The sequence below is a fragment of the Bos indicus genome, chromosome 4, assembly GCF_029378745.1.
Source record: "Bos indicus isolate NIAB-ARS_2022 breed Sahiwal x Tharparkar chromosome 4, NIAB-ARS_B.indTharparkar_mat_pri_1.0, whole genome shotgun sequence".
NCBI classification, from domain to species: Eukaryota; Metazoa; Chordata; class Mammalia; order Artiodactyla; family Bovidae; genus Bos; species Bos indicus.
Window position 1 is genome coordinate 112,204,359 of NC_091763.1, and position 288,358 is coordinate 112,492,716.

General features: G+C 44.2%; 2 protein-coding genes and 1 long non-coding RNA gene across 12 annotated transcripts; 2 read left to right on the plus strand and 1 right to left on the minus strand.

Moving 5' to 3' along the window:
• The first annotated feature begins 82,815 nt into the window (after positions 1–82,815).
• On the plus strand, positions 82,816–170,706 carry CUL1 (cullin 1). Of its 3 annotated transcripts, none has more exons than XM_070788316.1 (22): positions 82,816–82,954; positions 117,334–117,635; positions 137,985–138,159; positions 139,851–140,018; positions 142,856–142,906; positions 143,118–143,208; positions 143,953–144,116; positions 147,576–147,738; positions 148,576–148,706; positions 157,549–157,656; positions 157,737–157,843; positions 159,082–159,130; positions 159,489–159,620; positions 160,851–160,968; positions 162,301–162,377; positions 162,823–162,954; positions 164,603–164,695; positions 168,143–168,190; positions 168,270–168,352; positions 168,869–168,974; positions 169,549–169,662; positions 170,221–170,706. In XM_070788316.1, the coding sequence occupies exons 2-22, from the start codon at positions 117,496–117,498 to the stop codon at positions 170,299–170,301; spliced, it is 2,331 nt and encodes a 776-aa protein (XP_070644417.1). In that variant the 5' UTR covers positions 82,816–82,954; positions 117,334–117,495; the 3' UTR covers positions 170,302–170,706. The 3 variants fall into 3 exon arrangements, with proteins under 3 accessions (XP_070644417.1, XP_070644416.1, XP_070644418.1); XM_070788315.1 differs by lacking the exon at positions 82,816–82,954 and adding an exon at positions 83,089–83,227; XM_070788317.1 differs by lacking the exon at positions 82,816–82,954 and adding an exon at positions 87,280–87,459.
• Positions 170,707–174,995: 4,289 nt separating this feature from the next.
• Positions 174,996–177,199, plus strand: LOC109557758 (uncharacterized). 2 transcript variants are annotated; one of them, XR_011566364.1, is made up of 3 exons: positions 174,996–175,524; positions 176,121–176,264; positions 176,827–177,199. It is a non-coding gene; the product is annotated as an uncharacterized lncRNA (long non-coding RNA). The 2 variants fall into 2 exon arrangements; XR_011566363.1 differs by having other exon boundaries at positions 176,121–177,199.
• EZH2 (enhancer of zeste 2 polycomb repressive complex 2 subunit) lies at positions 175,919–232,618 on the minus strand. Of its 7 annotated transcripts, none has more exons than XM_070788321.1 (20): positions 232,498–232,618; positions 208,509–208,632; positions 207,822–207,950; positions 196,468–196,584; positions 192,929–193,049; positions 192,026–192,166; positions 190,974–191,076; positions 190,252–190,430; positions 185,813–185,904; positions 184,201–184,441; positions 183,385–183,554; positions 182,771–182,865; positions 182,048–182,088; positions 181,572–181,697; positions 180,703–180,881; positions 179,125–179,220; positions 178,468–178,549; positions 177,343–177,423; positions 177,131–177,215; positions 175,919–176,243 (listed from the first exon to the last, which is right to left on the minus strand). In XM_070788321.1, exons 2-20 carry the CDS (start codon positions 208,623–208,625, stop codon positions 176,183–176,185), a joined length of 2,256 nt encoding a protein of 751 aa, XP_070644422.1. In that variant the 5' UTR covers positions 208,626–208,632; positions 232,498–232,618; the 3' UTR covers positions 175,919–176,182. The 7 variants fall into 7 exon arrangements, with proteins under 7 accessions (XP_070644422.1, XP_070644421.1, XP_070644419.1 ...); XM_070788320.1 differs by lacking the exon at positions 232,498–232,618 and adding an exon at positions 220,955–231,831 and having other exon boundaries at positions 207,849–207,950; XM_070788318.1 differs by lacking the exon at positions 232,498–232,618 and adding an exon at positions 220,955–231,831.
• Between the last annotated feature and the right edge of the window lie 55,740 nt (positions 232,619–288,358).

The following is a 288,358-nucleotide window of genomic DNA, read 5'->3' on the forward strand; positions in this document are numbered from 1 at the left end:
TGCTATCAAGACCTCTGTTCATAGTTGTGCTAACAATTCAGCTGATGCAGTAAGACAGAAAGGAAAGTAAGAGTTACAAGGAGTTGAAAAGGAAAGAACAGAACTGTCCTGACTCATTGATATGTGTGTCCACCTGGAAATTCTAAATAATAATCTGAATAATCTAAACTGTTGTATGAATGCCAACATTTTTTTAGCAAGGCTGTTCAATACAAAATAAATACATGAATTCAATTACATGTCTATTTATCAGTCATGTTAGAAAAGAAAAAAAAAATTAAGGAGGCATCCTTTCCAGATTCCTGTAAGATGATAGCTGCATGGATACGTGCTCAGCAGCTAAGTCAAATCCAACTCTCTGCAACCCCATGAACTGTAGCCCGCCAGGCTCCTCTGTGCATGGGATTCTCCAGGCAAGGATACTAGAGTGGTTTGCCATTTCCTTCTCCAGGGGATCTTCCCAACCCAGAGATGGAACCTTCATCTCCTGCATTGGTAGGCAGATTCTTTACCACTGAGCCACCTGGGAAACCTCCCTAGGATGATGGCTACTCCCTAAATATGAAATTCTCCATACATTCTTCAAAAGGCGTAAAGATCAATAAAAGAGTTAATCTTAAGAGTTCTCATCACAAGGAGGATTTTTTTTTACCCTTTTTTCTGTTTTTCTTGTATCTATATGAGAAGATGGATGCTAGATGAATCTAAAGTGGTCATCATTTCACAAAATACGTAAATCAAACCATCATGCTGTATGCCTTAAACTTATACTGTGATATTTGCCAATTATTTCTCAATAAAATTGGGAGGGAAATGTGGAATAACAAATAAATACAGTAAAAACATCAAAAAGAAGAGCAAGTGAAACAGTCCAAAAAGGCACATCTGCATTGTAACTAGAACACTGCAAATGTCAATTCACACGTCAGGGAGGAAATGAACGTAGAGAACCAGCAGACCCAGCTGCAGAGCCCGCGGTGGCGCAGAGTCCAGTGAAAACGGCAGAATGAGGAGACTGAGGTGGGATTCCTAGTGGTGGCAGATCACCCCAGTAAAAACATCACAGCCAGGAGGAAGGCATCTCCCTTAGGATGTGGGACCTCTCAGAACGGCTCTGAGCCCAGGTGGACTTGGCTGCAAAATACTCAAAAGGAAAAATGCTTGAAAGTGGAGGATCGGAGGATCAGCACGAGAGTGTACCAGTTCTGAGTGAAGAGGGGGGCTTGGAAGGGGGAGGCATCTTTTGAAGAAGTGAAGAAATAAAGAAAAAGCAGTGGAACCTAAAGTTCTCACACAATCAAGGGAGTCATGCAACTGGAGATACACTACCTTTTTTGGCACCGAAAAATAAGATCTGCGTTTTACTGTGCCAACAGAGCACCTTCCTGTATTCAAAAACCTAGTAACACAACCCCTCACTCACCCCATAGACGCTTGTGCTATTGCTGATCAAGGAAAACCAAAATGAACAGAAGCAGGCAGGCAACCTCTGCACGAAGTTGCTGTAAGAACACAGTGAGAATCCAAATTTATCTAACAGGAAAAAGTTTGGATTCGATCCCTGATCCAAGAAGATCCCACATGTCACGGAGCAGCCAACCCCAAGCCCCACAGCTATTAAGAGTGTGCTCTAGAGTTCAGGAACTGCAAGCACTCAGTACTCAGTACTGAGCCCATGTACTGCAACTCTGGAAGTGGCAGCTGCAGTCGCTACATCCATGATCCCTTGAAGTTCTCGTTTTACCCTTTTATAACTTCATCATTAGCACATTTTTACCTAATTGACTTTTATGTTAACTTTTTCATGTTCAAATAATCTGTATATATACTGTCTCCTGGCTAGACACTGACTACCGTGGCTAACTTCAGTAGAAAAGGAATTTATTGAAATGTTGCTGAAACCATTTACCACAGACTGGGATTTGAACCTGTTGGGTAGTTAGAATAGGGAAAAGGAGTCCAGAATGGCGGTGGCTAAAAGTAATGCTCAAAATTCTCCAAGCCAGGCTTCAGCAGTACGTGAACCGTGAAATTCCAGATGTTCAAGCTGGTTTTAGAAAAGGCAGAGGAACCAGAGATCAAATTGCCAACATCCGCTGGATCATCGAAAAAGCAAGAGAGTTCCAGAAAAACATCTATTTCTGCTTTATTGACTATGGCAAAGCCTTTGACTGTGTGGACCACAATAAACTTTGGAAAATTCTGAAAGAGATGGGAATACCAGACCACCTTACCTGCCTCTTGAGAAACCTATATGCAGATCAGGAAGCAACAGTTAGAACTGGACATGGAACAACAGACTGGTTCCAAACAGGAAAAGGAGTGCGTCAAGGCTGTATATTGTCACCCTGCTTATTTAACTTATATGCAGAGTACATCATGAGAAACGCTGGGCTGGAAGAAGCACAAGCTGGAATCAAGATTGCCAGGAGAAATATCAATAACCTCAGATATGCAGATGACACCACACTTATGGCAGAAGGTGAAGAGGAACTCAAAAGCCTCTTGATGAAAGTGAAAGAGGAGAGTGAAAAAGTTGGCTTAAAGCTCAACATTCCGAAAATAAAGATCATGGCATCTGGTCCCATCACTTCATGGGAAATAGATGGGGAAACAGTGGAAACAGTGTCAGACTTTATTTTTCTGGGCTCCAAAATCACTACAGATGGTGACTGCAGCCGTGAAATTAAAAGACGCTTACTCCTTGAAAGGAAAGTTATGACCAACCTAGATAGCGTATTCAAAAGCAGAGATATTACTTTGCCAACAAAGGTCCATCTAGTCAAGCCTCTGGTTTTTCCAGTGGTCATGTATGGATGTGAGAGTTGGACTGTGAAGAAAGCTGAGCACCGAAGAATTGATGCTTTTGATCTGTGGTGTTGGAGAAGACTCTTGAGAGTCCTTTGGACTGCAAGGAGATCCAACCAGTCCATCCTAAAGGAGATCAGTCCTGGGTGTTCATTAAGGAATGATGCTGAAGCTGAAACTCCAGTACTTTGGCCACCTCATGTGAAGAGTTGACTCATTGGAAAAGACTCTGATGCTGGGAGGGATTGGGGGCAGGAGGAGAAGGTGACGACAGAGAATGAGATGGCTGATGGCATCACTGACTCGATGGACGTGAGTCTGAGTGAACTCCGGGAGTTGGTGATGGACAGGGAGGCCTGGCATGCTTTGATTCACGGGGTCGCAAAGAGTCGGACACGACTGAGCAACTGAACTGAACTGAACTGAAAAGACAAGGAAGGAAAAAGCCCACGAAAATAGAACAAAGGTAGGTCAAAGAAGGTCTGAGGACCGGAGTGAGGACTTCAGGTAGAACAAACAACACTCTTTGCTGGCCCAATTTGCATAGTGCAGGCCCAGGAAGAGGAAAAGATATATAAAAGGAGGAGCCAAAGCACTCTCTCTCTCTCTCCCCCACGTGCCTGCACTCTTTCTCTTTCTCTCTCTCCCGAGTGCTGGGCACTCTTTGTGTCTTTAGGTCGACATGCCCTCACTCCTGGAGGATGGGTTCTCCTGCCATTTTCTACATAAAATAGAGCTGTAACATTGATTTGTCTAAGAGCTATAACACAGTTTGTCCAAGACCCGAGAGCTGTGACGCACCGAAGGCTTTAATGTCCATCGCTCCAAATCTTTGTTGTGACGAGACAGAACCGAGGAGCATACACTCGCCTGACAAACCCATGTGCTGGGGCTCAAACCCAGCCAAAACTCTGCTTGGGACTTGAACCCACGTGGTTGGGACCCAAACCCAGTCAAAACCCAGAATACCATCACATAAAGAATTCAGTGAGAGACAAAGTGATAGGTAAGAAGTGGATTTATTCAGATTCAGAGAGAAGTACACTCCACAGATAGAGTGTGGGCCATCACAGAGGGCGAGTGCAGTCATGAGTGTGGCATGGTTAGTTTTTATAAGGCTGGGTAATCTCATATGCTAATGAGTGGGAGAATGATTCCAACTAGTTTTGGGAAGGGGTGAAGAGTTCCAGGATTTGGGCCACCGCCCAAATCTATTGACAGTGCCTTGGAACTGTCGTGGCACCACTCGGTGGGTCATTTCACTTGCTGATTGAGGATCAAGGTCTAGTCTTGTCTGCCATCTTGGTCCCATTTGATTCTAATTGGTTTATGTTGTGTCCTTGGGCTATGTCATTCTTTCAAAAGTTGTGCCCTTCCTCTTTCCCTCCTGTTAAATTACTAGGTAAGAACTTCCCCAGTGGTTCAGTGGTTAAGAATCTGCCCACCAGTGCAGGAGACACAAGAGAGTCATGTAAAGGAAATGGTAACCCATTCCAGTTTTCTTGCCTGGGAAATCCCATGGACAGGGGAACCTGGCAGGCTACAGTCCATGGGATCGCAAAAAGTCAGATACGACTGAGTGACTAAACAAGAACAGAGGCTTCTCTAGTGGTCCAGTGGCTAAGACTTCACGCTTTCAATGCAGGGGGCCTGGGTTCAGTCCCTAGTCAGGGAACTGTATCCTACATCAGTTCAATTCAGTTCAGTTCAGTTCAGTCACTCAGTCGTGTCCTACTCTCCACGACCCCATGGACTGCAGCACGCCAGGCCTCCCTGTCCATCACCAACTCCCGGAGTCTGTCTACATGCCACAGTTAAATACCCAACGTGTCACAACTAAGACCCAGTGCACCTAAATAAAAAATAAAAAATTTTTAAAAGAAGATCAGTCTTTAAAAAAGAAAGAAAGAAAGAAAGAAAGAAATGTTACTGGGTAGCTCATCAGAGGAGGATGGCTAAAGATCCAGCCTTGCAAAGGCAGGAAGCCCGCCACATTCACTCTAGAGTAATATGTTAAATGAACTCTTGCTACTGGGGCCTTCAAATTGCTACATCTACTCCCACCATCACAAATCCCAAGATACAGAAGGTTATGAACAGACAGTAAGGTTTCCTCTGGACATAGGCAAGGACAGGACAGTAGGGGCTTTAAAGCCACATTTTGAGACAGTCACTTAGACCCATTCCTCCAAAACCCATTTCTCAAACATTTCCTCATGCCAGGCATTAAAAAGAAACAAAAATAAATGACATGGATCCTGTCTCAAGAAACTTAAAATCTATACTAATGTTTCTGAAGATGAGAATTTGTAAAAATTATCTGGGGTGCTAGTTAAAAATATCCCTCCCCCAGAGATTCTGAATCATTCAGGCTGGTGTGGAGCTACATGATACTGTCGACTAAATAAGATGCCCAATTTGAGAGTTGTGAGTCAAGTTTTATTTGGAGCAAAATGGAGGCAGCAACCTCAGATAGCTGAGGGACTGCTCCAAAGAGGCAGTGGGGCAAGGCCAATACATAAGGTTTTGGTGAAGGAGGAATTCAATTAAAATTAAAAGACGCTTACTCCTTTGGAAGGAAAGTTATGTCCCACCTAGATAGCATATTCAAAAGCAGAGACATTACTTTGCCAACAAAGGTCTAGCTAGTCAAGGCTATGGTTTTCCCAGTGGTCATGTATGGATGTGAGAGTTGGACTGTGAAGAAGGCTGAACACTGGAGAATTGATGCTTTTGAACTGTGGTGCTGGTGAAGACTCTTGAGACTCCCTTGGACTACAAGGAGATCCAACCAGTCCATTCTGAAGGAGATCAGCCCTGGAATTTCTTTGGAAGGAATGATGCTAAAGCTGAAACTCCAGTACTTTGGCCACCTCATGTGAAGAGTTAACTCACTGGAAAAGACTCTAATGCTGGGAGGGATTGGGGGCAGGAGAAGAAGGGGACAACAGAGGATGAGATGGCCGGATGGCATCATTGACTCGATGGATGTGAGTCTGAGTGAACTCCGGGAGTTGGTGATGGACAGGGAGGCCTGGCGTGCTGCAATTCATGGGGTCGCAGAGAGTCGGACATGACTGAGTGACTGAACTGAACTGAAGCACTCATTTAACAGATTTTCTGCTAGTCAAGAGGATCTAATGTCACCATGAAGGGATTTAGTGATTTTCTAGATATGAGGAGATGCAAGGATTGGGATCATAAAGTCAGTTCCTAAAAATATCCAACTATCTAAAGACCTGTCCCACCAGATTCCCTGGAGCACAGAATGTCTCACTCCACCTTGAACCCCCTCAGGGGAACAGCTGCAGCACAGGGTTCAGTCTCCTCCGAGGCAGGTGGCAAATGCCCTTGTTGTTCAGTCACTGGCAATGCTCTTGGCAAGTGGCCATTTGTAGTTAACAATACATACTTCTGCTATTGAGTAAAAGTTGTGTGCCCAACACACAGTGAAGCCAAATAAACCAAATCACTGGTGGTTGTAGCAGAGGAAGGTTTATTGCAGGGCCAAGCAAGGAGGTGGGTGACTTGTGCTCAAAAACTCCAATCTCCCCAATTATTTGGGAAGGTAAGTTTCTTTAGGCAAAATCTGGAGTGAAGACTGTAGGATGTGTGACTTCTGATTGGTTGGTGGTGAGGTAACAGGGTGATGCAGGAGGAATCTTGTGCTCATTCTGAAGTTACCACCCAATACCTGGGTGAAGGCCTTAGTTCTGCAGAAGAATTTAAAGATATTGTTATGTATATTCCTTGAGGAGGAACTCAATAGACATGAGTTTGAGTAGGATCCGGGAGTTGGTGATGGACAGGGAAGCTTGGTATGCTGCAGTCCATGGGGTTGCAAAGAGTCAGACATGACTGAGTGACTGAACTGAACTGAACCGAACTAAACTTGAGGAGAAACTAAGACCCTGCCCCAAGGCTGCTCTAGTGTTTCTTGACTGCTCCTTCCTTGTTTCTGTATTCCCTCCCTTCCTTGATTAGCACTCATTGAACAAAAGGTTTTCTGCTAGGAGGATCTGATGTCACCATGAAGGGATTTAGTGATTTTCTAGATATGATGGACTGTAAGAATATCCAACCAGTCCATCCTAAAGGAAATTAGTCCTGAATATTCATTGGAAGGACTGATGCTGAAGCTGAAACTCCAATACTTTGGCCACCTGATGCAAAGAACTGACTCATTGGAAAAGACCCTGATGCTGGGAAAGATTGAAGGTGGGAGGAGAAGGGGATGACAGAGGATGAGGTGGCTGGATGGCATCACCGACTCAATGGACATGAGTTTGAGTAAACTCTGGGAGTTGGTGATGGACAAGGAGGCCTGGTGTGCTGCAGTCCATGGGGTCACAAAGAGTCGGACACCACTGAGCGACTGAACTGAACTAAACTGAATAATAACTTTGTCACTGAGTTCAAACTCACTCTGCTCACCACACAACAGCCAATAGAAGCAGAGATTAGGTGTTGAGGCAAAGAAAACAACTTTATTTGGGAAGCCAACTGACTGAGAAGATCACAGACTAATGTCTCAAAATAACCATCTTTTTAAAAAATTCTTTTGATTTATTTTTGTCTGTGCTGGGTCTTTGTTGCTTCATGGGCTTTCTCTAGTTACGGCAACAGGTTTCTCATTGTGGTGATTTCTCTTGTTGCAGAGCATGGGCTCTAGAGCACATGGGCTCAGTAGCTACAGTGTGTGGGCTCAGTGTTTGCAGCTGGTGGGCTCAGTAGCTGTGGCTTCCAGGCTCTAGAGCTCAGGGTCAGTAGTTGTGGTTCATGGGCTTAGTTGTTCCTCGGCATGTGGGATCTTTCCAGACCAGGGATCAAATTCATGTCTCCTGCACTGGCAGGCAGATTCCTTACCAATGAGCCACAAGGGAAACTCATCAAAATAACCCATCTTATCAGGGTCTGAATGCCAGTTTCTTTTATAGAACAAAGAGGAAGAGGAGATGAGGAAGCAAAGTAAAATGGCCATTCATCTTGCAAAATAGGAGTGTGAGCATGTGAAATACACTTAGTCGTGTCTGACTCTTTGTGACCCCATGGACTATTCGGTCCATGGACTTCTCCAGGCAAGAATACTGGAGTGGGTAGCCTTTCCCTTCTCCAGGGGATCTTCCCAACCCAGGGATAGAACCCAGGTCTCTCATAATACAGGTGGATTCTTATCAACCACTGCTTATCAACCCAGCTGAGTCACAAGGGAAGGCCCCAAATCTCCTTCCTTTTGTTCAGTGAAAGTGAAAGTCACTCAGTCGTGTCCACCCTTTGCGACCTCATGGACTACAGCCTACCAGTCTCCTCTGTCCATGGAATTCTCCAGGCCAGAATACTGGAGTGGGTAGCCGTTCCCTCTCCAGGGGATCTTCCCAATCCAGGGATAGAACCCAGGTCTCCTGCATTGCAGGCAGATCTTTACCAGCTGAGCCACCAGGGAAGCCCAAGAATACTGGAGTAAGTAGCATATCCCTTCTCCAGGGGATCTTCCTGATGCAGGCAGGGATCCAACCGGGGTTTCCTGCATTGCAGGCAGATTCTTTACCAACTAAAAGAGCTATCAGGAAAGTCAGAAAATAGGAGGGATGTGTTAATTTCTTCTTTTCTGCAGCCATTCACAAGTGGGTGGGGTCAGATTGTTTCTAACAAAGACACTTTAGTCTAACAGTCAAGTAGAGGGGCAAGGTTCCCTGGGGCAGGCCATTACGTATGATTAAAACCACAAAAGCAATGAAAAGCAAAGGTTAAACTCAGAGAAACAAGTCCAACATGGAGTCAGAATTGGCTTTTCCCTGTAGCATACCTGGACTTAAAGTCCAGAACTGGTTTTGACTTTTCATCTAAATTGCAAGAAAAGGCAAAATAAATCTCTCTGTGAAGTTGACCTGTCAATTTGTAATATAAATAGCCCCATTCCTGTCTTTTGTGAAACATCAAATCCTCCTAGTAGTCCTGGATAGAAGGGCCCTGGGTTTGACAGCTTTGGCAAATGCCATCATTGATCTATCCTGGGTTCAGAGCTTAAGGGCTTAAGGCTTGGAACTTCCCTGGCATCCCAGTGGTTAGGACTCAATGCTTCTAACGCAGAGGGTGTGGGTTTGATCCCTGGTTGGGAAACTAAGCTCTCACATGCCTGCCAAAAGAAAAGGGTGGGGGGCGGGGTGCTTAAGGCTCATTCTTACCCTGAAGAAGCAAAGAGTTTGTGTGTGTGTGTGGAAAAGAAAACATCTTTAACATTTTGGAAAAGCTATTAAAAAAAAAAAAATCCAGGTCCAATGTAATAGACAAGAGGCAGCACATTAACGGGATCCTGGGATGAATACAGAGCAAACTCCCAGTGTCCAGAACACCAGCTACTCTGAAATGATGTATGATGCTCAAGCTTGACAGAATCTCTCAGGTGTAAACCATTCTTACATTCCTGGGGTCAGAGCAAGTCCAAACATTCAGAGGGCTATCCAATTATATTTTGCCTCCTATAACAGAATTGAAAAGGAAAACAATGGCAGAGTGTATGTGCCTGCTTTCAGATAAAGAGTAACAGAAAACCCAGCTCAGAGGTCCTCCCAAACAAGGACACATATTTAATCAGGAGAAGGAGAAGTTCCAAGATAGAACAGGTTTCAGATTACCGGCTATGATGTCAGTAAGGGCCCTTATCTTTTCAGATCCCTGCCTTGTGATCTACCTGACATCGTCTTGAAGCTGGTTCTTCTCCTCCTGGGTGTAAAGTGGCTCCCAATAATGACAGGAGCTTCTGTCTCAAGAGGGAGGAAAGACTTTCCTGGACATCACAAGCAATTTCCCTTCAAGGCTCTGTAGCCAGAACTTGGTCACATGTCCCTCCCTAAACTGATTCCTAACAAAAGGGAATACAATATTATTATCTCGCCCAGGGCAAGGGTCCCTTATGATCCTGGGCTGTGAGTGGAAGCATGCAGACTTGATCAGAGTCAGGGCTGTGTTAAGAGGAATAAAGGAGAAATGCTGAATCAGCCACCAATGACATCCCTACCTAGAAGCAGAGCCTTTGATAAGTAGGACCATGAAGTGGCTGCATTAAAAATAGAAAGAGGCTGAGGACCCTTCCCAAGAGCAGAGTCCAAGAATCCTAGATAATTCCTTATCCTCAATCCATTTGCTCATCAAATATTAGCTGAGGAGCTGTGTGTGTGCAGAAGTGAATGAAAATGGTTCTGCACCAAGGGCCTGAGTGGACTCTTGCCTAAGACTAAAAAATGAATTATCCAAGGAGACACATGTGCTGGCAAAGCATTTATTGGGAAGGAGAGCAGGAAGGTAAGGGAACCCAGGAGGACTGCTCTGCCACGTGACTTAGTCTCGGGTTTTATGGTGATGGGGTTTGTTTCCAGACTGTGTCTAGCCCATCATTCTGACTCATGTCCTTCCTTGTGATGCAAATGTCACTCAGCCAAGATGGACTCCAGCGAGGAAGATTCTAGGAGGTTGACAGGACAAATGGACTGGCGTCTCTTCTCTCTTTTTGACCTTTCCTGAATTCTTCCCATTGGTGGTAGCTTATTAGTTCCTCATTCCTTACCTGGATCTCCTGTTGTAAGATAACTCATGCAAATGGTTACTACCATGCCTGGCCAGAATGGCCAGTTTCAGACAGTGGTTGTCCTAAGAGTTCTCTGGCCCCCAGAGCATGTCCACTAGGTGCTCCTGGATTTTACTTGGGTTCACCTTAAAGGGCACAAGCAAGAGATTACGTATGAAAAAGCAGAGACATCATTTTTATGACAATGGTCTGTATAGTCAAGGCTATGGTTTTTCTAGTAGTCATATATGCATGTGATAGTTGGACCATAAAAAAAATTGAGTGCTGAAGAATTGATGCTCTCAAACTGTGATGCTGGAGAAGACTCTTAAGAGTTCTTTGGACAGCAAAGAGATCAAACCAGTCAATCCTAAAGGAAATCAACCCTGAGTATGTATTGGAAGGACTGATGCTGAAGCTGAAGCTCCAATACTTTGGCCACCTGATGCAGAGTTGACTCATTAGAAAAGACCTCGATGCTGGGAAAGACTGAGGGCAGGAGGAGAAGGGGATGACAGAGGATGAGATGGTTGGATGGCATCACCGACTCGACGGACATGAGTTTGAGCAAACTCCGGGAGATGAAGGACAGGGTAGGACAGGGAAGCCTGGAGTGCTGCAGTCCATGGGGTCGCAAAGAGTCGGACACAGCTGAACAACAGCAAAGGTTACAGAGTGGGAGAACAGAGAGCTGGAGATAATGTTCCTCCAGCCTCCTCCTTACCTCCCTGTAGGTCGGCAGTGGTTACATTCCTTTACTAAAAGTCATGGCTTCCCTTGGGCTGCCCTCCCCTATAGCTGGCTCCCAGTACCTGTTCACTAAGCTGTGACAGCAGCTTCCCAGCACCTCTAGCCCTGGGTGCTCCGTCATCTCTTATTGGTTTCCTTAAACACTGTCAACAAGGTCCCTTCATTAAACTCTTCCAAGCATCCCATCTTCTTCCTGCCAAGACCATGACCGACAGCTGAAGTTAGCCAATGACTTTTTAAAAACCTCCTTTGTCTGCTATTTTCTCACTTCTTGGTTCTAAATGTCTTATTTCCTCACCTTCATTGTGTCCCATTAATAATAAATTTCCAATAAGACCTGTAAATTGTAAGTAATTCTTTTACCTCTGCCCCGAGGAACTAGTTTATCTTTCAAACTCTTGGAACCGCACAGTGACAAAGGAAAAAAAAGAGATAAAAAGAGAAAAAAGAAAAAAAGAGATAAAAACTGGATTTTATCAAAGTTAGTCTTCTGTGCTGCAAAGAGAATCATTGAGAAAGTGGAAAGACACCCCACAGAATGGGAGGAAATGTTTGTGAGTCATCTATCTGATAAGAGACTTGGATCTAGAATATATAAAGAATTCTTACAACTCCTTAAGAAGAGCTAATAACCCAATTTTTAAATGGACAAAGCATATGAATAAACATTTCTCTAAAGAGAGACATAATTGCTAAGAAAAATATGAAGAGATAATCAAATTATTAGCCTTTGGGATCTGCAAATTAAAGCCACAATGAGATACCACTCTACACCCACTAGGATGGCAATAACAACAAGTATTGGCGAAGATGTGGAGAAACTGGAACCCTCATGAACTGCTGGTGGGAATGTAGAATGGGGCTCTAGATACCTTGACACTTCCTCAAACCATTAGACATAATGTGAGCATGCTGCTGCTGCTAAGTCACTTCAGTCGTGTCCGACTCTGTGCGACCCCATAGATGGCAGCCCACCAGGCTCTGCCGTCCCTGGGATTCTCCAGGTAAGAACACTGGAGTGGGTTGCCATTTCCTTCTCCAATGCATGAAAGTGAAAAATGATATGACCCAGCAATTCTACTTATTGGTATATATTCAAGAGAAATGAAAGTATGTGTCCGCACAAAATGTTGCACATGAATGTTCGTAGCAGCATTATTCATAATAGTCAAAAAAGTGGAAACAACACAAATGTCCACCAAACAGTAAGTGAATGGATAAAATGTGTTATGTCCATATGATGAACTTATTATCAAACATAAAAAGGAATGGAGTGCTGATACTAAATGAATGCTGTGAATGAATGAACAGTGCTGTAAGTGAATGAACCTTAAAAACTTTATGCTCAGTAAAAAAGGATTCAGTCCCAAAAGATCACATACCATGTGATTTCCTTTATATGAAATGTCTGGAATAGACAAATCCATAGATATAGAAAGAAGATTAGTGGTGGTCTAGGGAGACTGGGGAGGAGAAGCAGGAGAGATTGCTGATGGGGACAGGGCTTCTTAAGCAGATGAAAAATTTCTGAAGTTGACTGTGGTGATGATTGCATGTGTCTGTGGATATAATGTAATCTGTCTGCCAATTACTCAGCTCTTCTAAGTGTCTCTTAGAATCCTGGGAGGAAAGTGAATAATTTATACCTGAACATAAATTCTGTAGGGTCTTAGAACTTACATGCTTAAGAAAACCCTCAGGGATCCTCTGAAATCTTCCCAAAGATTTCACTTGGAGGGCTTGCATTTTCTAGCAAATTATTTCAGATATTTCATTATTCTCTGAATATCCGGCATGAAATAGAACTGATCACAAGCTTTATTTTTTTTATTAAAGTATAATTGATTTGCAATGTTGTGTTACTTTCTGCGATACAGCAAAGTGATTCAGACACACATACGGCTTCCTTGGTGGCTCAGTGGTAAAGAATCTGCCTGCCAACGCAAGAGACACAGGTTCGATCCCTGGGTTGGGAATATCCCCTGGAGAAGGAAATGGCAACCCACTCCAGTAATCTTGAGTGGGAAATCTCATGGACAGAGGAGCCTGGTAGACAACAGTCCATGGGGTCACAAAAGATTCGGACATGACTTGGTAACTAAACAGCAACAACAAAATATATATATTATTTTTTTATATTCCTTTCCATTGTGGTTTATCACAGGATACTAAATAGAGTTCCGTTTGCTATTCAATAGGACCTTGCTGTTTATCCATTCTACATATACCAGTTTGAATCTGCTAAGCCCAAACTCCTAGTCCATCCTTCCCCCACCACCCTCCCCCTTGGCAACTAAAAGTCTCTTCTCTATGTCTGTGAGTCTGTTTACTTTGTAGTTAGGTTCATTTGGATCCCAAGCTTTTCTGCCATAGTGTTTTACATGAGGATAAAAGAAAACACCTTTTACCAACATCCCAGGGCACCTCATTAAAATCCTTCCCTTCTTCTTTACTATATTTATAACTAATGTTATTAAAAGGATGTATAGCAACTTTAACAAAAGAGGAACTCAATAATGAAGAGTTATATATCTAAATTTGTTTATGCAGATGCTGTTCCCGACCTACCTTTGTGCTGTAGAAAGAGGACACTACAGAAAGCCAGGGGCCTTCGGGCCTTGGGGAAATCACTCAGCACATATAGGTACCTCCATCAAATTAGAGCTTCCAACTAGCGTATCTCTGGGGAATTCCCAACTCAGAAAAACAATCCACCAACTTGAGCATTCATAGCACCTACCTTAACCTACCTAAAATTTTAAAATACTCATAGTGGTAATAAAGCAATGAGATTGCTCTAGAATAATTGTTGCCTACATCACTCTAAATCTTTGAGAGCCCATGGAATCTTTTCATGGAAAATTCTAAAGTTCTAAGCAAATAGGCTTAATGCATTAATAAACATTTAGATGAAGTAAGTGAAACAGATTTTCTTTGATTCTAATGGGAGCTGGCAGAGATGCTGTTTTAAACTGTGTTATTTATGTTCTGGGAAAAAGCTAAATCTGTCTGAGATGGCCTAAGTCCTTGTAACCCACACGTTGCTAAGTGGACTTGAAGTATGTAAGCTCCAGATCCCTGCCTAGTATTCATAAGAATTTTGCAGAATTGAAGAGTCACATCTCAAAATATTTATGGATTGTAGAATATCCTCTTGCAAGAAAAAAGAGAAATAGCTAGAATTAGGGAAATTAACGATTTGTGAAAACTTGACAATCTGAAGTCTGACTTTGAACAGTAACACAGAAGCAAGAACTGTCTAATCACGGCCCTGATTCCATTCAACAGGAGTCAATGTGGCAGGTGTGCGCTGGTGTGGACTTGTGAGAGCACCACGGAATGATGAGGGATCAGGCATTAAGGGAGAGAAGGCCCCAAGGATCAGGGCAGGGATATTTCTCTGACCACCATTTGCTAAGTGTGTCTCAAGTGACGGTGTTACTGAATCAAACTTGGGTTCACTCACCTACACACAGTAAAGCCAATCTACTCACACCAGATTATGGTGAAGGGCAGTGCAGCATTTGTAGGCAGGTGCCAGACAAGGAGTCTGGGATAGCTAATGCTCGAAAAATCTGAACTCTGCAGTGGGTTTCATGGAGGCATTTTAAAGGCAAGGTGAGGGAGGGAAGTCATAGGGTGTATAATCGGCTTGTGCACAGTTCTCTGATTGCTCAGTGGTAGAGTAACAGGATGGTAACAGGGGTTAACGTTATCAGTCCCCAGACTATAGTAGATCTGGAGGATATGTGCTCGTGATCATCAAACAATTAACTTTTTCCATTTGGTGTGGGGGTTTTAGCTTCTGTAAAACAACTAAGGAAATGTGCTAGATAACAGATACTGTTATCTAGGTACTTCAGGTAGGAACGAAAGATTCTGTGACTGCCATATGGCTGACTGACTTGAAACTCTTACTAGTTCTCCTGGCCCAACTGCTGTCTTTGTCCTACATGTTCATATCCTTTCAATCATGAATTCATCTTTTTATGTTTATAAAATCAAATTTGGGTTCACTTACCACACACAGTAAAGCCAACCTACTGACTCCAGTGGTGTGGTAAAGGAAAGTACAGCCAAAACAGTAATACCCTCTGTTTGTTTACTCTTTTTTTTTTTAAGATTATTTGTATCTGGCTGTGGTGGGTCTTCACTGCTGCGTGCAGCTTTCTCTAGTTACAACGAGCAGGGGCTAGTCTTCATCGTCCGGTGCAGACTTCTCATTGCGCTGCCTTCTCCTGTTGTGGAGCACAGACTCTGGCAAATCAGTTTCAGTAGCTGCAGCACTTAGGCTCAACAGGTGAGGCTTGCAGGCTCTAGGGCACTGGTTCGGTAGTTATGGCCTAGGGGTTTTGTTACTCCGTGGCCTGTAGAATCTTCCTGGACCAGGGATCGAACCAGTGTCTCTTGCATTGCAAGGCAGGTTCTAATCACCAGGGAAGCCCTGTTTATTCTTTAAATTGTTCTTTCCTAAGAGTGTCCAGGATTTGATCTTTGTTCAGAAGCCATTTTCTTTCTTTTAGTTCAATCATGAATTCTTGAGCCATCCTTTTGTGACTCAGAAGAGACCTGAGAGATGATAACTTTTCTACAAACAAGAGGCAGGCCAAGGGCAAGGAGGCAGTGGTCTGTCCCAGGAAGGCTCCGTGGAGTCCTCCTGGGTTATAAAGGGGCCTGAGGGTTTCCACACTGTATTTCATTTGCGTGTTACTCACAATACCTGGTGTGTCTGGGCTAACTTCAGTAAAACATGCTGTGTAGCCATCCTGCCGTAATGAGAGCCTTGGGGTCCTTTAAGGTTGGGGGGTTAGATCTATTAGAGTTTTAGGATGGACCAAACTAGATTAAAGCACAACCAGAGTCAGGAGGAGAATTTTCTAGAAATTTGTTCACAGTCAAAAAGAACAAAAAAATTGTATTATCATGTACCAGGAGTAGGGTGGTAATGAGGGGGAAATTGACAAATTCAAGGACCCTGAAGATATTCAATAGGAGTTGCTTTGTGACCAGTTGGACATGGAGGTGAGAGCAGAAGAATCTAGGATCTCTCCAAGATGTTGTGAGAATGCTGATACCCTTAACCAAAGAGGAAAATAAAGACACAGGACCAGTTTTCCAGAGGTAGAAAGTTAATTCCACTCTGAACGTGTTGATGAACAAGATGCTTTGGTCTATGGGTTTCTCCCATTCAGTTTTTGCCACATTGTAGTATACAACGTTAGCCATTGTTGTAAATAAAGATGTTCTGATATTTAACCTGTGAACTTTGGTTCTGCCACTCAGTATTCTATACCTCAGCAGTTCCATGATTTCTCATCACTATTGGACTATGTGGACCTTTATATCTTAAAATGAAACACGCACTTTTGAGGATTTTTGTATTCAAAAGAAAACTCATCTCAGTCATACGGCAGACGTGTGCCGATCACCTATTATGTTGAAAGGTATTATCCAGGAGACATGATCACACAGAGAGTCCTGCCCGCAAGGAGTTTTGCTGTTTCTGTTGATTTAGGGCTGCACCATGCAGCGTGTAGAATCTTAGTTCACTGAACAGGAGTTGAATTTGTACCCGCTACATTGGAAGCACAGAGTCTTAACCACTGGACCACAGGGCAAGCCCCCTGCCCGCAGAGTTAACAAGCTGAGAGTCATTTGGGGTAAACTCCTTCAGACTTGTAGGAAAAGGTGGCTTTTCTAACCGTACACCACCTCCCTCGTTTACCCATCAGCCTGTCAACTACAAAGTAGGTCGAATGAGCGCAGTATGTTCAGTGACATTAATGAATATTGTGCTTCTTGGGTCCTGACATTCCACAGCCTGATTACTCACCCCAAGCCTGCTGCTGCATGCCTGGAGGGCAGAAAGGAGGGCTGGGCGGAGCTGAGCAAGCAGCATCAAGCCCAGGCTAGGAAACAGATGGAAAGAGGGATGGGAGAAGAGATTAACTCAGCACCAGCAAGCCAGCACCCCCACCATTTGGGAGACCACCCATGATGAAGCTGTACTCAAAAGGAGAACAGACTGCATCACTCCCATTCATGTAAAATGGAACAGTGGATCTATTTGTACATACATAGAAAATGCATGGACGGATACACAGGGATCTCTTAACCTCTGGGAACCAGAGATGATTCCTGCGGAGAGAGGCTGCCATCAGAGTGGGAAAGAGACTTCCTTTCTCTGGATCCCCTTTGGTTCTATTTGAATTCTTAACAGAATGAGGTCTCACTTCTTCAGTGAAACATAAAATGAATGCAGCATTCACAAAAGTTTTTAAATCAGTAAGTTCATAGAATTGCCTCAGTCAGTCCAGTCGCTCAGTCGCATCCGACTCTTTGCGACCCCATGGACTGCAGGACATCAGGCCTCCCTGTCCATCACCAACTCCTGGAGTTTACTCAAACTCATGTCCATTGAGTCGGTGATGCCATCCAGCCATCTCATCCTCTGTCATCCCCTTCTCCTCCCGCCTTCAATCTTTCCCAGCATCAGGGTCTTTTCCAATGAGTCAGTTCTTCGCATCAGGTGGCCAAAGTATTGGAGTTTCAGCTTCAGCATCAGACCTTCCAATGAATACTCAGGACTGATTTCCTTTGGGATGGACTCGTTGGATCTCCTTGCAGTCCAAGTCATAGGACCCAGCAACTCCACTCCAAGGTACACACCCGAAAGTGAAAGCAAGAACTCACAGCCTTGTACACACACATTCACAGCAGCGCTAGTCACAACAGCCAGAAGGTGAAAATAGCCCAATGCTCATCAACAGATAAACGATAAACGAAGTGTGATCTGTATATACGGTGGACTATTACTCGGCCATAGAAAGGACGGAAGCACTGACACAGGCTACAATGCAGATGTGCCTCAGAACCGTGTGCTAGGGAAAGAAGGCAGTCACAGCAGGTCTCATATTGTATGAATCCATGAATGTGAAAATGCAGAAGAAGTAAATCCATAGAGACTGAAGCAGATTGGTGGTTGGGGAGAAGGGAGAGGAGAAGTATAGAGTAACAGCTGTTTAACGGGTGTGAGTTGCCTTTTGGGGATGATGGAGACGTTTTGGAACTGAATAGAAGTGGGGGTTGTAAATGTACTAAATGCTTCTGAGTTGGTCATTTTAAATTGGTTAACTTTTGTGTTATGTGAATGCCCCCTCAGTAAAAAGATTAATTTTAAAAAAAAATTACTGAAGGTGGGAGGGGTGAGGGTCTAGCCGAAGGTCACAGGTCACCCTAGCAACAGCAGTGAGAATGTTAGTGGGTCGACTTCCCTGGTGGCTCAGATGATAAAGCGTCTGCCTACAATGCAGGAGACCCAGGTTCAGTCTCTAGGTCGGGAAGATCTCCTGGAGAAGGAAATGGCAACCCACTCCAGTATTCTTGCCTGCCTGGAAAATCCCATGGATGGAGGAGCCTGGTAGGCTACAATCCATGGGGTCGCACAGAGTTGGACACGACTGAGCGACTTCACTTTCTTTCTTTCTTTTTACAGGGTATACGGGGTAGGGAGCCCATAAAACTGGCTTGCATCCCCTGGCCCCGTGCTCTCTTTAAAAATAGTTCATTGGAAATAGAGCAGAAAGAGATTAAATCAAAATTCAAAATAATGATCACAAGGCTTATCCATAGCCCCATCACACTAAGAACTAAGTTTTATTTAGCTGCTTCATGAAGGAATCATCAGAATGACAAATAATTCCAAGGCAGAGTCAAGAAACAGATGTACCTGTAGTCTATTAAAGAAAACAAGACTGACCATAACTCAAGGCACTCTCCACAGTTTCTGAGTTGCGTGCACCCAGCCTGGCTCCAGCCTCTTTAGACTTGGTGTTAACAAGTTGTCCAGCCCTGGAGAGCCCACTGAAGCTCTCATGGACGCTTATGACACACACTAGGTTTTTGTTTGTTCAGAACTAACACAGTGTTCACAGACTGGGTTCTGAATCACTCCCCTTGACCTTCATCTTGCCCCTGATTCTACTTACATCTTTTGCAGCTGCTCCACTTTGCTGCTCCTTCCATTTTTGTCCTCACACTGGTGATTAGACTTCACGGTTTCTATTATTTCTCTAGTCATGATCTCCAAGCTTCATTCCTGTGATTTCTGGTTCCCAGCTTGGCCAAACACCCACTCTGGACTTATTTCATTCCTGGAACCCTGTTTGGTAGAGAGAGAAAAAGAAGAAGAAAAAAGTAGGGGAGGAAGGGAGGAAAGAAAAGAGAGAGGAGTGAGAGGAAGGAAAAGAGAGGAGGAGGGAGGGAGGAATAAATGGGAAAAATAAAAAGAATTGAAAACTTAGGGGCATTTTTTCACAACTTTGGTGTAGGGGAAAATGTTCTAACTACGATACAAAATCCAGACATCATAAAATAAAAGATTTATAAATTCATCTTTAAAAAAAACATTTTAACATAAAAAATAAACTTCAAAACACAAGAAATGAAGGAAAACATTTTCTACTATATCACAGACCAAGGGCTAAATGTGTAAATATATAAACAGCTACTATAATTTTTTAATCAATAACTCAATAAAAGAGTTGGCGAAGTATAGGAACGTATTCTAGCAGGACCCTATGGGGCCTTCCTGGGACACACCCCCGCTTCATTCCCTCTGCTCTAGCTCCTGTCGGAAGTACCCAGATGACAGTATCTGATGCACATTTCCTGAGTTGTTTTTATAGATGCTAACTGCTGCTGCTGCTGCTAAGTCGCTTCAGTCGTGTCCAACTCTGTGCAACCCCATAGACAGCAGCCCACCAGGCTCCTCCATCCCTGGGATTCTCCAGGCAAGAACACTGGAGTGGGTTGCCATTTCCTCCTCCAATGCATGAAAGTAAAAAGTGAAAGTGAAGTCGCTCAGTCGTGCCCGACACTCAGCGACCCCATGGACTGCAGCCTTCCAGGCTCCGCCGTCCATGGGATTTTCCAGGCAAGAGTACTGGAGTGGGGTGCCATTGCCTTCTCCGATACACACACTGCTATATACGAAATAAACAAGGACCTACTGTATAGCACAGGGAACTACATTCAACACTTTATAATGAACCATAATGAAAAAGAATATATACGTGCATGTGTATAACTGAATCACTTTGCTATACACCTGAAACTACCACAACATTATAAATCAACTATACTTCAATTAAAACCCACACTGCATCCTCAGGTTTTAAACAGCTGCCTGGTACCAGCATTTATTAACGAGTCTACTGCATGCACCCTCAGTTGCTTTTGTGGTGTCCCACTCTTTGTGATCCCAGGGGCTGTAGCCCACCAGGCTCCTTGTCCATGAGGATTTTCCAGGCAAGAATACTGGAGTGGGTTGCCATGCACTCCTCCAGGAGATCTTCCCAACCCAGGGATCAAACCTGCATCTTTTATGTCTCCTGCATTGGCAGGTGGATTCTTTACCACTAGCGCCACCTAGGAAGTTCAACCAGTCTATTGAAGTGAAAAGTGAAAGTCACTCAGTGAGTCCGGCTCTTTGAGAATACAGTCCATGGAATTCTCTATGCCAGAATACTGGAGTGGGTAGCCTTTCCCTTCTCCAGGGGATCGTCCCAACCCAGGGATCAAACCCAGGTCTCCCACATTGCAGGCAGATTCTTTACCAGCTGAGCCACAAGAGAAGCCCAAGAATACGGGAGTGGGTAGCCTATCCCTTCTCCAGAGGATCTTCCTGACCCAGGAATCAAGTCACCACCAAATAGAAGAAATTAACCATTTGATGACCCTGAGCACATAGCCTTCAGGCTTACCGGTGCCTAAGGATTGATAATGTTAATCCCTGTGACACACTCTGTTACCTCACCATCAACCAGTCAGAAGTGTGTACGAGCTGATCACAAACCCCTCCCTCACCTGGCCTCCGAAAATGCTTTGTTGAAACCCATCAGGGAGTTTGGGTTTTTTGAGCACTGGCACCCCACTCCAGTACTCTTGCCTGGAGAATCCCATGGATGGAGGAGCCTGGAAGGCTGCAGTCCACGGGGTCGCTGAGGGCCGGACAAGACTGAGCAGCTTCACTTTAACTTTTCACTTTCATGCATTGGAGAAGGAAATGGCAACCCACTCCAGTGTTCTTGCCTAGAAAATCCCAGGGACAGGGGAGCCTGGTAGGTTGCCGTCTGTGGGGTCGCACAGAGTCGGACACGACTGAAGCGACTTAGCCTGCACTCCATGCTTGGCACCTGCAGTAAACGCTGCACTTTCCTTCCCCACAGCCTGGGGTCAGTAGAGTGGCTTTATGGCGCACGGGTGAAAAGATCCAAGTTCAGTTTGGTAACAAGAACAGGACAGTTTACCAAAAGCAAATGCTGTGGCTTTAAAACATATAAAAGACACACAGCCTTATTCATAAAATACAAACGCCACTGAAAGCTTCACTGAAATATCACTTTCACACATCAGTTTGGCTAAAATGAATCAAAGAGCTTGGTAACACACTTTGGTCACTAAGGCCATCCCAAAACAGAGCTTCTCATACCTTGCTGGTGGAAAAGTAAATTGGTAAAACCCCCGTGGATGGCGATTCAGTGGTATCTGTCAAAATTAAAAATATTCAAGACATTCCACTTCTAGGAATTTATCTTATAGTATTCTCACATTAGCATATTATATAATATATTACTATACTATATTAACCCACTCCAGTGTTCTGGCCTGGAGAATCCCAGGGACAGGGGAGCCTGGTGGGCTGCCGTCTCTGGGGTCGCACAGAGTCGGACACGACTGAAGCGACTTAGCAGCAGCAGCATACTATATTAGTACAGTAATAAAAGGTTATTTATTCCAATATTGTTTGTCTTAGAATATTCAAAATTTATTAAAGATTTAATTAGTTTTTTAAGTAATGAAATAAAATATTTTAAAAGACTTTAAAATTGAAGGATAGTTAATTGATTTGCAATGTTATGTTAATTTCTCCTATAAAGTAATTTCAGTTATACATGCGTGCATGCGTGCTCAGTCAGTTCAGCCATATCCAGCTCTTTGTGACCCTGTGGACTGCAGCCTGCCAGTCTCCTCTGTCCATGGAATTTTCCAGGCAAGAAGACTGGAGTGGGTTGCCATGCCCTCCTCTAGGGGGTCTTCCTGACCCAGGGATCACACCTGTGTCTCCTGGATTGCAGGCAGATTCTTTGCCGCAGAGACCACCAGGAAAGCCCCAGTTATATATATACATACCCATACATTATTTTTTATATTCTTTTCCATTATGAAGCCTCCCTGATGGCTCAGTTGGTAAAGAGTGTGCCTGCAATGTGGAAGACCCAGGTTTGATCCCTGGGTGGGGAAGATCCCCTGGAGAAGGAAATGGCAACCCGCTCCAGTATTCTTGCCTGGAGAATTCCATGGACAGAGGAGCCTGCTGGGCTGTAGTCCATGGAGTCACAAAGAGTCGGACAGGACTAAGTGACTAACACTTTCACTTTCACTGTCCATTATGGTTTATCACAGAATATTGAATATAGTTCCCTGTGATATTAAGTAGGACCTTGTTGTTTATCCATTTTCTGTATAATAGTTTGCATCTGCCAATCCCAAACTCCCACTCTGTCCCTCTCCCACCCCCCACCCCTTATTGGAAACCACAAGCCTGTTCTGTTTACCTGTGAGTCTATTGAGAGATAAGTTCGTTTATCATGTTTTAGATTCCACATGTAAGTGATGTCATATTGTCTTTGTCTTTCTGACTTAGTGTAATGATCTCTACGTCCATTCATGTTGCTGTAACAGTCCTGTTGCACTCCTGTTGTGGCTGAGGAATATTCCATTGTAACTATGCACCACATCTTTATCCATTCCTCGTTGATGCATTTAGGGTGTCTCAATGTCTTGGCTACTGTGAACAGTGCTGCTATGAACACAGGGGGATGTATTTCTTTTTGACTTATAGTTTTGTCTGGATATATGCCCAGGAGAGGGATTGCTGAATCATAGTCTCTTGAGGAACGTCCATACTGTTTTCCATAGTGACTGCAACAACTTGCATTAATGAAATATTTCAGAAGACTTTTTTTCTACCTTATTGTGAGAGCATTTGACATGAAATCTATCCACATAACAATTTTTTACGTGTATAATACATTACTGTTGAGTATAGGAAGATTCTATGTTTTAGATAACAAGTGAAATAAATCCTTAGAAAGACTCACGATTGAAGAGGCAGATGTCAAAATTTGGTGATTTTGTAACTCTGGCCCTGCCTCTGGGCCTATGGATTTTTTAAAAGCCATCCATCCCTGGGGGAAAAAAAAAAGAAAAGAAAACCTAGGGTTTATCCTTCTCCAAAACCTGAGTCCTTTGACAAACAAGCTCGCTCCTGCAGCCATGCAGAGCTCTCTGGTTTTCACTCCTCTAGCGGAGCTGTTGGTTTATTGACAGATGGTATAGCAGTGAAAATACAGCCACACGGGACAGAAGTAAAATCAACGAAAAATACCAAATCACTCTCTCCAAAAGAGATTTCCTTTTTACTCTAGTAAATGTGATTCAGGACTTTTAAATAAAAACCACTAAAACAAAATATTTGCAATAGGTGTGCTACATTTCAGGGTTTTAGGAACACAGCAAACCTGGCTATGGCTAGAATGAAAAACACTTTACAGACTATTTGTAGCAGCTGGTCAGCTCCCTCTTTAGAGAGAGAAAGAAGACAACACATTTTTACCAGCTCTGTCTTCCTAAATAGCTTTCTAGTATGCAATTAATTAGAAAGCTTTATTTAAATGTAAATTGAGTGGGTCGGTGTGGAGAGGTAAATCGATACCCATCAGATTAAAGATAAGGAAAAGGAACGGAATGACCTATATATTCAGAATGTTTTGAAAGAATGATCGTTTGTCTTTTATGCTCAGTGCTAGAGAAATTGGCTCAAAGTTGGCAAAATAACCACTGGGAAACCGTAAAACTGCCTGTCTAAAACCTGTTCTTTTCTGTGGTTATTTGGGCTAAGCCAACAGCTCTGCTGGTCCCATCAGCATGTTGTGAGCCACAAACCTCTAACAGCCCATCACAGGCTGAGGGCAGTCACAAGTGCCCTGGCAGGTAGCTTCTTCACCTGGCCTGGATCCAATGTGAGGACAGGGATCAGCTGATGGGGTGTAACAGTTCCTATGGCGTTTCCTCTATAGATTGAAAAAAAAAAAATCTGATGTCTGAAAAGAGCCACTTTATCTAAAAAGTTATGAACAAGCATGAAGAGGCTTTCCTGTGTAGGGAGCTGGTTTCATCTTGCAAAATGCATTCTCTGGAGGTTTGCTTTTTAAGAAACAACTGTGCTAAATACCATTGTTACAGAACCAGGCTTGGGTTGCTCACCCATGAGCCATAAAGCCAACCTGTTGACACCAGGCTGTGGTGAAGGGAAGTGTGGCATTTACTGTAAGATGCCAATACAAGAATAGGTGCCTCAAGCTCTCAAACCCTGAATTCCCCTGACTTTTTAATGGCAAAATGTGGGGGAGGAGGGCCAGTGTGCATCCTAGGGTATGTGACCAGCTCGTGCACAGTTCTCGATTGGTTGATGGGGAGGTAACAGGATGATGTCATAGGGGATTACGTATCAGTCCTTAGGTGCCAGTGGGTCTGGGGGCTCATAGTCATCAAGTAATTAGTTACTTTTCCTTTGGTAGGAGTTTAGCATCTGTGAAATAACTCAGGAAATGTGGGCAGATCCTGTTATCTAGGTCCTTCAAGGGGAGCCAGAGCAAAGGATATCGGGGAGGGGCCTGTCCCAGAAGACCTCATAGGGTTGTGCTCAGTTATCACATGTCAATAAAATGCTAGAGATGAGCTTTACTAGTTTTAAAATAGCCAGTTTCCAGTCATCTAAAGGCAGGTTTGCTGTAATTCCCGCAAATATTTTTATCAAGTATTTGTCAAAATATTGTGGAATAATATACGGAAAGAACATACACAGTCAAAAGAAGAAAATGCAACATTATCGGTAAGCAGGCAGGGTCTAAATTTTTTTTCCAAACTGTAAAGTTTTCCCCTCTTTGTACAGGAAGTTGGAAAAGGAACTAAAAATAAAGCAGAGTTTTAGTTTAATTACTGACAGGCAACCAGTTTTATTTTTTTTTTCTTCTGGAATATTCCATTCCCCATTGGCAAAACATACTTCATAACAAAAGCAGAAACAGAAGAGATGTACCACAAAAACAACGCCAACATTAAGTTCAAATGCTCCTGTCTAAAATACTAGGTACCTGTTTGTCTCTCCCATAATGCAAGCTTTATTTCAGGTAAACCACTCAGCTCTATGGAGCTCCTTGCAGAAGAACCGGGTTCCTTCCAATTGTCGGTGTCAGGCAGGAGAAACAGGGCCAGAGGCAGGTTGAGCTGAGGTCAGGTCCTTGGAGGTGCCAAAGCCTGGTTCTGAAGAGCAGAAATGGGGCTGGGTGGAGGTCAGAACATGAGTCAATAGCCAGAGACACCAAGTTCAAACCAGGACAAACCAAACCCAGTGTCTTGGGGGCAAATCTAAGGATACATCAGGCAAGGATAGTCCAATAGGCAAATCAAAGGAGACAAAGGAACATGTGAAATAAGTGTGGCTGGATGAGCACAGATGTTGTGTTTAGCGTCAGGGCCTCGTCTCTACAAGGAGGCTTCTACTGATCTTAAAGGAACAACACTCTGAAACTATCAGAGAAGGACACAAAAGCAGTGAGCAGAAGCGGAGCCTTGGTTATGCGCCAGCAGGCACCCCAAGGAAGACCTGTGAGAAACATACAAGCTAAAGACTGACGTCACTGTTGTTAGAACGGTAAGTCACACGCAAGCAGACCGCAGAACCCTTGAAAGACAAAGACAGATGTAATATCCAATAATGCATTCATTAGGATGTTTATTGAGATCCCACAGCCAGGCACTGCACTGAAAACTGGGGCTAAAAGGTTAAACAAGGGAGGGTTCCCTGGTGGTCCAGCAGTTAAGAACCCACTTTCCAATACAGAGGAAGATGGTTCGATCTGTGGTCCGAGAGGATACCATGTGCCAAGGAGCAACTGAGTCTATGCACCCCAACTACTGAGCCTACAGTCTAGAGCCTGAGCTCTGTAACAAGAGAAGGTACCCCAGTGACAAGCCTGAGAGTAGCCCCCTGCTTATCATAACTAGAGAAAGCCTTCACACAGCATCAAAGACCCAGCACAGCAAAATAGAAATAAATAATTTTTTTTAAGCTAACAAGGAAGTTCCCTGGTGGTCTAGTGGTTAGGATTCTCGGCTTTCATTGCTGTGGGCCCAGGTTCAATCCCTGGTTAAGGAACTGAGATTCTGCAAGGTGCATGGTGCAGCCAGAAAAAAATTTTAAATGTTATAATAGTCTGTGCTCCCCAGAAATTCAGAGACAGCCAAGTAAATAAGCAATTCCAAAAACAGTGAGATGAATATACTGCAAGAGGAAATTAAGGGGTGTTAAGATAAGATGGAAGGAGAATGGAAGGTTTCTGAAGGAGATGAGATCTAAGCTGAGGACTGGAGGAGAGATACAGGGGGATTTCTCTCCTTACTTGAGTACTGTGCTTAATTATTCCCCAGACCTAAAAACTTCAGAAGCAGCACAAAAGGAGACAAACAAATGAAGGTCCCCAGGACAGGACCCAGCTGCAAGGAGTGCTTCCAGAATCTTGGCTCTCTGTTCACCGATGCTGGAACAGAAATGTGAAGACAGAGTTACCGAGGAGAAATAAAGAGTGGCTTGATTTCTTTGCCAGGCAAAGGCAGAACACAGGAGGTTCCAGAACTGTGCCCCCTCCCTGGGAAACAGGGAGAGGTCTCCTGTCAGGCAGCCGGCTGTGATGAGAATCAAAGCAGTAACAGTTGCATTCTTTCTTCTGCAAAGTTTCAAAAGGGTGGGGTTGCTGACAGGATTAGGGTGTGTGCAGGTCTCTTCATCTTGATGAGCTTCTCTATTCTTACCTCAGGTGGTTTCAGGGATGCTGGTTTCCCTTGTAGCTCTGTCAGTAAAGAATCCGCCTGCAATGCAGGAGACACAGGTTCAATCCCTGGGTCAGGAAGATCCCCTGGAGAAGGGAATGGCAACCCCCTCCAATCCCATGGACAGAGGAGTCTGGCGGGCTACACTCCATGGGGTCCCAAGAGTCAGACAAGACTTAGTGACTAAACCACCAAGGTCATGGAGGCTAAATGAAGGCTGGTGGTTTCAGACGGTAAAGCCTACAATGCGGGAGGCCTGGGTTCGATCCCTGGGTTGGGAAGATCCCCTAGAGAAGGAAATGGCAACCCACTCCAGTGCCCTTGCCTGGAAAATCTCATGGACAGAGGAGCCTGGTAGGCTACAGTCCATGGGGTCACAAAGAGTCGGACACGACTGAGTGACTTCACTTCACTTTATTGTCATCAAAGAAATGGGAGACACAGAAAGGCTTTGTGCCTGGGAGCCCCACAGGGCCCTGCTCAGCATAGGGAGTGCCTGGCAAAGGCTGTTTCTCAAAATACTGAAAACACACATGTAGAGCTTACGTCAAACCTTTATTTAGCTCAGTCATGAGGGAACCACCAGAATGACAAAATGATTCCAAGGCTGAGTCAAGAAACAGATGTACCTGTGTTCTTTGTTGCTCAGTCATGTCTAACTCTCTGCAACCCCATGGACTGTAGTTTGCCAGGCTCCTCTGTCCATGGGATTCTCCAGGCAAGAATACTGGAGTGGGTTGCAATGCCTTCCTCCAGGGGAATACCATCTGAGCCACCAAGGAAGTCCAGATGTACCTATAGTAAAGAAAATAAGACTAGAATAAAATTATCAATTTAGATGCAAAACTCAGTACCTACAAGGCAATAAGCTATCATCTTTAGGGTTATTTTCTCTTGTAAGCAGAAATTGTTTGCATTGCTCTTGGACAAAAAGTTATTTTTAACTTTTTCTTTAACATATAACTTCTAATTTTTGTTGTAAAATGCCTGGGCCCTATTCATTGGTAAATAGTAAGTTAAATAAAATGATACTTGCCTAGAGTCAGATAATCCTGAGATAGGCTTACTAAGTGATGCTCTAGCATAACAATAAAAATCATGCCACCATGATTTGGAGAACTTTTTTTAGAGTAACCTCCTCAAAATTTTAGCCTCTGAAATTTACCAACTGTGAAGACACGTCATGAGGAAAGTTGTGACTACATTCGATCTCCATGAATATCGTAACTACTAAATAATAGTTTTTTTCATTTTATTAATAGTAGTAAAATAGATTGTTTTTCTAGTTGAGCTATTTCAAATCCTAACAGATCATGCTGTAAAGGTGTTGCACTCAATATGCCAGCAAATTTGGAAAACACAGCAGTGGCCATGGGACTGGAAAAGGTCAGTTTTCATTCCAATCCCAAAGAAAGGCAATGTCAAAGAATGCTCAAACCACCACACAATTGTCCTCATCTCACACTCTAGCAAAGTAATCCTCAAAATTCTCTAAGCCAGGCTTCAATAATACATAAACCGAGAACTTCCAGATGTTCAAGCTGGATTTAGAAAAGGCAGAGGAATCAGAGATCAAATTGCCAACATCCGTTGGATCATTGAAAAAGCAAGAGAGTTCAAGAAAAACATCTACTTCTGCTTTATTGACTACAGCAAAGCCTTTGACTTTGTGGATCACAACAAACTGTGGAAAATTCTTCAAGAGATGGGAATACTAGACCACCCTACCTGCCTCCTGAGAAATCTGTATGCAGGTCAGAAGCAACAGTTAGAACTGAACATGATACAACAGACCGGTTGCAAATTGGGAAAGGAGTATGTCAAGACTGTATATTGTCACCCTGCTTATTTAACTTATATGCAGAATACATCATGCAAAATGCTGGACTGAATGAAGCATAAGCTGGAATCAAGATTGCCTGGAGAAATATCAATAACCTCAGATATACAGATGACACCACCCTTTTGGCATAAAGTGAAGAAGAACTAAAGAGCCTCTTCATGAAAATGAAAGAGAAGAGTGAAAAAGCTGGCTTGAAACTCAACATTCAAAAAACTAAGATCATGGCATCTGGTCCCATCATTTCATGGCAAATAGATGGGGAAACAATGGAAACAGTGACAGACTTTATTTTGGGGGGCTCCAAAATCACTGCAAATGGTGACTGCAGCCATGAAATTAAAAGATGCTTACTCCTTGGAAGAAAAGTTATGACCAACCTAGACAGCATATTAAAAAGCAGAGACATTTCTTTGCCAACAAAAGTCCATCTAGTCAAGGCTATGGTTTTTCCAACAGTTTGTATGGATGTGAGAGTTGGACTATAAAGAAAGCTGAGCGGTAAAGAATTGATGCTTTTGAACTGTGGTGTTGAAGACTATTGAGAGTCCCTTGCACTGCAAGATCTAACCAGTCCATCCTAAAGGAAATCAGTCCTCAATATTCATTGGAAGTACTGATGCTGAAGCTGAAAATCCAACAGTTTGGCCACCTGATGTGAAGAACTGACTCATTGGAAAAGACCCTGATGCTGGGAAGGATTGAAGGCAGGAGGAGAAGGGGAGGACAGAGGATGAGATGGTTGGATGGCATCACCAACTTGATGGACATGAGTTTGAGCAAGCTCTGGGAGTTGGTGATGGACAGGGAAGCCTGGCGTGCTGCAGTCCATGGGGTCAAAAAGAGTCAGACGTGACTGAGCAACTGAACTGACTGAACTGAACTGAAGGAATAAAAATGATGACAGCCACCTGTGTTCCCACCACTCTTATTCTTCCCTACCCCCTGCCCCAGCACTCTTTTTACGTTTGTTTTCTCACTGAATCACCTCACCAGTCCCACATGGTAGGTTTTATCATATTTAATTTCTGTAGTTGAGGAAACAAAGGAGCACAGAAAATAAGCAACTTTCCCCAAGTATAAATTAGTAAAGCTGTTTGGAAGGGCATTTGGCAGTATGAATCCAAATTTTAAATATATGTACATATCTTTTGACCCAGTTAATTCTCCTTTAGAATCTACCCTAAAGACATGTTTGCTGTTCAGTACAGCAATGTTTATATCAGCAAAGGAGCAGGAAGAAAGGGAGGGAGGGGGAGAGAAGGAGAAAAGAACAAATCTATGAGTCATCCAAGAGAAGTGGTTAAATAAATTATGATCTATCCATATTATGGAATATTAAGCAACCTTAAAAATGAATGAGGTAAACCCATTCTTTTATTGAAGTATAGTTGAGTTATAATACTGTCAATTTCAAGTGTGCAGCAAAGTGATTCAGTCTTATTTTTTCAGATTCTTTTCCATTATAGGTTATTAGGTAGGTAGGTTTAGTCTCTAAGTCGTGTCCAACTCTTGAGACCCTACCGACTGTAGCCTACTAGGCTCCTCGGTCCATGGGATTTCCCAGGCAGGAATTGGAGTGGGCTGCCTTTTCCTTCTCCAGGGGATCTTCCTGACCCAGGGATCGAACCCAGGTCTCCTGCATTGCAGGCAGATTCTTTACTCTCTGAGCCACCAGGGAAGCAATTTAAGTTACAATTCAAACTCAGGTCTGGCTGGCTTAAAAGCTATAGGCTTTAATAAATTATTCACCCGGCGGACCACCCATGGCTGCATCTACTCAGGGCTGTTATTGAGGACTTGTCTACCACGTCAGTCGGGGAGAGATTTCCTTGAGACGAAGGATTAGGACCTGCTTTGCTTCTCCCAATATACTGGTGTCATTTGTTTTCTTCTGAAACAATGAGAATTCTGGAACAGAACATAACAGGTTTTTATTTTGACCACCAAGAAATTCAACATCAAATCTAGCATCTAAATCCCATATTATGGTGAGTCCCTGGTGGTTCAGACAGTAAAGAATCCGCCTGCAATGCAGGAGACCCAGGTTCGATCCCTGGGTTAGGAAGATCCCTGGAGAAGGGAGTGGCGACAAAGGAGCCTGGAAGGCTACAGTCCATGGGGTCGCAAAGAGTCAGACATGACTGAGCAACTAACACTACTGCTACCTTCAAGGTAAACATTCAGTCTCAGGCACAAAAGTTGCACATTTGTGGAGCTCACTCACCCCGGCTGAGTCAGCTACTGCCATGGTTGGAAGGCCAATCTGCCAGCCCAAGTGTGGCACTAGCTTTTGAAGAAAGCAGCCACTTGATAACAGATTGACCACACTGGACCGTTTCCACCTGGAAAGACAGAAATTCATCTTGCCTGGGATTCCACCTACGGATGTTCCTCCCCAGCCCTCAGTGCCTCAGGGTAGCATTACTATTCAAGGATTTAGAGGGCTTGCTGCTGCTACTGCTGCTAAGTCACTTCAGTCGTGTCTGACTCTGTGCGACCCATAGACAGCAGCCCACCAGGCCCCTCCGTCCCTGTGATTCTCTAGGCAAGAACACTGGAGTGGGTTGCCATTTCCTCCTCCAATGCATGAAAGTGAAAAGTGAAAGTGAAGTAGCTCAGTTGTGTCCAACTCTTAGCGACCCCATGGACTGCAGCCTACCAGGCTCCTCCGTCCATGGGATTTTCCAGGCAAGAGTACTGGAGTGGGGTGCCATTGCCTTCTCCTTTGAGGGCTTAATCCTCTGAAATGAAATCTCTCTGAACAGAATAGAACCTAGGGATCCACTTGACAGCAAAGAAAATGCAATTAATCATGAGAACCAATGAGACTCCCCCACAACCAAGAAGCCACTGGCTTGGCACTTCCCTGGTGGCACAATGGCTAAGATTCTGTGCTCCCAAGGCAGGAAGCCCAGGTTGAATCCCTGGTTGTGGAACTAAATCTCACATGCCACAGTTTAGTTCAGTCGCTCAGTCATGTCCAACTCTTTGCGACCCCATGGACTGCAGCACACCAGGCCTCCTTGTCTATCACCAACTCCTGGAGCTTACTCAAAGTCATGTCCATTGAGTTGGTGATGCCATCCAATCATCTCATCCTCTGTCATCCCCTTCTCCTCCTGCCTTCAATCTTTCCCAGCATCAGAGTCTTTTCCAATGAATCAGTTCTTTGCATCAGGTGGCCAAAGAATTGGAGCTTCAGCATCAGTCCTTCTAATGAGTATTCAGGATTGACTTTCTTTAGTATTGACTGGTTTTATCTCCTTGCAGTACAAGGGACTCTCAAGAGTCTTCTCCAGCACCACAGTTAGAAAGCATCAATTCTTCAGCACTCAGCCTTCGTTATGGTCCAACTCTCGGATCCATACATGACTACTGCAAGTAGTAATAGACAGGCTACTTGACTAGACAGGCTTTTGTCGGTAAGGTAATGTCTCTGCTTTTTAATATACTGCCTAGGTTTGTCATAGGTTTTCTTCCAAGGAGCAAGTCTCTTAATTTCATAGCTGCAGTCACCATCTGTGGTGACTTTGGAGGTAATAAAGTAAATCGTCACTATTTCCATTGTTTTCCCATCTATTTGCCATGAAGTGATGGGAACGGATCCCATGATCTTACTTTTTTGAATGTTGAGTTTTAAGCCAGCTTTTTTCACTCTCCTCATTCACTTTCATCAGGAAGCTCTTTAGTTCCTGTTTGCTTTCTACTATAAAGGTGGTATCATCTGCATATCTGACGTTATTGATATTTCTCCCAGCAATCTTGATTCCAGCTTGTGCTTCATCCATCCTGGCATTTTGCATGATGTTCTATTTGTATAAGTTAAATAAGCAGGGTGACAACATACAGCCTTGACATACTCCTTTCCTGATTTGGAACCAGTCTGTTGTTCCATGTCTGGTTCTAACTGTTGCTTCTTGACCTACATACAGATTTCTCAGGTGGCAGGTAAGGTGGTCTGGTATTCCCATCTCTTAAAGAATTTTCTACAGTTTGTTGTGATCCACAAAGTCAAAGGCTTTGGCATAGTCAATAAAGCAGAAGTAGATGTTTTTCTGAAACTCTCTTACTTTTTTGATGATCCAACAGATGTTGGCAATTTGATCTCTGATTCCTCTGGCTTTTCTAAATCCAGCTTGAACATCTGGAAGTTCACAGTTCACATACTGTTGAAGCCTAGCTTGGAGAATTTTGAGCATTACTTTACTAGCGTGTGAAATGAGTGCAATTGTGTGGTAGTTTGAATATTCTTTGACATTGCCTTTCTTTGGGATTGGAATGAAAACTGACCTTTTCCAGTCCTGTGGCCACTGATGCATTTTCCAAATTTGCTGGCATATTGAGTGCAGCACTTTCACAGCATCATCTTTCAGGATTTGAAATAGCTCAGCTGGAATTCCATCACCTCCACTAGCTTTGTTCATAGTGATGCTTCCTAACCCACTTGACTTCACATTCCAGGATGTCTGACTCTAGGTGAGTGATCACACCATCGTGGTTATCTGGGTCATGAAGATCTTATTTGTATAATTCTTCTGTGTATTCTTGCCACCTCTTCTTAATATCTTTTGCTTCTGTTAGGTGCATACCATTTCTGTCCTTTATTGTGCCCATCTTTGTATGAAATGTTCTCTCGATATCTCTAATTTTCTTGAAGAGATCTCTAGTCTTTCCCATTCTGTTGTTTTCCTCTATTTCTTTGCACTGATTGCTGAGGAATCTCCTTGCTATTGCTATTGCTTATCTCTCCTTGTTATTCTTTCAAACTCTGCATTCAGATGGATATATCTTTCCTGTTCTCCTTTGCCTTTCTCTTCCCAGGTATTTGTAAGGCCTCCTCAGAGAACCGTTTTGCCTTTTTGCATTTCTTTTTCTTGGGGGGTGGTTTTGATCACTGCCTCCTGTACAATGTCATGAACCTCTGTCCATAGTTCTTCAGGCACTCTCTCTATCAGTTCTAATCCCTTGAATCTATTTGTCACTTCTACTGTATAATTGTAAGGGATTTGATTTAGGTCATACCTGAATGGTCTAGTGGTTTTCCCTACTTTCTTCAATTTAAGTTTGAATTTTGCAATAAGGTCTTGTTTTTTGCTGACTGTATAGAGCTTCTTCCTCTTTGGCTGCAAAGAATATAATTAATATGATTTCAGTATTGACCACCTGGTGATATCCATGTGTAGAGTGGTCTCTTATGTTGTTGGAAGAGGGTGGTGTCTGCTATGACCAGTGTGTTCTCCTGGCAGAACTCTGTTAGCCTTTGCCCTGCTTCCTTTTGTATTCCAAGGCCAAATTTGCCCATTGCTCCAGATATTTCTTGACTTCCTACTTTTGCATTCCAGTCCCTTATGATGAGAAGGACATCTTTTTGGGGGGTGTTAGTTCTAGAAGGTCTTGTAGGTCTTCATAGAACCATTCAACTTCAACTTCTTCAGCATTACTGGTCGGGGCACAGACTTGGATTACTGTGATGTTGAATGGTTTGCCTTGGAAACCAACAGAGATCATTCTGTTGTTTTCGAGACAGAAAATGCCACATGTCACAACTAGAAATTCCACTTGCTGTGAGTAAAAGAGCCCACATGTCCCCTCCCTCTTGACCCTCCCTCCCATACCTGTGGCTTATTCCCACTAATGTAGGGCAGAAGCCCACACAACTCTGTAAAGCAGTTATCCTCCACTTAAAAATAAAAAGATCCCACATGCCATAACGAAAATTGAAGGTCTGGTGTCCCACAAGTAAGACCCAGCACAATCAAACAAATGAATATGAAAATCAAACAAACAAGCAGAGAGAATAGAACCAGCGCTACTGGAAGGGCCGGCCACTGAAGATTTACAACCGTGTCTCTCACTGGGCTTTGCTCTTGGCTACAGGCGGCCAGCTCTTCCCAGGGGCAGCCCAAGTCAGAAATATGACTAGTGCATAGCTGTCAGTCTTTTAAAAATGGAAAACTTCCCTTTAAAAAAGATAAATTTATCAAGCCCTTCTTCAAATAGATTTCTGGGTAGACATCCTCAGGGTTCAGCAAAGACGTGAGCTAACTATAATTATGGTGGAGCACAGTGGGGGAAGTGGTTGTCTCGAACCCAAGCTGGAGTTGAAAGGCCACAGCAGCAGGTGTCTCCCACTTTTTAAGATTCTCTTAACCTACGTGTGCAGCTGCACAACCTGCCCCCCAGTCTGGGGCCTTGCTTGTTTGGGTTCTCAAAACAACATGCTCTGCCCTCTTCCCCTTCCTCCCCTCATACCCAGATCCTGGCTCTGAGGGTTGTTGTTTTTTTTTTTTTATCCTGACCCCATCTATCTGATCTTCCTCCTTATCTCAAATCATAATCTCTTCAGTTTGCAAAGTTAGAGCCTCCATTTGCTTGCTGTGTCTTCTGAAGGCTTGTTTTCTAAGGAGTTAAACATCAAGTATATAGTTAAAGCTATGGTTTTTCCAGTAGTCATGTACGGATTTAAGAGCTGGCCCATAAAGAAAGCTGAGCACCAAAGAATTGATGATGCTTTTGAACTGTGGTGTTGGAGAAGACTCTTGAGAGTCCCTTGGACTGCAAGGAGATCCAACCAGTCCATTCTGAAGGAGACCAGCCCTGGGATTTCTTTGGAAGGAATGATGCTAAAGCTGAAACTCCAGTACTTTGGCCACCTCATGCGAAGAGTTGACTCATTGGAAAAGACTCTGATGCTGGGAAGGACTGAGGGCAGGAGGAGAAGGGGACGACAGAAGATGAGATGGTTGGATGGCATCACTGACTCAACGGACGTGAGTCTGAGCAAACTCTCGGAGATAGTGAAGGACGGGGGAACCTGGCATGCTGCAGTCCATAGGGTCGCAAGGAGTCAGACATGATTTAGTGACTGAACAACGAAAGGTCAAGTGGCTCCTCGATATACCTGGAGTGGGGAGTTAGGTTTTAGATGACAAGAAGAGGGAACAGCATAACTTCCCGGTGTGGCGGGGCCTCTTTTCAAAGTATGTGTGCACTCCCGTTCCCCCAGGTGCCTGCCTCTGGGTCTTAAAGTCTCAATGCTCTTAGCTGTGTCTGAGGAGGAGGACTATTAGAACCGTCTGAAAGCCCTTTTTCTTTTTCCATAAGTGACTCTTAAGATTCAATTCCATAACATAGGAAGCTGAAGAGCCCCAACCTCAGAAAGATAATTACGTAAAAGCTAGAGCTCATGCCATCTCTATGCGTGTTATGATTCCCTTATCTCTGAGTGAAGTAACTTAATTAGTAACTCAGTGAGCTTAATTGGTGTGTATTAGAAACAGAAAAAATAATCACTAATATGATTGCTTGGAGCTTAAATGAAAGCCTAGCTCTGCTCTTTTTGAGCTATAATTAATTTGTGTTTGTTGTGAAATATGAGTACCTTTTGAGTGCATCCAAATACAGAAGGGATCTAATGTGCAGAACTGTGCTTGCAGTTAGGTATGCCAGGGGGCGCTATGGCCCAAGATTTACATCTTACTCTTAAATCCTCTGGATTTGGGTAAAGCAATTTTAAATAGTATTAGCCCAGAATGTTTTTTAATAATAAAACATTGTCTTTATTATTAATAAATTAATTTATTAATAATTATATAATTATAATAAATATTATTAAATATTAATTTATTATTAATAAATTAATAAATATTTATTAATATTATTAATAAATTAATTAATAAATATTATTAATAAAATTATTAATAAAATGTTGTCTTCTAAGGGCTTTCTGTTTTCCTTGCACACATCCCCCTTCGTTTTTCTATCTCCTATTCACAATTGTCCCATCCTTTCCCTCTTTCATTCTATATTATCTCCCTTTTTTAAAAAAATTAGGTTATCTCCCTCTTATATTAGTAGTTTGTCCCTTTACTTAACCTTTCTGCAAATCCAGTACCAAGGGCTGTAACTCTTCCTTTTTGAGATAATGCATATGCTAATTATATTCTAATTATTAACCAACAGGGACTGCCCAGAAGAGCACGTATCCTGAGAATGGTATCAATCAACACGCCTGGGAACAGAGTTTGTGAGCCAGAGGTTGGAATATGTGTTCTGATAAGTGTAGGAGTACATTTGAGAGCAGTCAGATAAAGCTTTTGGAATTGAGGCCACACAGTAAAACTCAGGTCACATAGTTTGTATGGTTGGATCTCAAATGCCCAGCCTCGTGTGCTCAAGAACTCCCCAAAGGCTGTCATGGTGTCGCCTCACTTCTTGAACCTACATCTCCTAACTTTGATTATATGATAAAGATGAGTGTGTCACATCCACAAAGCCTAGGCTAAATTGCAAATTTTACCGGGGCAAGAAAAGACCTTTTTTGCTTTCTTCATTGGTTCATTGGTTCATTGGCATAAATTAGCATATAATGCCATCTGAAAGACCTTCCCTGATGGTTCAGCTGGTAAAAAATCCACCTGCAATGCAGGAGACACAGGTTCGATCTGGGTCGAGAAGATCCCCTGGAGGAGGAAAATGACAACCCACTGCCATATTCTCGCCTGGAGAATCCCATGGACAGAGGAGCCTGGCGGGTTACAGGCCAAAGGGTTGTAAAGAGTTGGAAAGAGTTGAACATGACTGAGCAAATACGCACGCATACTGCCATCTCAAAAGGTAGAGTGAGCTTCTCTGGAGCACAGAACAGATTAATGGGGAAACAGAGAAGATGGGGGCATCTGGCAGGAGAGGAAAAGCTAAATCAGGTGGCGTGCCTAACCCCAAAACTAGGAGTAAGAAAAGAAACCTGACTCCAGGATGGGACTGTCCTGATCCCGGAGAATGTGCCACTATTTTCCTGGTCAAGAAGCAGGAAACAGGTTTATTTTTCTATTTTCCCTTCTCCAGCTCTACCCTGATATCTTCATCTTCTACCCTCCTTTTCTCTTGGCTCTCTGCCCTGTTTTTGTCTTAGAAATAGAGGTCATGGATTCACAGAACAATAGATCTGGAAATGGGACTTCAGAGTCACCTCTTCCAACCTCTAACTGATCCATGAGCCCAGAAAGGTAGTGACTTGCCATGCTAAGTAGTGGCAGGGGTGTATTTTTGATATAGCCCCCAAAACCGGGGCTTTTTCCATCAACATTATGCTGCCTCCCTCTGGAATAATTTTTAGGACAATGAAGAAAAAGGTAATAAAATATTATACCCTATCGGGAAAGAGACAAGAGGTAGAAGGCGATCAGGAAAATAGGAAGGAGAAAAGGAGAGAAAAATCAGATGGATGGAGGGATAGAGACATGGGATGTGCTGAGCTACAATGATTACACCACCTAGTACTAAACTAAACCAGTTAAAATAATGCTGGGGATTCTATTCCTATTTACCGCAGAAAAGCGAAAAATGTCCACAAAAAGATTTGCACAAGAATGTCCATAGCAGCTTTATATATAATATTCAAAATCTGAAAACAGACCAGGTGTCCATTAATAGGAGAAGGAACAAACAAACTGTGATATAGATGTTCAGTGGAATGCTGCTATTCATATGAACAAGAGTGAATCTGGCAGTAATATTATACAGAGAAAAGGAAACTAGACCCCAAAGAATGTGTACTCTGTGAATCCCCTCATATGAAGCTCTAGAACAGACAACACTAATCAGTAGTGGGAAAAAATCAGAAGAGTAATTGCCTGTTTTTGTGGGGGAGGAATGACAGTGGTGGGGAAGAGACTTGAAGGGAACTTTTTGGTGTAATGTTCTGCTGTATGTCTTGCCAAGGGTTTGGGTTACATAGGTTTATGTATTTGTCAAAACCCGTGGAAAAATGTACTGAAGATCTGTGCATTTCATTCAGTATAAATTTTATCTCAAGAGAAAGAAAACAATACTAGAGTCTAAGTTAATGATATGCACGCAAAAGTGTTTAGGGGGAAGGAATATGGCAATTTGCTTTGAAATGTATAAAAATACGATGAATTGCTAGATCAGTTCAGTTCAGTCACTCAGTCATGTCCAACTCTTTGTGACCCCATGAACCGCAGCACGCCAGGCCTCCCTGTTCATCACCAACTCCTGGAGTTTACCCAAACTCATGTCCATTGAGTCAGTGATGCCATCTAACCATCTCATTCTCTGTTGTCCCCTTCTCCTCCTGCCTTCAATCTTTTGCAGCATCAGGGTCTTTTCAAATGAGTCAGCTCTTCACATCAGGTAGCCAAAATATTAGAGTTTCATCTTCAACATCAGTCCTTCCAATGAACACCCAGGATTGATCTCCTTTAGGATGGACTGGTTGGATCTCCTTGCAGTCCAAGGGACTCTCAAGAGTCTTCTCTAACACCACAGTTCAAAAGCATCAATTCTTCCATGCTCAACTTTCTTTATAGTCCAACTCTCACATTCATACATGACCACTGGAAAAACCATAGCTTTGACTAGACGGACCTTTGTTGACAAAGGAATGTCTCTGCTTTGTAATATGCTGTCTAGGTTGGTCACAACTTTCCTTCCAAGGAGTAAGCATCTTTTAATTTATGGCTGCAATTACTATCTGCAGTGATTTTGGAGCCAAAAAAAATAAAGTCTGACACTGTTTCCCCATCTATTTGCCATGAAGTGATGGGACCGGATGCCATGATCTTAGTTTTCTGAATGTTGCTGGAGGGATGAAAAATATGTGATAAAGCAAGTGTATAGTAAAATGGTCATTGTGCAATACAGGTGGTGGGTGTCTAGGTGTTCACAGTAAAATTCTTGCAACTTTTCTGCATGTTTGAAATTTTTCATTAAAAAATGGTAAGGAAAGCTCACTTAAGGACATGGTACATTTTTTTAAAAAAGAAAGATTAAAATGCTGCACATGAGGATTTTTATCTGGATTTTTCCTGAACGTAGACATCTGGAGGGGCAGTGAGGAGAGAAACAACATTCCTTGATGAATATTTCTGGACGAGGCTTGTGAGCTAGTGAGCCAAGCTTTCCTAAGTTTCTCTCCAGCCTTTTGGCACGCCTTCCTTCCTTCCTACATTTTCTGTCTTTCTCATATTCCCCATCACTTGTAGTCAGATTTGTGACAATATAACCTTAGTATTTTATCAGTTGTCACAACCCTGGGTCATTGATTTTCAAGCAATCCACATACCACCAGCCAGCTCTGCTCCAGCCACATACTAAGTCCTTCAAGTTGCTTTCAGAACACGAGTCAGCGTGCAGATCTGAGCCTGGACTGGGCAGTGCTGGTTTCAATGGGCAGAATTACCTCATGGTCTGGGGCCCTGGGACTCAGGACCTTCAGGGCTGCAATGAAGATGAGATGATCAGCCTGGCATTGGCAGTTGCCAGCTCACATTCACAAGAGTTTGGTTTTTTAAGCTATGATAGTAAATCAATTCAATGGGTTTTACATTCTACTTAGTATGTAACTGTCTTTATTTGTAAATATCCAATAATGTTAAAATCAAATTCCACAGATAAAATGCTCTGAAACACTTTGTCTTTTAACAAAAATTGGCTGGAAACCCATATATATTTAATATATAGTTCATGAGAACTATCCATGTGTAAATGAAGAGAAATCACCTCGGCTAAACAGCCTGTGACCTTCATGGGTGGGAGGTCCCAGGAGCTCACCATGATGTCTCAGGGTATGCACCAAGAGATGTTCCTTGGATTGTGGTACTGTCTTTCTGAACATTTCTGCTGAGGAAGGAACTGTACCTTTCCTTTGATCGGTATTTTTCTTTTTCACTGTGAATTAAGGTAGTGATGCTGATTATACAAACCAGATGTAAAAATCATCCTCTTATCTTTAAAGACTCATATAGCTACCTAGTAGTGTGTGTGAAAGTGTTAGTCGCTCAGTCATGTCTAACTCTTTGCAATCCCATGGACTGTAGCCTTCCAGGCTCCTCTGTCCATGGGATTCTCCAGGAAAGAATACTGGAGTGGGTAGCCATTCCCTTCTCCAGGAGATCTTTCCTGACACAGGGCTCAAATCCAGGTCTCCTGCATTGCAGGCAAATTCTTTATCATCTGAGCCACCAGGGAAGCCCTTAGCTACCTATGTGTATTGTAAATATTCAATAGTCTCCTGAATGACAGAATTCAGTGTAAGTAGATAATAGATCTTACCATTAAATTCCCATTTAAACCATCTTTTTCCTGCCATCTAAGGAAAAAAAAACCACTAATTCCACAGTAATAGAGGACAATTATTTTATGGATTATGGTAACTAGTAATGCTCATTTTTAAATATTTGGTCTCCTGACCAAATATTTTGGACTCTAGATACCAGAAGTGAAATAAATACTTTGAAGTAATTTGTAGAAGCTACTGTTCTCCCAAAATGTGATGACATAAATGGCTTCTTTCCACTAAGAATTCCAGTAAAATTCTCATGTGCAGAGTATGTAAGGCAAGTCCCACACTACCTGAATGTCTGGCATGCCCAAAACATTCCCCGCCCTGACTCACTTTACACAGAACAATAGAATCACACTGTAAATGAGAATCGTGAAGCACTTTGCTTGTAGTTTCCCAAGGAACTTGCCACATCTGATTTCTCACTCATCACACCCTACACATGTGACGTTCCTTTGTGCCTGAGTTTTGAACATGCTGTGCCCTCTGCCTGGAAAGCCTACCCACCCTTAATGTGTTTTACCAATCCTTAGTCATCCTTAAGAACGCATCATAAATGTTACCTCCTCCATGAAACCTACCCTGGCTCATACAAACAGAATTAGGTCATTCTCCTGTTCCTCTATAGTTTCCTTCTTTAATAATTCATTTATTTCCCTATTTATCTGTTTCTTTGGCTGCACCGAGTCTTAGTTCAGCACGTGGGATCTTCTAGGTGTGGCAGTATGTAGACTCTAGTTCCCTGACCAGGGATTGAACCTGGGAGCATGGAGTCTTAACCACTGGACCACCAGGGAAATCCCCTCTATAGTTTCTTGATCATACTGCTGTTATAACACATACACAAACCTATTATTTGTTTACATATGTAATTATTTGTTGTTATTTGTTTACATCTCTCTCTACATTAAACTCTGAGTCCACAAACATGTCCTATTTTTACTTTGTCCTCAATAATAATGTGGTACAAGGAACACATGATGGTTGGGAGACTATAAGAACCAATGACATTCTGATTCCTCAATTATAAACTTCAAGAGCATGGATGCATCTGATCTTCGCTCATTTCTTATACCCTCCAAGATGGAACTCATTTCCTTGCACATAGCAGGAAAAAAAAAGATTGAAGGAAAGATATGACTGCAAAATTGGCAAAATCTTTTTTTCAGCTTATCCTATACTATTTTAATCCAGATTATATAGTATTTTTACTATATATATGTGTGTATATATATATATATATATATATACATATTTTATAGTATTTTCACCAAAAAGGAAAGAATGGTCATAACTAAAAAATTTTCCAGTTGTACACAGAGGATAAGAGGAGATTTAAAATCTAGACCATGGATGGCTTTAAAAGTCCCACACTCTGTCCTGTCTTACTAGAGGTGTCCAGATTTTCAGGATCACAGAAACCATTTTCCCACCAGTGTCTCTGGCAAAAGTAAGTTGGAGGTGAAGGCTGTTTGTATCATCTCTCCTCCACATCTTGGCCTCTTTTTTTTTCACCTATCCCCAAGGTGTAGAGCCAAAGTCATAAACTGGCAGCCCAACCACAAACCTGTTTTGCTCACAAAGTGTTTTTATGTTTTTAAGTTAGCTGCCAACATGAAAATTCAGAAAGCAGCTTCTCTCAGAAAATCCTGTCTGGACCGTTCCCAACCCCTTGTCCCACACGGCGGTGATCAGCTGAGCTGAGTAACAGGGGTCCCTGTTAGTGGGGACAGCTTCCCAACCCCTTGTCCCACACGGTGGTGATCAGCTGAGCTGAGTAACAGGGGTCCCTGTTAGTGGGGACAGCTTCCCAACCCCTTGTCCCACACGGCGGTGCCTGTTAGGGGGGACAGCTTCCCAACCCCTTGTCCCACACGGCAGTGATCAGCTGAGCTGAGTAACAGGGTCCCTGTTAGTGGGGACAGCTTCACTCCTTTGCTGGGGGCCTCCCATGTGGCATAGTGGGAAAGAATCCACCTGCTAGTGCAGGAGACACAGGAGATGTGGGTTTGAACCCTGGGCAGGAAAGATCCCCTGGAGGAGGAAATAGCAGCCCACTCCAGTATTCTTGCCTGAAAAATCCCATGGACAGAAGAGCCTGGTGGGCTAGAGTCCTTGGGGTCACAAAGAGTCAGACATAACCGAGGGACTGAGGATGTGCTGGAGCAACAGAAGCATCTGAGTGTGCCTCTGGTGCAGGGGAAGCTGCAGGCGGACACCCCACAGCAGACCTAGCGTCGAATAGCAACCCAGAGTCAAGGCTTTGGTTGACCATACTCATTCCTCTCTCAGACCCCATGGGGAACGCATACAAGTCATGGCCCTCAGTTTCCTCATCAACCACCTGAGGGTACACCACCCCTCCCTGAGACCTCACAATTATAACAGCTACTAAGTTCCATTCTTCCTTAAGCTTATTTGAATTGGATTTTCATCATTCATTATCAGAAATCCTCTTTTATGACCCATTCTCCTAGGGAACTGGTCGGAAAAAATCTAAGACATCTTTAAGTCGTTTTTCCTAACATTCAGTTCATGACCAACCTAGTGAATTCTATTTCCATCATAGTCACCATCTCTTCTTCACTGTCCAAGCTAATATCATCTTCTACCTTTCTCAAGGCTATTGTAGTAGCCTTCTAACTGGTCTCCCAGCCTGCAGACTCTACCTATTCCCCTCACTTATATCCCACTGATAGACCTATTTTCCTGCAGAATAAATCTCAGTATGTAATTTCCCTCTTTACAAAGTTTCCACAGGTACCCAGGGCTTCCAAAATAAGAAATAAAAATTCTTTATTAGTTTGGTAGGTCTGTCTTAACAAAGTACTACAGACCAAGTAACTTGAACAACAGAAACTTATTTTCTCACATTTCTGAAGCCTGGAAATCCAAAATTCGAGTGCTGCCAGGGTTGATTTCTTCTGAGGCCTCTTTTCTTGGCTTGTAAGTGGCCATCTTCTCCCTATTTCTTCATATGGTCCTCCCTCTGCATGTCTGTGTCCTAATCTCTTCCTGAGATAAGACTGTATTGCTATAAATTTCCCTCTTAGAGCTGCTTTTGCCTCATCCCATAGGTTTTGGATTGTTGTGTTTTCATTATCATTTGTCTCTAGGCATTTTGTGATTTCCTCTTTGATTTCTTCAATGATGCATTTGTTGTTTAGTAACATATTGATTAGCCTCCATGTGTTTGTTTTTTACCGTTTTTTTTCCCTTATAGTTGATCTCTAAACTCATAGCATTGTACTCAGGAAAGATGCTTGATATGATTTCAATTTTCTTGAATTTACTGATGCTTGCTTTGTGGCCCAGCATGTGATCTATCCTGGAGAGTGTTCCAGGAGCACTTGAGAAGAATGTGTATTCTGCTACTTTTGGATGGAATGCTCTGTAAGTATCAGTTATGTCCATCTGGCCTAACATGTCATTTAAGGCCTGTGTTTCCTTATTGGTTTTCTCTCTGGATGATCTGTCCATTAATGTAAGTGGCATATTAAAGTCTCTCACTATTATTGTGCTACTATCAATTTCTTTTTTTAATAGAGGTTAGCACTTGCCTTATGTACTAAGGTGCTCCTCTTCTTATAAGGACACCAGTTGTATTGGATTAAGACCCACCCAAACGGTCTCACTGCAGATGGTGACTGCAGCCATGAAATTAGAAGACACTTACTCTTTGGAAGGAAAGTTATGACCAACCTAGATAGCATATTCAAAAGCAGAGACATTACTTTGCCAACAAAGGTTCGTCTAGTCAAGGCTATGGTTTTTCCTGTGGTCATGTATGGATGTGAGAGTTGGACTGTGAAGAAAGCTGAGCACCAAAGAATTGATGCTTTTGAACTGTGGTATTGGAGAAGACTCTTGAGAGTCCCTTGGACTACAAGGAGATCCAACCAGTCCATTCTGAAGGAGATTGGTCCTGGATGTTCTTTGGAAGGAATGATGCTAAAGCTGCAACTCCAGTACTTTGGCCACCTCATGTGAAGAGTTGACTCATTGGAAAAGACTCTGGTGCTGGGAGGGATTGGGGGCAGGAGGAGAAGGGGACAACAGAGGATGAGATGGCTGGATGGCATCACCAACTTGATGGACATGAGTTTGAGTGAACTCTGGGAGTTGTTGATGGACAGGGAGGCCTGGCATGCTGCAATTCATGGGGTCGCAAAGAGTCGGACACGACTGAGCAACTGAACTGAACTGAACTGAACTGAAATGATCTCATCAATCTCATCTTCCTGTTCAACCAAATGTCCCTATTGATATAGTTTAATCCTCGGAGCACAAAGTTTGTACCTCTCATAACGCACCCTATTTCTGCCTTGTATGAAATTAGCTTTCAGATTTTCCCCCCACATTTTTTCCCCCTTTCTCTTCTCCACATGCAAGCACATAATCCATTCTGTATTCATTGCCTTAAAAGAATGTGATAAAGCAGAAAAGAGAGAGAAAAAGGTTTCCAGTATAACATAAATGGCTTACAGTAAAAAACAAAAGATTTAGAAGGAAGCATTATTTGTCATAGTAAGATTCCCCACCCCACCTGCTTAGGATCAGATCAGATCAGTCGCTCAGTCGTGTCCGACTCTTTGTGACCCCATGAATCGCAGCACACCAGGCCTCCCTGTCCATCACCAACTCCCGGAGTTCACTCAGACTCACGTCCATCGAGTCAGTGATGCCATCCAGCCATCTCGTCCTCTGTCGTCCCCTTCTCCTCTTGCCCCCAATCCCTCCCAGCACCAGAGTCTTTTCCAATGAGTCAACTCTTCACATGAGGTGGCCAAAGTACTGGAGTTGCAGCTTTAGCATCATTCCTTCCAAAGAAATCCCAGGGCTGATCTCCTTCAGAATGGACTGGTTGGATCTCCTTGTAGTCCAAGGGACTCTCAAGAGTCTTCTCCAACACCACAGTTCAAAAGCATCAATTCTTTGGTGCTCAGCTTTCTTCACAGTCCAACTCTCACATCTATACATGACCACAGGAAAAACCATAGCCTTGACTAGACGAACCTTTGTTGGCAAAGTAATGTCTCTGCTTTTGAATATGCTATCTAGGTTGGTCATAACTTTCCTTACAAGGAGTAAGCGTCTTCTAATTTCATGGCTGCAGTCACCATCTGTAGTGATTTTGGAGCCCAGAAAAAATAAAGTCTGACACTGTTTCCACTGTTTCCCCATCTATTTCCCATGAAGTGATGGGACCAGATGCCATGATCTTCGTTTTCTGAATGTTGAGCTTTAAGCCAACTTTTTCACTCTCCTCTTTCACTTTCATCAAGAGGCTTTTGAGTTCCTCTTCACTTTCTGCCATAAGGGTGGTATCATCTGCACATCTGAGGTTATTGATATTTCTCCTGGCAATCTTGATTCAAGCTTGTGTTTCTTCCAGTCCAGTGTTTCTCATGATGTACTCTGCATATAAGTTAAATAAGCAGGGTGACAATATACAGCCTTGACGTACTCCTTTTCCTATTTGAAACCAGTCTGTTGTTCCATGTCCAGTTCTAACTGTTGCTTCCTGACCTGCATACACATTTCTCAAGAGGCAGATCAGGTGGTCTGGTATTCCCATCTCTTTCAGAATTTTCCACAGTTTATTGTGATCCACACAGTCAAAGGCTTTGGCATAGTCAATAAAGCAGAAATAGATGTTTTTCTGGAACTCTCTTGCTTTTTCCATGATCCAGCAGATGTTGGCAATTTGATCTCTGGTTCCTCTTCCTTTTCTAAAGCCAGCTTGAACATCAGGAAGTTCATGGTTCACATATTGCTGATACCTGGCTTGGAGAATTTTAAGCATTACTTTACTAGCATGTGAGATGAGTGCAATAGTCTTCCCAGATCAGAGGGTTCTCAGGGCTAAAAGTAAAGATGGCAGGGGAGCAAATGAGGAGAACCAACATGTCAGTTGATTCTAGAGAGAAGAGGCATTTTATATTGTGTCTCACATAGAACCTTGGGGACACAGAGTAAGACCCCACAAAGAAAATGAATGAATGGTGTGTGTCTTACTCAATTCAGGCTGCTATAGCAAAATGTCATAGACTGGGTGGCCTATAAACAATAGGAATTTATTGCTGACAGTTCTGGAAGCTGGGGTGTCTAAGTACTGATAGATCTAGTACCTGATAAGAGCCCAAACTCCTCTGTCCTTACATGGTGGAAGGGGCGAGGGATCTCTCAGTGGTCTCTTTTATAAAGGCACTAATCCTGCTCATGGAGAAGGCAATGGCACCCTACTCCAGTACTCTTGCCTGGAAAATCCCATGGACAGAGGATCCTGGTAGGCTGCAGTCCACGGGGTCACGAAGAGTCAGACATGACTGAGCGACTTCACTTTCACTTTTCACTTTCATGCATTGGAGAAGGAAATGGCACCCGCTCCAGTGTTCTTGCCTGGAGAATCCCAGGGACGGGGGAGGCTGGTGGGCTGCCGTCTATGGGGTCGCACAGAGTCGGACACGACTGAAGCGACTTAGCAGCAGCAGCAGCAGCAATCCTGCTCATGAGAGCTCTTCCCTCATGACTTAAAGACCCCACCACCTAACACCATCAGCTCGGGGGTTAGAATTTCAACATGTGAATTTGGGGGAGACACAAACAGACCATAGTGGTGTGTTTGAGCATGCTGGGAAGGGGCACATTGATTACTATGCAGCTCAGAAAGGCCTAGAGTAGCAGAGAATCAAAATGTCCTAAAGGGACCATGCCAAGCAAATGAGTATGTCCCTGTGGCTGCCGGCATGAACTGATGACTTAGAACCCTGGGGCCTGTGGATGTCTCTATCTGCTGACAGATGACCTGGAGGACCATAAAGACAGCCCTTCCTGGTGCCTTAGGATTATGTAAGCCCCAAGAATTACTTGTGACCCAAAAAATGGTGAGAGCCTCACTGAGTTTATTCCAACTTGGTGAAAAGTAGGCTCAGAACAGAAATCAAGTTAAGGAGAAGTAAAGAAATTGTCCTTTCTTCCCTGAGTTGAATATGAATATTTATACCCCCAAATATTTATTTCTATACTAGTCTGATCCTTCCGACTAGACTATAACAGAACAGTGACTGAAGCTCTATTACCTTCCCATCCCCTGCCATTGCTGTCTCAGAAACTTACTCAGAGTCAGTACTCAATAAGTATGTTTTTAAGCTGATTGAACTGATCAAGTATAGGTTCAGAAGTGTACAACAGGGTTGGATAGCCAACGGCAAGAAGACAATTATTTTTGATTTATGGGGAAGGCCCCAAATGTTTTTCATATTTTCACGAGAAAATGAAAGAATTGCATCAGTGGTCTGGAAACATCGATGGAACTTGTTTCTCTGGCATACAGAAGGTTGTTTGACCCCAGTGATTGAAAGGAGTTGGCAGGGCCTCTCACTCATGGTCAGAGAGTACTTACATTTTTGGAAAATTGAACCACAGAGTTTTAGAACTGGAAGGGATATTAGTCGAGTGAGCCAACACCCTCTCTTATAAGTGGGAAAAAAAACCTGAAGCCCAGAGATATGTGGCAAATGGCCCAAAGTAGCAGAGTCAAAGTGAGAGCCGGATACGCATCTACGCCTTCCTTCTCCCATTTCCCCTTCAGCTGAGCCTCCACAACCTGCCCCTTCACCCAGTCTCTTGCAGCCCCTCCACTCTCTTGCTCCAGTGTCTCCATAGATCCCCCTCCCCAGCCACCTGGAAACACCTCAACTTTGACCGAGCCAAGGTTTCTGGGCTCTTGGTACACTACGCTGCCAAACTCTGCTTGAGAACACCAGACAACTCACAGACTGGTGCCACCATAAACTCATGGCTGCCAGACCCTATCAGGTTCTTCCGTGCTCCCAGCAACCTGTGAATCCTTCCCTGATCCACTCTCACAGTCTCCACTCTCGTTATTTCAGTGTTTCTACTCTGCTCCTCAAACTTCTGACTGCATGACATCTCCCCTTTATACGCAATCCTACTAAAATGAATTCCTGTAACAAGAAAGCCCTTGACCCCTGTATAGTTAGACCATTTAAGACAGCTGTTCATTTGATTTCTCTACACCCCCTGCTCTACCAGTCCCAGCTTCACTCAAATGACTACCCAATCCTCTTAATTAGAGGACTTAGTTAGTCCCTGGTGACTGGTGAGCCTACCCTTATAAATGGTAGCCTCCTTCTCCCCAGAGGAGGAAACACTGTTGCCACGTCCTGCTCACCATCTGCCACACAAGGTGGGGTGTCGCTCCAGGACGCTTTGTATAAGATCCCCTGTGCAGGAAACCACTGATGTCTCTGTTGCTGTCTCCAGGCTCTTCACTCTTGAGTCTGGGCAGCTGTAGGGTTTGCACAACCATGAAGTAGGCAGCCCAACAATCTCCCACCACCAAACCCACATAAACATCAGCAGCCACACCCGCCCTTCCCCTCCCCCAGTCTGAAGTCAACGCTTCCACCCATTTCCACTCTAAGAACACATTCCTCACTTTGTCCTGTCTCCGCTCCATCTCTCACTTCTTTTTCTGAACTACTTCCTTATCATCAGCATGTGGGGAGATGCGCACAGATAGTTCCTTTATTTAAAAATCAAGCTTCCTCAGCCCCGGTTCCCTGTGTTCTTTTCCCACAACCACCTCCTCCCTTCTCCCTTCTGGAGTTATCCTCACTCACCATCTCATTGACCAGCACCGTCTGGCTGTTGGTCTCATCAACTCCAGCGGTTCTCACCAGGGACATCCTCACTGTCAGATCCAATAGAGCATCCAGCCCTCCCCCTCTCAGAGAGCGTGAAGTGGCTCAGTCCCTCCTCCGCTGGAAGAGCGGCTCAGTTCTTGCTCAGCCCGTTTCTCTCCTTTCCTCACACTTGTCAATCCACGTCCTGTCTGTCTTTTACTTTCTTTTAATATTTATTTTTATGTATTTATTTAGCTGCATCGAGTCTTAGATGTGTCACGCAGGACCTTGTGGTGGTGGTGCATGGGTTGTCTAGTTGTGGTGTGTGGGCTTACTTGCCCCCCAGTATGTGGGATCTTAGTTCCCCAACCAAGAATCAAGCCCATGTTCCCCTCATTGTAAGGTGGATTCCTAAACCACTGGACCACTAGGGAAGTCCCCGTCAGTCTCTTCTTCAAGTTATGTTTTCTGTGTCTGTTCTTTGGGGGTGCTAGCCAGTCTTCTCCAACCTCCCTAAACATTGTACCAAGTCAGTTGTATCTAGCTCCTTGACTCCGATTATAATCTAGGTTGTGCTGCTGTGTGCTTAGTTGCGTGTCCGACTCTTTGCGACCCCATGGACTGTAGCCCACCAGGCTCCTCTGCCCATGGGGATTCTCCAGGCAAGAATCCTGAAGTGGGTTGCCACTGCCTTCCTCCAGGGGTTCTTCCCAACCCAGGGATCGAACCCAGGTCTCTCCCATTGCAGGCAGATTCTTTACTGTCTGAGCCACCAGGGAAGTCCAAAGATATTCAGTAGGTAGCCAATTATGCAAATCGGAAACACAGAGCTGGAGATGTAAGTTCGTGTTTCATGTATATAGAATTATATAGGTAACCATATTGAAACATAATTATATCTATACACACAATCATTGAAATCATATATGGCTTTTGTTTTTTTCCCACCACAACACTAGAGTATGAGGTCTTTGGGAGCAGGGATCTCATTTGGTTCACTGCTGGATCCCAAGAACCTAGAAGAGTATCTGGCATATGGGACAGTCTCCGTAAATGTTTGTTGAATGAACTCACTGATGCCAAGGCTATCATTTTCTCACCACAGGTATCAGTGTTCTAGGTAGCAGGAAATATTACAAATCATTTTAGAAATTGGACACCCAGCAAATCATCTTAAAATAACATAATCTGTTCTTGTTCAAAGACCTATCACCTTGAGAAACCTTGTGTAATCTTCCTAGAAGACTTCTAAACACTCCATCCTCTCTGCTGTAATATATATTCATGGAAAAGGCTCTAGAGGCCCTTAACCTTGGAGAAACCTTAGTTCTTCTTTTTATGGAAAGCGTTCTGACATGAGAAACGCCTATGGGCTACTTTAACCTGAAATAATGACCTTAATCAAACTTGACAACCCATTCTACTTAAAGTTATATATGAGGTCCAAGTGAGTAGTTAGTAAATTAATTACAGATTTAACTTGAAATGGTCCTTCCTAATGCTTTTGCTAAAATGACTTGGGATATGACATAACCTTCATTGGTTTTAGAAAGTAGAAAAAGAGAGTTTCTTCCATTTTAGAATGTTCTTTAAAAATTTATTTCCTTAGGCTAGAACAGACGAGAGCCAAAAAGGGCATGTGTCACTAATTATTATGATTTAAGCATTCATTCTTTTCATATTAGTGTTTGCACATCTTTTTGTCACCCAATTCTCTTCTCTTTAATTCTTCCCCTCTTTTCTCTTCCCTCTGTCTTCTTGGAGGGAAAATAAAAAAGAATAATAAAGAGAAAAGTGAGGACTTTCCTAGTGGTCCACTGACTAAGACTCCCTGCATCCATGCAGGGGGCCTGGGTTCGATTCCTGGTCGGGGAACTAGATCCCACATGCTGCAACTGAGACCTGGTGCGACCAAACAAATAAATAAAATATTTTTTTTTAAAAAGAGAAAAGCGTAAAATGTATCCATATATATAGATGTGGAGGGAGAGGGCTCTCACAATATATTCATATATGGAGGAAGAAGAGTTAACATATATGTGTATATAATCCATTACTATAAGTGTATATTGTGTGTTTATATGTGTACATGTACATGTGTATGTATATGTATATACATGAATACTTAGTGTGTCCTAATATGTTTATTACTTAATTTCCAGGCTCATCATCATAAATAGATAAAATTTCTGTAGATGAATATGAATATATGGATGTATATGTATACATATGGGGCTTCCCAGAAGCATTAGTGGTAAAGAACCTGCCTGCCAGTACAGGAGACATAAGAGACACGGGTTTGATCCCTGGGTCAGGAAGATCCCCTGGAGAAGGGCATGGCAACCCATTCCAGTATTCTTGCCTGGAGAATCCTGGACAGAGGAGCCTGGTGGGTTAGAGTCCTGGCAGGCTACAGTCCATAGGATCGCAAAGAGTTGGACAGGACTGAAGCAACTTAGCAAGCACGCACGCATGTGTACACATATGTATATTATGCATATTGCACAATATATACATGCAATATATGATATATAAATAACATTACATAATAATGTATATGTTTTATATGTGTGAATGCATGTATATACATATATACACATATAAGTATATTCTATTATGTATTATGTATATATACATAATGCATGTGTATCTTACATATATATATTATGTATACCTAATAAGAATATATATCCATATGTTCATATGGATCTATGAAAATTTTACCCATTTGTGAAGATAACCCTGGAAATTAATACACATGCTGCTGCTGCTAAGTCACTTCAGTCGTGTCCGACTCTATGTGACCCCATAGACGGCAGCCCACCAGGCTCCCCCGTCCCTGGGATTCTCCAGGCAAGAACACTGGAGTGGGTTGCCATTTCCTTCTCCAATGCAGGAAAGTGAAAAGTGAAAGTGAAGTCGCTCAGTCATGTCTGACTCTTCGCGACCCCATGGAGCCTACCAGGCTCCCCCATCCATGGGATTTTCCAGGCAAAGTACTGGACTGGGTGCCATTGCCGTCTCCGATACACATTCTAGGAACTGCTAAGTATTTATGTCCCTAACAACACCACCATACATATTTGTTTGAATTTTTTTAATATATAATTTTATGTATTTATTTTTGGCTGTGCTGGGCCTTCATTGCTGCACGGGCTTTTCTCAAGTTGTGGCGAGCAGGGGCCACTCTTCAGATGTGCTGCACGGGCTTCTCCTTGCCGTGGCTTCTCCTGTTGCGGAGCACGGGTGCCAGGGCGTACAGGCTTCAGTCGTTGCAGCTCCCAGGCTCTAAAGCACAGGCCCAGAAGTTGTGGCCCATGGGCTTAGTTGCTCCGCGGCATGTGGGACCTGCCTGGGTCAGGGATTGAGCTCGGGTCTGCTGCATTGGGAGGTGGATTCTTTACCACTGAGACACTAGGGAAGCCCTGAATTTTTTTTAGTGATATCCAACCTTTTGGGAAATGTTGGTAACCTTTTTGTTTGGTCTAAAGTTGACACATTCCCAAAAACTGTCTTACTGGAGCCAAGGTGAGTTAAAATTCACTCTAGATTTGAGGATAATTCTTTGAGACCACCTGAAAACCTAAAGGCACCTGAGATTACTACAAAGACAGGCCCAGACATCCTAGGGAGGGGACATCTGGTCTGTCTTGCCGTGTAAACGCTCATGTGTCCCCGACAGATCTCCATGCAGCCACCACTCTGCATCCTTGATCCAGAGAACAGAAGCGGCTAGGCCTCCTTATATACTGCTATTACAGGAAGAAATGGAGAAGCCGTACATCTTAATCTCCTGCTTGCCAGTGCCCCTCGGCCAGCAGGCTGTGTCCCCCTAACCCCTACCTGCAGGAAGGGCTACACTGCCACTGAGAGTTCAGCCCACCAGCAAGGAGGGTAGAATATTTAAGTGTTTCTGTGAAGCAGAAGACCCGAGTTTCTACTGAATTTTATTAATTAGCTGTGCAATCCAGGGCACATTACTTTCCTTCTGTGAACCTCAGTTCCCCTCAGTCAGTGAAGAGATTTGGACTAAATTATCTCTAAGCTTCGTCTTAACTCTTCCATTCTGTTCTAACTTTCTAGGTTGTCATTCATAAATAGGAAAATATAAGGCTACCATCCTTCCAGTTTCTAATTCGTGTGGTAAAAATGTCTGACCAGTTACTGGAAGAAACACAAGCTGGAATCAAGATTGCCAGGAGAAATATCAATAATCTCAGATATGCAGATGACACCACCCTTATGGCAGAAAGTAAAGAGGAACTAAAAAGCCTCTTGATGAAAGTGAAAGTGGAGAGTGAAAAAGTTGGCTTAAAGCTCAACATTCAGAAAATGAAGATCATGGCATCCAGTCCCATCACTTCATGGGAAATAGATGGGGAAACAGTGGAAACAGTGTCAGACTTTATTTTTCTGGGCTCCAAAATCACTGCAGATGGTGACTGCAGCCATGAAATTAAAAGACGCTTACTCCTTGGAAGCAAAGTTATGACCAACCTAGATAGCATATTGAAAAGCAGAGACATTACTTTGCCAACAAAGGTTCATCTAATCAAGGCTATGGTTTTTCCTGTGGTTATGTATGGATGTGAGAGTTGGACTGTGAAAAAGGCTGAGCACCGAAGAATTGATGCTTTTGAACTGTGGTGTTGCAGAAGACTCTTGAGAGTCCCTTGGACTGCAAGGAGATCCAACCAGTCCATTCTGAAGGAGATCAGCCCTGGGATTTCTTTGGAAGGAATGATGCTAAAGCTGCAACTCCAGTACTTCGGCCACCTCATGGGAAGAGTTGACTCATTGGAAAAGACTCTGATGCTGGGAGGGATTGGGGGCAGGAGGAGAAGGGGACGACAGAGGATGTGGATGGCATCACTGACTCGATGGACGTGAGTCTGAGTGAACTCCGGGAGTTGGTGATGGACCGGGAGGCCTGGCGTGCTACGATTCATGGGGTCGCAAAGAGTCAGACACGACTGAGCGACTGATCTGATCTGATCTTTTGTACTGAATACAAAATTAGGAGTCTGGGTGATGTGAAAAGTAGCTTCAAACCAAAAGGAGATCAAACCAGTCAATCCTAAAGGAAATCAACCCTGAATATTCGTTGGAAGGACTGAAGCTGAAGCTCCAATACTTTGGCCACCTGATGTGAAGAACCGACTCATTGGAAAAGACCCTGATGCTGGGAAAGATTGAGGGCAGGAGGAGAAGGGGACGACAGAGGGTGAAATGGTTGGATGGCATCACTGACTCAACAGACATGAATTTGAGCAAACTCTGGGAAATAATGGAGGACAGATGAACCTGGCAGGCTAGTCTAAGGGGTCACCAAGGGTCAGACATGACTGAGCAACTGACTAAACAACAGCAAAAAATAGCTTCAACAGTAGTCAGCACTATGAAAAGGGAAGATCCTGAAGCTTAATATTCCTCTACTAATGAAATCTTAAGTGGAGGAAAAGGAACCAAGGGAGCGGTGTGTAGAACAGCTTTCTGGAATGGCGAAAGCGACAGAAATGACTGTAACCTGGCATTCCTGGAACTGTTAGGACAGGCATATAAAAAAAAGTCTGGGAGAAACTTGGCAGGGGATATTGTGGAAGACTGTCAATTCAATATTGATCTCTATTTGACTTATTAAAACATGTGCTACCTTTGCATTCGGGGAAAAAGATAAATAGTTAATGAAATAATAAGTAAAAATGACTGATAAAAGTCATCACCGCTATCAGTTTTGGTCACATGCCTACAGTCTTTGTTTTGCTCAAGTGAGAACTACTGAGCATAATCTCATGTCTCTTCTCCCCTGACCACCAGGAAGGAAAAAAAGATATTAGAGTAAGACATAACTAAATGAAACCTGGGGCTTGTCCCACCCTGCCAAGAAGAGGGGAAAGCCATCATCATTTTCTCAGTGTCTCCTCTGCATTCCCTTCACAGTACTCAGTTCATGGAATCGGGCACCTCCCAAGCATTGGATTGAGAAAATCATTCTCTTACCAAGGTGAGGAACAGGAGCTTTTGCCAAAGTAAAAGAAGCATCAGCATGACAAACAAAAGCACAGCTGAAATTCACTAACTAGTCTTTCAAAGACAGCCTTAAACAAATTTCCATCCACTACATTTTTTTGTGTGTGCTGATTTTAATTAATTATTGACAATTTTTTCTGGCCACTAACTGCATTAAAACTGGGGGAGGGGGTGCAGAAGGACCATACCAAAGTTCATATCCCTAATATTTCCATCACCTGGTGTAGAAGTACTAGTTATCACCAGCATCTGTTTTACCCATCTGCTATAACAGGAGTCAGCTTGCAGGTCAAATCCAGCCAGCCACCTGTCCTTGTAAATAAAGTTTTATTGGCACACAGCCATGAACATTCATATCCCTATTGTCTGTGGCTGCTTTCCCACTGCAACGGCAGAGTTAAGTAGTTGAGACAGAGATCACGTAGCTCACAAAGCCTGAAATATTTACTATCTGGCCCTCTACAGAAAGAGAAGTTTGCCAACCCTTGTTCTATAATACTAGATCATGCAATTTTAACCTCGGTTTGTGGCTGCCTGGAATAGAGACTTTATTTTTCTACCATGCTGCAGTTATGTCTGATATCTAAGTGTTGCAATAAGATGTAAGTGCAAGTTAGGCACGATTTCATCTTAAACCATGAGAAAAGCTTGAACACAGAGGCCACGCACAGCACAGCACCAAGGTGACTGGTCCTGACGTCATGGAACAGTATTCTGAACTTGGACATTCAGCCCAGATTTCTAGATGAGAGAGAAAGAATTTTTACTTAGGGTTTTTGTCCCTCATAGAATCTAATTCTAATATATGGGGCATGACTGTTTTAAACATAAAATGTAGCTAAAGTTAAAATTTTTTAATTTATTTTTAATTGAAGTATAGTTGATTAACAATGTTGTGTTAGTTTCTGGTATATAGCAGAGATTCAGTTACATATATATATATATGTGTGTGTATATATATATATACACACACACACACATATACATGCATACTCTTTTTTAGATTCTTTTCCATTATGGTTTATAGTATACACACACACACACACACACACACACATACATACACACACATACTCTTTCTTAGATTCTTTTCCATTATGGTTTATTAGAATATTGAATGGAGAAGGCAACGGCACCCCACTCCAGTACTCTTGCCTGGAAAATCCCATGGACGGAGGAGCCTGGAGGGCTGCAGTCCATGGGGTCACTAGGAGTCAGACACGACCGAGCGACTTCACTTTCACTTTTCCCTTTCATGCATTGGAGAAGGAAATGGCAACCCACTCCAAGTATTCTTGCCTGGAGAATCCCAGGGATGGGGCAGCCTGGTGGGCTGCCGTGTATGGGGTTGCACAGAGTCGGGACACGACTGAAGCGACTTAGCAGCAGCAGCAGCAGCAGAATATTGAATATAGTTCCCTGTGCTATATGGTCAGAACTTGTTGCTTATCCATCCTAGATATAATAGTTTGCATTTACTAATCCCAAATTCCTAATTTACTCCTCCCCACCCTTTTCCCCACTTGGTAGTCATAAGTTTGTTTTCTATGTCTGTCTGTCTTTTTTTGAAATTTATTCTATTTTTTTAAATTGAAGTATAGTTGGCCTTCCCTGCTGGCTCAGACAGTAAAGACTGCCTGAAATGCAGGAGACCCAGGTTTAATCCCTGGGTCAGGAAGATCCCCTGGAGAAGGGAATGGCTACTCACTCTAGTATTCTTGCCTGAAGAATTCTGTGGACAGAGGAGCCTGGCAGGCTACAGTCCATAAGGTCGAAAAGAGCCAGACATGACTGAGGGACTAACACGTACATAGTTGATTTACAATATTGTGTTAGTTTTGGGTGTGCAGTGATTCATTTACACAGGTACATACATCTTTTTTTTTTCTTGATAGATAAGAAGTGGATTTATTTAGAGAGAAAAACACAGACAGCATATCAGCCATCTCAAGAGAGAGTGCCCTGAAATATATGGCAGGGTTAGTTTTTATGGGCTGGGTAATTTCATAGGCTAATAAGTAGGAGGATTATTCCAACCATTCCAGGGGAAGAGTGGGAATTTCCATGAACTGGGCCACAACCTACTTTTTGATCTTTGGTCGGCCTTGGAGCTGTCTCGGAGCTGGTAGACGTGTCGCTGAGCCTGCTGATGTGTTTCAGTGAGCGTATCCTGAGACTCAAGGTCTAGTGGAAGTCAACTCCCCCACCCTCTTGGACCTGTTTGGTTCTAATCAGTTTATGTCATGTCCTTGGGCTGTGTCTGTATACTTTTGTGTCTCTATTTTATGCCTGTGTGCTGTATGCTCAGCCATGTCTGACTCTCTGTGACCCCATGGACTATAGCTTGCCAAGCTCCTCTCTCCATGGAATTTTCCAGGCAAGATACTGGAGTAGGTTGCTATTTCCTTCTCCGGAAGCTCGTCCCGACCCAGGAATCTAAACTTCGTCTCTTGTGTCTTGTGCATTGGCAGGCAGAGTCTTTAGCACTGTGCCACCTGGGAAGCTCATATTTTATAACTATATTCTTTTAACATTTGTGCCCCACCCCCTTCCCTCCTGTCACATTCCCCACTCAGAGATTTTACTCCCATAATTTTATAGGAAGCTTTGTGGCAATGGTCAGTCTTCTGTAGCTGCTTCAAGGCTGAGTAGGGGCATCAACCCGCCTGTCTGGGAGTGAAATCTCTGGATGCCTGATCCAAGGGCTCCAGGAGCAAGACAGCGCCTTGTTTTAATCTGTGTGGGCTGGAATCCCCAAATGAGCCATCATCTTCTTGTGGACCCATTACAACTGCTTCCTTAGCTTTCCTATGAATCTTCTTGATGAAGTACTTCTTGTAACATTATCAGAGTACAAAAATAACTATCTATGATTGACAAAAGACTTAAAAGGCACAGGTAAACATCTGATTACTCTATAAAGATGCTTGGTTACTGTTGTGACGTACAACATTTTAAGATAACTAGAACCATAGCATTATACCAGGGCATGTTGAAGGGCTGACTCATTGGAAAAGACCTTGAAGCTGGGAAGGATTGAAGGCAACAGGAGAAAGGGGCGGCAGAAAATGAGATGATTAGATAGCACCACCAACTCAATGGACATTAATTTGAATAAACTCTGGGAGACAGTGACGGGCAGGGGAGCCTGTTGTTGTTCAGTCACTCAGTCTTTTGTGACCCCATGGACTGTGCCACAACAGGCTTCCCTGTCCTTCACTATCTCCCAGATCTTGCTCAAACTCATGCCATTGAGTCAGTGATGCCATCCAACCATTTCATCCTCTGTCACCCTCTTCTCCTGCTCTCAATCTTTCCCAGCATCAGGGTCTTTTCCAATGTCAGTCGGCTCTTCGCATCAGGTGGCCAAAGTATTGAAGCTTCAGCCTCAGTCCTTCCAGTGAATATTCAGGATTGATTTCCTTTAGAATTGACTGGTTTGATCTCCTTGCTGTCTAAGTGACTCTTGAGAGTCTGCTCCAGCACCACAGGGGAGCTTGCCAGGCTGCAATCCATGGAGTCACCATGGGATCACAAAGAATCAGACATGAGTTAGTGACTGAACAACAATATCCAAATTTTAGAAACTTTATATAATTCTTAGAATTAGAATTATATCAATAACATTCATCCATAGTATATTTTTAAGTAAGTTTATTGTTTATGTGGTAATGCTCTCTATGCAATTTGACATACTAAATAATACTAGCTAAATATTTCTCTGAGATGCCTCAGGGGCCCTCTGACATCCCAAAGTTAGCTAAAAGTCCAAAGAACTTTAATTAAAAGTTGGTATTTGGGACGTTCATCAAAAAGTTTTAAAACAGTCAAATAAGATCATAGTTCACTGTAAGACAATACTTACTCCTTAACGGAAGTTATAAAAGACCTCAAAAGCAAACACAGATCACTTAAAGGCAAAGAAACTCATACTATTTGTTATTAAAAGAAACATTTCAAGAAAATTTTGGAGGAGAAGCCAAATCCAGTCTGGCCCCATCCCACTCCCAACAAAATCCATTTATCCAACTTAATTTCATCTAGTCTGAGAAAACCCCGATCATGTACAACTCTATTTTTTTGTCATTCCTCTCATTTTCTTTTACTGAAAACATACATCTTACTTTCCTCAAAAGGTCTTTTTTTCACTTCAAGTTGCTTTTTTTGCTGACAAATTTGTTGCAGATATAATAAGGTCTTGTTTGATCTCTGGTAAGCCTCAGTACTACAGAAGTATTATACTTATCATTTATGACTCTAAAACATGTCTGTATTAAACCAACAAGCTTAAGCCACCTTCAATACCAGTTAGCAGTGTAGTACTGAATATTTTGCAGGTGACATGAGCCTGAAATTAATTTTGACCTGATTATTTTCTATTTGTGAATTTACTTTCTTTCTTTTTTTTATTGAAGTATAGTTGATGTACAATGTGGTGTTAGCTTCTGGTATACAGCAAAGTGATTCAGTTATACATGTACATACCTCTTCTTTTTCATATTAAAAAGATTTTTAAAATTTATCTTCCTCAAGCAAAACACACATGGGTCCGCTTTCAAGTCAAGAGAGATGATACTCGAGCTTCTGAAATGATTCCAAGTAAGTGACCTCCAGACTATTCAGTAAGAGCATCATTTTGGAGAGATGGAGGTGCCCATTGTTGGCATCTAAGGTTTTATTTTTATACGCTGTAATTTCTCAGTTTATCATCCTCATCCTTAATTGGGTGAGGACAGGATGTTATTTCTTGTCATTATAATAGCTATTAAGCAAAGTTGTCACGCCCTAAGTAATTGAGAATGTCAGATTCAAAATGTGGGCTTTTGAATGTGTGTCGCAGCAAATTAACACACATTTGTGGCAGGAAATCAAGGACATATTGGCTCCAATTCGACTTTCCCCTCTTGCTGTTTTTTGCCTTTGTGTCTTCATTGTGGTAAAGCTGTTCCATCACAACAGGCAGGTGTGCCTGGTGACACAGCAGGTGTGCAGCACATGTTTTAACAAAATGCCTTTTTATTAATTTAATTAGCACCTATGATCACAGGCTGGTGATGCAAGAGCTAGAAGCTGGGGCATGAACTTTACAAAATCGCCCCTCCTCCATGGCAAATGTCCCGCTGGGTCCCACTGGCTTCTGTCTTCTTACAGCGGAAAGTCACTTGTCATTTACCCCTACTCTCACCTCCTGGCCTTACCACTCTCTCTCATGCTTTCGAAAATGAAAATAAGAGCCCTTCTAAAATGTGGCAGTTTATCTACATAATTGTTTTTTTTTTTTTTAATTTGATCAGAAAATGTTTGAGAATTAGAGAACACTTAGGAACATGAAGGTTTAATGTAGAACCACAGGAACTGGGACCACGGACGATACCGATGCAGTTGCGTTTCTTTTTTTGAAAGTAATTTTATTTTTTCATACTGATGCAACATATTGGACACAGGATGTGTATATTTTTATTTCTTTATTTGTGACTACTCTGGGTCTTCGTTGTTGTGAGTGGGCTTTCTTTGCTTGCAGCAAGCAGTTCCATGCTCTAGTTGCAGCGCACAGGCTTGGTAGTCGTGGCACACAGGCTTAGTTGCCCCCTGACTTGTAGAATCTTCCTGCACCAGGAATCAAACCGGTGTCCCCTCCATTATGAGGTGGGTTCTTAACCACTGGACCCCAGGGAAGCCCAGGATGTGTGTTTGATAGAGCAGTTATCTACAGATGCTAATATCGCCGTCCACCTACAGCACACACTCTAAGAAGGTAAGGGCGGACTTCCCTGAGGGCCCGGCGGTGAAGACTTCATGCTTCCCTTGCAGCAGGGGCAGCTTCGACCCCTTGTCAGGGAACTAAGATCCTGCACAGTGCAGCAAATAAACAACTAAACAAACAAACAAATAAATATATGTATATAAGGTTTAAAAGGGGAAAAATGTAATGGGAAACCCAAAGACACTCTGGGCCAGAGCGTTCCAAGGGGATCGTGTTGGATAGTCTCTTACGATAAGTCAAAGCCAGAATCATGAAGCCAGACTTGAAGGCACCCTAACTCGTGGGAAAGATCCCTGCAGTACAAAAGGGGCTGTCCAGGATTAAAATACTAAATGCCCCATGTATTACAGGTGAGGCACTTACCTGTGACTGAACTCATCCTAGATTCGGGTCGGGTCACTGCACCAACTCCTCACTCTCCGGAAGAGGGAGCTGAGACCCAGGGAAGGGAAGCTTTTTGTCCAAAATTGTGGGAACATCTGAATTTGCAAGCAAAACCTTAACTTCTAATACAGGGCTCTTCTCACAAATTGGGCATATTCTTCTAGCCTGGAGTCTTGTAACAGTTTGAGGACCCTGAGCTTGACTAGGGTTGTGTGATGGGTTTTCACAGCACGGAGAACATCCCCGGAGAACACGGACCACCTCCTTTTGTGGCGTGTGGACAAGGGTTAGGACAATCACAGCCAAAGCCTGGGCATCAACAAAGTGGGCTTCAGAATTCACAGATCTGCCATTCAGAGATTCAGTCATCCAAGGGCAATCAGAAAAGTCTATTCACTTAGTGATTTTGCTAACACAGGAATTTGAATCATGTGCTCTGCCAGGAAAATCTCTTGGAATGAGTCTGCATTCACTCCCAGCATCAACCCATCATCAGATATGACTTTGTTACTCTCTTATTGTATATGAGGGCTCAGAAACAATCCTGGAGTGATTCTGAGAAATTATTTTCACTGGGGAAAACTGCTCTTTAAAGGGATAGAAAGTCAGTTCAGAATGACTCAGGTGAAAAAATAGGGGAGAAATGATCGATTCTTATAACTGAAAAGTCTAAGCTATCATTGTGTCAGACCAGGTAGATTTTTATGTTGAAAGATGATGTCATTAAGGATCTTTTTCTAGGGACTTGCCTGGTTGTCAGGTGGTTAAGACTCTGCACTTGCAGTGCAGGGGTGCAGGTTCGATCCCTGGTCAGGGAACTAAGACCCCACATTCACAGTGTGGCCAAAAAAATTTTTTATATATTTATGTAAGCAATGAGGATTTACTATATAGCACAGGGAACTAGATTAAATGTCCAAAAATATCATCCATTTCTGTCTTTCCATTTTGCTTTCTTCTGCATTAGCTTCCTCCCCCAGCAGTCTCTGTTTGTGATGACGAAGAGGGTGTCGGTCACCAGCTACTAACTTGCATCCTGCTGACGCAGGGACCCCAGAGTGTCACTGTCACTCACTGTTTGGAGCACGTTTCCACTGCTGGGGTTGAAGCAGGTGCTCACATGACTCGAGCCACGTTAACCAGGATGGGGAGAGATGGGTACAGTGGGGCATGCCCTGCAGTGCTCTGCAAAATATTTAATGATGAGCCTTGAGGGTGGGAGGCGGGGGTTGTCATTTGTATTGTTTGCTGATTTCCATGGTGAGAGAATAAACACTCTCACCAGAGCAGATTTCAAGCTACCCAAGTGGCCCCTGAACGAAGAGTTGGGAAGAGAGATACAGAAGCACCCAGGACATAATATTTCCACCCTACAGAGAAAATAAATGTAAGTGACCTCAAGGCCATCAATAATAACAACATGTAGTAAAATAATCAGGAAGTGACGTGTCTTGAGTGTACATGACCTTTGTTTTTAATAGAATGTATTTAATCAGAAGGTTATAAAATCTAATGTCAAGTAGTGACGGTTTCCTAAAGGAAATCGACCCTGAATAATCATTGGAAGGACTGATGCTGAAGCTCTGATACTTTGGCCACCTGATACGAAGAGCCAACTCATTTGAAAAGACCCCGATGCTGACAAAGATTGAACGCAAAAGGAGAAGGAGGTGGCAGAGGATGAGATGATTGGATGGCATCACCGACTCGATGGACATGAGTTTGAGCAAGCTCCGGGAGATAGTGAAGGACAGAGAAGCCTGGCGTGCTGCAGTCCATGGGGTCGCAGTCAGACATGCCTGAGCGACTGACCAACAGTGAACAGTAACTCGACAGTTTATGAGTGGACAAACTACCCTCCTGAAGTTTTAATGATTGGTTTTTGTGAGCCAGCTCTAGCACACCAATGCAAATGCTCCGATAGGAGAAGCTCTCTGTTCCCAGAATAAGGGAGAACGGATGCCGAGGCAAGAATGCCGTTCTCATATATTAATAAATGAGAGGTAAGATTTCAAGTGAAAGTTGAAAATGGGCTCTATTGGACCTTGAGATGCAAAAGAAAATTTTTAATTCTTGTCAGAAACATATTTTGAGAAAAATCTTGGAGAATGTGGGAGACCCAAAGATCTCGTCTGTGTCTACCCTCATAATGTCAGGAGGTAATAGGTCATGAGTTGTTCTGCAGCCTCAGTCCTAAGGGTAGGTGGTTTGGAGCAGGACAGAGCCAGGGGCCAGACCCAAGACTCTGTTGCAGAGATGGGTTGGGCAGGGCAGGGCAGAGCAGCTGGGAAAAGAACTTCTCAGTATAATCCTCCTGTCTATATCCTGCTTAAAGATTGATGTTAACAACTGAAATGAAATGCAGGAAAGTCCTTTGGAAATTTGTGGGAATCTGGATTGTAATTTTTCGGAAAGAGGCTTCCCAGGTGGTAAAGAACCTGCCAGCCAGTACAGGAGACACAGGAGACATGGATTCAATCCCTGGGTCGGGAAGATCCCCTAGAGAAGGGCATGGCAACCCACTCCAGTATCTTGCCTGGAGAATCCTCATGAACAGAAAGCCTGGCGGGCTACAATCCAGGGGGTCGCAAAGAGTTGGATACAACTGAAATGACTGAGCACTAGATGACAAACACCTTCTATAAAGCCAGTCCTCACTAACCCAGAATGCACTGATCTCACCTCTCTGAATTTCTGTAATACTTAACTATGATACAGTCTACACTATGATTATATACTCTCTCATTTTCTTATAAAAATAATTGTGGGGGAAATCTTTATCCTGCCAAGCGTATTATTGCCTCCTTAACATTTATTCTTATCGCCAACAATGCTAAGCACAAAAATTAAACACATAGAGTATGTTTCATAAAAGTCTACTGACAGGAAAACTGGACCGTCTACTAAATCACTATGACTAAAAGATCTTGTTTTATGAAAAGGTCACAGTGACTTTGGTAAGCAGGATAGTAAGTTATGTGTAAATGGTGCTTCTAAACCCATGAGGGTGCCTGACAAATTACTTATTCACTTTGAAATTTTATCAAAAATGCTAACTTGGTTTCAAACATATTTTATAGAGATGGTATCATGGTAAAAATACAAATTGGGCCCTGTCCAAATTAACTCAAGTTTTGTATTGGACTTGATTAGGTCCAAGAGGTTACTAAGAATTCACAGTAACAGTTTGTAAAAAACAATAATTTTGTTTATTATTTCTGTGTGTGCTGGGTCTTCGTGCTGTGCGGGCCGCTCTCCGGTTGCGGGTGTGGGTGTCTCGTTGCAGCGGCTTCTCTTGTTGTGGAGTACAGGTTCTAGGGCGCTAGGGCGTCGGTAGGTGGCGACATGCGGGCCCAGTAGTTGTAGTTCCCTGGCGCTAGAGCACAGGCTCAGTAGTCGTGGTGCATGGGCTTAGTTGCTCCGGGGCTTGTGGGATCTTCCCGGACCAGGGATCAAACCCGTGTCTCCTATATTGGCAGGCAGATTGTTTACCACTGAGCCACTAGGTCAGCCCCCACCGTAATAATTCTCTCTTAGCCAGTCCCTTGTGCTTACTATCTACAGCGTGAAAGCTGATCAAACTTGATACATTCACAGAATTACACAAAGGTCCCTTCAAATAAGGTGGCATCAATTATTAAGAGATCACTCAGTTCTGGGGGGAGAATTTAAGGTGGGATATTAATTCCAAATGGAATTTCCAAGTTGAATGTGGGGATCAGCACCGAAGCAGTTGACACCATTTGACATACCTTTAGAGGCAAAGTCATTTTTTCTGGTAGGAAAATAGAGATAATTATCAGTTAATCATCTTAACTGTTCATACTACCTATTAGAAAAATCGTAGAGCCTCAAATGCTATAATTATAGTGTCTTATTCAGCCTTCTGACTACAGCAGCTCCCCAGACTCTCCCCCACCCCTCACTAAAATTGCTTCTTCAAATTATGCTGCTCAGCTCCTGGATGAAGTTTCCTAGTTTAAATTAGACTTATACCATGTATCTGAAGCCCTCTCTGCTTGGTTTTTATTTCTCAGTCTTGGTGGGCCAGCTGCCTTCAACAGATGGAGATTTGGCCCCTTAAGAAGGCTGCATCTGTTGTGGTACCTGTTAGCATCATTTCTTCCCACAGCCTGTTGAATCACATACATCCTTGTCTATGGACTGCTCAAGCCACACTTTAAACCTAAGTGTAATTTTAACTCCAAACACCATGTCTCAGAGAAGCAAATAAAAATAAGTAATTAGAAGTTAGCAACTGTTTCTGATAAGATAATAATTTGAAGGAACAAAAAAAATGGTATAAATATGAAATTTAAGAAAGTTTATGTCAAACTCACAAATGTTGCTGAGCCTCCCCCATCCCACCCCACCCCCAGGGAAGCACAATATTATTAAATCATAGTCAAATAGTCCCAATAACTCAAGGACTCACAGAATGTGTTTTTGCATATCTGACTCTCTGACACAGTTGAACTGCTATGCCTTTAAATCAAAACTTTAAAATCATAAGCATCCTCATTTGACTGCTTTGCAAGATGTAGCATATTAAGTTTATAAATATAATTCAATCCATTTCTTAATGACTTGCTGTCATCCTACAGTGAACCTTCTTCACTGTACTGCACTGCTGTAACAGCTAGCACACCAGGACAAAAATAAGTCTTGTTCATTTCCATTCAGTACCACAAACATTTGTGTATTTCCCTCTCCAAGCCAGACATGATGCTGAGTTCTAAAAATAGAGTCGATGAAGCCTGGGCCCTACTATATCCAGCGTTGCTCATTCCCACTAAAGGAACATGAGAGCATGTGGGATGTACCATGAATGGCCACAGACAACTGGCCTTGGAAATGAGCAAGAACCAGATCAGGAGGGAATTTGAACTTGACCCTGCAGTACTTTACCCAGGGGACTAACCTGGTCAGGTTCAGAATGCAGAATGAACCGAGTGAATGCGAACCTGGAGATGAGACAACTATGGAGAAGTCTGCTCCAGTCCAAACAAGAAATGAGCTGAAGTAGCAACAGATTTCAGAAGGTAGAACCAATAGGATCTGACGCCCGTCTTAATGATGGAATAAAGGAGGAATCTAGGATGATTTCCCAGTCCTTTGCTATGGCAACTAGGTAGATATGCCATCAGTCAAAATGGGAAACTCAGAAAGAAGAGGTTTGAGAGGAGATGAACTGAGTTTGGCTTTTCTTATTACTATTCTTATTACTTTATTGAAGCATAGTTGATTTACAGTTCAGTCAGTTCAGTTCAGTTGCTCAGTCATGTTTGACTCTTTGAGACCTCACGGACTGCAGCATGCCAGGCCTCCCTGTCCATCAACAACTCCTGGAGTTTACTCAAACTCATGTCCATTGAGTCAGTGATGCCACCCAAGCAGCTCATCCTCTGTCGTCCCCTTCTCATCTCGCGTTCAATCTTTCCCAGCATCAGGGTCTTTTCCAGTGAGTCAGTTCTTCGCATGAGGTGGCCAAAGTATTGGAGGTTAAGCTTCGGCATCAGTCCTTCCAATGAATATTGAGGACTGAGCTCCTTTAGGATGGACTGGTTGGATCTCCTTGCAGTCCAAGGGACTCTCAAGAGTCTTCTTCAACACTGCAGTTCAAAAGCATCAATTCTTCAGTGCTCAGCTTTATGATCCAACTCTCCCATCCATACATGACTACTAGAAAAACCATAGCTTTGACTAGAGGGACCTTTGTTAGCAAAGCAATGTCTCTGCTTTTTAATATGCTGTCTCAGTTGGTCATAGCTTTTCTTCCAAGGAGTAAGCATCTTTTAATTTCATGGCTGAAGTTGATTTACAAGGACCAGGATATAGCAAAGTGATTCAGTTTTATATATATATATGCAAATTCTTTTCCATGTCCTTTTTTATTATGTTATTACAAGATATTGAGTACAGTTTTCGGTGCTATACAATAGGTTCTAGGGTTTTTTTGTTTGTTTTGGTATTTACGTGTGTCTTTGTCTGACTGTGTTGGGTCTTGGTTGCAGCATGCAGGCTCTTCCACGAGACATGTGGGCTTCTCTCTAGTTGTGGTGCACAGGCTTAGTTGCCCTGAGGCACATGGGATCTTAGTTCTCCGGCCAGGGATCGAACCTGCATCCCCTGCATTAGAAGGTGGATTCTTAACCACTGGACTGCCAGGCAAGTCCCAGTAGGTCTTTACTGTTTATCTGTTTTATATAGAGTAGTGCATATCTGTTAATACCAAACTCCCAATTTATTCTTCTCCCTTTTTTCCCTTGGGTCACCATAAGTTTGTTTTCTATGTCTGTGAGTCTGTTTATGTTTTGTAAATAAATTCATTTGTATCTTTTTTTTTATTCTGCATATAAATGATATCCTATGATATTTATTTTCCTCTGAGTTGGGTTTTTGGCTGTCCAGTATGCAGGATCTTAGTTCCCAACCAGGGATCAAACCTGTGCCCTCTGCAGTGGAAGCACAGAGTCTTGACCACTGCAGCATCAGGGAATCCCCTGAGTTGGGTTTTTCATTCATTTTTTTGTCAGATATTTATCAGTCACCTGGCACCCAGTAGGTGCCAGGCACTGGGTTGGGGCTGTGGACATGATGGTAGGGGAAAGAAGACATGATCCCTGCCCTCTTGGAGCTTAGGAGAGAGGGTTAACTGAGTAATCAGGTAAAGATATTTATAACTTCAAGTGTGACGACTTCAAGCACAGTGAAGAACATGGTGCCACGAGGGACGATTACTGGGCAGTCTCACCTCTCCAGGGAGGTCAGAGCAGCTTCCTGAGGCATCCGAGTTAAAGAGTCGAGACAGAGAGCAGGGGTAAGAGTTTGCTAAGTGAGGGAGGGAAGAAGGATGTTCACAGAGGGAACAATGCCCGGGGGCTCTGGGGTGGCAGCGTGGTAGGTATTTTCAAGGAACTCAAAGAAGACAGTGTGACTCAAGCAGGGAGGGCAGGAGATAAAACCAGAAGAGTGGGTAGATGCCAGGCCACAGAAGGCCCTGGAAGCAGGCCTGGTGTTCAGCCAATCTGCTCCAACGTAACAGTCTTCTGAAAAGTGTGAAAGTGTTAGTCGCTGTCGTGTCTGACTCTTTGAGACCCCATGGACTGTGGCCCACCAGGCTCCTCTGTCCATGGGATTCTCCAGGCATGAATACTGGAGTGGGTTGCCATTCCCTCCTCTAGGGGATCTTCCTGACCCAGGAATCGAACCCAGGTCTCCTGCATTTTGTGCAGATTCTTTACCGTCTGAGTCACCAGAAAAGCCCAACACTCCTCTGGAGCGGATAGTAAATAGCTCCTGTACTAAACTCCCCTCGTCCCCTCACCCTCTCATCCCCAGTCCAGCTGCCTAGTCCCTCTTCTGGGCTTCCCTATAAGCTAGCAGCCAAGACAGTGATATCTGGCAGAAGAGGACAAGGAGGGTAGATTTTGAAAGTACCACTCCAAGATGCTGGCGTCTGTTCTGACGGTCAGTACCCGCACAGTGTTGGTTGCTAAATACTTAGATTTTTGTTTTTTGTTTTTTGTCTTTTAGTTGTAGCATGCAGGAGCTTTGATCTTCGATTGCAGATGCAGAACCTTTCATTGCTCTTTGCGAACTCTTAGCTGTGCTGTGTGGGATCCAGTTCCCTGACCAGGGATTAAACCAAGGCCACCTGCATTGGGAGTGCGGAGTTTTAGCCACTGGACCGCCAGGGAAGTCCCTATTTAGACTATTTTGAATACAACCCCTGCTTATAGGCCATGTAAGAGGTTAGTGTTTATTCCGAGAATAATGGGATATCTTTGAAGATGGTGGCATGATCAGATACATGTTTCGAAAACACCAGTTCAGTTGCAATGTGAATAACAGAATGAGGAAGTGGCAAAGTGAAAACAGAGGGAGCAGTTAGTAGAGTCTTTTTTTTTTTTAATTGAAGTAGAGTTGACTTACAACGTTATGTAAGTTTCAGGTATACAGCAAAATGATTCAGCTATATGTATTATATATTTCAGATTCTTTTCCCTTACAGGTTATTATAAAATATTAAGGATAGTTCCCTATGCTATACAGTAAGTCCTTATTATCTATTTTATATATTAGTATATTAATGAATGTATATTGATTAGTATATATTAATCCCAAACCCCTAATTTATCCCTCCTCCCAGTTAATAGAGGGTTTCTCAGGTGGATCAGTGGTAAACAATCTGCCCGCCAATGCAGGAGACACAGGTTTGATCTCTGGGTTAGGTTGATACTCCGGAAGACGAAATGGCAAACCATTCCAGTATTCTTGCCTGGGAAATCCCTTGGACAGAGGTGCCTGGAAGGCTACAATCCAAGGCGTCACAAAGAATCAGACACGACTAAAGTGACTGATCATGCATGCATACCAGTTAACAGACTCTTGTTCACCTTGTCGTGTGTTAGGAGGGTAATTGGAGTAGAGATGGAGAGAAACAAGTTCAAGAGATAGAGAAGATATCCCAGTCAAAATCCCAGCAGGCTTTCTTATAGAAATTGACAAACTGATTCTAAAATCTATAAGGAAACATAAAAGGTCTCAGATCACCAGAATGATTTTCAGAAAGAACAAAGTTGAAGGACTTACACTACCTGATTGCAAATCTTTCCATAAAGGTATATCAATTAATTCAGTGTTATATTGGCAGAAGGATAGGATAAACATGGATTTATGAATTGACATGTTTTCTGAATTTCCTTTTCCGGATTGTTCACTGCTAGTATGTTGAAGTCCAACTGATTTTTGCACGTTGATTTTATATCCTTAAAATTTGTCAAATTCATTTATTAGCTCTAAAGCTTTTTTTGTGGATTCCTTAGGGTTTCTACATATAACATCATGCCATCCTTGAAGGGAGATAGCTTTACTTCTTTATTTCCAGTTTGGAGGTATTTATTTCTCTTATTGTCTGACTTCTCTTGGCTAAAATTTCCAGTACTGTGTTGAATGGAAGTGGTGAGAGTGGGCATCCTTGTCTTGTTCCTGATTTGGGGAGAAAAGCTTTCAGTCTTTCTCCATTGACTATGTTGTTGTTTAGTTGCTAAATCATGTCCCACTCTTTGCGACCCCATGGACTGTAGCCCCCCAGGCTCCTCTATCCTTAGGATTTCCCAGGCAAGAATACTGGAGTGGGTTGCCATTTCCTTCTTCAGGGGATCTTCCCAATCTAGGTCTCCTGCGGCTCCTGCATTAGCAGGCGGATTCTTTACCACTGAGCCACCAGGGAAACCCCAGTAGGTATGTTAGCTGTGGGCTTTTAATATATGGCCTTTATCCTGTTTATTTCTCGTTTATGAGTTTTTTTTTTTTTTTTTTTAGTCATAAAATGTACTGGAATTTGTCAAATGCTTTTCCTCATCTTGTGTGTATGGTGTGATGTACAGGAGATGATGGGTTTTTTTTTTTCCTTCATTCTATCACTGTGGTGTACTACGCTGATTGATGTTCTTATGTTGACATATTCCGGCATTCCTGGGGTAAATCCCACTGACCAACTGATCTTTAACAAAGGCCCCAAGGCAATTCAGTGGAGATAGGATAATTGTTCAATGAATGGTGCTCACAAAGTTGGACATACTTGTGGAATAAAAAGAAACTTTGACCCTAATCTTACACCGTAATAAAAAAAAAATATGTCAGATTTTCTGCGGGGCAGGAATTTAAGAGTGGCTTAGCTGAGTGGCTGTGGTTCAGGGTCTGTTGTGTGGTTCCAATCAGGAGGTCAGCTGAGGCTGCAGTCATCTGAAGGCTTGATTGGGGTTGGAGGATGCCCTCAGGGATGGTGAACTCACATGGCTGTTGGCAGGAGGCCTCAGTTTCTCACTCAAGGGGATTTTCTTGCAACGTGGCAGCTGCCTCTCCGCCGAGTAAGCTGTCCACGAGAGGGAACAAGGAAGAACATAGCATCTTTCACAACTAGGTCTCGTATCATCACTTTCCAGTTAATCTGTTTATTAGAAGTGAGTCACCGAGTTCAGCACACATTCCGGGGAGAGGAATTTGACCCCACTCCTTAATGGGAGGGGCTTCCCTTGTGGCTCAGCTGGTAATGGATCTGCCTGCAATGCGGGAGACCTGGGTTCGATCCCTGGGTTGGGAAGATTCCCTGGAGAAAGGAAAGGGTACCCACTCCAGTATTCTGGCCTAGAGAATTCCATGGACTGTATAGTCCATGGGGTCACAGAGAGTCGGACACGACTGAGCGACTTTCACTTTCACTTAATGGGATGAGCACAAAACCTTTATGGACATATATTAAAGCTACCACATGGAATATTACCTTCAGAGATGACTACAGTTCAGAGGTTGCCATCTCTTTGAGTGGAGAGAAATGAGATATAGCACATAAAATACTGTACAGTTTTACCTATGTGAATAACATGTTTTAAAGAATGACCGCTGATTTTGGTAGAACCCATATCATTGCTGACTTTAAAATTAGACAAAGAAGCAAAACTTTTTGCATCTTATTATTTTTTTTGAGACTATCAGGATAAAAAACTGATATACTCAGAAAATTCATCTCTCAACAAAGTGCTACTTTCAGATAAGCTTATTGAAAATAATCTTAATATACTTTATGTAATGAGCAGCACCCTAACATACTGATTATCCATTATAGTTGCAATTGGAAATGTTTTAACATTATTCGTTAGCATATTGAACTCCCTGTGTATTAAGTGTGTGTGTATATATATATAAGGTAAAAGTTTTGAGAACTTTAAACCCAGGTGAAAGAAATTCTTGAGAAATCCTTCTTTAGAACAATTTTTTTGCATTTTTTTTTGACATCTATTTCAGTCCCCAGTTTCTATTACTAAAAAGTATTCATTGAGTTCTGACTTGATGTCATGCTTTTCCTGCAGTAACTATTCCATACTCAAATGTTTTGGCTAAAAAAATGCATTTAGTTTTATCCCTGTTTTTTCACATGCATATAGCCTCAACCATTTCTTTTCTCTAAACAGCAAGAAATCCTAATTAATGTGAACATAATCATTTTTGTTCTACAATATTTCCATTATATTTAACATCATTTTCCCCGTCTCTAAAATACCATCAAGAATCTTTATTTTACCATAGGAGAAAATCTTCAGAATCTAGGACTGAAGGGTTCCTTGACTTGACATCAAAAGCACCATGCACAAGAGGAAATCGGATAAACTGGATATCATCAACATGAAAACCATTTGCTTTGTGAAAGACGAGAGGATGAAAAGACAAGAAGCCTAGAATTGAATGCAGCAGTGATACAGACCATAAGAATCTGTGCTTTACCTTAGGGGTCCGAACAAAGTACTATGAGAAGACAAAGGACAACGAGATTAATTTCAGCCAAGGAAACCTGGAAAGCGTGATGAAGTGAGAACCAAGCTAGGAATCAAAAGACAAGTCAGTAGGATTGTGACAGATGGACCCAAGAGTGAGAAGAGCGTCTATGATAGAATCAGCAAAAGCCAGAAGGAAGGAAGGGTTTCCCTGGTGGTTCAGTCAGTAAACAATGTGCCTACAATGCAGGAGACCGGGGTTTGATCCCTGGGTCGGGAAGATCCTTTGGAAAACGAAATGGAAACCCACTCCAATATTTTTGCCTGGAGAACCCCATGGACAGAGAAGGTGAAAGGAATGATACAGGTGTGGGAAAACATTGTAGTACAGGAAAGGATGGGCTTCCCTGGTGGCTCAGATGATAAAGAATCTGCCTGCAGTGCAGGAGACCTGGGCTCGATCCCTGGGTTGGGAAGATCCACTGGAGAAGAAATGGCAATCCAGTCCAGTATTCTTGCCTGGTAAATTCCATGGACAGAGAAGCCTGGTGGACTACAATGGGGTCGCAAGAGTCAGACACAACTTAGTGACTAAACCATCACCAACCACTACCAGGAGGAAGGAAAGTGCAAAGAATGTTGACACTGTGAGTGGCCCAGTGCAAAGTGGGGAGTGAGCCTGGAAAGGGAGACTGGGGACAAATTATGGAAACCAGTGTAGTGGGGACAGAGCGCCGTTCCCAAATAGCTCACAGCTAGAAAATGCTGGTTCTGGGAAGAGGTGCAGAGAACGCTCACAGGTGTGAGCTCTGGACATCCAGAAAGATGGGATTGTTTGGCCATGGGCCATCACGCAAGACGCCTGTCTGCTCCTGCTGCAGAGGAGCGAGAGGGAGTTACACGTGACCCCTTCTGTGCGCGCCCCCTCTTCTGTCTGCTGTCAGGCCCAGGCCTGGGTACCTGAGTCTGCCTTTTCCCCACGGGTGTCTCTTCCTTGCTTCTTCCCATAGTCGTTCTCAGACCAAAGGTGGAGCTGGAGAGGCTCCTTGCAGCAGCTAGTGGGGTTGACCCCACTCAGTGCAAGATAAGAGCCACCCTGTGGCCCAAGTCTGAGCTGTGGCATTGTAGCTGCAGGAGGGGAAAGTAGGTCAATTAGCAAATGGCTTATGAAGTGCTCACTCCAGAAACACAATCACAGTCAATGCTTTATTTTCCCCAACTCTCGATACCCCAGGGTTTCAAAAATCACAATATTTTTGACCATTCGAGTGTGTTTATACCTGCTCTTTACATCTCCTCGCCTAATTCTATCAGGAAGACTTAAGCGTCTGTGGTTCAAAGTAAATTTTACTCCAGTGCCCATTTCTTCCACGTGGCCTTGCTGGCATGTTCAGAATATAAATCAGTTTGCATGGTCCAGGTAATGTGGTCTAATTTTTTTTTTTTTTAATGTGGTCTAATTTAAAGGCGAGTAAGTCAGCAACCTTAACAACGATAAGGGAACCGGATTGCTGGATATTTGCCTAGTTCCAATCTTTAAGTAAAAGGTCAGGGTGGCTGGAAGGGAGAAAGAAAATACCATTGACAAAAGAATGAGAAAGAGAGACTAGCTTCCCACACAGGAGGAAGGTCTGAAAGCTTCCTTGGGATATTTAGTAGCTGGTTTCCCATCTGTCTTCTGTCTCTTACTCGCCTACCAAGTTCTGGGGCAGCCAGGAGGGCGGGAGGGGCTGTAATTCTTTTTCTCATCTTGGTACTCTGAACTGCTTAAGCTCACAGCAGCAGGCTTGAACGTGGATGGTGCTGATAGAAAAGCCAAATGCCTGCCAATGGCCTTGTCGCTGCTGGGGTGGAACAGTGGCTGATGACACTGACTTCAGTTTCTGGGACATTATCAGCAAAAATAAAATGTAACTCTCATTGTACAAAAAAGCGTTTCGTTCCTGAATTTATTCTGCTCTCAAAGCTAGCCAGGAGCTCCTTATCCAGATTCCACGTCTGAATTAAATTTTTTATTTAATTACATACATTTTTAAAAAAAGTTAAATTAAAAAATTAAATACATTTTTTTTCAAACAGAGAAATTCTGCAAATTTGAGAGCTTACTTCACTTCTCTTCCACAGGAAAAAAATTAATGGAGTGGGAAGTAAAATAATTTGTCACAAAATGGTAGTATAGTATCTTTTTTGATTATTATCTGTTCATTGAGAACTCCAGCCTGCAGTCTCCTTTAATGTTCATTTCTTTTTTATCCCCAAAGTGAATGTTGAGTCATAAAGCAAATGACCTTTCAGACCAAGAAAACCTAGCTCTAAGGTCATTGGAATTTCTTCAATTCTCTGTACACATTCTCAAAATAGTATTGCTCATCTTTAAAAATGTATCATAAACAAATAGTGTTGACGGGCTATAAAGTTTTTCTTGGCACAAATGTGGTATGACCTGGAAAACACACTTCATCATTCACAGTGAGAACGTCCTCTCCAATTTATGCCAATAAAAACTTGGAATAATCCAAGATATACTTTACATGTATTACATTACATACAAGAATGAAGTGAAGTGAAGTGAAGTCGCTCAGTCGTGTCTGACTCTTTGCGACATACACGAATAGAGGCTCTAAATTGGAAACCCCATTTTTGGCAATCGAAAAAGAAAGTTCAAGGCGAAAGGGAATTTCTCAGAGGACTTCTGGCCAGCATTTATGCAAAAATATCAGGATACAGTAAGAGTAAGAAGAGGCGAAGGAAACTTCATAGAAAAGATGACATGGGATTAGGGGTCCAGAGAATGACCCAGGGAAAAAGAAAAAGGAAGGAGGACATTCTCAACAGAGGTCTCTACCAGGAGTCCCCACACTTCCTGGGGGGGACCCCCCTGGTTGTCACTGTGGCTGCAACCCAAGGTCCAGGAAGAGACGTGGCTGGAAGGGATATTGGGAAGGGAGGCAGGGGTCACGCTGTGAACATTATCATCGAATGTCTTCCTAAGGGATGTGAAACCGCTGAGAGTTTTTTGTTGGATAATGACAATAATATGCCAAATGCTTTCTGTGTGTCAGGCATCCAACACCATGAAATGCTACAGCCCACCTTTAAAAACCAGCCTATACAGTGTGCACTGTCCCCATTTTACAGGTGAAGAAGTTGAGGCAGAGGCCGGTGAAATAACTTTTGCAGGGTCCAACAGCCGTTAAGTGGTGGGGTCGACTCAGATCATCTAACTCCAGAGCCCATGCTCTTCTGCTTCTTGAGGCAGTCACTATCGTATTCTGGGGTGGTGGTGGGGAACACAACTCCATGGCTTACGTGGAGGATGAGTTAGGAGACAGGAGGTAGGAAGACCAGCAGAAGGCCACTGCAGCAGCACAAATGAAAGCTAATACAGGTCTTAAGTGGATAGGATTTAATGAACTAGTGGACATGGAGGTGAAAAAGAAGGCAGAATAAATATACCTGAGGCCTTGAATTTTATATATATGTATCTCCTGTTGGTTCCACTTCTATATATCTGTATCTTTGGTGTATCTCCTATTGCTTCTGTTTCTCTGGGGAACCTTGACGAATACAGTCCTGTTTCACAAACTTGTGTAAGAATGTCTTCTAGAAGCTCACCCAGTCAGTGTGTGCGGGGCGGGGGGGGGGGGGTGGGGGGGGTGGGGTGGGGAGGACGGGTGATGGAGTTGAAATTTATATTAGGCAGAGGAAAAGAAAGGTTTCACTGAGGAAATTCCATTTAAGGTAGACCCAGAAGAATGAACTGTACTGGGGTGAGCAGTGATTCTCTTGTCTGTGCAGAGCTCAGTCATGTCCAGCTCTTTGTGACCCCATGGACTGTAGCCCGCCAGGTTCCTCTGTCCATGGGATTTTCCAGGCAAGAATACTGCAGTGGGTTACCATTTATTTCCTCCTCCAGGGGATCTTCCTGAACCAAGGATCAAACCTGCGTCTCTTGTGTCTCCTGCCTGGCAGGTGGATTCTTTACCGCTGTGCTACCTTGAAGTGAGCAGTGATTGGGGAAGAATAACTGATAAAGAAAGTGTGGTTAAGAGAGGAAACACAGAGGCTGTTCAGGAGTCCAGTTTGGATCTGGCTTGGTATGTGTAAGAACCTGAGAGATGAGTAGAAATATGTCCATTGAAGCTGAGGTATGGAGGGTGTTTTAATGCTAGGAATGATGTGTTTGTCATTCTTTTTGTAGGATATAGGGAATTATTAAAGACTTTTGAGCAGGAAAGTGGCATCACTGGGTTTCATAGTGTAAACAATCCCCACTAATCCATGAGTTGGGTTTTAACTATTTTTTCAATAGACTATGTACCAGGAACTACGATAAATACTGTACATATAGTAATAAAAAAACACCTTCTCTGTATTCAAGAAGCTTATAACCTATGAGAGTGGGAAATAGAGAAAGGAAAATTACAATGCAATTAGACAAACTCTTCAGTAAGTAAGTATTAATACATGGTATAAAAAAATCACAAAAAGCAGGCACCTGATCCCCAGGTGGGTGTGGGGCTCAGTTGGCGTGTATAAGATCAGACAAAGTTTCTTGGAAGAAGAGATTTTAGGGCAATATTCTGGAACCCAATAATTTCCTCATAGACACAAGGTCGAATCATTAGAAAATGAGTTGCAATTCCATATGGCCCAACCTGATCGAATATTACCATGGTGTTCAGGTCCCCAAAACTCAAAAGCCTATTTGGTTCATGACTGTCTTACAACAGTTTTTTCTGTCTTATGGGTCCTCAAAACAAGAGGCTTAGGTCTTCTCAACGTGCAAAATCTGGACTTGAACAGATTAGACTTTATATGTCCCTCCGTCTCCTTTCCTCAGTCCCTTCTTCTGCTTATGGCTCTTCTCACCAGAACCTCTGACCCCAAGGCCTTCAGCCTGCCCTGAAGCACCGTCTTTCCCCAAAACTTAACATGTCCCAAATCTTCCTTTCTGTAGCTGTTACCCTACGCAGGTTAGAAAGGCCATCTGATTGAACTAGTTAGTGTTGAAGTGTGAATCACTTTTAAGCCCTGCTACCATCCCAGAGCTCTGTGAGTCTTTAAGAGAGGATACTAGGAATTTTTGGTGGAATTCCAGACAATAAAAATAAGGCCTTTGTGTATTTGTTTGTATAGGCCATTTATCAGTCAAGAGTTGAGAAGGTGGGGCTACCCATTCTGTATTCCCCATTCAGACATATTTAACTTTGTGACTTTGGTTAAGTAAATTTTTGCTTCCTATTTTTATGGCTAGTTACATTTAATATCATTAAAATATTGTTTGGAATTTGGTGGACTAACATGAGCTATGAATTTTTTCTAATGAATTGAAGCTGAAGATTAAAAACCTACTTCTTCAAAAAGAATTTGACTCATTATCATAAATAGAAGAAAAAAATAGAAGAAATCATGTATTATTTCGTATCTTTCCTGATTGCTTCCTTTGAATGTTAAGCTGGTTGGATTACTCTATTTAGCTATGGGTTATTTTCCTAAGAGAAACTAGTTTTTTTTTTTTTTTTAAGCATGCATAAAGTATTTTATGATTTGGATTAAATAGGCAAATTTAATTGAAAAATCTGCTTACTTAGCTCTTCTTTGAAGTACATGATTTCAAAACAAGTAAGACTTATGTAATATGTCAACAATGCTAATACTGTAAGTTTTAAGATCATAACATTTGAAACTTTAACACAGGAAGGAGTAGTCCATTAAATCAGTGGTTTCCAAATTCAGGTCACCAGATTGGCCCTGGATAATTAGATCAGCAGCATCATCATTGGTGGTGGTGCTTTAGTCCTAAGTCGTGTCTGACTCTTGCGACCCCATGGACTGTACCCACCAGGCTCCTCTGTCCATGGGATTTCCCAGGCAAGAACACTGGAGTGGGTTGCCACTTCTTTCTCCAGGGGATCTTCCCGACCCAGGGATCGAACCTTATCTCCTGCATTGCAAGCGGATTCTTTACCGCTGAGCCACCAGCAGGAAAGTTCATGTTTAAGTTGTTATGTTCATAACAACTCATATGAGATACTATTATTATCCCCAGTTCATAGGGGACGGCACACAGAGGTTAAGCAACTTGCTCAGAGTTCCTCAGATAATAAGTAGTAAAGCCATGATATAAATAAACTCTGAGTTTCAGATTTCATCCCTTCCCCCTTCCCGCCCAGTTTTGACTCAGTAGGTCTGGAATGGGCCCTGGAATCAGTGTTCAAATCCCCAGGTGATTCTGAGGCGAAGACAGGTTTGGGAACTCTCTTATTTAATGAATTTAATTTGCTCTGGATGGCTAGTTGCTTACTCACGTCTTAGAAACAACAGCTTATAAGGGTCATCAGGTGACATGGTACCCTTTCAGATTTGACTAGTAAACAGCTATTTTGGACCACTATCCCCTGTTGTTCAGGCACAATACTGAGGGGCCTGGTGGGAATAACGCCTGACCAAGGACTACCTCCTTTAACTGCATACGTAAAGAGGTCGGCAATTGGAGAGATCACAAAACCCTGTGCAGAAGGTGCAAAGTAGGCTTCCAAAGCGGACGTGAGCTGGACATGAAAAAGGGAGGGTGATTTGCAGATGAAGGAAAGGAGGAGGGACCATTTCTGTTTGTTTCAGGAACAAAGGGAAGGAAACATTCACAAATGGTGATTCAAGGCAGGTATTTGTGGGCCAACAGTAGGTTTAATAGGATGGGATGAAGTTGAGAGTTCCTTTTGGGAAATGGCTAGAAAAAATTTGGAAAAGTAAGTTAGGACAAGATTATGGTCAACTTTAGGCACGAGGTCAGAGTTTGGACTGAACCCTATAAACAGTGGGGAGCCACTGAAAAGTTTGAAAAGATAAAGATTCAATGATGAAGGAATCAGTTTGGAATGAACCAGTGGGGCTCAGTCACTGTGCAGGCTGGAAGGACAGAGCAGAAATGAGAACCAGGAAAACCATTCAGAAGGTTAAACGAACGATACAGGTGTGGGGAAACATCGTAGTAAAGGAATGGATCTACTCGCACTTGAGAGTCACTGTGTCAGGTTATGCTACCGATTAAGCTGTGATTCGGGGCAAACTGCCTACTATTGGAGTCTTAAGTTTTTCTTTGAAAAGTGAGTGTGATGATGATACTGTATGTCCCCAGACTGAGCCAAATAGACAAAAGATTTCTTTAGGATGGTGACTAGCTCTGGGATGCAAGGTTCACAGGTCAGTATACCGTTTTCGGGCTTGTATGACTTTGAAACCATGGGGTTGCAGAGTTGGACACAACTGAGCAACTGAACTGATGACTTAGAAAATGTCAGCATTACCAACAACCAAATAGGGCAGTCAGTAAATCTCAACTGTACAGAAGACAAGGAAAGAAAGGGACTAACACTGTTTCAGGAAGTATGCTGTGATTATGAAGGAGTTACTCTTCACAACAACCTAATGAGGTAAGTATTTTAATCCCCATAGAAGTTGGCTTAACCAAGACAAAAGATGGTGGTTTGAGTTTGAATATAAACCGAGGTCTGCTTAAATTTAAAACGTGGGCTTTTTGAACTTCATCATATTGTTTTAGGTTTGCAAAGTTATATTTTATCCTAGGTTTTGACCTAATATTCTAGTCAGACTATTTTGGATTTTGATTCTAACATCTATAAGTTAATTGCCCCTCCAAATGCTGGGTCATCTGACAGGAGGACAACATCAGTTTTGCTGAGATCGGGGAGAAGACGGAGAAGTGATGGAGTGGAAAGAGAATAAATGGTTAGGTAGGAGGCAAGGTTACCTGTGCAGAGCAGAAGTGGTACAGATGCAACCTGGTTATGAAGTGGACATAAAAGTCAATGGTGTAGCCTTAGAGCTAAGAATAATAGTGCAGATGAGTGAAGAATAAAGGCTGGAAGAAATTAAGAACCAGGAACTGAGGCAATGAGAAGTGGAGAGGAAGGTAGAGATGAACTAAATCTCCCATTAAGGAAAAACAGACATTGGAAGAAACAAACAGCAAAGGGAAAGTTGACCCACTCATCTCACGTGTTAGCTGTGGGGAGTCACAGACAGGACGACCATATTGGATGATGAGATGGGAGAGGAGAGGTTAGAGAAACGGGAGATGAGCTAACCTGTCCTCTGAGGAAAGCACACAGAAGTGAGGGTCTCAGAGAAACCATATATGTGCAGTCTCCCATATATGTGTACATATATAAACAAGCCTTCCATTTTTACCTTCAATTCTCCTATGTGCCCATGAGAAAGTTAAATACATCTAAGCTTCTTTTGAATATTTAAAAGTATAGGATATTTGTTGCTGTTCAGTCGCTCAGTCCTGTCCAGCTCTTTGCAGCCGCATGGACTGCAGCACGCCAGGCTTCTCTGTCCTTCACCATCTCCCGGAGTCTGCTCCAACTCATGTCCATTGAGGATATAAAGCACGAATTTAAAAATCCTTAAATAGGCTGAGAGATCACATACTCTGGTGACAGATACAGACAAATGCCATACTTTCAAAGATAAAGAGTTGTTGACAAAAGGCCACATTTCAATAGGAGGAACCGCATATACAAATATGTCTTAGATACTTCTTCTAAGAGACACCCATATTCCTCAGGAAACAGTGAGGGCTGTGGGAGTAGCCCTAGGCTCTGAGCCTAACATTTCCACTCCAAGGTGATACTTAATGTTTTAGTTTTGGAGCAAAACAGGAAGTTACACTCTTCAAGTCTTTGGCCCAGATAACCTGAAATCCTTCCATGTTGAATTGTTCATGGACCATGGGATTAGAGCAGAAGTCCCTCCAAGTCCAAGCTTGCTCACCTGTGTCCCCATAGGAAGCCAGGTGGCCATTTGCGCTGCCCAAATTTGTATTTCAGGTACCCACTTGTGAGTTAATTTCAGATGAATGTGACGAACAACTCCGCAGCGCTGGTGAAAACAGTCCTATTCAATAGTCGTACCTCATCCCATCCATATATGAAAGACCTTCAATTTCATTCTTCATTTATCTTTACAGAGATTAATGGTAAAGTGTCTGTCGATATCTGTTCAAAAAAGAGTGGGTTAAAGAGTTTGAAGAGGTAAGCTAATTTGGTTTGATCTCCGAACCGATTTGAGAGAGAGAGAGAGACAGAGAGGCTCCGAGGAGCTGGGACTTTGAGGTGCCGATCCACGAGGCCGCAGGTGTCCTGGGGTTCAGAGAATGGACGAGAACGGACGGCACGTTTCTCTGGAGTCTGCTGCGCCTGCCTTTCAGGGCCACTCGCCCATCTCTGACTTTTATCAGCCGGTCGGGGTATGGCTTTTGGTTATCCTCCCGGCCGGGGAGGTAGATCCAGGGGGTGTAGTTGTGATCCGTGTCGGTTCAGGGTGTGTGTGCGCGCAGGAGCGGGGGAGGGCGAGCGTGTGAGACCCTCTGCTCCGGGGTGTTTCGGGCCGGTTTCTCCTCAGGCTGGGGCCCCGACCTAGGAAGGTGACCACCCCCGCCCCCTCCTCGTTCGGCCCAAAGTGGCGGGAAGCCGGGTCCTCAGAGGCGGCCCCCAAGGCCAGGGAGGCTGTAAAACCTGGAGGAGGATCCGGTGCGCCTGTCCGGGGAGGGTGCGGCGTCCATGGCCAGGGCCCCGCGGGGGCTTTCAGGTAGAGAGCAGCCCCGCGAGCGGGGCCTCGGCGGCGCGGGGCGGCGGGCGGGGTGGGGAGAACCCGAGGCCGGGGCACGGCGGGCGGGAGCTTTCCGGGCCCCTCCCGCTCCGCGGGGCTGGTGGGGAGATGGCGGCGACGGTTTCCCGGCTCCCCCGCCCCGGACGCCGATGGCGGAGCGTTCCGGCCCTCCCCCACCAGCTTCTCCACCGCGGGAGCCGGAGCCGGTGAGGCCGGGAGGGCGGGGAGCGGCGAAGGGAAGGCGAGAGGGCGGAGGTTGCGTGGTGCAGGCGGCGGCGGCGGCGGGAGGAGGGCCGGCGGGCGGGCCGGGAGGAGGAGGAGGAGGAGGCGGGAGCCGTGTCGCACGCAGCTCCAGGCGGGGCAGCCCCGGCGGCTGAGGGACGCGGCGAGACCTTGGCGGGACGGGGATTTAACCGGGGCCGGGCCCAGCGACCAGGTGGAGACGTCGCCGGAGCCATTTAGGCAGCCGGGAAATGCGGGTGAGTTGTCGGCGGCGCCGGGGCTGAGGGGAGGCGGCGGCGGCGGCGCAGGCCCGACCCGGAGCCGCGGTGTCGCAGTGACTGGGGCCGCGGCGGCCGAGCTCAGGCGCCGGGCGAGAGGCCTGAGGCGCCGAGCCGCGACCGGGCGGAATGGCGGCGGGGGCCGGGGCACTCGTGGGCAGAGGGCGCCGGGGGCGGGAGGGGAGGGAGCGCGCGCGCGCGCCCGCGCGGGGCCTGGCCCTGAGTCACCCCGGCCGGCTCGGGCCTGGCCGGGCCGCGGCCCCGGACGCGGGCTCGGGGCGGCCCAGGCCCGGACTACGCACTGGGGAAAAAAAAAAAAAAGCCCGATTCATCGCGCCCGAGGCGGCGGCCTGGTGGCGTCCGCCCCTTTCCCAGCGCACCCGCCTCGGGCCGCGGGGCCGGTCGGGCGAGCGGCCCCCGGGGCAGTCGCGCGCGCGCGCCTCACCTCTCCTGAGGCAGCGACCACCACCCCCCCTCAACCACGGGGCGCCCGGACCCGCGCCCCCTTTCCCTCGGCCCCTCTGGGGACCCACCGCTCCCCCGAGCGTCGCTTGCCCCCGACTCGTGTTCTCAAGTAAAGTACTGGGCTCGCACGCCGGAGGAGCCGCGGAGCCGGGCTCTCTCTGCTTTCCGGTTCCCTGCCCCGCGGCTCCCGGGTTTCCCCGCCCGCATTGTTGCGACTGTGTAGGGCGCTATTATTGGGTAACAGTCGCCCCTTTGCCCGGTTCTCCTCGGGGAGCGGGCCTGGGGCGGCGCGCAGGGATGCGAGTGCGGCGACCGAACCGGACGGAGCGCCCCCCCCGCCCCCCTCCGCGGCGCCCGCCGAGCGCCCGCGAGTCGGGCCGGGCCTGCGCCGCCGCCTCGGCGCGCCCCCGGCCCTGCACCCGGCGGGAGCGCGCGCTGACCCCGCAGGTAACCCGGGTGCCGGCCGGCCGCGTGCAGGGGTCGCCCCGCGCGCCCCTCCCGGCCCCCGGTGTGCTGGTGGTTCCGGGGAGAAACGCATGGTGAACGTTTCTTGAGCCTAATCCTCCAAAGTTGAGGGTTTTCTCCCTTTAGCTAGCTCTCTGCCAAAAATAGGATCCTCTTTTCGGATTGGATCACTGTCGTTGCTCACAGTTCGCAGCTGGAGTTAGTGGTGAGGGTGCAAATGAGGAATTGCAGTTAAGTGTTTATTTGCTCTGTGTAATTGCTCTTCGCGCAGTGGCATTAAAACAGTCCAAGTTAGTGGAGTCAGGGGTCACGCAGTTTTGGAAATGCACTCATCGGAGTGACAGAAGGGACTGAAATTCACTTTTACCTGAAGCCCCCACCTTCTAGACCTCAGCATAGCTTTAGCAGTCTGCAAAAGCATGGCCAGGTATAAGTTTAACGCTTCGTTTTGTGGCCACCCTGTCTTACCTGGTTTTCTGAAATCCTGCAGCGTTTATGAATTGTGTAGAAAAAATAGGGATCATTGTTTAAGAAAAAAAAAATTTATCTAAAAAATTTGGACCTAATATTCTCTTGATCTAAAAGTGTCCTTGGGTATTGGGGAAAAATTTACTTAAAAGTTCTGTTGCTTTCCCTGGTAAGTCGAAATAGTTGCAACGCATTTCAAATTCCGAGGCATGCATACAGCATGCAGGAGACTAGCTTGCTTTAACTCTATTATGCCCATTTTTGGAGGTTTCTAGAGAGAGTGCTCATTAAGCTCTAGAGGGTTGGCTGAAATACTCTCTAAAAATATTTAACTTTTTTTGTCATTGGAATCATCTTTTAAAAACTTATTTTAACAAAAGGGAAAAAAAAAAAAACCTCTTTAGCTGTACTATTAGGGGTTTTCACCAGTTCATACTATCCTCTCATCACCAACTCAGTGGACATGAATTTGAGCAAACTCTGGGAGATAGTGAAGGACAGGGAAGCCTGGCATGCTGCAGTCCACGGGGTTGCAAAGAGTCGGACACAACTGAGTGACAACAGCAGCAACTCTTAGGGCCACTGATTCATGTCCTTGGAGGCAGGCCCCCCATGTGGCGGTAAACCCACCATGTGGGTAACTAACAGCCTGGTGATACCTGGTAATGTCCTGCAGTTTCCTTAGATGTTACAGCTCTGTTGATTCATAGCTCTAATATACATATATTACAGATATGTTGACTCCTTTGTCTCTTACTGATTATTATCCTCTAGAGATAATTAGCTTAGTCTGGGTTGTCAATGCAGCTTTACTTCCCATACTTTACAGACTGAATTCTTGAAGGCAAGACATATTCTTTATTTTTTGCATCCCCAGAGGAGCATAGAACTTGGTCAGGGGTACATCATTTGCTTTTTGAATGAAGAAATCTGGAATAATCTGACCACCTCAGATTTTGGCTACAGAAGCAGTCACCGCACTTACATTGGATAAGGGTGTGAGCTTTTTTAATAAATTGTTCCTACCGCATCCCCGGGAACTAACACAGAGCTTGACGGAAAAATGCTCAGGCTTTCTTCGGCTCTGAAAGATCAGGAGGGTGCCAAGAAAGCAACTTGTGAAACTTTAATTTCCTTCCTTTTCCTCAAAACTAGTTTTAAGTACAGATGTTTAAAATTTATGTGTGTGTGTGTTTAAACAAGATTGAGGTCTTTGCCTCAGGTTAAATGTTGCCACCATAGCTTTGAGGTGAAATCCTTTGGTCAGTTGATACTCCTCCCTGTTAAGAGGACTCTGGGTCCTGGAGGCCCAGTGACCTTTCTCACAGGAGAGACCTTTCTTGAGTCCCTGAATGCCTTTTGATCAGAAGTTCGCTCCCAGTTTGCCCAGCAAGCATAGTATGCCTTTTTTTCTGCAAGGAAAATTCAAACGAATGGGCTTTAGATTGAAGAGTAGTTACTTGCTGTCCTTCAAGTTGAAAATCAGGGTGCCAAAAATTAAAGGAGTGTGTTTGTGTTTTATTTTTTGGTATTTCAGCCCTCCATAGGTTCCAAGGCCATGGGCCTCAGCAATTGAGTCTGGAATAAACTGTCCAGACTCAGAATGAATTTTGAGCTTTTAGTTATACCTGAGAAAAGAATGTAATGTTTTTAAGGACCCATTTGAAGTTTATCTTGTTCTTGTGTGTGTGTGTGTTTGTTTTGGTGGGGTGCTATTGAGTAGTTTCTCAACAAATTGTTTTCCTTCATTTGCCTCTCAAAACTGAGACACGAATGTGAAACGAGGAATAAACTTAAATAAAACCTTCAGTTTATTACTAAGGATTTTAAGCTTCGTAATCTGTCCATTTAATAATACACACTATAAACAGGATTATTGTGGTGTTTGGTGGCTTTAAAATTTTTTATGCACAAGAATATAGCTTCTAGGAAAAACGTCTGCTTTATTTCTTTTCGCATGAGTATAGAATGTGTTGCTTGAGAAGATGTAGGATGTCGTTGGATCTAGAGGTGAAAAACATCTTACTTCTTGTTTATAAAGTGAGATGGTTTTCAGTTGACTTCAGTTTTCTTCAGGCGTTCAAAGTGTGTGGATTCCATGGGAATGCCATAGCTTTTAACGTTCACAACATTTGGACCGCCCCATAAAGCGTACCCTTCTTCGTGTTTGAAAGCAGGGTTGTGACGCCCAGGCTTGGTCCTTGGGACCCTTGGATCAGGTGAGTGGAGTCTTTGCCTTTTCCCCCATCATGGCAGCCCCCTTCCCAGAAGTGGCCCTGCTGCCCTCTGGCTCTCTTTCGGCCTCCAGTACCGTGTCCCCTTCCCGTCACCCAGCAGGCTCCTGCTCCTCTGGAAGATCCTGATGCGCCATCCTGGGGGGAGCCTTTCCTGGGGTCCCTGAGGCCCCGCCGGTCACTGTTGGAGCACCTCACCTTGGCCTGGACTTGTGGTTTCTTTCTCCCACCGGGCAGACCTCTTGGAGGCGTGGGGCCTTGTGACAGGCACGCGGCCCTTGCGCAGGTGCGTGGGTTAGCTCCAGTAACTCACACTTTGTTCCTGAACATCCTCCCCGCTTCACATCTGGGGGCTTCCCCGGTGGCTCAGGCAGTAAAGAATCTGCCTGCCCTGCAGGAGACCTGTGTTTGATCTCTGGGTCGGGAAGATCCCCTGGAGAAGGAAACGGCAGCCCATTCCAGTCTTCTTGCCTGGAGAATCCCATGGATGGAGGAGCCTGGCGGGCTACAGTCCACGGGGTCCCAGAGTTGGAAATGACTGAACAACTAACACTTTCACATCTTGACGGAGCCCCTCAGGTGAGAGCTGCTGTTATTTAATTCCCTGACAGTCTTTTGGGGAAGAAGCCGAGGCCTTGGGTGGTTAAGGTCAGGCCTACTCAGTGGCCAGTTCAGTTCAGTTCAGTTGCTCAGTCGTGTCCAACTCTTTGCAACCCCGTGGACTGCAGCACACCAGGCCTCCCTGTCCATCACCAACTCCTGGAGTTTACTCATACTCATGTCCGTTGAGTCGGTGATGCCATCCAACAATCTCATCCTCTGTCATCCCCTTCTCCTCCTGCCTTCTAGTCTTTCCCAGCATCAGGGTCTTTTCAAATGAGTCAGTTCTTCACGTCAGGTGGCCAAAGTACTGGAGTTTCAATTTCATCATCAGTCCTTCCAATGAATATTCAGGACTGATTTCCTTTAGGATGGACTGGTTGGATTTCCTTTCAGTCCAAGGGACTCTGAAAAGTCTTCTCCAACACCACAGTTCAAAAGCATCAATTCTTCGGTGGCCAGACCTGAGTTAAAATGAGGGTGACTCCAGGGCTCCAGCTTTTACCCAGGTGCTCTGATTTATATGAAGGTAGAAGAGAAGAAGGAAGCAAGGTAGAAATGCTCTCAAGATTGATACCTTCCTATTGATAATTAGGACAGAATTCATTATGCAGAACTGGGTTGCCTACCAAGAATGAGCTTATTCTTCTTAGTGTTTTAGTAACTGGGGGACGTTAAAGGAGAGTGATTGGATACTTGCGGGACAAGGTGAACAGCTCTGGACTTTGGGACTATCGTTAAGTGGGGTGAGATGTGACTCACTGGCCTTATAAAACCATTGAAGACTGTTTAAATCTAGTAAGCTGTGATTTTTTTTAAAAAGGCCTATGGCAGAGAATATTTTGAAAAACAGATTGTATGAAATGTATGCTTAGAATGTGTGTGTGTGTACTGCTGAAAATATTTAAAAGTAATAAAAATGGTTGTGATTTTAGGATGGAGAACTTGTGTGCTATTAAAGTGTCCCCCCCAACCCAGATTTTTAAGGACCAAAAGATAATGCAATTGATCTCAGGATGGAGCAGTCCTCTCAGCATATAACCCCAAAAGCAGGAACTGTGAAGGAAAAGTCTCCATTGATTACTTGAGAATAATTAAACTTCTGTATGTTAAAATGCCACAAACAAAATTAAAAAGCAAATGACAAATGGAAAGAAGTAGTGTACCTTTCAGATAAATTTGCTGTCTTTACAAAAAAAAGACGGCTTATAGAGGTAAGATAAAGATACCCCTTCCACCTCCTTTGCCACTATGGGGGGAAATGAGCAAACTGTTAATTTTTTTTTAAAGAAGGCTCAAGAAACAAAAATTCAGCTTTACTAATAGTACTCATGGGAAAGCAAATCAGTGAGTACTGTTTGTTTTAAATTTTGGCATAGATTGAAAAATAAGCCACTTCTGGTGAGGATATGAAGAAATGAGTTCATCCAGTCATCGCCTGAAAAAGAATAATTTTTCTGCAAGAACCATGTAAATGTGTGTGTGTGTGTGTGTGTTTGCACTTTGAAATATAAATATCTAATCTACTTTTAGGGATTCAGTCTAAGAAAATAAAAAAATGATGGGTTAATGTTGTGCCACGGGTGCACTATTTAATGCCTTCCTATTGAACATTTGTTTTCACGTTTTGCTGTTAAGGGTTATGATCTCAGCATTTTTAGATAAATCTTTGCATTTCTGTAATTCTGTTTTCAGTGAGACCAAAACACGCTGCAGAACAATATATGTAATGTCTAAAATTTTCTTTTTTTAGTGTGTGTGTACTTTTTTTAATAAGCCAAAGTGTTTATAGTGATTATCTCTGAGTAGTGGAATTATGGGTTATTTTTAGTTTATTCTTTTGGCTTATATTTTTCTACAGTGCACATGTATTTATAATGCAGTGGATTAGCTTATGAAGACAAAAGACAATAGAAGCAGTGATGTTTCTGCTCACTCACTCAGTGCTGGGTCACTTGGGTTTCTGCTTTCCTTGCAGCAGGTCCCTTGCAGGTGTGTTGACGCGAAGGGTTAAGGGTGAGATATCTGACCGTTGGTTCTCCCTGCAGGGCTCATCTTCCCATCCTCCCATCTTCGTCCTTCAGTGTCTCTGGATCCCCTCATACTCCACGCCCTCGTTCTGGAATTTTGTTGAATTGTAACTGGATTATGTACTAACAAATTTCTTCAGTGTGGAAGTGTGACCTTCCTATCCTTTTTTTGTAGACTTCACAACTCCTAGCCGTAGTAGATGGATGTTGAAAGCTACTGTCATCATGCCTAAGAAGGTGCATTTGCTACAGATTAGAAAAAACAAATTCTCTTGACACACTTTATGCCATGGCTTGGAATATTAAAACGTTATTAGTGATTAATAAATGTATTCTGAATGACACAAACTAGGAATGCTGTTGGCTGCCTGAGAGAACAGGTGCACAGAAATGTGTCCCCGAGTAGCTAACATAGTTAAGCGTGCTGAGGAAGCATCTGAAAGTCAGGACGTGGGGGAGAGGCCAGAGAGCCCGGAGGCCCTCCTGCAGGAGGCAGGGAGGCCTGCTCTAGACGGACTGGAGGGAAAGGTTTGAGGTGGGGATGAGGCTGAGAAACCAGGGAACGCAGTTCAGCCCCGAGTGGCGTCCCAGACATGAAGGCTGGAAGCGCTTTACCATACTTTGGGAACTGGCGGGCTTCGGTTTGGGGGAGGGTAGGGAAGAAAAAAGCCAGAGATTAGTTTCTTCTGAGTGCACCACTCCTGTCTAGCGGATCATCTTGCAATGCAGTAATAACCACCATTCCTCAGCACGTAGAATGTGCCAGAGACTGGGGCTGGACCCCTCTGGCAGCTTTGAAACTGCTCCCCGCTCCCTACCCTCCCCCCCTCCCCCCCACACACACAGTTTTCTGCTTTTTTGCTGGTAGACACCTCATTATGGACATAAGTCTTTCACTTCCCAAGGTAAAGGTAGCCTTGGCCACTCGATGTAGGAATAGTTTGCTAGTCGGTCATGGTTCAGAAGGTCAAGAATCTTGTCTGCAATGCAGGAGACCCAGGTTTGATCCCTGGGTCGGGAAGATCCTCGGGATAAAGGAACAGGTACCCACTCCAGTATTCTTGCCTGGAGAATCCCATGGGCAGAGGAGCCTGGCGGGCTACAGTCCATGGGGTCGCAAAGAGTCAGACACGACTCACTTTACCTACATCAGATAGAGGCTTCTGAAACCAGAGGGTAAGGACTGCCTCCCCACAGGGGACCCAAATGCTGGAGAGGGCGTGGCCTGGTGCGCGGTTTCACAGGAGTCACTCCTCAGTGGCCCCTTTGCAGGTGTCCGTGTGTCGGTGCCTCTGGCCCGGGCAGGGGGCTGTGTTGTGTTTGTGAACATCTGCGATTTAACCGGACATTTATGGTGAAGCCTATCATGCATGTATCACTTGAAACTCTGAAGCATTGTTCAGTCCCTGCTTTTATAATAAAGCAAGTCAGCTTTACCACTCCCTACATTTTCTGTCATTTATTTTAGAGCAGTGTTTGCCCATCTATGTTCTGTGATATGTAAGATACTGATGGAAGCGATGTGTCTGTGCACTTCAGTCGTGTCCAACTCTTTTGCAACCCCGTGGACGGTAGCCCACCAGGCTCCTCTGTCCATGGGATTCTCCAGGCAAGAATACTGGAGTGGGTTGCCGTGCCCTCCTCCAGGGGGTCTTCCCGACCCAAGGATCGAACCTGTGTCTCCTATATTGGCAGGCAGGTTCTTTATGACCAGTGCCACCTGGAAGGCCTATAGAAGGGAAGATGTGTGAGTAAATGCATTTAGGAAATGATAGGTTGGATACTGAGGGGCTTTTAATATGCTAATGAACATTGCTGGCCTTATAGAGAGACATCTATTTTATAGGAAATACATATCTTACAGGGTCTGTGTACGTATATAAGGTGGTGGTGGTGGTGGTATTCAGTTACCCAGTTGTGTCCAATTCTTTGCGACCCCACGGATTGCAGCACGCCAGGCCTCCCTGTCCCTCACCATCTCCCAGAGTTTCCCAAAGTTCATGTTCGTTGCATCGGTGATGTTGTCCAGCCATCTCATCCCCTGACTCCCTCTTCTCCTTCTGCCCTCAATCTTTCCCAGCATCAGGGACTTTTCCAGTGAGTCAGCTGTTTGCATCAGATGACCAAAGTACTGGTGCTTCAGCTTCAGCATCAGTCCTTCCAGTGAATAGTCAGGGTTCATCTCCCTTAAGATTGCCTGGTTTCATCTCCTTACTGTCCAGGGGACTTTCAGGAGTCTTCTCCAGCACCACAGTTCAGAGGCTCAATTCTTTGGTGTTCTGCCTTCTTCACAGTCCAGCTCTCACAATACCACTGGGAAGACCATAGTCTTGACTGTACAGACCTTTGTACCCTTGATTTAATAATAGCATCTGAGGGAAGAAAACCCTACTACCATGGTAAAGAATACATTTTGCTTTGTAGAGACATACCGATTTTAGAGTCAAATGTGAGAAATGACATGCCTTGCCGTGGAGGGGAGGCCAGGTGTGGAGTAAATGCTGTGTTTGCCTCTTTGCTCTCAGGCAGAGCGTTGAGCATCTTAAAACACTATAGAGTTCTCAGGAATGGGGTTGGGAACGTGGAGAGCAGGATCCTCCCAAGTCCAGAGTTAGACATGTACTTGTCTAGAAATGGTTTCTGCCTCACTTTATTCCTTGTCTAAATATAAACCCGAAGTGCTATTATAGGAAGCGTCTAAAAAATCTTTTTTTAAGCGCATGGACCAGCATTAATCCGTCCTCGCTACTGAGGACCAACAGCAGAGCCTCAGCTCGTGTCGTTCACAGTTTCTTGGAGGTGACGTACGTTGAAAGTCCTTTTTAAACCTGGAAAATTCTGGTTTGTAGCATTAACTACAAAGATGTTTCAGAACTTTTTAAAGTTTATAAACTGCTGGAGTTTTCAAAGCACGCCAGTCCATTGAAACACAGACTGGCTTCTCCTAGGTCAGCTTCCCTGACACTTAGACGGGTTCCTTTGCGTTTCTCGCTCGGTGGTTCCCAGGGTGAGAATGGGAAGCTGAACCAGGTGTGTTTTTCAGAGCGCTTTTGGCCCCTTTAGGAAGGGCTGTAACACGCAATGTTCTCCAAGCTTCTGGACCGGGATCACATTGTTTTTTCTTGAATCATCTTGGTCTTCGCTTGTTAGATTGTCTTTGAGGAGATGGCTCTTTGGCTGGCTTCTCTGATCTGGTTCGCTTTGCTGTGGGGTTTTTCAGGTATGTTCTGGCTGGAGCAGTTCTGACCTTTTTCGAGGGTAGCTGGTTGCCTCCTGGCTGAGCCCACCGCACCCCCCAGCCTGCCCCCCAGCCTGCAGGGTGTCCCTGTGGCCCTCCCCACCCTCACAGCCTCCCTAGGCCACATTCAGCTTCTCAGTTTACAGCGTTGTCTCTGAGAATGTTCTATATTAAGTGACTGCCGAGTCTTATTAGTTCTCCCTTCAACATACTCTGTCCTCAGCTCTGCCTTGTTTGGGTCTGTCCCCAGCCTTCCTTGCCCATGTTCAGGATTTGTCATGACTCTCCAACTACAGGGTCTGTCCCCAGCAGAAGTTGGCGTCACCGTGACCGGCTGGAGTAGGCTCTGCACTCCCATCCTCACCAGCCCTTCTCCACTCGTCCATCTCACAGTCTGAAAATCCCCAAAGTCAGGTGTGTGCCCGGTGCTGATCTGCGGCTCTTCTCACTTGAAAGTGGCTGGTGTGGGGGCTGGCTCTTAATCTTGTCCTGGTTCTTCACACCTTCTACCCATGAAACAATGCGATTTCAGTAGGGCAAACCAATTTGGAGAAGTTCTGTTAATTTTGAGATTTAATCTATAATAAATTACAAATGAGAAATGTCCTTTTGATAGGCTGACTTGTGGGAAATGTCTGTGATTAAAAAATTCACAGGTTATAATCAACAAACTGTCTGAAAGTATGGATGTGGTGTAAGGTGAAACATCCACGTTGCTTTTTATGGTAGATTTATAGGTGAGTGAGTGTGTGTCTAGGACAGTGGATTCCCTTCATAGTTTAAAATAGTTGAAAGCACATTCAGATGACTCCTTGGCAGCAGTGAATCTAACTGTAGTTCTACATTAAAAAGAGGGTCGTCCCCCCCAAATGCAGAGGAAGATTTGTGTGTTTTATTAACAGTCTGGTAGAGACTAAGGGTGTCTTTCTCCATAGTTCATTGCATTTGTACTTTGCAGTAAGATATGTATTTGCAAAGTTTTTGTGTCATTTTGTGAAGCTCGTGTCCTCTAAAGTTCCCTTTCTTATATATGCGAGTACTTGGTAAACTGGAGGAAACCTGCACTTTGTGATTTTGATGTTCTTTTAAAAAGATACTTTATTTTCAACTGGGAACATGATTTGATGGTTTTAAAAATAAGCTATTTGAAGTATAAGCTTGAAAACTTTGCTTGAGAAAATATACGATCACTCAGTCGTTTCAGACTCTTTGTGACCTCTTGAACTGCAGCACACCAGGCCTCCCTGTCCATCACCAACTCCTGGAGTTTACTCAGACTCATGTCCATTGAGTTGGTGATGCCATCCAACCATCTCATCCTCTGTCGTCCCCATCTCCTCCCACCTTCAATTGTTCCCAGCATCAGGGTCTTTTCCAATGGGTCAGTTCTTCTCATCAGGTGGCCAAAGTATTGGAGTTTCAGCTTCAACATCAGTCCTTCCAGTGAATATTCAGGACTGATTCTTTAGGATTGACTGGTTGGATCTCCTTGCAGTCCACCAGACTCTCAAGAGTCTTCTCTAACACTGCAGTAAATTAATGTGAAGTCATGAATTTTGACAGACATTTCTCTGAGGTTTCCCCTGCTAAACTTGAGCTTGACTGTAGAGAGAACAGTACCGCCCCCATCACAGGTAGTAGAGATCAATACCAATCTCAATATGTAGGATGTTCTTTATTCTTACTGTAGAAGTGAAAGGAGCTGCTTTTTCTCTTCTGTCCCTAAAACAGTAACCTGAAAAAATGCCAGTACTTCTACAGTGACCATAAAAACAAGTTAGTGCACATTATGAAGGAAATTCACTACAAGTTTTTGCAACTTAAACATATGACTAGTATCAGTTCATCTAAAAACAAACACAAGTAAAAAAATGCCAGAAGCTTCAGTCAGTTTCAGAATCGTTTTCTTAGGTGAAGCTGTTACAGGTTTTACCAAATTTTTACCTTTGTTATAGACATGGCCAGATTGTTTTGAGTCAGATTGGGGAGCAGGATTTTTTTTAAATCCCCCTCCTGCCACAAAAAAAGGAAAAAGCCTTTATTGAAGGTTATCAAATGGCATGTGTTCAGGAACCCAGAAGACTTACTCAGATAATTGAGAGACTGAATTTAATCTGTTTGTCCTTGATAGGTGCAAAGCCCAGGTTTAAATACAGCACTTTAGTGTGTTATGTATCTCTTCTTATCCTTTGCCGGGTATTTATAAATCTCTGACTACTTGATGTTGTCATAGCTGGAAAGAACATTTTCAACAGGACACATTATCATCAAGTCAGGCTCAGACAGTAAAGAATCTTTCTGCAGTGCCGGACACCCATGTTGGATCCCTAGGTTGGGAAGATCCCCTGGAGAAGGGCATGGCAACCCACTCCAGTATTCTTGCCCGCAGAATCCCATGGACAGAGGAGCCTGCTGGGCTACAGTCCATGGGGTCACACAGAGTTGAACAGGACTGGGCGGCTTTGATTGCACATGTGCACGGAGTGGGGTAGGGTTCAGACCCCTCGGAGCAGTGGGTGCCTTGGGCTAGTTACCACCCTGGGTGGCCAGAGCGCTGTCCAGGCACCTGAAGACAGTGCCAGCAGATCTCTCAGACCTCAGGAAGGTGAAGGAATGGGTAAACTATTCAGAACAAATCAAATGTGGAAGCTCCAAATCAGATTGAGTGTAGAGGAGGGACTGTGTATTCTTTTTGAACCAATTTGTAGTGAAGTGGGAAATGTCTTGAAAATTCACTTAGCTAGAGGGAGCTGCTGGTCATGAGTTTTGAACTTAAGGTTAATGTATTTGGAGTAGGGGAAAGAAAAGGAATGAAAAGGCTTGAAACACCTGGATTAGCTGAATGATCTTGTTCACTTAGTGACGTGATAACTTTCAAAATCTGCTGACTCAGCAGATGGTATTTCAGGGCCCACCGCTGGCCAAGTACAGGGCAGAGCGTGCGCCACGTGGGGAAATCTGGCCATTAGTGGAACAGGATTGTGAGACCTGAGCTTTGAAACGTTTCATGGAGACGAAAGTGACCGTCTGCGTGGTAGCATCCTTTACTGAGGAGGAGAGACCTGTGTCGTCTGGTCGTGACATGCCATGCTGCCTCGCCGGCCGAAGGCATCTAGACTTCACTCTCGGTGGCCTGCAGCTGTCCCCCGTGCCGCCAGCACCCTGACTGTCTCAGCGGTGAAGGCAACCTGCTGTGTTTCTGCCTGCGTTGGCCCGGGTCCCAACGATACTGTGGCACCAGGACGGCAGGGGGTGGCCGGGGTGCAGACTCTGTGGACCCCTCCCAGCAGCAGTTCACTCACCAGCTCGGGGAGGAAACACTTTGCCAGCTACTGTTTTTAAAGCTTTTTTTTTTTTTTTAAGTGCATTTGGTGGTGGAATCAGAGAACCAGCTGAATTTTAAGAATGAATGAGATTTCAAAGAAAAGCTGAACTTTGAGCAGCTGCCTCTGGCTGGATCCCCGGGTCGGTCAGAACTCGAGGCTCCCTGTCTTCTGATGGTGGGTCCGCTTTGGTGGGAATTTGGGGAGGTACCCCTGGTGTTCTGCTGTCCAAGAGTATCGTGCAGTTTGCCGGCAACATCACTTCATTTTGACTTAAAAAATAAGCACTCTAAGTTTGATATTTCCCCCTGAGTTTTTTGTTGTTTTATTTAAATACTGTGTTAGGGGTTTCAAAGACAGATAACCTTTGTTGTTCAGTCACTAAGTCATGTCCAGCTCTTTGCGACCCCACAGATGCAGCACACCAGGCTTCCCTGTCCTTCACTGTCTCCCAGAGTTTGCTGAAACTCAAGCCCATTGAGTCGATGATGCCATCCAACCGTCTCATCCTGTTACCCGCTTCTCCTCCTACTCTCAGTCTTTCCCAGCATCAGGGTCTTTTCCAGTGTTGAAGTTGAAGTGTTAACGTGGAAAGTAGCAGATGCTTACTGTGTCTGGTACCCTTAACAGTTTCTTTGCATAACTCATCTATGCCTCACAACAGCCTTGTGAGATAGGTAGTGTAATCATTGCAGGTCATTATAGGCATTATAAGTTAAGGAATCTGCCCAAGCTCATATAGATTGTAAGTTACAGAGCCAGAAATGTCCCCTCAGACATCCACGTGCACTTCTGTGTTAACTCTCTCAGAGAGTCTTGTCACCGTGTGCCTTTTGAATTGTTTCTATAGTAAGAAATACATTTTGTAGGTTAACTCTATATATACACAGACATAATTGAATTAAAGATGGCTCTGAGTAATCCTTATTATGTTCTATGAGCTCTTTTTTCTCTTTTTTGAAAAGTTCCAGTTACCATTGACTAAGCTGGTTTCATAAGCAGAGAGATTACTTTGCCAACAAAGATCTGTCTAGTCAAGGCTATGGTTTTTCCAGTGGTCATGTACGGATGTGAGAGTTGGACTATAAAGAATGTTGAGCGCAGAAGTGATGCTTTTGAACTGTGGTGTTGGAGAAGACTCTTGAGAGTTCCTTGGACTGCAAGGAGATCCAACCAGTCCATCCTAAAGGAGATCGGTCCTGGGTGTTCTTTGGAAGGAATGATGCTAAAGCTGAAACTCCAATACTTTGGCCACCTCATGCAAAGAGTTGACTCATTGGAGAAGACTCTGATGCTGGGAGGGACTGGGGGTGGGAAGAGAAGGGGACGACAGAGGATGAGATGGCTGGATGGCATCACTGACTCAATGGACGTGAGTCTGAGTGAACTCCGGGAGTTGGTGATGGACAGGGAGGCCTGGCGTGCTGCGATTCATGGGGTCGCAAAGAGTCAGACATGACTGAGCGACTGAACTGAACTGAACTGAACCGAACTGAAGCTGGGTTCATGGCCTACACGTTAATGGATTGCAGTCCTCAGTTTGAAAAACGTGCATGGTGTAGATAATCATTATCAAATGTAATAATTTTTCCCCCTTGTTTTAAAGTGAATGAAAATGCTTGAAATTGAAATACATGCAAGCAGCAAGCTAGATTAATTCAGCAAGCTGAATTAATATGCCTGTGAAAGCATTGTGCTGAAACGGAGAGCTGAAACTTGGTCCTTAACAGTTAAAACTAGTTTACGTGGACAAACAAGCCAGTCTGTATAGTCAGTTCAGTTCAGTCGCTCAGTTGCGTCCGACTCTTTGACCCCATGGACTGTAGCACGCCGGGCTGCTGTCTGTATAGTACCTGTTGAGTATCAAGTGGTTTGGTCATCTTCAGGTTTCCTGAAGCAGTGATGCCAGGCATGCTTGTGTCAGTCCACTGGGCCACATAGTCATTAGAGTAGGAAGAGTATATATATTGACTGAATTAAGAATCAACTTGAACTTTAACAATACTTAAGGCTTTGAGTGCTTTTGTGTGGATTTTTAGAATTTAAAAAGACCTATTAATTATTCAAGTACCAAAAGTAAAAATTGTATCTTAATTCCTATGATGTTCATAGGACAAAATTCCATACTTAATGACATCCAAAATTCCTCATAGTTATAAAATTGTGTGTGTTCTGGGGACTGAGTTGAATTAGCGTATTTCTTTATTTGTAGAATTAAAAGGGCAATGATCTCAAGGGCACGGTAGCTGTATTTCCTCATTCAGTGTAAGTGTGAGGGCCTAGTAATTTCAAAGCTTCTACTAGTTTTTAGAAAGTAGGAGATCTCATAGAACAAACCCATGGAGCTTTAAATATGTTTGCTCACATCCTACCCCAGAATGGTGGGTCCTGGGCTCGGTTCTTCACTTCCCGTCCCATCAGTTTTATAGTTTTAATTGCCTATTTGAGTAATTTCCCTTAAGTTTTATACATAATGTAAATGGTGTGCCTCTCCTCACCCCCGTTTTTCTCAGTACTGTTACTGTGCTGGTAGAAAAGAAAATGAAGTGACATGTAATTAACATGCTCTAGCGTGCCTCTCTGTAGTTCTGTATGCTGAAGGGCTGGGCGGGTTTGGAGGCTTTTTAAAGCATCATCAGGGATTTAGATGAGTCCTGTGAATATCTGGAGTCGCCATGCACCCAGTATTTCTGGAGCACCTCCACTGTGCCAGGGCACTGTGTTTGGTGCCGAGGATTCAGCTGTGAATTAGACCCCTGCTTTTGAGCCACAGAGCAGAGCCCATGATCAGTATTACTTTTATTAAATCTGAAGGTTCTGGGTGAGATATTTTGTTTACAAAGAAGAACTTCAGTTATTGATATATTTTCCATTTTTACAGTAACAGGTATAAATGTAAAATCCAGTTATTAACATATTCATTATTCAGATAGCAATAATTAGCAAAATAGACTGATTTTCAGTTAAGAAAAATGAGCAAATATAGTATTTAATATTCAGCATTAGCTTTCTGTTTACTCAGGTTTTCTAGGTTATAAAATGCAAGTTATTTTATGAGCAAAACCTAAAGATCAAAAGTGAGCCTCTACTTTCATTTTTTTGATTTTTTTTTTAAGACTTGTTTCTTTTTTAAAGCAGTTGTAGGTTCCCAGCAAAACTAAGAGGAAGGTGTAGAGATTTCCTGTATCCCTCCTGCCCCCACATACACAGACTCCCCCATTTTCAGCATCCCCCACCAGAGTGGTATATTTGTTACAAGCAAATCAGCATTAACACATAGTCACCCGAAGTCCATAGTTTACATTAGGATTCACTCTTGGTGGTGTGTGTTTTATGAGTTTGCACCAGTGTATAATAACATTATTCATCATTATAGTAGCATACAGAATAGTTACATTGCCCTAAAAATCCTCTGTGCTTTGTATATTTACCTCCTTGCCCCTCCGCTAAGTTCCTGGCAACTACTGTCGACTTCCTGTGATGTGTGCTTTAGTCCCTCAGTCCTGTCTGATTTTTGCCAACCCATGGACTACAGCCCACCAGGCTCCTCTGTCCATGGGATTTCCCAGGCATAAATACTGGATTACCATTTCCTTTTCCAGGGGATCTTCCTGACCCAGGGATCGAACCCACCTTTTCTGTGTTTGGGCAGATTCTTTACCACTGAGCCACCTGGGCAACTTCTTACTGTCTCCTTAGTTTTGCCTTTTCCAGAATGTTGTACAGTTGGAGTCACACAATACATATAGTCTATGTAGCCTTCTCAGAATGGCTTCTCTCACTTAGTCATGTGCCTTTAAGGGTCCTCCATGTCTTCTCATGGCTTGATGGCTCATTTCTGTTTAGTGCTAAATAATATTCCATGGTCTGGAGGGACCACAGTTTATTTATTTATCCGCTGACCCCCTGAGGGACATCTTGCTTGCTTACAGGTTTTGACAACTATGAAAAAAGGCACTGTAAACATCTGTGTGAGGGTTTTCATTGGACATTAGTTTTCACCTCCTTTAGGTAAATAGCAGCACAATTAATTGCTGAAATGTACACTCAGAGCGTGTTTAGTTTTGTCGGAAACCCACGGTGCCTTCTAAAGTGGCCACACCATATTGTTTTCCCACCAGCATGAAGGAGTTCCTGCTGCTTTTCTCTCTCACCAGCATTTGGTGTTTGTCATTGTTCCAAATGTTGGCCATTCTGGTAGGTGTGTGGGCATCCCATATGGCACTAGTGAAAAAGAACGCGCCTGCAATGCAGGAGACATCAGGGACTCAGGGTGGATCCCTGGGTCGGGAAGATCCCCTGGAGAGGGGAATGGCACCCACTCCAGCATTCTTGCCTAGAGAATCCCATGGGCAGAGGAGCCTGGCAGGCTGCAGTCCATGGAGTCACAAAGAGGCAGACACGACTGAGGTGACTGAGCATGCAGTAGGTGTGTAGGGGTGTCTCAGTATTTTAATTTGCGTTTTCCTGATGATGATATTATGTGGAGCAGCTTCTCATATGGTTATTTACGATCTGTATTTCTCCTCTAGTGAAGCCTTTGGCCCATTTTTTAATCAAATGGTTTTCTTACTGAGTCCTGAGAATTTTTTGTGTATTTTGGTTAACAGTTGTTTCTCAGATGTGTCTATTGCCAGTGTTCTGTCCCAGCCTGTGGCTTGTCTTCTCATTCTCTTGACAGTGTCTTTCTCAGAGCAGATGTTTTTCATTTCAGTGAAGTGCAGCTGGTCAGTGATTTCTTTCGTGGACCCAGCCTTTGATGTTGTGTCTAAAAGGCCACACCTTTACCCAGGCTCATCTAGGGTTTCTCCCATGTGATCTTCTAGGAACTTTATAGTTTTGCTCTGCTTTTATTTTTCAGGAGGGCTTTGCAAATATTATACGAAAAATGTTCAACATACCAAAAGTGTCCTTGCGTTTAACGGGTTTTAATCATTTTTCTAAGATCAGATGAGTCAGATGGGTTTTTAATGATCATCTCCTACTATGGTTATTTTTTAAGAAGGAAGGAAGATCATCATCAATTGGGGAGTTCCTACTAGGTACCAGGCATAGAAATAGGCCTTTTTACTTACAATGTCTTATTTAAAAACTCTGAGAAGCTGGCATTTGGATCTTTAACTTCAATTGAGAATTGAATTAGCGAAGGAACCAAGTGTTCCCCTTCTAAGTGAGTCTGACTAGTCGTGCTCCTTGGTTTTGGAGTCTCAGGAAGGATTTGTCTCCTTGGAAAGAAAGCTGAGCAACAAAGAATTGCTGCTTTTGAACTGTGGTGTTGGAGAAGACTCTTGAGAAGTCCCTTGGACTGCAAGGAGATTCAACCAGTCAGTCCTAAAGGAAATCAGTCCTCAATATTCATTGGAAGGACTGATGCTGAAGCTGAAACCCCAATACTTTGGCCACCTGGGAAGAACTGACTCATTGGAAAAGACCCTGATGCTGGGAAAGAGCAGGCGGGAGAAGGGGATGACAGGGGATGACAGAGGATGAGATGGTTGGATGGCATCACCAGTTGATTGATGAGCAGAAATGATACTGGCAATAACTGTCCTGGAGTAAGGAGAATATCTGTGGTTTCCTGGTGGCAAAGTCAGAGGTGGTCCCAGAACCCCTGTGGTCCACTGCCTACGCCCCTAACTGGGGGAGTGAGCTAGGCTCAGTCAAAGTTACAAGGATGCTGTGTGTGTGGGACCAGCCATCATTCAGTGCTCCCAGCCTCTCTGGGCGGGCTTCAGGTTGATTTCCAGTCTTCTGTGGTGACTAAACTTGAGTGTACAACTTCTTGTCATTGTGGCCACTTTATCTTGGGATAGGTTGCTAGAAGTGAGATGGCTGGGTGGATGGGTCAATGCACCGGCGGCGTTTTCGGATACAGCCGATTACTGCCTACAGAGTGAACACCTCCACCAGCAACAGTTCAGTCGTTTTGACTTTTGTCATGAAGTGTCTGTCGGATTCCGGAATCCAGAGGTGTGTTTTTGGAGATCTGAAAGTCCAAGTCTGAGAGACTCTTATCCTGGGTGTTTTCGCTGGCGCCGCCCCTTCCGCTCCATGTGCTCCATGTGTCTTTAAGTTAATTTCACCGTGCTGAGGTCTCCTTTCATCCCAGCTTCACCGGGCTATTGGCCGAATGTTTCTAACATCACATCCCTGCTCCGGAACCTTGCAGGACTCTGTTGCCCACTCAGAATAAAGGCCTCGTGTCCTCTTACTACAGACGCCCCCTCCTCTCTCCGAAGCTCTAGCCCGAGCCCCCCAAAACTCAACCTCCTGCCCTTTGCTTTTCTGCCTCCCGCTCTTCTCGGGCAAAACCCCTCAGATCCCACCTGAGAAGCATTCAAAGCGCAGACTTTGTAGAGCCTTCTTGGGCATTGTAGTCTGGAGTGACTTCTTCCAGACCCTTCAGACAGTAAAACGTCTCTGCCTAGTGACAACTCTGCAGGTACTTCAGCTGTCTTTTAAATATTTTATGTTGCAGGAAAATTTGAGCCCCTCTATTGGTAACATATTAGATGGCAGTTCTTAAAGCTTTCTTTCCAGTGGAACACCCAGTAATACTGCTTTTCATGCTAAGGCTCCCGCATATCCAGAACCTGGTCATTTTGTAAAGATCCATTCCTTGCTGTGAGTGACCCGAATTTGATCCAGAACAATTTGTAGTTAGCATGCTTTAAAGCTGTCTTTTTTTCCTTAACAGTTTTATTGAGGTATAATTCACATACCGTAACATTCACTTGTTTTAAATGTATAATTCAGTAATTTTTAGTAAAATTAGAGTTGCGCAGCCATCACTACAATCCAGTTTTAGAACATTTCCTTTGCCCCAAAGGATCCCTTTGGGGTGAGGCCTGCCTCCTGTCACTCCCCACTCCCCCCACTGGATCCCCCAACTCTCCGCCCCCATCAAGCAGGAGTCCACTTCCTGCCTCTCTAGTTTACCGGTTCTGTACATTTCATGACAAATGGGATCATGTAACATGTGGTCTTTTTCTTCTGGTTTTCACTTCAGTTCAGTTCAGTTCAGTTGCTCAGTCGTGTCCAACTCTTTGCGACCCCGTGAATCACAGCACGCCAGGCCTCCCTATCCATCACCAACTCCCAGAGTTCACTCAGACTCACGTCCATCGAGTCAGTGATGCCATCCAGCCATCTCATCCTCTGTCGTCCCCTTCTCCTGCCCCCAATCCCTCCCAGCATCAGAGTCTTTTCCAAGGAGTCAACTCTTCACATGAGGTGGCCAAAGTATTGGAGTTTCAGCTTTAGCATCATTCCTTCCAAAGAAATCCCAGGGCTGATCTCCTTCAGAATGGACTGGTTGGATCTCCTTGCAGTCCAAGGGACTCTCAAGAGTCTTCTCCAACACCACAGTTCAGAAGCATCAATTCTTCGGCACTCAGCCTTCTTCACAGTCCAACTCTCACATGCATACATGACCAAAGGAGAAACCATAGCCTTGACTAGACGAACCTTTGTTGGCAAAGTAATGTCTCTGCTTTTGAATATGCTATCTAGGTTGGACATAACCTTCCTCCCAAGGAGTAAGCATCTTTTAATTTCATGGTTGCAGTCACCATCTGCAGTGATTTTGGAGCCCAAAAAAATAAAGTCTGACACTGTTTCCACTGTTTCCCCATCTGTGTTTGAGGTTCATCCATGCTGTGGCATGTATCTGTACTTCATTTTTTATTGCCTTAGTGTTTTCTTTTGTATGAGTAAGGATATCTTGCTTATCCATTCACCTGTTGGTGGGCATTTAGGTTCTTCCACTTTTTGGCTTTTATATGTAATGTGTGCTGTGAACATCCATGTACAGGTCTTTGGATGGACATACATCTTCTTTTTTAGCGGGGGGTAGATCCCTAATAGTGGAATTGATGGGTCATGTGGTAGGTAAAGAATCCGCCTGCAATGCAGAAGTCACAGGAGATGGGGGTTTGCTCCCTGGGTCCGGAAGATCCCCTGGAGGGGAGGGCATAACAACACACTCTAGTATTCTTGCTTGGAGAATACCATGGACAGAGGAACCTGGTGGGCTACAGTCCATAGGGTCACAAAGAGTCAGACATGACTATAGTGACTTAGCACAGTGGTAAATTTGTGTTAACTGAATGTAGTCTTTAAATGGCCCAAATGTTTAATTACTAGCTTTGAGTAAAGACATAAACAAGACAGTTTGAGCACTTATGATTCAGGCCTTGGGAACTTGACTCTGAAGTGATTGAGAAAAAGCAGAACCCATTTCCCATCTGTGTGTGTATTTAGATTCTCTTTCTAAGCATAGATTTAATGGTTTTGAATGACTAAGTGGAGGCAAAACTCAGCTAATGTTCCTAGAAAGACATCTATTAGGATATTAATTGGAATTTTTTATGCTTTTGTCAACTGTAATTGTTTGAACTTTATTGTAGTTAAGCCCTTAGTTCTATATAGAAATGAAATAATACACATTTACATTTTATAAGTAAGTATACAAATTTCAATAATGGAGGTCAGGTAGTAAATGCCTTTCCTGGTGATGTACAGATAGAACCCTAAGAATTGAACGTACAAATTGTTGGTCTACGTTTACAAGATGTTAACCCTTGTTCTAGTATCTTTAAGAATACTTTGATTTAAAAAGTGAAACATTTAAATAATTCATATTCAAATACTAATAAGTGAATATACAAACAAATAAGGATATAACTATGAATAAATGTCCAGTTCATGAATTGGCCAGATCTTCCTTGACCTATTGGTTTGCAGTCCTTTGGGCCCGTTATCACACACTGACATCTTGAAGCTTTCACTTGTGTTTTTGCATGGTTCCTGTGAAGCCATGTTGTAATCTCAAATTAGAGAGTACATCCTAGCAGCACACTTCTTAAGGAAGTGGGATAGGAAATCTCCACCTTCCTAAGAAAACAGCATGGAGGGGTGAGTGATGGAAAGAACACGGCTTTGGAATCCAAATATTTGTGTATGAATCCTTGCCACTTGTCACCAGAGTGGTTTTGGGCAAATTATCGAACATCTCCAAGCCTGGGTGGGGCTTCCCTGGTGGCTCAGTGGTAAAAGAATCCACCTGCGATGCAGGAGACACAGGTTTGATCGCTGAGTCAAGAAGATCCCTTGGAGGGGGAAAATAGCAACCTGCTCCAGTATTCTTGCCTGGAAAATCCCGTGGACAGAGGAGCCTGGTGGGCTACAGTCCATGGGGTTGCAAAGAGTTGGACACGCGCACACACACACACACACACACACACACATGCCTGAGTGTCCTCATTTGTACTATGCAGAGAATATGGTTATTGTAAGGATTCGGTGAAGGGAAAGTATTACAACCCCTAGTGGCACAGGGTCTAGCAGTGAGGCCTGCAGAGAATACTGGGTCCTTTCTTTACACTGCGAGACCAGGGAAGAGACCAACGTTAGTGGCCCAGGTGAGAGATAATAATGACTGCCAGACTCTTAATGAGTTGCTGGGGGTATCATGAGAGGTGGGTGATTTCAAGAGAGGAGGAGGGAGTTGATGGAAGGAACTGACTTTACATCAGGGGTGAGAACAGGAGAAACCAGAGCTGACCTCTTATCGAGATGGGGGATACAGAGGAAGGCTTAGTTGGAACGTGGGCCAGTCAAGAGGCTAAGCAGTGGCCCTTAATTTAAGGTGCGGGTGGAGGGTTTGGGGAGGGAGGGATGGTGTATGTGCATGGAGATGGGTCTGCAGCTAGGAGCGGGTGCTTTCATCACCTCCAGGATTTTGAACTGGACCGAGCCTTCCGTTCACCAAGGTAAAGAAAGGTGGAGAGGGAGGTGTTTCGTTTCATTCACATGAGCTTGTGGCCTCTGGAAGGTCCAGGAAAGGAGAGAAGGAGGGAGAGTTGGGTCAGGAGCAGATTGGCGTGGCTGGTACACAGAGGGTCCACAGCCAATGGACCAGGAGAGGAGGGGAGCGCCAACCCGCGTGCTGCCGATGGCTCGTCTGACTCCTGAATTATCAGAGTGTAGAAGTCTAGTAAAATCCTGCCCAGAACTATGCAAAGTTTACAGCCTGAAGGCTCCGCCTTACCTTATCCCAGCTATGCACATCAAACCCAGGTTTCAGATGTTCAGTTCAGTTTAGTTGCTCAGTCATGTCCGACTCTTGCGACCCCATGGACTGCACCACACCAGGCCTCCCTGTCCATCACCAACTCCTGGAGTTTACTCAAACTCATGTCCATCACGTCGGTAATGCCATCCAACCATCTCATCCTCTGTCGTCCCTTTCTCCCGCCTTCAATCTTTCCCAGCATCAGGGTCTTTTCCAGTGAGTCAGTTGTTCGTATCAGGTGGCCAGAGTATTGAAGTTTCAGCTTCAGCATCGGTCCTTCCAGTGAACATTCAGGACTGATGTCCTTTAGGATTGACTTGGTTGGATCTCCATACAGTCCAAGGGACTCTCAAGAGTCTTCTCAACACCACAGTTCAGATGTTGCGTTCATTTAAATCATTAATGGAATTTAAGAATTTCTCAGGTGGTGAGTTTACCAGTCTCAGTTCTAAGTGGCACCGAGATTGCTTGGTATGCACCAACCAGATCATGATCAAATGGCACAGTATTTCCAGGGATATAAGTGAGAAGGTACTGTGTTTTGGTCCCATCCCCTCCCACATCCATGTCCTGAACTTGACCACCTCCCTGCCAGGCTCCATCCTTTAGCTTCTCTTTTTCTACCACATATGTTGTGTAAAAAGCTGGAATCAGGATTGCTGAAAGAAGTATCAATAACCTCACATATGCAGATGACCCCACCCTTATGGCAGAAAGCAAGGAGGAACTAAAGAGCCTCTTGATGGAGGTGAAAGAAGAGAGTGAAAAATCTAGCTTAAAAGTCAACATTTAAAAAACTAAGATCGTGGGATCTAGTCCCTTCCATTCATGGCAGTTTGATGGGGAAAAAATGGACACAGTGACAGGCTTCATTTTCTTGGGCTCCAAAGTCACTGAGGATGGTGACTGCAGCCATGGAATTAAAAGACACTTGCTCCTCGGAAGAAAAGCTATGACCGACCTAGACAGCATGTTAAAAAGCAGAGACATTACTTTGCAAACAAAGGTCTGTATAGTTAAAGCTATGGTTTTTCCAGTAGTCATGTATGGATGTGAGAGTTGGACCATAAAGAAATCTGAGCGCCAAAGAACTGATGCTTTCAAACTGTGGTGTTGATGAAGACTCTTGAGAGTCCCCTAGACTGCAAGGATATCCAACCAGTCAGTCCTAAAGGAAATCAGTCCAGAATATTCATTGGAAGGACTGATGATGAAGTCTCCAATACTTTGGCCACCTGATGCAAAGAACTTAGTTGTTGGGTTGTTTTTTTTCCCTGCAATATTTTTAAGGTAAATCCCAACCATCCTTTCATTTCACCCACAAGAGTATTAATCTGGTGAGGCTTGGGGGTTTTGTTTGTTTTTAAACAGGAGCCAGCAAACCCTGAGGCCGGTGCTTTACACAGCTCCGAGCCAACGTTCCAGGCTATCAGTGAAGCCCGGACCTTCTCTTCTGTGTTCTGTGTGTTTTTACTCTTAAATATAAAATGGTATCATTTCACATGTATTCCCCTGTCGCTTCCCCCCTGGACTCTTTCTGAAATTCATCGTGTTGGAAGAAGTGGCCAAAATTGACAAGGTCGTGTGTGGTGTGCTGTGTGACTTTCCGACAGCTCATATGTGACTTCTCTTTTTGGTGAACTTTCATGTATTTCCTGGTGTGCACAGGCAAACGTTCTCCTCAGTGTAAATCATTGTTTTACCATGTTTCATTTCTTAAGTGCCATACTGCAGGTAGAAGCCGGGGACTCTGCATACTTTTAACCAATTGTTAGAAAATAAGTAATTTTACTGAGTAATACTCAGGATCATTTCAAGTTTTCATCAGATTTAAAATGTTCCCTGTGTACGAGACAGCAAAAGAGACACAGATGTATAAAACAGTCTTATGGACTCTGTGGGAGAGGGAGAGGGTGGGAAGATTTGGGAGAATGGCATTGAAACATGTAAAATATCATGTATGAAACGAGATGCCAGTCCAGGTTTGATGCAGGATACTGGATGCTTGGGGCTAGTGCACTGGGACGACCCAGAGGGATGGTATGGGGAGGGAGGAGGGAGGAGGGTTCAGGATGGGGAACACATGTATACCTGTGGTGGATTCATTTTGATATTTGGCAAAACTAATACAATTAAGTAAAGTTTAAAAATAAAATTAAATTAAAAAAATGTTCTTAAACTAGAAAAGCCAAATTTAGCCTTGTTTTTTTTAACAGTGAATTTTAACTATGTTTTCATTAACTCTAATAATGACTTTTTAAAAAATACTGTAACAGCTTAAATCCATGCTTTTGTTTTGATTTTTTTGTACATTTTTCAAAAGCAGTCACCTTACTGTGGACACAGTTGTGGTCTTTCTGAAAAACCCTGTGTCGTGTATTCCTGTTACAACTGATCTGAATTATTTTTGCTTTGTTTATTGAACACTGTTCTACATTGGCCTGTGCAGAAGCATCTGCTAAATGTATTTGGTCTTAATTTACAGGAACAGAGGCAGCTACTAGGACCACCTTAATGGACAAAAATGGTATCTGGATTTTTTTTTTAATATTTGAGTTGAAACTGAGCAGGGGACACAATTCTTTTATTACTTTAAATTTTGTGGGCTCCGCCCCTAGAGTAGAAATGTAGGTTCATTAAGGTCTGAATTGATGTTCCTGTCTGTTTTGTGCTTAGGGCTGGTCGGGCAGGGGAGTAAGGTGTTCGGAGAAGTCAGGCAGCCCCGCTGGTGAGACGTGGTGAGGAACGCGTGGCCGTCTCCAGTTCAGGGGCCCCAGCCGGCGGCGTAAAGTGGAAACACCCCTGAAAGCACAGAGGAACCCCCGGTGCCCTCCATCGATGACGCCCCGCCCCGCCCACAGCCGCGCCGCCCGTCCCCAGGCACCCAGCTCCCAGCCCCCGCCCGCCCTCCTCTCCCCGCCTCAGTTCTTCGTGGAACCTTCTGGAATCCTATTTCTGGAAACTGCTCGGACGCCTCTCCAGTTTTGGGCCCCCTCGCTCCTCAGAGGCTGCGGCTCCGAAAGCCGCGCTGTGGCTGTTGCGGAACCCCTACGTCCCTCCCCGGGCTCCCTGGAAGGTGCGCCGGACCTGGGTGCCTTCCGCCCCGGATCTGGGTGCCTTCCGCCCCGGTACGGGCTACGGGCTACGGGCTCCGGGCTCCCCCGGCTCCCAGCCCGGTGCTGCCTGCCTGGCTGCCCCGCGGCGGCGCCTCCCTCTCCACGCCCAGCGCCCTTCCCGGTGATGCAGCCTCTGCGAGGCCGGGCCGCCGGTGCCGCCGCCTGTCGTCCAGCCCTTCCCGGGCTTGAGCACCCAGCCGCCGCCCTTCAGCAGTCCCTGACCCCCGCCCTCCCAGTGAGGACTTTCCCAGCGGGCTTTCCCTGCTCTGCGTCCCGGGCAGCCTCTTAACGCCTTCAGGGCCGGCATGCCTAGAGAGAGTCTGCGTTTATTTTTAAGTCTTGATGGGCGTGTATTTGCTTTGCAGCATTGTGTCTCTGCTGTGTGGTGCAGTGCCCGCAGCTTTACGTCTACACACACACCCCCTCTCCTGGGGTTTCCTTCCCGCTCGGGTCACCACAGAGCGCTGAGGAGAGCCCCCTGTGCCTTTCAGCAGGCTCTCATTAGCTCTCTTTTCTGCATGGTCGTGTCTGTCAGTCCCCATCCCCCAGCCCATCCCGCTCCTGCCTTCCCAAACCAGTGAGGCGTATTTCGTTAAGTGAGTGAGGTTTATCTCATTATTAAGTGAAAAAAGTTGTAGAACGATGTGTGGTTGATCCCAAGAAAGTTAGGTCTCTGTAGGGATCAGCACAGATTTACCTTTTCTTTTTTAAAAAAATGTGTTGTTTCTTGAAACATCAGTGTTTTCTTGAAAATCCAACCCTGAGATGTGTTCAGGGGAAAATATGCTCTAGCCAAGTCAGTTTGAGTGGGAGATGTTTTATACTGTTTTTCTGACAGGAATTCATAAGACACGTTCACTTACTAAGGCCTCTGAACTCTTGGAGCAAGCAAAATATTTAGCTTCAGTAAAGCTAGCATTTCCCCAGATTGGCTGGATGATCTGTTCAGTTGATGTTCCAGTTAGTGTCTGCAGACATCTGTCATACGTGCTCTGTTAAGAAAGCCCTTTCCTTACTAATGAAACTCTGAGTTACTAATATCAAAGAGAACATAGTTTTTAGGATTCTTGGAGGTCGTTTGGTTAGTTCATGCCTGTATTCAACAAAAGAATCTTATGCACCATTAATCTTGAGAAATAGACTGTTTGATTAGCTCACAGTTTGAAGTGTTAAAACACTTGTTTTAATACTGATTCCGATGGCTTTCGTATCCCTTTGGAGCAAGTCTCTTTCATGAGGCAAATCCTTGAATATCCAACCTCCCTGCTCCTCTTAGACATCTTTGTTTTGACTCCTGGGTTCTGCTCCCTTATCTTACTTGGTTGGGGGAGGGGAGGGTGACGTGAGCAGTGCTGTGACTGGTCCCCGGGGCTGGGGTGGGACAGGACAGCAGGCTCTGCCCACAGGTTCCCGCCCTGGGTTGGTTGCATTTTGTGCCTTGGTTTCCTGTGCATCCACTGAAAGCAGCCAGTCTGCAGTTTCTCTGTCTGAAAACTTGAGCGTTCCTCCTGGATATTCATGACCTCGATCGGAAACCCTGTGATGCCAAGGAGTAACTGTAACAGACTGCTTTTGCCCGACTTTCTAAGTATATATTAGGTTTAGTTTTGTTTTTTGTTTTTAGTATCTCCTGGTATTTTGGACATCCCTAAGTTTCATGGCTGTGGGATGTGAATTATTAGGAAAGTATTTTTATCCCTTACCCCAAAACCATCTCAGCCTCTGACTTTTCATAAGGTCCGCCTGAGGTTATTGATAGTTCTTGAGGGCCTGGTTATGGGATGGAGGGCAGGTGGTTTGTAAAGTGGTTTTATTCCTGAAAATTCCACACTGACAGATAAGCCAGTCTTTTATGGGCACCTATGTTATTGTATTTATTATTCCAAACAGTTCACTATCAAACATTGAGGGATGCATCCAGTCAGTTCAGTTCCTTCGCTCAGTCGTGTCCAACTCTTTGTGACCCCATGGACTGCAGCACACCAGGCTTCCCTGTCCATCACCAACTCTTGGAGTTTGTTCAAACTCATGTCCATAGAGTCAGTGATGCCATCCAACCATCTCATCCTCTGTCATCCCCTTCTCCCGCCTTCAATCTTTCCCAGCATTAGGGTCTTTTCAAATGAGTCAGTTCTTCGAATCACATGGCCAAAGTATTGGAGTTTGAGCTTCAGCATCAGTCCTTCCAATGAATATTCAGGAGGGATACATAAGCAGATGAAATCCAAACACAGCTCCCCACCCCCACCCCAAGGTGGGAACTCGATCACCAGAGCATCCCCTATCCATTTAGGCCCCACCCACGTGCCCCTTCAGGGAGGGGCTGGACTCCCAGAGGCCCTCCAGCTGTAAGGTCCTCCCTGACCTCCCCACCCGGCGCACTTGCGGGGAATGAGCCCCCAGGAGCGGAAGCACAGACTGTGCTGCCCTGTGTGCCAGTCCAGGCAGCGCTGGACGCCTCCCGGGCGGGGGCCACCTCACGGTTCAGCCCCTCTCTGCCCAGGCCTGCATCCTCCCCTGCCCCTCACAGATGTCATCCCGAAGAAGCATTTACCACCAAACTCTGTCCAGGCATTTGCTCCAGAGAGCCCAGCCTGAGACCAGCAGGTCAGCTGCTGTTAGCACATGGCCTGATTTTTAAGATATTTCTCTGATGTTCTTACTTTTAATGTTTCCTTTTAGATGTAGTTTTAGCTTTCTCTATTGTAGGATAAGTGATAAATGTTAAATATTATAAATGGGAGACTCTCTGGGGGTTATTAAAAATAGAAGATGAGGTTGCTGCTGCTGCTAAGTCGCTTCAGTTGTGTCTGACTGTGCGACCCAAGAGACGGCAGCCCAGCAGGCTCCTCTGTCCCTGGGATTCTCCAGGCAAGAATATTGGAGTGGGTTGCCATTTCCTTCTCCAATGCATGACAGTGAAAAGTGAAAGTGAAGCCGCTCAGTCATGTCTGACTCTTCGCGACCCCATGGACTGCAGCCCACCAGGCTCCTCCATCCATGGGATTTTCCAGGCAAGAGTACTGGAGTAGGGTGCCATCGAAGATGAGGTTAGCCTCTTTCAACTTCTCAATTAAGTCAGTAATGACATGTGAATTTTTGTGAACTGTGTAGATTTTGGATACTCAGTGAGGACAATCAGAAAATGGGAATGACTCATTTGAAAGGGAAAACAGTAAAGCACCTAAAAGCAGAAGTAAGATAGTTTGCTGAATTTTCACCACATGAGCCAAGACTTGGCTGTGGCACCAGATTCCCACGCGTAGAACTAGACAGAAAATGTGTGTAATAAAGTAGACTTGATATTTTAACATGAGAGATTGTGTTTGATCTTGGAATACCGGTTACTCTGATACAGTAAGACTCATAACTGGAATCAGATGTACAATAGAAAGAGCGAGCACATTTGGGTGCTGATGTTGAATGGGGACAATGAGGTTGTGGGGAAAAATAAAATCACTGACCATTTTATTCGGTGTACCTTATTAACCTTGCCCCTGGGGTGGAAGTGAGGTGGGATGATAAGTGCCTTGTTATTTTTGTTGAGTCTCTCAGTCATGTCCAACTGTTTGCAACCCCATGGACTGCAGCGCACCAGGCTTCCCTGTCTTTCACTACCTCCAAAAGTTTGCTCAAACTCAGGTCCATTAAGTCGGTGATGCCATGCAACCATCTCATGCTCTGTCACCCCTTTCTCCTCTACCCTCAATCTTTTCCGGTATCCGGGTCTTTTCCAATGAGTCAGCTCTTCACATCAGGTAGCCAAAGTATTGGAGCTTTAGCGTTAGTCCTTCCAATGTACGTTCACGGTTGATTTCCTTTAGGATTGACTGGTTGGATCTCCTTGCAGTCCAGGGGACTCTCAAGAGTCTTCTCCAACACCACAGTTCAAAAGCATCAATTCTTTGGTGCTCAGCTTTCCTTATGGTCCAACTCTCACATCCATACGTGACTACTGGAAAAACCATAGCTTTGACTACAGGGACCTTTGTTGGCAACGTAATGTCTCTGCTTTTTAATATGCTATCTAGGTTGGTCATAGCTTTCCTTCCAAGAAGTGTCTTTTAATTTAATGGCTGTAGTCACTGTCCACAGTGATTTTGGAGCCCAAGAAAATAAAGTCTGTCACTATTTCAGTTGTTTCCCGCCACCGCCCCCCCGCCCCCCTCGTCTATTTGCCATGAAGGGTTGAGACCAGATGCCATGATCTTAGTTTTCTGAAAGTTGAATTTTAAGCCAGCTTTTTCATTCTCCTCTTTCACTTCATCAATAGGCTTTTTAGTTCCTCTTCACTTTCTGCCATAAGAATGGTGTCACCTGCATATCTGAGGTTATTGATATTTCTCCCGGCAATCTTGATTCCAGCTTGAGCTTCATCCAGCCCAGTGTTTCTCGTGATGTACTCTGCACATAAGTTAAATAAGCAGGGTGACAGTAGACAGCCTTGATGTACTCCTTTCTTTCCCAATTTTGAACCCGTCCGTTGTTCCGTGTCTGGTTCTAAGTGTTGCTTCTTGACCTGCATACAGGTTTCTCAGGAGGCAGGTAAGGTGGTCTGGTATCCCCATCTCTTGAAGAATTTTCCACAGTTTGTTGTGATCCACACAGTCAAAGGCTTTAGTGTAGTCAGTGAAGTAGATGTTTTTCTGGACTTTCCTTGCTTTTTCTATAGTCCAGTGAATGTTGGCAATTTGATCTCTGATTCCTCTGCCTTTTCGAAATCTAGCTTGTACATCTGGAAGTTCTTGGTTCACATACTGTTGAAGCCTACTTTGAAGGATTTTGAGTATTACCTTGCTAGCATGTGAAATGAGTGCAATTGTGTGGTAGTTTGAACATTCTTTGGCACTGTCCTTTGGGATTGAAATGAAAACTGACCTTTTGCTGGCATATTGAGTGCAGCACTTTTAACAGCATCATCTTTTAGGATTTGAAATAGCTCAGCTGAAATTCCATTAACTCCACTAGCTTTATTTGTAGTAATACTTCCTAAGGGCCTCTTGACTTCACACTCCAGGATGTCTGGCTCTAGGTGAGTGATCACACCATCGTGGTTATCTGGGTCATTAAGACCATTTTTGTGCAATTCTTCTGTGTATTTTTTTTTTTTTGGCTGCTCTGGGTTCTAGTTGCGGCATGTGGGATCTAGTTCCCTGGCCAGAGATTGAACCTAGGCCCCCTGCTTTCAGAGCTCAGAGTCTTAGCTACTGAATCACCAGAGGAGTCTACTCTTCTGTGTATTCTTGCCACCTCTTCCTAATATCATCTGCTTCTCTCAGGTCCGTACCGTTTCTGTCCTTTATTGTACCCATCTTTGTATGAAATGTTCCCTTGGTAGCTCTGATTTTCTTGACAAGATCTCTAGTCTTCCCCATTCTATTGTTTTCCTCTATTTCTTTGCATTGTTCACTTAAGGTTTTCTTACCTCTCCTTGTTGTTCTTTGGAACTCTGCATTCAGATGGGTAGGTCTTTCCTTTTGTCATTTGCCTTTCTCTTCTTTCCTCAGCTGTTTGTAAGGCCTCCCCAGACAACCATTTTGCATTTTTGCTTTTCTTTTTCTTGGGGATGCTCTTGATCACTGCTTCCTGTACAATGTCACAAACCTCCGTCCATAGTTCTTCAGGCACTCTGTCTATCAGATCTAATCCCTTGAATTTCCACTGTATAACCATAAGGGATTTGATTTAGGTCATACCTGAATGGTCTAGTGGTTTTCCCTACTTTCGTCAATCTAAGTCTGAATTTTGCAATAAGGAGTTCATGATCTGAGCCACAGTCAGCTCTTGGTCTTATTTTTGCTGACTGTATAGAGCTTCTCCATCTTCAGCTGCAAAGTATATAACCAGTCTGATATCGGTGTTGACCATCTGGTGATGTCCATGAGTAGAGTTGTCTTTTGTGTTTTTGGAAGAGGGTGTTTGATAGGATCTTGGCAAAACTTAACCTTGCTAGCTAGCATGTGACATCTTGTGCACACCAAGACCCAGTGGAGGAGAAATTCAGCTGTTTTGGGGAAGGGATGAGAATTTCCAGAAAGTGGGCCACTACCCACTTTTTGCCCTTTTATGGCCATCCTTGGAACCGTTCTGGTGCCCATGGGTGTGTCGCGGAGCGTGCTGAGGTGTTGCAGCAAGTGTGCCCCGAGACCCAAGGTCTAGTGGAAGTCAGCTGCCTGCCATCTTGGACCTGGTTGCTTCTAAGCAGTTTGTGTCGTGTCCTTGGGCTGTGTCATTCTTTTAAAGGTTGTGTGCCCTGCCCCCTTCAGTCTCACTACCAATCCAGAACACCCCAGTTCCTCTCAAGTGGGGTGGTGGCATGTACCATGCAAGGTCAAGAAAAGGCAGATTGAAGTCAGAAAACATTTGCAAAGTGGTTGCTGAGGTGTTAGTTTCTTAAAACTAAGAGGATTCATTCTTGTGTTAGACATTTTTATGTTTCACTTTTGGATGTACCTATTTGCATGTATGACGTGAAGTGTTTTTAAGATTAGGAATGATGTTGTGGTTTCATAAAATATTAAGCCCCATAGCTTAGGTTCTAAGTATCAGAGTTGATTTAGGCTTTAGAAGTTCAGGCGCAGTCCACTTGTGTGGCTCCCACTGTTCTTAAAGGTGCCTTAGCCCACAGAGAGCTCCGTGCAGCCACTGAGGCGCAGGGTGCACTGAATCCCTTGCAGCCTGTGACACCCGTTCTTAGTGTTCCAGATACCATGTACCTCCCACCATTTATTTTTTGGAGCCATTGAAGTAATTTGATGTTTCCTAGTTTCGCACCAGAAATACTTGTTTAAAAACCACCACATTTTGATGTGATATACATAGACACTCCTCGAAGTATGTCTGTAATGTTTTATATTGGAAAGTACTGACTTAACACAATATTGGATAGCTAATGTTCTTTATCTGTGGATTCATAATCCTGAGGCATTATAAATTGTGTTTTGCAGTTGCTTCATACACTTAGAGATAATAGCCATTACCACTTGTCAACCCTGATAGCTCAGTTGGTAAAGAATCCACCTGCAATGCAGGAGACCCCGGTTCAATTCCTGGGTCGGGAAGATCCACTGGAGAAGGGATAGGCTACTCACTCCAGTATTCTTGGGCTTCCCTGGTGGCTCATTTGGTAAAGAATCTGCCTACAATACGGGAGACCTGGGTTTGATCCCTGGGTTGGGAAGATCCCCTGGAGAAGGGAAAGGCTCCCCACTCCAGTCTTCACTTCACCCCTTGTCAAGTGTTTACTGTGTGTTAAATAGACCTGCCCCTATTTTGCTGGCTAGGAAATTGAGGCTTAGAGCAGTGAGAAGTAACTTGCCCGTGACCATCTATCTGTAGGTGTGGAGCTAAGCTTCAAAGCCTAAGTTCAGGGTACATTTTAAATGTTGATAATTCTTGCCCAATTCCCTTCTAAAAAAGGAGTGACCGGGATTCACTGGCCGTCCAGTGGGACTCAGTGCTCTCACTGTCGGGGTCCAGAGTCAATCTCTGGTGCAGGAAGTAAGATCTCACAAGCTGCCCACCGCTCCTTGTCTCCCCCCAAAAGGAGTGACCATTCCCCCTCACTTTCAGCCTCACCACCATTTGTGTTTTGCCAGATGCTAAGTGACTTTTTTTTATTTTTAACTCACAGGTAACTAGTTTGAACATTTGGCTTTTTCTGTTAGCTGTTTGTGTTGCTCTTTCTGGACATTTCCTTTGCCTTTTTTCCTTTGAGTTTGTCTAACTGTTACGTAGGTCAAGTAATGTAGACCTTTTGAAGACCAGCGAAACAGCGTGTTAGTTGTGCTTGTGTATAAGTTTTACCAGCTCTTCTCCGCGCACTCTAATAAGCAAAATGATTTTGAACTAAGCGTCTACATACGCATATTACACAGACCATGTTCTGTGAGTGTGTTGTCACATAGAAAGCGAGGTAATCTCCGGGTCAGCGTGCAGAGGCGCCTGCCGGTGCCCGCAGACCCAGCGTTGCCGTCAGCATGTGCGCAGCGTCCTCTCACACTGCCCCCGCCCCGTGAGGCAGGATGTTTGTTGAGAGAGGACTAATCAGTTCCCTGTATTTCTTCTTCAGGTTTGCCTGCGATGAGATTTCATTCTCTCCATTCAAAGGACATCCTTTCTGAGCCGCTGTGAATAAATTTGGAATGATAACTGTATATTTTCATCTGATGGAGAATTAGCTGAACCTTGACTAAGGATTGCTGCACTGGACGACTTCAGAATATTACTCACCATGTCATCCAACCGGAGTCAGAACCCCCACGGACTCAAGCAGATCGGCCTCGACCAGATCTGGGACGACCTCAGAGCTGGCATCCAGCAAGTGTACACCAGACAGAGCATGGCCAAGTCCAGATACATGGAACTCTACACGTATCCTCCCGTGTCAGCCGAGGTCGTTTGCGTAGGATTTCGATCCTTTACTGGTCCGACCCGTGACTCGTTAGAAATTTTACATCACGTGTTCTCTCTGCAGTTCATCCTATGATAGAATCAGTAAGGTTCATTTTTAGCCTTCAAAGTTAACTCCTTTACTCTTTCTGCGTTTATGACAGAGGTGAAAGTGGCTACATGGTGGTCTAAGGCAGTGCTGTTCAGCCCAGGAGCCGCTCGTGGCTGTTTCCATTTGGAATCATTAGTCGTGGCACCCGTGTTCTAAGTGCACAGTAGGTAATCACTTCAACCAGGGCAGGAAGTTCTGTGGCAGGGTGCTGCTTACCGCTGGGGGCTTTGGTGTCTGTATTGTCCGGGGCTGCCCTCGCGATGGGGGCAGGGTGGAAGAGCTCACATCCAAAGTGGTCTGGTCCACAAAGCCGAAAATAGTTACCGTCTGGTCCTTCATGGGACAGGCTTGCGACTCCCACGTAAAGGGTCGCCGTGTAGAGCGAAAGTTACATTGCTGCGGCCTTGTTTCACAAATACGGCGCTCAGGCATTTCACTCTGTGTGGCCCCTGGTAGGTGCCAGGGACTGCCGTGTGCTTGGGAGGTTGTGTTGTCTGCTGTATGCAGTCGGCCCTCCTGATCCTCGGGTGTGGAACTCAACTGGACTGGCCATTTTATTGAGGGACTAGAGCACCCACAGCTTCTGCCATGGGAAGGTGGGGTGGTACCAGGAGATGGCTGTGTGTGTGTACACCAAGGCGTACTACTTAACTTGTAGAATTTCTCGAGTCCATTCAGATATCAGAAATTACAGTTGAAGCTAGCTCACCAAAGGGCGGATTGCTGCTGATTTGCTAATTTTAGGAGTTTAAAGTTGTTAGTTCAGTGCAGATTTAAGTTTAAAGCTTTAATGTGTATCAGTGATAGTCAAACTTGGTTATGTGATAGTCCAGGAGGCCCTCGACTCTGCTAATATTTTATGGCCTTAAAAAAAGTTTAACATTAATTTGAATAGGTATGAAGCTATATGTCTATCTCTAAAATGAAAACTTATTGTGGGTATAGACCAATATTCATAAATACATGTATACTTACACTGTAGAATACTTCAAATTGCCGCTTTATTGAGTTATAGTTCACACAGCCATGACTGAGTTACAGTTCACACAGCCATGACTGAGTTACAGTTCACACACCCATGATTGAGTTACAGTTCACACACCCATGAAGCGCACCCTGGTTAAGTGCACAGTGCGGCATTCAGGTGCACTCGTGCATCGTGCAGCCGTAACCACTGTCTAAACTTCGAGGCTTTTCATCACCCCCAGAGCAACTAACTGCACCCTCGCTAGTCACTTCCCATTCTGTCCTCCCCCCAGTTCCTGGCAACTGCTAACCTGCTTTCTGTTTCTATGAATTTGCCTATTCTGGACATTTCACATAAATGGAATCATACAGCGTGTGGTCTTCTGTGGCTGGCTTCTTTGACTTAGCATGATGTTTCCAGGCCTCATTCTTGTTGCAGCACGTGTCAGCACATCATTCCTTTTTACAGCTGAATTTGATGCATATTCCATATTTTGCTTATTCATCCGTCAGTGATGGATATCTGGCTATTATGAACCATGTTGTTATAAATATTGTGCGTGAGTTTTTGTGTTTTGTGTAGGCATGTGTTAAAAAGCAAGTGTATATGTAAGAGTGGAATCATCGGGTCATGTGACGTGTCAAATACTTTTAAGGAGGCCGTAATCTTTACAAATAAAGAGGGTATTGGTCCCCTCAAGAAGGTTGTGGCTAGCTAGGTGTGGCAGGTTTTGTGGTGGAGGTTTTTGAGGTGTGGTTTTTTTTTTTTTGGTTGGTTGGTTATTTTGTTTAATTCTTATAAGTCCTAGAGCTAAAGATGGTGATGAAACAAGGCCTTTGGTTGGATTTCTGCACAGGAACAACAGGGGAGTGCTAGAATAGAAACGATGGAAATTTAGTTGCTAGTTTGTCTCCAGGGAACTTATTAGTTTTCATTTTTGACCAGCCCAGATTGGTCTTTGTTCAGTATAATGTTTTGGTCTTAGAACTCTTTCTCTGCCTGCTGCAATTACTAAATTCTTTTATTCTATAAATATAGTTTGTCATTTTGATACCTTCCATTTTAATTTTTTTTTTTTTCAGGAATAACTCTTGAATAAGATTCTTCTAGTTTTGTCTGAGAAGATAATAGTTTCATTTATTTAGTACATTTATTAAGAGTGGAGAATCTGCCACCCTTGAGCTGTTGCTGTAAAACTCCTCACCAAACCCTCCTGGGTTGGGACACGCAGTTTTTCAGGTCATGAACCCACCGTGCCCCACTTTGCTGGCAAAGCAATAAAACTGTTCTTTTCTACTTCTTCCCTCCCCCGTAAAAAAGAGATTGGAGATTCTGAACTTGACATTAATTCCTTAGGTATTATTTGTGAAATCAGAGCTGTCATTTGAGTCCTGGGTATCAGACACTGTGCTGGGAACCATCTGCATCTGCTCGGAGGCTTTCATCAGTCACCCACGAGGGCTGGTGGTAGTAACCCTCCTGTGGTGCTGTCGGAAACCCGGTCTCCCAAAGCTTGGGTAACTTGCCTAGTTGTTATAGCAACCACTGGGCAGTGATGACGCTCATCTGAAACTCTTAGTAGCCTGACTCTGGAAACTGCCTTTATCCATTCTGTGGCCTTCAGATTCTGTATGTGAATGAGCCATAGTTCTCAAAATATTTTCTGTATTTTCCTTAGGAAGTTCCAAAAGAGTCTGATCAACCCTTAAAGATTAACTTTTAGGATACAGATGAAACAGAATGTCTACTTGTGTTTATTAATTGAATTACTGAAAATCATAAAATTCTGCTCCCTCCTTCACCTGCATTTTTTAACATCAGTGTTATTTTCCAGTGTAGAGGAGCTCAAGTCATCTGGCACATTTTTCTAGAACGCATCTTCACTTCCATTTCAGTCATTTACACACAGCTTTTGGAAACTGTGTGTCGCCATACCACAGTTCTGTCTCAACCTCAGTTTACATAAAAGCGTTTGTGAAAGCTTTCTCTTTCGGGTGTACCTTCAGTCTCCATGTAACTGCTCAGCTGCGTCGCTCTTTAAAATAATCTCCCAGGCTGGTTTCCAGTGACGGATGTTCTAGCCCTGGTTTGTGAGGTTGTGTTTCAGGCTGGGAGGTACTTCGGGTCCTGGGGAGGAGGAGCAGACTGCGTCTCCCTTCTGCAGTCAGACCAGGGCCTGTTGGAGGAGGGCTGGCCGGAAGAAGGAGGAGGGGTCCTTTCCCCTTCGTCACTGTAGACAGCAGCTCACAGCGAGATCTTTACGAGATCTTTACCCTCTGTTTATCTTCAAGAAACATGTGACACATTTTCCAGAGAAAAGTAACCAACTTCTGGAATGGCAGCTAGTGTTCCTAGAGCATTTAGCAACCACTGGCATTCCCTGGTACTATAACAAGAAGGTGGGTTATTGTACAGCATAAATGTTCTTCTTGATTTCTCAACTCAGAGTAGCAGAAGAAAGAGAAGGCAACTTGAGGAAAGTGAAAAAAAAAAAGGTTCCAGAGCACCTGAGTGAGAAAGATCTAGTTCAGTTCTTAATAACTTTGTTCTCAGCCGTTCACAAAGGCTTCCCTTTCCTCCTTAAAGTTCAGCCTGTAGCCAGGCTCCCCACTGGCTGCCCGTTAGCAGGTCTGATTTTCTGTCTTAGGTGTGTACAGCACAGTGCAGCAACTTTTTTTGTTTTTTCTTTTTGGAGTAAAATATAGGAGTACAGTCTATGCTGGTGGGTAAATAATAGTAGATTTTCTTTCTTTTTTCTTTTGAACTTGAAATGGGTAGTGAAGTTTCCTCTTCGGTTTTTTTCTTTTATTTAAAAAATAATTCATTAATTTATGGCTGTGCTGGGTCTTCATTGCTGCACAGGCCTTTTCTCTGGTTGTGCTGAGCACAGGCTGCTCTCTAGTTGCGGTTTTGTTGGGGAGCTCGGGCTTTAGTAGCAGTTGCTCTGAAGCTTGCGGAATCTTCCTGGACCAGGGATTGAACCCATGTCCCCTGCATTGGCAGGTGGATTCTTTACCACTAAGCCACCAGGGAAGTCTCCTGTTTGAGCTTCTTGACACCACTGTGTTTCCATGCCCAGCTCAGAGAGCAGGCACAGGTCCTGACTTCGGGCAGGGGGTGCGGCGTGATGAGGGGACCCCCGTGGCATACCCGCAGCAGCTGGTCACGGCTAGTCTAGCTGGCAGGCCATCTGGTTAAGTTTGTTGGTTTTGCTAGGCCCCCGGTCTTCCTGCTTCTCACTTCCAAGTCATTCTTTTTTTTCTGACGTCGTTATTCACCTCAAATCATAATTTTAGCCTCCCTTGGAATCAGTTTAAACTTCTGTGTTGATGTCTTTCTCTTTTTCTTTTTCCTCTCTGCCTGCAGAAGTTCTCAGACACTTGACAGGGTCTGTTTTCCTCCCTGTGGTGCTGTGAGCTGAGTTTATTCTGATTTCAAAGTTCCTTTTTTCCCTGGCAGTTGCATTAAGGATGACGTTCCTATTTCCTAGCCTGGGCTGCTTACCTGTCCACAAGTTGGAATACAGGCATATTCAGAATTTGCAGTTAAGCTCTGTCCCCACAGTCTGCGTGGAGAAGGAAATGGCAACCCACTCCAGTATTCTTGCTTGGAGAATCCCATGGACAGAGGAGCCTGGTGGGCTGCCGTCTGTGGAGTCGGACAGAGTTGGACACGACTGAAGCGACTCAATAGCAGCAGGAGCAGCCACAGTCTGCAGCTCAGTTCGCATCACTGGGGTGGGGGCGCTCTCCCCCCAGAGCAGCTCCCGGGCCCCTGGCAGGGCTGAGAGCCCCCCAGGGCGCGCGGTCCTGCTGCTGCTCAGCGCCCACCAGCCGGGCGTGGCATCGCCGCTGCCATCACTGTTCTCGGTCGCCGGCTCCCCCCTGCTGGCTCCTGCACGGCAGCTGTGGCCACGGGGCCGGTGCTCCAAGTGGCAGCCGCCTTCCCGGCCCGCCTGCCCAGGATTCTCTGTCCTGTATAGAAACTCGGGCTCCGCGAAAAGCAGATCAGACAGAAAGAATGTCAAATTGTTTTCACAGTGTCTTGATGATGGTCCCAGCCCATCTTGAGATAACCACACAGCCAGTGAAGGTATTTGGACATCTCTGTACTTTTTATTCAGGAGTCATAACATTAATCCGGTTTTGCTCACCTAACAAACATGGCTTTCATCAAGTAAACTTAAATGTATAGAAGTATTTTTTTCCAAACGTACACAGCTCTTCACATATATATATACACACACATATATATACACACACACATATATATACACATTTATCCACATTTTTAGAATAAGGCTCTGAAGGATATAATGGGTTCACGGACCGAAGAAATGCAAAAGGTCAGTATGCCTGTAGGGAAATTTTCAACCTCTTAATTGTTAAAGAAATGAAGAATTTAAGACATTGTAAACCTATCGGCTTGACAGCCGTTTTAAAGAAATGATCGTAGCCAGTGCTGGCCCAAGTGAAGGAAGCTGGAGTTGCCACAGTCAGGTGGTATCAATTTGCTGTGGTCTTTCTGGGGAAGTTTAGAAATATAGACATCAAAAGGTACTTTGGCCCACTGATTTTTGTTTTATAACTTTTAACTGTCCTAAGGAAATGCGCTGAGTCACTAAAGTCCTGTCTGACTCTTAGCGACCCCACGGACTGCAGCGCACCAGGCTCCTTTGTCCATGGCGTTTCCCAGGCAAGAATAGTGGAGTGGGTTACCATTTCCTCCTCCAGTTGTGTTCAAATTGTATGTGCCAGGGGTTCAGAATATTTTATAATTGGAAACAACGGGAAACAGCCTCATTCTTCAACATTAGGGATTTGATATAAATGGCCGTAAACAGCCATTAAAAATTCACTGAAGAATATTATTCATTGACATGTAACAATGCGCCTAATAACGGGGAACGCAGGATATGAAGTGGTTTGTGTGATGTGAACCCCCAGGGCATCATCTGCACTTTTGAAAAGCTTTGCATAGCATGGAAAGTGTCTGTCCGTAGGTACTGGGCTTATGGATGGTGTTTTAAAACCTCGTCTGTGCTTTGTAGACTGTCAGTATAGAATCTACTTTTTAAAATACAGTTGATCAGTTTTTGCTATTTTCCCTTGTGCAACTAGAAGTCCTAGTTATTTCACTGGTTGCAAAATTCCTTCTGTCTTTCGTTACTGACACAATACTGTTAAAATAGTTTTGGGGATTGAGAAACCAAATCTATCTTCCAGAGGAAACCCATAGAAATTATATCGGGTTGGCCATAAAGATGTTACAGAAAAACCTGAGTGAACCTTTTGGCCAACTCAGTAATCATATCGCGTAGTTGTCTCTGGAGGCAATTTTGGGGGTTTTATTAGTATAAACATGGTATGTTGAGCTTTCTTCTTCTAATTTGATTCATGGTGTGTATACTCAGAGCACTTTGAGCTTTGTTGAAACAAATTGTGTGGTTAATCACAAGCTGTTGCATGCAGTTTTTGCCTTTGAAATAAATGTGAATTTATTTGCTTCATTTGGGATATTCCCTTTCAGAGCCGTACCTGCCACAGCCCAGAAAGAACTTGATTCTTTAATAACTTTGCAGACGACAGTGCAGGGTTGAGGCGGGCCTGCCGCTCCTGCCAGCGGGTGCAGCTGGAACATTTGTGGACACAGCTTGTAATGCAGAGCCCGTCCAAATGATGTTGATACAGGCAGCTGCTCAAATTTCCACTGTAAGTTCACTTGGATAAGAAGGGGTCGCAGAAAGTGGTTCTGTTCAGAAGGAAAATGGCTTGAGTTTGGTAGTAACTGAAAGTCACAGATTGATTCCCCAGATGTGTTGACTTTATGTTGTAAGGCTGGTGCTCTGTGGTAACAGACAGTGGGGGCCGGTGCCCAATCATAAAGTGTTAGCAGGCGCCCTGCCCTGGGCATCACAGCCAGGGATGGCGTGTAGTCACATACAGTGCCTGGATGCCCGAGGCGGGGCGGGCACCCAGGCTATGTCTGCCTGAAGCTTCGTCTGTCACCTGACTCCTTTCATGGTGACTTGTCCCTACTAGTCACGTGAAGAGTGTGTTTTGGCGAATGATAGAGCAGTTGTGGGATGCAGAAGAGTCGTAGGCCTGTTTCAGAGGTAGGCCCAGGCTCTGCTCTTGATGGCCAAGTGTGGCCAGAGACCCCAGGTGTCTGCCTCGGGTCCCGCTCACTGTCCCAGTCTGACAGCGGTGCCAGAGGAACCCTTCAAGGGAACCTTTTGAAAACAAGGTCAACGTTTTAAAAGTCAGCGGCGTGGGCTTGTCAGGCTGTCGCTGCCCTAGTGTAAAGCAGCCAACACACTGACTCCTGAAGGAGGCTTTTGTTTGATTGCCCCTATTTCCTCCTCATGGGTCCCCAGGCCAGCTTCTCAGATACGGACCAGCCAGGCTTTGGGCTGAAGCTTTGCACAGTCAGGCACGACTACCCATTTTGTGGCCTAAGTCTTACTTATAGGAAAAACTGCATGGGCTTGAGAGTAGATCCCTGTGGAGTCTTTCTGCTATGTAATTTTTGATTTTTAGATACATAATCCTGTTGTAAACCTAGACATTTAACAAGGCACACAGTGAAAAGCACACATCTTCTCAGCCACACACCACCCCCACCCCATCCCCCAAGCAAGTCTCTCCAGTGCTGTCTCGGTCATGTCTGTCTGTCTGCGGGTTATCTGCACACACACATACAGAAAACGAGAGTTTGTGTGCAGCTTAGGAATATATTTGAACACCCTTTCCCAGGTTTTAGTAACCATGTGCCTGGGATGGTTCCCTGGTTATCGGTCCTGCAGGGAACTTGCTCTGAATCCTCCCCTGAGTGTGAGGACCAGTCCTGATGCAGTATTGTTTTCTACTGGTGTCTCACCACCCGGAATTGTTCTGTCTCCTCTAGAAACAAGCGTCTTTGTTGAAGACCATAGAGAAACGCATTCTCCTTGATTCCTTTGATAGCCTTTGCACGTTAGTTAGCTGTGGGGTTGCCTTAACCATTGGTTCTGTTACACAAATGCTATTAGACATGCTGAAGATAAATACTCTGAAACCAAAATTAATTTTGGCACATAGCAGCCTGGATGCAAAATATGTTTATTTCGGATTGTTCATAGTTAGGTCATCTGTTTAATTTTAGGGTTCTGACTTATTGTTATTGTTAATTTTGTGTTCTATTTTATTTTTATGTTCTGTAAATACTATTCTGGCTTGTATTTTTCCTTTTTCTGTGGTGTTTCAAGTATTATAGGTCTTCCCAGGTGGCTCAGATGGGAATCTACCTGCAATGCGGGAGACCTGGGTTCTATCCCTGGCTTGGGAAGATCCCTTGGAGAAGGTAAAGGCTACACACTCCAGTATTCTGGACTGGAGAATTCAATTGCACGACTTTCACTTTCTTTCAGCTATTATAAGCTATCTCAAATGCTTTAAAGCAGTGGAAGGGTGTGTGTGTGTATGTGATGCAATATTTAATAGTCTCATTTCATTAATTTGAAAGTCTTTGATGATGGGCAATACAGACAGCTATTATTGCAGAGGAGATGCTCAGAGGAGGGAGAAAGATGTTGACACTGTTGAAGTTGGAAGGCTTCAAGAACTAGTGGAAGCTAAGTGAACCTCAAGAGAGGAGTATAAATAAGGAGGAAAAAATGAGAAAAGGGAGAAAGCCTTACAGAGTTTTGCTTGAGGGAGAAAGATGGATGTGAAAGTGGGAAGTGGCACCACGAGAGGACACGATGCTGGCCAGGAGTAGATGCTGTCAGGCTGGCCACCGGACTTAGTTCTAGATTATGGTGAATCTTGCAGACCAGGTAAATGTGTTTGTTACTGTTATTTTTTGAAAGCGGTGTAGGTCCACAGAGATGGACATATGATTTAAGAATCCGTGACTTAAGGAGGATGAATCTGGAAGCCAAATGGAGTTAAAACCAGAAAGAGATCAAAGGCACAGGAAGACCAGCTTGATCTTGGCACTCCAAGCATGATGTTGTGCAGTGGTGATGGAGACAGGAAACAAAAGGAGCAGATTTCTGGGCTTCTGGCTGAAGATGGAGTTTGTTTTGACTTTCCCATTGGTGGCATCACTAAAATGATCATAATGAAATCATTTTAAATCAGTGAAGACAAAGAATGGAAGAGAGCTTAGATGAGAAATTTAACCATTTATTTGTTTGTTCTTTTTCTTTAATGCAAAGCAGACTGAGTCGCCGCACTGATCCCCGGGGTATAGGAAGCATCACTTTAGAGGGAGTGTCCCTGAGGAGGGTGCCGGTGACAGCCCCGCGGCCCTTTAGGACCGGAGGCTCAGAACCTGAAGGCTCCGGCCTGGCAGAGGCGGAGGGGTGAGACCGGGCGGTGCTGGGAGGTGAGGGATAGATCCAGAGTCTGCAGACCTGAGAGCCTGTCACGTCCCTCTCCTCGAGTGTAGAGCTCCTGATGCTGAGAGCCTGCATCCCAGGCAGAAGACTCGCCACTTCTCTTTAGGACACATTGAATGGGAACATCGCAGAAATTTGCAAACAGGAGGCCTAGCAGAAGTTGGGATAAATAGGAACTAACAACCGTGGCTGTGATAGAAAGTTAGCATTTAGAGTGACTGGTTCATCATTCCGTATCAGAACACTGCTGGTGATGCTAGGGACAGAACAGTTCTCTGGAAAAATTGAACAGCCTGAAAAATAAATGCATTTGTCGAGCCGTGCAGAACTATGGCCTGCCAGCCTCCTTAGGCCAGTGGTCTTTCCAGTTGGCTTTTAGTGCCTTATCATGATGAGTACTAAGGATTAATAGTTGTGTGAAAACAGAATACACATAGAATGAAAGCGAACAGGAAGAAACTGACAATACAGGGAAAAGAAGAACATGTTTTTAAAAGTAACATTTTTGAATGTTAGTGACAAAGTCTGAGATGAGAATCTCCTCATGGCAGTAAGTTAGGAACAGGACACTTGGAGAAAAGAACTCCCATTTGCAATGGCAACTCAGGTTTTAGAAAGAACAGTAATAGAAGACCCTGCTGCTGCTGCTACTGCTACTGCTGCTGGACAGTAAAAAGGAAAGATATGAGGGCAGGTAGCTTTGCAAACAGAAGTAAGCCAGGAGGCCCAATATCTGACTGTTAGAAATTCTAAAGGAAAACAGGGAGAGAAGAGTTTTTGAATTTGTAATAGTATTCATAGAGAGTATAAAATAACTTCCCAGAAGTGAAGATGTTAAATCACTAGTGCTGAAGATAATGAAGAAGATGGATCCTACAGACAAAACCATGAAGTTTCTGTGCACATAGAATTAAGACAGACCCAGCAGCCTATGGGTTGAATGTGAGAGCAGGACAGAGTTCCTGGATTAGCGCTGTCCGGAAGGTGCAGAGAGCAGTCAGTTCAGACTGGAGCGAGAAGATGGGGTAGCTTGTTGCAGTTACTGCCAAAATTCCCTGGTGGCTCAGCTGGTAAAGAATGCCTGCAACATGGGAAACCTGGGTTGATCCCTGGGTTGGGAAGATCCCCTGGAGGAGGACATGGCAATCTACTCCCGTATTCTTGCCTGGAGAATCCCCATGGACAGAGGAGCCTGGTGGGCTACAGTCCATGGGGTTGTGAAGAGTCAGACACGACTGAGTAACTAAGCACAGTGTTGAGTGAAACCCAGCTTTCAGTTACCAAGAGTAGCTCGTCCTTATGAAGAGGCCTTCCCTGGTGGCTCAATGGTAAAGAATCTGCCTGCCAGTATAGGAGACTCAGGAGACTCAAGTTTGATCCCTGGATAGGAAAGATCCCCTGGAGGAGGACATGGCAACCCACTCCAGCATTCTTGCCTGGAAAATTCCTTGGACAGAGGAGCCTGGTGGGCTGCAGTCCATGGGGTTGCAAAGAGTTGGACATGACTGAGCAAACACAGAGAAGAGGCACAGTTAGGGAAAATGAACATAATTGAGCAACTCAAATATTGAAATAGTTGGAGCCTAGCAGCCTGTCTCAGGCCATCAATCTGTCACAACATAGTTAAGAGCACTGTTACAATAAGTCTTAACAAATAAAAATAATAAAAGGACCAAAGTGGTACATAGGCATTTGCTCAGATCAGATCAATTGCTCAGTCGTGTCCGACTCTTTGCGACCCCATGAATCGTAGCACGCCAGGCCTCCCTGTCCATCACCAACTCCCGGAGTTCACCCAGACTCACGTCCGTCGAGTCAGTGATGCCATCCAGCCATCTCATTCTCTGTCGTCCCCTTCTCCTCTTGCCCACAATCCTCGCAGCATCAGAGTCTTTTCCAATGAGTCAACTCTTCGCATGAGGTGGCCAAAGTACTGGAGTTTCAGCTTTAGCATCATTCCTTCCAAAGAAATCCCAGGGCTGATCTTCAGAGTGGACTGGTTGGATCTCCTTGTAGTCCAAGGGACTCTCAAAAGTCTTCTCCAACACCACAGTTCAAAAGCATCAATTCTTCGGCTTTCAGCCTTCTTCACAGTCCAACTCTCACATCCGTACATGACCACAGGAAAAACCATAGCCTTGACTAGACGAACCTTTGTTGGCAAAGGAATGTCTCTGCTTTTGAATATGCTGTCTAGGTTGGTCATAACTTTCCTTCCAAGGAGTAAGTGTCTTTTAATTTCATGGCTGCAGTCACCATCTGCAGTGATTTTGGAGCCCAGAGAAATAAAGTCTGACACTGTTTCCACTGTTTCCCCATCTATTTCCCATGAAGTGATGGGACCAGATGCCATGATCTTCGTTTTCTGAATGTTGAGCTTTAAGCCAACTTTTTCACTCTCCTCTTTCACTTTCATCAAGAGGCTTTTTAGTTCCTCTTCACTTTCTGCCATAGTAGGTAAATGACTGGCTTTGTAGCTTTGCTTCTGGTTTTAGATAGTAAAGCATTTCTGTAAAGCATTTCTTATTGTCTTTAGCTAATTGGGCATCCCTGGTTGCTCTGTGGTAAAGAATCCACCCGCCAGTGCAGGAGACGGTTTGATCCCTGTGTCGGGAAGATCCCTTGGAGGAAGAAATGACAACCCATTCCAGTGTTCTTGCCTGAGAAATCCCATGGACAGAGGAGCCTGGTGGGCTACAGTCCTTAGGGTCACAAAAGAGTTGGGTACAACTTAGCAACTCAACAACAACAACAACAGACATCAGAAGTTTAGGTTTTTTATGTTTTGCTTTGAAGGTTTTTACATGGTATTTTCTGTCCTGGAGTTTTCAACCTTTTATCATAAAAAAATTTCAAACATTCAAAGAAGTCAAAAGAATTTTACAGTGAAGACCCATTTTACTGGACTTGCTCAATCACGTATCTCTCTACCCTGAATCCATATATCCATCCATCCATTTTATGTTGCGTGTTTCAGAGTAAGCTATAGACATCAATACACTTCTCAGTAAATGCTTGAGCATGTACATCATTAGAATTTGAAATTTGTTTATAGTTTCCAGTGGAGAAGCTTTGACTAGCACATTTGCCTGAGTAACCCAAAAACCTATCCAGATAGAGGGTGTCTTCACCCCTGTGGAAGGTTCCTTGATGCTTCCCAGGGCATCCTGGCCTCCCCCACGGCAGCTACCATAGATTAGTTTGGCAGTTTCCAGGAGTTCATCCAAAGGGCAGTAGAGAATATGTTCCCCTTCCCGTGAGGCTGCTTTCATTCAGGGCATTTTTGAGATTTATCCGTGTTATCCAGGTGGCAGTAGTTTCTCCCTTTTGCTAAGTCATATTCCATTGTATGAATACCACAGCTGCTTGATTCATTCTTCTAATGATAGGTACCTGGGCTATTTCCCATTTTTTTTTGGCTAAAGCAGGGGGGAAAGCTATATCTAAGTAGAGATCTTTTGGGGAGCAGAATGCTTTTATATCTCTCGGGCCGACAGAGCAGTGGAATTGCTGCACTGTGTGTTAATGGTATGTTTGACAGTAAGAAACTGACCAGCTGTTTTTCTAAAGTGGCTGTATCATTTTGAATTCATGTGAGCAGTGTTTGTGAATTCTAGTTGCCCCACAGTATTGCCAATGCCTGCTTGGAACATCATTCTCTTTCATTTTAGCCATTCTGGAAGTGTGTGTCATGGTATCTCATGGTTTTTATTTGCATGTCCCCAATGATTAATGAAGTTGAGTCATTTTCATATGCTAGTTTACCATTTGTATGTCATCTTTTGTAAAGTATCTGAGTCTTGGGGGTTTTTGGGGGGGGATTAATATGCTTTTTATTATTGAGTTGTAGGAGTTCTCTGTTGAGGATGCCAGCTTTTTCTCAAACATGTCTTGTTGATCTTTCCTCCCAGTCTCTGAGGCTTGCTATTCTTTTCTTAATGGTGTTTTTGAGTGAGCAGGTAGTTTATTTTGAGGAAACCTAATTTGTTTCTTTTCCTTTACAGTTACCTTCTGTGGCCTATGAGAAACCTGTGTCTGGATCACAAAGATACTGTTTTCCTCTTGAAGCTTTGTGGTCTGGGCCTTTCCATTTGGGTCTTTGTGTGTGGTGTGAGGTGGGGCTGGAGGTTGCTCTTTCCGCTGCCGTGGCTCTGCAGTTATTCCAGCATCATTTGTTTCCCCCAGAGGGGCAGTTTGGTGCCTTTGTTAAAATTGACAATGTAAATGTGGTTTTATTACTAAAATTGTTTCATTGAAATGTGACCAGTGTAAAGGGAGAATGTATTACTACTTTGATTTGTTTATATTTTGTGAAGTATGGTTGCATCTATATTCATGTGGGATTATTGGTTGCTGTTTTCATTTTTTATAATTTCTTACTGTAGCATTATGTAAATTCTTGAAGTCAGATAGTATAAGTCTTCCAACTTTGTTCTCCTACCCCAGGATTTTTTGACTATTCTAATTCCTTTGCATTTCTCTATAGTAAGTTTTATTGTCAGTTTGTCAATTTCTCCCCTAAAAATTGGTGGATTACAATTGGTATTGTGTTGAATTTTTTTTAAAGTAGTCTTATTGAGATATAATTCACAATGCCATACAGTTCATCCATTTAAAATGTTCATTTCAATTGTTTTCAGTATATTCACAGGTATATTCAATCATCACATTTTAGAGCATTCTCATCTCAGAAAGAAACCCTGTACCCTTGAGCTGTTACTTCCTTAGTCCCCTACCTCCCTGCGGATCTACTTTCTGTCTATAGATTTGTCCGTTCTGAACATTTCACGTAATGTAATCATGTATGATACGTGGACTGAAGCTTATGCCCGAAAATTCACATGTTGAAGCCCTGACCCCAGTTGTGCAGTATTTAGATGGGACCTTTAGGGAAGTACTTAAGATTAAATGAGGTCATAAGGTAGGGCCCTGATCTATAGGATTGGTGTCCCTAAGTCTTAAAGACCCCCAAGACAATATCATGTATGTTAGTTTTAAATCATTCTTCGTATTTTAAAGAATTAAGAAAAATAGTCTTTAATATTTGCACAGCTGTTTATTATTTCTGATGCTCTTCATTCTTTTCTAAAGATCCAGGATTCAACCTAGTATGAATTCCTCTGTACCTAGAATTTAAGTCTATACTACATGAACGCTCTTGATTTTATTTTATCTGAAATTACCCTATTTTGCCTTCCTTTTTGAAGAATACTAGTTAGCACTGCCTCATGTTTTCCATGCCTGGTTGGTTAATGGTGAGGGTGATGCTAATTTGGGAATGAAAGTGGAATTGAACTCTGGGTAGAAATTTTAAAAGAGCGTTTAAGAGCGCCTCCCCGCCCCCCTCCACAGCCCCCAATTAAAATTTTCCTTTCAGTCTGTTCTGTGAGGCCCAGGGTTCCTTGCCTTGTTTCAAGGTCCTCTGAGGAGGTAAGGCTAAAAGGAAATAACGGTGGGGTGGGGGTGAGAGAGTGTTCTGTGCACAGAGAATACTTTGTGAAGAAGAAAGAAGTCTGTGGTTAGAAGTTGTTAAATACCCTAGCCCTGCTTTCCCAAAAGAATGGCTTTTTGATACCTGAAGAGATTCGTAAACTTTATATGTCCAAAGGAACCATATACTGAAACGCTCATTTCTAAGTTGTTAAGTTAAGCTCTTTCCACTTATTATCTTGTTAACGTCTCTTTGTCTTGATCTCTGCATGTGCCGTGCCCGTTGCTTCCAGGGCCAGGTGCGCCCTCAGGTGTTGGTCACTGCCTGCTTACTCTGAAGGCTTCACCCCCGCCCCTGAGCCCCCACCCCTGCCTTATTCTTAGTCTGCAAACCATTAGGGACCATGGGAGGAATCTGCCCCAAAAGAAAAAAACCCTTTTAATATCAAGCAAGCTCAGGTTCAAAACTTACAAAGCGGATGAGAGCAGATTCGGAGGAAAAGCCGGGGCGGGGCTGTGGACAGCTCTCCCGGGGCTGTCACTCTCCGTGTCCAGCGGAGGGCATTGTGTGGGAAACACGCATCGCCTTCAGGGCGCACAGGTCCAGAGGAGTGAGGCTGTGGACGGCCTTTAAGAATGAGTCAACCAGTTTAACTTTTCTTTATTTGCTTATAAGAATGTTGTGATACATCATTTTATGTCTAAACCACTGATCTTTCAGAAAGTGAATATAAAAATTCCACCGAAGAATGCATTCTGTCAGATTATAATTGGCAGTATTTTCCTAGTGTTACTTAATGCATATCATGAGTGGAGTCTTGGATTTGACTCCAAATATGTGAATTTGGTACATATATTACCGTTTTTATATTCTGTATCCAGTGACAGTGTTAAAAACAACTACATATTATATCCTAAGGATCCAACAATATATGTAACTAATTCTTTATGTTTGACAAATAGGATGTTACAAGTTTTTTTTTTACCATCTTCAGCATTGCTGTCATAGTTTGCTAACTAAAGTAATTGTATATTTCCATGGTAATTTCTGTACAGTAAATGCTTGTGAGGATAATGACTGTATCAAAGAGAATGCACTTGGAGATTTTTGAATATTTGCACATTTTAGTCCAGAAAAATATGTGGCAGTATGAGCTCTGACCCCATTGAATAGATGCCCTATTCCTGCACTTGTTTGACTGTTTTTTAGACCTTTGTTAATCTAATAGCTAGAGATTGATATATTGCCAAGAAATAGAGATCAGGCTGATCTAGGTAACCTAAAAAGTTCCCTGGAACCAAACACCTAAAACTGGTGTTTGAAATGTGAAAGGGAGTTAAAAAAAAGTTTAAGTGAGAGTCTTGGTCCACGTGAACAAGTCAGCATATAGACCAAACAGCCGAACTAGAGCCTCAAGAATACCAACAGAAGGGCCTTTAGAGAGCACTTCTAAGTGTATTGAAAACAATTAGTGATAAAAGAGTCCAAAATATAAAGGGACAAAGCGCTATGGAAATAAGACATTATTTTAAAGAAGTAGGGAACTTCTGCAAATGTAAAATAAAGTTGTTAAAGATAGATTTTTCATTGTTGAAAGAGAATCACTTAACCCGATGTGATAGGTAGATCAAGAAAAATTAGAAAAGTTCGAACAAAGATAAACTGATGGATGTAACGGACATAAATTGAGATATGGAGCTGAAATAAAAATGGTCAACATACATGTAGTTGTGAAACCTCCAGGAGAAAATTGAACGTAGCTCAGAAATGTTTGAAGAGGAAATAACCCAAGAATTTACCAGAATCGGTGAAAGCAAAATACTATGCATGTCAGATTTTAAGGTACTATCACAAGCATATGGATATGATGCATAACTCCAACATCATGAAAGAACTACCGTAGAGTAAAGAAACTGGTGATCCAGTACAAGGGGAAAGGGGAGGAAACAAGAGGCATAGAGAAAAATAATGAAAATAGAAAATGCAAGACAAGATGGCAGAAATTAATCCGTATATCAGTATAAAAACAGTATAAGTTTAAAACCAAGTCCTGGGTGTTCATTGGAGGGACTGATGTTGAAGCTGAAACTCCAATACTTTGGCCACCTGTTGCAGAGAGCTGACTCATTTGAAAAGACCCTAATGCTGGGAAAGATTGCTGGCAGGAGGAGAAGGGGACAGCAGAGGATGAGATGGTTGGATGGCATCACACCGACTCGATGGACGTGGGTTTGGGTGAACTCCGGGAGTTGGTGATGGACAGGGAGGCCTGGCATGCTGTGGTTCATGGGGTCACAGAGAGTCGGACACGACTGGGCTGAGCGACTGAACTGAAGTGATGAAACAGTTTCTTTTTTAAAGGTAAATTTTACTGGGGTGATTTGCAGTAGATAAACCAAAACATAGATACATAAAAGTTGAAAATAAAGAGGTGGAATACAGGTACTTGAGAGAAATTCTAAGCAAAGTATAGGAAAACCCATATTAACATCAGATATGATAGATTTTTAAGACCCTGTGGTTAAGAAAAAATGCGGTTACTTCCTAATGATAAAAAAGAACAAGTCACCAGGAATATAATTCCAATTTTGTATGCTTATTAACAGGACCTCAAAATATATGACAGATATTTTAGAGAATTATGAGACTCTCTGCCACCCCGTGGACTGTAGCCTGCCAGGTTGCTCTGTCCGTGGGATTCCCCAGGCAAGAATACTGGAGTGGGTTGCCATTTCTTCCTCCAGGGCGTCTTCCCGACCCCAGGGATCAAAGCTGCCTCTCTTGCATCTCCTGCACTGTCAGGTGGATTCTTTACCACTGCACCACCAGCTGAAACTGTGCTGTCAGAAGCAAATGTACGGTTCATTATAATTTTTTTGTATTGTAAAATTTGAAAACATGTAAAATAATTGCACGAATCGTTACATGTTTAGTTAAAAGAAACTGGCTCAGTCCTGTCCAGCTCTTTGCGACCCCATGGACTGTACCTGCCAGGCTCCTCTGTCCGTGGGATTCCCCAGGCAAGAATACTGGAGTGGATTGCCATTCCCATCTCCAGGGGATCTTCCCAACCCAGGGATCGAACTCAGGTCTCCCACATTGCAGGTGGTTTCTTTCCCGTCTGAGCACCAGGGAAGCCCTGTTGTTACATGGTGAAGTGTGAACCGTTCATAGCAATGGTAAACGTTGGTGGACATTTGCCCTTCGGGAGGGGGAGGAGCACGTGTCAGTTACACTCGTTCCAGTCAAGCAGAAAGTCGATGGGGATTCGGATGGAATGAGTGACACAAGTGTGTGCACACTGGGTCGTGAGTTTGAGACAGCTGGTTGTATGTTATAACCTATGATTCTCTATTTGAAATATTTGTTCAAATGACTTAGTGTTTTATGACATAGTTCCCCTGGAGGAGGGCGTGCAGCCCACTTCAGTATTCTTGCCTGGAGAATTCCACCGTCAGAGGAGCCTGGCAGGTTTTGGTTCCTGGGGTTGCAAAGAGTCGGACATGGCTTAGCGACTAACACTTTCACTTCACTTTCTTTGATTACCACTGAGATTGCAGCGTTTCTTAGGTTTTTGGCCCCTAAACTACTAACACATGTTTCTTTCTAGCCTTTGGATTTTCAGTTGGAATCCTTATGTTTCTTTAGAGATGAAGTTTTTTCACCCTGTTTTAATTTACCTTAATTTATTAAAAATAGTAAGTTTAAGATAGTTATTACTAAAATAGTTTCAGAATTTCAGATGAAGTCTTTATAGGACTTTGCTTAGAAAGGCCTTCTCCATCAAAATAATTGTGTGTATTTGTTTTGTTTTATGGCTTCTCTCTGTATATTTTAATTCTTAATCTATTTGTAATATATTTTGGAATACGAAATTTTTAAACCACCCCTTGCTATAATGCCATTTATTCAATAATCTTCATCCACTGACTTGAAATAATCTTTATATAGTAAGTTCTTAAACACACCAGAATATTTGGTTTCATGGTTTTTCTGTCTGAATAAGTATCGGTGTCCTAATTTTATCCAAGGTAGTCCCATGCACAGAGGAGCCTGGTAGGCTACAGTGCCTGGGGTCACAGAGTCAGACACGACTTAGCAACTAACGTACACAAAGCACACGCAGATGAACTGAAACAGTAGTGAAGGCTATGGCAAAACAGCTTGTCTCCATCTGTCTCCATAGTGCGTGGTATTGCTCCTCTGTGATTGGTCAGCCTTGGGCATCCCTGAGTTTCAGCTGTGATAGAGGACTCCATCTCTTGAGCTACTGTGTTTTCTGCTTTTTATTAAATATTTTTCATTTTCAGAGTGTCATTCATTTCATTTCAGTCGCTCAGTCGTATCCGACTCTTTGTGACCCCGTGGACTGCAGCGTGCCAGGCTTCCCTGTCCATCACCAACTGCCAGAGCTTGCTCAAACTTATGTCCAAGTTGGTGATGCCATCCAACCATCTCATCCTCTGTCGTCCCCTTCTCCTCATGCCTTCAGTCTTTCCCAACATCAGGGTCTTTGTTCCAGAGAGTCAGTTCTTCACATCAGGTAGCCAAAGTATTGGAGTTTCAGCTTCAGCATTATTCTTCCAATGAATATTCAGGGTTGATTTCCTTCAGGATTGAGTGGTTTGATCTCCTTGCAGTCCAAGGGACTCTCAAGAGTCTTCTCCAACACCACAGTTCAAAAGCATCAATTCTTTGACGCTCAGCTTTCTTAATAGTCCACAACTCTCACATCCATACATGACTACTGGAAAAACCATAACTTTGACTAGACGGACCTTTGTTGGCAAAGTAATGTCTCTGTTTTTTAATATGTTGTCTAGGCTGGTCATAGCTTTTCTTCCATGGAGCAAACATCTTTTAATTTCATGGCTGCAGTCATCATCTGCGGTGATTTTGGAACCCCCAAAAATAAAGTCTGTCACTGTTTCCATTGTTTCCCCATCTATTTGCCATGTAGTTTGGTTAAATCCACTTACAAATCATTTTAAAGGTTTTGGATATTTTTATATTTGTAACATATATTTTTGGAAATATTCATAGCTTAAGCATCATAATAGACTATGGTCATAGCTTTTTGTTTTTCCTGAAGTAGATAATTGCTTTTTTTTTTTTTCTCACTTGCAACTTTCTCTCTGTACTATTTGCCACTTCTCTTACCTTCTGATCCACTCTGGGGACAGTTTCCCACAAGGTAATGGCATTAGATGATCTGGAAGGTCCAGAATTCTCTTGGTGACTTCCTCCAGAAACTTCCATCCTCATAGCTGGCTGGCTCTTCGCTTGATTGGTGTCTAAATGGGATCTTTACTCTGGTTTTAACAGGTTTCTGTTGATATTTGGAAACATTGACACTGCCGTATCTTGTAAGAAACTATGTGTTAATAATGACTGTTGACATTGATGATGCCCATTGATTTCCTTGACTTTTCTCCAAGTCACGTTTATAACTACTGCACAAGTGTTCACCAGTCAAACCAAGCTCGAGGGGCTGGTGTCCCTCCTTCTAAATCGAAAAAGGGGCAGACGCCGGGGGGAGCTCAGTTTGTGGGCTTGGAATTGTACAAACGGCTTAAAGAGTTCCTGAAGAATTACTTGACAAATCTTCTTAAGGTAAGATGTTTTACATTTATACTGAACATTTATAATATAATAGAATGTAAAAAAATTAAAAGTAGTGAAATAACAATTGTGAATTAATTTTTCATTGTTCTTGGCACTGACGTGTCTGCGCCTGAAGAGGTGCTGCTCTTAGGTCGTTTCCCCGTTATGAAGATGAAACCTTCCTAAGCCGTGTTCTGTTAACTTCTTAGATTAGAAGTTTCTGATGCCTTTCCCTATAGTAGTACTTTGCTTAAATTACTAACCATTTGGTGTTTGGTGGTTAGAAAGCGATGAACCTATTAATTTAAAGCATATAATTATGAATTCAAGTTACCTATGTGTATTTTGAACCCACTGTAATATTCTGTATTAAGTGTATGAGTGACTAAGGGTTATCCAGCCTCTGGTAATCACACTTTTCCAATGTGTTCTGCACACGTGTGTATAGAGATTTTTGATTTACACAAATAATGTCCAAAAAACTCCAGCATGCTCCAGATTTGTTTTTCTTAATATATTTTGCAAGGTGACTGGAAACTTGAACATCATTTAACAGAGCAGAGTTGAATGAGCACAGTCGTGACCAAGACAATATCTTTTTCACATTCCCAAGCAGTCTTGATGAAGCCACTGTGTCCTCCTGGCTCTGATTCGCAACACTTTGTAAAGTGAACACTGGGATTCATTATTCTTTAGTATCGAAGTGACGAACAGCGTGTTATGTTGTGAAAGGTGTTGATAGGCCTGCCATCAGCGATATTTTTTTTTTTAATTTCTAAAAAAGGTCATCTGGTATCATCCAGAAGAGCTTAGCATTACATGTTCGGGTTCATCCCTTGTTATTTAAATCTAAATGAACACAAATTTGGTTGTATCAAGATATGGTCATGTTTCCACGTGGCTTGTTGGGTCACTTGTGCACCCGTGTGTTTCTGGAGCTTTGTCCTGTAGCCTTTTTATTCTGCCAGTTGGAGGGCCTGAGGCTGAGAAGTTCAGGGGTAGCCCCAGACCCCGAGTTCATGGAGGGGCTGACCACCACCAGTTCCCCCGAGCTCCCGGGATTTCTCTTCTCCTGCAGCACATTTTAATGATATTGCCGTTTAATGCCCCATGTTTAAAGGGTAAGATGTCATTTGTAGATGTTATTAATACCTAAGAAAAAGTTTCAAGTTAGTTTCCTTTCAATAAAGATTTGCGGTTTAAGTTGTAGAAATTTCAGTAAAAGTAATTTTTATAATTTTTAAGTATATTTAATGAAGAAAGAAGATACATTAAAAAATGAAATAGTATTGGCCCCATGACCTAAATTGTTAATTGGATATCTTTTTTAACAGAGGAATTATCAAAAAATAAGGGATTTCCTTAACCTGCCCCTATATGAATATAAAGGAATTACTCTCATATTCTGCAAGTTCAGTCTTTTACAAATGTATATGCATATTTAATACTGTGAAAAAAGTTCCAGTTTGGAATGAAAGTATTTTTGTTAAAATTCTCTTTAGTCTAACCCTCAGGAGTTACATTCTTGTGAGAATTTGTAGTAAATGAGTGTGTTTTGTGTACAGAATAAAGAACCCATCTGTCTAAAACCATGAGCATCAATGTATCTTAATGCAATAGATTGGTTTCAGTGAACTCTTATCTTTAATTCATCACGTGACAAATTAGTCATCTTAAAGCTTTAGTTGCCTTGTTTCTAGGACGGAGAAGATTTGATGGATGAGAGTGTACTGAAGTTCTACACTCAGCAATGGGAAGACTACCGGTTTTCAAGCAAAGTGCTGAACGGGATCTGTGCCTACCTCAATAGACATTGGGTTCGCCGCGAGTGTGACGAAGGACGGAAGGGAATCTATGAAATCTATTCTGTAAGATTTGACCACACACCTTTCAGATGTGTGTTTTTCTTGGAGATGTCTCCTTTCCAGCAGGGATCTAAGCAGCTAGTGAGCAGCTCTCAGACTAGCGAGCTAATTTCAAACATGGCCCTTGGATGTTTTGTGGCAAGACAGGAGGAGAATGAGTAATTGGAAGTTCTGAACTACAGCCTGCACGCTTCTGCAGTTACTGATTTAAAAAGCCGACCGCGGGGCTGAGCCTGGAGCTGTCACCGTCTTAGCGCAGCAGGTCCTGCAGGCAAAGCAGGTCCCCCTCCCCAGGACTCGGGCCTCCGTAGTCAGTCTTGTGGCCTTTCAGGGTCAGGGAGACTGCTTCCAGGAGTGGACGGTGATGTGAACTTCCATCCTGCCCACTCACTTTAGGAAGCAATGACACAGAGTTCAAAATGGATGGGTTTTTAAAAGACTGCAGAAAAATAAATTCTGAAAAGTCAAAGTCTGAATTGTTAAAACACCTTCATTAGTATGTTTCTTCAGTCAAGGAAGCTTTTTCCAAGCCCTGTTGGTTTTCAAAGTATGGTCCCCAAACCCTCAGCATCATTGTGACCTGGGAACTTGTTAGAAAGGCAAATGTTTGGGCCTCAAGCAAGACTTGCTTAACTGAACGCTCTGGGGGTGGGGCTGGCCAGCGTGATGTTAGCAGGCTCTCCAGGTGGTTCTCATGCTCATTCTAGTCTGAGAACCAGTTAAGGGAGGACTTAGACTCCCAGAACAGCCTCTGTGTTGATAATGGGCTCGGATACACAGACAGTACGTTTTTTGAATGGTGTAAAATGTCAGTTCTTTTGAGAACTGGAGATATATGAGATTATCTCCAAACCCACGAGTGCTGCTGTAATAGCAGTGCTTTGTAGCTTTACAAGTTTAATGAAAAGAAAAACATAACGTACCATAGATGCATAACAAATTTTTATCATTTGTATAGCTCAGTTTCTATACCAAACTATTAACTGCTTCTTTATAATATTTTGTAACATAGCTTTAACAAAGCTTTCTATGTTTAGTGTTGATTTGAGCCTCATGTAGTTTGCCTTTTTCGTTAAAAATAACTTCTTGAGACTGAAGATTGTCTGTGGGAATCAGCATGATTTTGATTTCCCCCTGACTGAAAGCACCGTATGTGTGCCCTATAGTAATGTCACAGGCTCCTACAAATCATTATGGTCTTTAAACTTTTTATATACTGTTTTCAAAATTTGACTGCTTTTTTTCTTTTAACTTTCAAAATTCATAGTTTCTACATCCTTAAATGCTGTAGTTGGTTTAGACGTGCACTCTTTAGCAGAGGCCAGTCGACACCCCTGTCTGGAAACAGTGTTTCCTCTGCGTGCTCTTCGTGCTCTTCGGTGAGGCTGTTGAACTCACAGTGCAAGTACCAATTGATACATGAAACGGTTCTCACATGGTGATCTCTTGTTGCATTTTCCAGAATCTCCAGGAGATGGGGATGCTTTGTCATGAATTATAAAGTTTTCCTTTTTTCCTAATAATTTTTTCTTTCTCTTCAGTTACAGAAGGTTGTCAGTTTCCTTTCAAGTCAACCAGAGGACATAAATTAATTTCATTATCCACATATTGAAGTGATGCAGCAGGACTTTCCCCCTGATTCTGTCCCTCTGAACTTCCTCTGGCCTACCTTTGGTCCTGCTCTCTTAATCTTGCCTTTCTTCCTTCAAAGCAACCAGTTGTCCAGAGTTAAATCACATCTGTCTTATGCTGTCTCAAGTTAGAAAAATGTTGGGAAAGAGTTATTTTTGAAGGTGTAGTGTCTTCAGTAGACGTTGATGGCCGCACACGGCATGTTCCCTGCCTCCCTTCTGCACCGAGGAGCCCTGGGGAATTGGAACAGAGGGTGTGCACCTGGAGAGTTACTTCCCAAACCTTGCCCCCCAGGGGGCATTTCTCCTGAAAAACTAAGACTCTTCCCTTCCCAGCATCTTCTTTGACAGACTAGTCCCTAATTCTGAAATCACCTTTTTATTCTAATAGAAGACTTGGGTGTACATTGTTCATATCTTATTAAAGATATTTTCTCTTAAATACTGCTTTCATGCTGCCCTTTTTTTGGCAGAAATTTTTCATTTTGTAAATGAAATTTACATAGAATCTTTTCAGAACTGTATGTATAAACCTAGTTTTATCTGTGGTTAAATTTGGGGGGAAATAAGACTGCATTTATTTAAGTTTCTCAGCAGTTTTTGAGTATTAAATTCCCTTAAGTTTGAATTTAACTGAATAATACTTCTCTCAACAGTTTAAAAGCCATATATGAATTAATATTTCCCTTTTGGGGGGGCGGCGAGCATTTTATAGTAGTCGTCTGACATACCCTCTATGAGAAGTTTCAAAAGCTTTTTTTAAAAATGCGTCATATGCACACACATAAGTAAAATGGGAAATTTGAATACTTTATGTATAATAAAGGTTTCCCAGGTGGTGCACTGGTAAACAATCTGCCTGCCAATGCAGGACGCACAAGAGACTCAGGTTTGACCCCTGGGTCGGGATCCTCTGGGGTAGGAAATGGCAACCCATTTCAGTATTCTTGCCTGGAAGATTCTTAGACAGAGGCGCCTGGCAGGCTACAGTCCATGGGGTCGCAGAGTCAGACAAAATTGAACAGGCAAGAGAAAAGAGACATTTTTAACTCAAGAGAATGGCTCTCTGATTTCATCATGATTTTTTGCCAAGTTTATAATTTAAAAGATTGATACATATAATCTGGGATTAAGGCTGTCTCCCACAGCTTTGAAAAAACATAGTAAAAGTATAGCCATTTAACACTGTTGCTCTTTCTTTTCATCCAGCTTGCATTGGTGACTTGGAGAGACTGTCTTTTCAGGCCACTGAATAAACAGGTACTACTTGTGCGTGTCGTCTTTTCCTTTTAAAACCCCTCGCAGGTCTCATACCTTAGGCGTTGTCTTCCTCACTTCTTTATAATATCCTCAGAGTACCTCTCATCTTGCCTTTGGCAGATTTAAACGTTTAAGAGCTATGTAGTAACATAATATTGATGCATACCATAGTCTGTAATCTTCATGTCTCTTTCCTATATCTGTTCTAAAGGTAACAAATGCTGTTTTAAAACTTATTGAAAAAGAAAGAAATGGTGAAACTATCAATACAAGACTGATAAGTGGAGTTGTACAGTCTTATGGTAAGCAGTTTCCCTTTAATTTAGTGAAAGCTTTGATATCAGTGGCAGTGATAACAGTGACGCAATAGATTTGTTTTCAAATAGTATTATCAAGAATATTGTTAGCATTTATCAACGTACTCATAATTCTCTTTGTGTCAGTGTGATTATGTTTGATTTTATCCATTATAAAGATTGTTTATCCTCATGCCTTAAGGAGATTTTGATGGACTAGACATTTGACATTTAAATTATTTTCTTTTCTGGTTTCATACTGAATTACTGGATCTATATACCTGTATAGACTGAAAACTAAGCACTTATATATGCTTAGAGTGTCATTAATGGAGCTGAACGATAACCAGAAATCTGTATCATCTTGAACAACTGCCATTGAGAAGCCAATAAAGTAACACAGTGTTTTAAAACTTGAGTAATGTTCTATGTCTTTGAAAGTTTAAAATTAAGCATTATTATTTTTAGGCGTTAGAAATGTTAAGATGTTCTCTTAATGAACTTGGTGAGAACTTTGCAGCGTCCTGGCTGTCGGTCAGAATCACTTGCCTTTGTGTGTCTTGGATTTTTTTTCTTTTATGCAAAATGCACTTAAATACCAGAAAATAAGTTTGCCTTTTGCCCTGCAATTGTATCCTTACCTTTTCAACATAACTTAAACTGAAAGCTACACCTAAAGTAAAATATATATTCCTTAAAATATAACCAAAAATAATGAGGCGGTTGAAACATAGTTCTGTTTACTTCCAGTGGAGCTGGGACTGAATGAAGATGACGCCTTTGCAAAGGGCCCTACGCTAACAGTGTACAAAGAATCCTTTGAATCTCAGTTTCTGGCTGACACAGAAAGATTTTATACCAGAGAGAGTACCGAATTCTTGCAGCAGAACCCGGTTACTGAATATATGAAAAAGGTAAGGTTAAACATACTTAAAGTAGACTTAAGTTAAAAGTTACCGCTGCTCAAATAAATTACTCTTTTTACTCATATATGAGCTTCCTTCAGAGTCGTTTCTTGGGCACTGTTATCCGGTGGTGTTTGCAGCAGGTGCACATGGTTTCTCCCCGTTCACTAAGGAGCTTGTATAAATTAGTTTAATAATCGTGGCTCATGTTCTCCTACTGTGTGGAGGATGTAACTGTTACAGCTGAATGACGTACGTGTTTGAACACTCTCTCCTAGAATGTACATGTGTATCTAATGGCAGCCACGGTCTTACATCAATGAAAAAATAGTATTTAAGAAACACATTTTTTTCTGTAAACTTTAAGCTTTTTACTTTTTTGCTTCTGAGATCTCTCCTAAAAATCTGTTTAACACAACCTTCCAGTGTGTATTAGAGAGGTCCTTCTGAAAGAACAGGATCGAAATCTTAGATGAGAAGATTGGGGATTGGTCTCTGCATCATAAATGTTCTACATTAAGTGATGTCACAGTACAATTCTACGAGAATTATTCTAACTTCCCTTCTCGGAAATACCGGTGTCCCAGACTTAAGCTCAGAGGAGTGACCTCAGTCAGAGGTCAGCAGACTTTCCGTGAAGGGCCAGATGGTAAATACTTCAGACCTTGTGCACATGTGGTCTTGTCTGCAACCATTCAGCTCTGCATTGTGGCGCAGAAGCAGCCGTGGCAACATCTAAACCGCGTTCCAGTACCAGTTTCCTTCCAGCAGAATTTTGCCCCCAGGCAATAGTTTGCCAACCCCTGACCTAGATGGGCAAGGAGACTTCCAGGGAGTCTGGGGCTGTGTGTCTGACACCCGCTTCTCCTTTTATTGTCTGTTCACTTGGAGAGCAGAGTCACTGCAGAGTCACTTTCTCCATGCGCTGAGAACCAAAAGTCAAGGAGAGCAACAGCTCCCCTGTCTAACCACATAAAGTCCTTCTCAATTTGTCCATGACGTTCCTAGTACATTTTCCCATAAGAGATAGTAATTATAAGTGGGTCTTACAAGTCTGAAGTTAAAAGTCCTTGACAGACAAATACTTGATCCTTGAAAACCTAACAGAAGTGGAACCCCACAGAACTATTACACTTGGGAAAGTGATGGTTCTTTGTGTATTTACGAGTTAAATTAGCTTTCGTGTGCCAGTCTGGAAGCTAACCAGCTTATTGAGAGTTGAAACAGCTGCCTGACCAATCAGTTTTAAATCTAAGCACTGATTTTTACAGTGTAGTTTTCATAAACACATCTTTTATTGAACTGTACTATATATGGTGAGTCTTTTAAAACTGTGTATGTTTTTTAAAAGTGGCCTTTTATCAAGGTACAAATCCACACGTGTGGTTCAGGCCTTTTCATTTCATGGGCTTCTTAGTGAATTGCAGTTACCTGCTGTCCACACCGAGGAAGGTGGTAGTGCTTTGGTGCATGGAAATCCGCTTTATAGACTTACGGTTTCAACCCAGTCTGAGCCCTGCCTTCAAGGGAGAATGTGCTACCTGCATCCTGGCTATCTTAAATGGGGCTTCTTGGGTTAAAGGTTTGGCCCAAATCTGGTTGGGTCTTAGCAAACGTGACAGCCATTCCATTTGAAAAATTCATCATGTAGAGATTCTGTAGGCTTAAAATTGGAATTTAACCGTCTGAACAATGCTACTGTTACCACTAGCTGTAGGCTTGCATCTCAGCTATGTGTCTAGCTGAAAATTGTCACACTGGGTTATGTGTCTAAGTAAAATGGGGGTTAAAGTCTAGTCCTCAGTTTCCTTATCTGTAAAATGAGGATACTTTATCATCATCATCATCATTATTATGTATTATTTGATGTTTGGCCATGAGTATGCATCAGAACCTCCAGTGTATGCCTGATGATATATAGGGTAAAATATGGAACATTTTATTCAGTAACTTGAGAAATTATGTTTATATCCGAACACTCTATTAGAAAGTAAAATACAAAACTCATGAACAGTATTGAGATAAAACATCAACTTTCAAGAACTACTCTCCTTTTAGCAGCCCGTTTGGGCTAGATGTACAGATTCTCTGGGGTCTGTGTTCCTTTTTCTTGAGTTGTCCTTCAGGGGAAGCAGTTGAGACTCTGTGGCTTCCCTGCTCCTGATGGTGTCAGCAAGTGAGCAAGCCTCAGCCACGTTAGTTTCAGTGTATCTTACTTTCTCCTGTGACTGAGTCTGTGGTGAGCTTCCAACGAATATTTCACCTTTCTAGGTTTCTAGTGTCATTTTTTTTTAAGTTTTAAAAATAAAATACATGTTAGGAATTTTCTTACTGCTTTTTGATCCATTTTTTCATTTTGTTTTTCCTGTATACTGATCCTAATAGAGTTAATAGAGACAGTCTTTGCTTAATTTTATTTAGTCCTTTTGAATTTGTACTCTGATATAATCATCTGCCAAGTACGATGGTGATCACGAGCTTACTTACCGTCAAGTCAACAAAGAATGTAAATCACTGTCCCTCCTAAAACCTAATGACTTCATACCCAGGACTTTGGGTTTTTTGGTTTCCCCGGTCATGACACTTTACTGTAGTCTGTGAAATGTGGAGAATAGCATTATGTCTGAAAAAAAAAACAATGTACATACCTTAATTTGAAAATACTTAATTGCTGCTGCTGCTAAGTTGCTTCAGTCGTGTCTGACTCTGTGCAACCTCATAAACGGCAGCCCACTAGGCTCCTCTGTCCCTGAGATTACTAAATGATGCCAAAACAATTATAATAGCAACATCAAAGATCACTGACGAAAGGTCAGCTTAACAAATAATAATAATGAAAAAAGTTTAAATATTTTGAGAATAACTGAAATGTGGCATAGACACACAAAGTGAGCACATGCTCTTGGAAAAATGGTGTGTGACAGCCTTGCATAATTCAGAGTCACCACAAACCTTCAGTTCCTATTTAAAAAACAAAAACCAGTACCAAAGCACAATAAAAGGAGGTTGGCCTGTGGACAGTAGTCCCCCCTTGTTCACAGTTTCAGTCACCCACAGTCAGCCTCTCTCTGACAATATTGAATGAGAAGTTCCAGAAATAAACAGTCTATACGTCTTAAATTGCAGAGTATCGATAAGGGTATTACCCCAAAAACGTGTGAAACAGCACGTATCTGTAGGAAGAAGATTGATGTAAGGACATTGGATGGTTAATCATGATAACCTCGTTGAAGTCATCTGAAGAGGACTTGGAAACAAAAATATAGGTTACAGAGGAAGTGGTACACTCCAGGGACCAGTTATTGTGGTTAGCATTCCCTCCCCACCCCAGCCCAAATCGAAGGACCCCTTCCCTTCTCTTGTTTTCTTCCTCATACTAGGTAGGGCAGGATTGTGAGTTGGAATTTGTCATTATTTTTGTTTAAAAAGACGCAAGTCCAAACCGTTGACCTGAGTTCACTCCCACAGGCGGAGGCTCGTCTGCTGGAGGAGCAGCGCAGGGTCCAGGTGTACCTTCACGAGAGCACGCAGGATGAGCTCGCCAGGAAGTGCGAGCAGGTGCTCATCGAGAAACACCTGGAGATCTTCCACACGGAGTTCCAGAACCTGCTGGACGCTGACAAAAATGAGGGTGAGCCACTAAGATTCGGAGCGCGTGGATGTTTATTACGATCTGTGATCGTGAAGTTGTGTGAACACTAGCCATTCTTTAAGAGGGCTGTGTGTGTGTGTGTACCTTGTGGTGTGTTGCTCTCAGACGTCTGCAGCGTGTTTTGGGGGTGACTTTGGAGGAAGAGCGTCTTTTCAGTTTGGTTTGGAGTCCTGACTTGCCCACACACTCCGCGCTCAGTGATGCTGCCACTGCTTGGTGCGTGCGAGTATGTGACTTTTATGCTGAAAACTCTTAGAGATGAGAGGGCTGCTGTTTTGCAAAAGTATTTCCCATACCCTTCCCTTGTTTTCCTGGAACATGTGAGGAGCTCAGTAGAAGATTGACGCAGGACTTTTCTTCTTTGGTGCTCATAAATCAGCCATGTGCCATGCATATATTAAGTGAAGAATGTGGGGGCCCTTTTTTGGCTGAATTGTTTGTATACTTGAGATGGATATTCATAAATACTCCTTAAATTTATTCATTCTTGTAAAGAATATTTGAGTGCCTATTATGTATTAGGCATAATCAGTTTCTCAATCTTGAAGCATCACCTGTAGTTCCTGCTCATCTTTTTTCTGTTATATCAGTGGTTTCTCCTGGCAAGGGAGAAATATGCTTTCATAATCACATGATTTCATTGTTACTTTTGGCTAAATGTGAAATATTTGAGTACAATTAAGTGCAATTGATTATTAGGTCTAAAAACAGAGTGGTTTTATTTCACTGCACCTTTCATCTCTATAAATACATATTTAGTGGGATGGATTTGCAAAGTTTGTTTTGATGCATAAAGGTGGCACCTTCTTCTTTCAGATTTGGGTCGCATGTATAATCTTGTATCTAGAATCCAAGATGGCCTGGGAGAATTGAAAAAACTCCTGGAGACACACATTCATAATCAGGGTCTTGCAGCAATTGAAAAGTGTGGAGAAGCTGCATTAAATGTAAGTACTGTTCAGCTGAACACCGGTGGGACCTAACCATTCCCGGGCGTGGACTGCAGGCGGGTGTCCTGTCTGCACCTGCAGGTCTAGGGGGTAAGACTTTCGCTGGACTCTCATAGAGAACTGGCTACTGGCTCTTCAAAGTAGGAGTTTCACAAGCGTCTTTGTTGAGTAAATATCTCCAGTAATTTGCCTCTGGCACTTCTTAGGCATTAAGGATGTTATTTCTTGAAATTTTTTTTTTCCTTTCATTGTTTGTCAAAATTACCATTCCTTGCACTAGAAGAGAGAAGATGATTCCATAGACAGAACAGGTTGAAGCCTCCTAGAGCCCTGGCTCTGGCACCGTGTGCCACAGGCTGCCCCATGCAGGAACTTTGGTCTTGAGTACTGCTCTCCATTTGGAGACCTCAGGGCTGTTTGCTCTGGAAAGGCCCTGAGATGTATGGCATTTCTCATACAACCCCTGTCCCCACTGCCACCCCCACTCCAGGAGGTACCAGAATATTTCTGCTGGGTTTTCTATGATTCAGTTTTTGATTTTACGTAGGAAGTATCGCGTGTTTCTGAGAGACAGGTAAGTTGTCTTCAGGTTTGTCCCTGTTGTGCGCTTTAATTTCAATCATGTTCAGGACAGCTAACAGAGAAGAAAAGCTCCTAGAACACAGTTGGTTCTTCTGCCTGAGTCCGAAAACTTTTTGTCCCTGATTTTACTGTGTTTGGTGTAAAGTATTTCGCGTCTGTTTTCCTGTCATCTTTGGGGGCTCCTTTTCCACTTCTCATTATGGGCTTACTGCATCATTTGTTGCCACATCTGTGGATTATCAGAGGGAAGAACGTAAACACACCTTAGAGTTTATAAAACAATACAGTTCATACTTAGCGAACGGCAGAGGACAGGCTTGGTGGTGGGTGCTGTGGAAGGTCTCCAGGTTTCAGGGCAAGGTCCCACATCGAGACTCGCAGTGCCGTGGGGCCCCCACCCTCAGACCCCGGGGATGGTCTGTCCAGGCTCAGATCCAGCTCTGTTGTTCACTGACAGCTGACCGCATTGCTCACTCGCTTGTGCTGTCTGTGGCTGTTAGGAAGAAAGACTAATGATGGTGACCACCTTCTAGAGGTTTTGTGAATAAAGAACACTTAATGCTTGTAAAGGGCTTCTTACATGAAAGCACGCAGTGCTCAGCAGTTGTTCTCAGGTGTCCAGTCCTGTTTTTTTTTTTTAAATTATGTAAAAATTATATGATGATTTTTCTTACATCCAAACTCTGAGTGTTCTTTGTTGAAGAGTCTGACGCACAGACACAGGTACACACACGCACGTGTGCACGTACATGAGACTCAAAAGGGGCCACCTTGATAACTTTTCAATAATGTAAGGTTTTCCCAGTTGTTAACTCAAAACCCAGTTTGGCCAGAAGGGCAGGGTAGCCATCCATTTGGCTGGAAAACATGTTTTACTGCTAATAAATCTGATGTAGGCTGAAATTTTTACAGGTTTTAAATGTGTAATGTGATTCAAATAATAATTATGTGTTACAAACATCAGAATGGCCTTAAGAACTTTCTGAAGGCATATTTTTCATAGTTAAATGGATTTGAGAATCACACGTGTTCCTGGGTACCTGGTGCCCAGGGAATTCCCCTCGTGGGGTTCCCCTCGCTTCACCCAAAGAGGAACTGGCGGTCCTCTCCCCGTGAAGTGTGGCTGAAAGCCTGAACACACGTGCTGCTTTTAGACACGCTGCGTCTTGTACCTGCTGCACCCCGAGGCCGGGGAACACTCGAGAACAAGGCTGGGGATCAGGGCTCCTCTCGGGGGACGAGGGCTTCAGGCCGAGGCAGCTCAGTGAGGTCCAGCCCACCTGCCGTCACGGGAGATTCTAGCGGAGGATAAGAGCTGTCGGCCTTCAGAGGCTGGTGACTGAGGACAGGCGTGCCCAGCCACGCCGCCCACGCCGTCGGCATGCTGCATGGAGGCTCCTGGAGGACTTTAAAACCTTGTGCACCAAGGAATCATCAGGTTTAAACTGCTTTAGAGCTGAACAGAGGATCAGATCATTGTTTTAATAGGCAGGTTTGTTTCACAGGCGAGTCCCCCCACGTCTGGCCTCTGGACAGAAGAGAGAGTGGGCGGCTGGGTCAGTCAGCACATTCCATGTTATGCTTAGGTAGACGGGCCAGAGCCCGACACGTGTGCTCAGTCGCTGGCAGTATAGTGACGGTTTGTAGGAGAATGGTCAGATACAGGAGGAGACTTGAGGGGAGCAGCCTGGAAGCAGAGCCCACACCTTCAGGTTCGTTTACAAAGATTGAAGCCCACGGCGTGGCCGGCTGGGTCCTTGGTTTTATCTGCCACAGCAACCAGCTGCATGATGGTGGCTGGTGCTGTAACTCAAAGGGCCCACGTATGCTGCAGAGAAAATTGAAGTTGTTTTCATTGATTCCGCAAGGATCTGTGACCTGGCTGAGCCCAGGGCCCTGTGCAAGGCGCCGCGCCTCTGTGCTCTCCTCGGGTCTCAGCTTTTCTTCTCAGACCTCCGTGCCCTCCTCCGCCTGCTCCAGTGACTGGATGGCGGGTCTGTTGTGAAACCTCACGTCTTCCCTCCTCCGTCCTTAGCTCAGCGGGGCAGCTGTGGGCTCGGTGCCCCCGCCTTCCCCTTTGCCCCCAGCAGCATTCATCCCCTGGGATGGAGTCATTTCCTACTGAGCCTGGACCAGCCGTGGGTCTTCACACCATCATATACGCGCTGTGCTGGACCTGCCTGGTTCTTCTCTCTGCCTAGATGTATGCCTTCTTTTTCCCCCATGTATTAAACACTTCATCTTCCAATACCCTCAAATGCCATTCCTTCCCCAAAGCCTTTCTCGACCACTCCTTGGAAATAGCATCATGTTGGACTGTTTACATGGCATTCACACTCCTTACCTTTTAGATGTCTGTGTAAATGTCTCCTGCAGAGGTGGCTTTATCCACCGTTGTGCCCTCAGCCCAGCACTGTGCCTCACACAGAACAGGGTCTCAGTACACTTGGGTCTTTGTGATACTCCTCTGTCTCCAGCAGGATTCAGGGGGCTTACACAGTACGTAAAAGGCGGTAGGATAAATGAAACAGAACAGCAAAATAAGGGTTGCAAACACAAGTGAAGCTGAGTGTAGAATAGTGAATGGCACTCAGAATGCATGCAGTGAGGTGGTGAGGTCTGGTCTCTTGATAGACGTGGGTCACAAATTTGCCTCCAGTGTTTTCCATCAGTACAGAAAGCCCGCTGGAAAAGACAGCAGTACTTTGATGTACGGTCAGCTCCTTGATTCACACTGATCATAAGGAACAAGCCCTCAGCTCTGAGGAATGACTCTTATCGGCATTCAAAACTGCTAACACCTTTCCTAATGGTCCATCTAAGTGAACACCAGCTATGTGACAGTCATCCACATACGACATAAATACAAAGTAAAACTATATCAGGTCTGGATGGCTTTGTAATTTCCCTTGACACCAAAATTTTATAGCAGAATGAAGTTCAGGAAAGGAGTCAATACAGACTTGTACGTACTTGCTAATGAATACTTGATGATACTGTTGGTTTCATGTTGAATTTTTAATTAGCACTCTGTTCTGCAGAGTCTGGGCGCTATTGTTCTCTACAAAGAAGGCCTCATAAATCAGGTATAGAGAATGTTTCATTACAGTCTTCAGGGCAGAAATGGCAACAGATAAGCACAGAGTCCTCTTTGAAAGTATCTTGACTGAGTGACTTCAGTCTAACTGGACCTGAAATGTAACCCAGCAAGAGTGGGCTTGTAGATACTTTGATGTCCCGCGGGGCTGTCGGTCTGATGGTGGGAGGTTGGCTGCAGACCTGGACTGGGGCGCAGGGTTGTCAACGTTTATTTGCAGGTTTGGGGAGGGGAAAGTGTTCTCCTGAGATGGAAAGGCGTTTTCAGGAGCGGCGCGGGGCTGCTGGCTCCAGGATCAGGAGTGACGGTGCTTGTAAGAGGAGCACTTAAAGTGGAGAAGGTTAAAGACAGACGTAAAACCAGGGAGCTCTGACAAGCATGTTTTTCAGCATAAGACTAAGGAGTGAGTCTGAGGCCGTATATCAGACTTGTAAAAAAAAGTTCTATGGTTTGGGTTGAGAAGTTGGCTTAGGTGTAATTAGAAGAACTGAATTGTGTACGAACTTAGCCCAGAATAAACAGAGTAACACGGTGCTGGGTGCTTCTGGCAGATGTAGGGTTAAATGATATATCCAAGATTCCCTTTCTCTCTGGAGTAAAATCCCAAATGTAAGAACTTAGTTCTGACTCAGTCTTCCTGTGCATGGTGAGAGAAGAGAGTGATCCACTCAGAGCCACTCCTGCTTGGGAGCCCTGCTTGGGGAGCGTGATGCGGCTCCGTCTGGTCCAGGGGGTGGAGCACTCAGCCTCAGCCAGGTCTTCCCAGAGTACAGAGCGGGTGGGAGAAGGTACTCGACCAGCACTGCTGAATGCTGGGTGATGGATCATGGTGTCTGATTTTACTATTTCTCATTTTGAATATGTTGAAAATTTTCCATAACAAAACTTAAACAGAAAGAAAGAAAAAAAAGAAATGTACTAGTTTTGATGCAGTTGATGTGGGAAAAGAGGGGACCAATGAGCTGTTTTAGGATAAAATGAAGCAGTTTTACATAGTAAGTCCAACTCATCATTTTAATTACAGAGAACTGATAACATGGTGACAATGCAGATTGGTCCAGAAAACATGCAGTTAAATTTGTCCACTCTGTCTTGCCATGAGATGAAGAGAACAACCTTTTTCTCTGAAAAACAAAAAAAAAAATACACAAATGTCCATTTTTAGTCTGTGATCACCAGGCTCTGAGGAGACTCACTGTGTCTTAGTGTAACCAGGAAGCTCCCATCTCTCCTCCACCTGTAGGGGGAACCTCAGTCCTTTCTTCCACAGGCACACCCATCAGGGGAGCCTCCTCTTACCCAAATCGGACTTTATCCCCCACACCGATCTCAGTTGTGGCTTAGCCTTGCTCTGCGCCTGCCCGCCCACCCTGAAGTGGCCGTGCCTGGTTCCCGGCCCAGTCAGAGGAGACCATGAACTTCTCTTGGTGTTTGAGCTCATGCCCAGCAAGGGGGGCAGCCTGAGCAGCACCCCATGACGATGCTGACCATCGTGTGATGGGGGAGGCCTTGCCGTTCAGGGTTCAGGGAGGTGCTCAGAAAATACTGGTGACGAGTCCAAGATTGGCAGCTGGGATCCTACACGGAGCCCCCAAGAGGTCTGCTGGGACAGGAAGCGGGGACGGGGCAGGTACACCTGAGAGGGCGGCCTGGGCCGGCCAGACCAGGGAGACCCCGAAGGCTAGGTCAGCGATCCACCTTAATCCCAAGGACAAGAGGAAACCAGGTTAGGCCATATAAGCCTGAAACTGACAATATGATTTTCTTTGTTTTCTCCTTTTTTTTTTAAATGAAATTGCTACCATGTGAAAAATGGATTGAAAGGAAGAAGAACTGTTAGCATACCAGTTAGGTTTGTTAAGAGTGGTTCAGATAGAAATGACACGGCTGGTGATGGGGACGCAGAGAAGGAATGAGGCAGTTATACTGTAAAGGGCAGGGTTCGTGTCGGATGATTGTTGAAGCCGGACAGTGAATACAGGGGGCGAGTTTTACGGTTCTTTGCGATTTTTAATATATCTGAATCTTTTCTACAATAAAACGTTGACAGAAAAGAAATGTAAATAGCAGTGCAGAGAGCGGCAGAACCAGGGGGCGGTCAGGCCGACTCTGATGCTTCTGAGCGTCAGGAATTCAGGAATCCCCCTGCGTCCATGGCAGGTTGTGTTAGCCGAGTGGGGACATCTGGTCTGGAGAGGAATGTACCAGCCACAGGCAGAAAGATGCCCATCACGTAGGAGTTGGATAAGGTCCCCCCACCACCCTCCCCAACCCCGGGACCAGCTTGAGTGGTGTCGTGTTTTCTTATATGCAGAGAACTCCTGCATAGTAAGAGTAATCACGCAGATTGCTAAGTACTCCATTCGTTTTTTTTTTTTTCTTTAACATCCAAAATTCGCATCTTCATGTTCTTAAAAAAGCACGCATTTCATTCAGCCAGCCTTTCCTCTGCCCTCACCTCTCTTGCTTCTGTGGCCCTGCCATCCGGGGCCCTCGGGAACAGCTCCTGCACATCACCATTTATCTCCTGGTTGCTAAATCACTCACCTTTTGAACGTTTTCTCCTCCATTAGACACTGCCGATGGCTCCTTCCTCAAACTCCTTCCTCTGTGCTACTCCCGTGCGTCCCTGTCTCCATCTGCCCTTGGCAGCTCCGAGGTGGCTTCTCTCAGGATCTCAGAAGCTAATTCAGGTCTCCAGGGCTCAGCGCCTTAGCACAGTCTTCCCTCAGGAGGTTCCATCCACACCCTCACTTCTCACCAGCCAGACTCCTGGCTGGGTCTTCTCCTGTTAGCCGAAAGGATCTGGAATTGGAGTCTGAAGGTTTCTGTTCCCTTAGAGAAGATCTGTCTTTCCATGGGGAGGAATTCATACCTGGCATTTCTTGGGACTTTATGTTTTTTCCAAATCTTGGATCTGAGAAAAATCGGTCAAGAAATAAAGATGACGGAAGAGAGTGTAGTTCACCTGCAAACATAATGGCGACATAGAGGTGCTGCTGGTTCAGAGGACGCCATTGATGAGGGTGCAGAGCGAGGGCGGGGGTGCCGAGGCGGGAACTCCGAGCTTCAGGCCGTCTCTGGGAACCAGGCTGAGGCAGAGGGGCAGTCCAGTGCCCAGTTATAAATGTGTGTGTGTCCTTCTCTGCTCCTAAGAGGCAGTCATTCTTGCAAATGAAGCAAATATTAATCTGTTTATATTCATAATACACTTTATATCAATCCTGTGAGTGATGTTCCAAGAAACAGCAAGGTTTGGAAGCAAATTAAGTCCTTAAATTGGCAGTTTTGATATGTAATTCTTTGTAATGCTGCTAATAACCTTACTGTGTGATAGTGTTTGCTGGCATTTTCCAGTGTTTGGGTACTTGTTGGAGGCGAAAGCTCTTTGTAAATACTTTAAAAGAACCAATGCCAAGAGAAAAACAGTATGAATGATGAGAAATAATTTGACATGAAGTCAGAAAACAATCTAAAATCTGAATTGGCAAAAGCAGTGTCAGTTTCAATGGCAAAACCAAAATTAAGTCAAGCGGACAGTATTTTCATTGTTAAAAAAAAAAAAAAGAACTGAGTTTATATGAAGTTAAGATGTGTGCTGATGGACAGGTATTTTTGGGTGCAGTCTTAGAAATCAGATCATTAATACAGAATGCAAGAACTTCTACACCTGGAATCATTCTCTGGAAACTAAGAGCGGGATTGTACAGTTAGACAGTTAATGCTGTGTGTGTGTGTTCTAAGTTTTAAGATAGAAAAATTTTTAAACATTAAATATATGTGGCATCCGCTTTCAATATTTTAAGTGATTTTTATTTGGCAGTTTTTTGTGTTAAGTTCCCTTTTAACATTTTATCAAATGTCTGCCCAGTAGAGGCCACTTTACATGTCACTAAAATGAAAATCTTGTCACAGTACTTTTATTCATAATAATAATAATAGGCCTTTCATGTTTATTATATCTTTAATAACAGAAAACCTCTGAACCTCCTGGTATAACCCTGTCACAGAAGAATGATTTAATGGTGACCCAAAATCAAGTCAGGTGTCATAGAAATGCAGAATAGTTGGAATTGGGGGAGTTGTAGTTTCTCCTTCCTGAACCAGAAGAGAAATACCTGTCGAGAATTGGGGCGCGCTGGCAGACCATTGATACCTCCCGTCAGTGATGTGCTGGCCGCGGAGCCCTGCGCTCATGCTGAGCCCCGTGTCCAGCAGCACCGCCTGGGCTCCGCCTGTCTGCTTAACCTCTCCCTGGGCCGTTTCCTCTCTGAGACTCTCAGGAGCAGGCTGCCCACATCAGGCTGGCCAGGTGCCCACCCGTGACTTTGTTTCCTCGTTTCTAGGGGGGAGGCCAACAGCCCCGACCCCGCAGTGTGACAGTCAGGCCTGCGAGCTCAGTGCGCCCTCTGACACGAGGCCAGCCCTCGGGGTCGGCCACTCTGGTCTTCGTATGACCCTGGACTGTCCCCTCCGGCCCATCCTTCCTGCCTGCCTTCTACAGCGCTCCCAAAACCTTCCCTGAGGCTGGTTCTCACATCTCCTTTCTGTTCTGTCCAGAGACTCCCAGTGGCCACCCCACCGATCGCCCAGTGCTCTGACGGTCTCTGGGCCCGGCCTTTCCCACCCTAGATCTCTACTTGTCCTCGTCCATCTTCAGATTTCCCGGGTGTACTAGTCAGACCCTCACTGCCACGTGCGACCCACCCCTGCCCTTGCCCACACGTCCTGAGACCTCAAACCTACATTATTCTTGCACTGCCTACTCAGCTAAGTTCTAAGTAACTTATTGACGGGTTTCCCCAGCCAAGAAAAAGTCCAGAATATGAAATTTTCAACAGCAAAAGTAGACAAAGCAAAGCTGTCACTTTGAAAGTTTGTTTTGTGTGGTTCGAGTTTTCAAATAATTTGAAAAATCACTTTTTTGTGTAGTTCGGAATTAGTGTTTCATTTTGAGTGCAGAGAATATATTTTCTTTTATTATATCTATAAGCAGAATGTCCTATGTATTTTGATGATGGGATGTGAAGTATTTCTTGATCTTATTTGTTAGCATCTTTGAAGAAGGAAGCAGATCTTTTGGAATATTTTCCAGTAGCATGTGAGTATACAGTCTAGTCCCCAGGAACCAACTCGTGTCTGTTTTTCTCTCTACCCAAGGACCCCAAAATGTATGTACAGACAGTGTTGGATGTGCATAAAAAATACAATGCCCTGGTGATGTCGGCGTTCAACAATGATGCTGGCTTCGTGGCCGCGCTGGACAAGGTAGGTATGCTGGCCTGTGGCTCCTTGCGGGACCGGGCGGATGGCACACGGGCCTCTGACGGTGTTTCTGTGATCTGCAGGCTTGCGGTCGCTTCATAAACAACAACGCAGTTACCAAAATGGCTCAGTCGTCTAGTAAATCCCCCGAGTTGCTGGCTCGATACTGTGACTCCCTGTTGAAGAAGAGGTACTAGTGCGTTTGTGCATTTTCTTAGTAAACCTGCTTAAAGCCTCGACCTCTAGATGAGGAGTTAAAAGTTCTGTTACGTACGTCACGTTGTAATCTTTTTGTACCTTTTGGGAAGAATACTGTAAACTGAGCACACCTTCTTTGTCCTCCTGAAAGTCATTTCACGATACGTGTTAGTGCCCACTTCACCTGTTCCTTACGGCTGTAATTTCTAACGTCTGTAATTGTAGACGGTGTGAGGGTGACCCTCCTAGCTAAAAGGCTAAAATTTGGAGCTCTATCAAATGAAAAACTTGCGTATTTTAAATACGCAGGCACTCTGGCAGAGCTTGAGTTTGTTTGGCAGGACACGCAGCTGCTTTTTTAGCCATTGTCTTTTCAGAAACTGTCTCATCGAGTCTGTTGATAGGCTGTTCTTTAGTTAAGGCAGCTGACGCAGACAGAGGGGTGGAGAGCTCCAAAGTGCGGCGCTAATGAGCGTGCGTTAGTGACTGGATGCGAGTGGGCACCAAGGGAACCTTTGAGGAGAGGGACACGGCCCCAGCCTCTAAGGGAGAAGCACGGAGCTTCTGGCCAACCGTTCTGAAGCAGGAGCACCTCTTCAGAGCCTGTTTGGTGGTTGGGTCATTTTAGATGAATTTATAGGGATCTCATTTATAGAGGACTCTAAGAGCAAAACCTTTAAATTTTTGTTTGTCCTGAAATCACTTTTCAATTAATATTTGCTCATAGCCCAGAATGAATGAATCAGTTGCTAAAGGACAGCCATCTGTTTTGTAGACATAATGACAAGTGGGAGGCCGCACTGGGGAGGGAGTTTAAAAAGCCCTCCCACTACCTTTAACTGTTAGGCCATTGAATGGCCTTTTATTTTTTCAAAGTTAAGTTCAAGCATATTGAGGAAAGCAATTAGAAAAGTGAAGCTAATTTACTTACATTTAAATGGGTTATCTTAAAGGAAAACTTGATTCAGAATGTTTTGGGAAACTTTTCATTTTTGTTGTGGATGTTCTAAATGATTATTTGGAAGGATAGTTTATGAAATAGAATATAAGATTGCCAAATGGCCACAGGTTAGAAAAGCTAACCTTCCCTCATCCACGTGCTGATCTGAAAAAAAACTCACCGTTTGAACCGCATGTGATATGGTAGTTTGGTAAAGAGGTGCTTGTTTAGTAAACATTTGCTGGGTTTTTTTTAATTAATAAAACACCATGCCTTTTAAAAATTTTCAGTTCCAAGAACCCAGAAGAAGCAGAACTCGAAGACACACTCAACCAAGTGGTAAGGTGCTGGCTAGTTACATCGGTTTTCAGGAACTTTTTCTCTGACAGATGGCTTTAAGGTTATGTATATGAGGCATCTGAAAAGTAGTAGAAACACTTATTTTATTCTAAATCCGACTTTACTTCCTGTACTGAGTTAACTTTAGCATTTGTACCTTTCTCATTAGTAATAATTCTAGACCAACTTAGTGTGATTTAAGGAGTGGATGACAGTATTAAAGATTACGGGGGCAGTATTTTCTGTCCCTCTAAATGTCAGCATACGGGGTGGGACAGACCAAGACCCACGTGTTGCCTCCTGGCCTGTGGCTGGGACCGGTCGTAAGGCGTGTGTGTGCTCTCTGGCGGCTTTCCAGATGGTGGTCTTCAAATACATCGAGGACAAGGACGTGTTTCAGAAGTTCTATGCAAAAATGTTGGCCAAGAGGCTCGTGCACCAGAACAGCGCGAGCGATGACGCCGAGGCGAGCATGATCTCCAAGCTGAAGGTAAGGCCAGCTTCTCTTGGACAGCGCAGCCTCGGACGCCGAGGCTCCCAGTCCCTCCAGGCTGTCGGCTGGGCCGAGCCATCAGCTGTGATGGCGTGGTGTGAGCGCTGCCGCTGCACACCGAGAGCCCACCATCGTTGTCGAGACGCGTCCAGGCCCCAGTCGTAGGGCTGCCTGTGCTCTCCCCGACACTCACGTGCACGCACACACAGGTTCCCAGACACAGACATGCGCCCACACATGCACACACGCGCCCTTCTGCTGCAGCTGAGCCCATCCAGCGCATCCTCTCCCAGCTCCTGTGCACAGCCCCAGCTCTGCACGCCCCCACCCCCCACCACCAGGAATTGCTCCAATTGGCATGGCCTCCACTCCACTCATATGTTTCGCCGGCCTTGAGCAAGTGGGGCTTTTCGTATTTCTCTGGGCTTGGTTGACTGTTGGTAGCCCCACATCTGCGGGAGGACAGGAAGCATCACCTTAGCTGGCTGTTGAGCGCTTTTTCTTAACTCAGCTCCCACTGCACCTGGCCTCTCAGGCACTGTTCCGTGTTTTATGGTGTATTTCACTGTGACCGGAAATCAGTTAATGAGAGTGTTACTCGGTGCAGTTTGCTGTGACAGAAAACTGTAACTGAGTGGCTCACACAGGAGAGAAGTGTTCTCAGAGCTCCAGAGGCTGCCGGGATGCGCAGGTCAAGGTCCAGGCAGCTCAGTGTCCAGTGCAGGCTCTCCGCCCCCCACCCCGCCCCTTCCCTGAGGACGCCCAGCCGGCCCACCTGGCCAACTCTTCCCCGCACAGAGGTCCACCCTCAGGACCTTTCCTAAACCTCGTTATCTCACTGCCGCCCCACCTCCGAGTACCATCAGCCTAGGACTTCAGCATAGGAGGGAGGGGGCAGCGGGCAGGTCAGCCCGCGGCAGCAGGTGAGAGCACAGACAAGCCATGTCGTCTTGGTGTTCTCATGCTCTCAGAAATCCTTGTTCTTCCTGCCCGAGTGGTAGTCACTGTGTTCTCCCACAGTTGCTGACGGTTCTGTTTACAGCTGTGTAGGTTTTGATAGCGTATGGACTTTAATCAGTGCATGTTCATAGCGTGAGCTCCTGTTACCTGCTGCAGCTTCAGTACTGCCGTTCAGCATCTTATATGTGTATGCTCCCCGTCAGACTCCCCTGTATACATCTCTGTCTCTGGAGAAGTTAATAAGGCAGTTGTCTGGGTTTATTTCAGCAAGCTTGTGGTTTTGAGTATACCTCTAAACTTCAGCGGATGTTTCAAGACATTGGTGTAAGCAAAGATTTGAACGAGCAGTTCAAAAAGCACCTAACGAACTCCGAGCCACTTGACTGTGAGTATCCCTGGGTTCCCGAGCTTCCTTGACCATGCAGGGCTCTTGGCGGAGGCGGCGCTCTTTGTAGCAAGTGCGAGAGACAGCAGCTTTATCAGAAATTCAGGGCCAGGCACACAGGAAGTCCGCCCCCCACGCACCCCCGGCCTCCTGCCTCCTGGGTGATGACAGGAGGTGAAGCCGGGGAAGGGGGTTGGCGTTTCCCCGAGGGGCCGAGCCGGTGGGAGTCTTGTGTTCAGGTCCTGAGCCCTGACTTCTTCCACTGGCTGGCGCGGCCGCCTCACCCTGGCCGGTCACCAGCTCAGGGCACCACTTACAGTTTAAGTTTCAGTTAACGTTTCTTCACTTTAGTCTGATTCCATTCTAGCAGTTTCTTCTATTATAAGAAACTTCTGTGGCCATACAGATGACCAGTCAAAACCTGGCTCCTTGATTGCCACTGGGGGTCAGGACAGGCTGGTGTCAGGACACACAGAGGCCCACTGGGCTCCCGCGAGGTCTGACTGCAGCAGGTTTCGCTGACATCATCATATGGTGATTCTCTTGTTTTTAAATGAAGAATGAGGCTGTACTTGCCCCAAATCGAAAGCACCATTCCATTGTAAAACTTGACCGTGGTGCCAGCAGACTTGTTGTCGGCCGTCTGCAGTGATGACATTTTGGTATAATATATAGATTATACGTGTATTAGATACATACAGTCTTTGTGCTGTGCACAGAGTCATCAGTGCCACACAAAGCATACGAAGTCGGCTGACTTGGGCTTCTCATTGTCTTGAGTTTGAGGCTCTCGGGCCATCCAGCCTGAGGAACTCAGGTGTGCCCTGAGTGGACTGAGCGTATTGGTGGCTGAAAACCAGAGCAGATGAAGCCAAACAGGCACATGGTGTTAAAATTCTGAGTTAGACGAGGAATGGAAGACTCACTCTTTGCAGAAGAGAATTTGTGGCTCTTTTTCCCTTTACTTCCCAGGTGGCTCAGCCAGTAAAGAATCTGCCTGCAATGCGGGAGATCCCTGGGTAGGAAAGATCCCCTGGAGAAAGGAATGGCAACCCACTCCAGTATTCTTGTCTGGAGAATCCCCGTGGACAGAGGAGCCTGGTGTGCTATAGTCCATGGGGCTGCAAAGTCAGACACAACTGAGCGACTAACACTTTCCCTTTACGAAATTTAATTGAAATTTAGTGTGTTTCATCCTTAGTTTTATATTAAAGCAGGATTTTTCACTTAGTATGTTTTTCTTTTAATAAAAAGCAATTTAAGTTTACCTGCTCTGTTGGCATTTTCCAGTTTATAAGGCTAATGTATTCCTGAACTTTCCCCCTCCCCCAGTGGATTTCAGTATTCAAGTGCTGAGTTCCGGATCGTGGCCCTTTCAGCAGTCTTGCACGTTTGCCTTGCCGTCGGAGGTAAGGATGGGTTCCTCTTCTGTTCCCTTGGTGTTGGGCAGGGGTAAGGAGGGGCCCCTTCATGGCAGCGTGTCCGCAGAAGGCCTTCCTGCTGGCCGAGCCGCGCCCAGGCAGCCCTGAGCACTGGCCGGCGTGGGGTCGGGAGGTGGCACCTCCGGTCCCACCCAGCGGTGGTGGTTACTCTCAGAAAGTAGGACCTCGTAGTTCTGTGATGAACGCCATCCTGATCCCTACTTGTCTTGAACTAGAGACTTTTTTTTAATTGTACTTTCAAACGTGTAAATTAATGGACTTCTGCAAGATAATAAACACTTGATATTTGTAGTTCACTTTTATGTCAGCATTTTGTCCTGTAAACTAGGGCCAGTGTTTGTGTTTAGAGATGTTGACCATAGGATGTGTTGAGGTACATGTTTCACAAGTGCTCTCCCCACTTTGTACGCAGCTGGAACGGAGTTACCAGCGATTCACAGCCTTTTACGCCAGCCGTCACAGTGGCAGAAAATTGACGTGGTTATATCAACTGTCAAAAGGAGAATTAGTAACAAACTGCTTCAAAAACAGATACACTTTGCAGGTAAGATCACTTTTTATTTTGGAGGTTGGGTTGGTTGGTTTGTTTAATATAAATGAAGATAAGATGAATTATAGAAATCCAACAGTAACATGCAACAGAATCTAGAGTTAAGCTTCTGCAAAATAATACTGAGGTTAAATACCTTGAATTTTATGAGTCGGAGAGGTGAGTTCTCTGTAGCTAAGGGAGAAGTTACTCAGTAATGCTGAACCTCACTTTTCTCCTCCACAAAAGTGGCGGGGGGGCGGTTAGTGTTTGGACTTTGTGTGTGGTGTGAAGACTAAGTGAAATTGAATGTATTTTAATAAGTGTTTGAGGGCTTCCCTGGTGGCTCAGCAGTAAAGAGTCTGCCTGCCAATGTAAGAGACGCAGGTTCAATACCTGATTCAGGAAGATAGGTTGGAGGGGGAAATGGCAGCCCACTCCAGGCTTCCCGTTCTTGCCTGGGAAATCCCATCGACAGAGGAGCCTGGGTGGCTGCAGTCCCTGGGGTCGCAGAGTGTCATTGACATAGCTTCTGCTTGACACACACTAAGTGTTCAGATATTAGCTTTAAAAGCTGGAGTTTCATGTATCTAATTATGATAATAGCTCTCTTCCTTTGACGGGGCAGTTTCATGTTAACAGCAGCCTCAGTGCTCGCTCACCATGGTGCTGAGCACCACGCAATGGTAACTGTCACTTGGTTTCCGGTTTATCGCTGAGAAGCCAAGCATCAGCCTGGCGAAAGGACCTCCTCTGGCTCCTGACTGATAAGAGCCAAAGTTTCCGTTAAGATCTTGTCCTTTAAAGATTCCATCTTGAAGAGGGTTCACTTGTGTGCTTATAAGCTTATAAAAGCAATTATAAATCTATAAGTGTTAAGAAACTTCTGACTGCATTTTGCAGACTCAACCTGCTCACTATACTTTGAGTAATTCTGCTCTGATAAACTAAAGTGTCTGATACTCCGTTACACCAGTCCAGAGATCTTTATCAGCTTGAATATGGATTTCTATACAGCTAACCCTTGAGCAGCGTGGCAGTTTGGGGCACCGACCCCCTGGGCAGTTGAAAATCTGCACAAAACTTAGAGTCAGCACCTCACATCCAACAGTTTCCTTATATCTTCAGATTCAACAAACCTCACATCTGTAGCACTGTCCTATTTACTGTTGGGGGCGTGGAATCCAACGATAAATGGACCCACACAGTTCAAACCCATATCAAGGGTCCCCTATGCAATTGAAATTGTTTTCTTTCTTCCCAAGTATACATAGAAGAATCTCTGAGTTCAGACTTCATTACCTAAAATTTTAGTGCCCCCTCACTTTGGATCAGTAGACATGTAAACTTTATTGAGATCATTTACATAAAAAGACACCCCATCTTAAGTATTCAGTTTGCGTCATTCAAAGGTCCACTGTATTTACATAGACAAAACATGTGGAAGAAAATGCAGAATCCTCGAGTGTCTGTAAAGGTGGGGAGTGGCGTCTTTCAGGAAGAAGCAGATCGTGGTGGAATTGTTAGATGGGTGTTACTCCCGCTTAATGGATGGGCTTTGTTTTTTGCGTCTATTCAGAGCACTGGTTTCCTAAGTAAGTTCTTTTGGGAGTTGCCCAGCATTTAGCTCTTTCCTCTCTTTCCTTCGCATGGGGCCCCGAAGGCATCCACATTCCAGATGGCCATCCTGCTCCAGTATAACACAGAGGACGCCTATGCCGTGCAGCAGCTGACGGACAGCACCCAGATCAAAATGGTATCCCAGCCTCTGCGTCCTGGGGAGGGGAAGGACCCTGAATAGGCTCTTCTTCCAGGGCTCAATACATGATGTGTTAAAAGCTTAATTTTTAAACTCAGTGTAACATAACACACGCACATGTCCACATGGCTCGCTTTTCTCTCACTCATTTAGCTTGTTCTCAGCCCTCTTTCCAGCTAAGCTTTCCCTTACTAAACTTAAATTTTCACCAAATGTTATCCTTCCTGCTAATCTTTTTTTATTGAGTTACATTTCACATAACATTGAATTCACCATTTTGTATGACTCAGTGGTTTTTCACAGGGTTGTACAACCACCATTGTCATACAAATCCAAAACATTTCCATCAGCGTAAAAAGAAACCAGTAACTGTTAGCAATTATTACTCTTTACCTTCATCTTTTTGTGACGGAAAAAATACATTCAAGTATACGGAGGGACCACATCGTGTCTATCCATTTATCGGTTGATGGACATTTGGGTTGATCCTACTTTTTGCTTATTACGAGTAACACTCCTGTGAACATGTGTGTGCAGGTCTTTGGATGGACGTACTTCCAGTTCTCCCGGGTATAAACCTAGCTGCGGGATTACAGTCATGATAACTTACATGTTCTCCCGGGTATAAACCTAGCTGCGGGATTACAGTCATGATAACTTACATGTTCTCCCGGGTATAAACCTAGCTGCGGGATTACAGTCATGATAACTTACATGTTCTCCCGGGTATAAACCTAGCTGCGGAATTACAGTCATGATAACTTACATTTATCTTCTGGAGGAACTGCCAGGCTGTTCCACAGTGGCTACCCAGCTTGTGTTCTCAGCAGCAGTGTGTGAGAGTTCCACTCTCTGCATCCTTGCCAGCACGGTGCTCACCCATTTTAGTGGATATGAAGCAGCGTCTCATTGTGCTTACCTGCGTATCCCTAATGATGTTTATGCCCACTTTTAATTGGGTTACTTGTCGTTTTGTTGAGTTGTAAGAAGTCTTGTATTCTGTGTAGTAGACCCTTTCCGGATAAATGATTTACAGGTATTCCCTCTACTCCGGGCTTTCATTTTCTTGATCACGCACATGGTTTTAATTTTGATGCAGCCCACTTTATTTTTCTTCTGTTGCTTACGCTTTTGGTGTCAGACATCTAAGGAATCATCGCCTAATCCAAGGTCAAAGATTGTTCTTCCCTGTTTTTTCTTGAAGTACAGTTGGCTTATTGTTGAAGTATAACAAGTATAAATTAATATGTTAGTTTCAGCTGTACATCATAGTGATTGGATATTTTTATACATGTGTTTCCCCTATTGGTTGGTACTGGCAACCTTGTCGAAAATCAGTTGGTTCTAGATGTTATTTCTAGATTCTCAGTTCTTTTCCACTGATCTAAATGTCTCTTCTTATGCCAGTACCACATTGTCTTTTTGTAATAAGTTTTGGAATTGAGACATCCAACTTTGTTCTTTATCAAACTTGAGTTAGGTGTTCTGGGTCCCTCATATTTCCGTATAAATTTCAGAATTAGCTTGTCCGTTTCTGCAAAATAGGCAGTTGGAATTGTGGTGGCGATTGTATTAAATCTGTAGGTTGTTTTGGGAGAATTGCCACCCTAACAATATCCAGTCTTCTAATCTGTGAACATGGATGTCTTTCTCTGTTTATTCAGATTGTCTGCAATTTCTTTTAACTGTGTTTCAGGTTTTTATCATGCAAGCCTTTTTACATTTATTTGGTTAAATTTACTCCTAAGTATTAAGTTTGATACTTTGGTGAAATTTACTCCACTGAGTATTCTATTAAGTTTGATGCTGTTGTTAATGAAATTGTGAATTCGTTGCTGGTGTACAGAAATACAGTTACCTGTTGGATCTTGTATGCTGCAGTCTTGCTGAATGCATTTGTTCTGGTACTTTTTGTATGGATTCTTTAGGACTTTTTAACTATGCAGTCATGTCATCTATAAATGCGAGTAGTTTTGCTACTGACTTGTACTCCTTGGGTGTCTGTTTTGTTGCTTGCTTGCCGTGGATAGGACTTCCTGTGCAGCCCTGAGCTGAAGCGGTGAGCACAGGCATCCTTGTCTTGTTCTGACCTTGAGGGAAAGCTTGCGGCTTGTCACTGTGAGTTTTTCTTAGATGCAGACATTCCCTTCTGTTTCTACAGTGTTTTGTTTTTTAGCGTTTTCATCATGAAGGAGTGTTGGGTTTTGTTTAAATGGTCTTGCTTCTATTACGATGACTGTGCTTTTGTCTATTGATGTGTGTTGTGTCGATTGTTTTTTTAAATGTTGAACCACCCTTACATTCTTGGGATAAATACCACTTGGTCATGGTATATAATACTGTTTATATGCTGCTGGGTTTGGTTCGCTGGAATTTTCTCGAGGATTTTTGCTTCTTTATTCATAGGGAGCTTGGTCTGCCATTTTCTTGTGATAGCTTTGTCTGGTTTTGGTGTCAGGGTAATATTGGCCTCATGGAACGTGAATTAGGAAAGTCATTTATTTTTGCGTCATGCTTCAAATTAGCCCAGAATACATTTTCAAGTTCTAATAACACAAGAATTTGCTTCTGTGCACATGAGTCTCTTTTTTTCCTTCCCTATTCCTCACCAGGAGGAGGAGGCTTCAGTTACGGTGGAGGCTCAGGTTGCCCCCAGACCACAGGGAGGGCTCTGCTCTCGGGAACTCCCTTTTCGGAGCTGGGTGGCCCCCCGCTCCACTGTTCAGCCTCCGTCCCTCAGCCAGCTGTTCCCCACTTCCCTCTCCTCTCCTGCACGAGGGCTGTTGGCTGCTCAGTCACTCTGGCTCGTGAAGACAGCCTCTGTGGCCGTGCCACGGGCGTGGCCACCTCATCCTCATCCGGCTCCGGGCCGGTCAGCACACCCGGAGGCCTCTCCAGCTGGGCCTCGCCTGGGCCAAAATGGTCTTCCTTTAAGGGCAGGGGGACACGTGAGTGTCCCGGCGGCTGTCCCGCTGTGTGGGGTCCCGAAGCTGGGGCGCTAGAGGAGAGCTGAGACAGGACAGACCACCCGCTCTCTGCGCGCAGAGGCGGCCCGGGGGCATAGGTTCACCAGAGTCGAGTCAGCAGCAGGGTCTCGGGCACCACCTCTGTCGTGTTTGTGAACAGAAGGTGCGTGCAAGGCTGCTGAAGCTCCTGCCCATTCTTTTCAGTGCTGTGTCCAAGATGCAGTCAAGGAGTCAATCTTAAACGTTCTAGTCTTTATTAGTCGAGTTGTGAGTTTTAATACTGGGTGATCAAGAGCAGAAAGGGGTTGCTGCCACTTTTCGGAGTAGGTTTGGGGAGCCGCTGAGGGGCGCGGCCCTCTTTTCCCTCTGGACATATTCTTCTACTTGGGTCATTAATTTTTCCCCAAAAATGGACTCTGTGGGATTGGCTGTGGTTGTTACTGCAAAGAAAAAAATGTATTTTTCTCTTTAATTGCAGGACATTTTGGCACAAGTCCTACAGATTTTATTGAAGTCCAAGTTATTGGTACGTCTTTGTTCTTTGAACGTTAAACTGGAAGAAAGCCGTTTCCTGAGATGATGTACTAACAGTTGTTCTCTTACAGGTCTTGGAAGATGAAAACGCAAATGTTGATGAGGTGGAATTGAAGCCAGATACCTTAATAAAATTATATCTTGGTTATAAAAAGTAAGGAAAATCTGCTAAGTAGATGGTCCTAGGCCGCAGACTCACCCCCTGACCCCAAGCGCACACACGGGTGTCACCGCACACGGGGCTGAGCCCAGTGCCGGCCTCTGCCGGGGCCTTTGACCTCTCTGGCCATCCCGGGTGCTTCTCCAGTTGACTCTCAGTTTTCGGGGTTCTCTTCATTTGGTAAACAGCTCACCTAGAAAGCCTGGCCCTCTGTGCCCCCATGTCCTCATGTTATTTCACTTGGCAGTTGGGGAGAGCAGGTTACGGAGCTGAATTTCCTGGGACACAGCCGTCCCGTTGCTGGCAGAGTAGGACCCCGCCCCGTAGAGAACTAGGGGGCCTTTCACAGAGATGACATGGAAACGGCCTGGGGAGGCGGGAGGTTGTCGGTCACGATCTCCACCCTCTGTCTGGTGGGCAGAGCCCCTCTTTTAAGACCGAAAATAGAAAGCAGCTTTACTGCATGTCTTTGAAAGCAATAGTGACTGGTCTCCTCGATTTTCTTGACAGTAAAAAATTAAGGGTTAACATCAATGTGCCCATGAAAACGGAACAGAAGCAGGAACAGGAAACCACACACAAAAACATCGAGGAAGATCGAAAACTACTGATCCAGGTGACCAGGGCCGGCCCCTGGCGTGGCAGGCGGGTTGCTCGCAGCTGGGGGGCGCTTCCCTCGGGCTGTGTGTTGCCTGGGACTTGGGAGAGGCGGCCTGGATGATGGATGGTTCTGGGTGGAGTAGATGCAATGATGAAACAGATGAGAGCAGTGAGTCCATAAAACGGGCGGGAGCGAGGCTTGTCTGGTGGAGCTCAAGTGCCGTCTGTGGCTTTGAGGCCTGAATTTTTCCTCATTTTAAATGTGTACTCTAGTTGGGTTAAATTACTAAAATTGCTGCTCACGGAACCAAAACACTTGAACGTTTGTTGCGTTGGCCCCGAAACAAGCAGATAGAATCTGCCCCCTGTGTCCTTGGACCTTCACTGTGTTCGTTCCCTGTTCGGAACCCAGTCTTGCACACAGAGCGCACCCTGCAGCCTTATTGCTGCTGCTACTGCTGCTAAGTCGCTTCAGTCGTATCCGACTGTGTGCGACCCCATAGACAGCCTTACTGCTACTTCTCATTACAGGTAAGTTCTGGTTAACTCTGTGGAAAACAAGGTCTGTTTTTCATTCCTTGGTCACATAGGCGGCTATTGTGAGAATTATGAAAATGAGGAAGGTCCTAAAACACCAGCAGTTACTTGGAGAAGTCCTGACTCAGCTGTCCTCAAGATTCAAGCCCCGGGTCCCAGTAATTAAGGTACAGGAATCCCCCAGCAGCAGGATTCAGATGATTATTATCTCAGGAGACAAAAAGAGGCGATGACTGTCACGGAGGAGCTTGGCTTAGTCACGTAGAATAGGTTTCCACAAAAGAAAACAGGCCGAATTCTGAAACGGTCATTTTGAGACGTGCAAAATCCTCAGCATTCCCCTTGCTGAGCTGCTCAGAGCGAACAGCGCCGGCCCGGGAGCTTCCTGCGTGTGCGGAGCCCGGCGGGAGTCTCGTCCCGCGGACGTGGCTCCTCCTGGGGCCCCCGGGGGCCCTGCAGCCCCGGGACACCGACCCCCGGGGTCGTTTCACACAGAAACCGGGCGGCTCCTTCCCCTTCTGAGACCCGAGGGCGGCAGGTTGAGGGGGGCGGTGGGAGACCCTGGGGTGAGGCGCCCCAGGGCGAGGGGGCTCTGCGGGAAGTGAGACGGCGCCCCCCTCAGAGGAGGGGACCCCTGGGAAGGGTGGGAGAATCCCTCTTTCTTCCGTCGGTAAATGTGCTTTTCTCTCTCTTCGTGGCCTCCCTCCTCGGAACACCACGCCCAGAAATGCATTGACATTCTGATCGAGAAGGAGTATCTGGAGCGAGTGGACGGGGAGAAGGACACCTACAGCTACCTGGCCTAACCCAGGGGTCTGAGCGCGGGCGCAGCCCCTCAGCCGCGGGGACGGCAGCCCCGAGCGCGGCGGCCGCGCCCCTGGACGCCCGCCTGGCCCCAGGGCCAGGCCCCCGGCGCGGGCTCGGGCCCCGGAGCTGCTCAGGACCGGCACACTTCACGTCTGTACATACGGACACCGACGCCATTTAACCTAATTTAAGACCGGAGGGGGTACATCCCGCGCCGAGGGCTGCATGCGTCTGCATCCGGATCACCATTGGCCACGCGAGCCCCAGCTGCCGGCCGGGGCCCCTCGGAGGCCGGCAGTCCTGGAGAGCGGGTCTGGAGGGACCCACGTGTAATCTGCTATGAGAAAACCATTTGTATAGTGTGTTTCATTTTTTAATGTGTGAAAATAAAGAAAGTTAAAGGATTTCTGTACAAGTCGCATTGGGTTTTTGTTTTAGGTTTTACTAATTTCTATCTGTAAATAAAAGATATAATGATTGTGCAAACGGGCCTTCCCTGGTGTCTTCCTGAGGCCCCGAGGGCCGCCCTGCCGAGAGGGAACACGTTTGAGCTTTGGCCGTCCAAGCGCTTGTCGCCTTCTCCCGGAGGGTTTGCCTTCATTCCCCTGACTGCCTCCAGTGACCGACGCCCCGCGGCTTCCCTGCGGACCCTTGTGGTGCTGGCCAGGGTCAGCCAGTCGCCTTCTGGAAGAGTGGCCGCGGATCACGGGAGTTCGTCTGAGTCAGGCACACCAGCGCCTCCCTTTCGCCTCCTGCCCATTTTGACTCCTCGTCTGTGGTCCCGGCTGGTTGGCTTGCAGCCCCTGTGCGGTCACTTCCCAGCCTGAAGACAGAAGGAACAGGAGGCGGGAGCAGAAGGCCCGGGCTGGTTTAGTCTTTTGGGCTTCTTGGTCCATTAAAACTACACGCGGCTCTCCTGACCGGAGACGTGGACGTGCTTCTCAACACCTGTGCCGTCTCTACCTGCCCTGAGGCCTGCTTCTGAAAGCAGGGCCAGAGGAAGACACCCAAGCTACTATGTCCTTCCAGTTTTTTGGACCAATCTGGCACCTAACAGGTTAGTTTTTTAAAATGTAATGGTTAAACGGGTTATTAAAAGGAAGAATAATAGACTTAAGCTCTTGTCTAACAGTTCCCATGTTTGTTTTAGTATTATCTTCTTTTTTCTAACAGTCTTAAAAAGAGCCCCAGTGTATGAACCAGGCAAAAAGCAGTGCCACCCCCACTGGAGAACCCCCGCCCCCCAGAGCCTGTAGTGCCCTGGGGCTCCGAGGACCACCTAGAGACTGCCCTGCAAGTCCCCGGCTGGGAGTTGAGACCACAGCTCTGCTTTTCCTGGCAACAGTCCGCCTGCCCCGGGACAGCCGCGCAGTAAACCACCACAGCCGCTTGCCGCCCTTGCGTCCGACTCCCTGCAAGAGTAGGACGGTAAATTGCTTTTTTTTTTAATTTTTATTGGAGTGCAGTTGATATACAACGTGTTAGCTTCCGGTATACACCAAAATGATTCAGTTACCCCTGTTTCCACTCTTCTAGATTCTTCTCCATACAAGTCATTACAGCATATTGAGTTAGAGTTCCCTGTGCTATACAGCAGGTCCTTGTTAGTTATCTATTCTATATGTGGCAGTATGCATATGTCAGTCCCAATCTCCCAATTTATCCCTCCCCTACCTTGCCCCATCTTCACCATAAATTTGTTTTCTACATCTGTAACTCTTATTTCTGTTTTGTAGATACATTCATTTGTACCTTTTTTTTTTAAGATTTCCACATATGAATGATACTGTATGGTGTGTCTTTTTCTGGCTTCACTTAGTGTGACAATCTTTAAGTCTGTCCGTGTCGCTGCAAATGGCATTGTTTCCTTCTTTTTTATGTGACTGAATAATATTCCATCATGTCTAGGTACCCAGCTTCTTTATCTGTTCATTTATTGATGGACATTTAGGTTGCCTTCACGTCCAGCTACTGTAAGTAGCGCTTCAGTGAACATTGGAGTCCAGGTACATGTTCAGATTATGGCTTTCCGCAGACACATGGCCAGGAGTGGGGTTGGCAGATCACATAATAAAGAGCTTCATGTTTTGTTTTGTTTTTTGAACTGAAGTACAATTGCTTTACAATATTGTGTTCGTTTCTGCTGCACAACAAAATGAATCAGATATAGACCCCCTCCCTCTTGAGCTCTCCCCCAAACCCTCGCCCCGTCCCACCCCTCGAGCGATGACCTCGGGGTCATCGCAGAGGATGCCGCGGCACGCCGTGTGGCACAGCAGTTTCCCACCAGCTGGCAGTTTCACACGGTAGTGTATCTGCGCTGATGCTCCTCTCAACTCATCCCACCCTCCCCTTTGAGAGAGGGGAGGGACCTCTTCATGAGACTTTACTTACATCTCTCGAGTTCCTCCAGGATGGAGTGTCCTTGGTAAGACCGAGGACATCTGTAAGCAAAGACGGACTGGAGGTGGGTGATGGGAGGTTCCCTGGACGTGCCCCCAACCCCGATCCCCTCACACTAGGTGAAAGTCCTGTTTAATGGATGTGGAATAAAAGGCAGTTCCAGACTTTGTGTCTTCATTCTGCAAACCACTTCCTAGCCTAACAAGAATGGCCGGGCCTCCAAACACAAGCCACGAGGGTTGAGTTCCCTGGCATCCAGCGAGCTGCATTTTTCAGAACTTCAATAGTAGCCTTTTGAGTCTGCCTAGGGGCTGATGCCCAGCCTCTGAAGGCTGCCTAGTGCCCAGGCGCTCTGGGAAGTTCTCGCCCTGGGAGAGGGGTGGTGGATGGCAGCCTTGGTGTAACCCACAGGGATTGGTCCACTGAAGGAAAGCTGTGTTCCAGGCAGTCGCTGTAGTGCTGCCCCCTGATGGAACCATCTCCTGTCTCCTAGGAGGGGGGCAGCAAGGCAGAGCCCAGGGCCAGGAGCCCCTCTCCCCGGGGCTGGGTTCTCAAGGGTCAAACCTCACACCTGCCTAGAGGCAAACTGCCAGCCATCATCAGTCAGCGCCTTTGTAGGAGGCATCCAGGGACGCCACAACAGGAGATATAGGGCTGAGAGTCACCCGAATTTAAAATATTTTTACTCAGTATTTTAAGATGGCCTACCTATTCATAGAGGTATCTTAATTTTCCTTTGAAAAAAAAAAGATTTTGCCATACTCGGCTGACTCATTTGAAGTAAATCTCTCTTAACTAAATCCTTAAAAAAAAAAAAAATTTTTTTTTTTTTTAGGAATGGCAACAACTTGTCTGGGTGATTTGATTCTATACACATGAAACTCATCTCTTTAGAGGCAGAACAATGATTTGGTCAAGATAGGTGAGGACAGTTTTCCAAAATCTCTTTATGGAGCTTTGGTTCACATATAAAAGGCTGTGTGGCTTGGATGTACTGGACTACTTCTCATCCCAGGTACTACACACACCCCTCCCTGGATCATTTGTAACAGAGGCCAGAGGAATAAGCAAGTGTTGATTTGAGCTTATTCTGGTAAGAGCCCAAAGCCCATGCAACTTCCAACAGAGTGTGTGTGTGTGCGCGTGCGCATGCACACTTAGGTGTGTCTGACTCTGCAATCTCATAAACTGTAACCCACCAGGCTCCTCTGTTCATGCAGATTCTCCAGGCAAGAATACTGGAGTGGGTTGCCATGCCTTCCCTCAGGGGAACATTTCCAACCCAGGAATCAAACCAGGGTCTCCTGCATTGAAGGCAGATTCTTTACCAGCTGAGCCACCAGGGAAGCCCTCTAACGGAATACTTAGGTTCTTTCAAAAGGTCGTTTGAAACCTTTCTTGACGACCTACCTACAAATCTAAAGTGGGCTTCCCTGGTGGCTCAAGAAGTTAAGAATCTGCCTGCAGTGCAGGAGACCTGGGTTCAATCCCTGGGTCCGGAAGACCCTACCTGCAACCTACAAATCTAAATGACACAATTTGTGAATTGATTTTTGGCAGTGGTGGGGCAGTTGAACACCTTGGGCAAAGGTGGGAATCCAGAGTTGGAGTCATTGATTAGCAACACTGAAGTCTGGAGGTTGTGTGATCCAGACAATACTGAGAAATAGGAAGCAGTTTCTAGGTAGAGGATTACATTTTTAATAAACTTCAAAATGTTGATAATTTTGTCATGCAGAACGATGTGATGGCGCCTTCAAGTTAGCCTGTGGCAGTTAGTCGGAGTCCAGGGTGCTGCCTGTACTTGGACGTCAGGACTGTGGTCAGACGTGTGGGTCTTCGTGACCACTGGGGAAAGGCTTGGGGACCACAGACACTGACCAGCTGGATAGCCTGTTGCTGGGCTCTTTCTCCTCAGTGGACAAGGTGTGATCTTCCTAAGCCATGGCAACCATGACTGCATCCATCTCCTGATGTGTATCCATCTCCTGATGTGGTCACTCATTCCACATAGCTCTTCCTGGTTCCCCGCTGGGGAACTAAACCCACCAGGCTCACACAATGTCAATTACTACCTTGGTGGGAGAGTGAGGGGAAAAAAGCACATATTTAAACTTGGTGTTCGTGTGAATTGAATACCTTGTGTCAAGCTCTTTCTCCCCCCGTTCCAGGTGAAGGAACAAGTCAAGCTGACGAGCTAAGGATGCTCTTGATCACACGGGATGTCACCATGGCTGCAGGCCAGGATTTCTGGTCAGGATCTCCGCATTCGTGGTTCCTGGAGGTACGCTGCCTGTCGAGGAATGAAAGCCCGCCGTGCGAAGCGCACACCGGCTGGTGCCCCCAAGCCCTGCCCTCCATCGGGGAAGCCGCTGTCTTCTGCTGCCTCTGGGTCTCTGGTCCTATAACGGGGAACAAACGGGCTTCACAGGGGCCACGTGCCAAGGGTGGCATGTGGTGACCGGGCAAGCTCGGGGGCAACTCTCCCTGAATTGGTCAGCGACGCCTCCTGGGTGGAGCATGGAGACCAGGGGTCTCAGCAGGCGTCAGGGAAGACGAGGGGACACAGGAGACGCACACGTGCAGTTTTTCGCTGCCAAAGCCAAGGGTGAATGAACTGTATCCCAGGACTCAGGCCACAGGGCTTGTGCATCGAGGCAGCAGAAACCAGCCTCGTCCATGTTTGCATAACTGGAAAGGAAGTTGTTTCATCTGAGCTTCCCATTCATGTTACAAATCAGTGAGAACACTGAACGCTGCCGCCCTGGGCGCTCCTGCCACCGCCTGGCTTGAGGAGCAGCTCCCCGTTTCCCGGGACGGTAAGGGTGTTTCTTACTCCTTCAAGATTTAGAAGTAGTCTGGTTGTTCCCGTCACGTTTCTGAGGGCTGTAACTAGTGGGACTTAGAGCTACATCCGTTCGCAGGAAATCTCCTGTCATTTTGGCAGGCCTCGGCACCAGGGACGCGCCCCGTGCACCCTGGTCTCGGACGCGAGCAGTGACCACTACTGTGTCCCGTCTCCTGGGCCAGTATGTGCTGTATATGGTAACATGTTTGCAAGAGTGTTAATTTGCCTAGTACTGGCAACATGTGTTAAACCCAGATTCCCAGGATGGCTTCTGACAAACCCAAGAGGTGAAATGTTTTTCCCATCACTCAATCCTTTTCTAAAACCAGCTGGGGAGGCGGTGTAACAAATGACAAACACAAGGAGAAGTTCAAGTATTCTTTATTCAAAGTTGAAAAATGTACCACACTGCATTATTGCAAAAATTCACTGGTACAAAACACTTTGCAGCTGGTGAGAAGGCAATAAAAAGTTGATTTTTTTAAACTCATTACTATAAATTATTCTTACAGTACTTTGCAAATTCAGAATTTCAAACTGCATTTTCCTTTTCTAAATCGCCCACAGTACTCGAGGTTCCTGAAGCTAAGGCCGCTGTTCCAAGAGGAGGGGGGAAGAGGTAGCACGCGTCAAGGGATCTCCATTTCTCTTTCGATGCCCACGTACTTCAGGGCGTCGGCCTGGCTGTATCTGAGACAGTGGGAGGAACAGGTGAGCGCCCTGCAGCGCAGGGTGAGACCCAGCCCACTCAGCAAGGCACAAACGAGCCCGTTACTGCTGCCTGCACAAAGGCGCCTTCGCAAAAGGGGTGCAAACATCCCAGCTGCAAAGGGGCCGAGCTGGACAGAACTAGCAATAACGCCCCTTCCCCAGCTAGCCCCCTGCCCCTGAAACCAACTGCCCGGGAAGGCAGGCCCACAGCGGGGGGCGGTGTTGAGGCCAGACACAAGGAGCCAGAGAACCTTAGTGAGCGGTCCAGAGCCGGCCACAGGCCCCTTGAAGCCAGGACAGCACAAAGGCAAGAAGAGATAGATGCCTGCGACTCTTGCCACCGGGTGAGAGCCCTACGGGTCCCCCAAAAGGAAGGTGCTCCACCCAGCTGCTGCTTCTGGGAAGATTTGGGTTGGAAACAGCTCCACACAGGCCCCAGTTTAAGACAATTCTACACAGAACACCGAGCTTCTCGATGGGATGTACAGTCAGCCACAGAATTTGTTCAACTAAACATTCCTGACTATATTTAAATATTCTGTAACTTGTCCATTTTCCCCAGAACTTGACAGTATAAACTGCCAGCCGGATGCCCAGCAGCATAACCACCCCCCGGGAGCCTGTGCTCAGCACCCTGATGGCAGGCCTGACCCTGAAGATAAAAATGGAGCTTTCTGCGTTTTTTGAACTTCTAAAAAGCATGACTTTATACTGGAAATGCCATTACCCAGCAGTACACCCTAGCTCCCAGCACTGCCCACGGCAAATCACCAGCCCCGGACAGAAGCCCAGCCCGGAGCCGGAAGCCGGCCTCTGGCCAGAGCTCAGCATCCAGGCAGAAAAGCCCTCGGAGACTAGAAACCAACCTGTAATCGAAAAACAGCTCTTCACCAGTCTGGATGGCTCGCTTAGCAAAAATCCCTATCCTGTGATCGCCGTTGACCATCATCACTGCAGAGAGAGGCGTAGGGTCAAGGCATAGGTGAGGATGACCCAGGAGGGGAGCGGACAGTCAGGTAAGGTGCCCAGAACCACTCACAACGCCCTGCGGGGACTCCACCCGCCTCGGAGCACTTACCTTTTGCATAGCAGTTGGGATTTACTGAGTGATTTGCAAAACGAATCTTGTTACCCTTGCGGGTTGCATCCACCACAAAATCTAAAGAGAAAAAAATAAGCATAACCCAGCAAACAGTTTTAAATCAATAAACACAAAGTTATTGTGATTCTGTAAAAATATAAGTGGTTATTTTCTTTAGAGTTTGCCTTCAAAAGCAAGTAAATCGTTCAACCTGGTTCACTGGGTAAGAAATGACCTCTGGAAGAAAATGCTGCCCTAGGTTAAAATGAAATTCTTCCCAACATCATAAATAAGTTTCTTCAAATTCATTTTTTCATGTTACTGGTTATGGAACATGCAGACCACTTGTTCCCACTGGTTTCAGTGGCGAGACCCCTGGAGAAGCACCGGTGTGCCACCGACTGACCCGACGCCTTCCCCCAGGACCAGGGTCTGCATGCGTGCGTCCCCGTCCGTCCTCGGGACCCCAGGGAAGCTGAGGAGGTGCTTCACAGGGCGGGGCTCCCCTCCCAGGAGAGAGGCACCAACTGGTAGCCATGGCAGGAGGGACGCAAGAGGAGAGCCAGGCTGTGGAGCCAAGGATGGCTGGGGCCGCCACAGCCCCTGCCTGCAACACAGAACCCCCGAGCACTGCAGGACCACCCACTCCACGCGTTACACTCCTCCAACCTGGGGGCAAGTCTCTCAGTCGTGTCCAATTCTTTGTGACCCCATGAACTGTAGCCCCCCAGGCTCCTCCATCCAGGGAATTCTCCAGGCAAGAGCACTGGAGTGGGTACCATTTCCTTCACCAGGGGATCTTCCCGACCCAGGGATCGAACCCACGTCTCCTTCATTGCAGGTGGATTCTTTACCATCTGAGCCACCAGAGAAGCTCGAGAATACTGGAGTGGATTGCCTTTCCCTTCTCCCAGGGATCAAACCCAGGTCTCCCACACTCCAGCTGGATTCTTTACCATTTGAGCCACCAGGGACACCCTCCAGCAAACAGCCTGTTCCTAAGCCCAGCCCCCTTCAAACAGCTGACACCGGGGACCCCTCGTGTCATCTCTGCTGCTTCAGCCCCTGGAGGGACCCGAGGTGCGACCTGGGAACCAGAGGGACGCTGACCCCGCAGCGTACCGTTGTTCAAGTTGAACAGAAAGCTGCACATGTACTTGTCATACACTTTCCCTCTTCTGTCTGCTTCATCTTGAGAAATAATCTGGAAAGACAGACATGGGGTGAGGTGATTCACGATCAGGTTAGCCTGGCAGAACACACCCAGTTCGGCTGGAACATTTGGGACCTTGATGACACTCAACAGAGGGTCACTGGCCAATTTCTCTTTGTCAGAGAACAGTGGTGTTTTAAGGACTCTGACTTAGAAATACTTCCACAGCTTTAAAGTAACTGCCTGGAGAACGTGAGTAACCTTAGTCGTTTTTACTTGGTACAAAATGCAGCCAGCCCCAGGGTTTACCCTAACTTAACCTAGAAAGGATGCTTTAGTTTAACAGTTAGGCTACACATTAAATAGGAGAGACTCGTCGTTGTAAAGTTCTTGTTCTCCCCCTCGTTCCCAGGTGATAAAAAGCTGAATGTGACAAGGACTGAAGCGGTGTAGCTTCCAAACAAACCAAACCCACAAGTCTAAGCTAAAAAGGCATTTATATTCATCTCTAATCAAACCCAGTGGACCTGCCCTATGAAAATCAGTCCAAAGCATATTACAGGTGACTCCACGTGAGCACAGTGGCCACCCCACTGTCTGCGACGGACTGGGGGGCCCGGCCTTACCTCTCCACAGTATTCCGAGATGAATTCATTTTTCTGTACAGGATCCTTGATGAAGATCCCCCAGCCTGCGACATCAGACGGTGCCAACAGTAAATGCTAGAGAAAAAACACAATCGTAATCAAAGGAGAACACAGCTGGACAGACTAGACCACAGGCTGAACCGGGGTGACTCAGACACAGAGGGGTGTGGGGGTCAGTGTCCCCTGTGTGACCAGAGGAGCCGACAAGCTGCAGAAGCCACGTTTTGTTTTTTGTAAACCCAGTACAGAGCCCGAGTGTCTGCCTCACAGGGAAAAGGTGTCACCCGAGCTGGTGGCCCTGAGCTGGTCCGCATGTGCGTCCCCAGCCACCCTCAGCCTCGACTCCCCGACTCCACCGGCAGCTTCACAGGCCGCCTGCCCCCCCTCCACCTCCCCCGGGCCAGTCGCCGCTCCTCCTGGTGGGTCACTAGCCTTTTTTCCCCCCAAAGCGCTGTCCCTCCTTACAGGGCACAGTTCCACAGCCCTTCCTCATGACAGCACAGAACCCCAGGGGCCAGCACTCTTGTGCTCAGCAAGATGATCACCACCGTCAATTTTACAGATAGACAGTGTTTGGGAACTAAGCCCGAAGCCCTACCTTTTCATCAGGCTATCATGCTTTCATTCCACATTTCTTAAGTCTTTAAAGGAGACTCCCTGATGCCCAGGTTCCTGAGCTGTGCTTGACCCGGCCTACGCTCCCCTGTCAGGGCAATTAACCAAGTGCCTCCTTGACCAGCAAGATACTGTTAAGTAAATGAAACCTAATTGGTAAAAAAAATACCTACACAGTTTTCTGTTTGAGGAGGTAAAAGATGTCCAGAAAGATGACAAAGGAGGGTTTTGTTGTACAAGAGAGGAGGTTTGGGACGGGGGGGCGGGGGGGGGGCGGGGGATGAAAGTTTTCAGGGCTGAATGGGGGTCCATGGGAAACGCTGGCCTCACTGTGACGTGAGGACCTAGAGTGAAACATCTGAATGCCTGCCAACACCACAGACAAAAAAGGAAAGCCGGCTCCATACATGATTTCTGGCAGAGGTGCCAGGATTTCTGACGACAGTGCCATCTCAGTTACGCTGCTCGCTAAGTCAGGACCCTAGGAGCTGACTACGCTGCACGCAGCACAGGGTCCGGGGCTGAATGCCTGCTCAGAGCCCGGCTCCTTTCCTTCCGAGTCTCAGAACTCTGGGCTTAATGATTATTCCTAATTCAGAGTCTGGACGACCAAGCAGTTAACACACAAAGCACTCAGATCAGCTCGGTCCCTCAGTCGTGTCTTTGCGGCCCCAGGGACTGCAGCACGCCAGGCCTCCCTGTCCATCACCAGCAAACTTACGTCATTGAGTTAGGGATGCCAACCAACCATCTTATCCTCTGTCCCTCCTCCTGCCCTCAACCTTTCCCACCATCAGGGTCATCTCCAATGACAGGTCTTTTTCACGGTCATCGCCTCCCCTAAAAAACTAACTAACCTAGAACGTGCTGTGAGTTTCTTATGCTCAGCAACAAACCCCCTGGTTGGGACAGTTAGTCCCTCCCTGCAGCGCCCACTCCTACCTTCTTGGAGCCCCGCTGGATGCTGCAGTTCTTGCAGGACACGTTCTTGCTGTCCCAGTGGTCGGCCGCGCCGCAGGTGAGACAGAGGTCAGGGTCGCACTCGCGGACAGCCAGGTAGCACGGGCACTGCTTGGTGTTGCATTGGGCTTTGCAGCGGCAGCCAGGAAAGCGGTTCTGACCTTCAGAGAGAGACGCCTCCGTCAGGTGAGAACCGCCCGAAGGCGCCGCTGGAGCTGGGTGCTGGGCCCGACGACCTCACCGAGCCCTCGCGGCCCCTTACTCTCCCACCGTCGTCACACGGGCAAGGGAAGCGAGAGGAACGTCAGAGCCATCCACAGGGACACCGACCGCCGCCTCCTGCTTCGCCACGGGTGTGAGAGGCGGTCTGCGTACTTACAGTGCAGCGACCGTGCACGTGGGGAGGTGGGCTCCAGACTGCGTGGCACCCAGGGCTCTAGGGCCTCCCTGGTGCCCAGGCTTCAGTGCACAACTGCCGTTCTCACCCGGATGCGACTACATTCCTTCAAGAGCGGACCCACTAACTCTGAGAATCTCTAGTGTCTGGAAAGTACTGGGGAGCGATTTCTAGATTTGCCTTCCATTCTGTGCCAACTTTACTATGATTTAAAAGTTAAAATGATCAAAGACAATACAAAGCTCTTTTAATCCATGCCGGCCTCACCTGCCCGCCAACCTGCCTCAGCCAGGCGGACTGGCCGGGCTCCACACAGGCTTGTGGCATGAGTTTCCCAAAGGAAACACCACAGGGGTTGCCATGATGCCCTCGTGTTGACTGAAGTTAGTTTTAAATTCCTGACCAACAGTCAATTTAATTCTCACGCAATGACATCAAGACAACAAGTACTTACACTCTGAACTACACTGACAAAATTTTTCACAAAAATTCTGTGCTATCACACAAGGGCACGAGCTGTCGCAAGGCTGCCGCGGGTGGTCACAGGGTTGATAGTTGTAAACGTGGTTGGAGGAGCCGTCTGCACAGACAAGAGCACGCGTCAGTCCCGGAAGCCAGAGGCAACCACACGCCCGACAGGCACACGTTCCCCCGCGACCCGAGCGCTGGGGGCTGTCCTCACTGCGTCCACCTTACGCGCCCGTCTACATGCCCCCCACCCGCCAAGAGCCAGGGAGCCCCCAGGCCTTGTCACACCTCAGTCAGGCTCCCCGAGTTCTCCTCTAGCCAACAGATGGCCGCCTTCTAAACTGGTTTAATGCACAAAGTCAGGTCTATCTGAACATCCCAAACTCTAATCCAGTTACTATTCTAAGACACGTGAGGAGGAGACAGCGAGTTAATAAGGAAGCCGAATGGAAAGACGCTAACCCTTCTTCAGCTGGATCTTTCTGCAGTGTGCGGCCCACAACCTGCAAAACACAAACGACATCACCCTCGTGAGCTGGGCGCACGTGGAGCAGCCAGCCCGCCACGTGCCGCGGTTCGTTCTCTGTGGAGGGTACTGACACAGAACACTCTAATTTCTGGAATCTTTAATCATTTCAATTGAGCTATCTGGGCAGAAATAAATAATCCAAACAAAAAATGCAAAGGTATCAACTAAAGCTAAATTATTAAATTACTTATCAAAGAAATGTAATATGAACATGCAGACGATTTCTGAGGTATAATCTAAGTGTTCCCTTACCCAACACCCAGCTCTGCTTCTCTCTAAAAACCCTGGAGGTTACAACAGCGCGTCTGGGCACTTTCCATGTCTGTGAGCAGGCGTCGGCCTGCTGCCCTCACTGCACCATCACTTGCTCCGCCGGGCTGACAGCAGGGTGGCCGCGAAGAGTATCTGAGTCAGTGCCACACGCCCGGCATACCCGGGCTCTGGTGTGGAAACTGGCTCTGGAGCTCACAGGCTCCCAAGATAATGCTCGTGCCTTTACTGCAGAGGCTACTAAATAGTTCTCCGAGATGGAAATGTAACCTTGACTATGACTCAACACACCAAACCTACGGACAGCCGCTGGGTCTCAGAAAAATGGCAGCAACAGCCCAAGGAAGCCAGCCAGGCCGGCCCCAGCCTCCCCCCGGCGCGCTCACCGGTGTTTCCTCTTCTTCTTTCGGGGAGGAGTGTCCACGTCCTCGGCAGGGGCCGGCGCGATGACACTGGATTCTTTGACTCGAAACTCATACACCTGGCAGGAGGCACAGCCGCAGTCCGTGAGGACCGCCTGTGTGAGCGACTGGCCCCTGCCATTCCCACACACTCTCCACTTTGTTCCGTGGTGCTGCTGCGGTTACTCTCTATTCAAGCCATGAGTCCAAGCCGCTCCGTCGTGTCCAACTGTTGGCGACCCCATAGACTATACAGCCCATGGATTCTCCAGCCCAGAATACTAGAGTGGGTAGCCCTTCCCTTCTCCAGGGGATCTTCCCGACACAGGGATGGAACCCAGGTCTCCCGCATTGCAGGATTCTTTACCAGCTGAGCTACCAGGGAAGCCCAAGAGTCACAAGGCTACATCTAAATTCTGGGTTTCTGAAACCCACTGCCACCTGCCTGCAGCATCTCTTTCAGTTCCCTCTCAGTGAGAAAAAAAATTCTTTTCACATGAACAGGAACTTAATAACCAGGAATGTTCCTAGGTTTGGACAGTGATCACATACTTGTCCATCTGAAGATCTCTGCTGTTGGCTTTCTCAGCCACGCTCACCTGTCGACATGTTTTGGTCCCGATGAGCCTGGCGATGGCACAGAAATTGTCATAGTAGGTGCCGATGAGGACCCTGAACATGGAGGCCTCAGCGCCGCTCCACTCCACATTCTCGGGGGGCTCCGTGTTGGGCTTCATCTTTATTGGCGTTTGACACCGAGAATTCGCTTCTACAAAACCAAAGTTAATAGGCATTGCTCAAGAAGTGGCAAGTGAAGAAAGGCAGGGAGGGAGGCATGGAATGGCAGTTAGAGAACAGTATTAGGATGCAGAGCTTCGGTGTGCTTCAGAAAACAGGCAGTGAGTCATATGAGAATACACTGAGGCTAGAACTATAAGGAAGCTTTTCCCCGTAGAGACATGAGAGCGGGCTCCCCTGAACAGTCTTCTAAAATGAGAGCAGACGGGGTTCCGCGGCTGCTGTTCACAGTAGGACGCAAAGGGCTGAAAGGACAACCAGGAACACACTAGTCAGGAGCTGGGCTGCCTTCTCCCAACCAGCGCCACCCACCCGCAGACCATCAAGAACGGTCACCTGAATGATCAGACTTCTTTACGCACTGCCTGACAAACTGGCAAAAGGAAAACAACCCAGAGTGTGAGAATACACTGGATCATCAACCTTCAAATAACCCGCACGGACACCACCACAGGCGAGCGCTGGGTGCAGGGCGAAGACAGCAGGAGGGAGCCCACAGCCCTGCTCCTGGGTGTCTCACCGCGCTGGAAACTGACGGCTCAGCAGAGCCCCCGGCGCAGCGCGGACCGAAGCAGCCCGGAGCCCCGCGAGCAGCAGGAGCCCGGCCGCAGCCTCACCCGAGGAGCTTGAGGTCTCGTCCTTCTTCTCCTCCTCGTCCTTGTCGTTGCTCTCCCCGCCAGTCTCGGCCCCCGCCTCCCGGTCGCTGTCCGTGTCCTTCGACTCCAGCACGTTGATGGTGGGGGTGCTGGGCCTGCTGCTGTTGTTGGGAAGCCGGCCTCTCCGGCGGCCCCCCGGGCGCTTCGGGGGGGTCTTGATCCGCTCGGCGGTGAGAGCCGCAGCGAACTCCTTCGCTCCCTCCTACAACAGCAAGAGCGGAGACATCAAAGTCAAGTTCTACAGCTCGTTCCGGCAGAGGAGGAAGAAAAGGATTGGGTAAGCATGTTAGTCAAACTTATCAGTATCTGCTTTTCACAGGCAGTCACATCTAAAGACAATCATTTTCCTATCTGCTTTCCATGGTTTGAAGATTTGAGAAAGATAAATACGGCTTCTACAAACTCAGGCAAGACAGTTCTGTATTAACTGAGATTAGGAGTTAAAATACAGAATATACTTTAGGAAACACAGTCCATTTAAAAGTGAACTTTAAGAGGAGTCACACGCCCAGTGTGCATCTACAGTCAGCCTCTCCTGTCAGGACTTCTTAGGCTAGCACTCGCTTATCCATGGTAGCATTTGAAGTATACAAGAAGAATACAAGACGTACACATGCTCCATCCGGCCCTTTTCTGCCCCTTTTTTCCTGTGAGGGATGCACAGCCCCAGGAAGACATGAAAGGACCTTGAGGGACAGGCAGTGAGGGTCAGTCTGTGTTGCCAGGGGCAATAACCCCGTCTCGCAAAGTATACAACAACGGTAAGAGCACGGATTACAGAGCCACAGACACACTTTAGATGAGCCAAATAAAACGCTGCCTTGTAAAGAATATTATACAACAGTGCTCAAGAATTCCATTTTTAGTGGCAATAGAAGGGAGAAGTTTGAGAGCAGCCAACAGTTTTATACTTCATTCTACAAAAACCAAATTGCTTAAAAATAGGATACCTTCTGTAGGTGCCATTCAATGAATCTTCTGTCCAAAATCCAACAGGCAATATATACCCACTTAGTTCCTAGGTAGGAGTGGCTTGGTTCAAAGAGGGGAAATGGTAAAAATAAGATAGTACCCATAAAAAACAACTTTTCTACCTCATATTTTCCTAAACCCTTACCTTCTCTCCATCATTACAAAAAAAAAAAAAAAACACCACACACACACCCCTCATCTCTGGGAGCTACATATAATGCGCTAAAACTACAGCAGGTCTGCAGTTCACAGAAGGGCGATGGCTCTGAGCAAGGCTCGGAAACTTCTGTGCTTCTGGGGTTTGGGCGGGCTCTCTGCGCTTCCCAAGCTCTAAGGTTGGTGGAAGGCATGAGAGTCTCGGATCCTAAAGACCTGCATACACTGCTGAAGAGACTAACGCTGGTAAAGAACAATGCAAGATAACAAAGGACTAGGATGTGCAGTAGGTACGAGCTCCCGAGAAACGCAGCTGAGAAACCTCTGCCTATTGTATGGCCAGTAACAGTTTGGGAACAACAGCTTACCGCTGACTTCACAGACCTCATGAAAATTCAAAATTCAGACTTCTCCACTCCCTCCAGAACCCCCCGCACATGCTTACCAAGTGCTGGTAACAGTGGGGGCCACAAGGCTTGTTGTCGAGGGCCGTCTCTGTGTTCTTCCGCTTGTAAGTGTTGGGTGTTGCATGAAAAGCTGCAAAATAAACAGAAAGCATCCAAATATAAAGTAAAATATTCTACAAGTCAGCTTCTACGAATCACACACAATTCAAGAACCCGGGGGAGCCTGCAGTCAGCACTTCTGCAGGGAAAAATAGTAGTCAGATAAAACGGCTTTGGCAAGATATAGTGTTTGAAACTTAAGATGCCCAAATAACATACCAGAGAGACTCACACTCCAGCACACGGGTGCCCTAACCAAGTACAAAAGCACAGCAGCTGGACTGTGACAACCTGGGATGCTGGCTTCCAGAGCACAAAGGCAAAGACCAGAAACGCCCTACCCAGAATCACACACGATGAGGAGCAACGTGGGTAAAAACAAGTGACAGATTCATGAAATAAATCATCCCAAAATACATATGTAAGAAGCCATACTTCTATCCATAGAACCTAAATAGGAAATGACAACAGACTGATGAGGAAAGGAAGAGAAAGGAAAAACGAACAAAGTTATGGTTTTAAACTGGAAATTCAAGGCTCAGGTCCCATGTCAAGTATGTGAGTTGCTTTTTCCAGGAACAAGACTCGGATACCATGTGACTGATTTCACCCTGGACCCTTTAGGTGAGGGCCCCTAAAATGTCAACACAAAGGCTGAGCACATGGAAGGTAAAGGCCGCGTAAAGGGAAGGAGTTACATCAGTCCAGACACAAGGCCATCATGAGCCGAAGGCACATGCGGGCTTTGAGCCTGGTCGTCTCCTCCAGTATGAGCTAGGTTTACAGACTGATGTTTGGCCGCAGTTCACGGAAGAAGACATACGCGTGTCTGTACACCCACATGTACACACACTCTGGTCTTGAGAGAGAAGGTGTCACTAAGTCAGGACCAAGTGACAGTAGATGGAGTCACAAAAGAGCCGGACACGACTTAGTGACCGAACAACAAAGAACAACAGCAACAATCATTTTACTTGAGCTACGGAAAGAAAATCTGAAAGGAAATTAAAGAACAAAAGGAGAGTTATCAGACAGTTAGATAGAACCCTTACTTTAAAATGTGAGTTTTACCTTAGGTAATATAAATTTAATGAGATTCCAATAAACACACCTAGCCTCTTTTTAATTTAGACAAACGGATTCTAAAATTTACATAGAAAAATGAGAATGGCCAGGAGATCTCTGAATAACACCCCCCAGACAGACAGCCTCAAGGAACAGGACCCTGGAATCAGAAGCAGAGCCCAGCCCCTGTGCTGACCAGGACCGACGGCAGCTCAGGGCAGCCCCAGAGGGACCTGCAGACAACGGTGGGGAAACAGCAGGCCTGGAGGTGGGAGGGTGAGCTGAGGCCAAAATCCTGACAGAGCAAATGCCAAATGGATCAAAGGGAGAGATGTTTTTAAAAAAAACGTCTAAAACGTACTAAGGAAAAAGGTGAGACAGAGACACCCTTTAAAAGCCTGGAGTAGGGAAAGCCAAATGATAGATTTAACTATTTCTAAATGTTTTGTTTTGTTTTTTAAGTTTGCTACAGGATTTTTACCAAACAAACTGGAAAAAAAAACACTGCAACTCATCACAAAAAAAACTAATTCCCTGACTATATAAAGAACTTCAAGATATCAAAAAGACCACCAAAGCCAAAAGGATAAAAATAGTTCAGAGAAAATAAAACACAAATCTCTTAATCATGTAGAGAAATGCAAATTACATTGTGCTAGAAACCATTTTACTGATTCGGTCAGTAAGATCAAAGTCTGTTGTCTAACACGCTCCAGCGGCTGGGCTCGGGGGAAACCGGCAGTGCCGCTCTGCTGACGGAGCTTTAACCTGGCAGATGCCCCCATATGGCAGGCTGCTGGGCAGTGCCTGAGCACAGCGGCCCAGGTTAACCCACGCTCGCAGGGAGAACACGCGGGCCCACCCCGCAGGGCGATTCACTGAGCGCCGTTCCCGTAAGTGCTGGCCTTCAGGGACAGGGTCTGACACGGGCGGGGACAGTGCAGCTGTCCAGACAGGAATGAATCTGCAAACCTGAGTTCAGAGGGGGAAAGGCTGAGCACGACGGCACCGTGTGAACAGGGTTGCTGGAAAAAGAATGTGTATGTACAATATCTGCCGGAAAAAACTACACAAAGACACAGAAGAACTAGAGGCGGAAGTAGTTCCCTTACAAGGGAGTGAGGATGGGAGCGGGAGGTGGGAGACTCTCCTGGACAGTTTTGAATGCTATTCTGAAATACACGCATGTGAAGGATGATTTAAAAAAATAACAACAGCTAAAAACACAAGCCAGGTGCTATTATTTGAAGTATTTTGCACACAGTAATAAATTTAATCCTCAAGACTGTGTTATCTCCATCATACAAAGAACAAAAAGCACAAAATGCTGTATTTAACAGGTATGTTTCGTCATTTATTTAATGACTTCTTTTACCCAAGAAAAACACAGTGTGTGATCTTTTGTCAGAGTCAGTGTAAAGCGGCGAGCACCTGTAGAACTGTTAGGGCTGCACTGGGGTGAACGAGGGGGAGCAGGAGGCACAGCGGCGAGCAGCACACCCGTCAGGCCAGGGAGGCCGGCCTCAGTAAGCACAGCCCCCGGCTCGTCCTCTCCCCAGCCTGAATGATGGCACGAGGAGCAGGCTCAAGGTTCATCCAAATCACTCAAAACTGGAAGAGCACAAGAAAATAACTCCCGTGATAATGTTTAAAAGGAGTATCCTCCTACCTTGGCTCATTTGTACAACAAAAAGGGTTATCAAATGCTATAGCTGTCCACAAGTTGGACGTTCCACTGATTACAAGGGCTCCTACCAATTTTCTTGCTATAGTGATATCTGAATGCAATTTATGGTATTCTTAAGCAAGAACTGGACAGTATTTTATAAAATGATCATGTGTAAGTAAAGGCGAATTAAATGCAATTCAAGACAACTTCCCTTGTGGCTCAGCTGGTAAAGAATCCGCCTACAATGCAGGAGACGGGTTTGATCCCTGGGTTGAAAAGATCCCCTAGAGAAGGGAAAGGCTACCCACTCCAGTATTCTGGCCTGGAGAATTCCATGGACTGTATAGTCCACGAGGTCGCAAAGAGTTGGACACAAGTGAGTGACTTTCACGTCATTTCAACTACTTCATGGGCTATGTGAAAACAAGGCTGCCAAGCCCAAGTAAGGTATCTCATAACCCTACAATGGCTGGGGAACAAATAGCTGGCTTCTGCAACTACTGAAACTATCAGATCATCTATGTAAACTATATCCGGAGTGTGGGTAACAGCAGCAAGGACGTGGAAGATACAATGATAATTCTGAAGGTCTACTTCAAGGTTTTCTAATAAACCACTCATAGTTCACACACACGACTATTTCCAGACCAAGATACACATCACATAACAAATTATTTGCTATAGAAAATATAAGTAGATAGAGCAAAAACTCAAAATGAGGCAAGATACAGTTGCTTGGGCAGGCTAATTAACACAAGAGGTACCACTGGACACAGGGAAAAAACAACAAAAGGCGGACCCAGGGAACTCTAAAAGGGCAAAGCAACATGAGCCCACTTAGCACATGGACAAAGGTGTTACGCCACAGACGGCCAGCTGCATAAAAGTCTAATACAGAAAAAGCTAACGTGTATTAAGCAAACCCTTCTTATTCAGAACCAGGAGGTATGAAATGTATTTTCACAACGCATGCCTCCAAATTCTCTAGTACTCTTTAAATTGTACTTAAACCTGGAAAATTTACTAAGAAACCTCATTCTCCAGCAGAATCAGAAAAATAGTCTCATACGTGTACATTTCATTAAGAACATTATATGCTTTACCTGTATTCAATGCAGGTGTTTTTAAAATCAACTTATTTAGAGGACCCTCTCCCCAAGTCCAAACACCAGACTTAACGCTCAACAGACAAGAACAGATACATAGACACCTTTTTAGCAGCCTATGGGGTCTTAGCACCCTTGGCAGTGAAAGCGCAGAGTCCCAACTACTGAGCCGCCAAGGAATTCCCTTTAGCCAATTTCTTACTTGACAACACCTTTCATCAGCAGGGAGAACGCTGCTCCGGGCTATCAGCTGGTGCACAGTGAGTTTTATCACAAAACCACCATGAGGTTAACATTTATGGAAAAATTACTGGCCTGTATTCTGAGGGGAGACAGTAGTCCCAACTTAACATGTGCAAAAAGACTTCAGAGAGCAACCTCAAGCAACAAATTTAAAAATACCAATACTTTGATTCTAACATATTTTTCAGTCATAACTGTAATATTAAATGACAGATCCTAGTGGTAATAAATGACAACACTTTCCAAGTTGATTTAACACATAATTCCACAATGAAGATAGAAAATGAAAACGTACAATAACTGCACTTACGATGTAGGAAGCAGTCATATTTAAAACATCGCCTACAGAAAAGCGTATGAAACGAATGCAAGCTCTGCTCCCTCTGGACAGACTTGGCGTTTGGTCCATCTATGTTGGGGGTGCACTCAGGAGGAAGCGCACCTGGGAGCTGCTGCTCCGTGAGTTCTTTGTACCTGACATCAACCAAGAGAATGTCATGTGAGGGTGAAACCAGAACCACATTCTTGAACATAAAAGTTTCTACAAGCTTTCTATGTATTATTTTTGATATTTTATCTTGCCTAAAATACAGCAAAGGGTCTAGCCTACAGCAATCTTTATTTAGATGAAGAGCCAATTAAACATTACACATGGTATATCAAGAAACACTCACAGATGTCATTCAGCTCTGTCATGAATAAATGTGATTATATTCATTAAAACGAAATAGCCATGACAGTAAAATTTCTATGGGTATCCAGAGAAACTTCCTCTTACATACACTCCTACAAATAGTGTGTGTGCGCGCGTGTGCGCACTCACGCACACTTCTTCCATCTATGATAAATGCAGCCCAGGGTTCCACAGATACACACACGTTTTAGTTCAAGTATCTTGCAGACGCTGCACACACACAGCAGTGGGTTCATCAGCTACATTAGCTCCGTTTCTAATAAGCCAGAATGGTGAGTGACATACCACACACAGCAAGACCATCTCAAAAGAACAAATCTTACTTTTCCTTTAGCTCTTCTGCTGTGCCCTTATCTGGAAACATTGAGGAAATAGCTTCAAAAATTTTATCAGAAGGAAATTTCCGAGGTGGACGGCTTTCTTTATCTACATAGGGAAATGTGAAAGGAAAACAGAGTGAAAGTGAACAAGCTCACCAATGTTTCATTTTGTCTACGCTTAACAATGCTGATTTCTCAAGAAATTATCAACTCTCTCACTTCTAACCTATTTTACAAGTATCTGAAATGCTGGTAGGTCAGACAAAACTCAAAATCAAATATGCAAAGTTTCAAGTGCACCGGGAGGCAGAAAAACCCAGGTTCTGATCCCAGCTCAGCCACTGACTGCCGCTGTGACCTTATCCCGTCACCAACCCACATGCATGTGTCATCTGTAAACGAGGGCCCACATGATCACTAAGGCACCGATTATGAGAACGGCACGCTTCTCTGAAACTGCAATTTTCCCCAAAATTCTTCTATGCTGACTTCATGTCAAGTCTCTTCCAACCCCGGCTCTAAGTTGGGACCCTCTAATTTCTCTGGTAATCTGTAATTAGTATACAAGTTAGAGCATGTGCCCTGGGGTCAGTCAGAGCTGGTTTCCAACACAGAACTTTCTGGGCTCTCTTTCTTCCCAATGCTGTGATCTTAAGTTACTTCACCTCACTGAACCCATATCAACTATAAAGTGGATCTGAGGATAAAATCCACCTTATTCCATATGCAATATTAGGAGGATTAAATGTCTATACACATATAAAGTGATATAAATTGACAAGCACATGACCTGCACATAGTCAAAGACTGATGTTACATATTACAATAATTATGATAATTGTCCAGGGAAACCCAAAAACTGTACATTCTTTTGCTAGCCAAGGGAAATAAAAGACTCACAAGTGCAGGATGAAATGTTATAAAAAGTATTCTAATTTTGATTACACTACCCCTGATGTGATATTTAACAGAAGAAAAAAGAAAAGTTTATCTGTACTCTATTTTTTTGAAAAACGCTGATATGGCTACACACAAACCTAACAAGACAGAGGTACCTTCTCGACTCTCCTCTAGATCTTTCTGTTTTTCTTCTCTTTCATCAGGATCATCTCCGTCATCATCGTCATCATCATCATTGTACTGACCAAGAGCATTCACCAGCTCCACAAAAATTTCATCATTTATAAACCCACATTCTGAAATTCATCAAATCAAATATTAGAAATACACAAAAGTATACCATGCTTTTTTCTAATTTGTAAGAAACAACTGGAGCCTATCAATCAGCACTGCAACACCATAATTATTATAAAATTTGGGAGAAAGGTCATTTCCAGGACTGGCCTAAGGCAAAGCTGGAAGAAGAATTTACCTCAACACCTGTCATTTTCACAAGTTTCCGGTGCCGGCGACCACAGCCTAATTCTCCAGAAACTAAATACGGCCTTCACCTCCTTCTAAACAACCTATCTACCAGACTGTGCCGTCCACTTGTGAGGGGACGAGAGGCTATTACATGCCACCCGCTGCAGGCACTTTAACGGGTCTTCTGTTAATGCTCGAAGCTGTGGTTCTAATGACAGGACTTCAGGCCCTGTGGGGGCCTAAGAGAAAGTCATTTTGGTCACAAGGCCTTTTGGAGCCCATGTTCCATAAGCAGGGCCCTAATCCTAACACATTTCATTGCTAAAGAGTCTTAAAGTCTATACATATTCAAACAATTCTATTTAATTTGCATGTGATTGACACAGTTTTTTAATAACCAACTACGCATAATTTCCAAGTGGCAAACACAATCCTTCAATTTAAAAATAGACAGGGAAAACACTGAAAATTTATCCCAGGCCAATCCAGCAGTTCTAATTTTTTAAAAATGTTTTTCATACTGGCGTTTGAAAAAACAAATCAAAATATCAATTCTCTGGCCCCTTTTCCAAGAGAATAAACACATGGCTCACCTCTATCCCCGTGTACTTTTCCATCATAATTTTTTATTAGTTCTTCAATGAACGTCCCATCCTGGTCTAAAACTTCATCCCCCATGTATGGAATGTTATGTAAAACAGTTTCATCTTCCACCTAAAAGTGAAATAAATAAATATATTTAAAAAGTAGACACATCCTAAGTACCAACATTTTTTTAAAAGTAAATGTAATATAACAGAAATACAGTATTTTTTCCTAAGCAGATGTCCATACCCAGTTCTCCAGATCTAAAATAATAGCAAACTCTAAAAGCTACAAAGAAATAAATGATGCTTCTCATCAATACTTGAGAAAACTGTTTATAGGAAAAAAACTTAAGAAAAAATAACTCTATTACAGAATCAGTCACTACAATTTACCATCACTTCATGTCCGTCTAAAACAGGAACACACCACAAGTTACGGTGTGGCCCATCAACCATTTGAAGACGTGTTCCTGCTTCAGACATTTAAAAGCATCTCAGGGTCAACAAAATACAGCTTATCAAAGCCAACCATAAAAAACAATGCCCCAAAAGGAAAAAAACTAATTAAGTGAGGATTTCCAAACTTCACTTGATCAACTTATCAACAGTCAACATAATAAATTCTAGGCATGTAAAATATGGATGGTTCATTACAGGTTATCCCAAAAGGATACTCTCATTCATAAAATAGGAACATTCTACAATAACATGTTTCCACACTATGAATGAGGCATATCAAACCTGATAGTGCTAATAAAGATGACAGATGAGTTTATATCAAGGTTTGGAAGATATCAAGAAAGAAAGAGGGTGCTGGCTAAGCAGGAAAGAGCCAGTCAAAGAAAAGTTCAGAGAGGACACAGGACTTCAAGAAAACAAGGGACAGGAAGCTGATGTTCTTGGGGGAAGAGAACTTTCAATAAAAAAATGTTAAAGAGTAATTATTGATAAAGACACAACATTTCTGAAGTCCATATCTAAATAAGGAGACTAATTTAAAACAAGGATAGGTCTCAGTCTGAAGAGGCCTTTGAACAAGGTATTGATTAAAAACAGAATTTTAGAAAGAAATTCTGATAACAGAACAGACTAGCTAAGATTGAAGAGAGGAAATGGCAACTGTTCAAGTGTGAGGTGCCTCAGGCTGGACCATGACTGACATAGAGGAATAGGCTGGGAAAAGGCCAGGACACACAGGAGCTGTCAGGTAGGAGCAGACAGGAAATAGGAAAAAAACGGAATTTTTCAAATAATTCCTACATAACAAATCTAGGACAAGTGCAGAGTTCATAAAGATAAGGGTACCTTAGACAAAGAAAAGGCAAACTGGGAGGAAAAGTGCACAGGGGGTATAAAATGAAAATGTAGATGTTAATGTACTGTTCTATTCAGAGTCAACCTCATATACAACTACTGAGTCTAGCTGCCAGCACACCTCCCCTGCACTAAACCCCATTTAAAACTGGGAAAGTTCATTATTTTGGACACAAGCCAAAATTAAATGACAGTTGGCTATTTTTTGTCTTCCCAATTATATCCATACAACCTTTGCACTGCAGGACATACCCTAGCCATAAAAAAGAAGAGTCTGCCTAATCTGGCTTTCATCACTAGCAAAAGCCATGGCTGATTCATAAATAATACTGACAACTCTGGAGGAGGAGATGAATTACGATGGGAGGGTTGATAGATACACACGACTATCCATAAAACAACAGGGACCTATACTCAATATCTTGTAATAATCTATAAGGAAAAAGAATCCGCAAAGCAATCACTTGGCCATACACCTGAGACTAACAACAGCATAAACTGACTATACTTCAGTGTTTTCAAATGGTTAAAAAAAGTCACTGCCAAGTTTAGAACACTATATTCTTTCAGAATTTCAGTCTGTGAAAATATGAGCCCTCTCAGAAGTTCTTGCAACATGATTCTCAAACCAAATGTTTTTGAATAAAGCCTTAAGTACACAAATCTACGCAATGGCAAAAGAGAATCTCAAGTTTACCTTTAAGCCTCCACTGAGAAAAGTTACTGAGGACGTTAGAAACACCTATTTATTGAAAAATCTAGCAGGCAGTTCTCTAAAGTAGGCTCACCAAGGACTTCCATCAAGATTTCAATAGCCCTATTATTTTACATATCAAGTAAGTAATAAAACTACGTATTCTTAATTTAACAACATAAGAACGCATACTTTAACTTCTCTTTTGTTCCATCCTCTCCTTCATCCTACTTCCATAAAGCATTAAATACTAGCATTTCATAACAAAAGCTATTGTGCCAGTGTTATCTGTGGAAAAATAACTAGCCTTATACTGAGACTATTTCATAGTATACATTATCATTTAATAACATGCTGCCTAAAATTGTTTTAAATAGTAAGTTGTCACTTAACAAAATCTCAAAGTCAGACTGAGATTACAGGATACTAACATCTTTAAGAGCAAGAACTATAAGCTTCACCTTTTAAGTGTATTTTAAATCCCAGGTATGGGTTTTGCTTAATACGTTCCCTTTGGAGAATATTTTAACTTAAAAGGAGTAAATAAAAGCCCCCCCCAAAAAAATTTTAAAAGGACTAAGAGCACCATCAACACTGAGAAGGCTTAAAAATATATATATTAATTGGTTTTAAAAATTACTCCAAGTGTTCCCATTTTGATAGCTATTTTTACTTATACTATCTTGAAGCATTTCTATGAACAAAACTAGTGGAGGTGAAAGAATTCCACCAGAGCTATTTAAAATCCTAAAAGATGATGCTGTTAAAGTGCTACACTCAAAATGCCAGCAAATTTGGAAAACTCAGTAGCGGCCACAGGACTGGAAAAGGTTGGTTTCACTCCAATCCCAAAGAAAGGCAATGCCAAAGAATGTTCACACCGCTGTACAATTGCACTCATTTCACATGCTAGCAAAAACATGCTCAGAATCCTTCAAGCTAGGCTTCAAACCTAGACAACATATTAAAAAGCAGAGACATTACTTTGCCAACAAAGACAGACTCTGCCATCTAATCAAAGCTATGGTTTTTCCAGTCATGAATGGATGTGAGAGCTGGACTATAAAGAAAGCTGAGCACTGAAGAATTGACGCTTTTGAACTATGGTGTTGGAGAAGACTCTTGAGAGTCCCTTGGACTGCAAGGAGATCAAACCGGTCAATCCTGAAGGAAATCAGTCCTAATATTCATCGGAAGGACTGATGCTGAAACTCCAATACTTTGGCCACCTGATACAAAGAACTGGCTCACTGGAAAAGACCTTGATGCTGGGCAAGACTGAAGCGGGGAGGAGAAGGGGACGGCAGAGGATGAGATGGTTGGATGGCATCACCAACTTAAAGGACATGAGTTTGAGCAAGCTCCGGAAGTTGGTGATGGACAGGGAAGCATGGAGTGCTGCAGTCCATGGGGTTGCAAAGAGTCGGACACAATTTAGTGACTAAACAGCAACAAAATCTTGACTGACCTTGACATGAAAATTATGCTTTGGTTAAAAGAAGTAATTACCAAATAAGACGACACATTATTTACATACCATGAAATTCTGCTGTAGAGGAGACCAAGAATACATTATGGGTACTGAAGCAACCGCATTCAGAGTCTTTAATGGGATGACTTGTGTTGGAAAATCCAAGTCACTGGTCACCGAACACTAGAACAGAAAAAATAAAATTGACTCATAAGAATAAAAGGACAACCCGAAGCCTCAGTCATCATATTATAGAGAGATGCTGCCTACTGACATCATTTTGAAAAGTAAATTTCTTTACCTGAGATAGTAAGTTGGTAAAAATCAAAAAGCATTCTCTCTTCTTTTACTTAGTGACCAAAAAAGCTTCAGATTTTGCAAATTTTCCAAAACCTTCCAACACCTCCCATATTTACCAGTACCACTAAGAATCAAATATTATTTATGTTGGCCTCAGATTAACTGCTCTTTGCTTTCACCATAAATTTCCTACCTCACTGCTTAATTTTGTTTACATCTCAACCACATGAAATAACATAAGTCTTACTAAATAAGAATTTAGAAACTTGTTAGGTTCACCTTTATCTTTACCTTCCCTTTTTAAAAAGCCAAGTGTCTGCTGATATTATCAGATGATACACAAATATTAAAGGTAGTAGATGTGAGTTTCAATCACAACAAACTGGATTCAAATCAATTCTGCAGAAGTGTAATCCCTAAATTATTAATAATAGCTAATGTCATTAAGCACTTTCTATGTGCTAGGCACTATTTTAAACACATGTTTCGTATTCAGTCCTCATCACAGCGCTGGAAGATGGGGACTATCCTTAGTGCCCATTTTACAGGTGAGAAAACAGAGAAAGGATACATAACTGGCCCGAAGTCATACACGAGTCAGGGCTAGAATTTAAGCCCAGTAAGTCTGACTCTGGAGCCCCTCTTCTTACCCAAAACACACACTGTCAGGATACCACATCTCTAATACCAATTAAGTACATATATTCCCCTGAAATATTATACCGTATTTCATCCAATTTATGATGACATGAATTTTAAAGCACACCATTACCTTCTGCATCGTTAAGAAAATAATGTTGCCAATTAAACTGTACCACAATACTTTATCATAGTGACTCTAAGATGCATGCCAGTTTCAGATGTTAAAATGTTTAGAAGTTTGCATCTTTGACTTGATGAAATACGGTAGAGATCTGTGGCCAAAGACCACAGCACTTCACCCTGTCTAGGAATCCAGCTTCTCTTAAGGAGCTCCGATACCCAATGGTCAGGTCTCCGGAGCCATCTCAAAAATGCCCTTGACAAATAATCCATGAAAACAGAGCAAAAAGAAGTAGAATTGAAGTAGTAAAATGAAACCAAAAAAGTCATATCTATACGACACACATGATTATTATATGTTTCATTTTCATCTAAGAAGATTTAAAAATAGCAGGGCTAGATTTGGTGAAACCAGAGTGGAAGTCTTTGGCCTCCAGGCCCACCTGGCCCTCAGCATGTCCTCAGGCCAGGGGACAATCTTCCGATAGTCACAGTCACCCGGCACAAAAACAGTTCCTTCCTCAGTGGAAGGGAAGGTTTAAAGATAGAGCAGTTAGGAAAAAACTGTGACAGTTGTTAACCCATTAATTTGCTTTCCAAAAGGGCAAAGATCAAAGGTAACACTAGAGAGCTCATGGCTCGAGTAAGTAAGACAGTGTGAACAGTTGACTAAGCTCCAGAACCCGCAATCTTTCCCCGGGTCCTCCCTTGGCCTCTGATACAATTCCTCATGCATCCATCCAATAATAAGAGCAGTTAACATTTATTGAGCACGTACTATGTTGCAGGCACTGTGCTAAGTGCTTCATATGCATCATCGTAACCACTCCTCATCTTAGCCTTTAGCATCGCGATTGCACGATGAGGAGGAGACTGAGGTTCAAAGAAGTTAAATAACTTGCCTGGTCAGAAAGACCGTCAACTGCCAAGCCAGGATGGAAGCCTCAGTCTGACTGCTACACCCGGGAGCCTCATCCGTGCGCTCCAGCCCTTCCCAGATGCTCGTGCACGAGGTGCTATATGCCGAGCGTCTTCTCCCCCACATCCTCCTCTTCCCCTCTTCCTACCACATCTTCACTCCTTCTTAAGTTACTTAACCAGCTAACAGTGGGGCAAGGAGTGGCTGTAACTACAGAATAAAGTGATATACACTATCCAGCGGTTTTAAGTTCAAAACAATTTCATTCCTTGCTAAACAAATTGGAGTTTTTGAGTTTTGTTTTACACATGGTGGAGGCAAATTAATTCAGTGACTTTAATTCTGAAGACTGGTCCCCTTTAAAGCCTGGGGGACAAGGGAAAGCGGCTGCCTCTCCAACTCTGACAAACCCAAGGTCACACTCAGAGGAGGAGAGAGAGCTGCGTGTCCTACTCAACTACCAGACGGGGGCGGGGCGCAAGCTCCGCCCCGCCGGTCTGCTCCAATGTCCTGAACATGCCAAGTCCACTGAACAAGGGCACATCTCCGTGAACAGAAAGAACTTAAGAGAAGCACAGAAAATAAGATGGCAAAGGCTGCAGCACTGTCTCCCACCCCACACCTGCCACACCCCTATCACCTAGAACTCAATTCTCAGTCCTAAGTGTTACCAAGGGGCTGGAAATAAGCTCTCTGAGGGCAAAAGTGGCTGCGGCAGAGCGTGGTGCTACGTCTGTCTCGCAACAATACTCAGCACAGTGTCTCAAAAAAGAGTAGGCACTCAAAAAATGTTCCCAGAATGAACCGACTGCATTTGCTGACTTTTCCCCGATGGAGACTTTGACTTCCATTTCTTTTAAAGCTGCAAGAACACCTAAGCAACAAATTGAAGGTCTATACCCACCTCGTTATCTATGCATTATCTCTAGAAACTCTATCCCATTCTTTAACTATTAACTAAAAACCATATCCCTTTCGTTTATGAAATAATATTCAAATGCAAAAGCATTTGCTGGTAAAACAAGTTTGGGAATTCTTATTCATTGACTTACAGGAAAATTACTCAAAAAGTCCAGTTACTTACCAGTAACTTTTTTTCTTTGAAAATGTATCATCCTTGACAGTTTACATTATCAAGTCTCATATCACTCAGAGGACTGAATAGGACTTTGACCTCCTGGGTCTCCACAGCCTTTTACCTGATCAAAGCCTTGGGCTCAGGACCTCACTAGGAGACCTATACATCAACCAATGAAATTCTCTAATTCTAGGTCCAACTTGAGGATCACACAAGGAAGCTGTTGCAGGTAATCCATCAATGGTGGTAAAGAAGGAAAACGACTACATGAGTTATCAAGGATGCTACATTTTCAGAGAAACACAGCTTACTGGTAAGTGACCAGGTTCCTCTGAGGATGGATAGACTTACATCAACCAGCTGGTACAATAGGCGACTGTGTGGCTGGACCACTGGGAGCTGGAGAGGGAAGTCAAGCCAAAAATAGTAGTTGTAGGAGTACACAACCAAACTGAGACTCTTGGCAGAAGGCTGGTTCCAAGTAAAAACTGTGTTATGGAAAATCGTAGAGGGAAGAGCAGGTGAGTGGCCTGCAGGGAAGGGAAAGAAATTAACACACCCTACTACGTGCTGAGCACTGTGCTAGAGACTTTACCAAAGTTAATTTCTTTAAAATTCACCACTACCCTAGGAGGCAGGTATGACTCCCCCTCTTACAGTGGGACATCCCAAAGGGCATGGCCACAGCCGTCCGGACTCTCAACAGTCTTTACATTAGGAGGGTTAAGTCCAGCTTCCATATAGTAAGGGGAAAAAAATACACCCAGTTAGCCAAGTTAAAAATATTCTTGGATCCTGGTTGGTCCACTCAATTCAAGCCAGAGACACAATGAACTGTTGATATTGTCTAATATCCTTTAGCTTTTCCGAGTAAAAACAATAAGGACCGTCTTACATCTAAAGTGTAGGAAAGAAAGTATCGGCTGCCACCCAACTTCAGGGAAAAGCTGAGGGTGATTTCTGAAACTACTCATATTCCTCAAGATTTCAGCAGAGACAAGATGATACACCAAGTTTTAAATTAGCTAGCCCTCTGGTGAAAATGATAGTGTACATAACTTAATTTCAGACTGCTTTCATGTGAAGGAAGTACTGAAGAGAAAACTGGAATGAGGTTAAGTATCAAGTTTGGGTCAAGAAAAGCTCACAGCAGAAGTGAGCTCCTAACAGGGGTTAGAAGGATTAGGAGAAGGGTGGCTAGAGGAGGGAAGGGAGGTCAGAAATCAAACATCCTGATGAGATCTTGACACAAAGACCTTTACAGTTAATAAAAGCAGCTAATCAAGGTCATGGGAGCTAAGGAATACAAGAGTGGTTCAGACCAGACTGCAGATTATTTCCTGTTCTGGTGCTGAATATGTGTGCTGCAGAACCACCTGGGCTAGAGGAGAAGCTACGCCCAGGCTCCTGCTCTGAGCTCACTTGAGAACAGAAAGATGTCATCATCCTACAAGCATCTTCTGGGCGGGACACGGGGGCATTTCACAGAGAACAGGTAACACGTGAAGGGCAATGTCAGGATACTGGGACCTTAAAGCTCCTCCCTGCATCTGAGCTCTTGAGTGAGGAGATCACAGATCTATAAATCTAATTAGTAGAGTAACTGTTAAAAACCCAACTCTGGTCTGAATCTGAAGGGTATGTAAGGGTAAATCGTCCCCTCTTAATCTGCAGTTCGGCTAAAATCCTACAGATCAGAAGCAGAATTAATAGTCACAGGACAAAAGTTGGTAGGACCACAAAAACACCCAACACAGCGTGTAAGGCAGGTAACCAGAGTCCTGCTTGTCCGTGAGAGGCAAACTCAAGTACTTAATTCAGTAAGGATCCTATGAGAGGTAAATAAGATCACTTCTATCATTGAAAAAAAAAGAAAAGAAAAACTAAGCAGCAGAGCAAAGAATAAAGCCGTGGTTTCCATCAGCACAGCCACTGTGAAGCCTGGCTCCCACGAGTGGACATGGGGCTGAAGGCCACAGGGCAGAAGGGGCTGAAGTGGAGACAGGACAGTCCCAGGACCTCGGTCTCAAGAGAAGCGCGAGCTCTGGGCTCAGGTGCTGATGCTGATCTTTGCAAAACAGAGGCATGCCTCTCCCCAGTTGCTCAGATTCATCATTTAGTGAATGATGCTAAAACGACAACAAAGCTAAATAGAAAAAAATCGAAAACGAAATCTCCCCACTCACTACGACAGGAAATTCCTAATAGGGTAAATGATGTTAAAACATAAAAATGAAAACAGAACTAGAAGGAAAGATGGGTAATTTATAATCTTGAAGTGGAGAAAGGCTTTGTGAGCCTTAAAGAAACACAAAAATCAAAAGAAGAAAATCTAATTTAACTACATATACATTTAAAACTTCTGTACAACCAAAATATATCAGAAGTAACATCAAAATGGGGAGAAAAAAATCTGCAGAACAGATGGTTAAAACCTAGTATTTATAATATGCAAAAAGTCCTTAAAAATCAGAAGAAAAAGTTCAACCCAATTTTAAAGGATCTGAGCCCTGATAATAGCCAACTCATAAAAGAAACACAAACAAACAACAGATTTTTTCAGTTTTGCTGAAAAAAGGAAGGCAAGCAAATTGCAATAGCGTTTTACCTATCACACTGACAAAGATTAACATTTTGGAAGAACAGAGAAATAGACACTATTATCAGTTGGTGAAAAGTGTAAACAAAAAACTTCTGGGAGTCAATTTGTTAACATCTATTAAAATGTTATAGACGCATATCCTCTTGACCTAGTATGCTGTTTCTAGAAACTTTTCCTACAAACTTACTCAAAAGATGTGTATGAAGAATACTCACAGAAATGCTAACTGCAAAAGAAAAAAATAAAAACCTAAGTGTTCATCAGTTATTAACAGGGCAATCAGTTGTGGCAAAGCCACAGGACCAAGCACTTGCATTGAATCCAAGTGGCAGACATGTTTTATCTGGGAATAATTTTTTTTTTTTAATAAAATTCATCATCATTATTATTACTAACATGTTACAGAAAAAGAAATCTGAAAGAACCAAAATCACAAGGGTTGAATTACAGGGTCCTTTGTCTCCTGTTTCATATATTTCTGTGTTACTTGAATTTTTACAGTTAATATTTTATAATAACCTAATTAAGAAAAAGATTTTTACAAAATTTCATTAACCCACAGATATTCATAAAGGGCTTCCCCGTGGCTCAGATGGCAGAGAATCTGCTTGCAATGCAAGAGACCCAGGTTCGATCCCTGGGTCAGCAAGATACCCTGGAGAAAGGAATGACAACCCATTCCAGTATTCTTGCCTGGAGAATTCCATGGACAGAAATCTGATAGGCTACAGTCCATGGGGTCACCAAGAGTCAGACACAACTGAGCAACTAACACAACACACAGATATTCGCATCAGCTGGTGTGAAAGTACCTCATTAGTTGCCAAGGTAGCTCACGAAATCTACCCACCCTCCCAAAAAGGTACTCAAGTTATATACTTTTATGAAATCTAGTAAGAGAAAATAAAACAGAACCAAGCAGTGGATTTAAGTCAATCCATAATATCAAGCTAAACTGTGACAGAAGTTCTAGGCCTAAAAAATGTTATTTCTTCAGAGCAATAAACAATTTTCAACACTGTAGACTAGACAAGCCTTTCTTTGGGCTTTGGTTCATTCTGTTTGTTTTTAAGATAGCTATCAAAATTTGGTTTTGCATTTTGAGAAGAGACTTTGATCTTTGTAATGGTCAATTTAACAGTTTTTTAAAACACAAACTGTATACACAGTGTTCTTAGAGAAAAACAGCAAATTAAACACAACTTCTGCTAGTCTATTTAAGATTACAAAGTAAACATTTGATATTTCTGAAAAGTTCACTTTTTAAAGTTAAGATATATCATCTTAAGTTTAAAATATGAACTCAAACGTAAGTGTATGATATAACTTTAATATACAATAATAAAATAGAAACTCAAACAACATAAGTGATCTTTCTTTTTTTAAATGGTCTTCTTGGAAAAGCATAAAATGCTTATATTAGCTTCCTTTCAAAAAAAAAAAAGTAACACCTCCTTATGGTTACTGAAGTAATGTTCCATCTATTTCCACTGAAAGAAAACCAGAAAGAAAGCGAAGGCTGCCATGATTTGAAAAAGTTACATGGGCAGGAAGGACTGGCAGAGTTAATATAAGATTCAACCAACAAAGGGTTAAAAGAGACAGAGAGCAGCAGAAAGCAATGAGAAACCAGTTCCTTGAGGAACCAAGAAAGGATGGATATACTCAAGCTGAGTGTCAAGACATTCACTTGGGAGCACCCCCTCACCTCTAAGACATGAGAAAAAGGGCCCAGCTCCTTGCCACACTTGCTCAAATGCTGAGCAGGACACACTGGCCCTCTAATCCTGAAATTCGCAAAGGAAAGAAAGCACGTTACTGTGCTGGAGTGAGGAGTAAAGAGTACATACTGGGTACACCAGCATGTTATTTTTCTTTGTATACAGTAATTTCTATTAACAATTAACTGACAAAAGGACACGACCATGTCAATAAATGATGAGGTCAAGTGTTTACAGGTAAACAAGTTTTTTCTTCCCCTTCAATAAAAAACAAGCCCAAATTGCAAACTCATGAAAGAATTCACATGTCCTGCATTAAACAGAAGCTTCCCCCTACCAAAAAAAAATCATTTGTGAATATCAAATGATAGGTGATGAACTTAAAATTCTAAGCTATCACTGGGAAGAGCAAACCTGTATGTACTGACAAGTCCAGAAGACTTTCAATTCCATGAATGTGAGAACCGGGGGCCTTCTGATGCTGCTTGTATGTTAAACATTCTGAAGAAGCCCCACATTTCTCACTCCTTTCATTAGTAAACAAGACACAGAATTCTTACAAGAACATTATATTCTCCTGGAAATCTAAAAATGCATATTGGCAGGATATTTTAAAACTACTACACCAATCATGCCAGATGCCCAGAAGACAGACATCATTTGAGAAAGCCTCCCTTTCATTCACAATATGTACAAGTAAAAAAAATCTTATGAACAATCAGTGAAGAGGAAAAGCGCCTTGTGGTTTTTAGCAAGAAACAGAAAATGTACAAAAAGAAATACATTAGTAAGAACTACAAGAGTAACTCAACCAGCTTCTTCATTAAAACTGGAACAACAGACACACTACAGAGCATGGCCACTGACTACAGGCTTGCAGAGATAAAGTTCTTTACTTATTGATAAAACAAAGTAATGATGTTACCAAGAAATAAGTTTTTGATAAACAGCCACATGTTAAGGCAATATGGTGTATATCCCTTGGCCTGTAAGTATCATTTAATAACATTTTTAAGCTGAGCACTCCTTAAAAAAAGATAAACTGAAGAGCAAAGGAAATAAATGTAAAGTATATATATTATAGTCACTATCTTCAAGAAGTCAGAAGTATTTTCTAAAAGAAAAAACAGACATATCTGCGCTAAAATCCCATGGGCAACAGTTTAGGTTTTGTACCTTCAACACCAAAAACGAAGTCCCGCGAGTCTCCTGGAAGTACGCGTGAAGCAAACAGCAGACTAAAGATGTGGCTGCAGGTCAACTGCAGGACTCCTTGAACCCAAGTCACTTCATCAGATCAGAAAGTAAACTTGTCAGATTTTCTTTACTAAAATAACCTAGATAAAATTGGTCATTTTAAAACCGAGCGTATCACCTACCTTCTACAAGTACAGAAGGGAATAAAGTATTTGAGTGAATGACTGAAAACTGTCAGTGAATCATCATCATGCTCCAAGGATTTAAACTGAAGACAGCCCTTTTATAAAGGATGAGTTTATAAAGATAAGGACTTAATTAAAGCAGTGTCACAACAGCACTTAACAAACGTTCAAAGAAACAGACTTTTCAGGTGTCTGGGTCAACAGTGCAGTCCCAAATTCTGTCAAGCCTACAAGCCTACTGCAAAGAAACTCTTTGCAAAATAGGCTTACTTATCTATTCTTCCTGCTTCTGACCTAGTTGACTCCAACTTTCAAAGCGTAAAAAAGAAATGGATTTTGGAAATGCTCAAACTGAAGAAAAACTAAACAGGGATATAATCTTATCTGAAAAGTAAGGAGACCAGACAGAAATCACTAAAGTCCTTTCCAGCCCTAAAATTCTATCATTTACTATGATAACACCAAAAAGCTTATCACAAACTATAGAAATCTTCAGCTTCCAAAAGTCAGTGATGATGGTTTTAAAGGGGGTGGGAGGCTAGGAGGAATAAAAGATGAATCATTTGAATCAGAATCAGCTGTCAAGAGAGGCTCAAAAACAAGCTTGACCAGGTCAGAGCTCTAGGCAACAAACCCTGAACCCTGAGGCTAGGGGTTTCTTTCCTCCTTTTCCTTCCTATTTTGTGAAAATGCTTCTTCTCAACCTGCATGGAGTACTAAGTTTACAAACCACTTGTTTTTATCAAAATACTAATTTCTTCTTACCATTTGTCCCATAAGCTCAATAAAAAGTTAGGTATCTTTACATTCAATGACTTTTATCTCTACTGACAAAATTAAAAGCAAAATTCAATTAGTAATTATTCATTTGAATAAACTGTACTCTTAAATTTAACACCAAAAATTCTATCATAAGCAATTCCAGTTGTACATAAATAACGAACTTCAATAATTTCTTAATGTGTCTGAGCAAAGTGTACTCTTTCAGGCCCACATCAGATCATTAGAGCAAGGAAACTGACTTTAAGCCCTCTAAGCTACGTTTCCTCACCCGGGAATGGAAAAGGGGGTAACACAGCCATCACAATGATCACATCACAACAGACCTAGCGCCCTGCCAGAAATCACCACTGCTGCGACTTTTATTATAAAGGCAGGCTGGGCTTTCGGCAGCATTTTGAGATTTGTAATGGGTGGTAAAAACGTGTTCTATGTGTTTCCTACTTTATTTCTCCAAATTTCTAAGATTTTTCTCTCTGGGGGAAAAAAAAACACAGGTTTCTTTTTCCTTCACTTCAAAACTTACAGAACATCACCACACAAAACTTGCAAAAGAACCAGTGAGAAGCTGCATCCTGATCCCTTTTGAGAATGTTCTAACCAGCACAGAAAGGAATCCCTTTCACCTTTAGTGATGAAATATTAGTACATTTTATTCATGTATGTACATTAATAAGTACATATTAATAAGTCATTTACCTCAATGTGTAGGTCCTGACCTGTTCCATGTGACTGGAAGGTGTTAATACTTTTTTTCATATAATACATTTAATACAACTGCAAATCAGAGCTTAAAGAGTTATCACTTGACAAAATGTATAAATAACTAAGAATCAGCCCAAGCCATTTTTCACCATCAAGACCATGAACATCATCACTGAAACCACTTCTAGGACCGTATCTGTAGCACTGACCAGTCCTTGAAGCCAGCCCGTCACACAACCTCAATAGGCCTCATATGACAGCAAATTAGTGCTTAGTTGTTATAATACCATATAAAAAATGTCTACTCGTTGAAAACATCACTTTAGAACAAATTCATTCCATTGTTTAGACGCATCCCATGTTTAGACACGCAGGTCAACAATCATCTACTTCGTGGTGTAATTTAAATTTCAACTCACTTTCTTCCCTCTTTCTGCTTCCATGCCCATTCATGCAGCATTTCGTAGGATATGTCATGTCTTCCTGTATAAAACTGGTGCTTAAGTTGAAACACCTTAACCAAAATCCTATTGATTGGTTCATTCTGTGTAAGTTTCTGCCATTTTCTCTTCATCTTACTACTACTACATTTAATGTGTTACTTCATTATAAACCACCATAGATTTATTGCCTTCCTGGGAAAACAGTAATTTTTTGGAGGGATTAAGATCTACTTCGTTCATCCAAAAAAATGCTATTAACAAAGGAAATTCTGACCTCTCAACCCCAAGTTTTAAAATTCCCGGTGAGCCTTAGAATTTAAACAAAATGTGTAATAAAATGCTTGTTAACTCCATGAGTATGCATGAAAAAGAAACACTTCTTCCAGCATGGCTAATTCATATGAAGGGGGAGAAAAAAAGTATGTGTCAGGAAGCCCTGCTCTAACTTTTGATCTGATGAGGACATTTAAGAGTATTTTAAGTTCTTTTTTAACGAACAGTCTTATAAAAGTCTAGGAATCTACCTAATAACAGTGAAAGTAGAATTCTAAACCCCAGAGCTCTGTTATAGGAATAGCTAGAAGCCATTAGCAGTTGCACATTAAAGAGAAACAGCAATAAAACAAGGGACATCCGAGGTCAATGGTTCTCTCTCAATAACCAACCAACACTGCAACAGCAAAAACCAAAATGCACTGATAATCTGAACAGCGCGTGAGTTCACCAACCTCCCTGGTCCCGCGCAATGAGCTCACAGAAGTCAGGATATGCACAGGCTGGATTCTTCGCTGTTTCCACTCTTGGTTTAAGATTTCTGTTCTTTCCAAAATTTTCTGACGATTGGAACTAAACATACTCTTTAAAAAAAAATGGAGGAGAGGAGAGAAGAAATTGTTCATTGTTAGAAATTTTGTAACATCTCTAATGAAAGTTAAAATTGCATGATTTCTCAAAAGTACCAGGGACATTCCTTCAAAAGCATATGATTTTACACTAAAATGTGGCTTCCCACATTCAAATAATACAAAAACACAATATCTATTATTTTACTGACAGTAGAAGGGGAATAAGAAATCATTTTTGTCCTTTGTTAACTGTGTACATATCTTCTTTAATTACAAAGACTACAGGAACGCAGTACCATGAAACACCCCTTTATGCTTGGATCCTGGGTCTTCTCACGCAGTACACAAAGCTATATTGAAAAGACGGTGGCTGCCAAGTAGGCGGAATTAGACTAACAACTTATCATTTCACTATGTGCATGGTACAATTTTTATGTTAGTTAAGACAGACCAAGGACCTCAACTTTCAAGTTTCCATTTCTCTTACAGTAAATAAGGCCATTTTCCCCTTCAAACTAAAACTTAACTTGAGGGGCTGTACACCGCGTGCTCCCAGGAGGCAGAGGGTACCTTGACTTCGTCAGCGCGCCTGAATCTCTTGAGCTGCCGCAGGCGCATGTACTCTGACTTTACGCGCTTCCGCCAACACACTGGTCCCTTCTCAGACTTCTTCCCAGTCTGGCCCATGATTATTCTAAAAGCAATGGTTTCATATTAAAATCGCTGATCTGACCAGCCTGAATATGATCACTTGTGTTTTAACCCCCAGCAAACTAACCACCAACCAAAGAAATGACACATAATTACACTCTTGGTTATTTGCGAGGAGCGTGCTCATTTGTTCTGTGTTGTGAAGTCCTCAAAAACATTTCATTCCAGGTATAAATTTTTATTTAACATAACTTTTCAAAGACATTTTTATTTACAAAGATACTCCACTCCTAAACTGCAGTCATTCTACCAAAACATGACCCATTACAGGAGTTAATTATATACAATAAGGAGCTATGAGATGCACACTTGTGGAGTGAAATAAAAATGTAGACACATGTTCTAAGTTTTTAATCATTAAATTAGCTGATGTAGGCACAAATAAATGACTGGAAAAGAGAAATCCAAAACAGAAGTAAAATCTACATACAGCATTAAAGGTAGAAAATATATAGAACAATACATGATACAGGTACAAATTAAAGTATTTCCTCTACATGCACTTTCAACCATGCTTCTCACCTTCAACACGGTGATGCAAGTCTGTGTTTTTACCTGTGGCCACCTTTCCTTCCACGGGACCTCCCAGAGAAGGCAGGGACCCAGAGGCCCTGGAAGCCAGTTATGTGAAACATGGGCTCAGCCTGCGGTCTACCAGGTGTCCAATTCACACTACAGAGTCTAACAAGTGTCCTCTTCTAGAACATTTTCTCAAGTGCTAAATTTGCACTTGTATCTTGAAAATATCAGAAGGATAGTCCTCTGTCGGATGGTGCAAAGGGGCCGCGCTGTGGATCTGGGCTTTACTTTCTCTAAACACAGTGGAAAGTCATGGAGGGTTTTCAGTCAAGGGGAGGGAAGATGTACACTCTGGAGGGGCCAGCTGGTGGCAGCAGTGACAGAAGGGGCTGCAGGAGACCAAAACGCAAAGGTGAGGCCAGCTGAGACTGGACAGCGGAAGTGTGGCCAGGTGGGAGATGCAGCCTGTACAAACACACTGGGGAGGAGAGCAAGGAAAGGATTTCCATCTGCAGAAGGCGGCTTTCTGGCCGGAGTAACCGAGCAGGGTTTCAGGTACCCGTTTACATACAGCCCTCAGGCACAGAGAAAAATGCCTAAGGAGAGGAATCAGAGAAAGAAAGGAGCCCAGAGGTCAGGGGAACTTTCTGTAGGAATATTCCACCGCCAAGCCACGAAAGACAAAGCCAATGGTGGATGATGATTCAAGCTGAAAGAGGAGCAAAGAGAGCAAGTGATAAATGACTAGTAAGAATTGGGCGATGAACATACAAAGATGAATGGAACACAGAACCTGCCGTGTGGAGCTTATAGCCTACCTAAGAAGGCCTGAAAGAACAGACTTTACAATATGAGATAAACACGCAAAAGTACTGGGGTTGAGGGTAGGGGAGTCAAGTAAGGAGGGACAGGAGGAGGGCAGAAAAGTGACAGCTCAACCTTAACAGCTGAGGCGATTTCAAGAGGCACAGAGAGCAGGCGCTCAGAGCAGGAGCCCGCGGCGGCAGGGTGCCAGCAGACGCTGCAGACAAAGCGCACCCCAAACCCGTGAAGAGCCCAACTACAAGAACTGAGGGAATGAGAAGAATGGAGAGACTTCAGAACTGCAGATAAAGACGGCTGAATGAGATCAGAGATAGTCTGAGTCCTGGAAAAGGTTCAAAGTGCGCCCTTGCCTGGGGTGCTGAGTGGAACAGTCCTGGGAGCTGAGGAGACTAATGGCCACAGCCGACCCCAGCTTGGCAGAAATGGAGAACCCCAGAAGAAGTCAGGAAGAAGGTGAGGCCGGGCCAAAGGGCGCCCGAGTCTAGGAGAAACTCGAGCTCTATTTAAAAGGTGACTCTGTGGCAATTTTTTGCTTTCATATCTGTCGTTAGGTAACGGATGGGCTCAGGTGATTCTATGCAAATTATTTTCAGATATTTAGCACTTCAGAGGCCTACCCAAAAGGGGGAAATATCAGGTAAAAAGGGATTATCACCGCTTCATTAGCTCATAAACTCATCACCACTGCCGCCTCCACAAATTCTTAGTCCCCGGAGGCGGTGGTGGTGCCGAGTACGATGAATCTGCTCCGGGAGCATGGCTCTTGTCCTCTCTGATGTCCAACACGGCTATCACTACGGTTTTTAAAGTGCATTTTTTCTGTCGTGGTGCAAAGGTATCATTAGTTAGCACTTCATGTTTTCAACCCTGGAATATCTTCCAGATGTTTCTACCATTAGTAAGAACACCTCTAGAAAAGTCTGTTGGGACAGAACCAAAGCTGTAACTAAACTACCAAGTCTCACAATCAACAACAGGAAACTTCAAAGCTGATCTGGAACCAACCTCTCGTAAGAGAGCATATGTGGATATGTTTCCACGTTTATAAATTTCACAAAGATCTCCCAAATAATGAAAATGAAGGCTTCTAAGCCATAGAATGATCTGGTAATGATCTGTGATCATTGATCTGTGATTTTATGCACAATAGACAGGAAAAGAAAATCATGATTCATTTAGGGGAAATTATCCAAATATAAGGTTCATGACCTCTGAATTAGGATAACAAAAGTATAGGGATAAACAGGCAGATCCATGAAAAAACTAACAAAACTTAAGGTACCATTAGAAGGATGTTTTACATAAAACAAGCTCCCTCCCTCAGCATTGACAACACATTAAAATCACATTTTCATGTTCATCACCCCACTTCATCCCCACTGGAGGTTCCTCAATCTCAAGAACAGTTTTTCTCCTTTGTAAAACCCCAGGGCCTGGCTGGGTGCCCGACAAACAGATTTGATAAAACAAACAAACAATAAAACCAAAACGCAGGTCTACTAACATGTGCTGATCACGAGCCGCTGTGCCACTAGGAATGAAAGGAAGGCGGACTGCCGTGCTGAGCACAGGAAGGGAGGGGGAGACACCCCATCATGAGAACCCTGGGGGGAGGCCAGTCTCAGGGGCGGTCAGGGCCCTGGGGTCCACCTGCCCTACAACAAATGAACAGACCCTGAGCATAAAACCCGGAGCCTCCAGGATTCCCTTAAGGAAGCTGCTCCTGCCTGAGAGACCTCATCCAAACAACAAACCGGGTACCAGCGCCCCCCACAGCTAGCTGGCTGCAGACACCCAACCCCGCAGGCCCACCCACCTCTAGGCCCAGCAGGCAGAAGCCTTCAAGCCTTCAAATTCGAGCTCCCCCAGCCCCTTCCCGCCCTGAAAGCAGACAAATGAGTCCTTCTGACTCCTTCCCACCACATCTCAGCCCAGTGAGAACTAAGATAGCGCTCGGAGTACTCGTGGATCGGCAGAAAGGAACTTTCATTAAAATGACTTGCTCCTAAATGGATGGGGATGTGTGAGAAATTCAGTTTTTAAATGTCTCACTCAAAAGATCTGTTTAGTCTCACAGATGAAATGACACGAAATATCATTTTTATCCCAGAAAATAAAATAACTTCTCTTATTCAAAGCAGATATAGCTCAAGTCCACCTATATACAATGAAACCGAAACAACAGTTATATGCTTTAATTCAAAAGACAAACCAGGGTATGGCAAGGGACCATCCACACCTTAATACAATGTCGTACAGCCTGTCAGGACTACAAATATATAGATTAAAGTAAGATTACACATAGTTCAGAGTCTATTTTATGAATCAACCAAACCTCAATTGTTTTGGATTAGGCTTTCTGCCACAGGAGACACAGAAGGGACCTGAGGTATATTCTTAGGACTGTGATGAATGAACAGAAGACAGGTTCCGGCCCCATGTCCTCAGGGTCCATAAGCAGCAGCCCCAGGAGCAGACCTACTCCGCCCCTGCCCTCCGGTCTAGACACCCACACACACCTCCACCTGCCGCGACTGGGCCACACAGCCCAGGACTCTCATTCCTGTCTATCAGGTCCAGCCCTCGGCCACTTGTGAGGGGCCTTTATTACCTAAGGTGACATTCCTGCTCCTCCTTACTCAGCTGAGGATGACTGAGGAATTAAAAAAAAAGAAAGAAAACAGGTTCCCTAGGCATTTTCAGTGCCCGTGATGCCCTTCTTTATTTCTCATTCCTAAAGGATTCGCCGCATCAAGTCATTTGCCATCCACTCACCTGAGCTGTGCTTCTACTTGTCTAAAGAAAATTATAAATTACGTGTACTACTTATCCTTCTCAACTAATTGCCTTAACGTTGACTCCTAACTGAAGACCCGACTGAGGAAGGTGAAATCCAAACTCAACAACATTTAAGTACTACGACTGCAATGCTCTCAAAGTCCTCCCCTAAAGAAAACTGCCAAGTTGGAAAAATCACCAATCTTCAATAGTGCTTTTATATTTAAAACACTTTTGAGGGCAGCTCAAAATCTCACTTACCAATTTTATTTATCTTTTTAAGTTAAAAACCACTGTTTCAATAAACTCAAAAGTAAATTAATGATAAATAAGATTTTGTAGGTTAGGATTAGGAGAACTAGAGAGACTTATAGATGTTAACTTTTGGTAAGACATAAAAATTTACCAAAGGAAAGTAGGTCTTACGCCTGAGGAGCTTCACAGAAAACACCCCTATGAGAAGGAGACTGGGAGCAAGGCGTACAGGGAGGCACGCGCGTGGGGCTGCTGCCTGGGCCCCAATTCGGTGGGTTCATGAAAACGAGCAGACACCACTACATGTCACCCCTGCCCCAGCTGCGCAGAAGGGTGCCCTGGTGAGTAACAGCGCTGGTTATGGGCGCGGGGCACCGACGTGGGCAGCATACTCTCCACATTCCACTCACAACTTAAACAGAGGTGCGCGCACGGCCTGCAAAGCCAGTCTCCCTGGGCTGGACCCAGTTCTCCCAGAATGAGATGTGTGAGAACCTGGCCAGGTTCCCACATCTCTTGGTGTCTCCCTGTCCTCACACCCTGAGGAGCGTCCAGGTCACAGAGCTGTCCTGAGAAGCCCGCTCAGGTCAGGCACCGCCCAGTGCCCATCAGAGCAGGCGCGGCACCAGGGAGGTCCCGCCACCATCACCCGCAGGTGAGGGAGAGGAGGACAGGACACCCAGAGAAAAAGTCAAGATGACAAATGGGTGTGAAAAGTCACTTTCTCACATGGGAGGCTGTAGGCAAGTAAATAAGAACAGAACAGGATTCCAGGGATCTCAGGAAGGAATGCAGACCACACAGCGAATCCAAGAGAATTGAAACCTCAGGAGATAAGCCCACGGAAACAGGTAGGCTAAAGGAGCCCACCTAGGAAACTGTGGAAATCTGTGTTTCGACCGGACAGAAGGAGGCTGAGGATGAAAAGAACTGGGCAGAAGCACTGTCCTCTAGCTCAGTTTTCTCCTGGGGAGCCAGGGCCAAACAAGGAAGAGGCGGAGACGGACCAGTATCAGGGACGGCCGCAGAAACTCAGAAAGAAGCAGAGCATCCCCGGGTGAGCCGGCGGGCCAGGCCTTTCCCAGGCCGCAGAGCCCAGCCACAGGACCCCACGTCTTCTTCCCCTGAATCCCATTCGCCGGCACAAGAAGTTGGGCTCCGAGGAGATGGCCGTTGGGGGGCTGGGACCAGGAAACCAGGAGGAAAGCCTGCAGCAGAAAGGAAGGGAATGCTCTGAGGAGGAAAGGCAGGAACCAGACCGAAGGACTCCCAGGGGCCAGAGCCGCAGGGGTTTTAGCAGCAAACAAAATCACAACAGTATTACAACCAAACTAACAAGTATCCATGAGTCTGAGAGAAGGAAGTGAAAGCATAAATAAGTAAATGGGGGTGGAGGGGCAAGTCTTCCTTACACGCAATTCCAAAATCGCAGTGGGCGGGGTCCAATGCAGAAACCAGCAACACCCCCGTCAGGGTTATTAGCTCACTCTCTGCTTGCACCCCATGACACCTGCCACATACAACTCATATCTTCCCCTCAAACCTCACAACCTGTCACTTCAGTTGTTGCTTAAAAATGTATCAACCCAAACTGAAGGATATTTCCACCAAACACAGGACCGACAAGTAAGGTTATGATAACAGAGAAAGACTGAGAAACTGTCACTGATCAGAAGAGACTAAGGAGACAGCCGAATGCAACCTGGTGTCCTGTAGCAGAGTGAGAACTAAGTAGGAAACCTGGGGATATCCAGAGAGAGTCTCCAGGTTAGTTAACAGTAATGTAATAACGGTTTCTTAATTTTTGACAAATATACCATGATTACAGAAATCTAAAATTATTCCAAAATAAAGTTTCTTTTTTAAAGAAGAAAATTAAGTTACACAACAACCTAAAGGCTTTCATTTTAAAAGCAGGCACCTACTTCTTAAAGTGATAAACAAAACAGAAATATATTACAAATTAAAATGCTATGTAAAATGTTAAATAGGAAAAAACAAAAAATATACACAGATGGAATTTGAGGGGGAAATTCCCACATCTAATTCTACTATTTAAAAACTCAGACATCACTTGAGTAATATAAGGGTGGGGGGAATCTCCATATGAGCTTATAAGATGGTGTCTACTTAAAAAGATAATACAGGCTATAGGTTATATTAATAAAAATACAGACTCTGAACCAAGGAAAGTAATTGTTCCACTGATTATACACATACTGACCAAAGAAATCAAACAGTTCTATACAATTCAGGTGTTGTGTACAGCTAGTTGTGTTCTGACCCAGCTGGGAGACAGCAGTAAACACCAATCACAGAAAAGAGCATCTGAGTTTGGGGTTTTAATAGAAAAGTGCTAATACACACTCACCGAGTCATTCAATATTTACTGAACATCTAGCACATTCTAGGTACCCTTGTAGGAACGGAAGGCTCAGAAATAAATAACAGACAAAAATCTATGACCTTACAGAACTTAGTCTATTGGGATGGAAACAAATCAAAAACAAAGAAAAATGTTTAGTATGTAAGATGGTATTGAGGGCTGTGGAAAAAAACAACAACCAAACAGGAAAGTAAGGTGAGCCAGGCCTGTTAGGGTGAGCAAACAAAGGAAACTGCTGGAGGCTCTCAGCACCCTGTGCGGGGTGCAAGCCCACAGGACACAGAGAGCTCACCAACTTGTATTGTTCCCACCAACCCACTCAAAATATGCACTAATATTTTCTAGTAAAGACTCCAAAAATACCTGACTCAGTATCTATCCAATGCAGGTTACAGTAACTCCACAATGCTCCAGAGATCAACACAGCTTTACAGAATTTCCAACTGGCATTAAAGCTGGCATTCAAGGATTGCTAGGTGTCACAGCTCAGGTTAACCACTAGGTCAATTATCCTCAACAAAGACTGAAAGTTAACAGCATTTTATAACACATACATGCTCTCTTTGTTAGTATTAAGCCAAATTAAAGAAATAGATTGGCTATTCATGTTAACAAAACAGCCATCATTAACTATGTGTTGCTGATTGGACTGTCTGTATTTAATCTGTCAATTTGCTTTGGTTATACCATAAGATGTTTATATCTGTACATTTTTAGGGAGCATATAAATAAAACTAAAGTCAACCCAACAGTTGCATTCAACATTCAAGTTTGAAAAATGTATTAGAAACTGGGTTACTGAAGTAATTTAGGAATAAAGTGATAAGAACTTCTGACTGGGTTGGTAGTAGTGTGGATGGAGAAGAAAGACAGCAAGAGACATTCTAACATTGAAAAACCTGATGCACTCATGCAGAGAAAAAACTGAGCAAAAGAAAATAGCCAGGACATGGAAGCAACCTAGATGTCCATCAGCAGATGAATGGATAAGAAATCTATGGTACATATACACAATGGAGTATTACTCAGCCATTAAAAAGAATACATTTGAATCAGTTCTAATGAGATGGATAAAACTGGAACCTATTATACAGAGTGAAGTAAGCCAGAAAGAAAAACACCAATACAGTATACTAACACATATATATGGAATTTAGAAAGATGGTAACAATAACCCTGTGTACGAGACAGCAAAAGAGACACCGATGTATAGATCAGTCTTATGGACTCTGTGGGAGAGGGAGAGGGTGGGGAGATTTGGGAGAATAGCATTGAAACATGTATATGTATGAAACATGTATGAAACGAGTCGCTAATCCAGGTTCGATGCACGGTACTGGATGCGTGGGGCTGGTGCACTGGGAAAACCCAGAGGGAGGGTAGGGGAGGGAGGAGGGAGGAGGGTTCAGGATGGGGAACGCAGGTATACCTGTGGCGGATTCATTTCGATATTTGGCAAAACTAATACAATATTGTAAAGTTTAAAAATAAAATAAAATTTAAAAAAATTAAAAAAAAAAAGAAGCCCTAAGTTAGCCACTGCAACCACTAAGAATCTGAACGTAGGTCCAGACTGAGACATTAATTACTCACATAGCAGTCAACCAGCACAAAGAGCGGGCAGAATGTTCACAGAAAACATGATACCACTCATAAGCTGAAAGGGTCTTAGGGCCCCTTGAGTTTATATAGGGTGTAGCTACTGATATTTTTCATATTAGAAATTTAAAACTGAGAAAGTTTTAAAACATTTATTTAAAAAACAACAGCAGCAAGTCTGTCACATATTAATAACATGTAATGTTATTATAAAATGTTAATATAACACATTTTATTTTTAAAAAACTATTTTCCTTTTTTAAAAAATTAATGAAGGGTACTGTTTTACATTTTTGCCAGTTCTTTAAATATCTGTCTTAACAGAAGACAGCTGGATTCCCATATCTGCTTCTGTATTCAATCTGCTCCAACATGCTGTTTTGGTTGAAGAAAATCCCTTCCCAAACAAATATCTGAGCTACAGCAGGGAAGGGCGTCTGCATGGCTTCTGAGCTCATGGGCAATCTCATGCTAGGACATTACTCCAGAACTGTTTTAAGAGAAAAGTGACTAGAGCAGCTTGTGATTCAACCTCATAGCTGCTTTTCCTCAAGACAACCTCTATCCTTCAGTAAGCAGTGGTTGTTGCTTAAAAGATTAGTTGCAATGAGGAATCTAAAATTGTATCAATAAACGTTCCTACTCTGCTACATTAAAATTCATTGGTCTGTCTCCTTTGACTGCATCTTTAACCCATGCGTGACTTTATAATATCATTTCCTCGATTTGAAAAACACTGGTCCACTGAGTTATGCAAATTTTCCATAAGTTCACATATTTCAAAAAATCATTATTTGTTAAATCCACTGATGTCATCAGAAAAGTCTTTAAGTATTTATTGGAAAAGCTGTCAACCTCACCATGACAGATACCAAGTTTTCTAAAAATTCTAATTTTTGCTCAAAAACTCAAACATTGCCACTGGCAACAAATAACGGTCAGTTGTTCTCCGTCAAGTGACAGGCTCACTTTGTTGAAAACGTCTGCCCCATACCCAAGCTGGAATAATCACGGTCTGTCAACCCCTCTTTCAAGTGAAAATGGCTCCGCGTGAAAAAAGCAGCTGGTGCAGCCTGGAACTCCATCACATAAGTGCGGCTCCCAGAGACCGTTGGACTCCGGCAGCGTCGAAGCCCTGTATGCACATTCCTATCCTGTAGCACAGAATATTAAGATGTGTGCACTCAGGACCAAGAGTATATAAAATTAGCAACTGTTTTCACTTCATCGAGGACATTCTCAAAAAAACATTTTTTTAAAACTCCCAAGTGCTGCATGCCAACAGTCCTTGTCTACCACCGCTTTTCTGCCCCTGGAGCAGCCGTCAACACGTAACATCTTAAATTATTACCAAAATTGGTTTTTACAAGTATCTATTTGGCTGGATCAAGGTCTTAGTTGCTGCATGTGGGATCTGGTTCCCTGACCCCGTGCATTGGGAGGGCAGAGTCTCAGCCCCCAGACCACCTGGGAAGTCCCACTCCCTGCGGCCCACACAGCACACTTGGAGAACAAGTATATCCAGACACCACATGAATCAGAAATCACAACAGTACCCCAGCTTTTCATTTGCCTAACAGAGAGCCTGGAGCTGGCATGTATTCAAATTATATTTCCTAAAAGATAAGTTTGTAAGAATGAAAGCCTAGAAATCACCATTTTTTGCAATTAAAAAAAAGGCAAACAAAACATCTCTGTGAGAGCTTCCCTGGTGACTCAGTGGTCAAGAATCTGCCTGTCAATACAGGGGACACAGGTTTGATCCCTAGTCCAGGAAGATCGCACATGCCACGCATGGGGCAGCTAAGTCCACGTGCCACAACTACTGAGCCCACACGCCCTGGAGCCCGTGCTCCAAAATGAGAGAAGCCTCTGCACCACGGCAAGCGTAGCCCCTGCTTGCCACAACTAACGACGACCCAGCACTGCCAACAATAAATGAATAAAAACTTTGAAATCTATGTTAAAAATATTTAACGAGGGATACTTCGCTGTAACTGTCAACTATAGAATTCAAAAGAAAGGCTGCCATACATCTGTGCCAAATTAAGGGATTAACGTTAACAAAATTTGTCTTAAAAATTTCTTGCTTTCATCCATCTGTCTTACCCTTCACCCTCACAGGAAGGTATCATCCCTGGTCACTGTCTCTCTTCTAATCCCCTACCCTTCTGACCAACTCCCCACGTCACTCACACTTTGCCCTACCCACGTAAGAGAAAGATAAAAGTAAATATCTTGTCCCTTTTCACTTTCTAGCATGCCTGTTTTTATTTAAAAGAGAGAAAAAAGTAACAAAAATAACACAAACTCACTACTGCTGCATCCAAACAGTCCTCCCAAAAGACTTGTGAAAATTTACGAAAAAGAAATTTCTGAAACTTCATTTTGAAGGACTTGGGAAAGCCAGGAATAGAGGTACTATCCACCAGTCAAAATCAATTTATAAAACATTCTGAAAGTGCCTAACACGGCAAGAGACACAAGTTTGCAAGATACAACAGGCTCCTTAGTGCCTAAACTTCAGCAGATCATAGTACACACGATCACTAGTACATACAACTACAGGTGAAAAGTAGTGTGAACGGCATTTGTATCAATAAGTTTTTAGGAAACAAATCTGCCATGACTAGTGATAAGAGAAATTAAAATCCAGATCACATCTGTAGCCCTGGTTTGAGCCCAGCTAAAAAGGCACAGGAAAACTACAGTAATTTAGCAATCTTAGGTGAATGATAGAAAACATTAACTGGATTGTTTCAGCAAAAGTGAGTAGACTCTGCAGTAATGTATTTTCTACAAAAGTCAGATCATCTTCCTTTCAGCAGAAGAGTAAACTAAACCCCGGAGTCTACAGACCAGCATTCCTGTGTTATTCGAAAATCCTATCCATTCACAGACATGTCTTAGAAAAGAAATGGCATATAAATTTACACCAAGTGGAAAACTGAACTATCATAAAGGTCTTAAACAGTTTGCTGGGACAACAGATAAAACAGATTGATTAGCTAAACTGACATCGAGAGGGTGAAGTTTTCTTTGAAAACTGTACAAAACCTGTTTTTATGAGCTAAAATCCTCTCTTCTGTTAGGTACTACTCAGTCTACCGAGACACTGTGGGAGAGGAAACAACAAAAACTGACGCACCAGAACCTAAAACTGACACATAGCTCCCCGTAACTCAAGGACGGGACGTGGGATACTCGTGTCTGCAAAACTCCTTTTGATACTTCCTTAGAGAAGTCGGCTCTAAATCATATCTCAAATAACCCAACATCCAGTGCCTGTTTACCAACACACACTGGGGAAAGTTCTCAGAGACGCCCACATTGGGTAAGTCACCCCGGTGAGCACTGGGTGGGTGACAGGATGCTGCCACCCCGGCCGGCGCTGCAAGGCCCTGCCACCAGTCAGGCGCGCGGCTGCCAGCGCTTCCAACACAGCACGAGCCCCCCGTGCAAACCAGCAACTGTGCTCAAAGAATGGTGGTCTGTGCGCACACTGGAGGAAAACGGGCTGCTCTGGGGCCTGAAGAGGTTTCTGCGATACAATACCTTCCTAGAAACTCTCCATGGGCGATTCTGCCAACATACTATTGTTACCTGAGACAGTGACTCTATGTCTTAATCCCCAAACAAAATTCCCTCTCTCTCTCTCTCTCTTTCTATATATATATATATATATATATATATATATTTTTTTTTTTTTTTTTGGCTGCACCACACAGCAGGTAGGGTCTTAGTTCCCTGACCAGGGATCGAACCTGTGTCCCCTGCAATGGAAGCACAGAGCCTTAACCACTGGACCGCCAGGCAAGTCCCCCAGTTTCCTCTATATTTGAAGACAGTATCATAAAATGGACTTGGCAGTTCAAACTACTAATCCCCAAGTATTTACAGACTCTCAGAATTTCCAGGCGTTCTACAATCAAGTAACCCTTACCTGGAGATTTCAGCACTGGGGTTCATGTCCACCACAAGGGGATAAACATGTCTGTCAGTGCCATTTCTTTAGCTTGTGGACAAGACTCCTCAGAGACCCTTCAGAAACTCCTGGGGCTCATCTCCACCTTGAAATTCATTCTCTTGCTTAGAAAAGTAGTAGTTTCGTGCCAACATGGAAGTAAAGGAGATAGGGGTCATGATGAGCTCTAAGTCTTTTCATGACTTTCCTATACTTAAGGTTTATGATAAATATAAATATACTGCTGAAGTACTAGAAAATGCCTAACCCTTCAACTATTATTTATAACCAATGATATTTCTAATATGTGTTACCAAACTATATTGTCTATTTAATTATTTTATTACTATAACATCATGTGCTGTGCTTAGTCACTCAGTCGGATCCAACTCTTTACGACCCCATGAACTGTAACCCACCTGGCTCCTCTGTCCATGGGGATTCTCCAGGCAAGAATACTGCAGTGGGTTGCCATGCCCTCCTCCAGGGGATCCTCCTAACCCAGGAATCGAACCTAGGTCTCCTGCACTGTAGGCAGGTTCTTTACCCTCTGAGCTACCAGGGAACCAGCTTATAATTAGCATTAGATGTTTTAGGAATGGGAGAAGTGCACAGAACTCAAATGCCAGCTAGGAAGCATCACAATCACCTGTGAAGGTAATATGAACTCAAGTCCAGTATTTCTCAGTCTCCAGAGAAACAGACATAAGTGCCTACAGAAGCGAAGCACCTAGCATCTCAGTATTTGAGCTAAGAAGCCTAGAAACAGCAAAATCCTATCCTCGAAGGGACCTCTGTCCTCCTGGTTGTATGAATTCAGGCAAGTTACTTACCTCCACCAAGTTCCTATTTCTTTATCTATGAAAAAAGGTACATGGTAGATCCCCAATAATCACAACCTGCTCAGTTTGTTTGCTCATCTCAGTCACTTAGCAGTGGAGATCCATGAAAGCTACTTGCCAAGGAAACACAACTACTTTTAGATGATCATCATACTGTTAAAAGATGATCGATGCTGCTGCTGCTGCTAAGTCGCTTCAGTCATGTCCAACTCTGTGCCACCCCATAGACGGCAGCCCATTAGTCTCCTCTGTCCCTGGGATTCTCCAGGCAAGAATACTGGAGTGGGTAAGTTCATCCTAATAGAATCTTTTAGAATATTCAAAGAACAGATAACTATATTCTCATTCAGCAAATGCTGTATTTTTTTTTAGAATAATTATAATGTATGACTTTCAACAAATTTCAAAAGTAAAATGGTTGGTTTACAGCTGCATGTATATCAGGCACAGAGCAGGCCTGAAGTAAACCATAGCTAGTTCCATGACTTGGAAGCACGCGAGAGCTACTCACACACCTGTGAACAGCATATAGTGAAACTTCACTACAGGTGCCAGCATCAAAAACATACAAGAGCTGCTTTAATGATGATCAAGATTCTTTCAATGCTTAAAGAAAATCAACTAGGCTTTTGTCATTTTTTGTGTTTTGCTTACAAAGCACTTGGTCTTTAGTATCAAAAGCCAAGGCACTAAAATGGATAAAACAGTCATGATGTTCTGTCTTTCTGACACTTTTTTAAAGCTTACTAGAAACATCTTGACATGCTATGTATAAATTTAGTGTGCATAAATGCAACAGAGGGATAAAGACCATCCTGAGATAAATTTGAAGAATCATTACTTTATATTCCTCACTTATTTCCATGTTTCTCAAGCTAACTTTAATCAAGAGTTTATTAGATACATAAATTAAAGCTGCATAATAGTACCTGACAGCAGGTAGCAAAGTTCACTGGGTGATATACACAGTAAAGACAAACAAAACTCACTTTTGAGACTGACTTCTGAAGGCTCTGCTTTAAAGGGTAGGGTGCTATTTAAATAATTACTTACTGAGTTGCTGCTAAAGAAGAGAGGCCGAAGTTTTCAATTTTATTGGTCCTAAATCAATTTCACAAAATGTTATTTCTATCTGCTATGTACAAGACTTTTTTCTAACCTCTACCATGCAGATGAGTAGACCAGAGCTTTGAGTGAAGGGGAGAGGGAGAGAAAGGCTGAACAGCAGCTTGAGATGCTACAACGGTACGGAAGGGATTCCAGAAAGAGGACAGACCACAGACTCCACATGAGGCTTCTTGGAGACCAGGAAGACGACCAGCTGAGCTCAACAGGGGAGAAGGACAAGAAAACTCTTGAACAAACAGCTAGTTCACTGTGTGACTAGTTGAGAAAGCTTAGGCTGTTTCCGAGATAGCCTGGAACACCAGCTTCGGGAGTTTCTCATGGAATCGACGGCCATGGAAGACAACCCACCTGCAGAGGTGTACAACACCCAGCAGAAGCCCTGGTGCTTTTTTTTTCCTTCATTAAAGAGGAGACCATCTCAGGATGGTCTTTATCCCTCTGTTGCATTTATGCACACTAAATTCATACATAGCATTTCAAGATGTTTCTAGTAAGCTTTAAAAAAGTGTCAAAAAGACATTATTTTTGTACCCTGAAGAAAAACTAAAAATTACTGTGCGAGTAAATCAGGTGTTGAGCAAAAGAACTGATACTTTGCAGAAATAAAGCAGTGAACAAATCAAGTATATATAATCTGAAAAACCATTTGATTATATAACAACAAAAACTACTTCACTATCAAAACAGGTAGACCAAGCTTGACAATTTTATTATCACTTCTACATAACCAGATTCTAAGATCAAAGTCACTTTTAATATCCCCATTTACCCTCTGAAGAAAATGAAAGCAAATTTTTAATTCACTAAAAAATGAAAAGGTCCAAACTACTCCAAATGAAAATTTAAAGAATTATTAAATATTATCACTTTCAAATTTTAAAATTCTCCATGCCACATAACTCACATACCTAACACCTCAAGATAAATAATATCCTTTTCATGTTCCTGTTTCTACAAACATGACATTGTGTTATACCAAGAACTAAATGACTTGTGAATTAAGAACAAATTTGTTTTCACACAATTTTACTGAATTTAAACAATTATGCTTCTAGCGTTATTACTTAACTTGATCTATATATTGTCAAAAATACACAAAATCAAAGAGGAAAATTTGGAGAAAAAATTGGAAAACATTAAAGAGAAAACGTTTCCAATACATACATCTGACAGAGACAGTGTACCCAGAATACAGAAACACCAATTTTTAAAATGGGCAAAAGGTTTGACAGAAAAGTACACACAAATGGCCCATAAGCATGTGAAAAGATATCCAGCACCATGAACACTTGGGAAATATACATCAAAACCACAAAAGGACACTCAGCACTCATTAGATGCCAGTGACTTAAGCAACAGCAACACGGGACATTGGTGAAGACAGCAGAACCACAGGTCCCAGGCAGACACCACCCTGACTCCACGCAGGATGGCACAATCGCTTGTGGAGATGGCCTGGCAGTTTCTCATGAAGCTAAATCAGTATTTACCAAGTGACCCCACAATCCAACTACAAGTCCACCCAAGAGAAAGGAAAAGATCCATCCACAAAAAGATTGCCCAAATGGTCACAGAGGATTTACTATAACAAAAGCCAAAAGGGACCAACCCGATCAGCTAGTGAAGTGAAAAAAAAGCATAAGATGTTCACACAGTGACTACTACTGAGAAATAGTGACTCCTGAAACAAGCAACAACACAGATAAACCTCGAGAACATGCTGGATCAAAGAAGCCAGTCACAGAAGAGTATATCCTGCGTAATTCTATTCACATGAAACTCCGGAACAGGAGAAATTGGATCAGCAGCTGAGAGAATGATGGGAAATGAGCGTGAAGAGCTCTGCAATGGCATCAAGGTTACATCGTGACTGAAGTGACAGTCACACAGATGCTTACAGCTGGCAAAACTCTTCCAACTATACCCTCCACATGGGTGGATCCCAATGTATATAAATTACACTTCAGTAAAGCTGATTCTGTACCCCCAAAAAACGGACACCTCTGTAGAAAACAGGGCAACAGCTATTAAAACCTGAAACGTGCATAATCTTGAACCATCGGCTCTTCCTCTAGAAAGCTGTCATGCAGAAGTTCAAAGCTCCGTAAGGATGCTCCCCCCTCAGAGGGCAAGCACAGCACCCACACAGAGAGCTGGTTCATCGCCTGACGACACAGAAGCCGGTACAAGGAGTATTCCACCCAACAACAGCCTGAGAACCTGGAGCAAAGGGCAGTACATTTCTGCAAGGAGCCACGTGGTTAAGCACTTGAGGCTTGGCAGAACACAGCCAGTCGCCTTGCATATTCTTTGGGGGGTTTTGTTGTTGTTTTACAACTCTTTTAAGAAATGCTAAAATCATTGGTAGCTCACAGGGCCTTACGAAAACAAAAAACAAGCGCGCACACATACACCCCCAGGCTGAGAAATCAGGGCTTTGAAGCCCAAATACCGAAATTCAAATCAGTAACCTACCACTTACTAGTAACATAATCCCTTCACCTCTTGTTATTACAGTGTCCGTGTAAAATAAATGAAAGCACTTATAACCGTGTCAACTACAGAGCAAGCTTTAAAGAAATACCAGCTTTTTAAAATGAAACAGACCTCTGTACTGACCTAAAATAATTGTTTTATATCAAAATAACTTAATCCTGCTTGTGTAAAATACATAAATACATGTATAAATATATCACATTGACCAAAAAGTCCGTTCTGGCTCTAGCAGTGTGCTTAGTTGTTCTTAACTTCTTTCGAAACAATTTTGTTAGATTGTACTGTGACAGCTCTCATATCAGTGTGCATTTAAAAAAACTTATCAAAACTGGTCAATTTTTTAAATAAAAGATGTTTTTGTGTGGACCATTTTTTAAAGTCTTTATTGAATTTGTTACAATATTGCTTCTGTTTTATGATTTGGTTTTTTTGGCCCCTGAGGCATGTAGGATCTTAGCTCCCAGACCAGGGGTTGAACCTGCATCCTCTGCACTGGAAGGAAAAAGTCTCAACCACTGAAGAGCCAGGGAAGTCCCAAAATTGGTGAATTTTTATGTAGCCATTTTAATACTGAAGATGGAAGAAAAAAGGAATATTTTCAACAAACTTTGCTTTATTACTTCAAGAAAAGGCAAAAACACAACTGAAACACAAAAACTGATTTGTGCAGTGTATGGAGATGGTGCTGTGACTGACTGAACATATCAAAAGGTATTTTCGAAGTTTCATGCTAGAGATTTCTCGATGGACAATGCTCTACTGTCTGGTAGACCAGATGAAGTTGACAGTGATCAAATCGAGATGTTAACTGAGAAGGATCAATGTTATACCACTCGAGAGATAGTCAAAATTCTCAAAATACCCAAATCAAGCCCTGAAAATCATCTGCACCAGCTTGGTTATGTTAATCGCTTTGATGTTTGGGTTCCACTTAAGGGGGAGGGGAGGCCCTTCTTTACCGTATTTCCATATGCAATTCTCTACTGAAACATAATGAAAACGTTCCATTTTTAAAACAAATTGTGACGGGGGATGAAAAGTGGATACTATACAATAATGTGGAACAGAAGAGATCATGGGGCAAGCAAAATGAACCACCACTAACCACACCAAAGGCCGATCTTCATCCAAAAAGGGTGAAGTTGTCTATATGGTGGGATTGGAAGGAGTCCTCTATCATGAGCTTCTTTCAGAAAAGCAACTGAATAACTCCAACAAGTACTGCTCCCAATTGGCTTTCCAGGTGGCTCAGTGGTAATCACCTGCCAACGCAGGAGATGCAGGAGAATCAACTTCGATCCCTGGGTCGGGAAGATCCCTTGGAGGAGGAAATGGCCACCCACTCCAGTATTCCTGCCTGAAAAATTCCATGGACAGAGGAGCCTCATGGGCTACAGTCCACAGGGTCGGAAAGAGTCTGACACCACTTAAGGACTAAGCACACACACACCCACTGCTCCTAATCAAACCAACTGAAAGCAGCATTCCACAAAAAGCGTCTGGAATTAGTCAACAGCAAACCATAATCTTCCGTCAGGATAACCCAAGACCACATGTTTCTTTGATGACCAGGCAAAAACTGTTACAGCTTGGGTGGGAAGTTCTGATTCATCCACCATTATTCATCAGACATTACACCTTTGGATTTCCATTTATTTCGGTCTTCACAGAATTCTCTTAAGGGAAAAAATTTCAATTCCCTGGAAGACAATAAAAGGCACCTAGAACAGTTCTTTATTCAAAAAGATAAAAAGATTTGGGGAAACAGAACTATGAAGCTGCCTGAAAAATAGCAAAAGGCAGTAGAACAAAATGGTGAATACATTGTTCAAAAAAGTCCTTGATGAAAATGGAAAAATGTGTCTTTATTTTCACTCTTAAAGCTGAAGGAACTTTTTGGCCAAACCAATATATTCGCGTGAATACACTGGAAAGTTTGGGACGAATATACAGCAAACTGTTAAGGGAGACGGAATGGGGTTACAGGGGGTCAAGAAATGTTCACTTGATAAACATCTAAATTATGTATTTTAAATTGAATACATAAGGTCTGTTTTTTTAAACAGTAGACAATTAGAAGTAAACAGATAAATCATATGTGGCATTTTCTTTATATACAGATATTTAAGTTTGGGAAGTGTTTAGTTCCATGAACGAGAAAGTACATCTAGTCTTTAAAAAATAATACTGGCACAGTTACTAAGACTCACTTATTAAACAATTTGTGCCAGGTGTAGTTCTAAGGGCTTCACGTGTATTCATTTATTTAATCCTCTCCACAACCTTATGGAATGAATGCTTATCATTAAGACACCAATTTACAGACAGGGAACTTAGACTTCAAGGACAATGTGACAGGGCACCCAAGTTATATGGCTCCAAAGACCACACTCAAAGCTCTCCTGTCCTCCCCACAGAGTGCACTCTATTAGAATTCTGGCTGAAAAAAAAATCCACAAAGACATCTTTTAGTTAGTCTGGGACATCAGATTCCATAAAACTACAATTCAGTTCAGTTCAGTCTGAACTACAATTTATCTACTTTTAAATATAATTTTCTGATTGATTCAAATAAACTCATTCTTCTTGGAAGCCATGATTGTCTTCAATCATCGAGAAGACAAGTAGATAACATGAAGCTGATAACAGGAGCCAAAGAGAATCTAAGTTTGGATCCTGCCTGCAAATTCCTAGCTGATAATCCTGGGCAAATTCTTAACCCTCTACACCAAAGCTTACTTATCTGTAAATGTTTGCAGAGTGTGCTGCTGTTGTTAAAGTTCTTTTAACTGTAAAATACACATAAAATTTACCATTTCAACCATTTTTAAGCACACAATTCAGCCGCATTAAACACATTCAAAACACTGACCTTCCATGTCCAGAGCTTTTTTCACCTTCCAAATAGCAGCTCTGTCCCAATTAAACACTAACTTCCCATTCCCCTCTCCCCTCAGCCTCTGATAACCCCTTGTTCTACCTTCTGTCTCTGTGAATTTGCCTGTTCTAGCTACCTCCTATAAATGGAATCATAGAATTGTTTCCTTGTGTGTCTGGCTTATTCTCCTTAGCACACCATTTGCAAGTTTCACCTGTTATTGTATGTGCCAGTATGTCATTCCTTCAATAGTTGAACACTCCATTGTATGTCATCGTATATATACAACATGTTTCCTTTATCCAAACCTCTGCTGATGAGCACAAGGTGGTTTTCACAAGAATTAAAAACAAAGCATCTGATGTGAATGTTACCACAATAAAAAACAAACCAAGCAAACGAATGAAGCATCTGGCAAACAGCAGGCTCTTTAATATTAATGTCTTTTTTTCACTTCATTTTGTCATATTTTTGCACCACATAGCGGTGCAATGGCAAGACAAAAACAGTGCAACCATCTTACAAATTTATCAGCTATGCCTTTTGAGATATTATTGGATTTACAACTACATTTATCATCTTAAAAGAATGATGAAGAGCATCCCAATAAATAATCTGTAATTACACTACTTTCTTCAGTTTTAGCTTCAAAACCTAGCTCAAGGTATTCCAATCAAGAACTTATTAATGGTAACTAAACCCCTTTTGATTAAAAGATGTATTCGTCCCCTAAATTTCGGTACAACTCGATCAATTTCAACACAAATTAAGCAGATACTATATGCCAGGTATATTCAGATGATCCATCAAGCTTCTCTCTGGCTGCCTGAAACACCAAATATGAAAACCAACGGTTACATCTAAAGTATATCCGATTTTCAGTATCTTAGGGTGTTAATAATTAGAAACCATGGAACTTGTACACCTTGATAACTATTTTTCGTTGTAACCACTGCCACTCAGGGAGAAAAATACCTTCCAAAGCTCTTCACAACATGAATATACCCTGCTTGTTTTGCAAGTTGCTTTGTCAAAATATTTCCCTACATTTTCAGGATTTCCTTTATTCATTCAACTATTAATCCCTGCTCTCTAGCAACTCAGGTGCACAAAGAAAACTAAGACAGAGCCTCTGCCTCAAGGAACTTCAGAGTAAAAGGAGGGATGCACCAGCAAGAGATTTCAACTGGATACAGGCTACAGTAAAGGTACCAACGAAGCCCTTGAAGAGACATGGAAGGCCTCCAGCAGGTGAAGCTTTCTCTGACCTTAATAAGCTGTTCCTTTTCTGCTCTCCCCAAACTGCACACTTCACCTGCCCACGTAGAATTCATCATTCACAGAAAATGTTTTCTTCATTTGTATGGACATAAAGACTGCAAGGCAGATTCATAAATCATTTCCAACTGACTCCAGAATTCATTAGCTTATCATAGGATTTTTCCTTGCTGTTAGTTTTTAAAAAGCAGATCAACTTTCTTAATCACTTCTTTAGGCCAAGTCAGAAACTAATTCAGACTCCTGGAGCATGCCAGCTCAAAGGATGGAGGATATCCTGGAAAATCTCCATGTGACCTGGGGAAATCTGCCTACACATTTTTAGTGGTCAACACAAAGATAACCACTTTTACGTATGCATGTAAGGCAAAGCTGGTATAAACGAATTTGAGCTTTTTTCTTTGCCTAACTACACTAAATCAACAAGCGTGGTTTTTTTATCACTGCTACTTAAACTAAATACACTCTCAATTCAAATACAAAAAATTTAAAACCAATTCCCCCCAAAACCTTTTCAAACAAAATCTTGTGGCAAGTACAGAGATAGTAATTATCAAATATAATGTACACAAGATGGGGAAAACTGGAATTTTGTGTCCTAAAAGATTCAAATTTTTGCCAAAATCTGCATAACTAGCTCACCTCATAACAATGGGCAAGATTACCAGCAGGACTTTTTGTAATCACCAACAACTAATACAAATGTAGACGATACTTCGGAACAGCACCTGGAGTGTCAGTTCAGTGATGTCAAACTGCAAAATGCGCAATGAAGACTCACACTGCATTTCTTTGTCTCCATTTTTTTGAAACCGTAAAATAGAAGGTTGCACATTAGATCAACAGATAAAACACTGCAAAGAAGAAGAGTGCCTAAGTGTTTCTAAATTTCGTTCCTTTGAATACATTCATTTTCCACAAAAATTAGTATTTAAGATGCCATTTTCCTAAGCGTTTCCGAGACTTTAAACATTACATTCTCTAACACACCTCCAAAAAGAGAATAATAGGATTCTTTATATCTAAGACTAGAACCCCATCTATTCCTAACTTTAGGGAATAGGAAAAGGAAATTAAAATGTATCTTGAATACTTTCGTTTTCTTGCAAATAAAATGATCAATAGTTAGGATTACACACTTGCTCTACATTTTATCTCCAAACATAAAATATTTGCTAATGGTCATGAAAAGTAATAGAAAATAAACTCCACAACCAACCCCCCTAGCTCCCTAGTGATCTAAGAGTTAGGATCCCATCCGCTCGCTCTCAAACCCCCCTGGAAGTATAGACTACATTCACCTGTGTTAGCATTAGTGTTTTTTAAAAGCTTTTTTTAAACTGTTGTTTTAAATGTTGTTTTTGTGTGACACTGAAACGCCACAAAATTAAGCTGATAACGACCTTTAAAACCCAGCAAGCAAACCCTGCAGCATTTAAAACAATTTTAAATACCAAAGACATCTTTATTTCCAAATGAATTAAAATTTTACAGATCCTGTGCGACAAAGAAGTTTAGCTTAACTGCGGACAGCACACGTTCGATTTCTTAGGCAACGAACATTTCTGCAGCCAGTCTTTTCTGACTCAACAAAGCTATTGTTCACGGAAAACAAGTCCAATTACTGAGAAATTGCTAACCATACCATCCAAACACACATATAGCATAAGCGTTTTCTTTGGACTAACTCTACCGTCTCTTCCCCGTTCATCCCCTAGGGATTTGGGGGACACTCTCTCCTCTAAATGACAGCTGATTTCGTTAGCACCTGTCGCCAGTCTCAGTTGCATCACACGAGTTGGCCAAAACAGCATGGACAGTTTTGATTTTTTTCTTTTGGTAAGATGATGATTCTTCAGAAAGTGGGGATTCACCAGGAGTGAGTTCACCAAGTTTTCCAAAATACCGCGCTTCTCGATCCCTCCCGTTCTTCACAAAGTGACCCTGAGGCACCGACTTTTGGGGGAGCGGAGATGGGGGTGGGGGACCCACAAGGACGCGTGAACTCGACGGAAAGCCCTCCGTAACGAACAAAACCACGGAGGTGGGGGCGGGGGGAGAGAACAGCGCGACTCGTCCCTCAAACTTAACGGAGAGCTCCGCCGAGAAGACGGAGGCGGCCGGGGACCGCCTGGTCCGAGCGGGGCTCGGGCCCGCGGGGCTACGGGGCGGCTTTCCGCGGAAATGTCAGCAGACGCGGCCGCCCGAGTCCGGTCTCCGCGCGCCGTCCCGGCCCCCGCGGCCCCGGGCCGAGCCTGCGCGCTCGCGGGGAGGGGGCGTGGGGCCGAGCCCGCCCGCCCGCTCCCCACGCCCCCTCTCCCGCCCGCTGTCAGGCCCCGGTGTCACTGCCCCTGACTCGCGCCGAGCTCCCCCGAGACACAGTCCGTCCTTTGTCTGTGAGTGCGCACTCGGCGCCGAGGTCCCATCAACTTGTGTGCGTCCCGTCCCACCCGGGCGCTCCCGCCGCCGCGCCACTCCACACAAAGGAGACCGGGGCTCGGGCGGCCGGCCCGCCCCGGGCACCCGAGCGCCCCTAGCCCGGCCCCGGTGACTCGGGAGGGGCGGGCGCGCGAGGGAACCCCCCCCACCCCGACACACACACACACCCTCCGCTCGGCGCCCGCCCGGGCTCCCGCCTCAGGTTTCTCTGGCTCCCACACAGCCCGCCCGCGGGGGTCGTGCGGGTCGGCCCGGACCCACAGCCCCTTCCGAGGTGGGTGAGGGGAGGTCTCTTCTCACCCCCACGAGCCCCAGAGGCTCCCCGGGAAAGCCCGCTCAGGGGGGGATTATCCGGACCGGCTGAGCGGCAGCGGGGATGTCCCGCCGCCGCCGCCCCACGCCGAGCTCTGGAGCCCCGCCGGCCGGCCGGCCGGCCCGCCGGCCCGACAGCGGCGCGTTACCTGCGCCCCGCTCCCCAGCCCGCGCCGCTCCCGCGCGCCGCTCCCGCGCGCCACCGCCGCCGCCGCCGCCGCCGCCGGGGCTCCACCGCCTTCTGCGTCCCAGTGGGTGTCGGACGCTCCCGGACCGAGCGCCAAACCAGGCAGCCCAATCGCCATCGCTTTTATTTGGCCCCCCCTGTCCAACCAAGCGCCGCCCCGATTGGCGGGACGCGAGGCGGGCTCCCGTCCAATCACAGGGCCCGCCGGGCTCGGAGGCGCCGAGCCAGCCCCACGCAGAGGCGCCCGCGGGACTCGGCCGGGCCGGGCCGGCGGCGCGTGCGCGCGGGCGGGCAGGCGCTGAGGGACGCTGCCGCCTGAGTGGAAACGCTGCGCCGGCTCTTTGTTCTTTTCGCCGAACGCCCGGCGCCTCTCAGGAAGGCGGCGGGGCCGGCGTTCGGGGAAGAAGGGCCTCCGGAGCCCGAATCCCCAAATCGCGGGCGGGAAGGCGGGCTGGGCGGGGTGGCGGGAACCGGCCGGAGGGCGGGACGGCGCGCTCGCGGCGCTTGGCGGGAACCGCCGCTTCGGTGTTCCCGGGCCGGAGGGGCGGGGCGGGGCCAAAAGCCAAGTTTGAACCAGTTCAAAACTCGGGGGTGGTAACGGTTTCAACCGCCGCGCTCTTTTTCCCCGCGCGCGCAGTGGAGGCCCTGGCGGCCGGCCGGCGGGCGGGAGGCGCCGGACACGAGGGTCCGCGGCGCCCGGTGTACCGGCCAAACGCCCTCTACGGCCCCACCTCCAGCCCGGCTGGTCTCGGGCGGGGAGCCGCGAGCCTCCCGAGCAACGGCGTGGCCAATGCGCCGTCCCCCGAGCCGAGCGGAGCGCCCTGCCGGCAACTTTTGTCTGCTGCCGCCCCTCGGCCGCTTGGCCCGACTCGGGTCCCACTGGACTTTGGCTAGTCGATCCCACAGTGCCCATCGCCTTAGAAACCCTGGAGAGAAGTCACGATTATTTCAAATTTCTCATTCAGAGCGCCTTGTTCAGACCCTTTCCAGTGTTTGTAGTGCCAAGCACGTGTCAGCTAGCTTGGCTTGCTTGATAAAAATCATTTATCAAGGATGAGTGCTGTTCATGTCCCTCGTGCTAACTTATCTACAAAGTATTAAGATTCCAGCATTTTTCAGGTATTAAAAAAGATCATGGGGTGAGCCTGTCTCGACCCAGAGGAGTTAGTACTAGTCCACTTAGGATACAGTCGCCCCTTTTGATTTACCTGGCTGTGAAGTTAAGGTTATTCGGATTTTTTTTAATAGGATGCAACTATAGGGCAAAGTAACCCCCTCACCCACATAAACTGAGATTCCATATTGAGAGTTCACGTGCGGGGCAGGGAAAATGGTCACCTATGAGCTCGAGTTAAAAGCCTAACGGAATTATGCTTTCAGTATTTTACTTAATTTTTAAATGACTAAGATTTTTAATAACTAGTTGCTCGCTTTGTGTTCTTAGAGACTGGAGCAGTCATTTAACCCATTAATCTACCGCCTTTCCTAAATCACCATTCCGTTCCTCACATTAAAGTATGAAAGTGAAAGTCGCACAGAGGTGTCCGACTCTGAGATCCCATGGACTGTAACTTGCTGCCCTCCTCTGTCCATGGAATTCTCCAGGCAAGAATACTGGAGTGAGGAAATCAAAAGATAGGAAACAATCATGTGCCCAAATAAAAGCATGAATAAATGATAACAGGGCAAAAGCAAGTTATGCATCTGAGTGCGTGTGTGCTTAGTTGCTCAGTCGTATTGGATTCTGCCCACCCTATGGACTATAGCCGGCCAGGCTATCCGTGGGATTTCCCCAGCAAGAATACTGGAGTGGGTTGCCGTTTCTTTCTCCAGTGCATCTTCCCGACCCAGAGATTGAACCTGAGTCTCCTGCCTCTCCTCCGTTGGCAGGTGGATTCTTAACCACTGAGCCACCTGGGAAGCCCTATGCATCTGAGATGTAACTATAAGCTAATATAACAATTCCATCTGTCTTATACTGGACAGACATTCATAGCCCATGGTACAAGGCTTCCATCTAGACTACTTCCATCTAGACCACTAATTTACAATTGCTTAACCATTGCTTACAAATCTCAAAAGTTAACTTCTTCCCTAAATCACTTATCAAATTATTGATTTTACCTCATATTAAAACAATGTGGGCATTTTTTAAAGAAAGATAAAGGAAATTACATTAGCAGAGACTATAAGCAAATCCTTTTCCAGTGGTCATGTATGGATGTGAGAGTTGGACTGTGAAGAAGGCTGAGCGCCAAAGAATTGATGCTTTTGAACTGTGGTGTTGGAGAAGACTCTTGAGAGTCCCTTGGACTGCAAGGAGATCCAACCAGTCCATTCTGAAGGAGATCAGCCCTGGGATTTCTTTGGAAGGAATGATGCTAAAGCTGAAACTCCAGTACTTTGGCCACCTCATGCGAAGAGTTGACTCATTGGAAAAGACTCTGATGCTGGGAGGGATTGGGGGCAAGAGGAGAAGGGGACGACAGAGGATGAGATGGCTGGATGGCATCACCGACTCGATGGATGTGAGTCTGGGTGAACTCCAGGAGTTGGTGATGGACAGGGAGGCCTGGCGTGCTGTGATTCATGGGGTTGCAAAGAGTCAGACACAACTGAGTGACTGAACTGAAGCAACATACAAACACACAGCATAGCATGAACTGTCATGTGAGTTGCTAAGGCATTTAGAATCAAGAAATGATTTTGGATCAAGATGTTCCCCCAAAAAAAATACCTCAGGAAAGGATATTTTAGCCAGACTGTAAAGAAAGCATAAGATTTAGATTGATGGGAGTGAGGGCACTTGAGAATGAACATGTGCTCCTCAGGATTAGGTGGAGTATAAGCAGAGCTGAGAACTCCAGTTGGCAAAGAGTGAGAGAGCAAATTAAGAGAACCAATATTGTAGAATTTATATTTACAATACATATTTATGTTAAATATAATACGAAGGCTAACCTGGAGCAGAAAGTGGGGGTGCCAGTGGATTACAATAGTCTTAATTCAGGGACAACATTATCCAGTTAAGCAAGATGTTTTAGGTCACAGTGTGGCAAAAAAAGAGGATACATTGAAAACATTGCCAAAAGACCTCATTATATATGGAGGACATATGTTATCGTGCAACTCAACTTTGTATATTCACAAATACAGGAAAGTTGGAAGAAGTATTTCATTTTTGATACTAAGAAAAATTATCTAAAGATTTTCAAGCCGGGAAAGAAGAAAGCATGTGTGAACCCCCAATTATTGGGTGTGAACCCCAAATTACTAAAGGGACCTAGGTGAAGCAGAAAGCCAGGCTGAACACAAAGGTAGACGTGAACAGTGAGAGTCACCAAGCGTTTTTACCTCTGTGAAGATGCTCAGATGACAGGCATGCTCCTAATGACAGGTCATTATGTCCTCTGTTAAAGAGAGATTCACTATTACAGGGCAAAATCAGAAAGTGGAGAATTAAACTCTGAAGTCAGGACAGAGCTCAACCTTATTCACTGCTGTTCTCCCAGGGCCCACCACTGCGCACAGTATATCATCAGGGTTTCCAGGGGAGGACAGGAGAAGGTCAAGTGCAAAATTAAGGTTTATTGGCATCACAGAACTTCCCTTTCAAGCCCACGAATGGGATCTACTTCTCACACCTTCATTTGTTCACCTTGCATCCAACAAGTATGGAGGGCTTACTACGTGAAAGCACTGTTCTGGGGTCTAGAAATACAAAGTGAGCAAAACAAAAGTCCCTGCCTTAGTGGAGAGAAACAAACCATAAATTATACAGGATATGAGGTGGCGGCAAGTACAATGGAGAAAAACAGCCTGAAAGGAGAGAAGGAGTGGGTGTTCAGTTCAGTCGCTCAGTCATGTCCGACTCTGCGATCCCATGAACCACAGCACGCCAGGCCTCCCTGTCCATCACCAACTGCCAGAGCTCACCCAAACCCATGTCCATCGAGTCAGTGATGCCATCCAACCATCTCATCCTCTGTCATCCCCTTCTCCTCCTGCCCTCAATCTTTCCCAGGAGTAAGTGTAAATGCTGCCATTTTAAAACCGCTGAGTCAGGGAAGGTCTTACTGAGAAGACGACATTTGAAGAAAAACTTGGGCACTTCCCTGGTTCAGTGCTTAGGACTCTGCAGTTCCACTGCAGGGGACACGGGTTCAATCCCTGGTCGAGGAACTGAGACCCCGAGTGTCCCATGGCATGGCCAAAATAAATAAGTAAATAAATAATTAAAATTGTCAGAATCAACATTTATAAAAGAAGACTGAAAAAAGGAAAACTTGGAGGTGAAGTAGCACTTCCTGATAAAGATGTTCAAAGCAGAGGGGACGGCAGGTACCTGGGCCTGAGGTGGGCACCTGCCCAGTGTTCTGGGGGGTGTGGGGGGAGACAGGAGGTGAGGGAACACAGGCAGCTCTTCTCAGGCCTGTGGACCACTGTGAGGACTTTACTTCAGTGAGAAGATGTGGAGCAGAAATGTGATCTGATCATTCAAACAAGATCCTTCTGTCTGCTGTGCTGAAAGTAGTCCGAAGTGGAGCAGGGCCAGATCAGAGAGAACAGTCAGGGGTCTGTTGTAATAACCCAGGCAAGAAAAGACCATGACTGGGGAAGAAAGTGGTGACGGGGAGCTGGTGACAAGTGGCAGATCCCAGGTATGTCTGGAAAGAACAGCCAGTAGGACCAAGTAGAGGTTTGAAGATCAGAGTTTAGTTTGGGACAGAGTGAGTCTGAGATGCCTGTTTTCAATCAAATTGAGATATCGAATAGGTGGTGAGTCACGGGTGGGAGGAAACACTTGTCCTCTACCAATTTAGAACTGGGTTACCAGTCCCAGCAATTAACTGACAGCAGATTAACGGGATAAATTTTTACTATGCCTGCAGGAGGACTTCTACAGAGAGAATAGTTCCCCAAACAGCACAAGGTAAAGGTTTATATACCAGCTTAACAAAGGGCAGGGGCACAGGGGAGGGTTAAGTCTTTCAAGGATGGAGGTTTTGATGAGGCTTGTTTAAATGGTCTTTTTTTTCTCTTTTGGAATGTCCCAGTGCCTGAGGTAAGTCACCTCCCTGATTGGAGACTTGCTGGGGAAAGGGTAGGGCGGTGGGTGCGGGACCGGTGGCTGACTCGCATGAAGCCCTTGCTTTAATCAGATGAGGGAAGCCCAGTAAGTTCTTTCAGCACCTGTTAGACTCAGATGTTCTCGCTCTGGAGTCGTCTTTATAGCATTTTGGCAGGGGGCGGGGCGGGGTGGGGCGGGTTGCTGCACTAGGGTCTTTCCTGCTGCACACGGACTTTCCAGCTGTGGCTCCCAGGCTTAGTTGCCCCGTGGCATGTGGGAATCTTAGTTCCCTGATCCTCAATCAGCCCTGTGTCCCCTGCATTGGAAAGCATATTCTTAACCACTGGACCGCCAGGGAAGTCCCTATACCATTTCTGTTATTAAAAAAATTTTTTTTCATTACATGAGTCTGGAGTTAGGGGTGAGGCTGTGCCTAGGAATGGAAGTTCAGGAATCATCAGCAAAAAAATGGTGTTTAAAACCAAGGGAATAAGGGCAGACAGAAAAGTTGAACATCGTTTTCTACTCTGACGTTTGTGGTGATGAAGAGAAACCAATGAAGACAGAGGGAACAAGCAGCTAAGTGGGAAAGTGTGGCAGCCTGGACGCCTAGGTGTCTTAAAGAGGAGAGTAATCGTTGCACAATAAGTAAGATGTCCAAGACTTAACACTCAGATTTAACAACATGGAGGTCATTGGTGATGATGAAAGCACACTTTCAGTAGACTGGTTGGAGTGGATTTCGTAGCGAATGAAAATTGGAGATAGCAACTGTCACCAACTCTCTCACGGACTTTACTAAAAAAAGGAGAGAAAATAGAGCTAGAACAGTAAGTGGGATTGAAAGATTTTAAGATCTTTAAGAGAAATACCACATTGGTATTCTGATGAAAGATCTAGTGAAGATGAGAAAAGTGATGATTCAGGAAAGAAAGTGTATTGCTGGAGCAACATCCTGGGGTGTTAGATGGAGTCCAGACCAGGTGACAGGAGATGAGTCCTGGAGCCTGAGAGGAGGACTTGGCCTCTGCTGGGTCATGGCCAGGACAGACGGCAAACTACATGGTCGCCAATGCAGGCATGGGGGTGGGTTCAGTGAATCTGGTGGATGTTTCCCTATGATTGCAACAGACACCTGTTGGTAATGACCTGACTGAGAAGAGGCAGTATGTATATGAGTATGCAGTTTGTTAGGGGGGAAAAGACAATGTTTAGGCCATTATATTCCAGCATCGCATTTTTATCAACTCTCCCTTCTTGGTCTTAATGTCTCAGCCCTAACAGAAGTAGAAAACTGATTATTTTGGTTTTAGACATAGAGAATACAGAGCAAAAATGAAAAATCTAAAAGTTTTTGGAGGACAAATGAAGAGCCACAGGATATAAAATCTGGGTGAGAGATTTAAGCTTGTCAACAGAGGGGCAGCAACTGGAGGCCTCAGAAAGATGACTTCTAATAAAGAACAAGAGTGGCCTCGTACTGCAGGCTGGAAGACACCCGGGCCTGAGGCCGGGGAAAGTGTGGCATGGAGGGCAAGCTTAATTAAAAATTATAGCATAATTTGGTCATGATTTAAATTAGGCTGACCTTTGCAGAGCAAGGTTGAAACAGTCACCTCGAGAAAGCCAGAGGGGGAGGTGGCAGGCAGCCTCTCAAATGCTCCCAGTCATTACCGCCTCTTGCTGCTCACACCCTTGTGTAATCTCCCCTTGAGTGTGGCTGGACCCACTGGCTGATTCACTTCTAATTAATAGAATATGGCCACACGAGGAATGGGATGTCACTTCTGTAATTAGGACCACCCCCCACCTCTTTCTCTCATCTCTTGCTCTGCCTGAAACAAGCTGTCACATCAATTGTCTCTCTCACATGTCTACCACCCTAAATTTCAGCCATGTTATATTGATACTCCTCACTATCTCAAACACAAATTCAGCTAAATTGATTAGGCTGTTACCATTTTACATTGACAATTATAAGCGAAATTTGATCAAGTCAAATAGATTAAAATAGATTTAAACATTTAGGCCATCTAGAAATTATCTAGAAATTATTTCAAATCCTAAAAGATGATGCTGTTAAAGTGCTACACTCAATATGCCAGCAAATTTGGAAAACTCAGGAGTGGCTGCAGGACTGGAAAAGGTCAGTTTTCATTCCAATCCCAAAGAAAGACAATGCCAAAGAATGTTCAGACTACCGCACAGTTGCACTTAGCTCACACACTAGCAAAGTAATGCTCAAAATTCTCCAAGCAAGGCTTCAACAGTACATGAACCAAGAACTTCCAGATGTACAAGTTGGATTTAGAAAAGGCAGAGGAACCAAAAATCAATTTGATAACATCTTTTGGATCATAGAAAAAGCAAGAGAATTCCAGAAAAACGTCTACTTCTGCTTTATTGACTATGCCAAAGCCTTTGTGTGGATCACAATGAACTGTGGAAAATTAAAGACATGGGAATACCAGACCACCTGACGTGTCTCCTGAGAAATCTGTACGCAGGTCAAGAAGCAACAGTTAGAACCGGATATGGAACAATGGACTGGTTCCAAAGTGGGAAAGGAGTACATCAAAGCTGTATATTGTCACCCTGCTTATTTAACTTATATGCAGAGTACATCATGCAAAATGCCATGCTGGAGGAAGCACAAACTGGAATCAAGATTTCTGAGAGAATTATCAATAACCTCAGATATGCAGATGATACCACCCTTATAGCAGAAAACAAAGAGGAACTAAAGAGCCTCTTGATGAAAGTGAAAGAGGAGAGTGAAAAAGCTGGCTTAAAACTCAACATTCAAAAAACTAAGATCATGGCATCTGGTCCCATCACTTCATGGCAAATAGATGGGGAAACAATGGAACCAGTGAGAGACTTTATTTTCTTGGGCTCCAAAATCACTGCAGATAGTGACTGCAGCCATGAAATTAAAAGGCACTTGCTCCTTGGAAGAAAAGCTATGACCAACCTAGACAGCATATTAAAAAAGAGAGACATTATTTTGCCAACAAAGGTCTGTCTAGTCAAAGCTATGGTTTTTCCCGTTGTCATGTATGGATGTGAGAGTTGGACCATAAAGAAAACTGAGCGCTAAAGAATTGATGCTTTTGAACTGTGGTGTTGAAGAAGACTCTTGAGAGTCCCTTGGACTGCAAGGAGATCCAACCAGTCAATCCTAAAGGAAATCAGTCATGAATATTCATTGGAAGAACTGATGTTGAAGCTGAAGCTCCAATACTTTGGCCACCTGATGCGAAGAACTGACTCATTGGAAAACACCCTGATGCTGGGAAAGGTTGAAGGCAGGAGGAGAAGGGGATGACAGAAGATGAAATGGTTGGATGGCATCACTGACTCAATGGACACGAGTTTGAGCAAGCTCCAGGAGTTGGTGATGGACAGGGAAACCTGGCATGCTGTAATCCATGGGATCACAGAGTCAGACACGACTAAGTGACTAAATTGAACTGAACTCAGAAATTATCTGGGAGTTTTAAAGGAATCCAAGTATGAAGCTGAGGAACACTTGGCCAAAATATGATTACAAATGACCCCTGGGCAAAATATCATTTTACAAATGTGAAATTTGTCCTACAAAGGAGGACTGAGGATTTGGGGAAGTTGAGAACGGGTAATTCTTACTTACCATTGACTTTGGACTATAACAAGAGAAATGATCAATAAAGACTAAAATATATGAAAGAGAACATGGTTTTAGCAAGGAATAAGAGTTAAAAAGGAAAAAACAAAACTGATCACATGATTGTATACATAGATACTCCAAAATAATCTTCAGATATTAGGATTAATGAGTGAAGTTAGCAAGGTCACTGGATACAAAGTTAGTTTACAAAAATCAATTTCTATATACCAACAATAAAGAAACAGGAAATTAAACCCTTAAAGTAAAACCATTTACCTTTTGAAAAACAAATACCTAATAGTAAATCTGATGAAAAGGCACCAAACCTATATACTGAATATTACAAACTGATATTGAGGAGAAGTTTTAAAAGACCTAAGTAAATAGAATGTCATTTTTGTGACTTAGAAACTGCCTAGATTCAACACAATGCCAATCAGAATCCCAGGAAGGTTTATGGGGGTGTGAGTGTGTTTGTGTCTCTGTGTGTAACTTGCCAAGCTGATTCTAAAATATATGTGAAATGCAAAAGGCTGAGAAGAGCCAAGACAATCTTGAAGAAGAATGAAGCTTGGAGACTTCAGTGCCAGATATCAAAACCTAGCTTTTCAAAGCTATGGTAATTAAGCCAGTGATATTAACACAAAGATGGACGAATGGACCTGTGAGGAACAACACAAACAGTTCAGAAATAGACCCATACATAAAGGTTACCTGATTTATAATAGAGGTGACCAGGCACTGCAGTGGAGAAGGGCAAGTCTTTTCAACAATTGGTCGTGGATATCCTCAGGGGAAGAAATCTTGGCCTCTACCTCTTACCAGATGGGTTACTGATTTAAATGTGGAAGAAAACTCAGAGAAACATTGTTATGATCTTGAAGTAGGCATGAAGTGCTTAAACAAGATGCAGAAAGTACTCATCATAATGAAAAAAAATGATAAAGTTAACTATATTATAATTAAGAACTTCTGTTCTTCAAAAGACAACATTAAGATATTCAAAAGGCAGGGCAAATAATAGATCCACTATACTCGTATCTGACGAAAGCCTTGTCAATAGATTATATAAAGAACTCCTACAAGACAATTTGAAAAAGAAGACAAAATGTTAGAACGTGATCAAATACAACCCACCTTACACTGGCACTCTGAAAGAGTAAATGTACAAATGTATAAAAAGGTACTCGATTTCACTACTTACCAGAGAAATGGAAATAAAACCATAATGTAATACCACTATAGACATACCAGAATAGCTCAAATAAAAAGAAATACAGAAGATACCAAGTGTTAGCAAGGATGTGAAACCGCCAAAATCCTTATACACTGAATTAGGACTGTAGGACTATAAATTGGTACAACCACTTTGGAAAATTAAAGGTTAGCAGCTGCAAAGTTTGAACAAATCTCGAATACTCAATGAATAGCATTCTACTCCAAGGTCTTCATCTGGCAGGTATGTATGTGTGTATGTATATTTACCAAAACACGAGCACAAGAATATTCAAGGGCTTCCCTGGTGGCTCAGTGGTAAAGAATCCGCCTGCCTGTGTAGGAGACACAGGTTCAACCCTGATCTGGGAAGATCCCACATGCCACAGAACAACTAAGCCTGTGTGCCACAACTATTGAGCCTGTGCTCTAGAGCCCAGGAGCCGTGATTCCTGAGCCCACATTCCATGACTACTGAAGCCCGAGCACCCTAGAGCCCATGCTCCACAACAAGAGAGGCGGCCACAAGCAGAAGTCTGCACGTCATAATCAGAGTGGCCCTACTTGCCCCTAGAGAAAGCCTGCACACAGCAATGAGGAGTGAGCACAGCTGAAAATAAATCAGTAAATAAAATTATATAAAAAATGAATGTTAAAAAGAGTGCCATGACTAATAGGCACAAATCGGAAACATGTAAATGTCCATGAACAGTGGAATGAATAAATTGTGGTCAGTTTACAGAATGGACTACCCTACAACAATGCAAACAATCTCCAACTACATACAAGTGAATAAGCCATTAAAAAAGAATTTGTACCATATGATCTTGTCTATTTGAAATTCCTTAATGAGTAAAACTTACCCATGATGTTAGAAGTCGGGACAGCTGGTCATCCTTGGTGAGCTAGTGACTGGGAAGAATGGGAGGGTCATTTCTGGGTGCTCAGGATGTTCTACTCCTTGATTTGGGCACTGGGTAAACAAGTGCATTCCCCTGGTGAAAATTATTTAAGCCATTTCTATTTATATGTTATCTTTCAATAATAAGTTTTCCTTAAGATCAAGGAGAAGAGAAAGAGCCAGCAAAGAAGACTGAGGAGAGTAAACAATGATGGAGGAAAATCAGTGTCATGTCCCAAAAGCCAGGTGAAAACAGTTGATGAAGAAGGAAGAGGTGTACCCATAATATATGAAGAACTCTAACAATTCAACAATTTTAAAAAAAAATCCCAAATGGTATAAATAACAGAAAGACAAATGAAGTGTTAGTCGCTCAGTCATGCCCAAATCTTTGCGACCCCATGGACTTCAGCCCACCAGGCTCCTCTGTCTGTGGGATTTTCTCCTCCTATGGGATTTTCCAGGCAAGGATACTGGAGTAGGTTGCCATTTCCTTCTCCAGGGGCTCTTCCTGACCCAGGGATCGAACCCAGGTCTCTTGCACTGCAGGCAGATTCTTTACCGACTGAGCTACAAGGGAAGCCCCACAAATAGAGGATTTGAATAGACATTTCTCCAAAGAAGACATGTGAGTGGCTAACAAGCACATGAAAAGATGGTTAATATCATCAATCATTAAGGAAATGCAAATCAAAACCACAATGAGACACCACTTCTCACCCACTAGTATGACAACGATGAAAAAAAAAAGACAATAACAAGTGTTAGCAAGGAGGTAGAGAAATCGGAACCCTCAGACATTGCTGGCACAGTATAAAATGGTGCAGCCATTTGGAAAGCAGTCTGTCAGCTCTGCAAAATGTAAGTGAGGAAGTGTTACCCTACGAGCCAGCAATTACACTCCTAGAAGCGTATTTTTCATTTCAGCCGAGAGGAATGAAAACATACAGCCACACAAAACCTTGTATATGAACATTCATAGCAACATTGTTCATAATAGCCCCAAAGTAGAAACAACCCAAATGTCCATCAACTGAAGAAAGGATAAAGCAAATGTGGTATATCCATATAGTGGAATATTATTCAGCAGTAACAGGGAATGAAATACTAATACATGCTACAACTTGGGTGAACCTCAAAAACATTATGGTAAGGGGAAGGAACTAGACACAACAGGCCACAGTTGTATGGGACCATTTATATAAAATGTCTAGGATGTGCAAATATACAAAGAAGGTAGAGTAGTCATTGCCTGGGACGAGGGGGAGGAGAGGATGGAGGAAAGAGGAGTGACTGCTAAATTATACAAGGTTTTCTGAGGCACAATGGAAATGTTCTAAAATTAGATTATGGTGGTGGTGTTAACAGAACACTGTAAATATACTAAAAACCACTGAATTGTACCGTTTCAAAGGGTGAACTTTATGGTATGTAAATCACTTCTCAAAGTTTGCTTTTTTTTTTTAAAGAAGGAAGTGGTGATTACTCAGGAGAACTTTCTTAGGCACCCCTCCCACCAACAGATCCTACTTCTAGAAAAAGGGTATTTGCTCAGGTGGAAAGTTACAGATGACTTATTTAGGGATAAAATAAATCCTCTATGCATTAATAAAGAAGACCTCTGAGCCATTGGTTAAAGACCTGTGGAAAGTTCTCCCGAGGAATCAGTTGCTTGAAAATAAGGGCTTTAAGTCCCAAAAGGCAGTAAAACATTACATCAGACTTAAACACTTTTGAGATTCCACAAAAGAAAATACTAGAAGCATTTTCAATCACTGTACCTAGAAGGATTGAAAGGGAGATGGGGGTTGGAAAGGGAAAAGAAGTTCTGCTGAAAAAAGGACAGCATCAGAGACCTCTCTGGTGGTCCAGGGTCAAAGACTCTGCACTCCCAATGCACGGAACCAGGTTCAATTCCTGGTCGGGGAAATAGATCCCACATGCTGCAACTAAAGATCCCACATGCTACAGCTAAGACCCAGTGCAGTCAAATAAATACATAATAAAAAAAAATTTAAAGACAGCATCAGAACAGTTTAAGCTAAAAGCTCAAACATTGAGAAGTGAATCAAGTGTTCAGATTCTCTGAAAACATATACAATCTGGATAGAGTGAATCCAGGTTTTTTCATTGAATCCCAAGATGTTTCAATTAAAAAGTACTGCCTGCATTCTCTATAACATATAATGAAAACAATTAAGAATGACTTCATTTGGTAAGTAACAAGCTAAAGAACTCATTATGTAAAAATACAGCATAATTAGACAAACATAAAAGAGTTTAAAATGTTTGCATAAATGTTTAAAAGTCTGAGTCACACATGACCATTTATTTATTCATTCAAAATACATTTACTTAATGTTTGCTTTCGTCCATGCCCTGAAGGAATATAGCCGGTGGAGGGAGGGGAGGGATACACAGAAGGATTCCTCAAGAAAGCAAAAGGATCATTAAAAAAAATGAAGAAGCAAGTACACAAGAGGAAAGCAAGGGAGGGAGAGAGGAAGGATGAAAGTATAAAGGGGTGAGGAGCAGAGTCAGCAATGCCAAGAGAAGATCAGGTTGACAATGAGGCAACCCAGACCTCCTGCTCCCAAGAGCATAGTGACCCGGGTCCTTTCAGCAGCCCATTCCCACGACTGGTGGGGATGGGGTGTGTGTGTGCTAAGTCACTTCAGTCGTGTCCGACCCTTTGCAACCCCATGGGCCATAGCTCGCCAGGCTCCTCTGTCCATGGGATTCTCCAGGTAAGAAGACTGGAGTGGGGAGCCATGCCCTCCTCCAGGGGATCTGGTTGGGTGGCAGGAAGTTAATACTCTTGGCCTCTAAAGGCATCATTATCTAGGATCTCAGAGGCAGTGTGTGTGACCAGGACCCTGCAGTCAGGACCAGGCTTGGTGATTTCCTGAGTCGGGGGTGGATGAGCGCCAGCCCTTTGGCTAGTCAGTCTTCCCAATAACAAGATCCTACACCTGATTTCTTCCACTGTTCCAAGTCCACGGTGGTGCCCTCCTCAACCTCTTGTACCTTCTTAGTGGTTTGAGCTGTAAGGTTCCCCACACCCCTCGTCCCCTCCAGCCCCTACAGACAGCTGGGCAGTGCTGTCGTAAACACACGTGCTAACATACACCCAGGGAAGGCAATGCCTCTATTGTTCTGAAGCTCTGGTTTTCTACAAGATTTCGGCAACCTTCTGACATGTTGCTTTGCAATTCTCCATGTTCTAATGACTGTTGACTGAAGACTTACTCCTACTATTCAAAGAAGAGTACGTTCCAAATCAGTATCTTTAATATAAGAAATGTTTCCAACTACAGAAATTCATCCCTAACTTGAGGAGAAAATATTTTCCCACTGATGAAATTTATCAAACTGGTGTATAATCTTCTGGGAAGAAAAATAGTAGCAGAGATAAAGCTTCAGCTGGGAACCATATGTTTCAAAACTCAACCATTTTAAACTAAGGGCAATAAATCCTTGACAGAGTGGGTTCATTCTGCAGTGTTGTCACACTGACACCACCTGTGAAGTGTTTGCAAAAAGTTTCACTGAACTTGGAATACTGCATTAGAAAATTGACCTCATAATTTACTTTTTGAACACTTTCATACAAATACTATTCTAGGATAACCTTAAGAGAATGAACAATTGCTTAATAGTTTATTATCTTATAAAAGAAAATAATGTGTAACAGTCAGTGTACACTGGCAGAAACCTCTCAGTAAAGACATTCATTATACCTATAATTTTATTGTTTTTCATATCATATTGTTTTACAAGCCAATGTCCTTTTAAATTAGGCTGGGTTCTAGCAGAAAATACTTTGGCACCTGATGCAAAGAGCTGGTTCACTGGAAAAGACCCTGATGCTGGGAATGATTGAGGGCAGGAGGAGAAGGCATCGTGGTTGGATGACGTCATCAACTTAATGGACATGAGTTCGAGCAAATTCTGGGAGATAGCAAAAGGACAGGGAAGCCTGGTGTGCTGCCGTTCATGGGGTCACAAAGAGTCGGACATGACTCAGCGACTGAACAACAGCAACTAGCAGAAAATGGTAAGATAAGTTTTTTCTAAGGTATTGTCATTTCTACTCTCAGAGCATAATGATTATATGTGTTTTTAATAGCATTTTCAAGAATCCACTCTAATGTCTGTTCCAGATAACTGTTTTTGTATACTGAATACCAAAACTAGCATCACTGGTTAGTATAAACAAACCAATTCTATTCTATCCGAAGGCTAACTGGACAGGGACTTAACATCTACCTCTCTCTCGCTCGCTATTATTTTCTATAACATTTCTGTTTGAATGTTAGCATCGTTGTTTTTAAATTACTGCCCTTTGTGCAGATCCAAAAGAAATGAAAATTGCCCACAGCCTGTCTTCCAAAAAGAACCACTTTTACCATTTTGCTGCATTTGCTCTCAGTCTTGAAAAGCAACATTTCTATTTAATTTAAAAACATTTTTTTCTCTTAAAAGGTATACATGCTCATTCAAGAAATCTGTGAAACGTTCTTGATAAACTTGTGTTTTTCAAGACAAGATGTTAGTGAAAAACAAAGACCTGAGGAAATAGGACTCATATGTGTCAGGAGTACTAAGTGACAAAATCTTTCAGTAAGGCAGTGTGGTAGTATTTGTCATTAAATACATGTGTACTCTCTGACCTAGAGACCTGTTTCTAGGGATCTTTCTTACAAAAATTCATGTTTGTGCACCTAAAGATAAGAATCACCACTGAAACATTGTTTATAATAGAAAAATCTAGGGGATGGCTTAATATCCATCATAAGTGATTTAGTGAAATGAATTATGTTAGGGGTATACTATAAATATGTATTTATTTTCATATACTATAAATAATATGTAGCTACTAAGATGAATAACATTAAATGAATAGAATTAAATTTAGTTTTAAATATTTAGAAGTAGAAATATGAGTAAAACCCATATACTGATATTTAAAAGTCTCCCAGATCCTATGAAGATAAAAATAAAAAACAATAAAAAAAAGAGGCAACCCTGGAAATCAGATTATCCTTCTCTCCAGCATTTGTTATTGTTGTTGTCTGGGTTTTTTTTGAGATTTGCTTATTTATTTTTTGGCTGTGGTGGGTCTTTGTTGCTGCACGTGGGCTTTCTCTAATGGAGAGCAGTGGCTACTGTTCATCGTGGTGTGTGGACTTCTCACCGCGTGGCTTATCTTACTGTGGAGCAGTCTCTAAGCACACAGGCTCCAGTAGAGCTGTGCCTTGTGGGCTCTAGAGCACGGACTCACTAGTTATGGCACACGGACTTAGTTGCTCCCCGGCAAGTGGGATCTTTCTGGACCAGGGATCAAACCTGTGTCCCTTGCATTACATGGTGGATTCTTCACCACCGTCAAAGAATGAAAAAAATGAAGACAGCCTAAGAGACCTCTGGGACAACATTAAACACACCAACATTCTCATTATAGGGGTCCCAGAAAGAGAAGAGAGAGAGAAAGCCCAAGAAAATATTTAAAGAGATAATAACTGAAAACTTCCCTAACACGAGAAAGGGAATAGTCAACCAAGTCCAAGAAGCACAGAGAGTCCCAAGCAGGATAAACCCAAGGAAGAATACACTGAGATACATAGTAATCCAACAGACAAAAATTAAAGACAAAGATAAAATATTAAAAGCAACAAAGGAAAAACAACAAATAACATACAAGAGAACTCCCATAAGGTTATCAGCTGATTTCTCAACAGAAACTCTACAAGCCAGAAAGGACTGGCACAATATATTTAAAGTGACGAAAGGGAAGAACCTACAACCAAGAATACTCCACCCAGCAAGAGTCTCCTTCAGATTTGATGGAGAAATCAAAAGCTTCACAGACAAGCAAAAGTTAAAAGAATTCAGCACCACCAAACCAGCTTTACAACAAATGCTAAAGGAACTCCTCTAGGCAGAAAACAAGAGAAGGAAAACGCCTACAAAAATAAACCCAAAACAATTAAGAAAATGGTAATAGGATCATACATATTGACAGCCCTGCTGTCTGTTGTTCTTAATGTTTGTGTTTAGTGACTTGCCTGAATGAATCCTATAAAGATCCAAAAGAAGTCTCCCAAGATGCAGTATGAAATGAAAAAGGTAAATCATAAAACAGTAGGCATAGTATGATCACACTTAAGGAAATATGAGAGCATGCTACACACATGTGTACAGATATACAAAGAAGGATGCACACAAAACCATCACTGCTGGGGAGGGGCGTCACCCTCAGCTCTGTGTTGTCATGGCCGGCCAGACTCTTTACAATAAGACTGCATGCATGTATTCTGTGATTTTTTTTTGGCTGCACTAGGTCTTACTTGCAGCATGCAGGACCTTCAGTTGCAGCATGCAAACTCTTAGTTGCAGCATGTGGGATCTAGTTCCCCAAGTAGGGATCGAACCCGGGCCCCCTGCATTGGGAGTGTGGACTCTTAGCCCCTGGACCACCAGGGAGGCCCCTATTCTGTAATTTTAAAAAGCAAAACTGTACAATGCACTTCTTGATTAATTAGAGACCATAATATTTTAAAATAGCCCTTCTGAGATTATAAAAGATATTACTATAAAATGTTCAGATATAAAAAATATATACTCAAGAAGAGAGGTATCACCAGAGACAGTCTCTTTTACTTTATTCATATACATGTGCATATGTACATATAGATACACATATGCTGCTGCTGCTGCTGAGTCGCTTCAGTCGTGTCTGACCCTGTGCGACCCCATAGACGGCAGCCCACCAGGCTCCCCCGTCCCTGGGATCCTCCAGGCAAGAACACTGGAGTGGGTTGCCATTTCCTTCTCCAATGCATGAAAGTGAAAAGTGAAAGTGAAGTCGCTCAGTCTTGTCCGACTCTTCGCGACCCCATGGACTGCAGCCTACCAGGCTCCTCCGTCCATGGGATTTTCCAGGCAAGAGGACTGGAGTGGGGTGCCCTTGCCTTCTCCGGATACATGTATATATGTATCTATATAGCTATTACTTTAAAACAAAATTGAGATCATACTATGTATATATTTTATATCTTATTGATTTCCTTTTTCTTCTGATTTCTTCATTTAATGTTTTATCATGACCATGTCATGTGATTAGAATCTGAAACATTATTTTTAATTATGAAATAATTAAGCATACAAAAAGCATGCAGACTCACACAGTGAAACTTCACGGACCCATCCACCCACCAGCTTCAGAAATAAACATTACAGATTATTAACTCCGTTCAGGGACTTCCCTGGCAGTCCAGTGGTTAAGACTCTGCACTTCCCTGGTCCGGGAACTAAGATCCCACATGAGGCCCACAGCCTGGCCAAAAAAATTAAAATAAAGATGTTTTCTAAAAATAAACAAACTCCATTTGCAGGTCCTGAACCCCATTTTCTCTATTCCCTCTCCAGAAGTAACACCTCAGTTTCAATTTGGCCTTTGTCATTTCCACATTGGTTTCGGATGTTTCCGTGTATGTTTGTATGGAACAATCTTATAGTACTGCTTTGCTGAAAAGCAGATTTTTAATGCCTGCTTCATGTTCTGTGTTATAGAGATGCTATAATTATTTAATGTGTCCCTTAGTAGTGAGCATTTTAGAACAAAGAGCAGTTTTACGTTTCCTTTTTATGTTAAGATTGAAATAAATTGCTACAAAAAGGTACAGTCTCCTTGGGGAAAATCTGTATTATGTTCACAAACTCCGGAGCCAACCCCAGGTTTCCAGTGTCTTCTTTACTAGGCTCTGTGTTCAGAGCCTAGTTTGCAAATCCACAATGACAGGAACATTGCAGGCATGCAGCGTCAGAGAAGCAGTGAGTTACAGCGGAGCTCTTCCCACTTCTGCTCTGGGTTTGTCTCTCTTCCTCCAGACTCCGTCAACTTGCAGCTGACACACGGAAAGCCAACAGCATGGGCTGTGCCCCTAGTGTCACGGAGCTGGTTGGTTTCTCTTTCCAAATTCAACTCTTTCTCCTTTATAACGTGATCGTGGTACACCACCTTTGCTCATCTGACAATACCCTCCCCTTCTCTCCAGACTAAGGTTCCCCAAATAAGTCAGGCATCTGTCATCTGACTTGATATTTCATCAACATGACAGTGACTTCTTGGAAGCCACCATTAAGTATATCAGTCACCAGGAAGTATGACAAAATAACAATACTTGTCTTTGAATAAACATGCCAGAATTTCTGTGTTCTCAACCAGCAGTACCCTTGAAGAAGGAATAACTTAACCCAGTCACTGCTCAAAATCTCTTTGGAAACTTTCTTTTGAAACTGCCTTCAGAAACGGAATTTCCTAAATGGTGACAAATCTTTTCCTTGGACGGCAGATTCTATTTACAAAAGCACCTCCCAGAAGTTTGGATCCAGAGCTGGGGTGATGGGACTGAGTGCCTCTGCTGGTGTGAACTGGAGCGGGGCACATCTGGTCTCAAGGTGACACCAATATGGCCACATAGGCTGTTGATCAAGTGTCCAGGCTGAATGGTCAGCACTCAGGCCATCTTGGTTATAAAATCATTTGAACCTCACCACCCTGCTAACCTTACCCATCTCCAAAGCATCCCCAAGATTATGCCACTCTTGTTAAAGAAGCAAAAATAAATGCTGGTTAAAGGAGTGACCGTTGGCTTGTGAGTCACATGAAAACACTCTTGGGCTTAAGGAGTTTGCTTTACTTTCTCCCACTCATACCAAAGTATTTTTCTTGAGAATACCCTTTTTAAAGGAATTAATTTGTAGAACTTAAAATAACACAAATGATTGCTGAAAGCACTTAAAAGCTCAGATTCATTTTGTTCAGATAGATGAGCAAAGAATGAGATTGAATGCAGACGAGTTCAATTCAGACACAGAAAAAAGCTCCCCATGGACTTGAATTCTGGGGAGGGTCCTCCACTGTTGCTCCATGTGCTGAATTAACACCAGATTTCCGAAAAGAAGACAGAATGCCAAGAATCAAGGAAAGGAAAAGAAAGACTTACAGGGGACATCGGGAACACAAAGAGCCACCTGCAGGCAGCTGTCCACAGGTAAGTGAGGGGCATAGTCTGGCACCTGCCGGACAGGGGCAGCAGGTTACAGGGAGCAAGGCTTTGGGCAGCTAGTCCACTGGGGGCATTGCTGGCCCAGACCACACTGGTGTGAAAAGCCACTGATGCCAGACAAATTGGTGCTCTGGTCAATGAGGGAGCAAAGACTGTTCAAAAATTCACATTCGTTCTGTAATATGCATTCTTCTGCTGACAGTTAACCCAAATCCTCAGGACACTGCACTCAAAAGCAATCTAGGTAAGATATTTTCTGAATTATGACACACAAAAATGTAGTAGAGACACATAATTTGTTTTATTCTACAGCATGTCTATTTCATGGTGGTGGTTTGGGTGCAGTGATTTCGCATGCTGAACTGGACTCCAACAGCACCAGCTCGGCAGTGTCTTCCCTGGTGGGGACAAGGAGCAGCCTGTGTCCTGTTAAGCCGGCAAGTCTTAAGTGCGACTAACTAGGTTTGATTCCTGGCTGTGTTAGCTGTGACCTTCAGCAGGTTGGGGGCTTCCCTGATGGCTCAGACAGTAAAGAATCTGCTTACAATTCAGGAGACCTGGGTTTGATCCCTGGGTTGGGAAGATCCCCTGGAGCAGAGAATGGCTACCCACTCCAGTATTCTTGCCTGGAGAACCCCATGAACAGAGGAGCCTGGCGGGCTACGGTCCATGGGGTTGCAAAGAGTCAGACATGACTGAAGGACTAACACTTTCATTTTTTTTTTCAGTAGGTTGCTTAACGCAGGACTGAGCTTCCTCATCTGTGAGACAGGCATGATGAACAGTTCCTACTTCACAGGATTACTGTGAAGATACAAATGAAAGAATACATGTGAGGAACATGACTACTATTTAAGTTATTGTTATAAATACTGGCCATTACACATCATGGATCTTGTAAATACAATCTCTGTACAATTCCAGCATATGGAGACAATAAGCAACAATGATGAAATAAATTACCTTTAAGGACTGAAAGAAATGGAAAGATAACCCATGATCTTTGATTGGAAGAAGTATTATTAGAATGGTCATACTATCCAAAATAGTCTGTAGATTTAATTCAGTCTGTATCAAATTATCCATGACATTTTTCATAAAACTAGAACAAATTATCCTAAAATTCGACTCAGAATTGCCAAAGTGATCCTGAGGAAAAAGAACAAAGCAAGTGGTATAACCCTCCCAGACTTCAGACAATACTACAAAGCTACAGGAATCAAAACAGTGTGATATTGGCCCAAAACCAGACACATGGGTCAATGGAAGAGAACAGAGAGCCCAGAAATAAACCTACTCAGTTAATGGTCAATTTATCTTTGACAAAGGAGACAAAAATACACAATAGAAAAAGTCTCTTCAGCAAGTGGTATTGGGAAAGCTAGACAGCTGCATACAAATTAATGAAGTTAGAACACATCTTCACACGATACACAAAAATAAACTCAAGTGCCTTAAAGACTTAAAAATATACATCAGGAAACCATATAACTCCTAGAAACGATCATAGGCAAAACATTCTCTGACATAAACTGAACCAATGTTTTCTTAGGTCAGTCTCCCAAGACAATAGAAATGAAAGCAAAAATAAACAAATGGGACCTAATCAAACTTACAAGCTTTTGTACAGCAAAGGAAAATATAAACAAAATGAAAAGAAAGCCTATGGACTGGGAGAAAGTATTTGCAGTTGATGTGACTGAGAAGGACTTAATCTCCGAAATATACAAACAGTTCCTACAACTCAACAACCAAAAAACAAACAACCCAATCAAAAAATGGGCACAAGATGTAGACATTTCTCCAAAGAAGACATACAGATGGCCAGCAGGCACATGAAAAGATGCTCAATGTCACTAATATTAGAGAAAGGCAAATCATAACTAAAATGAGGTACCACCTCACAACTAGTCAGAATCAGTTCAGTTCAGTTCAGTTCAGTCGCTCAGTCGTGTCCGACTCTTTGCGACCCCATGAATCGCAGCACGCCAGGCCTCCCTGTCCATCACCAACTCCTGGAGTTCACCCAGACTCACGTCCATCGAATCGGTGATGCCATCCAGCCATCTCATCCTCTGTTGTCCCCTTCTCCTCCTGACCCCAATCCCTCCCAGCATCAGAGTCTTATCCAATGAGTCAACTCTTCGCATGAGGTGGCCAAAGTACTGGAGTTTCAGCTTTAGCATCATTCCTTCCAAAGAAATCCCAGGGCTGATCTCCTTCAGAATGGACTGGTTGGATCTCCTTATAGTCCAAAGGACTCTCAAGAGTCTTCTCCAACACCACAGTTCAAAGGCATCAATTCTTCGGCACTCAGCCTTCTTCACAGTTCAACTCTCACATGCATACATGACCATAGGAAAGAATAGCCATCATTTAAAAAATCCACAAATGGGAATTCCCTCTGAGTCAAGTAGTTAGGATACAGTGCTTTCACTGCCAAGGGCCAGGGTCTGATCCCTGGTCAGGGAACTAAGATCCGACAGGCCTTGTGGCATGGCCAAAAAAAATGTCCACAAATAACAAATACAGGAGAGGGTATGGAGAAAAGGGAGCACTCTCGCACTGTTGGTGGGAATGTAAGTTGGTGCAGCCACTATAGAAAACAGTATGGAGGATCCTCAAATAACCAGAGTTGTCAAATAATCTAGCAGTCCCACTCCTGGGCATGTATCCAGACAAAACTAAAATTAAAAAAAGATACATGCACCCCTATGCTCATAGCAGCACTATTCACAGTAGGCAAGACATGGAAACCATCTAAATGTCTATCAACAGATGAATGGATAAAGATGAGGCACATACAGACAATGGAATAAAACTCAACTCTAAAAAGAATGAAATAATGCCATTCGCAGCCACAGGGATGGACCTAGAGATTATCAAAGTGAAGTCCATCAGAAAGAGGAAGATTAATACCATGTGATATCATTTATATGTAGGATCTAAACCATGATACAAATGAACTTGCCTACTAAACAAACAGACTCAGAGACACAGAGAACAGACTGTGGTTGCCGATGAGGAGGAGGGGTTGAGGAGGGAGGGATTGGGGGGGTTGGGGATTAGCGGAAGCAAACTATTATACGAAAGACGGACAAACAAGAAAGTCTTACTGTATGGCACAGGGAAGGGAACTATCCTCAATATCCTGTAATAAACCACAATAAAAAAGAATATAACAAACAATGTATATGTGTATAACAATCACTTTTCCATATAGCAGAAATTAACACAACACTGTGAATCAACTAGTCTTCATTTCAAAAGAAGAAAGAAGAGACTTCCCTGAGGGTCCGGAGGCTAAGACTCTGTGCTCCCAATGCAGGGGCCTGGGTTCAATCCCTAGTGAGGGAACTAGATCCCACGTGCTGCCTCTAAGACCCAGGGCAATCAAATAAATAAATTAATTTTAAAAAAGACAAATAATTTATCTATACTCCACAGAAATACTAGGTTAGCTCTACAAAGGTGAATGAATATGATAATGGTGGATGGTGATTTTTTTTTTCTTATTTTTACTGAGGAATAATTGACTTACATTATTATATGGCATGGGCTTCCCCTGTGGCTCAGCTGGTAAAGAATCTGCCCATAATGTGGGAGACCTGGGTTCAATCCCTGGGTTGGGAAGATCCCCTGGAGAAGGGAAAGGCTACTCACTCCAGTATTCTGACCTGGAGAATTCCATGTACTGCATAGTCCATGGGGTCACAAAGAGTTGGACATGACTGAGTGACTTTCACTTTCACTTCACTTCACTATATGGGCACCTGCTAAGTCACTTGTCACATCTGACTTTTTATGACCCTATGGACTGTAGTCCACCAGGCTCCTCTGTCCATGAGATTCTCCAGGCAAAAATAGGAGTGGGTTCCCATGCCCTCCTCCAGGGGATCTTCCCAACCCAGGGATCTAACCCACGTGTCTTATGTCTCCTGCATTGGCTGGCGGATTCTTTACCACTAGCACCACCAGGGAAGCCCACATTACTTTATTAGGTTTAAGGTATACTGCATGATGGTTTAATTTACATGTACCGGGAAATGTTTACCACAATAAATTCAGTCAACATCCACCTTCTCATATAGATAGAGTAGAAAGGGATGGTGATCTTTGAAAAAGCATTGTGAGGTCATCTTTCCAAGAATAATGTAAACATGCTCAGTATGAGGAATTTCACCATAGGACTACCACGCATCTCTGTTTCCTAAGAGTCTTCCTTTAATTCTTAGCTCTGTGGGGTTCCCGGAACTGTCAGGACAGTGTCAGAAGCTGGTCCTTTATTACCAACTCTCTTCCCGTCATTGTTTTCAATTCTTCCCCACCCCCTTCCTGTGGCCTCAGATGTGACTTTGCAGTGTCCCCTCCCAGCTGGTAGTAAAGCCCATCTCCCACCCCATGGATATTGGGCTTGGCCCTTTGACTCACTTTGGCCAATGGCATGTTAATGGATGTGATACAAGCAAAGACTTGAAATATACATCTGGGCTGGCCCTCTTGCTTCTCACGCTTTTGTCATCACCACAAGAAAAACATGTCCCAGCCAGCCTGCTGGTCCGAGAAATGCAAAGCAAACCTGCATCCGACCTTCCCCTGGAAGAAAGCCGCAACCAACAGCAGGCTACTCCAGCCGACCAGACACCTAGGCAACAACAGCACTGCTGTTTGAGCCATTGACTCTTGGAGGGGTTTGTTACACGGCTAAAGCTAGCTGATAAACTTCCAAACCTCCACCTTTGGTGAACGACCGATAAAGCTCTTTAAAAATATGCACCCCCCCACACATATATATGTGTATATGTATGTGTATATATATATATATATGTGTGTGTGTGTGTGTGTGTGTGCGTGTGTATACAGACATATATGAAGTAACATATAAGTTTATGTAAACAGCATAGAAATATTAATACATGTGACTAACTTCCCTGGAGAAGAATGTGCTAACTAAATTCAATGGCTTTTTCCTTCCTCAAATTTCCTAGAAGACTTTTATATGTTGAAATGTCTTTAATGGAGTGTAAAAATAAATAAATAGAACAAAAATGCAAACCTTAATTAGTAGATTTCTCTTTTATGTTAGTATGTGAGCTATATGATGAAATAGCACAAATATTTACTGATACAGAAATGTCTAGAATAAAAAAAGCCTGGGTACTTCAGAATAATTCCTGAGACTTCCCTGGAGGTCCAGTGGTTAAGAATCCACCTCTCAATGCAGGGGACGCTGGTTCAATCCCTGATTGGGGAAGATCCCACGTGCCACGGGGGAGCTAAGCCCGGGCGCCACAGCTACTGAGCCTGCACGCCTAGAGCCCACGCTCCGCAATGAGAAGTCTGCGCGCCACAATAAACAGTAGCCAGTCGGCACAACCAGGGAAAGACTGAGCACAGCAGCAAAGACCCAGCAAGGCCAAAAATAAAGAAATAAACATTTAAAAAAATTAATTCCCACTTTGGAAGTAGAAATGTACTCTCTTTGCCTACATAATGATTTCTGTTCACTGATTATGGTATCACTAACCAAAAGTAAGGTAAAACCCACTATTCTTTATTTAAGGAAGAATACTGCTTAAGTTCAGAGGATCTCTTTCTTCACTCCTGATTTTTCCATATGTTTCCTGCTTGCATATTTAGAAGGTTAGTATAATAATAGGGTTATTGTCATCCAATGAAAATATCATCTAGCTATAAGCAGTATATTTTTGAACAAACAGAATCAATTAATTTTATTTTAAGCTGAAAAGATTATTCACTGTATACACTAAGATGGCAGAAATCCTCCACTAACTATAACTTAAACCATTAGAATGTTTAGAAAGAAAAGAAAGATAGTGCTAAGTTGTGTCCTACTCTTGCAATCCCATGAACTGTAGACTGCCAGGCTCCTCTGTCCATGGGATTCTCCAGGCAAGAATACTGGAGTGGGTTGCCATTTCCTTCTCCAAGGGATCTTCCGGACCCAGGAATTGAACCCAGGCCTCCCACATTGCAGGCAGGTGCTTTACCAACTGAGCTATGTGGGAAGCCCTTAGAATGTTTATGTTTACTTAACAAGAAACTCAAATACGGTCCATATCAGGATTGGCCTGCCAGCTTGCCAATGTCATTAGACATTAGAGACGCAGACTCTTTCTGTCTTTCCATTTTGCATATTGGCCTATTATCCCCATGCATGTTACCTCAAGGTTACAAGATGGCTGCAGCAGCTCCAACTATCACAGGCAAGGTCAAGGCAAAAAGAAAGGGAAGGGAGGTGAGTCAGTCACTACTTTCTCATGTATAAAGAAAGCAAGAACTGGGAATTCCCTGGCGATCCAGTGGTTATGACTTCATGCTCTCACTGCCAAGGGTTCCAGCCCTGGTTGGGGAACTAAGATCCCACATGTTGCAAGGGACAGCCAAAAAAAAAAAGCAATAACTCTTCAGAATTGTTTTTGATTCTTCTCACCATCAAGAAATGGAACACGTGCTAACGACACCCTCTCTAAGGGAGGCTGGGCAGTTGACAGTCTAAGGCAAAAGGATGGGACTGTCCTGATTGGCGTGCAGTGTCATGAGTCACCCTCTCATGCTGGGCCCACCGTCACCCTGAGCACAGTCAGGGCTCTGCTGGCAGAAAGAAGCAGGAACAGACAGTGTCTGCACATGGTCTCCGTGTCCTTACAGCCCTTGTCTCCTTGACCTGATGGCAGCAGGAAAGCAGAAGACATGGAAATGTGGTTTTACCTTTACTTTCTTTGGCAGGGCAGCCTGAACTCTTCTGAGCAACTGAGTGAGCAACAGACTCACTACTCCCTACTCTCAGAATTTCCAAATAGGGCATTTCAGGGCGTGTCCAGAGCCCATGAGGCCTACCATGGGTGACTCAGTTAAGAAACCAGCCCACAGTCACGCAGCTCCTGGGTTCCACTCTGCTGTCTCGAGTATGTAGTGCTGCGAGGGTAATGGCTGTGGATTCTGAACACAGCGGTGCCTCCTCTGTAATAAGCCTGCGACGGAAGAAACCTGACAGCGTCTAAAATGCCCTAACAAGGGCTTCCCTGGGGGTCCAGTGCTTAAGAATCCACCTTGCAATGCAGGCGACACCAGTTCGATCCCTGGTCCAGGAAATTCCACATGCCACAGAGCAGCTAAGCCCATGCCCCGTAACTACTGAAGCCTGTGTCCCACACAAAAGAAGCCCAAGCACCGCAATGAAGAGTCGCCCCCACTCGCTGCAACTGGAGAAAAGCCTGCACGAAGCAACGAAAACACACTACAGCCAAAAAAAAAAGATAAATGAATAACAAGAAAAATTAAATTTTTCCTCTTTTCATGGCCCATTGTATTGAAAATAAAAAGACCAAACTTTAAAAACTGAGCTCCTACTTTAAAAACTGAGTTCATACTTCAAAGCACGATCATTATCAAGCATCTCAGTGCAAAATATTACACACAGGGAACTGCATAGTTCCAGTTCCTGCTGCTGAGAACCTATAATCAGAGACAGTCTGCTGATAATCCCATTTGGGTCATGGAGGAGGGGCATGGAGGAGTCCTGCCTCCATCTTCCAACAAGTAAAAACCAAAGATCACTCTGATTGCAATACTCAGGGTCAGGTATGAAAAACAAAAAGAAAGAAATACTTTTCATAATAAAAAAGCCCAATATAAACATTATAAATTTAAAAAATAGATTGAACGTCAAGGTCCTACTATATAGCACAGGGAACAATACCCAATATCTTATAATAACTTATAATGGAAACTAATCTGAAAAAGAATATATACGTAACGGAATCACTTTGTTGTACACCTGAAACTAACACAACATTGTAAATCAATTATACTTCAATAATATTTTTTTTTAATTCTGAAAAAATGAGAGCTCACTAATGATGCCCTACATCACATGTGATACTTTAGAAACACAGAAAACGGAGTCAGCTTTTTGAAATGAGATGTAATTGACACATAACATTGTATTGGTTTTATACATGATGGTTTGATATATGCAAGTATTGTCTGTATCTGCTTTGACTATAAAATAAGAACATTGATTTCCCTGCATGGCTTGTGCAATCAGTATCCTTACTTTGTAGTCATACCTGGGACCAGTCTGAGACCCATATCTGATCATAATGGAATGGCAATTCAGAATTCTTAGGCACTCCATACACCTGAAGCTAATACAACATTGTAAATCAACTATACTGCAATTGAAAACAAAAATTCTTAGGCATGCGTAGCCAGAGAAAAGGGTACCTAAAGAGACTTTTCTAACAGAAGACTGTAGAGGAAAGGTAAATTTTTTTTTCTTTCTTCTGACTTCTCCACATGGAAGAATAGGCTCTTCCATTTTATTTCCTTCTTTGTCAGTGCAATAAAGTGGTATCATGTGCAACTTTATGCTTCTTCTTAAAAAAAAAAAAAAAAAATCTAAGCTCCTGGTTCAACTTAGCACATTTCCTCTCTAACAGCAGACATTCTCCACAGCTCCTCTTGGTCTCTGTGGGATTCTATGCTTTGCACTAGTTTTGATTTTGTGGAGACCTGAATCATTCTGTAAGCAGTTATGAAATATCTCCTGTAGAGTCGTGGCCCAGGGCAGATGGAGGAATTAACTCTAAGAAGGAAAGAGCGCTCTGAGCTGTCTTATTTTCCAGCAGACAGCTGTCGACATGATCTTAGGGATCATCAGTTCTTCCCCCTGGTCCACGGATCAGTCCCCACAGCCTCAGTCCCATTGAGCGGGGTGTGGGCTCCGATTTCAGCCCAGTGGCCGCAAGATCCTATTTCCTCCATGGCTGAGACCCCTGATCTGAAGCAGATGCTCCATGAAGGCTGCCTGCAATTCAACCTTCCTTCAGCCTCTTTATCATTTCCTTCCGCTCCACCCGGGCTGCCCCAAGTCGTCCTCGAGTTGAGATAAATAACCCCAACCTTTACAGGACTTCCTAAGGGTGGGGAAAAGGCTGGAATTCAAAGAAACCAGGAATGAAATATCTCCCGGAATGTAACCCCAAGTACAGAGACTTCACATCTATTTCCTTTTCTTTTTTTTTTTCATCTATACTTTTTCTTTCCCCCTTTGTAAACACAAACTTATAGCAGAAACCTGCCGTTCTAGAATGTCATTTAAAATCTATTTTACTCTAGTTATTAAAGACGTCCCATATAACAGAGCTTGTAGTTCATTTCATGAAAATTTATTTCCATACATATGAACTAACAGTTTCAAAGACTCCAATGCATATAAAGTTAATAAACCTGAACACTGCTTGACAGCACAACCACGGTGAAATCTACAAATTGAAGTCACGGTTGCAGCCCAAATAGAGTCACATTTTAAAACTAGGTGGCTTTCCTAATCAAATGTGTGCCCTGGCGTGATCAGTCTCAGTACAGGGGTGGGGTGTAAGGGCAAGGTCAGAGGTTCACAGGATGTCTGGGGTAAGTAAGACGGCAGCAGGTCTAGATTTGGGTCCATGGAACTGTCCTGGTGACAGGCTAGAGTGGCACAATTTAGAGCCACCCAGACCACATGGGCTCTCGCATCAGAGGAGAGGATAATCAGCAACTATTAAGTGCCTGGTACCTGAGAAGTATTTTGTATATCAATTCATTTAATCTTCATGTTTCCTATATGAGGGAGGGAGGTTGTCCCTCTTAAAGACACGGAAACAGTTCTCTGGGAATTCCCTGGTCAACAGTCTTCAGCCCAGAAGTCACCGAATGATATAGATCCTGTTTACCTGACTCTGCATCTTTCTACTGCTTTGCCTTGTACCCTGTCTATAAGTTAGTGTCAGTCGCTCAGCCATGTCTGACTCTTTGTGACCCTATGGACTGTTGCCCACCAGGCTTCTCTGTCCATGGGATTTCCCAGGCAAGAACACTGGAGTGGGTTGCCATTTCCTTCTCCAGGGGATCTTCCCAACCCAGGGCTCAAACCTGGGTCTCCTGCATCTCAGGCAGATTCTTCACTGTCTGAGCCACCAGCTCTGTGCCTCATCTATAATAGTGTGTAGTGTTAGTCGCTCAGCCATGTCCGACTCTTTGCAACCCCAAGGACTGTAGTCCACCAGGCTCCTCAGTCCATGGGATTTCCCAGGCAAGAATACCAGAGTGGCTTGCCATTTCCTTCTCCAGGGGATCTTCCTGACTCGTAGATCGAACCCAGGTTTCCTACATTGCAGGCAGATTCTTTACTGCCTGAGCCACCCAGGAAGCTCATTTATAGGAAACCTTTATTTAGTGCTTGTTGGATAAGCGGCCTCCCCAACTGTCTCCCCAGTGAAGCCAGTCCCTAAAGCAGATCTCGCTAGACTTTAATAAGTCCTTAACTAATTAAGGGTGTTCTCTATTTCCCTTGAGGCAGGGGATCATCCCTAAGCCTCGTTCTCTGATACAAATCAGGACCATATGCTCCGGCCACATCTCTGTCTCAATCCAGGGGCTCATATCTGTGAGGGGCTCTTGGGGTCAGGTTCCCGGGCCCACAGTCCACACCCCAGAGTTGATATCTGGGACTGTCTTCATCAGGTTTCTGCAAGCAAGGCAAGCACGTGACCTATAGCATCTTTCCTCTATCTGTCTTACTGCCCTCCCCCACCAGGTATCTTAATAATATCATGTCCTGTATCCCCAAGAACATTTGATAAGAGCCATCGGAACAAATACAGATGCCACAAGGGATTACTGTCTTATTCACTTTGATTTTACATCTACATTCATGAAATTAATTCCTTCTGTGCTGCGATTTATTCATTTCTCACAATCACTATAACGCCAAGCAGAGGATCTTTTCATTTTCTATTATGATCTAGGCAATTCTGTCTTTTTGCATCTAGAAAAAGCAAAAAGATTGTTTTGCAAAACATTTGAGAAATTGAGGCAATTATAATGGAATTTGGTTGCATGACTTCCCAATTTCTTGGTAGCACTGTTGAGTTTTTATTGCTTCCTACCCACCTCCAACACACCACCACCATCACCATGACCACCACCACCCTTTCTCAGCTGTTAAAGTGGTATATGGCATGTATTAAAATTTGGGGGGTTAACTTAACTTTGAAAAAATTTTAGACAGAAAAAATGTTAACAAAACAGTGCGTGACTTCCCCGGTAGTCCAGGGGTAAAGAATCTGCCTGCCGGTACAGAGGACACGGGGTCAGACCTGGTTCGAGAAGATTCCACACGCCAAGGAGCAACTAAGCCCATGCACCTCAACGACTGAGCCCACGTGTGCCCTACAGCCCGTGACCCACAACGAGAGAAGCCATCCCAATGAGAAGCCCACACACCGCAACTAGAGAAACCCTTGTGTGCAGCAACGAAGACCCAGCACGGCCCGAAATAAATAAAGGAAACAAAACAGAAAAACAGGGCAAAGAATTCCCGTCTCCTTCACCGATGTTCCCCAAATGTTAACATTTTACAGCATGCTTTCTCTCAGTAAACATACACATAAAAGGTACTCAATTATTGCACGTTGACCTATTTAGTATTTTGTGGGCATTGGATTATATCACCGCAAACTTTCCTTCTCTAAAGAGTCTATGATCCACCACTTGTATATAAAGTAAGTCTTTTATAATATTTGTAATACGCATTCATACAGAGTCTCAAAACACTCGTAGCTAATCAGTTCAGCCCAGTGATAAGTTAATAGTTCAGATGCAAACATTTGGCATTTCCAGAGTAACGTACCACACTAGGTGCCAGGTCACACAAGAAGGGTCTTGTAAATGGGACGTGAGTGATGGTGAATGACCCCCACCCAAGAAATCAAACATGAGAGAAAAGAGATGCCCCATAAGAGGTAGATGAAAAAATCGGCTGGAAATGAGTCAAAACGGCCCTCCAGTCCAGGATTTACTGGATGGGATGTCCATGTCCAATGTCCACGTCCAGCTGCTGGTCTGACATTCACACCCATGGGTCTCACAAGTGCCACAAACAGAGGCAGCCAACACCAAAGTCTTAACTGTTTTCCTGTGTTCTCACTCTGCTTGGTGATATTCTGACCAATTCTGAAACTTGGGATTCCTCTTCCAAGAAACCTTCTTTTGTCCCCAGCTTCTAATCACTCACTACGTTCTGCTTATCTGGGAGGCTGAGACCTCCCTGGGAGAGTGAGGAGTAGTCCAGCTAAGGGGCTGCATAACTCACATTTAGAGGGTCTTCATCAGAAGATGCCCAGAGACAAATATTTAAGGAAATACAGTCCAGAAAGCTTCCTGGTGAAGCCCGAAGCTTGGTATATTTCTGCGGATGTAGAGGTTTCTGTTCCACTGTGTCGTGTAAGGTTAGTGCCAGCAACAGTCACAGACAGCTTGGTGTGAAAGAACTTGGAAGTGGGGCCCTACATGGACAGTCTGCCACCCCCATGATGGCTCCTCAGACTCAGGGACCATCAGGTCCCCTGGTGGTTTGGTGGGGGCAGTAGTGGTTGGGGCTTCCCTGGTGGTTCAGATGGTAAAGAATCTACCTGCCATGCAGGAGACCTGAGTCTGATCCCTGGGTCAGGAAGATCCCCTGGAAAAGGGAATGGCAACCCACTCCAGTATTCTTGCCTGAAGAATTCCATGGACAGAGGAGCCTGGAAGGCTATATTCCAGGGGGTCACAAAGAGTTAGACACAACTGAGTGACGAGTGTGCAAAAAGGGGTTGAGGGGTAAGGACCCTGGAGAAGTGAACTAGGAAACAGCACAGAGGACCTACCTGCTTCCTCCTGCGCTCATCACCACGTTGCCAAGGGGTGGTTCCATGTTTCATTGCATTAAAGGTAAGCATTTGACACAGGCATGTGGCCTGATCACCGCTTGCAGACACACTGAATCAGTTCAAGCCTAGGCTAGAAAGAAGTTAGAGTAGGGATGAGAAAAGAGGGAAATCCTTCAGCTCCAAAGCAAATAGACAGGGAAAACGTGGAGACTGACAGATTTTGTTTTCTTGGGCTCCAGAATCACCATGGACAGTGACTGCAGCCATGAAATAAAGATGCTTGCTCCTCAGAAGAAAAGCTATGACAAACTTAGTGTGTTAAAAAGCAGAGACATCACTGCTGACAAAGGGTTCATATTGTCAAAGCTATGGTTTTTCCTGTAGTCGTATACGGGTGTGAGTGAAGTGAAAGCTGCTCAGTCGTGTCTGACTCTTTGTGACCCCATGGACTATACGGTCCATGGAATTCTCCAGGCCGTTCCTAGTGGGTAGCCTTTCCCTTCTTCAGGGGATCTTCCCAACCCAGAGATCGAACCCAGTCTCCTGCGTTGCAGGTGGATTCTTGAGAGTTGGACCATAAAGAAGCTGAGCACCAAAGACGTGATGCTTTCAAACTGTGGTGCTGGAGAAGACTCTTGAGAGTCCCTTGTGCTGCAAGGAGATCAAACCAGTCCATCCTAAAGGAAATCTGTCCTGAGTATTCGTTGGAAGGACTGATGCTGAAGCTCCAATCCTTTGGCCACCTGATGTGAAGAACTGGCTCATTGGAAAAGATACTGATGCTGGGAAAGATTGAAGGCAGGAGGAGAAGGGGATTACAGAGGACAGATGGTTAGATAGCATCACTGACTCAATGGACAAGAACTTGAGCAAACCCCAGGAGACAGTGAAGGACAGGGGAGCCTGGCATGCCGCAGTCCATGGGGTTACAAACAGACACAACTTAGGGACTGTACAACAACTAGAGACAAAATACTTAGCCCTTAAGGATTGAAAGTGGGAAATGAGCAGGAGGTGCAGAAGCAAGCAGTTCACCCTGGTTGAGGCCCTACTGTGTGCAGGTGCTGTGTGTACCGTATTCGTATGAGGCAGCCCTCATTGGCCCCATCACATGAATGAGACATCACGCTTCAGAGAGGTGAAGTGATTTGCTCAGGGTCACACAGCTTACTAGTGAGGAGGTCAACGTGCTGCCTGTTAACTTAAAACCTTTTTCTTTGCTTCTTAAGCAGCATGACCTCATCTTCAAAGGAAATCTCAAACAAAAGCCCAATATGTAAACCACATCAGCTGTGGTTAGAAAGGGGTCAGAGAAAAGGCAAAACGACGGAGACAGTAAAAGGATCAGTGGTTGCCGGGGGTCTGGGCAGGAAGAGAGGCAGGAAGAGACCAAGCTCAGAGGATGCGGAGGGCAGTGAAACTACTCTGGGTATTATAACACTGGGATACATGTAATTATACGCTAGTCCACGCCCAGAGAAGACACACCACCAAAAGCGAGCCCTCAGGGAGATTGTGTAGCTTGGGTGTTTATAATGTGTCTGCTGGGGATGCTGATAAGGCGGGAGGCCATATGTGTGTCAGGTTGGGAGGTACGTGGGGACTCTTGGTCCCTTCCTCTCAATTTCACTGTGAATCTGAAACTGCTCTAAAAAATAAAGTCCATCTTAAAAAAAAAAACAAAGGATGAGGGTCCTTGAGTCTCTCCCCCAGTCTCTCAGCCCTTTGGAGGTCCCAAAGCAGAGACATTACTTTGCCAACAAAGGTCTGTCTAGTCAAGGCTATGGTTTTTCCAGTAGTCATGTATGGATGTGAGAGTTAACTATAAGGAAAGCTGAGTGCCAAAGAATTGATGCTTTTAAACTGTGGTGTTGGAGAAGACTCTTGAGAGTCCCTTGGACTGCAAGGAGATCCAACCAGTCCATCCTAAAGGAGATCAATCCTGAGTGTTCATTGGAAGGACTGATGTTGAAGCTGAAACTCCAATACTTTGGCCACCTGATGCAAAGAGCTGACTCCTTTGAAAAGACCCTGATGCTGGGAAAGACTGAAGGCAGGAGAAGGGACGACAGAGGATGAGATGGTTGGATGGCATCACCGACTCAATAGACATGAGTTTGGGTGAACTCTGGGAGTTGGTGATGGACAGGGAGACCTGACGTGCTGCAGTCCATGGGGTCGCAGAGAGTCGGACATGACTGAGCAACTGAACTGAACTGATGCCACCACAGGCTCTGCAAGGAGCTCCACCACAAGGCATGTAAAAGCCACCGGCCGCCCCATCAGAGAACAACCCCTTCTGTGGAAACCTCAAAGCAGCTCTGTACAGACACGGGGCACTGCCCTTTCTTCCAACCCCTCTGCATGCTCTTCCTGGTCTCCTCCCGCAAATGGACAGCAGGAACCTGTCTCCCGGAGGGGTTCCTTCCAGACCTCACCCCACCTGCAGCCTCTCAGGTCACAGACGGCTTCCCTACCCTGTCGGAGGAAATGGACCAAGAGAGCTAGAACGCGCGGCCCCAGCACCGAGGCCCGGGGAGGTCCCTCGGGCCAGCCAGTCCGTGGGAAGGAAAGAGTGTCTGGGGACAGACACAGCCAGAGTGGCACCGCAACCCAGCATGCTGGCCCCTTCTGCAGCCTGGAAAGGAAACAGGAAAAGGAAGGACCAGAGTCTTCTTGGCTCCATCACCCTAGACTGCAATTTTTTTTTTCTTTCTTCTGAAATTCCTACTTATTTCTTTGTCTCAGCAGCCAACACAATGTGGACCGCTCCCCAGGAGATACCAAAGGCACTTTGAACAAAGAACTGTGAGAATTCTCCCTGAAGGAGAGAATGAAGCTTGCTTCATCTGCTGGGAATGCCTGAACACCGCTCTAACCGTTGCTATAAATGATTTAAAAGCAAGGAGAGAGATGTCTCGTCTAGCCTCCTCCCCTGTGACCCAGGGGTGAGAAAGTTTCTGGGAGAAAACTGGATTGAAGACACTCTCCTTGTGAAGTAGAACCCCCTGGGGGCTTCATTAGGCCTTCTGGGTCCCAGGCAGCGCTGGCTATGGTGAAGAATATTTTCTACAACCTCACCTTGTTAATCCACGTTACCAGTGGGAGGCAATGGCTCAGAATATCTCCAGGAACTGTCCCTCATCACTAAAGGTCAGCTTCAAAGTGGGTTACATCTCCCTGAAGGGTGTGAGGAACAGAACACAGCAGAAGAGTTGTTGCGCCGATTTCCGGCCAGGGCCTCACTGCCTCTTTGGAACGGTCGTTCTTGAGACGCTGCCATGCTGAGAGAAAATGGTGTCACATGTAGGTGCTCCAGTTCACAAGCCCAGCTGAGGCCCCCAGCCAAAGACAGCACCGACCACAGCCATGTGAGTGCGCCATCTTGGACATCCTGCCCGGTAGAGCCTTCACGTGACCTCAGTCCCAGCCGCTATAGAGAGACCCCAAGCAAGGAGGACCCAATTGGGCCCTACTAACCCGCAGAAACACAAGAGGCCTGCTCACTTCCCCGGGCTGCCTTCCACAGACAGTACCGTGAGCTGTGGGGCTGAAAACAACAGAAATTCATTCTCTCACCATTCTGGGGGCTGGATGTCTGAAATCAACGTGTCAACAGGATTATATACGTGCATGTTTGACTCTGGGCAACCCCAACGACCGCAGCCGGCCAGGGTCCTCTGGCCATGGGATTCTCCAGGCAAGAATACTGGAGCAGGTTGCCATTTTCTCCTCTAGGGAATCTTCCCGACCCAGGGATCGAACCTGCCTCTCCAGCACTGGCAGGTGGATTCTTTACCACTAGCACCATCTGGGAAGCCCTCAGCAGGTCCCCCTCCCTCTGAAACCTCTAGGGGAGGATCCTTCCCCATATCTCCCAGCTTCTTCTCTATCTCTTCCCAGATGCTCCTCGGCTTATGGAAGCATCACACCAAGGTCTGTCTCCATCTTCATGAGGCCTTCTTCCCTCCGAGTGTCTTGTATCCAGATTTCCCTCTTTTTAAAAAAATTTTTACTTATTTATTTGGCCATACCAGGTCTTAGTTGCGGCACGTGTGATCTTTAGTTGTGGCACGTGATCTCTCAGCTGTGGCACGTGGGATCCAGTTCCCTGACCAGGGATCAAACCTGGGCCCTCTGCATTGGGAGCATGGCATCTTAGCCGCTGGACCACCAGGGAAGCCACTTCCCCTAACCAGGGAAGTCTCAATGTGGACCACTTCTGAAGTCTTTATGGAGTTTGTTACAGTATTGCTTCTGTTTTAGGTTTTGGTTTTTTGGCCTTGAGGCATGTGAGATCTTAGTGAGAGCCCCCACTAAGGATAGAACTCACACCCCCCTGCGTTGGAAGGTAAAGTCAACCCCTGGACTGCCAGGGAAGTCCCCGGATTTCCCTATTCTTGTGAGGGCACTGGGGATACTAGATTTGGGCCCTGACAAACTCTTCTTAACTTGGTGACATCTGCCAAGATCCTATTTTCAAATAAGGTCCCATTCCCAGGCCCCTAGGATTAGGACTTCAATATGTCTTTTCAGAGGATACAATTCAACCCATCACAAGAGGTGAAGGTAGAGGTTGCGAGCCTCTTCCTTTTGGAGAAGTTTGAGATGCAGTAACAGAAAGGTTGATAATAGAATGGTTGACACTCCTGGTCCACCAGGCATGTGAGCTGGATGTCTAAGGGAAGCTAGCCTACAATGGAAATGGTGTATCTGCAGATAATGGCAGCTTTGTGAAGCTGTGTTTCACTTGGTTTTTGTATACAGTTGTTTCATTTTTTTCTCTTCTTAGGATGTTTTCTTCACTGATCTCCAAGGACTTTTACAAAATTCAAGGTCTTTATTCTAAGCCTATTCTATACAGAGTGATGGCCAAGAGTCAGAAGACATGGGTCCCTCCCTGAGTAACTGTGTGATCCCAAGCCAATCAAGCAGTCTCTCAGGGTGGGGGTTAGTTTCATTCATTCAACAACCACTTATTAGAAGCCTGCAAAATGGTGGTGGTGGGTGGGGATCAAGAGTTCATACAGCCCAGCCTCTCCTTTCACAGACCAGAAAGCTGAACTCTGGGAGGTTAAGGACCTGCGGGCCATTAACGAGCCACAATCATCAGCATTCATCTGCAAAATGATGAGCTGGGAACAGATTTTCTCAAAGGCTCTTTCCAGTCATTAAACTGATTATAAAACCATGAATCTATATTTTACTCGTTTTAAATAAAAAAAAAAATACTACATTCAATTCGGTTGCATGCATTTCTGAGACTCAGAAATTGTGACTGTAAAATTATGTCACCACAGTTTCCTTGACTTTGATGCTTATGAATTATGAAGCCAGTGAAGAGAAAGTTTCATCAAACCATCAAAAGCCAAACCATTTTTTTGTACTTTCAATTTGCATGACTTTTGACGATCCTGTTTTTACTGATCTTAAGACTGTCTCCATACCTTTAAAAGCCCCAGAATACCTCTTCATGGCAAAGCTGAGTCACGGGGCTCATTTGCAAAGAGTTCAGTCTTGGAAAGTGTACTCATTGCCTGATTTAACAGAAAAAAATAATAGGAGACTAATATGTGAAAGAAGGTCAGTGTATCATATATTATTTATATGATATACTCAAGTACACATATATCATATACCCGTTTATATATTGAGTATACTCATGTCATTTTCTTTGAAAATAGGAAGAAATCTCACATGCTGTACAGATAGATGTTGGCATTATTTGTGGATTCATCTTCCAATTATGCCTGGTACCAGAGTTTGCAGGCTTAATGATCTGTGGGAACATTTACATGAATGATTTGCTTTTGGAAAGGAAAGCACATCGTATAGTCAGATAGAGACACAAAGCATGTGATGGGGAAAAAGATATTTTTATAATGCATCATGAGAGAAGACATGGGTAAGTAAGGTTAACATACAGTTTAAGACAGCATGTTCTGCCATGGTAGCGAAACCTGAGAATATGAATTAAAATGAAAAAGTCATAAAATGGGGACATCCCTGGTGATCCAGTGGTTAAGACTCCAAGCTTCCACTGCAGGTGCTGGGATTTGAACCCTGGTCGGTGAACTAAAATCCTGCATGCCATATCGCGTGGCCAAAAAGATTTCTAAAAAGACAGAAAATGAGAAGGTATCTGCTACATGATCAGGGCGCAACGTCAACCATCATCAGGTTCCAACGGTGGGAGGCTGAGAGGACCACTGCTTCGTCCCCGGGCACTCATTGGCTTCTCCCTCTTCCCAAACCTTTGGAAAATGTGCTTTTATAGCCCTTGACCCCTGTGTGGTCATTACTAGTTTATAGCTGACATCTTTGTCTAGGCTGTGAGAGTCTATGTGAGAGAAATTAGGTCTGAAGTCTCTCTGTGTACTCAGAGCCAGTACCCAGTACTCAGGGAACAGAAGGTAATCAACAAACCAACTTTCTCCAGCCCCTCCACCAAGGGCAGCGAAGATGCTGGGGGTGGGCTTCCCTGGTGGTGCAGTGGTTAGGAATCCTGCCTTGCAATGCAGGGGACATGAGTCCAGTCCCTGGTCCAGGAGGATCCCACATGCCATGGGCAGCTAAGCCGCAACTACTGAGCCCACGTGCCACAGCTACTGAAGCCCCCAACCCTAGAGCCTGCACTCTGCAACAAGACAAGTCACGGCAACGAGAAGCCAGAGCACCGCACTCAAGAGTAGCCCTCGCAGCAACAAAGACCCGGCACAGCCAAAAATAAAAAAAATTATAGTTTTACAAAAAAAGATGCTGTGGGTGATGCATGCGCGAAGAGGCAGCTGAAATGATGCAGCTTTGGAACAGAATGGATTTTCCCTCCAGGGCAGCTCCAGGTAATTAACAAACTAGTTACTCATTCATCACTTCCCCCTTCCATCCCTGCCTTCAGCGTGGGAACGTCTAGGCTGTGGACTGTTCACGGAGGTGCTGGAGACCCAGCGCCACCTGACCCGCAGCCTCCAGTGCAGCTGTCTTCCTAAAGCACCTGCCGCTTACTCAGAACACACCCTGAGAGCGGCGTCGGCCAGGCCCTCTGTCATAAATGCTTGAGCGAAACCCAGAGCATGACTCACTCACAGCAATTATGAAAGACAGGGAAGTAGTCTCAAGAGGGTTTTGGAGGCAGAGACCTGGCAGGGCCTCCACGCTGGCAGACCTCGGGTGTAACTGACAAGGGCCCACATGCCCCAACTTGTGGGGGGTGCCCCCATCATCCCCACCCCACCCCCACCACCATTTCCCTCTCCTCCTCTATGAGCTGTAATTCCTGGAGATCAGCCAGGACAGTGTTTCAGCATTGAGCCCACAGCCAACCTGCACCCCTTCCTTTTTCCTAGAACAGGAACAGGTGAGAGGTTCTGGTTCCCTGGAACCAGGTCAGCAATGCCGGGGCCAGATGCGAGGCCCTGACACTCAGGTGCAGACAGACAGGAGGACAGGCGCCAGCTGGAGGGCTGTTTTTTTAAGGTGGAGCTGGAATCTGTTGGGTGAGTTCCCTCCCAAGAGTTCCTTCCAATGCCCGAGTTGGCTGCACAGCAGCGCCTCATGAGCACAGTGAGAAGCTTCTTCATAAAATGTCTTTCTCCCTGACCATTTTTGCCAGTGAACAGATAGGAAGCTGTTTCTGCTCTTCAAACAGCTATTGTTGTTGTTGTTCAGCCCCTCAGTCATGTCCGGCTCTTTGTGACCCCATGGACTGCAGCACACCAGGCTTCCTTGTCCTTCATCAACTCCCAGAACTTGCTCAAACTCCATGTGCATTGAGTCGGGGATGCCATTCAACCATCTCATCCTCTGCCGCCCCATCTCTCTCCTGCCTTCAATCTTTCCCAGCACCAGGGTCTTTTCTAATGAGTTGGCTCTTGGCATCCGGTGGCCAAAGTATTGGAGCTTCAGCTTCAGCATCAGTTCTTCCAGCAAATACTCAGGGTTGATTTCCTTTAGGATGGACTGGTTGGATCTCCTGGCAGTCCAAGACAGCTTTGGGTCTCACCAAGTGCATGGCTTGCTCTCAGGTGGCCAGTTTTGTGGGACTTCTTTTTTTCCCTCCCCTCTGGTTTCCTTTCCCACTGTTCTCTGTGAAGAGCAGCTACTACAGGCTGATCAATACTGGCGGGACCAGCGAGAGGTTCCTCCCACTTGCAGCCTTTCCACTTCACAGGGAATGAGATGAATGTCATCTCATTCAGCTTCCTCAGAAGAGTTAGGCCCTGCCCTTCGCTCATTCACAGATCTGGCCTCAGAAAGTTCCTGCCGGGGCCCACTTTTCTCAAAGGAGGAGAAGATGTGGGCAGTCTCGCTTCAAGCCCCTCCATGGAAATAAAGAGACTGACAAGCACCAGTCGTGCGCTGGATTCTGGGGACCGGGTGCAGAGTCCTTTGACAGAGGGGTTCCAAGAGAGAATTAATCCAGGGGTGGGTTCTGCTGTGAGTTAGACACTAACTTACACTTAACCTGCACAACAGCCCTACAAAAAGAGTAGTCTTCCCATTGCACAGATAGGTAAACTGTGGCCAGGGCTATTAACCAGCTTTCCCAGGCTCACGAGGCTTGGATGCAGCAGAGGTGGGCTTCAAGCCTCACTCTCACCATCTGCAGAGAGTCATTAGTTCATGTTTCATTTGATTACATCACTAAGCTCCGTTTTCCTGTCCTTGTTCTAGTATATTCTTCATGCAGAAGCCTCACAAATGTCAAGGATTAGAGGATTCTGATTGCAATTTGTCAGCCACCCTCCTGGGCCAGAGTTCAAAGTGAGGACGTTAAGAGCAGTCTTCTCAGAGGCAAGTCTGTGGACAGGGGTCCAAGAATGTTACCAATCTGACCAGTGAGCTGTTTGCTCAGTCGTGTCCGACTCTTTGCAACCCCATGGACTGCAGCACGCCAGGTTTCCCAGTCCATCACCAACTCCCGGAGCCTACTCAAACTCATGTCCATCGAGTCAATGATGCCATCCAACCATCTCATCCTCTGTCATCCCCTTCTCCTCTTGCCTTCAATCTTTCCCAGCATCAGGGTCTTTTCAAATGAGTCAGTTCTTCGCATCAAGTGGCCAAAGTATTGGAGTTTCAGCATCAGTCCTTCCAATGAATATTCAGGTTGATTTCCTTTAGCATTGACTGGTTGAATCAGTCAATCCTCAGTGTCTCCAGGCGTTGCCAAATGTCCCCTGGGGGCAAAAATCACAGAGCCCCCTCCTCACGTCCCCCAAATTGAGAACCACTGTTTAAAAGCAATTTGACACAGGAACTTTATGTCTATTCAATCTAATAAAAATATTGGACCCTGAATTTTGCAAGTCTTGGTGGCTTTTTAAATTTCATCTTTGCAGTAACTCATTTTCATTGGTCTTATTAAAGCCTCTGTCTCCAAGGCATTAGGGAAATAAAGAGCAAAAGAGAATTAGGTTTTTACCATCGATGGTCTATTCTAGGAGCCCCACTAGGGGAGAACACAGCAGATGCCCAGGCAGGAGAGGCCACGGGGAGGAAATGGCCTGTGTCCTGTCAGATTCCTGGTCTGTCTTGGCCAGCAGTTGTCATCTGTGAACCTGAGTAGAGCCTTTTAACATTAAAAAATTTTTTTTTTTTTTTTACCACGTGGCAAAGCGACATGGTATAAAATTGAGAAAGTGCCCCCCAGTGGCACCAGTCCCCCTTAGGGTCACCAGCTTCGTGTCATGTACCCCACCTCCCCCTGCAGACAGACACACGTTCTTAGGCATGATACACATTCTTCCTCTCCCTTCGACGATGGGCTTGCTTTCCTGGTGGATCTTTTGCCATTTCAGGCGGGGCTGCGGCAAGCGTCCCCGTGTGCGCAGGCAGGAGACGGGTTGATAGATCACGCTGCGACCAGATTCCTCTCAAGCTCGTTGCAGTACTATTTTTATTGTCGATGTCATCAGCTTCAGCTCTGTATGTTAATATATCTTTTCCTGATGACAAAAGCAATATTGTTTCTTATAAAAATTCAAATAGTACAGGAACATGTAACTCTAAATGTAGAAATATGTTATACTCTTGCTCTGCCCTGATCTTCACCAAAGCTACTGTGAAATTAGACATTTAGTCTTCCAGAGTTCTGTGTGTGTATAGTGTGTGTACTTATACACAACATATATACATATGTAATCATATATACATATATAAACACAGTATATATATACACATGTATATACACACAACATATATACATACGCAATCATATATACATACAGTATATATGCATGTGTATATATACACACACAACATATTTACATATATGTAATCATATACACACATATAAAGACAGTATATATATATACACGTGTATATACACACAGCATATATATATGTGCAATCACATGTACATACAGTATATATGCGTGCGTATATATACATACACAACACATATACATACCCTGGGATTTCTTTGGAAGGAATGATGCTAAAGCTGAAATTCCAGTACTTTGGCCACCTCATGCGAAGAGTTGACTCATTGGAAAAGACTCTGATGCTGGGATGGATTGGGGGCAGGAGGAGAAGGGGACGACAGAGGATGAGATGGCTGGATGGCATCACTGACTCGATGGACGTGAGTCTGGGTGAACTCCGGGAGTTGGTGATGGACAGGGAGGCCTGGCGTGCTGCGATTCATGGGGTCGCAAACAGTCGGACATGACTGAGCGACTGATCTGATCTGATCTGATATGTGTGTGTGTGTATATATCTATATATATATATGTAATCATATACGTAATCATCAGAGAAGGCGATGGCACCCCACTCCAGTACTCTTGCCTGGAAAATCCCATGGACGGAGGAGGAGCCTGGTAGGCTGCAGTCCATAGGGTCGAGAAGAGTCGGACACGACTGAGCGACTTCCTTTTCACTTTTCACTTTCATGCATTGGAGAAGGAAATGGCAACCCACTCCAGTGTTCTTGCCTGGAGAATCCCAGGGACGGGGGAGCCTGGTGGGCTGCCATCTATGGGGTCACACAGAATCGGACACGACTGAAGTGACTTAGCAACAACAATCATATATACATATATAATCACAGTATATACATATATACCAGAGAAGGCAATGGCACCCCACTCCAGAACTCTTGGCTGGAAAATCCCATGGACGGAGGAGCCTGGAAGACTGCAGTCCATGGGGTTGCTGAGGATCAGACACGACTGAGTGACTTCACTTTCACTTTTCACTTTCCTGCTTTGGAGAAGGAAATGGCAACCCACTCCAGTGTTCTTGCCTGGAGAATCCCAGGGACGGGGGAGCCTGGTGGGCTGCCATCTATGGGGTTGCACAGAGTCGGACACGACTGAAGCGACTTAGCAGCATACATATATACATGTGTGTATATACACAACTTATATACATATGTAATAATATACACACATATAAACACAGTATATACATATACGCGTGTATATACACACAACATATATACATGTATAATCATATCTACATATATACATGTGTATATATACCCACAACATATATACATGTGTAATCACATATACATATATACACACAGTATATATACATATGTAATCATATATACATAAATACCGTGTATATATACATGTATGTATATACACACAACATATATACATATATGTAATAATATATACACATATAAACACAGTATATATACACGTGTGTATACACACAACATATACACAAGTGTAATCATATATAAACACAGTATATATACATATACATGTGTGTATACACACACAACACACACACAAGTGTAATCATATATACATATATAAACACATGCATATATACATATACAATCATATATACATATGCAAACACACAAATATACATATATACACACATAAATAGGATTATAGTGCATATTCTGTTCTGTAACTATCATCCTTAGATATTAAAGGTGACACACAAAATGCCAGTAAATGGTTTCTGATATTAAAATAAGAACAAATCAAAAGAATCTATTTGCAAAGCAAAGAATTACTGAGCATAAATCTCTCCAGATTTCAGAAATGTGAAAATCCACTCATGTGTAGCCATGTGGCAGTGTTTATTTCCTTGAAGTTCACCCTAAAGGATTGTTCTCATGCAGTATTTATTAAAATGTATGTTTTCTGTCTAACATTATTGAACAAAACAAATATTTCCCTGGACCAGCCTAACCATCATATTAACTGTAAATTGCATTATCTGAAATGCAATCAATACTCTTCTGGTATACAATGCTCCTGATGTATAATTCTAAACCGCATTAGTAGACGGAGAAACCTGCCTAAGATTTAACAGGCTTTGTCTTGTCTAGCTATTGTTCAGATTTCTTCATCCAAACAGCGCAGTCTGAACTGAGCATTAATTACCACCGAGAGCAGGGAAAATGTCATTTGAACAAAGCCACTATTGCCCATTGTAGGTAAAGAAATGGCACGTGCAGGTTTGAGTACCAAGATCAAAATTCCCACACAAAAAATATGTTTTGAGCATGTTTTATATTCTAAGCTCTGAGCTGGGCAGGTTGGTGATACGAAGACGGTTAAAATAGTGTCCTCCCTGGCAGAGATTTTCTTAGGAGATGATTTCTCTCTTTAAGAAAGAATCTACTTTAAAACATTCTATCATTTGGTGGTTCAAGTTCACATACCAGATAACAAGCAAAATTCTTGGCTTCCAAACCAGCATTTCTGTTGCTTACGCGCATATTCATATCCCCTCCTCAGTGTAGAGGTCTCTCATTCAACACAGGGGGGGATGTTTTTTAAGTTTCTCTAAAGTGAAAATCTCTGCTAAATGAAGTCTTCCACAATAAAATCAGATAGGCTTTCTGTAAAACAAAGCACAACAAAAAAGCACTGTATTTGAATGTGAGAAAATTATCATTTAAAAAGCAAGCATCTAAAAATCATGTACAATAGAATGCACGTATGTACATGAATCATACACAGCATGTAGTAAGTTCTTATGCATTTCTGCTGCTGAATTAACATATTAATAAGACTGGCTATACTTTTTAAATTCTCCTTTGTCCATAAAAGTTTTACTCACTTACTAGATCTGACTCAGAAAATGCCAACACAACCAGAAATGCCAACTGCAAAAAGGAAATATATCTATTAATAAATTTATCCAGAAACCCTGATGGTAATTAGGGGTTTCACATCCTAGTCCTGCTAAATGCAGTGTAGTTCCTAGAGTCTTAGGGTTTAGTGAAGTTCTACTTCACCCTCAAACCTCTATGCCTATCAGATGTCGCTCTATAGCAGTTTTTATATATTTTGCTTTCATTCCATTTCTAGAATTTACCTTCGTCTCACCAACTTCCTAGGTAGAGGTAAGTGGACTGTCAATTAGGCAACAACATCTAATTTTCTTCTTTTTTAATGTTTATTTATTTTTGGCAGTGCTGGGTCTTTGGTGACGTGCGTGGGTTTCTCCAGTTGTGGCTCCCAGGCTCTAGAGCGCAGGCTCGGTGGTTGCGGCACACGGACTTAGCTGCCCTGCAATATGTGAGATCTTCCCAGATCGGGGGTCAAACCAGTGTCCCCTGCATTGCAGGGAACGAATTCTTAACCACCGGATCACCAGGGAAGCCCCCAAGTGCTCTAACTTCTAAAAACACATCTTTGACCTTGTTAATCTGGGAACCTGAGCCAAGAACACCACTGTTACTCCCACTGGAGACACCACCCGGAAATTTCACTATTGCTGTTACCACCATGGCTGAAAGAACATCCCTATCTATACAGATACATGTAAAATGACCCAAAGTGCTGAGTTTAAGATGACACGCCTTTGAGGCAAATTTTGAAATTAATGTTAACTCTAAAACATACAACTGAACCTTTTCTGCTAGTTCTGAACTTTTTTCCTCTGATAGTCTTTATGCTAAATCTACTCTTTTCCCAGACCTTTATTTAAAAGACAGCCTTTAATCCACCCAAACTCTGCCTTCGATCCCAGGCCCTGGGGACACTGGCCTATTTGCTTTCTGATTCTGTCTGTCTTTCTCTGTATCTTTCTCTCTCCCATCTCTCCCTCTCCTCTATTTAAGAAGTCTTTCCTCTCTTCTTTTAGCTCCAGATGGCTGTAGGAGCCTGGCATTTCTCGAGCTTTCTCTGTTTTTCTTTCTGACTCAAATGTTATAGCCAAATGTCTGTGTCCAGTGGGTATGCCAGGGGAGGGGGCTGTGGGGGTGGGAAGCCTGACTTCCTCTAGTCACTAAAAGAAGAAAGTCACTTGAACCCCAGCCATCTAATTTGCTATAATATCTACATTTATAGGCTTTAGTTGCCAAGGTTTCCCTTCAGAAGAGACATCTAAGTGAAATTCTGTGACAGTCAACTGACATCATCACATCTAAACCTTGACCTCATACATCCACTCAGCAGACACAAACACATACACGCATGTACACAAAACACACTCTCTCACACATACACACTTACAGTCACTCAGGAAGTTTCACGCCTACAGAATTTCAAAACACATCAGCCACGGTTACTATAACTTTGTGGGCTGGCGAGATCCGTGGATGAAGAGTCTAAAGTGCTTTAACAGTCGCCATGGGCTTCCCAGGTGGCCCAGTGGTAGAGAACCCGCCTGCCAATGCAGGAGACACAGGACGTGCGGGTTTGATCCCTGGGTCAAGAAGATCCCCTGGAGAAGGAAACGGCTCCCACTCTAGTGTCCTTGTCTGGGAAATACCACGGACAGAGGAGCCTGGCGGGCTACGTTCATGGGGTCACAACGAGTTGGACATGACTTAGTGACTAAACAATGGCAACAGCGGGTTGGTGCTACAATTTCTTGTCAGGAGGTCACCCGACTGGCACATTCCTTGGGGTGTCCGTCGTGAGCACCAGACCCTCCTCCAGGACTTTCCTGCTGCACCCTGTACTTCCCTTACCCAGGTCCATGGAGGATGCTTTTTAAAGGGAGGAGGGACAGGAAATGAATCATTATAAGTTTGGTTTGGTGGGAAGACATGATGGGAAGTTCGGTTCCAGCTCTGACATGTTGTTGTGGGGCTGGATCGTGTCCCCCCAAAAGACATGCTGAAGCCCTACTCCCAATGCTTCCAGAAGAATGTGACCTTCTCTGGAAACACAGTCTTTGCAGATGTAATTTGTTAAGAAGAGGTCATACTGCAGGAGGGTGGGGCTTTCACCCAACGGGCTGGCATCCTTACAAGAAGAGGGAAGAAGGTAGAGTGGAGACAGACACAGGGAGGACCGTGTGGTGATGAAGGTGGAGCCTGGAGGAGGGAGAAATTGGGGTGATGTGTCCAAGAAACGCTGGGCTGGCCGGCCACCACCAGAAGCTGGAAGAGACAAGGAAGGATTCTACCTGGAGTCTCAAAGGGACCATGACCTGCGTCCTATATAGATAGTCTGACATTTTTCACAAGATCTTCACATCGTCATGCTCTATGAATTTTGCACTTTTAGGAATTTGGTTGGGGGTTCAATAGAAACTATGTGTAGGGCTTCCCTGGTGGTGCAGTGGATAAGCATCTGCCTGCCAATGCAGGGGACACGGGTTCACAGCCTGGCCCAGGAAGATCCCACATGCCACGGAGCAACTAAGCCCATGCACCACAGCTACTGAGCCTGCGCTCTAGAGCCCGGGAGCGGCAACTACTGGGCCCGCGTGCTACAGCTACCGAAGCCACATGCCCTAGAGCCTGGGCTCAGCAACAAGACAAGATGCAGCAATGAGAAGCCTGAGCGCCGCAATGAAGGGCAGCCCCGGTTCACCACAACTGGAGAAAGGCCCGTGCAAAGCAACAAAGACCCATTGCCACCAATATAATAATAATTGAAAAAAACTATGTGTAACTGCCGTTTAAAAGTTTTTAAGTTTAGGGCCCTTTCATTACCCTATTCTGTAATATAATACAGGACCCATGACAAATGAAACTGGATGTCATGGAGAAACAGGTAAGCTGTACCTCTAAAGCCAACAGCAATTCAAGTCCACATTTGCCACAAGAGCAAAGTCCGAAGGACTCAAGAACGTTCTTTGTGTCAACCACTGCTATCCTGTCCACGAGTTCAGCGATGAGAATTGACATCTTCCAAACAGAGCACAGACTTTCTGAAGATTCTAAAAGCTACAAATTGGACTTGTCATCAAAACAGCCTCCTTGACTTGAGGTTATCATGCCTTTCTTGCTTTTCTGTAGGCTGGCAACCCAGGATCCTTTTAAAATCTTCTTTCCTCTGCTCTCCACACACAGCCCTTCACCAATGCACCTTCTGAAGGTGTGTTGGCTTCAGCCTTCTTCTCCTTCCCCACCACCAGCAGCCTTACCTCCTGGCCTCTCCCCAGCATGGTACCTGCCATCTGCTCATCAGACTCTGGGGCTCAGCATCTTCCCTGCTCCAAGCTCTCTGGCAAACTGGGGCTCTGAACACTTCCAGTCCCAAATCTGGCTGGTTGTGTCATATGAAATCAAGTGGGCTGGGCAGTTTCCCAGGCTGAAGATTTGAAGTATCATCCAATTCTCATGAGAAAAACGTGGCCATATCTCTGGCCAAAAACCAGGGGCTTCTTGGGCCACCTCCTCAGGGGTTGATCCACTCTCCCTCCATGAATCCCTGGAAACTATGTATGATGAGAATAAAGGATCGTTTCACAGGGAGGGAGACCCATAATTTTCTCCTACATTCTCAAGGGCATGCTTGACTACATTAAAAAAAAATAAAAAGTGTAAGAACCACTTGAGCTATTAGAATCTCTTCTGAGTTTCAACACTAGTCAGATGCAGACTTAAATTGGTTATTCATTCCTTCACTCATTAGAATAAAGGTGGGGGGACCCAGAGGTGACCTCCAGGATCAGACCTTTATCAGGGTAGATCACACGATGAGCAATGAGAAGGCACCTGTATAATCAAGGCATCTTGAGAAAATAGCCGCTTGATTTCATAGTGGTTGCACTATGGTTCAAGGTCATGAACTTGGCTTTCTTGGCTCAAGCTGTTTTCAGCACTGCATTGTTGAGGGACACTAAGGAGATGCTTATAGACTTGGGGGAGAACCAGGCAGCACTTGCCTGTGCAACTCTGGGAGAATCCCTGAGTCTTCCTAGGTCATGACTGCTGTCACCTGTCTCCAAAATCCCCGTCCTCCTCCCAAACTTCTGCAGGGGCCAAAGGGTTACCCAGAATGACATCTCCATTTGGAACCTGTGAATGTGACTTATTTGAGAAAAGGGTGTTCAGTGATGTAATTAAGAATCTCAAGACGAGACTTTCCTGGACTGGGATGAGCCCTAAATCCAGTGACAAGTATCCCTGCAAAGGAGGAGAGGCAATGCGAGGATGGAACCATGGACTGGAGAGGCATGCCTGAAGACCAAGGGTCACCAAGGCATCCACCAGAAGCCAGGAGAGAGGCATAAAATGGACTCAGATCCTCCAAAAGGAACCAACCCCGCTCTCATCTTGATGTCAGACTTTATGGCCTCCAAGGCTGCAAGGAGCACACTGCTGTTCTCATAAGCCACCAGTCTGCGGTCATTTATTCCAGCAGTCCTAGCAAGTGAATACACCACATCCAGTTCCAGTTCAGTTGCTCAGCTGTGTCCAACTCTGCAACCCCATGGACTGCAGCACACCAGGCCTCCTTGTCCATCACCAACTCCCAAAGTCTACTCAAACTCATGTCCATCAAGTTGGTGATGCCATCCAAACATCTCATCCTCTGTTGACCCCTTCTCCTCCCGTCTTCAATCTTTCCCAGCATCAGGGGCTTTTCCAATGAGTCAGCTCTTTGAATCAGGTGGCCAAAGTACTGGAGTGTCAGCTTCAACATCAGTCCTTCCAATGAATATTCAGGACTGATTTCCTTTAGGATGGACTGGTTGGGTCTCCTTGCAGTCCAAGGGACTCTCAAGAGTCTTCTCCAACACCACAGTTCAAAAACATCAATTCTTCGGCACTCAGCTTTCTTTATAGTCCAACTCTCATATCCATACATGACTACCGGGAAAACCATAGCTTTGACTAGACGGACCTTTGTTGGCAAAGTAATGTCTCTGCTTTTTAATATGCTGTCTAGGTTGGTCCTGCCTTCTTCCCTTTCTTTCTTGAGTCTATTCCCAACATAAGAGCCACAGTCAGAAGTCATTCTTCTGCTGGAGACCCCAGATGGCTTCCTTCCACTCCTGGTCCCCTCCTCACCACTCCCTCCTTTTTAGCAGGGCACACTTCCACCTCCAGGAAACCACATGGCTCATTTCCTCACACGCTCAGACGTTTATTTCAAAACCCCGCCTCTATGAGAGCGTCCCTGACTGTCCTGCTTAACACTGCACCTGGGGGCTTCCCTGGTGGTCCAGTGGTTAAGAATCTGCCTCGCAATGCAGGGGACAGCAGTTTGATCCCTGGCTGCGAAAGATCCCACGTGCCTCAGAGCAGCTAAGGCCATGTGACACAAGTAGAGAGTAGCCCCTGCTCGTTGCAATCACAGTAAGCCCACACACGGCAGTGACGACGCAGTGCGGCCAATAAGTAAATGTTTTAAATAAAATATGTGCTGTGCTTAGTCGCTCAGTTGTGTCGACTCTTTGCAACCCCATAGACTGTAGCCCACCAGGCTCCTCTGTCCATGGACTCCGACAGTCCATGAGGTCGCAGAGTCGGACACGACTGAGCAAAGACTCCCTCCCCCCTTCTTACTATAAAAATTTATTGAAATAAAATTTCCAAATGGTTCCCTCTTGCCTACAGGAAAGCCCTCGACAGTGTGGCCCCCACTGTCCAGATGTTCGCTTCCCTCTGGACCAGCCCCACCACATTCTGTGCAGACCAAGCCTGAACTCTGACCCACACTTCAGTGAGAAAGTCTCCCCCATCCCACAAAAGGAAACCAGATTGGCCAGGGCAGTTTCAAGGCACAAGGGGCTTCAGAGGCAGTCAGATGGAAGACATATGTTAAAGTTGCAAATCGGACTATGTAAGAGTCCCCGCAGGCAGACACTTGAGTCTCCGTTCTGTTAGTCACTCTCACATTCTGAAATTCCTTCTCCTCACTCTGTTATAATTAATTTGCACTTGGAATGTTGCACTGATTTTTCTCATCGCTTACTTCTGTAATGCTAGCGTGGTCATTGTGTTCTCCTATTCAACAAAGCAGAATTCTGAAATGCAAGTCCTCCTCTGATGATAAATGAAATTGATTTTTTAAAAAACCATTTGGATTCACCAGAAACAACTGCCTTTTAACACTTGTCTCAACTCTTACCTAATTATTTTTGGGGCTTTGGGCTAGGAAGCAAATTGCATTATGTGCTTCTAAAAGTATATACTTACAGAACCATCTGTAATCCCTTCAAAGCAATCTTTGCAAGTCACTGCTGGAATACATAATGTTATAAATTCTATTAGATCATAGAATTACAGGGCTGAACGTGATCTACAAAACTGACGGATCATAGAGCTGACAGATCCCCCACTGTCTTCAAAAACCTCATCTAAACGAGGCCAGAAAATAAATGACCAAATGCGTTTGTTCCAGGATGCCTTCCTGAGCTGAAAAAAAGATCTTCACATTGAGCGAGATGAAGCCATAAACATTTGAATTTCAAAAGGGGACTGGGAAGAACTTTCCAGTGCTAGGATCCATGATTATTTCCCTGACTATGCACATTCGTAGGGATCACATGTAAATACTCTGAAGCCAGCCCCACCCTTTCCTCTCCTTTGGTCACTAGGTTATCAGACAGAGTGAGCTGGTTAGCTGTCAGGAGCCAAATCTAGGCAGCTGAGTTGACCCCCACTGGAAGTTCCCATGATAGAAGCCAGCAGGAAGAAGAGGCAGACTATCTGTCATTTATGTTAAAACAATGGCTTCTTATCACCAAGGCGAGGTTCATTCTAACTTGGGCAGCTGCTAAGAAACATCTTGTATTGATAGGGTAAGAGCAAGTCAGACCGTGTCCCAGATGGAAACGTTTATTAAAACCTCAGTCTCAGACTTCCCGGGTGGTCCAGTGGTTAAGACTCTGCACGTCCACTGCAGGGAGCACTGTTCGACTCCTGCTCGGGGAAGTTCCACTTGCTGCGTGTATGCACACGCTCAGTTGTGTCCAACTCTTTCTGACCCCACAGACTGCAGCCCACCAGGCTCCTCTGTTCATGGAATTTTCCAGGTAATAATACCAGAGAGGGTTGCCACTTCCTTCTCCAGGGGTTGTTCCCGATCCAGGGACCAACCCTCGTCTCCTGTGTCTCCTGCACTTGGCAGGCAGATACTTTGCCGCTGTGCCACCTGGGAGATCCACTTGCTGCATGGTGTGGCCAAAAATAAAAGACCCAGGCTCACTCATCTTTGTTACCACCACTCTCCGCACCTGCCGGCTGGCTTTTGCACCTCCCTCCTCAGACACCCAGACCCATAGAACCTTCCACCATCCCTCAGTCAGAACAGCACAGACTTGCATTCACTAAGCACGTGTGTTTTGGGGCGCCTTCCTGCACTAACCACTTCACCAGGATGCTCTCTCTAATCATCACAAGGGGACTCTGATGTGTGTGCTCTGCTGATCCTCATCCAGCTGGTAAAGTGCTGCACAGAGAAGTTAAGTAATTTGCCCAAGGTCACAAAGCTCGTAAGCGGTAAATGCACAGAGACTTGAACCCGGGCAGTCAGACTTTGGTGGCCATCCTCTGAGGCTGCCTCATTCAGCCTCCTCGCAGGCCTGGTGCCTCTCTGTTGCCAAAAGCAGTGGTACTGAGTGTTAGCAAGAGGTAGAAGGGGCTGAGAGAGTGTATAAGAGGTGCCCTGATCTAGTCTGGGGCTTGGGAATAGCTTCTCCCAGGGTGAGGCATTGAAATTAGGGCCCGCAGATAGGAAAAGCAGCCGCAGAAAGAGGTAGGGAGAAGCGTTTCAGCACAGAAAATGAATTCACTCACTCATTCACTCACTCACCCATTTCTCACTCACTCACTCATTTCTCAGTCATTCACTTACTCATTCACTCATTCATTCATTTACTCACCCATTTCTCACTCATTCATTCACTCACTCATTCATTCACTTGTTCATTCATTCTCTCACTCACCCATTTCTCATTCACTCATTCATTCACTCATCCACTCACTCATTCATGGTGAGATGCTGAAATGCCAGTGAATATTGCTTTCTTGTAGGCACTGCCATCCATGGCCTGTTCCTTGGGCAGGAAGCAGAGCTTGATGTTCACGTTCTCATTACCCTATAAATATTTAGTGATCCCTCAGCTGCACCACTGTTAACCTAGGGAATCAAGAGCTGCTGGATGCTGTTTGGCAAATGAATAAGAACTTTCCTTTCTTCCTGAGATCGTCACATGAAGGCTACTCGGCAGGTGAGGCCAACTCCAGATGAAGGCCCTTGACGTGACTTCTTGGTCAGTAATACTCTTCCCAAGGAAAGAGGCCAGGGTTCCTGACTGGTGGTGCTCAGGGTGCAGAGCAACAGGTGAGCCAACGTCTAGGCCCCTCAATACCCTGCTTTCTGGGGAGGAAGCCATCCAAGAGGACCAAGGGAAGTGATGGTTCAACCAAAAGCCCGCCCCTGCAGTCTGTGTTTGATTCACAGACTCAGAACCCGGACCACACAGGAGGCTTAAGTGATGCGTTCTGTGTTGTTCTAGGCAGTGGTCACGCGAGTGTGCTCACTATCCACAAATGCATCCATTGTGCACCTTCTATATCCTCATCACACTTGAATTTACGAGTTTATTTAAAACATCAGGCAATGCAGTTTACTTTCTGGTTATAATAAGCATGATGGGGAAGGGACCTCTGAGCTTGGCTAGTCCAGCATTTATCAGAGTGTTCCACGGAACCCTGGCCCCCAGAGATGCTCCACCAAGAAGAAATGGATGACGGGGCAGACGAACTTGACAGCTGCTGCATACTATTGACTTCAGGGAGAGCAGAGCTCACTGGTCTCGATGCCTCGTGACTATTCTCCAGGTCAGCACCACAGGCTCCACATTCCAGGCACGAGCACCAGTATCCACCCAACAGCACAAGCCAGCAACCGGGGCATCGCTTCCGACTCCTCTGTTTCCCTGACTTCTTGAAATCACATGTCCAGTTTTTCGCTCCAGTCCGTCCACTTTGGCCCCGTTTTCACTATTATCCAACATCACCAGCACCTCTGATCTAAACACTATGACCCCCTAACAGTTCTGCCTCCATCAACCTAGTCTCTCCAAAGCAGCAGAAGGATCTCTGCAAAATGTAAACATCACACCCCTAATTAAAATCTCCAGTAGTTTTTTCCCCGTCCCCCCCACTGTCCCCCAGGGATAAAGTCCCAGATCCCCCCAAAGACCTCGAAGTTCCCCAGCGATGCAGCTTCAGGCTGAACTCTCAACAGTTCCGTGCCCTTTCACTTAACAGCGCGTGCTTTTACCCTGGGCAGCTCCCACTCCAGCCTCCAGCTTGCAGCACTCCGAGGGCTCCCCCTGCTGTGGGTTCCTGACACCCCGTCACAACTTCCCTGGAACTGACCAGGGTTTGCTCACCGTCTGTCTTCTGCACAGTATGACCTCCACTGCCGAGACCGTGTCTGGGCTTGGGGGCCTTTTCTCTCGCGATGCTTGGTTTAGAGGCACACAGTAAATGCTTCTGAATAAATAATAATATTTATCATTCAAATAAAGAAAAGGAAATGCTTTTTGCATTTTATGTAACACAGAAATTCCCAAAATTGTCTGCAGAATTTCTTTCTCGTTCAGCCCACCAGGCGTGTGGTCCTCGAAAGAAAAGTGTATCCAGCCCAAGTCTCTCATTTTACAGAAGATACTGTGGCCCAAAGAAAACAGAGACCCCAAATCATTTAGCATGTTAGTTCTTAAAAGAGTGCAGTTTATTCTCAGAAAATAACCTACAGCATAGTAAAATGTAGCTATTTTTAGCACTACCTGCAGGGGTTTTAAAGCCCAGAAATACCATAGAAATTAGAAATCTTAATTAAGATAAGAGGAAAGAGCCAAGCTAGGAAAATGAGAAGCTGGTTTCTCATTATTCACATTGAAATAAAATTGATTAAAGAGTTAAATGAAAAATAAGAACAAAACCTAGAAGAAAACATAGGTGAATAGTTATGAATTATCAACAGGAAGGACTTTAAGCTTAAAAGCAATGGAAGAAATCACATAGGAAAAGATGTGACAACTGAAAATTAACGTGGGTGTGGCTTCCTGG

What these genes read in the sequence shown, in the direction of transcription:
- CUL1 (XM_070788316.1), top strand. Translation starts at nt 117,496, where the DNA reads ATGTCATCCAACCGGAGTCAGAACCCCCACGGACTCAAGCAGATCGGC. An exon ending in TTATATCTTGGTTATAAAAA is followed by an intron (nt 168,353 to 168,868) that starts GTAAGGAAAATC and finishes TTTTCTTGACAG; the next exon opens with TAAAAAATTAAGGGTTAACA. An exon ending in ATCGAAAACTACTGATCCAG is followed by an intron (nt 168,975 to 169,548) that starts GTGACCAGGGCC and finishes TTGGTCACATAG; the next exon opens with GCGGCTATTGTGAGAATTAT.
- EZH2 (XM_070788318.1), bottom strand. Translation starts at nt 220,980, where the DNA reads ATGAACCCCAGTGCTGAAATCTCCAG. An exon ending in GGACCAAAACATGTCGACAG is followed by an intron (nt 182,866 to 183,384) that starts GTGAGCGTGGCT and finishes GCCTCCTGCCAG; the next exon opens with GTGTATGAGTTTCGAGTCAA. An exon ending in AAGAAGAAGAGGAAACACCG is followed by an intron (nt 182,089 to 182,770) that starts GTGAGCGCGCCG and finishes TGTGTTTTGCAG; the next exon opens with GTTGTGGGCCGCACACTGCA.